General features: G+C 39.0%; 2 protein-coding genes and 1 pseudogene across 6 annotated transcripts; 1 reads left to right on the forward strand and 2 right to left on the reverse strand.

The window, feature by feature from the left end:
- Nucleotides 1–8,470: 8,470 nt before the first annotated feature.
- Nucleotides 8,471–136,819, reverse strand: MET (MET proto-oncogene, receptor tyrosine kinase). 2 transcript variants are annotated; one of them, XM_082661474.1, is made up of 21 exons: nucleotides 136,601–136,819; nucleotides 101,420–102,636; nucleotides 66,881–67,072; nucleotides 56,596–56,730; nucleotides 55,419–55,592; nucleotides 50,201–50,361; nucleotides 48,129–48,231; nucleotides 47,881–48,017; nucleotides 47,042–47,203; nucleotides 46,177–46,276; nucleotides 42,459–42,677; nucleotides 35,057–35,203; nucleotides 32,843–32,999; nucleotides 32,505–32,645; nucleotides 29,239–29,469; nucleotides 27,236–27,316; nucleotides 24,377–24,558; nucleotides 21,314–21,423; nucleotides 19,951–20,116; nucleotides 10,793–10,929; nucleotides 8,471–10,687 (listed from the first exon to the last, which is right to left on the reverse strand). In XM_082661474.1, the coding sequence occupies exons 2-21, from the start codon at nucleotides 102,620–102,622 to the stop codon at nucleotides 10,477–10,479; spliced, it is 4,149 nt and encodes a 1,382-aa protein (XP_082517600.1). In that variant the 5' UTR covers nucleotides 102,623–102,636; nucleotides 136,601–136,819; the 3' UTR covers nucleotides 8,471–10,476. The 2 variants fall into 2 exon arrangements, with proteins under 2 accessions (XP_082517600.1, XP_082517601.1); XM_082661475.1 differs by lacking the exons at nucleotides 8,471–10,687; nucleotides 10,793–10,929; nucleotides 24,377–24,558 and having other exon boundaries at nucleotides 19,976–20,116.
- Nucleotides 136,820–240,652: 103,833 nt separating this feature from the next.
- On the reverse strand, nucleotides 240,653–274,233 carry CAV1 (caveolin 1). 3 transcript variants are annotated; one of them, XM_082661655.1, is made up of 3 exons: nucleotides 274,134–274,233; nucleotides 272,581–272,745; nucleotides 240,653–242,866 (listed from the first exon to the last, which is right to left on the reverse strand). In XM_082661655.1, exons 1-3 carry the CDS (start codon nucleotides 274,161–274,163, stop codon nucleotides 242,525–242,527), a joined length of 537 nt encoding a protein of 178 aa, XP_082517781.1. In that variant the 5' UTR covers nucleotides 274,164–274,233; the 3' UTR covers nucleotides 240,653–242,524. The 3 variants fall into 3 exon arrangements, with proteins under 3 accessions (XP_082517781.1, XP_082517782.1, XP_082517783.1); XM_082661656.1 differs by lacking the exon at nucleotides 274,134–274,233 and adding an exon at nucleotides 273,419–273,496; XM_082661657.1 differs by lacking the exon at nucleotides 274,134–274,233 and adding an exon at nucleotides 273,314–273,402.
- Nucleotides 274,234–282,718: 8,485 nt separating this feature from the next.
- LOC309827503 (mitochondrial carrier homolog 2-like) lies at nucleotides 282,719–283,613 on the forward strand (annotated as a pseudogene). The gene has a single exon. The product of its transcript is annotated as a mitochondrial carrier homolog 2-like (transcript).
- The last annotated feature ends 4,745 nt before the right edge of the window (nucleotides 283,614–288,358 follow it).

Below are 288,358 nucleotides of genomic sequence, written 5' to 3' on the forward strand. Positions count from 1 at the left end.
GAAGAACCATTTCCTTTTAAAAATAATGTTGTCCATACCCTTATGAACTGGTTAATTTTCTTTCCAACATTTTCTTTTGGGCTGTGTAGATATGACCTAACAGTCACCACAATAATGCTGTTATTTCAAAGGGTAAAGACCTTTTTTTCTTATAAAAAATTGAATGCGAAAAAAAAAAACCCACCTCATATAGTGTGAGAATGCCTGTTTTTCTTGGTCATATTTCATTTCCTTAGCAAGACTATTTTCTTCTGCTTTCCATTGTCAGCAGACAAAAAAGATACAATTAAATCAAGGAAACCTGGCAGAGCCGATTTTGGAAAATAAAGTGAATTCATTTTCTGATTTGAACAAAGAGCAATTTATTATGTTGGAAAAACACTGCCGTGATGAGATTCAAACTCAGTGTGTCTCATGTTAGCTCAGGACACCACTTCAGATCTGCATTTGTGTTTATCTTTGAGAAGGGGCAGTGATTTCACCCCAAACTTTAAACTCCGAAGAGGACGTAGAGTTGTTTAAGGGTCAGCAAGCAATTAGCACCCAGAACCTTTGAGCGGAGGCTGGGGCCAGATTTGCAGCCTTCTCCAGTCCTGAGCTGTTTGATTCTAGGCACAGATTTCTGTAAACAACTCCAGCCATTCTGTTGGAGCAAATGAAGCACTAGGGTTGGTTAGAGGGAATTTTATGAATCAGATGAGTTCTAAAATATATTTAAAATTAAAAAAATATTTTAATGAATCTAATAACCATAATAATACCATGTATTTGTATAAAACATTATATCATTTAATATTAACAACCAGCATTGTGAGGTATAATTATCTTCATTCTTTATAGACAGGAAAAGTGCAACTTGAAAAATTAAGGGACACTGAGAGTCACACAGATAGTAAAGTCAGCTGGGACTAGACTAGGACCCTGTTCCTAGTGTCACGCTGGTATTACTAAAAAGGATGAAGAAAACTAGCGTCTGTTTTCATAACTTTTTCCTTCACATATTTCTAGATTGTGCCAAACTTTGGACCTGTTTGATGGTAATTTTATTCTAGCACCTTCCACGTAGAATCTTTTTGTGGAGAAAGGCAGGTAATTAATAATAATAATGATGATGATAGTAAAAATCAAGGTCCCCATAAATATTACTGCCACTTCATTAAAGTTTCGAATGTATCATTTCATTTAATCCTCACACAATCTTATGAGGAAGCCACTGTTTGTATTTTCATTTTACAGAAGTGGAACTGAGGCTTAGGGGGGTTAAACAACTAGTCCAAAATCACGTCACTAGTAAGTGGTGGAAATGATGAAAACTTAGAGTGTCTGATTCCAAAGTGTGTCCACCTAAGCTCTACGCTATAGCACTTCTATCCAGAATAAGGGGGTGGGGTGGGGGCTTGCCAGGTCACTGGGCCCTGAATTATGACTGGATTAAGTCAGTAATATGATGTCAGCCGATTCAGGTTTCCACATGCGGCCCCTTATGAAACGGACAAAATTAGGCTGGGCATGCTCCTGCCAAAAGGACAGTTGGAGCGAAGCAAAGTAATCTGCTACAGTAAACAGCCCATCTCTGTGGTGTATGTTTACCACGTGTAAATACAGTTCCACTCAGTTAAAAGTTGTCAGCTGAAATTCTGAAATAACCCTCACAGAATGCTGCTTATCAGGAATGGGTGTTTTATTTTTATTACCTAAGCTGAAACCTTTATAACTTCCAAGGAGTCTAGTTTTGAATATTGCAAAAGAGAACTAGAATTTTAGAAAAATGTAATGTTTTGTTGATTTTTTTTAGTATGTTGATTCTGCTCTGTTAAATGGAAATAAATAAGTAAATCTGTTCTTTAATTATTTTTATTAAGAGAAAAATCACTGAAATCTATTTAAATAAAGATTGAGAAAATATTTAGAGAACATCAGTTTGAAGGGACACCAAATTATCAGCCAGCTAGGGACTGGGGGGAGCATGGTCCAAATAGCTCAGTCTAGCCCTCTTTACTAAAATCAAAAGGGGGATTTCAGTGGAATTTCAAAGTCACAGAGGTTGAGAGACAGTTTCCTTGACTGGGGAGATTATGCTGAGTAGTAGTTTGGTCAGTAAAATGGAGGCTTGTGAAGGATGTTCTGAAGTGTCTGGCTTAGTTTTAGAACTAATGCAGGGTGGAAATTTCTGGAAGAATATACATGAAAGTGTTAACATCAGTTACACTTAGGGAGTGAGAATGGAGAGTGTGGGAGAGTGGTCAGAGGATATTTCCTGTCCATTTTGTATGTTTTTGTCCAACTAAAATTTTTTTTCCATGAGGATATATTTTGTAATAAAAATAAAACAAAACGAGACATAGCAACATAAAGACTTGATGCAGGGAATGTCTAGGAATGGGCATAGGTTTTCAAGCAGGAAAATGACATAGTCAGATATATAATTTTGGCAGCTGGTTTTAGATTATAAGAGTGAGTATGGAGAGGGCAGAATAAGGAGGTCAGTTGTTAGAATAACCTTGGAATAAGATGTTGAGTAATGACTTCAAAGCCAACTATAATTTGGAGGCAATATTCTAAAGCCCACATGTGGAGAATCCACATTTTCTTCACATCAGAGCAGTTAAAATAAAATGATTCAAAGTAATCATAATTTAAAATTTGATATGCTTGCACTAGAGGGAGTTACATTTTTATTAAGAGCTTAAATCTCTGTCAGTATAACAATCCTTAAGCAAACATATCCTCAGAGTAAAAGTAGGAGAGAGATGTATGAAAAAAAAATATAAAGGATATATTACAACTGAATAGAAAAAATGAATAAGAGCAGCACATGACTCATTAACTTTTTTTTTCCCTGTGAATCAGGCAGGCTCGATGGTGGCAGCTCTGTTTTTTTACTTTGTCATTATAAGCATTCGTTTACTAAACTAACAGCATTTTATCAAGCAAGACTAATTCCTGAGAGCATTACCTTAGCCCATTAGCTTCCAGACAGTCATTAATTCCTATGACATGTCTTGGGATGAGATCATTATTATTATCATTATTGTTTTATCAATTAAGTTCATTTTCAGAAAAAGTACCTATGTAGTTTTAACAGTGGGTATTTTGTTTCTGAAACATGTTTTTATAGTATCTTTGTGATAGTGATTTCTTGCTTTACCCATGTGTTTCCATAGATCTTTTGGCTACCACTGAAGCTAGTTTAAATTCCTTACATTTAATTCTCATAATCTAACAAAAAATCAGAAACAGGTTTGCAAAAGTATCCTGATAGGATATTTGGGTTTCTCTGTATTTTTCTTTATTGGTACTTCTGAAGTAATCTCTAAAGGTGATCATGTGCCTAACTTCAGAAGTGTGGGACAGGATTTCACAAAGGCTCTGAATTTGGCATTTCTTGTTTACAAGAATTGTTGCCACTGATGAATATGGTGGTTGTTTAGTCACAGTTCTGTGGAAGGGAAGGCCCTGCTTGACTATAATGGAAAGAGCAGATGTCACCGTAACAGTGGCAAACATCAAAGTGATGGCTTGGGTTGGCAGACAGCAGTCTGTCCATTACCACTTTCCAACACTTCTAGAATTAGAGACAGAAAGAAAACTCATAAAACAACTGTGAAAAGTATAAACAACCAAGAAAGGTAAAGGAAAATGAGATGAAATATGGTGCTTAAAAATTCCAGGCTGCCCAATAAAAGCAGGAACTGATGTTACAGACTCCATGGACCATGATGGGGAACACAAATGGTTTGGGGAGTCAGTGAAAAACGGTTCTGACGTGTTTGGATGCCAAAGATTTTTAAAGTTGATCTCTTTTGGCTTGGTAAGATTTTATGCATTTTTGTCGTTCCAGCCCAGAGGTCTAAGGATTAGTGGACGTTTCTGCCAGCCTGGAACTCGTGTGGTGGAAAAATATGTACCCATGTGACAGTGAAAGAGTGAACACATAAAGACAAAAGGCTTCTTTTCAAGAAAAGGATAAAAATTAATTATCATTGTAATCTGGGACCAGTGCTTCAAAATAATGTTAAATTAGTAGTTTACTTAAATTAAAAATTTCCGTTTGTGTATCCTAAATATGGCCATTTTCATCTCAGAGTTGCTTCCTTAATGCTAACTAGTTTTTGTGGAATGCTTAACCAGGTAGGATTTAACTGCCCAGGAGAGTGGGACTTGAGCCCTATTCTAAATTGAGTTATATGGAGAACTAGCTCTTTGTTAAAAAAATAATAAAGGATTAGGAGCTATTTGGATGATTGATGCTACTTTTATATGGAAATAATGAACTAATTAATTCCTATCAGTTTTTTAAAAAAACCTATACCTTTAGTGATAAGAGGGAAAACACACTCATCAGAGTAGCTCAGAAGCATGCAATGGAAAAAAGGGTGAAGACAGAAGTACCTTCTGTTTCTAGCATTAGTTAAATATTTGCCTTGATGCCAACACAGTACTAGTTGGATGACAGGATAGTACGTTCTATTAATGATGGGCTTTTCATTATCGTAGATATGCTTTTGCAATTTTCCTAGATTTCTGCTCCAGGGTCACATGGTAAGTCAATAGTAGTTATAAACCTCTCAGCATTGTGATCAATACCTTTGGCTGACGTAATCTAGACCTCTGGTGTAATTTACAACAAAGGACAGTTTGGGCGAGCCTCTATTTTATTACTTTCAATTCACCAACTGAAATATTTCACTGGTTTATGACTGGAGTTATTTCCAAGTTTTGATAGATAGGGAATTGAGATAGTCCTGAAGAAAAATGTCAGGTATGAAGAAGAAAAACACTTTATGGAATTAAAAGCAATAAGCATTTCTTCCTTTGGGGCATAATGTCTGCATACCTTTCTCCTGAAATTGTCTAAAGCACCACAAGAGTGCATCCTACGTGTCTGCATAGTCAGCTATGTATGTCTAGTCATCCAGATGGATCATAATATTAACGAAGTATTCCTTATCTCCCAAACACTACTTTTCCTGAGTTTGAATAATCATTAACCACCCATTTGAGCAAAGCAAGGAACAATAATACTCTCAGTGATACTCAGTAATTCTCAGTAATACTGAGAATTGGGATTCCTGTCCTTGTGCCTTCCTGCAACTTTCCTATAATTTAGACAGGTTGTTCTTTTCCATGTCTGTTGTGAATTCTAGGTCTGAAGGCTAAACAAGAAACAAGGAAACTAGTCATTGGAGAAGTGATTAAAGGACTAATAGAGAGTTTGGAGAAACAAGAAGGGATAGAGGTAGTCTTTGGGTGATCGGCACTAAGAGGAAAGGTGCCACCATCTTGTCATTGTTTTGTCATGCTTCTCAGCCCCCACCTGTACTGTCGTATCAATATTCAAGGATGAGGGAGAATCACAGCTTTATTTCCACTGTATAAAGCTGGTATGACATGAGGGATGGGGTAAGAATTTGTATTTAAACATCTGTAAGGTTCCTTTCAGGCTTCATTTCCCTTTCATCAACTGCAGGCTACATTTACATGGGCTTTTACTGAAGATAATAATAATATCACAATTACTGAGCAACTATGGTATCCAGGTAACTATACACACTATTTTTTAGTCCTCATACAACTTTGTGCAGTAAGTAGGACTAACCTACATGACAGACAAAGAAACTTAGGTTGAGAGAGGTTCAGTATTTTGCTCAAGATAAGTCAGAGCTTGATCTATTTGCTTTACTAAGAAGCTTCACTTGGTATGTTTAAACTGTGATACCCGCCTTGATTTCAAACTATTTTACAAAGCTATAGTAATCAAAACAGTATGGTATTGGCATAAACCTGTCACATAGATCAATGGAACAGAACAGAAATCCCAGAAGTAAACCCACGCGTATATGGTTGGTTAATTTTCAACAGAGGCACCAAGGATATACATGGAGAAAGGATAGTCTTTTCAATCAGTGGTGCTGGGAAAACTGGACAGGCACATACAAAAGAATGAAACTGAACCACTATGTTACGCCATTCACAAAAATCAACCCAAAATGGATTAAAGACTTGAATGTAAGACCTGAAAACGTAGAACTCCTAGAAGAAAACATAGGTAGTAAGCTCCTTGACATAAGTCTTGGTAATAATTTTTTGAGTCTGGCACCAAAAGCAAAGGCACCAAAAGCAAAAATAAAAAGTGGGACTATATAAAACTTAAAAGCTTCTGCACAGCAAAGGAAACCACCAACAAAAGGGAAAGTCAAACTACTGAATAGGGGAAAATACCTGCAAATCATACATCTGATAATGAGTTATATCCAAAATATACAAAGAACTCATACAACTCAGTATCAAAATAACAATGCAGTTAAAAAGTAGGCAGATCTGAATATACATTTTTCCAAAGAAGACATATAGATGGTCAACAGGTACATGAAAAGATGCTCAACATCACCAATCATTAGAGAAATGCAAATCAAAACCACAATGACGTGTCAGCTCACACCTGTTAGGATGGCTATTATCAAAAAGACAAGGGGAAAAAGAAAGGCAAGAGGTAACAAATAATGGTGAGGATGTGGAGAAAAAGGAACCCTTGTTCCCTACTGGGAATGTAAATTGGTGCAAACACTATGGAAAACAGTATGGGGGTTCCTCAAAAAATTAAAAATTAGAACTACCATACAATCCAGCTATTCCACTTTCGGACATTTATGCGGAGAAAATGAAAATTCTAACTCAAAAAGATATATGCACTCCCATCTTAGCATTATTTACAACAGCCAAGACATGGAAACAATCTAAGTGTCCATTGGTGGATGAATGGATAAAGAAAATTATATGTATATATATAATTCAGCCATAAAAAAGAAGGAAATCTTGCCATTTGCCACAACATGGATGGACCTCAATGACATTATGCTAAGTAAAATAAGTCAGACAGAAAAAGACATATGATCTCACTTATATGTGGACTCTAAAAAAAACCCCCTAAATCCCAAAACCAAACCACAAATAAAACCCCAGAAAAAGAGCTCATAGATACGGAAAACAGATTGGTGGTAGCCAAAGGGGATGAGGGGGTGAGAGAAATAGGTCAAGGGGTCAAAAACTACAAACTTCCAATTATAAACTGTGAAGCCTCTTCTAGATGGTTTACAGATCTAAGAAAATGCACAGTTCTAATATTCACTAACTGTGTAATACTGTTTGTCTCTTCAATTAAATTCCTTGGAGGGGGAGAGACTGTTTATTTGTAAATCTCCATTACCTAGTACAATGCCTGACATATGCAGATGCTCACTACGTATTAGTGGAATTAAATTAAATACTAATTAATTTCTTTTACATAATGTTAACTTGTTTCCTGAACTAAACTGGGTAAATTAACAATGCAAGACGTCAGCAATTAAACAGTTAATGTGCTTGTACAGGTTTTGTATCCTTTCACCATAATTCTTTAAGGATGCAATCTCCTGTGTAGGTCAGAGAGAGCAAAAATATAATTGATGCCTACACTGTGGAGTGAAAAATCCTGTGGTAATTAAAAATACAGAGCATCAAGCAAAACTTTGTAAAGGGATATCTTTTTATCCCTCTCTCCCTAGAAAGATTCCCTTCCACCCCCCATGTCAGTGATTCACCAAACATCATGGGAGCTACCTGGGTAACTCTGTATCTGTGGTGGCTTAAAGTGATTGACTGAAGACAAGAAAATCCTGTTTCAGTAGAGCACTGTTTGACGACATGCTAAAAAAGTGACAGACACTTGGGATATAAAGATGACAAGTTCTTGTTCTTCTGGGCATGGGGTCTGATTGAACTTCCTATGGAAATGCATCTCTTGGAGGGGAGGGAGTTTGACTGGGTACAGGCGTTAAATTCTCTTTCACTAAAGAATCAGCCCCCACAAAGTAGTGCCTACTTTGTAGGCACTAGTTTAAACTCAGACCTTTTTTTTAAAAAAAATTTCAGACTGCCCCAAAGCTTAGATGACTGAAATTTCACCTTTGAATCCCTTTACCATTACAAGAATATTCATGGATATAACCTGAAGGTAGTTGCTCTAGTCCTTGGGGGCACCTGAAGAGTGGGAACCTGTGTAGATGAAAAGAGTAGTTTTAAGGGGGTAAGAAGGTCTCTCTCCTCCAACACCCAACTAGCTATCTCTGTGCCAACTGTGGGGTTGCAGCTCCATTGTCATGTCTTCTGGTCCAAGGATGCATCTTGCTGGAGAAGAGGATCAAGCTGAAGTAGGGGCCAGGTGCTCCAGCAGTCGAAAGGCTGTCAGGGAAATGTTAGGTAATTCAGCAGCGCAGGGGAAACCACCCTTAGAGAGACAGACTTCCTGAGAATCAAGGATGCAAATTCTTTTAGATGTCTATGCATTAACTTGACTAACACTCTCATAAATGGATGAGTTGGTATAGTCAGGTGAAATCAATCTTAGGCTTCCTCTGTCATTATGTAAATGGAGTAGGCAATCAGGCATGACTAGCAAAAACCAACTCAGTATACAAGATGATACATCACTTTAATTGTACGATTTATCAGAACAACAACTATTAACATACAAAGTACCATTCAGCTCAACTGCAGGTATAGGCAGTGACAAGTATCTAATTCTTCGAAGAATCACTTAACTCCCACAATCTGTCCAGACACATTAACCTAAGGACACGTTTATAAATAGCAAACATGATTTTCACATTGTAGCTTTCTCAAGCATATATACAGGTGTGCAGTCTTGTTGATGGGTTGATTACATAAGCGCTATTCTCGATGTATTCATTCTCTTGACATCGGTGGAGACAGTTATTTCTTTCTGCAGAGTGGATTTTTTCTTCCTCACCATCATTTACAATATTCTGTGAATCAGTATTACTCTTTACACTTCTGAAATAGTAATATTTGAATTGAAGTATCACTGCAGTACAATTCCTTGTGTCTTCTGATAAGTTCCACCATTGTCAAAGAGCTTTTGGTTGTAATCACTCTCTCTCGCAACAAGAGCTCAACTCTACTATTGGGTTTTAGCATAACACACCCTCTTTATAGCTTGCTGTGTTAACCCTTGGCTTCAAGTCCTGATGATGTAATGAGGGTGGGGTGTACTGGCAGTCAGTACATTTCCTTATCACTATTTACAGCCATTTAAAACCATGCTGTTATTAATCCAAGTCCGACATACCTTTTCTGAAATGTTCACAGTGCAGTATTTTTGTGGCCTAACAAAAGTTTTTTTACATCATTAAAAATAAACCTTTTTATAAAAATATAATACTTTAAATGTTTACATCGACAAAACCAGTTAGAGTATACTGTGCCACATGCATTATACAGTAGTAAGCACAAAATCTCACAGAACAAAACATCACAAAAGTCCTGACCAGAGTAACTGTTCATCCAGGTGAAACGGCCAGAACTTTCAATTGCCTTTTTTTTTCCCCTAAAATATGTTTTGCTTAACACAAAACATGTCCTAATGCAAAACTGGACTCCTCCTGATTTTATTGCCTCCAATTGTTTGTGGGGTGGAAGGCTGCCACCTGAGAAAGAGGCTAATATTCCCAGTCCATCGATTCTTTCTCGGCTCTACTTATGAGCCATGATTGGAACCAATAAAGTTTTAGTCAGACGTATTTTGCTTTAAAAACATGCTGAGTTACCTTTAAAAACATTTATCATCACAAATTACTTGTTTCATTTTCAGAGTCATCATTTAAAAAAAAAAAAAAAACAGACAAAACTTCTAAATGTCCACATCCAGATCAGAAAGGCATCATTCTCAAACAGTTGATTTTTAAATGACAAATATTTCACTGTGACTAAGCTATTTTACGAAAGCCTTAACGTTGTCTATGTACATATGTAAATATTCCTACTAATTTATAAACACATTTCATGTCCTGCTGTTTTGAAATGTTGACCGTGTTGTCTATGGATAGTTCTCCAATAAAAGGAATGTGTAGACAAAAATTTAAAAGGGAATGTTTACCTAATGGGCAAATGACAACACCAGTAATAAAAAAATGTGTTGTTCATACAACACATAAAAGTTATTTGAAACGCTTTAAGTCTAAATGAGTGGCCTGGTCCCAGGGATGCCATGTCTTTCCTGGACATGACCACTTCTTTTGAATTTTCTGTGATCAAGAAGCCCTCAAAATGCATTGCTTCAGTTCCCCATATGAAATCAGGTGGGATCCCGATTTTTAAAAATTTCAACCCAGCATTCAGGTTTTGGCCTGAATGTGACAGGAGCGTCATCACAGTTGCAGGATTGCTGTTGGTCACTGGCCTGTGGGACCAAGCTTCTGGCTCCGATGCTTTGTCAGATGAGAAATTCCGTAGAATCCAGTCATTTTAAATAACAATATAAGGTCCTATAATAGTGCAATTTTGGCAAAAGCAAATAATACCTGGTGGCCTTTCAGTGGCCAGGCAGTGAAAAAAATATTGGACAAACTGTGGACTGTTGTTTGGACAGTTCAGTAATGCTTCTCAGAAGGGGGCTGGTGGTACAGGTGCCTCCATCCATCATGTATCCCCCTCGCCATCAACATTATCTTGTGATGACAACAGAGAAGGATATGGAGCGACACATTTGACATTCACGTATGTAGCGTTCACATGGACATAGTGTTCCCCAATGAAAGTAGAGAATATCGCTGATATCCTGGAGACCAGTTCAGAAAAGGATGGGCGCAGTTCAGCTTTAGGGTGCCAGCATTTCAGCATCACTTCATACCTGTTTCAGAAAGGAAACAATGCTGTAAGGACTCTGAAGGCAAGCATTTCTGTAAAAGAAAAGAACGTAAGAGCTACAGAAGATCCTGTTGGAATTCTTACTTACAAGGGATCTGGGCAGTATTCAGGTTGTAGGAGCCTTCTGCCTTGCAACAAATATACTGTTATATCAAAGGTGTTGACATCAGGATAAGGTGGTGCTCCTCTTGTCATCAGTTCCCAGAGGAGCACGCCAAAGGACCACTGGTCAAACAAGGGAAGGGAGAATCCAGGTGAGGGAAGGGTGACCACACAAATATGAAAGGTGATCAGCAGGTCTTCATAACTAAACTTGGTTTAGTGTATTTAATACTATTGCTGTTTTGGGCAAAATCTTCCTTAAAGGCAATCAGTAAGCTACATAATTATGACTCGTTTAAACCAGAATTGGATAAAGTTTAGATTACAAGTAAATGTAAAGTTTTCAAAGTCCACATGATGATTAACATTTCATCAGTAGTTTGTAGCGTGCATTTTCCAAGTTCTCTCTTACAGGGTCAAAGCATTAAAACGTTTCTATCCTTCTTTTTTATAATAGCTTCACTACAATTTTAGATTATTAGTAAAAAAGAAAAGACAAGGCTTCCAAAATTTAAATGCGTGGGATTTCCAAATGAATGTAAGTACTCCTTAAGAAATGTAACCATATCCAAAAGTTAATGCTAAAAGAGAAGGTCTAAGTCAGTAAAAGTAAAAATCCATATTAAAAATCAGAAGTAATAAAACTGTTAGGCATCAAGGCTCTCAACTGAAAATGAATTTCAATAAAATATATTTTGAAAATGTTAAAGGAGGAAATTAATATAAAACAGCTGTAACAGTACTTTACAGGATGATCACAAGGCCACAGAGAGGTTGACTGATTTGCTAAAAATTCCCCAATAAATCTGAATTCACACAGGGATGAACATTTAAGAGTTCTTGACTCTTGGGTCTTGCTTGGTCTACTAAACTTCACTAAGTATGCAATTTCTTGATTTAGAGCACTCTCCTTGGAATAGATCAGGTCATACATATTATCTCGCCCTGGACGTGTGCCAAGGTGAGAATGACACAATGAGAGTAAGTCAGCACGTGTGGGTCACCGAGGACCAAGGAAATCAGTTCTCCCCTAGCAACACTTCCAGGACACTCACAGACCAAGAAGCACATGGCGGCAGGAATGAGGCACTGAGAAAAAAGAAGCTAGGAGGGCAAAGAGAATACAGATCAGACATGCAGGGCAGGAAAACATAACACTGAGAAGCAAGTGTAGCTTGTAACACTCAGCAAGAAGGAGAATAAAGCTTGTGTTTCTGAAAGAAAGAAATCAGGTAGACACTGTGGTTGCCGATACAAATCTCCATTAATGACTTTTTCCCTTTGCCCGAGTGTAAGAACCCTTTAAGGTCACTGACTTCCTTGATCCAAATAGAGAAAACAAACTCCTTCCCAGGTGGGCACTAGATAACTTTGCCCTTCAAAGTCAAAGTTTTCAATGCCTAAAAATCTTATGAGTCACTTCTGACAACTTCATTGTGTTAACCTTCAAGTTCCAGAATTTGCATTAGAATTTAAATCAATTTAACAAGTATCTACTGATCCTTGATGATGCACAAGTAGGTCACTGTTCAAGTTACTGGATAGGCCCCAAGGCTGATTTAACAGGGTTAAGAGTATTATGCAATTAACTGTCACATAGAACAATAAGATCTAATAACTGTGATACAGAGCAATTATAGAAAAGAGGTACAAATGTTGTGAAAAGACAAAGGGATAATAGTGGGGTACTGAGAAAGGCTTTAGGAAGAAAGTGACAGTATAGCGGGTCTTCAGGAACAGGGAGAATATGTTAAATAGATACGTGTATTGTAAGGGCAGAAAGAGTGTTCTGGATGGAGGGAGTGGGCCCAGGGGTAAGAGTACTTGTGTGTTTTTTTGAACCATAAGGACAACAGGTCACTCTTGATGTGTGGAGTAGATGAAGGGACGACGGATAGATAAGGTTGAAAGGGGACCATGTTTTTGAATGTTGAACGTGGGTTAAACTGAAATAGATGGGATGTGACTGGGGTCGAGCTCCAGGAGATTGCATCTGTAAACACTCTGCTTTAGACAAATAGGGGAAGCCGATCCACAACATGGAGACCAGTTAGGAGCTTTCTGAACAGGAGTAGGTGAGGGCTGCTACTGTTTACTGGCAACACAGAACCTTATGAGACTGAACTCCTGAATTAGAGTGGTGGGAAAGAGTACGTGTCATCGAATGAGCCTGGCATGGGTGGGTGTCATGCCCTTTAAAAAAAAGATTGTCTTATTTAATCTTTATCAACAACCCTGTAATGTAATCAGTTTTGTAGATGTTTTAAGGATGAAGAAACCAAAGTTCTGAGAGGCTGATAACTGGTGTGTGATCAGGTTTCCCTAACCAACAGCCTAAGCTATAGGACGCCTGGAGGCAAATTTGCAAAAAAGGGGAAAGAGTTGGATAAGTTTATAAGGAATGATAGGGCTTGGACAATAACTGGGTATCAGAGGAGTGTTGGAGGAATCATGGGACAGAAGAGGTGAGAGGGAGGCAGTTTCCATGAACAGTCTGCATTCCAAACTCCCCATAACGGCTTGGACTGCCAGGTTCGTAGCGGGGAGGGGCAGTGAAGGAGGAGAATGATGCTGACCAAGAAGAGAGAGGCTGATGGGGGCCAGGAGAGGGAAGGGGAGAGAGAGACAAAGGGAGGGGGTGGTGTACAATACCTGTGCGTTGAGAAAGATGGATACAACATTGTAAAGCAACTATACGCCAATAAAAATTAATCGAAAAAGAGGAAAAAAAAAGAATGATGGAAACAAGTCAGTTTAAGCTTCAAGACAGGAGAGCGCTGCCATTCTTGCTTATTGTGTGAATGGTCAAGTCTTTCTGAATATCTGAGCACCAGCAGTGAGCTCACCTGAAGAATCTCTGCCTCACTTTATCAAAGGTGATGCTCAAAGCAGTTATTAGAGGTGAGAGATTGTTATAAGCTATAAAAAGTGATAGAAAGGCACACTGCCGAGGCAATCAAGGAATAGACACAGCCAAATTTGAGCATTTGAGAATAGGTAAATTGAGATACAACACAATTTATAAAAAAGCACAACTGATTAAAAAAATGGATAAATTGATAATATTTAACAACTGGTAAATTGATAACATTTTCAATAAAATTTAAAACTTCTGCTCTTTGAAAGATACCATTAAAAAAATGAAAAGGCAAGCCAAAGACTAGAAAAATATATTGGTAAAAACACATATCTGATAACATGTACCTGTATCCAGAATATATAAAGAACTCTCAACTCAACAGTAAAATAACAAACAACCCAATTTAAAAAACACCAGAAAATAAATTCTGAAACTTAAAAAATGGGGAAAAGACTTGAGTAGACGTTTCACAAAAGGTGGAATAAGGATGGCAAATAAGCACATGAAGAGACGTTTAACATCATTAGTTATTTGGGAAATACAGATTAAAAAGAAAATTAGACGCCACTACAATCTATTAGAATGGCTAAAATCCCACATACTGAAAATGGTAAATGCTGGTGAGGATGCTGAACAACTAGAACTCTTATATATTATTGTTAGGGATATAAAATGATACTGGCACTGTGGAACAGTTGGCAGCTTCTCATAAAGTTAAACATACACTTAACTTACAACCCAGTAATCTTACTTCTAGATATCTACTCAAAAGAAGTAAAAATTATGTTCACACGAAAACCTTTAAGCAAAAGTTACAGCAGTTATACTTATGTATAAGCAATTGCCTAAAACAGGAAAGAACGCAAATGTCCTTCAAGCAGTGAATGGATAAACACAATGTGGGACATCTGCACAATGGAATACTACTTAGGAATAAAAAGGAGTGAATTATTCTGCTATGGAAAAGAGTATTCAAAAAATTAAAAATAAAATTACCATATGATCCAGCAAGCCTACTTCTGGGTATATATATTCAGAGGAAATTAAATCAGTATCTAGAAAAGATATTTGCACACCCATGTTCACAGCAACATTATTCATAGTAGCCAAGAGACAGAAGCAATCTAAATGTCCATTGACAGATAAACGGATGAAGAAAATGTGGTATATACACACAATGGAGTATTATTTAGCCTTAAAAAAGGAAATCCTGTCATATGCTACAACATGGATGAAACTTGAGGACATTATACTAAGTGAAATAAACCAGTTACAAAAATACAAATACTGTATGATTTCACTTATAATGAGGTATCTAAAGTAGTCAAACTGTTAGAAACAGAAAGTAGAATGGTGGTTGCCAGAGAGGCTGGGGGGAGGGGGAAATATGGAGTTGTTCAGTGGATACAGCGTTTCAGTTTTGCAAGATGAAGTTCTAGAGATCAGTTGCACAGCAATATGCATATAGTTAACACTACTGTACTGTACCTTAAAAATGGTTAAGATGGTCAATTTTATGTTTTTGCCACAATGAAAAAAGGAATAACTACTGATACATTGATACTACTGATACCTCTCAAACACATTATGCTACGTGAAGGAGACAGACTCATATTTACTGTATGATTCCATTTATATGACATTCTAGAAAAGTTAAAACTATAGAGACAGAAAACAGACCAGTGGTTTCCAGGTCTTAGCATTAGGGCAGGGGTTGAATACAAAGAGGCACAGGAAATTTTCCGGGATGATGAAACTGTTTCATATCCTGGTTGTTGTGGTGGTGAATATAAAACTGTATGCAATCTTTAAAACTTAAAGAACTGCACAATAAAAAGGGTGAAGAATTGGTATGTTGCACAATGGTGATACCATTAATAGAAATAAAGAAGTGAGGCACTGACAGTTGGCAGGAAAGAATTTGACTTTGAACATGGTAAATTTGTGTTGCTAATGAAAATATCTAGGAAGAGAGATTCAAAGGGGACCCTTGATGGGAATGGTTGAAATCGTTGAGAGAGGCTGACACCTGGGGACCAAAATCCTGGGGGAGAGTTGTGTGTAAGGCTGTGAGAGAAGAAAGAGAAGCTGTCAAGGTAAAGAAAACACAGCCTAAAAGCAGGAGGAAAACAAGATGGTACAGTGTCCCCCGAAACCAAAGAAGGAGGAAATTTCAAGAAGGGAGGAGTAGTTGACGATATTAAACACTGCAGAATGGTGAAGCAGGATGAAAAAGCCAGTTGGTTGAACAACTGAGAAGTCAGTATTGACTTTAATGGAAGCATTTGTACTAAGTGTGAGACACTGTGTAATACTGGGTATGAATAACTGCACATATAGAGACATTCCAATTTTGTCGGAAAGGGCTTCAAGAGTATTCAGACTTTAGCTGAACTCCATCTGGCATTTGCAAGACAGTACACCTTTCTACAAACAGGCAAGTTTTTGCTTGTAGGTCTCAACATACATAAGGTTTATTACATGCTTTTGGAAATGTTCCATGTCAACATTCAAAAGATTGTGCTGTCCTGGAAATGAAACTTTATGCAAATTTATCCATGCAATCAATAACCATTTTCCAAAGCAGCACTGTATGGATTACTCAGGTTCACCCTTTATGTAGTACAGTATAGTGGCTTTGAATAAGAGGGAGAAAGACATAGCACTTCGTATCTATAGAAGCCTGTGTAAATTTCTAGTCAAGTATCTGAGTGACAGCTGTTTTATAAGAAGTGCTAAACCTCCCTGCAGTGTGCGTGTATTTTTGTGGAGATAGTAGTGTGTATACAGGGTTGTCAAAAAGCTCAGAATCCCAACTCTTGCCTTGAGCATCCAAAATTTCATCAGGCTTCTTTTGTTTTAATAACTTTGCTGAGGTGTAATTTATATATCATAAAATTTGCCAATTGTAAGTGTACAGTCGAGGATGTTTAGCAAATTATATATAGTTGTGCAGCTATCATCACAATTCAGTTTTAGATCAATTACAACACCCCAGAAACTTCCCTCATGCCTGCTGGTAGTCAATCTTCGCTCCCACCTTCAGCCCCAGGCAACCGCTGATCTGTTTTCTGTCTCAATCTTTTGCCTCTTTCTAGAAATTTCACATAAATGGAATCATTCAACGTGTAATATTTTGGGTCTGCCTTCTTTAACTTGATACAATGTTTCTGAGGTTTATCCATGATGTAGCATGCATCAGTGGTTCCTCTATGTTACTGAATAGTATTATTCTGTTGTATAGATATACCATGTTTTATATACCCATTCGCCAGTTGATGGACATTAAAATCGCTCCTGGTTTTTGGACATTATGAATAACACTACTGTGAGCATTCATGTGCAAGTCTTTGTGTGGGCATATTTTTTCAAGTGCTTATTAGCTAGCTCTTCATACATCTCCGTGGTAAATATCTATGTAATCTTTTGCCTATTTTTAAAAAATGGGTTATTTTGTCTTCTTATTGAGTTGTAAGAGCTGGTTCTGGCTCTTACCAGTAGTCAAGTCTGGATGAAATGTATGTTCTTTGAGGATGAGTTAATTCTCCCTACCTTATGCCTTCACTTGCCACCATCATTAATGTGTCCTCAAGCCTACCTCTCTAGCACCTGCTTTTTTCATCTTTTTCAGAGTCTTTTAGGATCAGAATCCCAGGCATTAAGCTCTAGCATGGGCTATCACATCCTCTTACCAATCTTATCCACCCTGAAGTCCCATTCCTCCACCTTGTCCTGTGATACACCTGCTCATTGAAAAGACTCCCAGTCACCCTCAACTTATTCTCTAATGACTCCCCCACTTCCTCAGGAACTGAAACTCTGCTTTCACTTAAAGACCACAACATCTTTGAAACTCTTACCAATAGAGGCCACACCTCTCTTTCTTGCTGATTCACAGGGAGGAGGCAGATGAGTTCCCGCCTCCTAACACTGCACTCAGATCCCGGTCCCCTATTATACCTTAAGAGCTGCCAACCCTTTCTCTTTTGCAATCTATGTCCTCCATTAACGTTATTTTCTCCCAATCTTGTTTGCTGATGTCACCAGTTAACACTTTTCCTGTTTTCAGTTGTTATCCTCAAGGACTGAGACATTAACATTTTTCTAACTCCACATATCATAGTCCTCTTGACTTATTAAAGGCAAATAGAATATGCCATCCACCACCCAGGCTCCTCAGCACACTCTGGACCAAATCACTTAGGTCACTCAGCTTCCAAGACCTTTCTTGTGCACTGAGTAGCAGTGGACTCTGCTGACCATATCCCATTACTTCTTGAAACTTTCTCTTCCTCTGAGTCTCCCACCTCTCTCCTTTTCTCCCTTACTTCATGTATGTAGGTTCCTCTGAATAATTGTATTTGGACTTTCAAAAGCCTATTTCCAGCCTTGTCCTCTGCTATGGATTGAACTGTGTCCCCCCTTTCCAAATTCATATGTTAAAACTCCAACTCCCATTGTGATGGTATTTGGAGGTGGAGCCTTTGGGACATAATTAGGTTTAGATGAGGTCATGAGGATGGGGTTAGTGCCCTTACAAGAACAGACACCAGAGAGCTTACTCTTGCTCTCTCCCTAGCATGAGGCACAGTGAAAAGGTGGCCATGTGTTTTCCTCACCGGAAGCTGACCACACTGGCACCCTGATTTCCCACTTTTACCCTCTAGAACTGCGAAAAATAAATGTCCATTGTTTAAGCCACCCAGTCTGTAATACTTTGTTATGGCAGCCCTAGTTGACTAAGACAACTAAAGAGTTTGTACAAGCTGCAGATCCACATTTCCAACTGCCTGACAGACACTTCGCCTGTTTGTCCTACTCCCAAGTCAAACTCAATATGTTCAAGGTTCAATTGGTATTTTTCCTCCTAAACCGGCTTTTGCTCCTCTGTTTCACATACTTGTAATTGCACCAGTATATAACTTTGCTCAGCTTTGACTTTCATCAATTTCTTGCTAAATATTGTTGATTCTACCTCTGAGATGCCTTTCCTTCCAACTCTTTTCTGTTCTTACAATTTCTATATTATTTCAAATTCTACCTCTCACTTTGTCTTCCTGCATCTACTCCTCTCAAAACATCTTACAGAATGAAGAAAGGCTGTAGTGTAATCTGATTCACTTTAATGTTTCCACATGGCCAGAGAATAAATTCCAGACTCCCTAGTTTGCTTTCCAAGGATTTCTATGACCTACTATGAAAATATTTTTCTCAATTTAGTCTCACAAGTTCCCTTTGCGCCTTCTATTTTTGCTGAATCACTGCTGCTTACTGTTTCCTTAGAACTTTACAGATCTGTATACTTTCCTGCCCCTTTGCCTCACCTGGATTGGCATTTTTTCATTGTCCATCATTTCCATCCTCCTTTAAGGCCCATTTCAAGCACCACCTCCTCCACCAGGTGAAAGGGCAGTGTGGTAGATTTGGCTGCCCAGGTGAGTCTGCCCATGGTCTTGCCTACCCTCATAGCTCAGGTGCACGCCTTTAGAAGCGTGCAATCCTCCTGCAATGGAGGATGACCATTGCAGATAAAGGAGGGCACTTTTCTAGCTAGGCCCACACTGCTAGACGTGCCTCAGTTACAGCTTCTTCTGCCCTTGAGCTATGAGTGGCTGGACTAATCCCAGTCTACTTTGTGTGAGTTAGTGACGGACATGCCTTCCCATTCCTGCTGAGCAAAAGCTCCTGGAGGACAGGGTTCATATCTGGTTCAGCTCTGGGCTTCCCAAGGACTTAACATGCTATTCTTCTGGACAAATGTTTCCGAATGAATGAATTTATGGAAACATACTATGGGTACCTGTTAGACAGTCAAGCCCGTTTTTACTTCTGAAGAAAACTGAAATAAGTGGTGCTGAAGGTATCTTTTTTTTTTTTTAATTAACTTCCTGGGACTTCCCTGGTGGTGCGGTGGTTAAGAATCCCACTGCCAATGCAGGGGACACATGTTCGAGCCCTGGCCCAGGAAGATCCCACATGCCGCGGAGCAACTAAGCCTGTGCGCCACAACTACTGAGCCCACATGCCACAACTACTGAAGTCCGCGTGCCTAGAGCCCATGCTCCGCAACAAGAGAAGCCACCGCAATGAGAGGCCCATGCACCACACCGAAGAGAGGCCCCTGCTCACAGCAACTAGAGAAAGCCTGCGTGCAACAACGAAGACCCAACGCAGCCAAAAATAGAAATAAATAAATTAATTAATAAAAAATTAAGTTCCCATAAAACTACTAAAAAAGTTAGGTATGAAAGTAAAAGAGGAGGTTGGGGTGATCAATACATTACCACATCTGACTTGGTGGTAAATTTCTGAGTTTGCAGGCTCTCTAAAGCCATCCACTTCACCGGCAGTTTTGCACCTGTTTTGTTGTGTACGCTATAGTATTCCTTATCATACACGTCTCTGGCAAGGCCAAAATCAGCAACTTTGACAGTGAATTTTTCATCCAGCCTACAGAAAGAACAAAAATTATTACTGGTGGCTGAAATAGAATAATTTACAGTGATGCTGAACCTCTAAAGATTAGAATAAGGGACTTCAGTATTTGAAATCCATAACTTCTGAAGGGAGGGCTTCATCTGGCCTGTTTTGACTAACACTAAATTACAATGGAATTCTTGACATTTCCATTTTAAATTCAACAGACCAAGGAAAGAGATTATAAATGATGCGGCATAAGAAAATCTTTTTTGCTTTCATGTAGATCTGGAGAAGTAGTAAAATTGGCCACCCTCCCAGCTTTCCTTGGTTGCTAAATCGAGTATGCCAACTGACTACCCAAAGCAATCACTAATTTTCACTTGCCAGCTTATTAGCAATACTTAGTTTTATGGGGGAGATATGAGAGGGGACTGTTATTTTCCTTTTTCATTCTCAGTGGGCTAGGCTAGTACGTACAACTCTTATGTTCCGCCAGTGAGGTAACAGAGAAAAACGATACACAGTAAAGCATCTAGGAAAACAGCAAGGTTCAACAAAAATCAATTTCTTCTATCTGAGGCTATGTACCTTTTGTTTAAGCTGGCTTTTATGTTGTTACATTGACCAAAACCAAGGTAGGAAATTAATAGCACAGTTCTTTCATTCACACGTACCATGAGCCATGAATCAGTGCCATGTAAGGGAAAGCACAAATCAACTACAAACTGTTGACTGTTGTATTATACAGCCCAGGCAGACAGACACAAATAAAGTTCTTTGTATATTCATTCCCAAATACCATTTTTGGTAGGGTTTCTGCAGGCTGACTTCAAATCCACTCTTGGGAAGTTACAATATGTTGGTATTTGTGTTACCAGCCCTCTCCTTTTCACTGCAAAATGCTGAAGATCAAATTCTCCCTCCCAAAAACTAATGCAGTGTGAAACCACAACACTGGGGGCTATGGGCGGGAAGGAAAAAGAAAAGCAAGAGCACACAACAGCTGTTTAAGACCCCCTCTGGAGAATTCCTTTTAAATTCTGTTTGATAAAGCCTGAAAGCCCCACCTACATCCCCAGTGCTTACATATCGATTTAAAACTGTAACGGAACTAACGGACTTTGGCATGAGAAGAGAAAACATCCTCTCTAGCCTTGAACAGTGGAAAACAGATTCCTCCTTGTCACTTAATTTGGACTCTGCAGGCACAGAGATTCTTCTACTTACATACAGTTTCTTGCAGCCAAGTCTCTGTGGACAAACTTTTTGCTTGCAAGGTATTTCATGCCTTTGGCTACTTGAAGACCAAAGCCAATAAGATCTTTCACAGTGGGGTTCTGTAATCAAAGAGAATTGGAAACGCATAAACTAAGCATTTACTGTTCTAGCTATGAGCTCAGAATTATGAAATGTTTATAAGAATGACCTTGTTTCAAATAATAACTTGTGCCCTGTTGATAACAGCAATAATTTATTAAGTATCTGTTATTTGCAAAGTACCAGGCTAGATGTCTTTATAAACTCTGGCTAATCCTTATATACTCACGTCTGTGATATGGGCTCCATTTTCCAGATGGGGAACTGGAGGTGTTTTAAAATGTAGGTTTTATTATTATTTAGGTGTGGTAAGGCCAGCAGATGGGAACAACTGCCATCGAAAAGGCTGTTACTCACAACTCCCAAGAGAAGGAGGCATGCCATGTCATACAAGGCCACTCAGGGAAGCACCAGTGTTGGTTAATAAGGAGGCAGAGGGAGCAAGGGGAAAACACAAGCAAGAGTCTGTATTGTGGCTTCTGTGGGAAGGAATGGGTGAAGCAGGCTTAGAATTGGCTGGTTTGAATAATTTCAGTGGGCTCTGGGGTATAGGGACTGTCCCTAGTAGTCTGGTACCTGGTCTTGAAGTGATCAGGGCAGGTGGATAATGTCCCAGAGTGTGAGAGCACTTTAAAGGAGGTGGCTGGGGTATGGGCTCTGGAGTGGTTGGTTTGGTGATGAAAGGCATGCTCTTTGAAGGTGAGTTGTTTAATACCTCTGGGAATTTGCTAGTCCTGGGAGGGGCAGTCTCTCCAGGGTCAGCATGTCCCCACAAGTCAGAGCATCAGAAATACACGGTTAATACAAGGATGTTCCCAGAAAAATACATCACCCCAAACCACTCAGATGCTAAGTTGTGGAGTTAGGGTTTTAACCTAAATCTGTTAGACTCCAAAGCCCACACTGTAGTGAAATCAATCACATCAGAAGCCCTCCTACTGGTACTGAAGCACCAGTGGCCTGGACCCAACAGAGAACAGGAAATCTCATTCTCCATAAGCTCAACACACAAAATTGGATGGACAGAGTAATGCCTTTAGTACCTATGAGAACTGTATCTGAAATCACATAGATGTCACTGTGGCTGATAGCCCTACTGGTGCCTGGCCATCAGGAACAGGATATCTCTTCTTCAGCAGCCACTGTGGAGTTTGTGAACTTAAGAGGCAGACAGTGGGGACTCTGAAAGGAGGGCTACAGCCCTCCTTAATGCATACAGCATGTGGAGAGGCCATTTCCTGTGTTTTAGGCTTCTCTAAGACCTATCTGTTAGTGGTTGTAATAAGTATAGACTCCTTGGACTATAAAAGGCCATGATACTGTATAATAGGAAATCTCTATCATGCTTTAACCCTGGGGGAATAATACCTAGAGAAGATGGCATATCCAACCAGATGAACTCATCAGGGTAATGGCAAGAGTTAGAGTGGAAAAGTGGGTATGGTAAGGCCAAAGCTCTGTGCTTTGTAAGGTAAATTCATCTTATTTGCAAAAATTCACTGCCAGGGAATATTTTATTCTTTTGACTGAATGCAAAATATTTCTTTACTGTCCTAGAGCTTATTTCCTCCGAGAACCTGACCTCATGTTTATGAAGCTGTTGATCAAGAGTAAAGCTACTCCGTAACTCCCAAAGAGGCCTGATCACAGGAGCCAAGAAGCAGCCAGGGGCCATCTGTGACTTCAGTTCTGGAGACTCCTTCTTCCCTCCCTGGTCCTGGCCTGGCCATTGTTTGCTCAGCCTTTAGGAACCAGCATAAATGTCACTTAGAAAACCCTCATTTGCAAGCATCTAAGAACCTCTTTTGTAACCCTGAGCTCATTCATTCAACAAATATCTCCTGAGAGTCTATGTGCCAAACACTATTTTAGGTGTTACTGCTACAGCAGTGAACAAAATTAGCTACCCTCATGTGCTTGAATTCTAATGGGATGTGTGTGTATGTGTGTGTGTGTGTGTGTGTGTGTATACATATATTATTTATTTATTGCCTAGTAGAGCACTGTTCAATAGAAATATAATACAAGCCACATATGTAATTAAAATTTTTCTAATAGTCACATTAAAAAATTAAAAAGAAACAAGCAAAATTAATTTTCACAATATATTTTCAATCCAGCACATCCCAAATATCATTTCAACATGTAATCAGTATAAACAATTATTGATGAGATATTTTACTTTCTTTTTTTATACTAAATATTCAAAACCTGGGATGTATTCTATACTTACAGCACATCTCAGTTTGGACTAGCCACATTTATGTGTGGCTTGTGGCCACAGTATTGGATAACTCAGGCCTAGTGTATGATATGAGGGTAAGTGTGATGAAGAAAAACAAAGCAGTGGAGAGGAGCAAGAAAGAGGGCATGAGGGTGTGGTGGTCAGCTGCAACTTCAGACAGGTCAGGGAAGCTTCATTTTGAAGATGACATTACAGCAAAAAGCTGAAGTTGATGACTGAGATATGTGGATATTTTGGGGAAGAGTAGTCCAGGCAGAGAGAATAGCAAGTGCAAAGGTCCTGAGGTAGAAGAGTGGGTGGCAAGCTTGAAAAATAGTAAGAGACCCATTTATAATTAATTTTCGATGTATTTCTTCCTTCTAGGGTTAAAACTCCTTGAAAGCTGAGGCTCATTCTGGCTCTACGTCTCCTGTGTGGTACTTTTTCTGGCATATAGTAGGTACTCAAAGATGAGTACCTATCCAGCAGATGGTACAGCAAGGATGTTGCAGTGCAGGTAAGAATCACTGCCCCCAGGAGACCCTTCTAAATATCACTATCTTCCTACTAGGATAGAGGATTTTGAGGAACCAGCGAATTGAATTGGCCTCTGTCCATTTGAATGGTGCAAACATTTTATATGTGCTTCTTTGGCTAAAAGCTTTTAAAAAGGTTCAGAACAGGCACATTTTGGAAGACTCGCTGGCTTACAGCTAGTTCATGAATTAGTAGTTTGGTAATATACTTACGTGAGTCTCATTTCTAATGAAATTTCGAAGATCCCCATGTTTCATGTATGGTAGGACCACCAGTGGAGACCCCTCACTTCGAAGGCAGATTCCCAAGAGCGAGAGAACATTGGGATGACTAAAATCTTTCATGATGATTCCCTCGGTCAGAAATTGGGAAACTTCTCCTATGTCAGTGATTCCTGAGAAAGCCAGCAGTGGAGACATTAACCTCATTACAGGGACAACGATTACTTTGTCAAGTTCAGAGAGGGAGAGCAATGGAATGTAAAACCATTGGGCTACATCTTGCCCTGATGCCTTATCATCAGAGTGTTTCTTTACAATACTTCTGAGTGAATGATGTCACCTGTGCTGCACTTTTTTTTTTTTTAAATTTTATTTTTGGCTGCGTTGGGTCTTCATTGATGCGCGCGGGCTTTCTCTAGTCTTGGCAAGGAGGGGCTGCTCTTCATTGCGGTGCACAGCCTTCTCATTGCAATGACTTTTCTTGTTGCGGAGAATGGGCTCTAGGTGTGCGGGCTTCAGTAGTTGTGGCATGTGGGCTCAGTAGTTGTGGTGCACGGGCTTAGTTGCTCCACAGCATGTGGGATCTTCCCGGACCAGGGCTCGAACCTGTGTCCCCTGCATTGGCAGGTGGATTCTTAACCACTGCGCCACCAGGGAAGTCCCTGTGCTACACCTTTAAGTAACCACCTGTACCTGTTTTTGTAAGAGTCTAGCAATCTGTTTGTCTCATGCAGAACCATAGTTTGTCTCTTACAGAAAAAGGAGACAGAAGCAGGCCAGTCCATTTCTGTAGTGATTGTCTAGGGCAGGGGTTGGCAAACTTTTCTGTAAAGGGCCAGATAGTAAATATTTTTGGCTTTGTAAGCCTTATGGTCTCTGTTGCAAATACTCAACTCTTGCCATTGCAGCGCAAAAGCAGCCACAGACAATAGTGGCTGAGTCTCAATAAACTTTATTTATGAAAACAGGCAGCAGGCCATAGTTTTCCAATCCCTGGAGTAGGAGGATTTGAAGACCAAACGTTGTCTATGGTATCTAAGTAGACTATTTTGTTATAATAGTTTCTAATCATTTCCAGATAGAGATCCCGAGGGCCTGACAATAGTCAGCACTAATAAAGAGTTAACAACCTTTAATTTATTAATCTGATTAGTATCAGTGTCAGTGATGAGATTCTTCTACAAATGCAATGCATTCCAAGACCTGGAAGTCCATCTGGACCAAACAGAGATCAGCACACACCAGGGACAGAGAAAGATTTGTTGGCATTAGGACTGTTCTGAGTACAACTGGCAGGGGTACTCTTTAGTGAGGCAAACTTATTGACAATTATACTTAATCCATCACAGTTTGTAGTTAGATTTCATATAAACTGTCCCTTTAATTACCTTGTCGTTAGCCTTTCAAAAAAATGAACCATACAGAACACTGCTCAGCGTGGAGATTTATGTTTAAAAAAGCTGAAATATTTCTGGCAATAATGTATCTTGTAAGAAAACCTTTCACGTGTGCATTGAAAGCTTATTAATTCCAATACAAATCTGTAATATATCTTGTTAACATTTTTTCAGGCTGCCTCAAACTATGAGCAGAAATTTAGAAATGGGGGTAGAAAAGGCAAGCACACTGACCTGACATGTGAGACCTGTCAGCAAAGGTGGAGCCAGGAAAGCTCTAGTATGAGGAGTATATTGGGTTGTACAAGACAGTAATTTATGCCATAATTATGGATCTGGGTCATTAATAAAGTCTTAGTTTATGTTTGGAAGCATTCCATGTTTCTTTTCTCTTTTTTTTTAAGCAAAATTTAATAACATGCATACATGGGAGAGACCCAGGAAAACTGAGTAACTCCAGCATTCCCTGCTTCTTAGAAAGAGTATGCATTCCATTTTAAAAAGATTTTCTCAATAGCAGATAATATTAAAAAATATATGTCTAGCACTAAAAGAGGGTAAGTATCACTTGTTAAGGAAGTACATTTATGTGGAATACCTCATTCACCAAAAATGTGGATAAATGAGATATTACCACATTTACAATTTTTCAATTTTCTGCTGGCATATTTTTTTCCTGTTTTCTTATTTCATTTTTTATCTTTTTGATGGAAGTCATGGTTAAAAAATAATTATAGTAATGTCTCTGGGTAAAATGAGTCATTATTACTGTATGTGCCAACATGCTTCCCATAGTTTCCATAAATATCACTTGTAAAACAAATATTATAAGCCAAACATATTTAAATGATACTTAGGCTCATCCAAGAACCTCATTTCTCCTTCATTCTTACTTATGAGGGCTCTGAGGGATAATTTCTGAGGAAACATTTCAATAAGAATTTTTAAAAATAAATTTATTTATATATATATATATTTTTTAAATTTTTGGCCGCGTTGGGTCTTCGTTGCTGCATGCGGGCTTTCTCTAGTTGTGGCCAGTGGGGACTGCTCTTCATTGCGGTGCGCGGGCTTCTCATTGCGGTGGCTTCTCTTGTTGCGGAGCACGGGCTCTAGGCGCGCGGGCTTCAGTAGTTGTGGCTGCAGGCTCTAGAGCACAGTCTCAGTAGTTGTGGCACACGGGCTTAGTTGCTCCGCGGCATGTGGGATCTTCCCGGACCAGGGCTTGAACCTGTGTCCCCTGCATTGGCAGGCAGATTCTTAACCACTGCACCACCAGGGAAGTCCCATCAATAAGAATTTAGATCAAACGACTTTTCAGGATTAGATCCATAATTCCAGCAGCTGCTGATTTTTCCACAAGGGAAAGTGTAAATCAACGTTTTATTATGAACTATTTATTAGTTTGCAAACCACGAAAGTGTACTCCACTGTTAAATAAAATATAACTTACTATTCAAGGATTTCACAGCACAGTGAATTTTCTTATCATCGTTGTCCAACAAAGTCCCATGATATACACACCCGAAATGTCCTACATGAAAGAGGGAACTTGGTTAGTGCCACATTACTTTTAATTGTGCAATATTATTTATTAAGCTCTTCATGATCTTCATTTCTCTTTTTTTCCTACATGGAAAAAAAGTGCATTGTTTCTTATGCTTTTGATTAACAATACCACTATTTGTGTGTGTTTGTGAAATATGTATACGTAATTAATTTCACCCAAAGATACAAGCAATATGATTATTTAATACATGGTAAATATTTAGGTGATGTAACTGTTATTAAAGGTTAACATAATAAAATATTCAACCACAGTGGAACCACTGAAGACAGGAGTAACATCTGCCTCGTAAAAGAAACATTAGTTTTAAGGATCAAATAACATCTTTTAAATATGAAAAATGAAGTTTTACCCACATAAAGAAATACAATAAAATAAGCTCCCTATATTCCAATAAACTGAAATGAAATAAAAATGTCACCATTAGAAATAAGATTAGCATTACAGAATAAGGATTTCCCCCTTTAGTCACCAGTTAGTTTGTAATCCAGGTTGGCAGAAACTGAAAGGCAATCGCCCAAATGAAGCAAATTCACTCTGAGTCATTTCATCTAGTTCTCTGGTTTTAGCCACATCACTTTCCCAATGGTAGCCTTTCATCCAGTGGCAGTAATTTTCCCCAGAGGTGCCAAATGTCTGATAGCTGTGTAAGTCATTAAGTTGTCCAGCTGGCCAAGACCCCCTGAGTGCCTAGCATGTGAGTGTTGGGCATTAGTCTACTCTCTTGTAATGCAAAGATGACTAAATAAATGCTCTTAAGGGCTCACGTTCTACTGGGGAAAGCATATAAATAAATAATAGTTAATACTTATAGAATCATTCATGATTATTACTTTATAAGAGAGATAATTGCCATTTTTAGCACCTTTCATGATAAAATACTAATTTTACAATATGTAGAATTAGAACATAATTAGTGAAGCCACATACTCTAAAACTGGTACAATTACTAGGATTTACAGGCTGGTAAAAGAACTATATATTACTCTGATGTGAAACACGTTTGTTAACAGCGAAGCTGCTATTTGGGAAGGGGAGCATGCTAAGGATTAAAATCTGGAGTATGTGATAGAGGAATGTGTTGACGCTTTCACAGGAAAATGGGAAGGCCTCGTGAACACAAAAGGCAAATTGTCCCATCAGCTTCTTCTGCATCATACTGGCTGATGTCTCTGCTACCTCTTGCAGCGCACACTGAATAAAGAGGGATCAGAGGCCATTCAGTATTAAAGGTAAAAGCTTTTTAGAAAAAAAGGGAAGAGTGGAGTTCATTTCCTGGCTTCCGGTTGGTTTCTTTTCCTGCTCAATGTTTCCTCAAATACTGTACACGCTAGCTGTTATTGCTGCTCTGGCTGGCTTATTACAAATATTCATTCCTCTTTGTATAAAGAAATTGGAGTGCATTGTAGAGATGATGTATGTTGCTTCAGATCAAGGGAAGGCTATAAATTCCCTGTCTCCTGATGCTGTCCAGCAGTATACAAACTGCTATAAACCAGGACTTCATAGAGTTAGTCACTATTCTCAGGGTAGAGAAAGACTGGAAGGAGATAGGAGTAAAAATATTGGAACTTAACAGAATCATTTTTAGAAGGAAGTAAAAGGCACGTTTCAAGAAATTATAGTTGTCATTATGAAAAAGGTGAGGGAGGAATGTGATTTATTTCTAATACGTTTGGGAGATTATCAAGTTGTCTCCATGCACAGGGACAAATCCCCATGGATGTGATTTGCAGGGCTGTATGTCTGCAGAACAGAAATCAAGTGCACTTGTTATCACTGCTCTGTCAGTTGCTTTCACCATTGTCTAATTCCTAATCTGCAAAGGCAGAAGATAAAATGCTTACTGGAAAATCGTGTTTAACAAAAAGCTGAGTGGAAATACTTACCTCTTCCTATGACTTCATTGAAATGCACAATCAGGCTGCTTGGCCCAATCACGACGTGCTGAACTGCCTGGACCAGCTCTGGATTTAGAGCACTGAGGTCAATGTGGACAGTATTTTGCAGTAATGGACTGGATATATCAGAGTCCCCACTAGTTAGGATGGGGGATAGGTCTGTCAGAGGATACTGCACTTGTCTGCATGACCCATTCTGAGATGAGTTAGGAAACTGGTCTGCAAGATAAAGCAAAATTATTAGAAACAACAGTGAAACCTCACTTAGTGGGGACTGCAACAGGGGCAGCAAATTGAATTAATAACAAAACCAAAGTTTAAATTTAAATTTAAAGAAATGATGGTTGTATCATTGAATGAGGCTAGGAAAAACCCTTACAAAGGAATTGGTTTAATAAAATTGGGAAAAGATACAGGTATGCGTGTGTGTGTTTAAAAAAAAAATTATTGATTCTCTTGTAAGAATATTAAGCAGTAACTTTGAAAGCTTGTTTCCCCTTTTCATTTCCTTAGACATTTCTCTTTTTAGGTATAGCAAAAACCCAAGCTTGAGATTTGTTTTTTAATATACTATATTCTTAAGAATGCAAAGCAGCAAAAATAGTAAGCAACTGCCTGGCTCCCACAAAAATCCAACTCAACTATAAGAAAATGAAAAAAGATGCCTTTTGAGAGACTAGTGTTTATTAATGGAATGAATTAGTATTGCTCAAAACCTATGTGGATTCCTGGTCAATGAAAAATATGTAAAGTGAAATATTATATATCTATATCTCTATATATAAATATACACCCATACACACAAACGACTAGAAATATGCAATGGCTAAAATTTCAGAACTGAAAGTTTTTCACATTCGTGGTAAGTTCTCCATATTGTGGTGATGGCAGCAGATCTAGTGTTATCACTCTTTAGAGAAAGCAGATTAGAATTGGGTTAGTGTGCCATTCTCATTGCTTACTTGAGGACACTTGGAAAGGGATCAGATCAGCATTCCTTGTAAATTGATCTTTATAACCAAAACGGTAAGAGCCTCAAGCAAGGTTCCCTTTTTCTAGGTGAAACTTTTCCATTTCAGGGGTAGGGAATTATGGGGCTGAGAATACATTTCTTAATGCCAGATAAGGCAAAAAAGCCACCAGTTGCTTCGCCCTTTCCAAAGGGAATGCATACATGTCAAGGAGAGGGCATTATACTGGCAGCAACTGACTTGAAGACTAACTAGGCTGGGTATTGAAATGTATTAGTATATAACACAGGGAGAGGGGAGAGGCTTATGAGGGGGTCCGCATTAGCACAAAAAGCTCCTTTGCAAAGGAGCAGGAAAATCAGAATTTAAGAGAGGATCATTAAAAAGAAAGTTGATGGTACCCTAAGTATTCCTAAGCCCACTTAAACATGTTTAGTATCTGCCACATTGGAAGTTTGGTTAATACATCAATTTGGCCAGAGCAGTAAATTTCAACAGTGGTTCCAGAAAAGCTTTGGGACCACCTGTAGTTATAGTAATCACTAGCTGGAAATGAGACAGATGCAACCTTAAAAGAAGGATGTAGAACATCAGGGGAGTGCTTGAGATGTTGGATGGGTAAGGGAAGGAAGGCGCCTAGCTGGGTGTCTGTTCCTTTAATTCCAGAGTCAGGGTTTCCAAACCTTTCCTAGGGGATGGAAATGCGGATGAACCTCTCTAAACTCAGTTCCTTTGTCTTCACTTCTCAAACCTTTGCACCTAGAGGTCAGGGTTCTAAATTTTCAGAGGTGCAGAGATTAAGGGAAATCCTTGACGAGGCACAGGAAAAAATCCTCTGGCATAGAAATTGTACTGACCCTTGGGCTAAGTTCAAACATGCACACAAACCAATTTAAACCATCAGTGTGTGATTCTGGTCTGACACACAGAGAATTCTAGGTCTGCATGAAAGACTGATAAGGATGCTGTCCCCACCGCACACACAGAGAGAAGCTCTGTAGGTGCCTCTTTATTAGGTGCTGGCTGTGCATTTCCTCATTATTCTATCTGGATAACTTTCTTTTGCCTATTTTATTTTTCCATATCTCCAAGGAGTAGGTTCAATGTAGGAAAGAGGATGAAACTCAAGTTTCTTAGCAATGATGACAGAGGTCTGGTGAGTAATGAGGTTGAAGGAAGATTAAATGTGCTTCTTTAAAAAAATTACTTGTGAATTTTAAAGATCTCAAATTAGAGCCATTAAATGTGAATATAAAATAATAAACAGATCTAAATTTCAAAACTATAAACTGGATTTGATTTGTCCATGTTGTTAAGGGCTTGGATTCTTAAAGGTAAAGGGAGTCATGGGGGAAAAGACAATATTAACAGTGTCTATAGAACATCTCTATAGAACTAACATAAACTTGAAAAAGTAAGAGGCAGTAAGTGCTGAAAAAGTTAAAATGGTAAGTGACTCATTGCTCTTGTACTTGTTTTGATGAGCAACTTCTAAGTTTTGCAGTATCCTCAACTGTCTGTGACTCATTTTATTTATCCACTGGTAAATATTCAACCAGGAAAATGCTTGTACTTGACTCACGTCCTGTAACTTCTAAAGATAATGGAGCAGATACAATACAGACATTTTGCTTTTACCAGGAGATTTTAAATAAAACAATGTGAAATGCTCTGGCTAATCTGACAATTATTAGGTCTAATGTTTTGCAAAACAGATGATGTTAACCCTCCCTTTTAAATAGTATAATTGAAGGTTTTTATTGGATAAGACTCAAAATATATTCAAGTCCTGGGATGCTGTGGGTAAAAAGCTGAGTACTAACAGTTCATTGAGAATCCTTCAAAGGAGGGCTAAAAGTATAATTTAAATGTTTGAGGATCAACGGGTAAAAAAATGTAGCTGTACCAACTTCTATTTCAATAAATATATGTTTCCTATCTTAACTCTTCCTGGGTTGTTAAAGAGAGCTTCACAATTTTTTAGCATTGCACTCAGATGATAAACACCTTATCTTTGCTCAAATGATTTTAAAATGAACCTTTTTGTGAAAACAGAGCTTAAAGACTCTAAAAATCTCATACAACATGTAAATGAGTTCATTTTAAAATAAGAGCCGTGTAACTCTGTGTCAAATTAAATACTTCTTTGGCCAAAGAAGAGGTGAATACTTCTTTTATATTTTTATAAAAATATAAAGGCAAAACCAAAAATAAACAACAATGCCACACAACCCACTGAGGTATATGTATAGGTATTTCTCAGAACAATAAACTGAAGTATACCTTCTGGAAAAGTAGCTCGGTAGTCTACAGATTCATTTGAAACCATTTCTGTAGTTGGGCTTACACTTCGGGCACTTACAAGCCTATCCAAATGAGGAGTGTGTACTCTTGCATCATAGCGAACTAATTCACTGCCCAGATCTTAAAACAGAAAGAGAGAAAGAGCTCGTTAAAGACTTGGCTATCATGGATCCCAGTAGTCTTTGACCCAGTGACCAGAACTCATGGGTTTTATGGATTGCATAAGACCGCACACATGAATCTATGACAATTTTAAACTGTAACGACTGTATTCTTAAGGCAACTCCTTTAAAACAAACAATAACCAAAAAATGTACCTTTAATTTGCTTTCTCTTTTTCAGCCACAGGAAAAGCCCAAGTAATAATAAGAGTATTATTGATATTGAGACAACACCAACAATCAGTCCTGTGAAATTCTGATCTGGTTGAACTATCACTTTTCCAAGGACGGTTGAAGAAATTGCTTGCTTCCACTAAAAATGACAAATAAAAGTCAGAATTTAGTCATGATAGATACAAAATACACTACACAGTTGAATCACAGTCTCCCTGGGCTCAAAATACTACCTGGTTATTACCGTTCTAGAAGTAGCATAACTGCCTTCAGAGTATTAAGACATTCCTCAATTCTGTTTCAGTGTTCAAATAATTAGGGGCTACTAATCACTTAAGTACTTACATTATGCATAGCTGCTTGTACTTATAACTAGGTATTAGGGGGTAAAAAGATAAAAATCAGTCTCTGACCTTGAGGAACTGAAGTATGAAAGGGAGACAAACACAAAAATAAATGATTATAGTACGCTATGGTATGTACTGTAGAAGTATGAACATATAGTAAGAAAAAGAGACAACAGGACATTAATTCTGTCCTGGAGGGTAGGGTAGAGGACACAGGAGACTCCCCATAAGTAGTAATCATATTATTATTATGATGGGATAATAAAGTCTCAGAATATTTTTATTTCAGTTTTGATACATAGAAGTCTTTGACGTTCCTTCCAGCTCTAACATGGTATGATTTTTAGGATTTCTGGTCCTTTTAATTCCAAACTCTGATCTCATGATTCAGCCTTCTTTTTTTTTTTTTTTAAATTAATTAATTAATTAATTTTAGTTTTTTTTGGCTGTGTTAGGTCTTCATTTCTGTGTGAGGGCTTTCTCTTGTTGCGGCCAGCAGGGGCTACTCTTCATCGCGGTGTGCGGGCCTCTCACTGTTGCGGCCTCTCTTGTTGCTGAGTACAGGCTCCAGACGCGCAGGCTCAGTAGTTGTGGCTCACGGGGCCAGTTGCTCCGCGGCATGTGGGATCTTCCCGGACCAGGGCTCGAACCCGTGTCCCCTGCATTGGCAGGCAGATTCTCAACCACTGCGCCACCAGAGAAGCCCCAGCCTTCTGTGATTTTTAAATTTTTTCATACATTCCCATTTCATAACTTTTTGGAAAACTTCAGGAACCCTTTAAAAATCACACATTCTTGGATAAACAAAATGTGGTATATCTATACAGTGGAATATTATTCAGCCTTATGTGGTGTATCTATACAGTGGAATATTATTCAGCCTTAAAAAGGAATGAAGATCTGACACGTGCTACAACATGGATCAACCTTGAAAACTTGCTAAGTAGAATAAGCCAGACACAAAAGGACAAATATTATATGATTTCACTTATACGAAATGTCTAGAGTAGGCAAATTCATAAAGACAGAAAGTAGATTAGAGGTTACCAGGGGCTGGGGAAGAGGAGGGATTGTGACAGTACTATTGAATGGTTCCAGAGGTTCTGTTTAGGGTGATGAAAAAGTTTTGGAATTCGACAGTGGTGATGGTTGCACAACACTGTGAATGTAATTAATGCCACTGAGTTGTACACTAAAAAATGATTGAAATGGCAAATTTTATATGTATTTTACCATAATTTAAAAAATAATGTTATATACCTAAAACCATTGAACTGTATACTTTAAATGTATAAACTGTATGGTATGTGAATTAATCTCAATAAAGCTGTTAAAAAAAAAACGAATGAAAAAAAAATCACTCACTCCGGTTTCCAGTTATATGATTTAGCTGTTTACATGAAAGAAGTTACTATAAAATAGTTTAATTCTTATTTTACTTCATCCAGTGCATACATATTCTTTTACTTATGGGTCTCTGCATTTGAGATCACCATAGCGGGCAGTAGTTTGTTGGCTCTGGCCTCTTGGAGTGGTGAGAGGTGGGGAAAGGGCCCTATTGAATGTGTCCTTATCCCTCCTGAGAATTACAGAAAATTTCGGCAAGAATGTGGCATGATGGAGAGCAGCGTGTCCAGTAAGGACTTTTGAGGTCTACCCTTTGAAGCTTGGGAAGGAGACAGTGCAACAAAAACCTCACTATTTCTAAAATAACAACTAAGAAGCAAGGCTGAGATGATGAGCTAAAGCCAACAGACAAATGAGCTTTAATGATTTATGTCAAGCCTGCAAGTGACATAATTATGCTGGCATCTTTATTTACATCATGAGAGGAAAGCAGGAATCCCACCTCTATATTTAGTTCGCTGTTCAATTTCAGCAGGTCATTGGGGACCGTACATAAAACGGCTTCAGAAAGTGACTGTATATTCTCACAGCTCTTATTTCCAACTTTTAACACTTCACCTTTAACTGCTTCAGGGTCAATATCGTTTCCCTGGAAGAGAAAAAGAAAAAGGAGCTTGTTAACACTTCACAGTTTTGCAGGAATGCAAACAATTGTGAAGGAATATAAATATACTGCAAACACAGGCCATGTTGTTTACCAAGGCACATGATTTTCTGACACTCATTTTTTTTTTTTTTTTTTTGAGGTACGCGGGCCTCTCACTGTTGTGGCCTCTACTGTTGCGGAGCACAGGCTCCGAACTCGCAGGCTCAGCGGCCATGGCTCACGGGCCCAGCCGCTCCGCGGAATGCGGCATCTTCCCAGACCGGGGCACGAACCCGCGTCTCCTGCATCGGCAGGCGGACGCTCAACCACTGCGCCACCAGGGAAGCCCATGATTACATTATTTTGAACAATTATATAGTTACATGAAGGCGTTAAAAACATTGTTCAATTTGACATATTTAGTTAATTGAAGTCACCATTAGGTATTTAAAATATCACTGTTTTGTTGAAGAAACCAATAATTAGCCTTGGTAAAGAAGTGGCACAATTTCTCATATGAAGACTTAATGAGTATGGCTATTTATTTATTATTTTAAAAATTTATTTATTTATTTATTTATTTATTTATTTATTTTTTTTTTTTGTGGTACGCGGGCCTCTCACTGTCGTGGCCTCTCCCGTTGCGGAGCACAGGCTCCGGACACGCAGGCTCCGAGGCCATGGCTCACAGGTCCAGCCACTCCGCGGCATGTGGGATCTTCCCGGACCGGGGCACGAACCCGTGTCCCCTGCATCGGCAGGCAGACTCTCAACCACTGCGCCACCAGGGAAGCCCTATTTATTTTATTTTTATTATTTATTTTTTGGCATTGGGTCTTCGTTGCTGCACGTGGGCTTTCTCTAGTTGCGGCGAGGGGGGCTCTTCTTTGTTGCGGTGGGCGGGCTTCTCACTGCGGTGGCTTCTCTTGTTGCAGAGCACGGGCTCTAGGTGAACGGTTTTCAGTAGTTGTGGCTCGCGGGTTCTAGAGCGCAGGCTCCGTACTTGTGGCGCACGGGCTTAGTTGCTCCACGGCATGTGGGATCTTCCCGAACCAGGGCTTGAACCTGCGTCCCCTGCATTGGCAGGCAGATTCTTAGCCACTGCACCACCAGGGAAGTCCAAGTATGGTTATTTATTAAAAAGTCATTATTTTGAGGGGAGAGAGATATCAAAACTTATTAGCATTTTTCTTAGGGACAAAGAGCAGCCAGTAACAAATACAGTACTGCTCCTTTGTTTCCCACTTTGTTTTACATGACCTTTAACACTTGGCAAACTAGTTTTACATACATTGTCTCATATGGATCTCGATACATTGCTAGGTCAAATATTATTCTCGGAAAAGAAGCTGGAAGAAAATACTTCTTTCTAACATGAATTTGGAGTTAAAAAAAAATGGATATAGACAAAGTCTATCCTTACGATATTTCTAGAGGCAGTATGTGTACTCCATTGAACCAGGTCAGCCCCACAGGGCAAGTCAACGTAGAAGCACATAAATCTAATAAGTCACCTTGGGGCTTCAAATGACAACTTGTTGGTTAGGACTGAGGAGGGCTAAGGCATTGGCTCACATACTGGAGGAAATTCAGGGAATGACAAAGGAAAGAGATTAAAGAGCTGGAGGGCTTGATTTATGAGGGAATGACTAAAATGTATCTTGCTTGCTTAGATAATGATGAAGGCTGGGGGAAGGGATGAACATACTGCGTTTACATTTCCAATACTCCTTCTTTTAGGCTCAGGGCTCCCTAGGATGTTGCATAAAAGCTTATCTAAAACAAAAACAGGTCACAAAGCTGAACAACGAAACCCCTTTTCATTTGTGCCTACTAAGAAAGGCATAATAATTAGTGACTTACATAAGAAATTAATATCAGCTTTATATGTATAGTGATTATTTTATTTTTTTAAAATTTATCTTATTTATTTATTTTTGGCTGCGTCGGGTCTTTGTTGCTGCGCGAGGGCTTTCTCTAGTTGCAACGAGCGGGGGATACTCTTAGTTGCAGTGCACGTGCTTCTCATTGCGGTGGCTCCTCTTGTTGTGGAGCACGGGCTCTAGGCACGCAGGCTTCGGTAGTTGTGGCGCACAGGCTTTGTTGCTCCGCGGCATGTGGGATCTTCCCGGTCCAGGGCTCGAACCCGTGTCCCCTGCCTTGGCAGGCGGATTCTTAACCACTGCACCACCAGGGAAGCCCTGAATAGTGATTATTTACAAAATTTACAATCCAAGATATCAAAAAACTGATACTGGAAGCCCACTACTATATAACAGATGGGACCAAATCAGGAAAAAAAAAAAAGGTATAGGCTGGTTTTTGTCATTTAAAATAAACATAGCTTTATCGAGCTGTGGAAAAAAATGTTTATGTTTAGAAATTTTATTATTTACTTTTTATTATTAATATTAGCTATTATTAAATAGTAGAACATATTTACAAAATTGGATTAGTTCTTCAGTCATTAAAACAGTAATACATAGGTTTTTAAATAAAGCAAAATAAAAGGAGCTTTCTGGTCTTTAATCCCCTATGCCCATAGAGCAATTTAGAGTTATAATTATCTCATTTTATCCTGCAAAGATACTTCCTTGAGGTAGGTATTATGGTCATTCCTGCTTTACACATTGAGAACTAAGGTTCAATAAGGGACTTGGTCGTGAAGCAAATCAATTCCATTTAATACAAATCTACTTATCATCTACTACTGTGTGTTAGACAAAACTCTATAATATAAAGATGAGTAAGAGTTTCTTCCCCTCACTGTAATGTTTAAATGAATATATTTCTAAAGTGAAAAACTGTTACTCCTCTGTCATATCAGGATGTCCCTTGTCCATTTCCTCTGAACTCTGGCCAGGTATGACATGTTTCTATCTAGGACTCAGGCCTGGGAACCCATGTCTGAGCTGGGTACAGAGCAGAGCAGATAGGAGTGGAAGTGGGTAGGATTTGAAAAATAGCATTATAACAGGCAGGGTCTTGCAAGTTTTCATGACTCCAGGGGGCCACAATGTTGAGTCTGGGAAAGTCAGTTAAGGCCATGGAGGGGATGGTAGCAGGACTCAGCCAGGCCACGGTCCAGGGAGGCTGGCAATAGAAAGTCAGTGAGGTGGGGTGGTGGTGGAGGGACATTTCCACTTTATCCAGAGGATATGAGCCCCCTCAGCTTGGGAACTAGGCCAAAGAACCATCACAGAAAGCTTTAAAACTAACTCCACAGGACATTAACAGGCATTTGGGGAAAAAAGTTCCCAGGTCTTTTGAGGAAAGCTGGATGAACCAAAATTAAATTGGTTTCTTCATTGGCTACTTGGGGCACTGGGAAACCACAGGTGCTGTCTATGTGCCCTGGAATATGGGTTTTTTTCCCCCACAGAATGCATATTAAAGTGTGTAGCACAGGGAACTACAGTTGACCCCTGAAAAACGTGGGGGGTTAGGGGCACTGACCCCCGTGTAGTTGAAATTCCACGTATAACTTCACAGTCAGCCCTCTGTATCTGAGGTTCTGTAACCACAGATTCAACCAACCATGGATCACATAGGACTATAGTATGTAGTTATTGAAAAAAATCTGCGTATAGTGGACCTGCACAGTTCAAACCTGTGTTGTTCAAGGGTCAACTGTACTAGTTTATGAGCACCATCAATAAGAATAGGTCTTGACACTGGACCAAATGACCTCTAAGAAAACAGCCCTTCGTTTCTACCCTGTCTGGAGACAGAACTGGCCTCACGGTGGTTGTGAATGGGTTTGGGCCTACAATTGCAGGTATCTTAGTCAGAAGTGGGAGGAAGACAAAACTCTAGCTGGCTCTGGGCAGCAGGTAGACTGAGTTAGCTCAGAACTACTCTCCCTTCTAGATCCTTCTGATGCCCAGAAACTGACACAGGCCTCTAGCTGAGCTCTCAACCTTTGATCTTATGCTCCTAGTATCGTAGCCTGAGCCCCTGTTCCCTGACTTAGACGATCTTCCTGCTGCTTTTCCTGTTTTAGCCAACTTCTCCAAACTGGACTTCTGAAGCATCTCTATTACCATGTATATCTATATGCTCCAGAATAAGATGAAGCCCCAGGGCAGTGTCAGGCAGTCCTAGTTCCAGCGTTAAATACTGTGCTTCTCTAGTTTCCATAAAATATGATCATGAACAAAGAGTCATATAAGATAATCAGGAAAAAATTCAGGGCTTCTTTCAACAGAATTGACTTTTAGATATTTTTAGAGTTTAGAGCTATTTCACTTAAAGGATTGTACAGCTATCCATATACCGTATGATAGAAAATTTCTCTATTATGAAAGGTATTTTGGTATTCATGAAATGAAAGTTAATATGAAAGCCTTTGTAATGTAGTGGAAAGAAGACCAAATTTGGAATCAAGAAATTTGAGTGTGAGCCCTAGTTATGCTGTTTGCTCCCTAGATGACTCAAAACAAATTACCTAATCTTTCTAAACATCTGTTTACTTATCTACAAATGGGGATGATTATCACTGACCTCCCAACCTCTCAAGTCCACATGAGTCTCAAATGAAACAATATATGTCAAAGTACTGTTAACTAAAATTCCACACAAATGTGAGCTGTTGTTGACATGAACACCGTACCTTAATGTGTACTCCTAAAGAGATGTCTACTTCTTTTTTTTTCCATAGATTTGTTTATTTTTTACTTTTGGTGGCATTGGGTCTTCGTTGCTGTGCACAGGCTTTTCTCTAGTTGCGGTGAGGGGGGCTACTCTTTGTGGGGTGCGTGGGCTTCTCATTGCGGTGGCTTCTCTTGTTGTGGAGCATGGGCTCTAGGCGCAGGGGCTTCAGTAGTTGTGGCTCGCGGGCTCTAGGCGCAGGGGCTTCAGTAGTTGTGACTCGCAGGCTCTAGAGCGCAGCCTCAGTAGTTGTGGTGCACAGGCTTAATTGCTCTGTGGAATGTGGGATCTTCCCGGACCAGGGCTCGAACCCGTGTCCTCTGCATTGGCAGGCAGGTTCTTAACCACTGCGCCACCAGGGAAGTCCCGAGATGTCTACTTCTGATGGCCACTGTCCACAGCTGGTGCCTAAGCCTTGGATATAAACTACCTCCCACATTAATGGGGTTTCTGATTCGTCCTGAGGAATGACTGATCCCCGATCTCTATTATGTTCTCTTGATCCAAACTTGGCTGACCCTCTTGGCCATGGTGTAATCATTACACCAACTATTGACTAAGCCAATTCTCACAACTAGGGCTGGAAACTATCGCAGTCTCTTTTTAGCCAAGGAATTCTTGTATGCATGGCTGCTTGAGGAGCACGAACTCTTCCTGGCAACAAGAAGCAAATCTCACTCTAAACACAATTCTCTCCATAGTGTTTTCACTGACGGAATGCAAACATACTTCACATTCATGTTTTGAATGGTAATTGAACAAGCACAACATGAAATAAAATGACACCCTTTCTTTTGATAAAAAACAGTTCACTGCTTGTCCAGAAGAGGCTTTTTCTTTTCTTTTCTCTTGCTTTATGTTTCTTTGTTTCTGCCCTCAGAGAGGCAGAGGTTTTAATGTGATCAACTTTAGAAACTGATAAAGGGTTAAATTGCTATCACACAAAGATTCTCTTATACTAGATTTCCTCTTACACATATGTAAAATGGAATATGGGAGAAGACTGAATCATGACACCAAAATAGTCCCCCAAAACTGTTCCTTTTTTCCCCAGATTGCCACTCTGTGACATGACAGGTGCTAGACCCTTGTTAGAGAAAAGAATCATTCTGTATATAGGCAAGAAAAGAAAGTCTCTTGTGTCTGTTTCCAGAGGCCTCTTGGGCCAGGTTGGGAACAGCATTGAAAGGCTGAGGATTATGTCAAATCATACTTTTCTTGGTCCAACAATTTTGTAGGACATTGAATAATGGGTATGTAATTTACAGAAAAAGGAGTTTTCTCCTCCATATAAGACTGCTTGAAAGGGTAGATAAAGAACCATTCTTCTCTAATCCTTCCATCATAGATACAGGAACAGAAAAATAGAGTTTATCTGGGTGTAAAAATATTTGCAAATAAACCTTTGTTTTCATCAAGAAAAATCAAATGGAATCTTTCAAATGGCAAACACAGTAATTGTTGAAAGCAAAAGGTCACACTAGATTAATTTTATTGGAAAAAAAAAGAAGTGATAAAAGCTCTTTCTCCCTTTCTAAAACTAATTAAAGAAGCAGATGAAAGAACTCTGCTATGGTAAACATGCTGTTCGTTGAAGCAGGCTTCCATTTAATTTCACGCTGGGCTTGCTTAATTATTGTACAAAACACAGTTGCAAGGTTAGTAAACTTGTATGAGTACGAACGTGTGCATGGGTTTGGCTGTAGATAAAATCTTGTTGAAAAAGCAGAAAAATTTTAGTAGAAACATATTCTTACTTAGATGGAGATGGTCTTTGGGAATTTATATTACATCTAAACAAGGACTATCGTATTACTTTGTGTTTGTTCATATTTGCATTCAGGCTATCTTTCAGGGGGAAAATCCTGCATGCCTAAAACATCATGTTGAAGCATAAATATTTTGTTGTTTCTAGAGACTGGGGCTACAGATAATTAAAGTTTTGATCATTTTGCCTCTTTTATTACTATTTGAAGTAAAAGTGACTGAAGCAACATAAAAGAGTTGTATTCTAGTCTTCGTTTTGCCACGATTTGATCACTTGTCAAACCACTTAACCTCTCTGGGTTTTAGTATTCTTTGTTTGCAACAGGCTGGGTTAGAAAACATGATTTGCTATTGTCCAATCAAATTATATTTAGAAGCTAATATATTTCTGAGGTAGAGGAAATCCAGCTCCATTTATAAATCAGCTTAGAGATAACCACACCCAGATACAAAATTCCAAATTAGAAGGAAGTACAGAACTACAATTGATGCGTTTACTTTCATGACTCTTACCTTTTATCTTATAATGAGCACATTTAGGTGTCCAGGGAAACATATAACGTTGGCAGAATAATACATCATAGGCAACTTTAATGGATTTGTGTCTCACATTTACTACTTTTTAATATATACACAAGAAAGAGTTTTTAAATGCTTCATTAAAAAGCAGTTCGTGATTATACATACCTTTTAGTCTTATGTCAAAAAGATTTGTTTCTCAGAGCTTAGATATTTGCCGATGTAGCAGAAGATAATGACCAAGTACAATTTTATTCACATAGCTATGAAGTCAATTAGGTGCAAGTTGATGATTTGAGAGATGATTTTAAGCATTTCTTACCTTAATTTCCAGTACATTTTTACTGCCTATTGAGATCATCACTGGCTTTTCAAAAGGCTTAAACACAGGATTATGTACATAAATGAGATCAAAGTATTTGGAATGGATCCCATCTAACATGAAAAAGGCTTTGGTTTTCAGGGGGAGTTGTAGGTTCAGCTGTTGTAGTGAAGGAGTTGTACAGCAGATTATCTCCGAATTAGAGCGATGCTGACATGCCTATAGTAAAACACAATTATCCACTGTAAACAGAACATAGCTTGACAACATCAATAGCAACTTTCACATTTCACTGTTTCAGACAATCAATTGAAAATGTACAATTTTGAAAAAAATCTACATTTAACTTCCTAATGTTGAAGAACACATTTCTGGAAACATGACAGATGTGATTCTCTAAACAACACGGTCTTTTTTTTTTTTTTTAACATCTTTATTGGAGTATAATTGCTCTACAATGGTGAGTTAGTTTCTGCTTTATAACAAAGTGAATCAGCTATATGTATACATATATCCCCATATCCCCTCCCTTTTGAGCCTCCCTCCTACCCTCCCTATCCCATCCCTCTAGGTGATCACAAAGCATCGAGCTGATCTCTCTGTGGTATGCAGCAGCTTCCCACGAGCTATCTATTTTACATTTGGTAGTGTATACAGGTCACCTTATTAGTGTGTTTTAAGCTATCAATTACTGAGTGCCAGGTCCTGTGCAAAACACTTTAGTACAAGGTTGGTCTCATTTGATTCTCACAATAATCCTATGAGGTAGGTGCTACGATTACACACATAATTACAGATGAAGAAACTGAGCTTTGCAAGCTGATGTCATCAGACCAGGTCACACAGCTCTGAGTGGCAAAGCAGGGAACATAAATCCTAGGCCACTGACCCTAAAATTCACATAACTCCCACACTGGATGGCTTCTGGCTCACTTTGTATTCTCTACTGATAAATCTTTTCCTATGCTATTTTACAAAGGCTCTGTTATTATTATTTCATGCCCTTTCATCTCTCATTTCAAATCTTCCTCTTTGTAATTCTGATTTATAGAAGTTTGGAAAATGTGGTTTCCTCTTGATTGTGCTTAGACTAAACCACCAACACAAAGTGGCACATTTAAGGTTAAATGTTTGCATTTTTTCCCCCAAGGAAAAGACAAACAAGCAACAACATCCCTCATATTTCCTTTTCTTTGACAAGTAGAGTTGGAGATAAAACAATTACCTATGCCCACAATAGAAAAAGGACTCAGGATATACATAAAAAGCACAAACAAAATTGGATATTTGATATTTTCTTTTAAAAATAATTAAAAAAATTATCCTACATTAAAAAATGTGTGCTATAAGCAGATAAAGAAAACTGATAAATAGATATAATATGAATAAAATATTACTTAGTTTTGTATCAAATCCATATTATAATGCTAAAAGCTATTCTATCATCTTGAAAGAAAGGAAATGAACAATTTTACTGCTATTACGGTAATTCTCTACGTAACAAGAAATTTGAAAACTATACAATAAACTGCTGGCTTCTGGGACATAATGCATATTAACAAATTAATATGCATTTTGTTGAGAAGGTGATTAGTATTTTTATTTTAAAATATTTGAGTTCGTTAGGCTTAAAAATTATTGTGGCTGGATTGGTATATCTAAGTCAAACCTGACTAAGAGTTTTTCTCTGTTAAATAATGAATGGGTTCAATTCATCATGGTCAGCTTCAAATTCTATAAGAAGCAGGGAACATGGAAGGAACACACGTCTCTTTAAGAGGTTTTTCACAAACAATAGTCAAACAGACCCACTGAATTTTTCATTCCTGTCCAATTTGAATGCATTGTTCTATTGTACTAATATGTTTGTGGCTAAAGTAAGAGAAGTTTACATTTCCAGATATGTAAACAGATAAGATTTAAATCTTCTACCATTGTTTGAATCTTCCTTGGCACATCTAGGAGGTTTTAATAACTATTTGATTACAAATGAATGAATGATGCCATATGTCATCATAATGCTGGTGAGGAAGAAGGAAGAAAACTTAGCCATTATTTCAGGAACGCAGGCTCGGTGTGAATTAGATAAACTAATAAGTTCTCAGATTTCTACTTTAAAAAGTCACATGCCAACACCAAAGAGGGTTACTGTTATTTTTATAGGTTAATGAAAAATTGCTATGCCTGGCTGTGGAGAACCGATGTCCTTTAAATTAATAGCGGCGGTATTCTAACTTTGTTTGTGGCCATGTGCAGGGATTGGTTTCAAAGCTCTCTACTTCATACGGTGACTCCCTGGAGTACAATCTCTCAGAAATATTATAAAAATCTAATAATACTCTTTAGAGGTGATGCAATGTGGCTGATTGAGAAGGTCAAGAAAAATCTCATTTGAGATGACCTTATTGTTTGGTGATTTGGCTTGACATTTTTAGCCCCAAATTGGTTTTTGTAATTAAAGCACACTGTGGTCTTAGCCTTCACAAAATATTGGATAGGAATCTAAAAGGAAGTGCTGTAATTCAATCTATTGCCTCCCCAGTTAAGCCCCTGCTTGAGAGGGGGCACTTAGAACTTTCATTCTAAGTTGCGTGTACAAGTCCAACTAGATTATGGATATTTTATATCAAAGAAAAACAAAAAAAAATATGAAATCTTTGTAAATAACTCCAACCTTCCTAAGGTCTGAAGTAAAACTACCATTTTAATGTGATGTCCCAAAATTGTTAGAGCACAAAATAGGTCAATCACTTTTAAGGAGGAATTCAGTTAAATTCTGATTGACCTTGCAAATAAAAGAAAAAAGGTGGAGAAATACCAAACAACATACACAATCTAGGACATAAATATTCTAACGGTCTTTCTCATTATTTGATAACATGCTAACCAAGGCACAAGAGGAATGGTAAGAAACAGGGATGTGTAAGAAAACACTGTACCACTTAGGAAGACAAGGATGCTGTGGCAAGATTAGAGGCTTTACCCAAGGGTTTTATTAGAGCAAAAGGGTTGATGTTCTATGGGATATTAAAAAAGGGGGGATAGGGAAATGCAATGGCCTGAATGATTGCATCCTCCCCAAATTCATATGTTGGAAGCCTAATCCCCAGTGTGACTGTATTTGGAGATGGGGCCTTTGGGAGGTAAGTAGGTCATGAGAGTGAAGTTCTCATGATGGAGTTAGTGCCCTCATAAGAAGAGACACAAGAGATCTTGCTGCCTCTTTCTTTCACCTCCATGTGGGGATACAATGAGAAGATAATCATCTGCAAACCAGGAAGCAGGCCCTCCCCAGACAGCCAGATCTGCTGGCACCCTGGTCTTGGACTTACCAGCCTTCAGAACTGTGAGAAATAAATGTTTGTTGTGTAAGCCACCCAGTCTATGGTATTTTTGTTATAGCAGCCTGAACTGACTAAGACAGGGAATGACGTGGTTTGCCCTTGTACTGACTGTCTTTAAAAAACACTGCCTCAAGTTGATAATCATTATTTGTGTCTAAATATTATGTGTGTGTGTGTGTGTGTGTGTGTGTTTTATAATGTTAGCCTGAGACTAGATTTTAGTTGTTGTACAAAAAATACTATTTGACCCATGCTGCAAGGAAGATAACTAGCAAACATTAAAGGCAAAACTGAAATGTCTCTGCTACCCTGAAAGCTGGTGGCAGAAGCAGAGATGCTGAGCTCTAAGCACAACTATCACTCAGAGGACTTACCACTGTAAAGTTCCTTCCTGCTTCGTGCACATTTATTACCATCCTCAGGATACTAACTGAATTCAGGTTTTTTCCAACACCTGTTATTGTGCTCCCACCACTGGCAAAATAAAATAGGAAAATAGCAATATTGAGAGGTTCTTTCTCTATCAAGTATTTTAAGAGAGAAATTAAATTAAATCACACGTACTGACTGCAAGTTATAGCCACAGCCAAAGTCAAATGAAAGTTCAGTGGTAGTTTTTCTTTGGCAATAACTTATTTAACTTGAAAATGTTTTAAAAGTTCATATTTCATAAGCTGAAGAAATGTATTTGTCTTTTTATTCACAAAATATGCAAAAGAAATATTTTTTCCTGTCTGAAAAAAATACAAAGGAAAAATGAACTTAACTGTTGTTGCTAGACTGATAGAATTAACAGAAACAAGGCAGACTGAATTGGGTCCAATGAGATATTGATTCAGAGGGAGTCTGGTATAGGGAAAAGCTGTGTGTAAAGTAGGCAGGGCAAAAATACACTGAAGAATGAAGAGAAAAAGGTGATTCCACTTTTAGGCACTAAGGTTAGTATAGAATTAAAATGTACATAATATAAGTGTATAAATATCAAAACTATGATGTCCAGCTAAACTGTTTTAATGAAATTTATTTAGAATAGGATAAAATGGCATGAACTAGCACTGATAAGGTCAAATTGTACTCAGAGCCTGAATGTAGTTTTCACTCCCGAATTGGAAAGGTAGCCTTCAAAAAAAATGCAACAGTATCAAATCCAGAGATAAAACTATCTTCCTTTTGACTATTTGACAGCCAGTCATACTCATGTTCATTATTTTCTTATACCCATCAGAAGCTTTTACTTACCTAACAAAAGATTTGGTGGGATGTATTTCATAGACAATGGGGTCTTCCCGGTAAATGAAGCTGTTCATCTCTCGGTTGGCTAAGTCAATTTTCAATTTAATAGGAAACTCAGTTGGAGTGCTTTGGGCTGGGGTATAACATTCGAGAATACTATCTGAAACACTGAACAAAAAAATTAAGAAAATGGACCTTTGCTATTAGAGACACACATATATTAGAATTATATACATAAATCAAAAGGGTATCAGTCAGTGGCTCCTAAGTGGGAATTTTCTGATGTGGTCTAGAAAAAAACTCTTTCTAATCTAGAAATTGTAGTCAATTTACAATTGACTGGATTCCAAACTTAGGTCATCTTTGACTTAGAAATATTTGGGATTTTAAGCAATTTTAAAGTATCCTTTTGGCACTTGATTAAACTGAGCTCTCCCAAATCTAAGAAGCAGAAACATAACTTCCTAATCCAATCTCCCTCATGCTTCTCACCTCCCCAAAGTGATCTGACCTAACTGTAAATCTTGATGGAAATGTTTATCTTAATTTATTGTCAATTACCAGAATCTCACAGCTTATAGCATAGGTGGGATACTAAGCATAACAATAAAGAAGGTGGATGGGAAGACAAAACTTAAAAGTGGAATTAATAAACCATAAGGGAAGGGTAGAAAAATCAGCAAAAAGGAGTAGATGGATTTGGGAAGGAGAAAGTTTTGTAAGATGGAGAGTAAATAATAAACATCTTGATTTTTCGTCACAAAAGAAGAACAATCTTTTCTTGATTTGTTAGGTATACATATTAATCCGTCTTGACTGATGCAACAAAAAATAAACTACAACACCTTTTTAAAGTACATGTTTTTCCACCAATTGAAATGTGTCTAGAATTTCCACTGTTTAGGTGCTTTCCAGTTAATGTAAGTAAAGTGCCACCAGTTTTAGGACCATAACTTGGAGAAATACTTGTTATTATAGGATCCTGAATGAGAGATAGAAACAAAACAAAATAACTTGTTAATTTTATAACTCTAAGTAGATTAAGTAATAATTAAATATCCTAGTTCATGAGAAAATTAATGCCTAGACTTACCACATAGGAAAATGTACTATAATGTACGGTCCCTCGACTGTTTGAAATAACTATGGACATATTGAAATGTTCATTCATTGCAGGACCAACTGTGCATTTCAACCTGAAAAAACAAAGTTTTATATGTTATAAATCCAAAGGCATTTTCTGGGTTGGCTGTTTTATATTATGGGCCATTATCTCTAAACAGTGAGCTGACTACTCTAAATAGCAAGCAGAGTTTACAGGTAAGCATTAGAATTGAAAATTGCATAATTCTGTTTCTGTACTATTATGCTAAACTTTATACTGACTGTCTCGTATTATTCATACAGACAAAACAGGAAATGTTAAACCTCATCAATGCAGACCTCACCAATTGAAAAGTTCATTATAATATAATAATATACAATTATAGGCATAATGTTTGGCATACTTAAGATGGAGAGATGGTGCTTCAACAGCATATGAAACAATGGGCTGATTACAACTAAGCAGAATCTCTTCTTTAAATTATGTCAAAAGATACATTTCGGGCTTCCCTGGTGGTGCAGTGGTTGAGAGTCCGCCTGCCGATGCAGGGGACACGGGTTCGTGCCCCGGTCTGGGAAGATCCCACATGCTGCGGAGCGGCTGGGCCCGTAGGCCGTGGCTGCTGAGCCTGCGTGTCTGGGGCCTGTGCTCCGCAACGGGAGAGGACACAACAGTGAGAGGCCCGCGTACCGCAAAAAAAAAAAAAAAAAAAAAAGATACATTTCTGGGTTACACGTGTTTATTTAAGTTACTTAAAAAATGATGAAATTGTGATAGGCTTTCCACAGAATTATTTTTGAATTAGTAATCTTATTATAATCCTAAAAAGTATAAATATAATTTGTTTTATTAAATAACTTTTTAAAAAAAATTTATTTTTTTATATAGCAGGTTCTTATTAGTTATCCATTTTATACATATTAGTGTATACATGTCAATCCCAATCTCCCAATTCATCCCACCACCACCACCTCCCCTGCCACTTTCCCCCGCTTGGTGTCCATACATTTGTTCTCTACATCTGTGTCTCTATTTCTGCCCTGCAAACAAAAGAGGATGAATTATGTTTCACTTTTACAGGCTCTAATTTACAATGCAATGAGCAAGAACTTACAAGGGGGATTTCTAGAATGAATTTGTTTTGCCATTAAGCTAAACAAGTGTGACATTATTTGATGTTTTGGCCTCTGTAAAATGAGTAGATTTAGATCTTTGTATAACCCTGAAAGGAATTCTACTAGGTATAAAATAACCACTTGAAAGAATAGGTTCAACTATAAAACTTTAAATGTTTGGTTGTTGTTACTACATAACTAAAAATTTCTGGGTTCTCTGTTCATTATGGGATTCAGATCTTATAGCAGTTACATGTAGAATACAGTAGAACAGGAACAGGTCTTGAATCATGAGAGCTGAGTTTGAAGGCCTGCTCAGCTCTTACCCTCTGGATTACCTCTGCTAATCTACACTCCACCTTTCTGAACATCTTTGTAAAATAGGGATAACATTGCTATTTCCCAAGATTTGGGAATTGTTATATGAGATACACTCCCTCCATTACAGTGCCAATAAATATCAGGTAAATATAAATTTAAACTTATCATAAACAACAAGTCTCAAAAGTGTGATTCAGCTGCTTCATTACATTTCTGAGGTTTAGAAAGTGAATTTAGAAGAGAGGGTCCATATTGAGTGGTTTCTGATTTTTATAGAAAAAGCTGTTTGAGACTCTCTTTATTTGAAGACTTTAAAGATGGAACGACCCCAAACAGTGCTATTCTTTCAAATCTACTCAATTTCTCAAGAGTTGTTACAAAAATACTTGAAAAACTCCCAGATGCTAGATTCTTCTTTTCTTCACCTGAGTAATGTCACCTTTCTTCTTCCGTAATCCTGGTGAGTAAACAGTTTTAAAAACAAAACAAATCCTCAAGGGGAGTGATGGGCCAAGACCCTTTTTAACTCAAGAGATAGACATTTGGGGAGAGTTTTACAAGATTCATTCAAAGACAAAACCCGTTTTCCAAGCACACCCTGGCTAAGCGATTTCATGTCCTTACATGTTTATCGTGCTCTCACTTAAGGTCAAAGTGCAGCTCTCATTTCCAAGGAGAACTTTGGTTTTCTTCAAGTCAAATTTATTATTCCTCTTGAATCCAAAGTCCCAGCCACATATGGTCAGCGTTGTCCCTCCTTCAAGGGGGGCACTAGTTGGGAAAACCTATGAGGACAATATAGAACTTAAAAAAACCCAGTATATTATTATCTTTCACAGGTGTGGAAAACAAAGAAACAAACAAACAAAATATGTATACTCAAAGAGTTTGAAATCCTTCCCTTCTCCCATTATCTAAAAAAAAATGAATTTTCACTATAGGAAAAAGGGTCACAAATTTCAGAGAATCTGGAACAAACATTAAAACTATCTGACAGGCTGATGAAGCAAGCTGTTTTCAGGAGATCCAGAGATGGGAAGGAGAGCAGATTCAGCCTGGGTGGGGATGAAGGGCCCTCTTGGGCATAGAAACACTTTGGGCCTAGACTTTTACATGCTTATAACCCCTTCATGGGCCTTCAGATTGAACTCTGATCAAAACTCCTTTACAGGCCCTAGAAGCCAAGCCCTAATATATGCCTTGGTCTGTATGCCAGGTGGGTGTGTGCTACATTCATGTTGCTATGGTATTCCCCACCCAGAGGAGAAAGTCACACAGTAAAAATACCTCTTTCTGCACCCAGTGTTTTCATAGCTGCATTTATCAGCTATCGTAATATCAACCACATATATGATATTCAATACATATCTGCCATTCATTCATTCACTCACTATAAATCATCTACTGCAGGCCAGGTATCAACAAATGAATAAGTGAACCCATTCCTTTATACTTAATTCACATTTATTACTAATCTGTCACTTTTATTTTTTCTTTAAATATGGTCACTATTTGATATATACCAGCTGGTTAGTTGACAAACTAAATGATGTAATATTTAATATATTCAATATATTATTTCTATTAGAAGTACATAAAAACAGAATTGGAGAGCCCCACATGAGATCTGTATTGTAGCAATGTTTCTAATTATCTCCCTTGGCATCACCGTACATCTCATTTCTAGGACTGACTTTTTTTCCTCAGGCTCAGTATTAAATAAGTAATAGCTTCCTTTTATTATTGCAGGCTCATCTTTGGTGTACTAAAAGTAAAACCTGGGCCTCCTTGGTGGCGCAGTGGTTAAAGAATCCGCCTGCCAATGCAGGGGACACGGGTTCGAGCCCTGGTCCGGGAAGATCCCACATGCTGCAGAGCAACTAAGCCCGTGCTGCACAACTGCTGAGCCTGCGCTCTAGAGCCCGTGAGCCACAACTACTGAGCCCATGCGCCACAATTACTGAAGCCCACGCGCCTAGAGCCCGTGCTCCGCAACAAGAGAAGCCACTGCAATGAGAAGTCCGCGCACCCCAACAAAGAGTAGCCCTGCTCGCGGCAACTACAGAAAGCCCGCACACAGCAACGAAGACCCAACACAGCCCAAAAAAAAAAAAGTAAAACTTGAATTCATTAATGAAAATTTGGCAACTGTGATATAAGATAGCATTAGGCTCTTATGAAGTCTATACAACAACTATTCTTAGGCTAAAACTATTAAAACAAAACAAGTTTCTGTGTTAAAAATAAGCTTCTCCTCAGCAGCAGCTTTGTGACAATTGAGAAAGGAAATGCTCTTTTGGGGGGACATATTGTAAATTGTGCTGTAAAGTACAATGGTGGGAAAACACAGCACCGCTACAGAGGCAACTCAAAAGCCAGTAAAGGTATCTGCTAAAGACAAGTTAGTGAAAGTGTAAAAGTGATTCTTTTACAATTTAGAAGAGCTTTTAGCAAAATACAAATTTGCAAACATTCCCTTCCCTCCCAAGTAAATGACCACAAACCAAAGTCACACCCTTGTTGCCAAACCCCTTCAAAAGTCTTAGCTTAATGCCCTTACAATAGCTATTTTACCCATGAAATCCATTACACAGTTGTGCCTTTCATGAAAACTTACTTCGCCCCTGTCTAGCCAAATGAGAACTGCTAGAAAAAAAAATATCTGTTTATTATTATGTTAGAAATCCAGGAGGAGGAAAAAAAGACATCTAACCCTCCAGGACTCTCTTCAGCCTGAGGCAGTCACACAGCTGCTGTTTCCTCTTTTAATGAGGAGTCTTGCCCACTGAAAAGAGCCCAAGGCTGATGTTGGCCTGATCCCCCTGTCTGGATTCCCCCCTTTCTATGTAAAAATTGAAGTCTGTCACTCCACATTCATCATCACTTTCTATATATAAGGCAAAGCGATTGGGTGATGATTTCAGAAAGACACGGAGAGTTGTTTGGTTGGTGTGCTGGCAACAGAAAGAGATACTATAAAACCTCTGCTAGATCATCAGGATTTGAAAAGCCAGCTCTACTTAGCTTTCCTCTCCTGGCTGAAATATTAGAGGGGGGCATCTGAGCTTTTCTGCCTTAGCTTATGGGGTAACGTTCACTCTTCCAGGGGAAAAGGAAGGATGCAGTCTTGGACTACACACCCTTGGACAGAACCAACAATGCGCTGGCAAACTCTGAGTTATCCTAAGGGTAGAGAAACTCTGTGAGAAGGAAATGAGTGTCCGGCATAAAACCACAGAGGCTGTGTCTGGATATGGTAGAGCTAGCCACAAAAGTAGCTACTGTCCTTTCACAGGTGAAAATGATTTAAATGATCATATTTTCAAAACCCATTAGGATATACATGAGAAAGTTAAAACAACACCACTACCACCAAAAACTTTGGAAAATTAAAATTTGTCTCTTCAGTAAATGTCACAAATATATTGGTGGCAGTATATTGCAGGCGTGAGATAAGATATCTCAGGTCCCTCATTAGATATCACTGTTGCTTCTTATCTGAGTCTTCTGATCAATTAATAAACTGTTTTATTGTCTCACTGGGACTGAACTCTAATCCTACAAGAATGACAGTTTTATCCTAATAAATTCAGAATATATTGGAAAGTGCTCTTCCTTTTCTGAAGCATTTTTCATTGCTCTCTAAGTACAAGATCAGATAACATGTTTGAAACAAAATAATGGGCTTGCAATCCTGAAATATTTCATATGTGGAACTGCAAAGAATTTCAGCCACTGAACATCATGTACCTTGAAAAGCAGGTTGACTTAACATTTATTGGAAAGTGAAACTCTACACATTAGCTGGGTTTTGTGCCTGCAGCGTTTAAGACAGATAAGAAAAAGATGAATAATCTGTCTTATTTTTTGCAGTAAGAATGCTAAATGTCATGCTCTAGTGCAGCATGAAATCTTCCTAACAACTATGAACCGAAAGGGATTTATGGACTCAGCTGCATTACGTTTTTTCTAACTGTAGCATCCAAGCCTCAGTGAATCGCGCAGGATGCAGTCCAACCTTTTAAAAATTTCCAGCTAGAGTGCTGGAGTTAGGGAAGGTGTGGGGTTGGGGCGGGATTCAAATATTATGGGAGATTCTCTGGTTCTAGAAAATTCTAAAATATTTACTGTTTTTAACCATTTTAATATAGCTTTCATTACTAATAAAAGGAGGTACATGGGTCAAAATTAAATGTTTCATTTGTACAAGTTCTTAACATGTTCTTTATTTAAAACATCAGCTTGGCTGTTTTTGAAATGAAATTGTGATTTAGTTGCACACACACACACACACACACACACACACTCCCCATATCTCTTTCATGGAATAGCTGGATTCAGAGGTCTGGTGTCTCAAATTGCCACGGCTACGTGTTTTAAAACGTATAAAACTGCATGTGGTTTTAAAAGCATATTAAACACACAAAAAGTACATAAATAATACAGTATAGATTTAAATTTGTTTTCTTAATATCTCCTAGTTTATTCTCGAGCTGATCAAGCTAAGTATTAATAACTGTGTAACACCTAACATACAATGATTTGGTTTAAAACCCAGTCACCCGGTACAAATCTTTCCCCAAACCGTAGCTAAATGAAAACAGCCATGCTCTTGGGGGTGGTTCCTGTTCTGACTCCTACACTTTGTTTACTTGGGCTTGAACCAAGCGACCGACCAAGACCTTTAACTTGAATCTTTCACAGGAACCACTTAGTACTAAGTCCAACTGTTCCACATGCAGGCAGAGAAAATATACACTGGGTCCTCACCAGGGAAGTAGCTTCAAGCAAAATGTGTCTGGATCAAGAAAAAAATTTAAAAAAATTGCCATGGAGATTTTCATAGTGCCAAACACATGCTTAAGTAAATAAGGCAACAGAGAGTTAGAGAGTGTGGCTACAACGTCATGGCTGAAGTCCACTTCTAGAAGCTCAGTTCTCTAAGAGCAGGAGGCACTTCTGTCTTGTCTGGGACTGTATCTCCCCATTGTCTAGAAGAGTGTCAGCTGTGTGGTATGCACTCAATAAATGTTTTTGGAATGGATTAAATAATGAATTGGCTTACAGAGTATAGAGGTTACTGTAGTCATCAGCTGTGCTTTTACTTCTCTTCCAGGAACTTTGAGAGAAGGCACACAGTCACCCATTTGTCCACCATCCACTTGCTTCCCACCTTGCCCTGAGAGGTAACCTCTAGACTCATCAGTGATGAGACAGCCATCATCTATGTGTCAGACAGAACGAAACCTCCTGTTTTGCCTGCTCCAGCATGGCTGGGATCTCTAGCTTGCATGGTCCAGGTTAGGGTTCTAGATTATGCCATGAGTGGATCCCCGTGTGTGATGAAGGCTCATGCATGGGCACCTGGTAGATAAAGCAGCTGGTGAGGAATCAGAGAATGGGCAGGCCAGAAGGGAACAGCTCCCAGTGTGAGGAAATGGAGAGCAGTATTGCTCTCTAGCCACCACTCTTTTATTCACATAGCACTAAGGGAGAGCAACTGCCCAAGGAGAGTGTGAAGCAAGCACTTCAAGTGCAGGGCCTAGGGGCATGTGCCCAAACACCACTCTAAAGGAAAAACCTGGGGGGTAGGATTTCCCTGGTGGTCCAGTGGTTAAGACTCTGTGCTTCCAATGCAGGGGGCGTGGGTTTGCTCCGTGGTCAGGGAACTAATATCCCACGTGCCACGTGTTGTGGCGAAAAAGAAAAAGAAAAACGTGGAGGGAGATGGTGCTTGGGCTGATGGCTCACAGTTAAATGAATACATTAATTTTTGAATTTTTCCACCAATGGGATTTATGATTTCCAAAAAACACACATGACAGCTGACAGAGACTTCTACCTTGTAGATTGTAGGCAGACAGGTCTCTTGAGTCCATGTTCCACCAGGGCATTCCTCCAATCGCACACATTTATCATGGCACCAGCCACACTGCACAAAGGAAGGGGCGGAGAGGCACTGACTGCAGGACTGGAAATGTTCACAGCCCAAGCCATTCAGCGGGATCTTGGTGATCTGTGAAGACAAGTGATGGAAAGAGCTTCCAGAGGGTTTTTTGTTTGCTTAATAAAAACTAAATACATCGAAGACACATATAAATATAATTTTACAGAGTCTGACAGGGATAGCACCTATGTGTGCTAATCGTAATAATGCTTACGTGATTAAAATAAAAAAAACAAATTTCTTCCTTCCTTCCACTGTTGGTGCATATGTGATAAAAGTTACCATTACTGTCCAGTGAACACAAGCATTACCATGCAATATTAGAGGTGCTATTTATTGGGACATTTTGCTCTGTCTGAGATGATTTTATTTTTATTATTTTATTAAAAAATTTTTATTGGCGTATAGTTGACTTACAATGTTGTGTTAGTTTCTGCTATACAGCAAAGTGAATCAGTTATACATACACATATATCCACCCTTTGTTTGATTCTTTTCCCATATAGGTCATTACAGAGTATTGAGTAGAGTTCCCATGCTATATAGGTCTTTATTTTCTATTTTATATATAGTAGTGTGTATATGTCAATCCCAATCTCCCAATTTATCCCTCAAGAGTATAAATTAAGCTGCTGGAAAACACACTTGAACCCCCGGGAAATTCTAAGTAAGTTTACATATCATTCTGGCATCAAAATGCACCTCCTCTCAGAGAAAAGGGATTACTGGCCAGTGTCAGATTCCAAGGTACACTTCAGGGTTTATCTGCGCGCACTAGAGTTCTGCCCTTAGGGCTGTAATTCTCATTCTGCGTGTTTGTTCTTCTCATTGAGAAATAGAGGACAAAAGGAGAAGTTCACATCATGAAGAGGACCTAACATAGGTCCAATCTTCCCCGAGTAAAAATTTAACTTGATTTCAGAAGATCCCTGGAATACTCAGGAAAGAACTTGATAGAAGAGAGGCAAATTCAGACGAAGAGAGAAGTTAAAAAGGACCAGATGACACTGGCTGTAAATATCCACTGAGGAGGAACCACATTCATGGAACCTCCCTGGGGAACAGGGCTTACCTTCTTCCCAGTGACAACGAGTGTATAGCCATTTTGGTTTAGCGGGTTCTCCACAATTGCTTCAGGAGACACAGGGTGGGAATCCAGGAGAAAATTCACGTGTGGGGTTAATGATCCTGATCGAGAAACCACAACCTGAGGAACAAACCAGAAAGCACCCTTAGTCCAATAAGCTCAGTTTAAATATACTGTCAGGGGAAAATGTGGACGATAATGGTAATACCAGATTAGACGAGCTCATGGGTGTTTGAACTATAGGCCCAACAGTTCATCTCACTGTAAATCAATATGACATCTTCTAATCTCCTGCCTTGAAGACAATTCATCTGCACCCCCAAGACAGAGTTTTGCCTATTATCTTTTAATGATTTCTAGGGAAGGAGATCTTCCAGTCAATCAGCCAGCACATGCAGACAAATCCTCATGATTGTATTGGGAACCGGAAGAGCCAAGCACAGAAGACCTCCTTTATGCTACAAGGATACTGGATTATTTTTTAATGTAGTCTCCTGACTCACCCCACTGAGCAGCTTCCCTTGATGTAATGGAAAGGGTAGTGAATGGGAAGTCTGGAGACCTGGATTTGGTTCCAGCTTTGCTATTCTTAAGCCATATGTATAGATCTTGAGGTCAAAATAGGCCCTCAGCTAACTTAGAAATGGTGTGCTGTCATTTCTTACAGACCATTGTCCCATCATACTTTTTTACTTTGATTATAACTAAAGTTCTGCTTCTTGGCCTGGTGTTACAATAAGGCCTGATGGTTTTAACAATGCCTTGGAAATGAGGTTTGATGACTGGTGTGATTCTTGCTGTTAGGTATTTCTAATTTGGGATGGTTCTCAGTTATATAATTTCCATCTGCCCAGCTGCTAGAACCCAGTAATAATGAAGTCCAGGTATAAAATCAGATGACTATCTGAGATGAACACTCAGACTATAGGAGAGTTTAGGAGCACTCAGAGGGACTCTCATTCTTAAATAGGGCATAAGGTTGTATCTACAGGAGGGTACAGGAGGCTGAGCATAGCTCTGGGCTTGGAATTGACTTTGTGAAATTGCCTGACATCCAAATACCCTTTTACATTTCACTGAAAGTGCGTTTATTTGCCATGTGTTTGAAATCATGGGACAAACGTGGGCAGCTGTGAGATTAGGATTAAATAATAAATAACTACTCCTTCTACCTCAGCTTTCTTATCCATAAAACGGGAATGAACTGCGTAGTACTCTAACAAACACACAACATACAAATGTTTTGGGGAACCAGTAGTAAATTTTTTCTTCAGTATAATAAAGGAGTCAAGTTGCCTGAAACAATTTGGGAAGATTCCCAAAGTCCCTAATTTGCTCCCAGAGAGTGGACTGTTGATAGAGAAACCAACCACGCTCACACAGAACTATAAAAATTAAACACCATGACATTTTTTTTCTAACATTTGTTCTATCCCAAACACTCAACACTTTCAAAACAACTCCATTAAGCAGGGTGGCTATATTTGCACAGAAGTTAAGTGACGGATCGAAGGTCATTTGGTCAGAATGGGAAAGGATGGAAACTACTGTTATTCCTAAATTTAGGGCCAAATAGTTATTTGTGACTTTTGTAAGGAAGTAAAAAGAAGTTCAATTACCAGTCCTACCTCCCTTTGGGTGCTGGTTACAAGCAGACTATCAGAACACCAAACTTCTGTCCCAAGTTATCCAGATTTCAGTTAACCAATTTTTCTATCTTGACGTACTTCTGGTGCTCACCACCTTTTGTTTTTCCTCCCCCTCACTCCTCCCTGCCCCCCAATTTTTTCATATTTCCCTGATTGTTGTCAATCACTTCAAACTGAAAAGGTGAAAAAAATTTTCATTTTCTCACACACAAGTAAAAACCAAAACAATACACCAGCCTCTCTTAATAACCTGACTCTGTTCTCTGCCTCATTCTGTGCTTTCTACTTCACTGGAGATCATTCATCCCTCTGAACCTGCCTATAGGTATTTGCATTTTGTTTCTGTCTCTCTTATACCTTCCATTCTATTCAGACCTGCTACATAACAGTCACCTCCTCCTACTGTTTTGTCTCCTATCTTCTTGCTCTCTTTAATATCATTTCCCCTATCTATAATAAGAAATCCCTTCTTAATTAATAGGTCATCATCTTTGACTTTATCAACTATCTTAAGCCCATCCAAATATTCATTTCCCAGAAAGGATTAACATTACTCTTTTCATAAAGGAGCTCTTTGCATCTCTGGAACTTGGATAGATTGATTTGGTGCATTACCAGTTAAGACTTTTTGTCTGAAGAACACCATATATGATGGTAACTGAGCCTTTAAATGGGTATTTTATTTACTCCTCACAATAATCCTACAGGGTAGGTACTATTGTTTTCCATAAAGAAAAGATGACAGAGAATCTCAGCTAGAAAGTACAAGAGTCAGGTTTCCAAGGAGCTTTATCTCATGCCAGAATCTGTTTGCTTGACCTCTTTTTAAACACTCAACTGATCTACTCTTGGAGCACCAGAGTAAATACCAATAAAAAACTTCAACTCTGAGCTCCCAAGAGCCACTTATGAGTCAAAGCGTTAAAACAAATTTCACAATATATTTGCCTTGCCAAATACTCCTTGTTTCAGTAATCTTGGCTGCACAAGTTAAGTGTGCCTAAGGAGAAAGACTCCACATCTAACTAGTTTTTGACGGCACAGAGGAAATGTTATTAGTACAGCTGGCAAGCTCAACTTTTGATCATGAGCTAGGATAAGTGTGGCTTGTTATAGAAAAAGGAATGAACCAGAGAAGACAGGAAGGCTGTGTGGAAAAGTGAGACGACTGCTTGGAGTTTCAAGCAGAGGTCATATCACAGATGCAGATACATTTTTAGTTGATCATTAGCCCTTTCTCTGGAGGGATACCTATTGCTATTGTTTCTATCATTAATTCCTCACTTTCTCTTATTGCCAGAATTCTAAATGAGTGGGTAACCACTTTAACTCTCAAAATACTCCCGAAGCAATGTTTGCAAGAAGTTAGGAGTTCCTTTTGGTTGTCATGGAGATATTTCTAAGGACAGAACAGAATCCAGCATTTAAATTTAATTCTTATGATAAATCACCTGGCAGTCTTAGGACAATGAGCAAGAAATAGAAGACTGGCAACTATCTTTTGAGTTTCTACTGTGACAACTAATCTTTAGTGTTTAGTTCTCAAAACCATTTTCTTTAATGTTCTTGAAAATACAAGACTAGGGTGAGGGAGTAGGGAGGAATCTGAATTTACTTGACTGTGGTGGCTATGATCTCAAATTACCTGGGGGAGGACAGGGGAAGAAATATATGTAAAAATAAAATAAAACCTTGTGGCTAGGGCCCTAAATTCATGACCCTGAACAAAGTAATTCTATGTAATATATCTATAAATACATAAAGGCCAGACCTCTTCACCCCACAGACAGAGTTCTATTTTTTATTTTTTGCATTACACGGGCCTCTCACTGTTGTAGCCTCTCCCGTTGCGGAGCACAGGCTCCAGATGCGCAGGCTCAGCGGCCCTGGCTCACGGGCCCAGCCACTCCGTGGCATGTGGGATCTTCCCAGACCGGGGCACCAACCCGTGTCCCCTGCATTGGCAGGTGGACACTCAACCACTGCGCCACCAGGGAAGCCCCAGAGTTCTACTTTTGATTAAACTGTTATAGAATTTAATTTTCTTTAGGAAGGATGAATACAATTTAACATGAGATATTGTTTCTCACATAACGTGAGATACGTGGTTTTTCTCCTCATTTTTTTAAAGTAGACAATTCAGTGGTTTTTAGCATATTCACAGATTTGTGCAACCATCTTCACAACTAATTTTGGAATATTTTCATTACCTCAGAAACCCCACACCCCTTAGCCATCATCCACCCTAGCCCGTCATACCCTCCAGTTCCTGGCAACCACTAATCTACTTTCTATCTCCCCAGATTTTCCTATTCTGGACATTTCATGTAAATGGAACCCTACAATATGTGGTCTTTTGTAACTGGCTTCTTTCACTTAATGTTTTCAAGGTTCATCCATGTTAGAGTATGTATCAGTACGTCATTCCTTTTTATTGCCAAATAATATTCCTTTGTATGAATATACTATATTTTATTTATCCATTTATCAGTTGATGGACATTGGGTTGTTTCTACTTTTTGGCTACTGTGAATAATGCTGCTAGGAACATCCAAGTCTAACTTTTGGTGAGAATATATATTTTCACTTCTGTTGGATATATACCTAGGAGTGGAATTGTTGGGTCTTAACGGTAACTCTATGTTTAACCTTTTGAGGAACCGCCAGACCATTTTCCATATGGGATGCATAATTCTACATTCCCATCAGCAATGTATGAGTGTTCCAATTTCTTCACATCCTTACTGACATTTGTTATTTTCTGTTTTCTTGATTATAGCCATCCTAGTAGGTGTGAAGTGGTACTTCATTGTGGTTTTGGTTTGTATTTATCTGCAAAATGTTTCCTTAAATTAAGTAAAAGACAAGTTTACTTCTGAAGGTTCACAGCCTTCCATCCATTCCTCCTGCCTGAGACTGACACTTGGGCATCACCTGCTCAGCCTCCCAACCAGTTCTCTGAAGAACATACCTCATGGTCAGACTGGACTTTTGTAAAACAGAGATCTAGAGAGGCTGGAGGTGGGGGAGGGGTAGAAGAAACAAAAATGGATTCTCACTAGGAGAAGCAGCGTGGGAGATGCAGCACGTTCCCCAGTGAATTGAGAGAGGGAAAAAAAAATGTAAGTGAAGGAGATGACACCATTAATAAACAAACTGGGTTATAACTGGATGTGAACTTACAGATCCAGGAAATGAGTCTGCTTTCTCTCTAGTTTCTAGTACAGATCTGGCACATAGTAGGTCCAAAAGGCATATCTATTGCTTAAACATATGAATAGACTGAAATAATAAGCCTACGTAAGCCTTGATGAAGGGATGGTTTTTTTTTAATGCTTCAGACATTTAGATAACCTTCAAGAGTTTGGTTTGCATTTTCAAGGTATGGTTTCTGATGCCTTTTGCAATGTACTGAATATTTGTGTCCCCCCCCCCCCCAAGTTCCTATGTTGAAATCCTAATCCTCAGTGTGATGGTGTGAAGAGATGAGGCCTTTGGATGCTGCTTAGGTCGTGAGGGTGAAGCTCTCATGAATGAGGTAAGTGCCCTATAAATGGGACCCCAGAGAGTTCTCGTGCCCTCTTTCCACCACGTGAGGACACAGTGAGAAGATGGCAATCTGTGGACCCGGAAGCAGGCCCTCATTAGACTCCAGATCTGCTGGCACCTTGATCTTGGAATTCTCAGCCTCCAGAACTGTGAGAAATAAATGTTTGTTTTTTTAAGCCACCTAGTCTATAGTAATTTGCTACAACAGCCCGAACTGACTAAAACACCAGCTATAGGTGTATATCTTAAGTATGTGAGAGAAATCGGTATTTGTTTAGAAAGAAATCAGATATAAAGAGTTTTGTTTCAACCAAGGTAAACATCTAATTTTCTGGAATTAAAAAAATGAAACATAAGAAGTGGAAATTGCTGATTGGTGCTGACAACTCAAAATTAGAAGTAGTAAAACAAAGTACCAGGTGGCAAAAGTTGAATTAAATGAAACTTTGCTCTGTTCTTTCACTCTTTTTTTGGTAAGTGGGCACAAGAGCTTCTATACCAACCTGACACTATAAAGGCCAGGGTATGTACAAAAAGTAAAACAATTTTTTTAATGATTATAATACCGATGTGTATGTGTGTTTCAACTTTTTGAAATGAGTCAGAGTGAGTCAAAATGAGTCAATACCAAACTGAGAACTTTGTAAAAAATTTCAAGCATCTAAAAACCAAATAAGCTAGTACATTTGTAAAAATTAAAAAAAATCCAATACTTTCAAATCAGTATTCCAAATACAATGATTGTGGGATTCGCCAATCTATATATAGAGTATATCTGTCTGAATTTTGAAAAAACTACTGATAAATATATTTTCTGTTTTAAAATGTCTCTCCATTTTTTCAAATAAGCACCCAAACAAGAAATTCCAGTTATTCCCTGCTACCAAAAAACCCAAAACAAACAAAAGGTTAGCACTTTCCCATGGTTTCAAATATGTATGGTGTTTTAAGTTTCTATGCTATAAGAGTTTATAAGATATATATATTTCAAGACCATGCATTAATTCATTTTAGGAGACTATATACGAGCTGGGCTTAATTTTTTGTTATGGACATAACTCTGAAATTATTATTTACAACAGGTACTTTTTCTCCCAAAAGAAATTTCAGAACCCATGAAGTATATTTTCCTCTAAAGAAATATAGCAAAGCTACCATTCTTTAGAGATGTAACTAAATCAATGATGTGCACCTTAAAAACAGGCAGATGATATTTTTATCTGAGCATTTTATAAAGGAGACGGGTAAGTTAGCAATCGCTGAAAAGGAATGTTCAAGTTCAAGCTTTGTTTGGCTGTGTCTCTGCAGGCTGCTCACAGCACTGATGAGTTGATGATCTGTGTCTACATAGTCTAAAATAGCAGTAATCCCAAATGAAATGTATGCTGCAGGCTTCGAGCACAAAGCACTGACATGCCATGATGGCAGCACAGGAACTGAAGAAATTTAGAGACAGGAGGTCAATAGATGAATCGATTCTTCTTACTAGAAGTGAGTAATTATTGTCAAGTTCACTGATTACTAACATAATCCTTTAAGTGATGGTCATAAGTAATGATCATGAGCTAACGATGTCTTTTTAGGTGGTCCCTACCTCTTGAAGTTTCTTGCTTAAGACCAACTAGTCCAGTTAAGAGGCACAAGAGAAAAGGGGTTATGGGTGGTAACAGCATCAAGGAATTGGGGAGAGGGGAAAGGGTGATGGGAGAAGAGCAAGGATAATGCCAAAGAACCTAATGAAATCTGTGACAGTGCTCAGGCAGTGGCCACTGTATATAGACAAGGTAGCTGCCCAGTGAATGTGGAGCTGAACTTGCAACAAGTCTTGAAAGTGCCTCCCCACTCCCACCCCACCCCCATCCACTTGCTCTCCCTGGCCTGACAGTCATGCACAAATATTTTAATAACGATGCTTGCATCTAGAGATTAAAGGCCTTATATAAGTGCTGTAAAAAAAAAATCAAGCAAGCATTGTTTTTGGATGTAGATTAGATGAGGAGCTCAGAAGGGGAGATGTGGGCAATCCCTGTGATTAGTCCTGTGATCTTCATGAGTATCCTGCTTCCCTCTCCCATGTAGCCCTGAACACTGTGCTCATGTTCCCCAGCCTTGTTCTTTTCTACATCCGCTCTGCCTCCAAAATTCGTAAGAAGGCGTGTTCTTACTGTTTACTTATACTATCTCAAACATTGCTTATCATATTATTTTACTTCAGAGCATCCCAGAGTGATCACACAAATAAAAACTGTTTTTGAAATCTATATCTACACTGACATAGCTCTACAGATAGACTTGAATGTATGTACACATTAGTATATTTAGACATAGCTGCACCTGTGTAAGTTACACGTTTAAATGTTAAAAACATGTCAAAAATGTCTTCTCTTCCATACGTATAATATTGTTAGCTAAACAATATAATTCTTTCTAATCAAATAACCACTGTGAAATACCTGATTCACTTTGCACCCGACAGCTGGGGCTGAAGCTTGTATTCCCAGTCAGAGTTGAACATAAGCACAATGGGAAAGGCAGAAACAGCTGCAAACTCTTGGGAGAAAACATTTGCAAAGCAACTTTGCCTTTAGGCTTCAGGGTAGGAAGGAAGTAAAATCATTTTTCTATTCCTTTTCATGTATGGCAGCTGTCTTTGGGAAAATTATGTCCCTTCTATATTGTAACAGAAACTTCATAGTATTATTAAAACATGGGTTGTAGAAACTTAGGCTTGGCCACAGATTCAGCACTTCAGTGCAGTCAAAACATTTACAGAACTTGGCAGGTTACCGCTTGGATAGATTAAGCTGGATGGTCCCCAAATTTCTGCTGCACTCCTGACTCCGCCTCCACTTTATTTGCTGTAAACAAACTGGGTTTCAGTGATGTTGACTCTTTTATCCTTTAAATGGTTGAGGTTTATTTACATAAAATTTTACTAAATGGAATTCTTCTGGGCAAGTGTCAGAGAAAGAGATCCTCTCTTTGTGGGTTTCAGTAGCCCTGTGTTTTTTATGTCTTTGTTTTCTCTACTCTTCGTGTCAGATACATGTTTTTATTTCCCCTACTGAAATTTCAGTTCCTCAGAGGCAGGTTCTGTGTCACTGCTTCCTTTGCTGCACTTACTTGCCTAGTAAAGCGAAGTTAGTACCTTCTTGATACATATTTGATGAATTAAGAGCCACCTGGTTTAAAAAAAAAATCAAGGATATCAGTGCTTTTCATAAAATAAATATCTACTCATATACTTATTTTCATCTTTGGTGTTATGGATGCAAAGGTGTACTATGGCTTCTTTTATGAAAATGCTGGGAGACAAGAATAAAACATTTGTTACATTTTTAATAGAAATGTTAAAGCATTTCTATTATAATGAGACTGATGTATATAACATATCACTTGGGTTGTGAAATCTGTCACACAGTAGAATTTACTTAGCTATTAAAGCAATCTATCTAAAAATGGAATTCTTTAGAATCTGGAAATAGGCTAGGAACCTTATGATGTGAAAAAGTGTCAGACCTAAAGTGACTGTAGAAAGTTTATTAATATGGAACTGGATTGGTGAGGTATTAGACAATTAAGAAAAAAAGAAAAGCAGAAAAAAGATAAAGGGAAGCAAATCAACATAGTGAACACAATAGGAATTCAATAGAGGAATTCAGTCATCCTCCTTTAGATTTTTCTTGGAATTCTACAGAATAACATCAACGTGAACTAAAAACACATATAAACATCACATAACAAACACATTTTACAAGGATAATAGGTACGATCATATTTCAAATATGTTAGAGTGCTTGTCTGTGTGGGAGGAGACTGGGCATCTCTCCTTCACATTTTGAGGAGTTAAGGACAGCATTGAATGTTCTGAAGTGGGTGAATAAGAACACTGGGCTGGGGGAGTGGGAGCAAAAGTGTAGTTAATTGTGAAGCAATAGGAGGAGGGGAGACCAAGTGTGGGATTATTTAGATAACAGGATCTACAATATATGATTCATTATGAGGTGGGAAAGTTGTATTTACACGTTTCATGATTTTGAAAAAATTCCACCATGCCCACTAGTAGAAGAAAAACATTTGATCAGTACCCAGACTGCTATAAGACAGTGTATATTTGTTAAAGAATACAGATAGAGAATGTACAGATGGGCAAGTCATAGGAAAACATCATCGTCCTCAATTCGTTTACTAAAAGTCATTGCCGGACTGGGCTGTTAATTATGTCAGATGATTATGAAATAAACATCCTTCTTTAAAAGAAATTTCTAGTCTTTGTGGAAAGTCAACATTTCCAATAGATACCATCGTCACTGTGCCTTAACCAAGAATCTACTAATGAACTCATGTTGAAAGCACTACCAATAACTATTAAAGCAGCAAAACAGACCCAACACGAGAGCATTTTAATTTCTGCAAAGTGCTAGGGTTCTTGTATCTAGGGGACACGATAACTGCAAGTCTGAAATGTGAACTTTTATTGTATGGAAATACTGTTGCTATCCATTAAAGGTATTTCTTAACAAAATCCGGATCTTTTTTCCCCAGTGTTTGCACTTTTTTGTGTCTGATCCCATCATTTTGCAGAATCAGGAGAACTGGAGTTACAATGGGATTTTGATGATAACGTCCCTTCCTAACTCCTGCCAATATTTCTCAATGATGTGAATGTTTCTTCTCATGGAGACGCACGGTTCACACAATAGCTCTCTTTTGATCCGTAGCTTCCCTTGAAATAGGAAAACATCGCCTGGAAGCGCTTTAATTGTTTCATTTTATTTTCCAATCATGTGATAGAAATCATGAATGGAAAAAAAACCCCCAAACCATTCCAGGCAAGAAAATTAAAGCAACCACATTTAAACTGAAAGCTTTAAGAATTTAACAACGGAAAATAGGCCATACATTTCATAAAAAGTGGACCAAGCTTCATTGTTTTGCTTTCAGTCTATGCCTCTAGCTTCCACTGTGATTCTCACTTACAGTATTTGCAAACACCTTACTGTAAAAAGAGAAGGAAATTAACTGCATAACACCGGATAAAACAGACACAGCCACTCTCAGAAAGTATGTACCTGCATGAATCGACCCTCTGACGTTCCAAGATTAGCGATGGTGAGGTCTCCTTTAATAAAGGTGGATATAGATGTTAAGAGGACTTGGTTGAACTGGCCCATGAATAAGTCAACGCGCTGCAAAGCTGTGGTAAACTCCGTTCGGTATTCATCACTGCGCACTTCGCAGCCTGATGAATTTCTCAAAAGTGTCTGGAATAAAATATGGTCATAGAATTAATGTGAGTCCAGATGTGAGCAAGCTATTAAGAAACCTTTTTGGTGTGTCTTTTTAGAGCTTGGAGGGAATGGCAAGGATAATAGACAGTTTGCAAATACACAAATAGTCCCGGAGAGGCAGAAACAATTCTAGTGACCTAAATGACTCTAGTACCAGTAGGTGCTGCTGTGTATATACAGACTCTAAAACCAGGGGCAAATCTTTCCCTCACAGTTTGTATCATGGTTTGATATGTACGTACATAAAAATGGAACTTAGCTGATGCTAGTAAAAGAAAAACAAAACTATGAATGTTTCAGGCCTGGATATGAAGGTAATGCTTCTAGCAGGCAAGTCCAAAGAGATGAATATCAACTCGAATAATCATAAATGTCAGAATCACACTAGGACATTGTATTTTAAAACGTGTGCATTTGTGCGCAGTGGGGTGGTGCGGATAATTCATGGGGAAGTGTCAGAGCACAGACTCCAGACCTAGGTGCCTGCATTGAACCCTGGTCCTTAATGGTTACTCGTTGTATGTAATTTCTATAACCTCCCTGTGTTTGTGAAATCCATGTTATCTCTGTTATAGTTCCTCCATTTGTAAAATTGAGAGAATTACAGAAATGTACTTACCTTACAGAGCTGTTGTAAAGATTAAATGAGCTAGTTTACAGAAATCTCTTATAATAGAACCCAGCACAGAGAACACAGGGTATTTGTCCTCATTATGGTGAAAGGCTCCAAAAATGTAAAAGTTGTGCATCAAATGCTTTGTTAACCAGCTAACTAAAAGGCAATTACCACTAAATCAGGTATTTATCTTTTAGCTTTAACTTTAAGTGAAAGGATTTAAAGAATATTGTTCACTAATACATGACAATTTAAGTACTATGGATCCCTCCCTTCACCTTGACACTTCAGTCTGCTGGTCTTCCTTCTACTACTTCTCAGATTGTAACATTTGTCTCCTTTGCAGGACCATCCATGCTTGCCTGTCAATGTTAGAGTTTCTCAAGACTCCATCCTAGAGCTGCTCCTCTGCTCACTCACTCTTCATACTCCCCACCCAGGATATCTCAGTTTTACTCTATTTAGTTGACACTCACATTTGTACCTCCAGGCTAACTTGCTTCTCTGAGCTGACTGTGCATTTATCAAACTGCCTATGAAATCTGAACTCAGATGTCTCAAAGACCTCAGGCTCAACATGACCAAAGTAGAAAACACAATCTTCCCCCATGCCTGACCTTGTGATATAATGCACCCCAGCAAATGGCTGCACCATTTCTCCAGGTGCACAAGTCAGAAATCTAAGTGTCATCCGTCATTCCTCCCCATACACAGTCCATCACCAATTCCCATCAATTGCACTTTCTAAATATCTCCTGGGTCTCTACAGTTTTCTCTATCTCTACCACGGCAACCTTCATCGAAGGCACCTCCATCCTTTCCTGAACTATGACAATGGCTTCTTAACTGGACCTGCCCCGTCCAATCTCATCTAATCTCTTTCTAGGTCCATTCTCCACACTGCAGCCAAATTTTCTTTTTAAACCACAAATCTCATCATGTCACTCTGCTTAAAACACTGAACATTTCCCCACTGCTCTTCGGGATCAAGGACAAAACTTTTAACATGCCCCATTGGATCCTGCATCATCTGGTTCCTGCTCAAATTCTCCAGACTCACCCTGCGCTGTGTTCTTCCTTGCTCTCTATGCTCCAGTGAGCTGGCCTTCTCTTAGTTCTCTAAATAGCTATGTGTCCTCCATGACAGGGCCTCTGCACATGCTGTTCCCTCTGCCTGGAATGCTCCTTCCACCTCCAATGCCTCCTTCAGATCTCAGCTTGTCATCAGTTCCTCAGAAGGCCTGCCCTGACCCCAATATCTAGGTCAAATGCTTCTATTATAGACTGTCATAATACCATTTACTATGTGAAATAGCACTCATTATAGCTGCAACTACTATTCGCTTGTGTGATATAAGAGTGATGTGAGACTTCTCCCAAGTGGCTCCCTGTCTTTAGGGACCCTGCTTGTTTACCACTGTATTGTTAGTAGTAGATGAAATATCACACATAGTAGATGTTTAATAAATACTAATTGAATAAATGAACAAGTAAGTAAATCAATTATGGGTAGATGGGGAATGAGTGTGAAGATATGAACCAATATTACTAAAGCTGTTTTTTTTTTCAGGAATAGGGATAGTTTATGAGTTTATAAGGGACAAATGGAGTGACTGACCCCGACTGTCCTGACAAGATCATTGCAAATTGGTAACTTTGGGGAAGATAATGGGGGGCAAGAAGGTGTATAAAGAAGACAAAGTCTAACTTGAAGAAAGAGAGAAACAGCTCAGTTTTACACATCTTTGTATGTAGCTACAAGTCCAGGAAAATGATTTGAAGATTAGAGATTTTCTATTATTGTCCTATTATATTTGTAATAATCAGAAAGTTGTTAGAGCATATTTCAAACCAACTTAGTGCTTAAGAACAAACTGAAATAAAAAATTTAGTTACCCTTATGTAAAATAACCTTACTCCTTAATGTCAAACTTCTGTCACATAGAATGCAAAGTTCTTACATGTATTAACTTTTATGGTTAAATATCACCTAACATCCTGTTTTATACAGCAACAGCTACTTTTTTATTTTAAATGGTGATACGTTAGCAAACAGAGAGTCTCAGAGATGCTAAACCTATGACTTTTAATAAGATGTTCTAGTTCTAGACATTTTTTGATATATTTATGAGTGCTATTTTACTATTTAATTGGAAACTTTTCTTCACTAAAGTGCTATAGATTGCTCTGAGGAGTAGCAGATAACTGAGATGTACTGTCAGTTCAATAGTTACCAATTAATTGGTAATTAAGTTTCCATTGGTGATCAATCATCCATTTTGCAGAGAGTGCTAGAACCAGGGAAGCTTCTTAAAGGAGCAGAGGACATTTTTAAATCAAAGCCCTTCTGAAGTATTCCGTTACAGAGGTGGCTGCTCTTCAGAGTCAGCTTCTGTGATTTTGTTCATTTCTTGTTCTCCCTTTTTTCCAATGTCTAGGTGGCATTCTGGGAACTTTAAAGCCTCAGACTTGACTTGGGGTTCGGTGCTGGTGGAGATATGATGGATTCATCAGCATATAAAACAATTGGCAAATTGTGGAGTAGAGTCTTAGATTGTAAACTAGTAGCAGCCTACTATCAACAAGAGTCCAGGAACTGTCTCATTTATCTTTTATCCCCACTGTGTACACTGCCTAGCACACTGTAGGTATTTAACAACTGCCTGCTGAAAAATGAATGCAATTATACTCCAGTTTGCAAAGTAACCAGGCATAAAGCTCATTTGCCTCCCCAGCTTGCTTTGTGGTCTGCCTTGCTGAATAGGGCGAGCTGGAGAACAGAGGTTTAGATGCATCTGAGTGTCTGCAAACCTGCAGGACCTCACTGATCTTTTCTAAATGAAGGGAGAGAAACAGGACCAGAACTTTAGCTTCTATGTGTCTGTTTTCTCACATGTAAGGCTTAATAAGTGTAGAACTCTGCATCAGAGTTAATGCAATATTTATACTCCACACTTCAAGGCTTCTCCTTCAGGAAACAGTAAGGTCTCTAAATGGTACTTCCTCAAGAACTGAGAGGGATTCCTGTCCCCCACCCCCCCACAAACAAATTCCAAAGTATAGAAACACTGAACAATGTTGGAATAGGATGTACAGAGCTCCTTGATCTTAAAAAATTGTGCAATGGAGCCGAAAACCCAACATCATGTCAGGGTCAAGTGGCATTCAAATTTCAGAAGCCAGGGGACCCCAACCTTTTTCTTTTTCATTTTCTCCTCAGCTGAGATCTGCAGGAGAGGGGCACTAACTTCGAGGAAAACGTAACATTCCAGTGTTCACTGCAGGAGAGGGGGACTACTCCTTGTCTATTCCTGCTGAGAATCCTGATAAACTCGACGCCTGGGGTCAGTGTGGCAGGAACTGGCTTACAGAGCTGCGGGCTGTCGTTATGCTTGAATAGTTAGACCTTTAACTATTAGAGGGAGCCTTGGTTTAAACTCTCAGCATTGCAAAGGTAAGGTATCTTGTAAATACTCCATCTGATTCACCATGTCCCTTACAGGTAACGAGTGAACGTGTTTGTTGCTCATTTGTGCAGGAAAGATGGGGTGACTTCTCACCACTTTACACACAGTTCCTGGTGTGATGTTGGAGTGGGACTGCGTCCAGCTGGAAGAACAACTACAGACCCACTACCCTCTCCTTGCCACTCGTGCTTCTCTTAAAGCCAAAGGTCTCGTGTTTGGGGGTAAAAGTGAACATATCTGGTGAAAAGCAGTTCTCTGGTACAACAGCTGCTTTGGGGCACTGCAGAAGAGCCTACAGAGAAAGTTTTCCCCCAGCACCAGTTGAGGAGCCAGACTAATGCTCTCTCTTTGGTAACAAAGGGAGGAAGAAGGAAGGAAGGAAGGAAGGGAGGGAGGAAATCAATCTTTACCCTGCACCTACACTGTGCCAGGCACTGAGTTGGGCATTTTCACGTACAAGCAGACTCACAGCAGCCCTGGGAGGTTTTATCACACTGAGTTTCAGGAGGAGATGCAGGGCAGCCAAAGGTGGTGGCCACAGGTTCACACTGGAACAGGCATTCGAATTTAACTCTCTCTGACTCTCAAGCTCATGAATTGCTTTTGCTACTGTTTACTATTCTGGGCAAAGTTCCGAGAGTTGTACAATTAGAAAAATGGAAAGGGCCTTAGAGACCATCTTACTCCAGTCCCTCACTTTATGTATGAGAAACTGAAAGTTAGGGAAGTTGTAACTCTAAGAGAGTTGGAATCACTTAACGAAAGTTATCATTTAACATGTAAACCCACAACGCTTCAAAGAAGGAAATGTATTGATAGATTTGCCCACCCCTGATTCCTTTTCTGAGAGAAAGGCTGGAATTAATCATTATTTTCTGGACCATGGCACAGAAATGACCACTAGCATTTTGGGCTGCTCTAGTTAGCATGGCTCTCAAATTTACCTCTTTGTCACCTATTTTGGTTAACGACATTATTCCATCCCGGTCACTCGAAATTTCAGCCATCACCAACTCCTCTTTCTCCAGCATCTCTCACATCCAAGCAGTTTCCAGGTCTCGCTCAACTCTGTCTGCAGTGTCTCTCCTGTGCAGCTCTCCAGCCACCCCTGCACGCCTGCCCCAGGATAGGTGTTCCTCACTGGCCTTCCTGTCTCCCATCTCATCTGCCTTGAAGCAGTTACTTCCTTCTTCAAAATTTTAATTGCTTCCCAAAGGCCTGCAGGAAAAGTCCAGTCTCCTTAGTATGACATCCTAACCTGCCTTGATTAACATGCTTAGTCTTTTTTCCACTAAGGCATTAAGATTTTCCATTAAGATGGTCAGGTGACCATCTAGGACACCATGGGAATCTCAGAGTGACTATCCTGACACAAGACCCTTCCCATTTTTGGATTCTTGCATTTACTTTGGCAGCTGATGGCCCCCTCCCGCTGGCCACTGACACCCACTCCCTGCTCACGTAAACCTGAAGGCTGGCTCTCTCCTAAAGTCTCTCTTTACGATGTCTTTTGAATGACAGAAGTAATGTGTTTTGGGACTTCCCTGGTGGCGCGGGGGTTAAGAATCTGCCTGCCAATGAAAGGAACACGGTTCGATCCCTGGTCTGGGAAAATCCCACATATCGCGAAGCAACAAAGCCGGTGCACCACAAATACTGAGCCTGTGCTCTAGAGCCCGCGAGCCACAACTACTGAGCCTGTGTGCCACAACCACTGAAGCCTGTGCGCCTAGAGCCTGTGCTCTGCAACAAGAGAAGCCACCGCAATGAGAAGTCTGCGCACCTTAACAAAGAGTAGCCCCCGCTTGCTGCAACTAGAGAAAGCCCGTGAGGCAACTAAGACCCCACTCAGCTAAAAAAAAAAAAAAAAAAGTAATGTGTTTTATTGGATGGGGGAGGGGAAACAGTGACAAAGAATAAGAATAGTGGATAGTACAAGGGCACAGGAAGATACCATAGAGCTCTAGATACTTGAGTCAAGAGGGAAAAAGAAATAAAATCATCCAGTATAATACGTTGTTTAGGTTATACACATGTGTAGCACAAGTAAAGGCAAGGGAAAGATGAACAATTCACAATTGCCGTTTACCCACTTTTCTGGGGCAGGAAGGTAGGAATAAGACTGGGTGCGACACATGAGGCCTTCAAAGGCATTGGTAATATTCTCTTTTTTCAGCTTCGTGGTAGAGAATCAGTATCTGTTTTATTTTGCATACACACTCACAATACATACATGTATATAGTACATTATTCTTTTGTATATATTACTATATCATTATAAAAATAAATTTTAAAGAAAACAGTGAATAAATGGGAGGGAAGAAAGTGAAGAGAGCCGATTAAATACTCTCTCCACCCCAACTTTTTTTTTCTTTAACATCTTTATTGGAGTATAATTGCTTTAAAATCGTGTATTAGTTTCTGCTTTATAACAAAGTGAATCAGTTATACATATGCATAAGTCCCCATATCTCTTCCCTCTTGCGTCTCCCTCCCTCCCACCCCTCTAGGTGGTCACAAAGCACCGAGCTGATCTCCCGGTGCTATGCGGCTGCTTCCCACTAGCTATTTTACGTTTGGTAGTGTATATATGTCCATGCCACTCTCTCACTTTGTCCCAGCTTACCCTTCCCCCTCCCCGTATCCTCAAGTCCATTCTCTAGTAGGTCTGTGTCTTTATTCCCTAGGTTCCTCATGACAATTTTTTTCTTTTTAGATTCCATATATATGTGTTAACATACGGTATTTGTTTTTCTCTTTCTGACTTACTTCACTCTGTATGACAGACTCCAGATCCATCCACCTCACTACAAATAACTCAATTTCGTTTCTTTTTATGGCTGAGTAATATTCCATTGTATATATGTGCCACGTTTTCTTTATCCGTTCATCTGTTGATGGACACTTAGGTTGCTTCCATGTCCTGGCTATTGTAAACAGAGCTGCAATGAACATGTTGGTACATGACTCTTTTTGAATTATGGTTTTCTCAGGGTATATGCCCAGTAGTGGGATTGCTGGGTCATATGGTAGTTCTATTTGTAGTTTTTTAAGGAATCTCCAAACTGTTCTCCATAGTGGCTGTATCAATTTGCATAACCATCAACAGTGCAAGAGGGTTCCCTTTTCTCCACACCCTCTCCAGCATTTATTGTTTGTAGATTTTTTGATGATGGCCATTCTGACCGGTGAGAGATGATACCTCGTTGAAGTTTTGATTTGCATTTCTCTAATGATTAATGATGTTGAGCATTCTTTCCTGTGTTTGTTGGCAATTGGTATATCTTCTTTGGAGAAATGTCTATTTAAGTCTTCTGCCCATTTTTGGATTGGGTTGTTTGCTGTTTTGATATTGAGCTGCATGAGCTGCTTGTACATTTTGGAGATTAATCCTTTGTCAGTTGCTTCACTTGCAAATATTTTCTCCCATTCTGAGGGTTGTCTTTTCGCCTTGTTTATGGTTTCCTTTGCTGTGCAAAAGCTTTAAGTTTCATTAGGTCCCATTTGTTTATTTTTGTTTTTATTTCCATTTCTCTAGGAGGTGGGGCAAAAAGGATCTTGCTGTGATTTATGTCACAGAGTGTTCTGCCTATGTTTTCCTCTAAGAGTTTTATAGTGTCTGGCCTTACATTTAGGTCTTTAATCCATTTTGAGTTTATTTTTGTGTGTGGTGTTAGGAAGTGTTCTAATTTCATTCTTTTATATGTAGCTGTCCAGTTTTCCCAGCACCACTTATTGAAGAGGCTGTCTTTTCTCCACTCTACATTCTTGCCTCCTTTATCAAAGATAAGGTGACCATATGTGCATGGGTTTACCTCTGGGCTTTCTATCCTGTTCCATTGATCTATATTTCTGTTTCTGTGCCAGTACCATATTGTCTTGATTACTGTAGCTTTGTAGTATAGTCTGAAGTCAGGAAGCCTTATTCCGCCAGCTCCGTTTTTCACTCTCAAGATTGCTTTGGCTATTAAGGGTCTTTTGTGTTTCCATAAAAATTGTGAATTTTTTTGTTCTAGTTCTGTGAAAAATGCCAGTGGTAGTTTGATAGGGATTGAATTGACTCTGTAGTTTGCTTTGGGTAGTATAGTCATTTTCACAATGTTGATTCTTCCAGTCCAAGAACATGGTATATCTCTCCATCTATTTGTATCATCTTTAATTTCTTTCAACAGTGTCTTATAATTTTCTGCATATAGGTCTTTTGTCTCCTTAGGTAGGTTTATTCCTAGTTATTTTATTCTTTTTGTTGCAATGGTAAATGGGAGTGTTTTCTTAATTTCACTTTCAGATTTTTCATCATTAGTGTATAGGAATGCCAGAGATTTCTGTGCCTTAACGTTGTATCCTGCTACTTTACCAAATTCATTGATTAGCTCTGGTAGTTTTCTGGTAGCATCTTTAGGATTCCCTATGTATAGTATCATGTCATCTGCAAACAGTTACAGCTTTACTTCTTCTTTTCTGATTTGGATTCCTTTTATTTCTTTTTCTTCTGTGGTTGCTGTGGCTAAAACCTCCAAAACTATGTTGAATAACAGTGGTGAGAGTGGGCAACCTTGTCTTGTTCCTGATCTTAGTGGAAATGGTTTCAGTTTTTCACTATTGAGGGTGATGTTGGCTGTGGGTTTGTCATATATGGCCTTTATTATGTTGAGGAAAGTTCCTTCTATGCCTACTTTCTGCAGGGTTTTTATCATAAATTGGTGTTGAATTTTGTCCAAAGCTTTCTCTGCATCTATTGAGATGATCATATGGTTTTTCTCCTTCAAATTGTTAATATGGTGTATCACATTGATTGATTTGCGTATAATGAAGAATCCTTGCATTCCTGGGATAAACCCCACTTGATCATGGTGTATGATCCTTTTAATGTGCTGTTGGATTCTGTTTGCTAGTATTTTGTTGAGGATTTTTGCATCTATGTTCATCAGTGATATTGGCCTGTAGTTTTCTTTCTTTGTGACATCTTTGTCTGGTTTGGTATAGGGTGATGGTAGCCTCATAGAATGAGTTTGGGAGTGTTTCTCCCTCTGCTATATTTTGGAAGAGTTTGAGAAGGATAGGCGTTAGCTCTTCCCTAAATGTTTGATAGAATTCCCCTGTGAAGCCATCTGGTCCTGGGCTTTTGTTTGTTGGAAGATTTTTAATCACAGTTTCAATTTCAGTGCTTTTGATTGGTCTGTTCATATTTTCTATTTCTTCCTGGTTCAGTCTCAGAAGGTTGTGCATTTCTAAGAATTCACCCATTTCTTCCAGATTGTCCATTTTACTGGCATATAGTTGCTTGTAGTAATCTCTCATGATCCTTTGTATTTCGGCAGTGTCAGTTGTTACTTCTTTTTCATTTCTAATTCTATTGATTTGTCTTCTCCCTTTATTTCTTGATGAATATGGCTAATGGTTTATCAATATTGTTTATCTTGTCAAAGAACCAGCTTTTAGTTTTATTGATGTTTGCTATCGTTTCCTTCATTTATTTTTCATTTATTTCTGATATTTATGATTTCTTTCCTTCTGCTAACTTTGGGGTTCTTCTTTCTCTAATTGCTTTAGGTGTAAGGTTAGGTTGTTTATTTGAGATGTTTCTTAAGGTAGGATTGTATTGCTATAAACTTCCCTCTTAGAACTGCTTTTGCTGCATCCCACAGGTTTTGGGTATCGTGTTTTCATTGTCATTTGTTTCTAGGTATTTTTTTGACTTCCTCTTTGATTTCTTCAGTGATCTCTTGGTTATTAAATAGTGTATTGTTTAGCCTCCACGTGTTTATATTTTTTACAGATTTTTTCCTGTAATTGATATCTAGTCTCATAGCGTTGTGGTTGGAAAAGATACTTGATACGATTTCAATTTTCTTAAATTTACCAGGGCTTGATTTGTGACCCAAGATATGATCTATCCTGGAGAATGTTCCATGAGCACTTGAGAAGAATGTGTATTCTGTTGTTTTTGGATGGAATGTGCTATAAATATTAATTAAGTCCATCTTGTTTAATGTATCATTTAAAGCTTGTGTTTCCTTATTTATTTTCAGCTTGGATGATCTGTCCTTTGGTGAAAGTGGGGTGTTAAAGTCCCCTACTATGATTGTGTTACTGTCGATTTCCCATTTTATGGCTGTTAGTATTTGCCTTATGTATTGAAGTGCTCCTATGTTGGGTGCTTAAATATTTACAATTGTTATATCTTCCTCTTGGATTGATCCCTTGATTATTATGTAGTGTCCTTCTTTGTCTCTTGTAATAGTCTCTGTTTTAAAGTCTATTTTGTCTGACATAAGAATTGCTACTCCAGCTTTCTTCTGATTTCCATTTGCATGGAATATGTTTTTCCATCCTCTTACTTTCAGTTTGTATGTATCCCTAGGTCTGAAGTGGGTCTCTTGTAGACAGCATATATATGGGTCTTGTTTTTGTATCCATTCAGCCAGTCTATGTCTTTTGGTAGGAGAATTTAATCCATTTACAATTAAGGTAATTATCGATATGTATGTTCCTATTACCATCTTCTTAATTGTTTTAGGTTTGTTATTGTAGGTCTTTCCCTTCTCTTGTGTTTCCTGCCTAGAGAAGTTCCTTTAGCATTTGTTGTAAAGCTGGTTTGGTGGTGCTGAATTCTCTTAGCTTTTGCTTGTCTCTTAGCTTTTGCTTGTCTGTAAAGGTTTTAATTTCTCTGCCTAATCTGAATGAGATCCTTGCTGGGTAGAGTAATCTTGGTTGTAGGTTTTTCTCCTTCATCAATTTAAATATATCCTGCCACTCCCTTCTGGCTTGCAGAATTTCTGCTGAAAGATCAGCTGTTAACCTTATGGGGATTCCTTTGTGCGTTATCTGTCATTTTTCCCTTGCTGCTTTTAGTATTTTTTCTTTGTATTTAATTTTTGATAGTTTGGTTAATATGTGTCTTGGTGTGTTTCTCCTTGGATGTATCCTGTATGGGACTCTCTGTGCTCCCTGGACTTGATTAACTATTTCCTTTCCCATATTAGGGAAGTTTTTAACTATAATCTCTTCAAATATTTTCTCATCTTTTTCTTTTTCTCTTCTTCTTCTGGGACCCTTATAATTCGAATGTTGGTGCATTTAATGTTTTCCCAAAGGTCTCTGAGACTGTCCTGAATTCTTTTCATTCTTTTTTGTTTATTCTGCTCTGCAGTAGTTATTTCCACTATTTTATCTTCCAGGTCACTTATTCGTTCTTCTGCCTCAGTTTTTCTGCTATGGATCCCTCTAGAGAATTTTTAATTTCATTTATTGTGTTGTTCATCACTGTTTGTTTGCTCTTTAGTTCTTCTAGGTCCTTGTTAAATGTTTCTTGTATTTTCTTCATTCTATTTCCAGGATTTTGGATCATGTTTATTATCATTATTCTGAATTCTTTTACAGGTAGACTGTCTAGTTCCTCTTCATTTGTTAGGCCTGGTGTGTTTTTGCCTTGCTCCTTCATCTGCTGTGTGTTTCTCTGTCTTCTCATTTTGCTTAACTTACTGTGTTTGGGGTCTCCTTTTTGTAGCCTGCAGGTTCGTATTTCATGTTGTTTTTGGTGTCTGTCCCCAGTGGCTAAGCTTGGTTCAGTGGGTTGTGTAGGCTTCCTGGTGGAGGGGACTAGTGCCTGTTTTCTGGTGGATGAGGCTGGATCTTCTTTCTGGTGGGCAGGTCCACATCTGCTGGTGTTTTTTGGGGTGTCTGTGGCCTTATTATGATTTTAGGCAGCCTCTCTGCTAATGCATAGGGTTGTGTTCCTGTCTTGCTAGTTGTTTGGCACAGGGTGTCCAGCACTGTAGCTTGCTGGTCGTTGAGTAGAGCTGGGTCTTAGCATTGAGATGGAGATATCTGAGAAAGCTTTCGCTGTTTGATTTTACTTGGATCTGGGAGGTCTCTTGTGGACCAGTGTCCTGAACTTGGCTCTCCCACCTCAGACGCACAGCTCTGATGCCTGGCTGGAGTAGCAAGAGTCTGTCATCCACACGGCTCAGAATAAAAGGGGAAAAAAAGAGAAAGAAACAAAGTAGAAGATAAAATAAAATAAAATAGTTATTAAAATAAAAAATAACTATTAAAAATTTTTTTAAGTAAAAAAAAAAAAAAAAAAGAAAGAAGAGAGCAGCCAAACCGACAAACAAGTCCACCAATGATCACAAGTGCTAAAAAGTATACTAAGAAAACAAAACTAAACTAAAAAAAAAACAAAAACGGACTGACAGAACCATAGGACAAATGGTAAAAGAAAGCTATCAGAGAAAATCACACACAGAAGCATATACATACACACTCACAAAAAGAGAAAAAGGGAAAAAAAAAAAAAGTCGTTGCTCCCAAAGTCCACCTCCTCAATTTGGGATGATTCATTTTCTATTCAGGTATTCCACAGATGCAGGGTACATCAATTTGATCGTGGAGAATTAATCCGCTGCTCCTGAGGATGCTGGGAGAGACTTCCCTTTCTCTTCTTTGTTTGCACAGCTCCCGGGGTTCAGCTTTGGATTTGGCCCCGCCTCTGCATGTAGGTCACCTGAGGGCGTCTGTTCCCGCTCAGACAGGACGGGGTTAAAGGAGCAGCTGATTCAGGGGCTCTGGCTCACTCAGGCCGGGGGGAAGGAGGGGTACGGATGTGGGGCGAGCCTGCAGCAGCAGAGACCAGCATTACATTGCACCAGCCTGAGGCCGCCGTGTGTTCTCCTGGGGAAGTTGTCCCTGGATCTCAGGACCCTGGCAGTGGCGGGCTGCAAGGCTCCCAAGAGGGGAGGTGTGTATAGTGACCTGTGCTTGCACACAGGCTTCTTGGTGGCGGCAGCAGCAGCCTTTGAGTCTCACGCTTGTCTCTGGGGTCCGTGCTGATAGGCGCGGCTCACGCCTGTCTCTGGAGCTCCTTAACGCGGTGCTCTGAATCCCCTCTCCTCGCGCACCATGAAACAGAAAGGCAAGACAAAGTCTCTTGCCTCTTTGGCAGCTCCAGACTTTTTCCCAGACTCCCTCCCAGCTAGTTGTGGCACACTAGACCCCCCTCAGGCTGTGTTCAGGCAGCCAACCCCAGTCTTCTCCCTGGGATCCGACCAAAGCCTGAGCCTCAGCTCCCAGGCCCCACCCGTCCCGGCGGGTGAGCAGACAACCCTCTCGGACTGGTGAGTGCCGGTCAGCACTGATCCTCTGTGCGGGAATCTCTCTGCTTTGCCCTCCGCACCCTAGTTGCTGCGCTCTCCTCGGTGGCCCCGAAGCTTCCCCACTCTGCCATTTGCAGTCTCTGCCCGCCAAGGGGCCTCCTAGTGTGTGGAAACCTCTCCTCCTTCACAGTTACCTCCCACTGGTGCAGGTCCCGTCGCTATTCTTTTGTCTCTGTTTTTTCTTTTACCCTACCCAGTTATGTGGGGAGTTTCTTGCCTTTTGGGAGGTCTGAGGTCTTCTGCCAGCGTTCAGTAGGTGTTCTGTAGGAGTTGTTCCACATGTAGATGTATTTTTGATGTATTTGTGGGGAGGAAGGTGATCTCCACATATTGCTCTTCTGCCATCTTGAAGCTGGAGTCCACCCCAACTTCTTGATGTCCTAAGCAGGCTTTTCTCAGCTCACAGGAGCTCACAATAATGGTGTTAAATAGCATCTGCATGGTGGATCATGGTTTTCAAAGTACATTATCTCATCTGATCCTCTCAACAAGTCTGTGAGTTGGGTTTGTTATGATTATCATATTTCTACAGGTGAGGAAATTGAGGTTCAGAGAGTTGAGAGTAACTATCAGAGCTTGAATCCAAGGTGTTGATTTCAAACCGTGTCTTCCTTATACTGCATCGTGCTACTTACTTACAGGCTCCTAAAGTATTTCTGAGGCAAACGCACACTCTAGGGATAGTCTAAGGACCAGGGAGGGAAGAAAAACTAGCATGCCTACTCGATAGGACTGGTTCTACCCCAGCTAGGATTTGATGAGTCCCATGAACTCAGGCAAATCACGTGATCTCTCTCGGTCTGAGTTTTACTTTACTTATTTAATGAACATTTGTTCATAGTGTGTACAATGTGTCAGACATGGTTCTAAGCACTTTCCAAATATTCACTCACTGAATCCTCTTGACAATCCTAGGAGGAAACTGAGGCACTGAAAGGTCACACGACCAGCAGTGGCAGGACAAGACTGCTGAGTTGATGACCTAGGTCATCTGGCCCTAGGGTCTTCACTACTACATTAGGCTACCTACTTCTTTTCTGTAAAGGGAGAGGTTGAGAGGACTGATTTCAAAGTTCTCTTCCAGCTCTACCATGCTGTGGCTCCATGGGTGACTTTCCAAAGTCCCCCTGGGCTTGGAATCACCAGACTGCCACCAGCCCACTGTTGGAACAAATGATTGCTCACGATGTTTAAGATGCCATGAATGATCACTGTCCCCCAGCCACCAGAGGCTGCTTCAAAACACAGATTCCAGATACATCTGCCTATTCTATAAGAAGTTTTGAAAAGCATTTAGCTTTGCAAGGTTTATCCTCTTCTAAAATAATTATGTGACATCAACTCTGAGAACCAATGGTAAACATTCTGTTCTGTTTTTCTTTAAACTTCTTAAAGACTTGCTTCCTTAACCTAAAAGCTTATATACTGTCATAGGGCTAAATAATAGGAATTACTCTACAATTCATAAGCCTTGAAACAATAGTTTAGTTTTTCTTCACCTTTTCCCGAGCACTGGACATATTTTTTTAACCTGACTCAGATGTATACTTTTTTTTTTAATGAAAAGAAAACCGAAGTGCTATATACCTCAATGTATTTGATTCAAAATGTTTCCCCTAATTAAAATTATGATGCATGCAGTGAATATGCAATTACATTTAATTCAGTATAATTAAGGATGTGATATATATAAAATAGTGATTCTTCTAATTGATCTACAGGACAAATTTAGCTCATCTATAGATAATTTAAACCAGTCTTGCAGATAGACTTTTTAAAATGTACTATCTTGTGAGATCTTTGACAGTTCACTCATACCAGCTCTTCCCTACTTGCCCATGACTAAATTAACTGAAGCAATTTAATATTACCTTTATTCATAATTATACTTTGTACAAATTCTTTGGACATGTAATAATGGTTTTCAGGGGGATACATATTTCAAAATAGAAAGTCCCTCTTTGCCTAAGGCTTGATATATAGTTGGCTAAAAACTCAACTGCTTTAATTTCAGGAACTCCACTTTGCTTATTTCCCTAAATTTCATTCATGTGCTCTCTTCTCTTTGTTATATGGGACTTGGAGGCAGGTGGTGTGGAACTGACCGCAGGCAGAGACACAAAGCTTTGAACTTAGGGGTCTGCTTATGCTTCGTTCAACTTCTCTCAGTCTGTACTCAGATGTCTAAGATATTAACACTGAAGCCTGGATTCTTTGTAAAATGCAGAATCTCTCTGGCAGAGCAGGCCCTTCCCTTTGGGGTCTTTAATGCAAGGCCAGACTATTAGGATGCTATGGTCAAACCCTAAGAATGTGACTACATTGTTTTGTGCTATGAAGAGGATGCCTGATGTTGGCCTTAGTCATGATTTAAAAGAAAGATGCTTCCTCAGTATTTTTGCTGCCATGAATTCCCCTTGATGAAGTGATCTCGCCTCATGGCTTCAACAACCTGAAACCTCAGTTGGAGTTCTAGCAGAGGAGCAAAACGGGGGATCAGTTAAAGAAAGGTTGATTGTCTCTAGGAAGGAAAAAAGGGCATCCTCTCGGGCTGTGTGTAGAGCCTCAGACAGTCATGAACGTAGCATAACCAGGCATCTGGCTAGCCAGCTGCTGGCTCAACACTGGTGATTCACGAGGTGATGTATGCTGCCTCGTGATGACCTAACTTCACACACCCAAGCGCATTCTCTGTTCTGAGGACCAGCCCAGTCTCTGCAATTGCCTTCAGGCCAAGTTTGAATGTACCATTGATGACAGTGAAACTCATCATTTTTCTTTCCAAACTGACTCCCTTTCTAGCTTCCTCTTTTTTTTTTTTAATGGGAGTATAGCTGCTTTACACTGCTGTGTCAGTTTCTGCTGTCCAGCATCTCGCTTCCTATTTCTATATGGCATCAATAGCCACCCTCTCCCTAAGCCTCAGGTATCAGCCATCTTTAACTCTTCTTCTTTTCCTTTATTGTTTATATCCACTTACCAACTCAAAAATTTTTCTACTGAATTAAAGGAAATCTCATACTTAGCCTCCGACAGTCTGATTTCCTTGATTCCATAATCTCCTTCCTCAAGTCCACTTCTTAGTCATGTCCATTGGTAATCTCACAAGCCTAGTGGAGAAGAGCATGCATTCAGGGATGACCCTGCCCTTATTGTCTGTGTGAACTTAGAGTGGATACTTAGATCTCCAAGCCTCAGTTCTTCACTTGTAAAACAGAAAAACACACACCTATCTAATAGAATTGTTTCCAGGTTCAAATGAAATGAATCCAGTGCCAGCAGTATATTAAATGGTCCCTTCCTTCCTTCATTTAGTCATTCGAAAATATTTACTAAGCCTGTAGTAGGGTGAATAGAGTTCCCCCGCAAAGTCATATATCCACCTGGAACCTCAAAATGTGATCTTATTTGGAAAGAGGATCTTTCCAAGTAATTAGTTAAGAATCTTGAGATGAAATTGTCCTGGATTTAGTGTGAGCCATCAGTCCAATGTCTGGTGTCTTCCCAAGAAAAGGAGAGGACACAGAGAAATACACAGGGAAGATGGTCACGTGAAGATGAAGGCAGAGATTGCAGTTATGCTGCTACAACCTAAGGAATGCCTCGAACCACCAGAACTGTAAGAGGCAAGGAAGGATTCTTCCCTAGAACTTTTAGAGGGAGCACAACCTTGACGGACATCTTGATTTTGGACTTTTGGCCTCCAGGACTACGTGAGAAGAAATTTCTGTTGTTTTAAGCCACCAAGTTTGTGGTCATTTGTTGTGGCAGCTCTAGGAAAGTAATATAATGCCATACCACAGTACTGTTCTGGATAACTGGAAGAATACAGAAGCAAACAGAAAAGGCCTAAGTCTATGCCCTTGTGCTTAATAACTTAAATAGTTATTGTTATTATTATTTTTTGTTCGTTGGTCTAATGGGTCTTCATAATACCTAGAAGGACAGAGTCCAAAATTCTTATTATTTAGATTCAGAAAATAATCTAAAATGGAAACACTCACACCCATTTAATAGAATTATTTATAGATAGTAAGGTCAGACTTGTTATCTGTCCACTATTATTTTTCATTATTCTCTAAAGCAGGGATTGGCACCCTTTTTTTGTAAACGGTTAGGGAGCAAAAATCCTAGCTTTTGAGTGCCATTGGGTCCCTGTAGCATATTTTAGTTTAGTCTGTGTGTGCGTTTTTTAAACCTTTTAAAAATGTAGGGGCTTCCCTTGTGGCGCAGTGGTTGAGAGTCCGCCTGCCGATGCAGGGGACGCGGGTTCGTGCCTCGGTCCAGGAGGATCCCACATGCCGCAGAGTGGCTGGGCCCGTGAGCCATGGCCGCTGAGCCTGCGCGTCCGGAGCCTGTGCTCCACAGCAGGAGAGGCCACAGCAGCGAGAGGCCTGCGTACCGCAAAAAAAAAAAAAAAAAAAAAAAAAAAAAAAGTAAAAACCATTCTTAACTTGCTGGGTGTACAAAAATAAGTCATAATTTGCCAACCCTAGCAAATGCTTCTACCTATAGTCCAGCCTGTTCCCTCAATATCCCTTGAAGGCACTGTGCACATAGGAAGACAAGAGGTAGACACATGAAATAGCTAATAATGCAAAGTACAGTATAAAGAACACTGTTGATAGATAAGTTCTGAAAACACAGGTAGTATAGGCTATAAGAGTAGATAAGGATGAGATCAGAGTGGGCTTAGACAGCTGGGGAAGGCTCATGGCAGAGGCTAAAGTTGAGCCTGGTCTTGATACACAGGAAGAGAGAAAAACTTGGAGCAGAATATATTTTATGTGTATGTGTGTATGGACTTACATACACATGTGTACAAATGCATGTATAAATAAGTGAAATATATATATCCATTCTCCTCATGAGATATCCTTAGAATTCAAATTCTCAGAATTCTACAATGATAGGGGCTTTGGAATTCCGAATGTTAAAATGTTTGCTTCTTTATCATCATTTCCTAAGGTGAATCAGATCTAAAACAGACCAAGTCCATGTGGTTTTGGTTAGCAGCCTTCACATTGCCCTTCAATCACAATCAGGAGTGACAGAGTGATTCATAGAGAAAGTTGTTCTCAGTGAGGCAGATTTTAATGCTGAGTGTACAGAGGTTTTCTGCTTTTCTTTATTCAGTTAACAGAAAAAATTTAATGTACTTACTCATAGAAATGTAAGAGATAACTCAAAAGACAGAACACCAGGTACCCTGCACTAATCAATAAAACAGAAGCAGTTCCTCCTGTAGAGTGTAAGAGCCATGGTCTATTTGTGTGTCTAACAGTGTCACACTCAGCAGAAACAGGCTGATGAATGTCTTAGTGGAAGGCCAGGAGAGGTGAAAGATGGATGAAACCAAAGTCCTTCAATTGTGCCCCAATATGTTGTTTAAACCCATGACTGTATTCTAGCCTGCATCGCTGTCATCACCTCTTATCCCTTCTTTCCATCTTATCATTGTGCAGTGAGACTCTTCACTCCTCTTCTCCACTTGTTCTTGCCCAGAACTGTTTATCAGGAACCTCAATCCGTGGGCCACCCTTCTCACTGGCCAAGGTCCCTGAGGCCCTTACCAAACTCTCTTCTAATTTTACTGCAGCTACATCAAGTCCAAGCTCAAGAAAGTTTCTCTCTGTACCAAGCATGTACTTAGTGCCCATGAAGTGGTGCCACTGTGGAGTCTAATTCTGTGGCCACAGTAAGGGTGGTATTGAAAAAGACGTTCAGGCTCAACTTCTTTTCCTTAGCCCATATATTTCTACTTGAAATCATAGACTGGTGGTCAGTAGTGAAAATCTATGGATTCCAAAAGCAAACTTCATGGGAGGGTGCTTCTACTGGTACCACTGCTTGAGCAATGACCACCAGAAGGCATTGCCTAAGTCCCTCTTACAGACCGTGTCACCCACTCAAAGGGGAAGCTCTGTTGAAAGGCTTGAGAAAGCCTTAAGGAGCACAGAGGTTACTCTGTCTTTCTCTTTTTAATGGCTTTAATTGTGTTTTCCCAATTTTGACTAAGTACGAAGCTCTGGAATTTCTGTCTATTCACTGTCCTTATCTTCATCTTTTCTTCTCCTTTCATTTTTCTCCTTTTTGTTCTTTGATTCATCTTCCTCCCAAACTGGTGGATGGAGGAGAGTGCGTTTAAGTATGAACATGTGTGTGTGTGCATGTGCGTGTGTGTGTGTAAGGAAGAGGGCATAGGTTATGGTGAATAGAACTTTCCAGAATTTCTTCAGTGCTCTTTAACTCTTGGAAAGTCCCCAGTTCTATAAATTAGTTTTCAGGGATCTGGGGGAGAGAAAGAAAAACTGTTTTATCTAAGATTATTTTTGCTAATCAGCATTTTATTATATTATTTGAAATATGAGGATTTGTCATAACTAATTGCTCTTTTGATAAATATATATTTTGTTCAAGCTATTTTGTTAGGTACCAGAGGTATGGAGATAAAAGCTATAGGCCACATCTTCAAGGGGCTAATGAAGGACCAGTGAACATATTATCAATAGTATGAAGTATGGTAAAGAATATGATAGAAATAAACAAAGGGTGCTAACTGGAGTACACAGGAAAGGCAGCTTATCCAGAATGAGGAGTTAGGGGAAAGCTAGAGAGGAGTTTCTGGGGAAGGAAATGCCTTAATGGGTTGCAAAAAAATAGGGAGAAAATGTTAACCTGACAAAATGAGTGTTAAAGGGAATTTGAGGTAGGTGAAATAATATGTGTTAAGGCAGGGCTGTGAGAGAGACTGATGGATTCTGGGAACTGCAAGTATGATAGGTTGACACATATCCAATAAGGGGTTAATGTACAAAATATACAAGGAGCTCATACAACTCAATAGCAAAACAAAACACAATTAAAAGATGGGCAAGGAACCTGAATAGACATTTTTCAAAAAAAGACACAAATGGCCAACAGGAACATGAAAAATTAATCATCAGGGAAATGCAAATTAAAACCACAATGAGATATCACCTCATACACATTAGGATGGCTATTATCAAAAAGACAAGAGATAGCAAATACTTGTTAGAATGTGAAGAAAAGGGAACCCTTGTACACCTTTGGTGGGAATGGAAACTGGTACTGCCAGTAAACACTATGAAGGTTCCTCAAGAAATTAAAAATAGAACTACCGTATGAGCCAGCAATCCCACTTCTGAGTATCTATCCAAAGGAAACAATACCATTATCTGTAAGAGATACTTGTACTTCCATGTTCATTGCATAACTATTCACAAAAGCCAAGACACGGAAAAAACCTAAATGTCCATCAATGGATGAATAGATCAAGAAGATGCGGTATATATGCATATATATACAATGGAATATTATTCAGTCTTAACAAAAGAAGGAAATCCTGTCATTTGTGACAATGTGGATGAACCTGGAGGGTACTATGCTAAGTGGAATAAGTCAAAGAAAAACAAATGCTGTGTGATATCACTTATACGTGGAATAAAAAAAAAGTTGGATTCATAGAAACAGAGAGTAGAAAAGTGGTTGCCAGGGGCTGGGGTGGTGGGGGAATAGGGAAAGACTGGTAAAAGGGTACAAACTTGTTTTTTAATCGATCTTTATCGGAGTACAATTGCTTCACAATACTGTGTTAGTTTCTGTTGTACACCAAAGTGAATCAGCCATATGCATACATATGTCCCCATATTCCCTCCCTCTTGAGCCTCCCTCCCGCCCTCCCTATCCTACCCCTCTAGGTCATCACAAAGCACCGAGCTGATCTCCCTGTGCTATGCTGTTGCTTCCCACTAGCTATCTGTTTTACATCTGGTAGTGTATATATGTCGATGCTACTCTCACTTCGCCCCAGCTTCCCTCTCCCACCCCGTGTCCTCAAGTCCATTCTCTATGCCTACGTCTTTATTCCTGCTCTGCAACTAGGTTCATCAGTACCATTTTTTTTTTTTTAGATTCCATATATATGTGTTAACATACGGTATTTGTTTTTCTCTTTCTGACTTATTTCACTCTGTATGACAGACTCTAGGACGATCCACCTCACTACAAATAACTCAATTTTGTTTCTTTTCATGGCTGAGTAATATTCCATTGTATATATGTGCCACATCTTCTTTATCCATTCATCGCTACAAACTTTCAATTAAAAGACAAATAAGGTCTGAGGATCTAATATATAACATGGTAACTATAGTTGATAACACTGTATTGTAAAATTGAAATTTGCTAAGAGAGTAGAAAAAAGAAAAAAAAGAAAGAGTAAGAATGAGACAAAAAAAGAAAATTGAGAGTAGGGTAGGGTGGCAGTGGTATGCTTGATCCATCTTGTACCACCTTACAGAGCCAACTGTGAACATTTCTTCTTAACTCTTATTCAGTGACTTTACCTTCTTTGCTTGAAATTGGCTTGGGGGGGTATTTACACCACCTAAACTGGTAAACATTACAAATCAGGGGCTTCTACTCCCCCTGACCCCAGAGTTAAACATTTGCCAGAACACCACTGAGTGTGGGGAGCACCAGGCAATAGCCAGGGCCAAGCTAAGAAACCCTTTGAATATCATACTAGAGGGTGTGGATTTTACTCAAACCATTGGGGAACCCTCAAATTATTTTAAGGGATGCAGTTACATACACGGGTTGGCTTTCAAGAAATATTACTCCAGCAGCAGTCTGGAAACAAATAGATTGCTTGGGGACGAGGATGGAGTCAGGGAGATCTACCTTTATCTTATTGGTATTGTTTTCAACACACTAATAAAACAAAAAACCTGTAAAGGGTGATAATATACAATTTTCTGTTTTCTGCTTTGTGTATATGCAGAAGGTGAGAAGAAGTAAAGATTTTTAAAGTTCGTATTTACTATGAATGAGATCAGGTTTTCTTCTGGAGAAGTCATAGAAGAAGCAGACTTAATAAGATTGTGTTAATGAAGAATGTTGAGATAGGTAAAATGATTTCTTTGGAAATATTATTTCTGGATTAAATAGGTGTTGTTAGGTGCACCCAAAGACCAGCAGCTGGTTATGGTACTTAAGAAGGTCTTAAATAAGGCTAGTGCACAGACTGAGAATGTCCACATGGGTTAATGAATGGGAGAGGTTGTGAAAACTATTACTTAATCCCAATTGAGAGTTTCCTGAGCCACTGGGGAACTGAGTTGACGTTGATAGACAAGAATAAGGTTAGAAGGAAACAGAGCATTAAACAAACAAAACAAACAATAGTTCAGTTTGACTTGTGATTTACCTGGAATTTAGAAAGCCTTGCTAGTAGCAAAAAATGTAAAATGAAGCTATGTCAACATTTTTATTAAAATAAAATAATTGTCCAGCCATTCACTGGAACAGAGACTTTATTATATACTGGCAGAGAAAATAGAAAATTTGACTGTTTCTTAACTAGTTCTTGAATACCCAGAATACAGAGTATTAAATAATGCATTGGGAGCTATAACAGCTGGTTCTGAGAGCCCAGAGACTGCAGGGAAAGCTTTAATAGCTAAAGCTCACACAAATACTAAATTAATACTTACTTATGAAAATTTAGGTGTTTACTTTTCAAATCTTTAATAATCCTTTTTTCACGAGTTGATCTTCATTCAATTGGATTGTTATCTTATCACCAGGGTCAAAAGATACTCAATATCATATAGTTTACACCATGGTTACCCTAGATCCTGTAATAATTTGGATTTTTTTTTTAAAATAAAGAACTTTTTGTTAGGTGTGGTAAAGTCCTGGTGTATACTTTTCTAGGATCTGCAACTGTGCACAAAAGGTGAACTTCAAATTTTCAACACTGAGGTGAATATGTTTTCCTGTGCAGAATCCACTAAAAACAAAAGGAGATAGGAGAGGAGGCATGGGGGCAATTATTGCACCATCATATCACATACCTAGGATCATAAAAAGTACTGTTTGCCTAAAAGTCTGAAATTGCTGCTTATGTTTTCATAAGCATTTGATTCTAAAAAAGTATCTAGATAGAAAATACCATAATCGTCAAAATTTGCTCTATCATTTTTTTTTTTTTTTTTTTTGCGGTACGTGGGCCCCTCACTGTTGTGGCCTTTCCCGTTGCGGAGCACAGGCTCCGGACGCGCAGGCTCAACGTCCATGGCTCACGGGCCCAGCCGCTCCGCGGCATGTGGGATCTTCCCAGACTGGGGCACGAACCTGTGTCTCCTGCATCGGCAAGCGGACTCTCAACCACTGCGCCACCAGGGAAGCCCTGCTTTATCATTTTTTAAAGCAGGCACATATTTTAGTCCTCTTTGTACATGTCAAAACCCTGTACTTTGACCTTTCAATGTTTTTTGCTTTTTTTTTTTTTTTGAGATGCTGCTTGGTCAAGCACAGTGGTTTTCTTTTTTTATTTTTTGAATTTTATTTTATTTTTTTATACAACAGGTTCTTATTAGTTATCTATTTTATACATGTTAGTGTATATATGTCAATCCCAATCTCCCAATTCATCCCCCCACCCCCCGCCGCTTTCCCTGTTAATTACAAGTAATACCTACTATTGTTAAAACACCACTTACATATTACTCATCATTTTGCAAACACTGACTAGGATCCCTACTACTGGACCAGTAACAGAACTGATCTTGTGCTTTGTCTGCCCAATTCTACTTGGAATCAGTAGTTTTCTTATGACTCTTCTGAAATGAGAATGAGTTTAGTTGAGAGTATGAAAACTGACCATTTTTTTCCACAACAGCTCTAGATAAACACAATGTAACTGGTGTTTTTCAAATTAGAAATACTTCTCAATTACTCTTACTAATACATTGACTGATCCTTGTTTACCATGATGTTGAAGCTACAAATAAGTTTATAGTTAGTGAATCATCAGGAATATTGTATTTTATTATTAATTCCTCTTCTTTATTAATTTAATTCAGTTCCTTAAGGATCACCTAACTTCCAGGATCACCTAACTTGACCTCATATTTGCCTCTGTTATTGCACTGTAGAACATTTCCAGTGTCTTGGACCTTCTCATATTAGTGACTATGAAGAAAAATAATTTCACCTTCCTATTATTTCTGAGGTTTTGTATAACTCCTGCTCACGCTGTACTCTTATAAACAATCTCTTATATTCAAGATTCTGGTCACTTTACTGGAAAATAAACAGTCCTCTGCCTGTAATTACAGCCTTCAGGAAGGGGCAAGCCAGTGACCTCTCTGACTTTAGGCACAGGAATAAGCCCTGAAGATTAAATGCCTCCTATTCCCTCATCTTTTCCCTTGGCAAACTCTACTTCATTCTGGGCCAAACAAATGTGAACAAAGTGAACAGAGAAAAAGGTAAGAATTTCTTTCTACTCTTCATACATATTTTTTGCACCTGCATTTCAAATAAATCTTTGTGGCTTGTGGAGATGACAAAAACAATGCTTCCTGTGATCCAGTCACAAAAATATATTTGCAGATTTTATCAAGGACTTTTATCCAAACACTGCAGCAAATCAGACGGTCTCTGTTTACTGTGTAAATATATATACATATTTTTTGGAAGACAAAACTTTTTGTCAAAATCAACACTAATGTCTATGATCTGCAAAGCACATGCTTAGGTACAAAAAAGCATGACGAAGTGCCTAAGACCTTAAACCTATTTAGATATTTGCAGGATTAAATATATATATAGATAAACATGAGTGTAACAAAAGAGAAAGGCAAAATGTGTCTGCAGCTAGAGATGCATTAAATCAGCATAAAGGCGGTACTAACCAGAGCGCATGCCCCTGTACATTCAGTAGGTGCTCATGACATCCTCGTGAGTCCTGAGAGCACTTGTCTCTCACTTGGCCCTCTAGGCCACATGATTCTCATGAGAAGGAAATGGTCTAAAATGGATGTAGTTGTGTAGAGGACAGTCCACAGATGTTGGAAGACAATGAGACTCAGCATCACATTCCTTTGAATTCTATCAACTTTTATAACTTTGACAGTTTCAAAAGACCTTATTTTGTGTGTTTTCATAATTATATGATTCTTTTTTTTTGGTCATAGGACTTACTGGTAACAGGACAATCCCTTCCATCCCTAAGAAACACAGGTTTTTCTGATGAGTAGGGTCCCAAGTGTTGGCCACAGAAGACTGAAGAGGGGGAGAAGAAAGAAACAACTTTGATTGATATAAGAAATTTCTGCTTTCAAAGAAGGTGATTAAAGTGATAGGCTATGAGAGGCAGTGAAAGTGAGAGCTACCTAAATTATGTCCTTAGCTTCTAGAAATTCACACATTATCTTCTTCACACTAAGAATTACTTAACGAAAAGTGACTATTTAGAAATCAAAGAAAAGACAAAGTTTGGAAACATTGACAACTTTTCTAAAAAAGATAAAGTGTTTAAAAAAGTTAAATTCTCCAGCACAGTTTTACCTCCTGTGATACATTTCTCTAAGTTTAAAGTAATATGCATTCACGGTCAGAACCCACTTTAAAAAGCTGCTTAAATGACACAGCAAATAGTTAAGACCTCGAGCTTATGATACAGATAAAAATTAGTTTGTTAAATACTGGCTATGTACTTGACCATGTAGTGAAGACATAATTGCTTTTTTTTTTTTTTTTGTGCGGTACGCGGGCCTCTCAACGCTGTGGCCTCTCCTGTTGCGGAGCACAGGCTCTGGACGCGCAGGCTCAGCGGCCATGGCTCACGGGCCTAGCCGCTCCGAGGCATGTGGGATCTTCCCGGACCGGGGCATGAACCCGTGTCCCCTGCATCGGTAGGCGGACATTCAACCACTGCGCCACCAGGGAAGCCCCATAATTGATTTTTTGAGCTTTATGTAAGTTAACTTTTAGCTTCATGAAAAAGTTAACTTTCACTTCCTCAGGGTGGCCTTTTGTGACTATACTACCAAATTTAGATCTTCCTCCTCATTTGCATTCACAGATGTTTATTTCCCTCGCATTATATTTCATGAATTATTATGATGTATTTGTTTGCTGGTATGACTGATTGTCATCTCCTCCCCAGTAGGTTTGCTTCATAAAGACAAGAACCAGGCCTATCTTACTCACCATTGTAATACCAGTAGGTTAGACATTCAGTAAATTCCTGTTGAATTTCTTGTTGAATCTTAGTTGTCTGAATAAATCCTTTCCTCTGTCTCTTGCTGAAAATGATGATTACAAGTTTCTGGCCATTTTATGCACTAAATAAAATGGTTAGGATTCTAGCACTTGGCTTAAACTAATAAGATGAAAGAACAAGCATGTAATGTAATTAGCTTAAATTAAATGGAAACTATTGCACGTTTTATTGTCAAGATAATTTTTAGAGATATTCGTTTTTGCTATTGACTGCTACTGCATTAGTGCTTGTAATCTGCTTAGTGCATTAGCACTAAATACTATTGATTCACTCAGAGCTAACAGACCAATTTAATCTTTGCATTTTTCCCATTTCCTGAGTAGCACTTCACCTATAGTTTAGTTAGCAGACTGGTTGCTAGATGCAAGTGTTAATCAGATTTTAAATTTAAAATGTCATCAGAAAATTTAGTATCCTACAGATTTATATTTTCTGGTACATGCATTCAAATTCTAGCAAATCATGAATAAGCCATAGATTTTTAGAAGACAACTAAGCAAGTTTAATTTTCATAAAATCAGCTCTAGAAAAGAATGCTTCACAAATCAAAACTGACCTTAATTCATGCCTTTTACTTACAGCACCATTGGAAATATCACCATTTTAATGTCCTTCGGTTGATGAACATTTTGGTGATTTACCCAAATCAAACAACTGAAGTCAGACTTTAGCCTGAATTCAGAATTGTTATTTTTTGTTTTATAGTTATATACTGTTCATAAAACACCTTCCCCTATGAGTGAACATCAGGAATAGTTAAAAGAAGCCTTTGCCCTATATTAGCATGCATTTTTAAGATATTTTTCTGTCCTCCTGTTGAAAAACTAGAGAATATTTTTGAAGTATAGAAGGTAGACACACTTCATCTGCCCCACCTTAGCCTAGGTCTAGGGTGAAGTGCAGGAAACGTCTTTTCCAAGGACTTTACTCAGCAAGTCATTCATATGCAAATGAACCTGCCCGGACCATTTTAGTTAGAAAAAATATATAATTATCAGACTGGAATGTAACCAGGATCCTAGAATCACTTACCACATTCACTATTATATTAAAAAAAAAATAAAAGAGTTTTAATGACTTCAAGAGTAGCTGAGCCATCGGTTTCATTTCCCTGATAAATGAGCCCTTTACAGTCCTCCCTGGATGCTGGAGATGTGACTTACAGCACATATCTGGGCACTGAGTCATCCTGGATGCTGGGTGCCCACTGATTCAGTATCTGTGCCAATCTATGAATAAGCAACGGCAGAAATTCCTGGTGGATTTTCTATCCAAATTCTGGCAGCTCCTCATTTTTCTTATTAGAGTGAGGAGATAATAATGCAGGGCGGGATGCCATCAATGAGATAGAAGTCTGAAGTAAGGGTGTAACACCCAAAATTTGATACATTATTTGGAATAAAAACTCCATTATTACTCAAGGAGCTTAATATTCTTATCAAAATGCAAGATTCCGGGCTTCCCTGGTGGTGCAGTGGTTGAGAGTCCGCCTACCGATGCAGGGGACACGGGTTCGTGCCCCGGTCCGGGAAGATCCCACATGCCGCGGAGCGGCTGGGCGCGTGAGCCATGGCCGCTGAGCCTGCGCGTCCGGAGCCTGTGCTCAGCAACGGGAGAGGCCGCAACAGTGAGAGGCCCACGTACCGCAAAAAAAAAAAAGCAAGATCCCATATGCTTTCAGAAGTCTCTAATCATGTAGTAGTATGGCAATGAAAGTATGTATCAGAGCTGTGGCTTCAAAGTTTTATTAACACTTCAGCTTTTCAAAGACCCACTTTAAGATTTATTTTTTTGCCCGAACTCCTTATTGTTTGCTCCACTAACTTTACCAAATGAGTCTCCATGTAGAAATCAACTACTTAAATAAAACACAGATCACACCACTTGCTTCAAAGGATATTAAGAAAAATGAATTAATTTACATATTAGCATGTCTTATCATATATGATAATATAATCCACACGTTAAACTTATTTACATTTTTGGCGACAGTTTCAGCATTAACTGTGTTTCTTTGCTTAGTTTATTAAAACGTCATGTCTTTGCTTTTTCATTCTTTCCTGGGCTGTACCTGTGAATAAACTATAAAATGGTTTAAAGAAGGGTTAGCAGGAGGACGAGAAAAAAGCAAACGGCTTTAATGGCTCGCTCTGTAACATGTTTTCTAATACCCCCAGGGTGTGCCCTGTGATCTCAGAAAGTGTTATAAATTCTGGAAAGAAAATAATTCAAAATTCCTCTTAATAAACTAATGCAATATGGCACTTTTCATGGGATGGATAGCATGAAGAATTCAAGTAAATAAGTTAGGGAGCAGCGACTTCCTGAGCCTGGGAGACAATAAAGAAGAGTTTACAGAAGGAAAGGAATCAAGTGTAAAATTAATGAATTTCTACTTAATTTTTTTTAAGTATATTGAATCCTTAGACCTCAAGGATTTTCTTTCTTGAAAGATTTTGCTTTGGTAGCTATTACATTTGGCATATGGCCAAGATATTTGGTGTTTAGAATGAAGAATCCTCAACATTTTTCATATAGGATAACATTCTCTCATTTCGAAGCACAGGAAGTAAAAAACCCTGAAATCTGACTTCACATTTTTCATCCCTAATACAAAATACGTTCTCTTGAGAGTGCTAGACTGTTTAAATAAGACATGCCAAACCAGTATAATTACATGGATGTTATTTGTAACGTTGACTCCACATTCCCAGTTCAAATGGTGTGGTGTGGGAGATTATAGATATATGGCCTATAAAGAGTTATAAATCTTTGTTTATTTTATTAAATATTATGAGACATGCCCTGAGGATGACAGATCAATAATGGTCCTTGTGGTTTCCTGATGGAAGGCTGCAATTATTTTCTTCCATTACAACTTGAATGTAACCCAATTTTACTCATCTATCATCTTTATAATAGTAATAAAGAAACATCACTGTATGTTTATTTTTATGCCTATTCCTATTATCCCTTGTTTGCATCTTGTTTTGATTTTGTTTTCATTCAAAATTGTTCTAATCATTTTACTTTCTTCCTTTGATGGTTCTGAGTGGTGACCCTTTAACTTTGGCACTCTTTAAAACGGAGATGGAAAATTACTACTTTAAGTTTCCTTTATTTTGGGAAGCAGTTGGCTACTCTTTGAATTAGAGTATAAATGATGTTTAAAAACAAGGAAGCTTAGTACAAACAACCTGTGAGGTTAACTTTTTCTAAAACTGCATTATCTGCAAATTCTTGAATGCATAAGATAAATTACATTAGCATAGTATCTTATAGTGCCATAGGTAGTTAGAATTGAAAGTCAGGTAAAGGAGCACCTTACACCTTTTAGCTTGACTATATAGCACAATTCTGATTTAGCTGACTTTCTCTTCACCCTCCAAACCACCACCACTCCCATATCTCCCTTTTTTTTTTTCTTTTGGAACTACTAAGTGTTAAGGAGGACTTACACAAATTAAGCATTATGGAGGTAGGTCCCTCGTAAGTTAGTGGGGGAAGTAAAAGACCCTCATGAGCAATAGAACCAGAATGTGTCTCTTCCAGGAAACAATCCAATAATTTGAGTTTGACTTTCTTTACACAAACAACAATACAATAATAGCTGTTAATTATTACGTGCCAAGGACAAAGTTACAGCCTTTTAAACATTATTGTACTTGTCCACACCATAGTCCTGCATGGAGGAAAACGGGTTCAGTGAGTTTAAATAATGCCTTCATGGTCAGGCAGATAGAAAATCATGGGGTACAAGTCTGAACCCAGATCTCTTTAATTTCAGTCTTGTTCCATTAGGCTATGCTGCCTCCCAAAGAGATAAATTTATGGTCATCTTATTGTGCCAGGTACTTTATATTTATTATCCCACATTTTTACAAAAAGGCTGAGAAGTAGGTATTGTTATCTGCATGTTACGAATGAGACTGAGGCTCTAAGAATTAAGTAACGTGGCAGAAGTTACACAGCTGGTACGCAGGAGACCATGAGTTCCAACCTGGTGAGTCTGGCACCAAATTACATGCTTTTCCCCTACAACTGATCAATCACTGGTCATAAGATGACCAAGATATTGGTAAAAATATTTGCTACCAGTCTATTTCTATTCTTTCAAACGCTTATATGTAGAAAAAATTTTGGTAATGGGATTGCAAAAAAAAGTATAATGTCGTAACTATATTTCCTGGGTAGATGAGAGGTATTTCAAGGACCCTTTTATATTTCAACTTTGATTAAAAATCTTTCCAAAATGTATAACTCCACTTCTCTTAGTAAATATAATTTAGGGAACAGGATCTTTGTTGATTTGAGGACAAAAAATTCCCTTATTCAATATTCATTCTTATTTGGAAGAAACTGGGCTAATGTGTACTGATTCTAGTTTTTTCCTGGAATAATTGTCATGTTACTAAATCCCTTATATGATACTATTGGAGATTCAGTTAATGTGCTTAAAATAAATTTTTAATAGTTTATCCCCAAGTAGAAGGTGAGGTTTTCTTATGCTCAAATTTGGGGATTTACAAAGTCTCCAGATTATGTGGCATTTTTTCAGTTACTCTATTTTGAATAATGTGCTGTTTAGGGAACATACATTAGCCTAAAACAACTTCAATCACGATTAATTTAGGATGCTTATAGAGGTCAAATGATGAATGGGTACAAAAAGGCGGTAAAGATATTTAAGACTGAAGATTTAATTATTTGTGGGTGTAGAATCTCATAATCCTAAATGTTGGAAATCACCGTGAACAAACCCTTTAGGAATCACTTTCAAAAGCAACATAGAAAATGGTTACACTGCAAAGATCAAGAAGAACAACTAATAATCAACACTGTATTACATGAATGGATATCTGTGGCTTGGGATAAGTTTCCGAAAACAGCATCATATGTGGAATTAATGAGTTCTGAAGCACAAATAACTAAGAGGTGAAGATGATCTGCTTTGGAAACTATCAGATGACTCAAAAGACGGTTTTAGTGATGTCATCAATATAAGAAGTTGTACATGAAGAGTTTGCACAGATACTTTCATAAAATGTGAGAGTGGAAAAAGCAACATAATATGTGATCTAATATGTGATCTAAGCAAGTCAGGTCTGATACACCTGTTGGACCCACAGAATCTAAAAGACCCTTTCTTGGTCCTCTGTCTGATCCTGTGATAGAGACACATTTTGCGTAGGGTGGAAGCTCACGGAAGGCCAGAAAACCCCTGCTGCTGCGAATGTGCTCTCTAAGTCCTCGGAAGGTTACTGTTGCAGTTTTCTTAACTTTGTCCACAGAGCACACAATGGTCCCTCCATAAAGATCTGACTGATTAGTTTTGTTAATAACAAAACTACAATATATGTATCTATTCACTAAACGTTATGCCAAAATAAAAACTTAGTTCCAAGAAATTGTCAGAAGGGTCACCTGATATCTTTGCCAAGACAAAATGGAGTTGTATTGCTTAGAGTATTTCCAAACATTTTTTTTTTTTTTTTTTTTGCGGTACGCGGGCCTCTCACTGTTGTGGCCTCTCCTGTTGCGGAGCACAGGCTCCGGACGCGCAGGCTCAGCGGCCATGGCTCACGGGCCTAGCTGTCCCACGGCATGTGGGACCTTCCCGGATGAGGGCACGAACCCGTGTCCCCTGCATCGGCAGGCGGACTCGCAACCACTGCGCCACCAGGGAAGCCCCTCCAAACTTTTTTGATCTTGTAAATCATTTTGTTTTTGTGTGAGTAACAGCTCTAGGTGCCTTCATTTTAAGATGAAGCTGGGAAATGACTGTATGCTGACTATTGGAACAATCTGAGGTCTTTCTGTGGCGGGTATATGAAAACTGATAACGTGGGTAGTTTCATTCTTGGAAGAATTCTGACCTTTAGTAACCAGAGAAGATAAACAGGCAAATAAATAGAAGAGATTGGAAGGTATCTGTCTCTGTGGAATTTGGCTAGTGTAAAAGTTGCCTTCCCTTGTAAGAAGACTATGTTGGCCAGTTCCACCTTGTTTCCCACAAGAATTTTTGTGATGGGAGTGATAACAGTTTCAGGTGTGGTTGGTGCATTTTGGGCATTTTTCCTGGGTGATAAACCTGCCCTGAATTTCATTGGGTAACCCTGCCTTCTTGTTCCCTTTGGAACACTAAAAAAGTCAAAGGGGTAGGATAAAGTTCAGCTGTGTTTTGAGAATTTCTAGAATTGATAAATACTTTTACATCTGGGGGCTGAAATGTACAAAATAAAACAATGAGATAAGATATCAGTATACCCTTGTAAGGTAAAGTCTCTTTAATTTTTAACAGAACAAGATTTAAATAGCAAAGTCGTGTGCTTTAGAGGCTCTGAAGGAATTCCCAGTAGACTCTTTTTTAAACTTGTTTCTGAAGCAATTCATTGGATGCAGGAAAAATGTTTTCTCTGAAATGCTATTAATATTACACTTTTATGTCCTAATTCCCAGGTTTCTGAAAGTCTCTTTGTTTCCTTTCATTCTTTGTCTTTTCCAGTGAGGAAAAGGGACAGCCTCGTGAGCAATCCCATTGCTTCTTACAGATTTTGCAACATATATTAAATGTATCCAGGGAGAAATAAGTCTTAGTTGGGATATATATGTATGTATATTATGTATATTCATAGACTTTTGAGAGAGAAGAAAGTTATGTCTTTAGTTCACTATAAGATGGATTCATTTTCTCAGAAGCACTTTTCTAACTTTATAAATAAATTACTTAAGAGTTTCCATCTGGAGAAGTATCCTAGACATTTCAGCAAAAGTGAAACAAACGTTTCTGAATTATTATGCCCTTGTTATCCATCTGCAAATTATATACTTTCTTTTATCAAGGACATGTTTAATGTTCTTCCTGCTTGCAATTATAACCTTTACCACTTAGACTGAAAACTGCTAGAGTAAGTGAGATGTACATTTTCAAAGTCAAATTGTCTTTAGAAAAGCTATAGAATTTGTTCATCCAGTTATGATCACTAGTGGTCATTATGTTAGGAGGCATAACCAGGTCTGTATGTTCAAATCTGGGTCCCCACCAAGAAAGCCCAAGGCCACAGTGGACTCCCAGTTTGATGCTCTTCCTCTAGCACCAAATGATCTGAGGACTAGCAGGATAAATCCTCTGGGTATAGCTGGTAGCCTTTACTATATCTAAATCGAAGCAATAAAGAATTTCCCTAACGATCACAGGGAAAATATCATTTCATGTAAGTACAAACAATCATCAATCGAGAATATTTACATCTATAAATATCAAATGCCAACCAGGTAAAAAGCAACAAATTAGAACTTGGTAGACACCTGCCCATTCAAGCACGAAGTTTATGTATTAAAGTCAAGATCCAAAGTATGGATTTGAGAGCAACAATTTCCTCTGTAGTTTTCTAATTTATTCAGAGAATATATTAGTGCATTTAAAAATGTTTAATTTATCAACATTTTAGAAGAGTTTTTTTGTTTGTTTTTAGTGAAGTTTCTTTAAGTAATGCCAAGAATAGAGACTGTTCACTCATATATCAGTGAGCGAATGGGATCTCATTAAAAAAAAAAAAAAAGCCTTCAAAACCTAAAAATTAAGCATCTTATTCTAAATGTTGTAAAGACTGCATGGCATCTCAATAATTGTGCTTTACAGGAATTGCTGTTGTGTTAAACTTTATGTACATCTGACCAGAACTACTAAAGCTGATATGAGAAACAAGGTTAATAATCTGAAAAATACTGGCAAACCTGTAAACCCAAATTGTAAAAGTATTTCATATTTTCTTTTAGTTATCACATTAACTTTTTCTCAAGCTATGATTCTACCTTTAAATGAAGATTCAATTTCTAAATTTTCTTGGAGAGAATCGGCAAATATTTGGATAAAGACCATTTACCAAGCACCAGAAAGCCCTTTATATTCTCTTCTAGACTGATACCTATTATGACTTGTACCTCATAATTTGTAAGTAGGGAACCTGTATGACTTACCCTATTGAAGCAGTGGTCGTGGTTGGGGCCATAAAAATGCTGGAGACATCTCACATTGTTTTTGTTGACGATCTTGTTGAAGAACTCATTGACATATTTGACAGGGAACGCACAGACAGCAGAGCGATTCATTGGTTCGACAGAATCTGGTTTGCTTTGTGCAAACACCCCGTAGAGAATATCATCATTCAGGTTGGCACCTATTTGCTTAGCGAGCTGGGTCCCAGGCTTACTGACATACGCAGCTTGGAGAATATTAAACACTTCCTCCCTTGTGGATCTCTTTCTTCTCTTTTCTGTGAGAATACACTCCAGAGGCATTTCCATGTACGAATGCAAACCAGAGTCTACGGAACAGAACCTGATTATTCTTGTGTGAAAAGTCTGAGCATCTAGAGTTTCCCGTTGGACCGTCAAAAAGTAAATAAAATGGTTGCTTTCAAAGGCGTGGACATACTTAATGGGGTAGGAATCTCGGAACTCAGGTAGAACATCAATATAGGATTGGTCTGTCAAAAACTTAAAACCATCTTGCGTTTCCTTTAGCCTTCTCACAGATATCGAATGCAATGAATGATCTGGAAGGTAAGAAGAATTTATGGTATTGCCCACGAAGAAGTTGATGAATCGATCCTTTTCAGACAGCAGGACTTTGGTTCCCAGGGCACTCACCACACAGTCAGGACATTGGCTGGGCTCTTCATCTGCCTGTGGAGAGTACATGCAATGAACCTCCGACTGTATGTTAGCAGTATTGTCAGGTGGAAGGACGTGTCGCTGGCAGGTCCCTCTGTGGACACTGCCGCAGCTAATGAGTTGGTCATCATAGTACGTGTCAACAAGCAGAGCCATGTTGATGTTATCTTTCCAAACACCACCTGATAAATTGGCTTTGTGGCTGCAATTCTGACATGGGAAACAATCTGGGTGTTCTAGCACAGGCCCAGTCTTGTACTCAGCAACCTTCTGAAGGTCTTTGTCATTTAAAACGTAAAGGTAGTTAATGGCACCGAGGTAAATGTGATGCTTGTGGGAAACGACATTCTGAATGGGTGTTTCTGCTGTGAAGTTAGGAAGCTGATACTGCATGTTCACATTCATCTTGGACTTTACTAGTGCCTCTTTACACTCCCCATTGCTCTTCTGCACCAAGGTAAACAGAAGCACAAGGATGCCAGGTGCAAGCACAGCAGGGGCCTTCATGGTGAGAAGTTTATCTGCCAAAACATGTTTAAGGCAAGAGCAGTTTAGTTGTCATTAGAAACAAAGAAGAAACTGAAAGAACTATACCAGTTAAACTATTAGAAACAAATCTTCCTAACTGGAATTTTTACATTGAGTGAAAACAAAAAACTCTAGCTGGTTTCACATAAAGATGCATTGTGCAGTTGGACATGACTCTACATAGTCTAATTTTAGAACTCAAGCCATGAACAAGTAATTTTAGAGAACCATTATGAGATGCAAACAATGTTCTGTTCTGTAACAGCAACTAGGTTAGACTCATTCAGCAGCGAAGTCAGAAAAATAGCAAACTTCTTTCTTAACCTTTTGCTGGTTGTTTAATGTGGTTTAATATCTGTGGTTAATGACTAGGTTGATATTTAAACTTTCTCAGTTAGTCAAGTAAAGGAATTGTGGTTCAGATTCATTTATTCTACAAGTCACAGCAGGCATTGTTTCCTTGGGAGCATGTAGAATTACTAGGCTAAATTTAGCTTCCTTTTGGTGGAAAACAATCATAAATTCTAGAAGCAATATGATCACATGCTGTTTATAGGATTTTGTGTGCAGAGGAAAGGTATGGTTATAATTTGGCTATAACTGACCTATTGTTTTGGATAGACAAATGCTTAACTTAATGTAAGATCACTGGGAATGTAAAAACAGAAAGCTAAAAATGTATAAAATAAAATATAATCTTTAGGGCTAAAGTCCTAGAATGATTTCTTAGGGAAAAACAACATATTGTTCGTTACCAAGTCAAAAGTTATTTAGTTAAAAGAACATTATTTTAACATTCCATTGTATGCACACGGACAGTATTTCTACTAGGAAGCATAAGTGGATTTGTTAGTCAGGTTTTAAAAAGTTAAGGTGCACAAGTTATAAACATTGTGAGTTCTACTTATAACAGCTATAGGCAGGGTTAGAAAATAAAGGCCTTAGAGAAATAGAAACCAAATAGTTATTACTTCTTTCCCCCTTTTGAAAAAATGCATAATTCTGACAGGACAAAGGGAGCCTCTAAAAACATACTGGGCATTGTAACTATGCCAAAGACTAACTCTAGGTCCACAAAAACACAACAGAATTCACTGTGCACGGCTCTGTGCTTACACTGTGGGAAATGGGACATGGCACTTACCCTTCAGTGAACTTACAGTGGGGTTGAGAGATAATACATATATGCAAATTACTATAATACATGGTATTATAATTTCCTGCATAGCAAAAACCAAATGTTAAAAGCATCAAGAGAGGAAGGCATGGCCTGTACTTAGGATTACTATGATCATGAGAAATATGGACAAGTCCAATACATTTCAGGTCCAGAAGACAAAGACAATGTCTGTTTGGTTCATCACTCTATCTCAAGGACTTGATATAGAACCTAGAACAGAGTAGGTGTTCAATAAATATATGTTGAATAAATGAGTGAATAAAAATTAAACAATAAGTTCAAAGTCGCAGAACAGATAAGAGTAGTAGCCAGAGATTAAAACCAAATTTACTGACTCCAAAATCAAAGATAATTTTACCCTACCAAACTGATAGGAATTATAGGCATTATTTAAGAGGTAATAGAAAGTCACTGAAGGGTTTTGAGCTGGAGAGTCGTATGAGCAAGGTTTTACTCTAGGAAGATTGATCTGGAGGAAAAGTGGCTTAGAGCAGGGAGAACCTGGCAATGAGAAGACCAGATGACAGGCATTATAGCCCATAACCAGGTAGTAAGGGCCAGAAGCAAGATGGTGACCCCAAGAATAGAAAGGAAGGGATGAATGAGAGACATATTTGAATAAATAAGATTGGACACCTAAACTGGTGGAACACAAAAGAGAAGGTAAAGATAAGCAGCGTCATCTGGGAAAAAGTGGAACAAGTCACAAACTAGGGTGGTCAGTAGGAGGAAGTTAGGCTAAAGATCAAGGAATACGATAAGCTGGTTTTGAACATGTTGAGTTTGATGTGTTATTGAAATGAGTGAAAACGTTCTACTACAGGAATGACTAGTAGGTTTTACATTGTTTCCAGCAAGCAGGTTATCTGAAGTGAAGAATGAAGATTCCAAGCAGACAGCATATGTGCCAAGCAACAGAGGAGAATAATGAGAAGGATTTTGAGGAGAAGCCTGCTCTTACTGGGAAAGTGGCACAATTGGTCTTGGGTGAGGTAATATCCATCTTAGATGAGACAGAGGCAAGTATAAGCATAAGTGCCAAGTATCTGCCATCTGTGCATTAGAAAGAATGAAACTTCAGGACTTGATCTTAGTGGGGCAATTGGGATTCTAGTTGGAATAGAAATAAACTTTGCATGTTATCTGCACAGAGGGGATGGTTAAAACCAAGAAAGAGTATGTTCATGGAGGGAAAAGGTGAAGGAAGAGAAGACAAATGAACCAGATCTCGGAGAATACGCACATTGGAGAAACTAGTGAAAGAAGCAAAGAAGGTAAGTTAGTTCAGGGAGGCGTCATGAGAGCCAAAATTGCACTGCGTCACAGAAGGCAGGCGAGGGCCTCAGGAAGGTGGATGTAATCCACACAAAAGCTCCTTGTTGACCTTTACAAGAGTAGGTTCAGCAGATTCAACAGTGGTATCAGACCACTAAATTGCAAGGGTACATGTGATGAGGAAGTAGAATGTTTGTCAAAGGAAGGACAAGCAGAAGGCAATATCAGGGTTGAGAGGACTTTAAGTTGCAGGAAAGACGTACACTTATTTGTAGGTCTCTTTTTCTTCTACTAACGTTTGTTGGGTATCTACTAAAGGCCAGGCACTGTGGTAGGTCTTGGAACCCAGAAACACGGTACCTTTCCCAGGAAGCTCACAGTCACTTGGTGGAGGCAACGGGTTGACAGAAATTATGGGAAGGTGTAGTAAGGGCAGCCAACCAGACTGGAAATGAGGCTAGAGCTGAGTCTTGAAGGAGGATGAGGAATGGAAATTCCTAGTGGAAGAGCAGTTTGTGCAAAGATATAGTGGCAGGAGAGAGCATATGATACAATCAGGAAAAATGCAAGTAGATGGGCCTAAAGAAGCGGGGAAAACAAAAAGAGAAAATGAGGGAGATAAAAATTGTTCAATCAACATTCCAAGGGATCAAAAAGAGGCATTTCCAAGAGCCCTGAAACATAAGAGAAGTCACTCTTTCTGAGACAGCAGGAGAAGATGAGAAGTCACATAAAGATATAGGGACATTTAAGGAGTTCAGGGAATATGATCTCAATGTTCGAAAAAATAAATTAGGGTATATGATCATCTGCTGAAATTGATGGTTACAGAGGAGTGACCAGGGACTTCAGGGTAAAGGAGGAGGTTTAGAATATCTACAGCAGGGTATGCAAACTGAGGTCAGCAAGAAAGAAAGGATTGTATAGTAGCTCTGAGGGCTTCCTGAAGACACAATGTATATGACTTCCTCTTCACATTCATGAGATATGGAAGAAACCCAAGAAAGAAGGCCAAGGACACAATGATTTTAAGGATCCAAATGAAGACACCTGATTGAGGATATAGGCTTTAAAGGCTACAAAATTATAGTTGGACCAGAGGGCAAAGCAGAGCTTCAGCAAGGTATAAACCATATAATAATAAAAATAACAATAACTTGTATTGAGTGTTTACCACGTGCCAGGCATTCTGCTAGACCCTCTGATATACTCTCTGTAAACATCCTGTGAAGTAGGAAGTATTATTATTCTCCATTTCTAGATGAGCAAACTTGCCAAAAGTCACACAGAACCAGATTCAATCCCACGTCTGACTGACAGGAATCTGTCCGGGATGTTGAATGCTTCACTAACACTGGAGCAGCTTCCTGAGCTAAGAGGGAGAGTGCACTGGAGCAGAAGTTAGACAGAGCTCTGGTTCTGGCCCTTTCCCTCTCTAGCTGTATGACTTTAGGCAATTCATTCACCTCTGATTCCCAGGGTCCAATAGCCTCACATGACTGCTTTAAGTATCAAAAAGAGATCTTATCCTTGAAAGCACTTTGTTTGTTACATAGTGTATACATATGTGTGTGTGTATATACACACTTAAACATGTCTAACTATATGATTGTTACATATGTGCATATATATGTATATATATGCATAAACTTGCTGTTTTTGAATGTAAGTCTCACTATTTTAAAGTATACTAGAAAAGTTTTGGCACTGGTAGGGGGAATAACAAGGAGTAGAAGAAAAGGATTTGGGACAAGTTGTTCTATTACAAGACAAATACAAACTACAAACTACAAATATGTGTCTAAACCTTCTAGAATACATTATGCAGGAAAATTAAATGCACTTCTCAAAATGCTATCAGTGTATCTTCTGAAATTGGGAACATTAGCCTAGTACATAATTTATCACTGTATTTTCTCTAGGAAAAATAATACGGGAAGAAAATAAACAAACTCCCATTGTCAAAAGAAAAAAAAGCATTGCAACCAATTTGCATCTTAGTTGATGCCCATTAATGCAGTGTGGAGTGAGAATGACTTTTTTCTTCTAGGCTTTTTGAGGGAACCTTCAACATGATCTTAAAAAAAAAAAATCTGAGGTATTATGTTTAAAAAATAAGTTTCCTATCTGAAGGTTCGTACATGTCTTTCATGGTACTAATCCTCAATCAACTAGAATCCAAGAAAATGTACAAACTGTTATCTCATTTGATGAGATGGCAAATCATAAGAAAACCAGTAGGGAAGGAGAAAAATTTTTTCTATTTAAGGAAAAAACCCTGCAGAATAACCCTGGAGTTAGTAACCCAGTCTCCTATGCTTTCTTCATATTCTCTTGATAGCAAGTGGTGACGCCATTTTTCAGGTTGAGAAATCAAAAAAATGTTAATTAAAAAAATTTTTTTTATTAAAGCAAAAATATAGGACTAGGGCCCATTGTCAACAATAGAATTTTTAATTAAAATATGGGTTCTGTTTAACCCTCAGCTAACGAGAAAACTTAAACATCCTGTTTTATTAATCATTCCAATTAATTGAGGCCCTTCCCTGTTAACAATGGTGTGTGTTGGTCAGATTAGATCTTCTCCAGGAAATGTTTGTGTCCCTCACAAGGAATGGAGGAATACTTTGGGAAATATCTGTTGCTGAGCTATGCACACTGATGACACTGCCAGTTAACTGAGTGACAGCTGAGTGATCAAGTGCACAGGCTCTGGAGACAGACTGCAGGGTTTGAACCCATTCACTGTCTGTGTGACCTTCGGTAAATTTTTCTGAGCATCTATTTTCTCATTTGAAATATCGGAGTGATTATAGTACCTGTCTCACTTATGATGGTTACTCTGAGAATTCAATGAGTTAATGAACATAAACCACTAGGAGCAGTGCTTGGCACAATAAATATTCTCTATTATTGCTTGTTCATGCCCTCAACAAATAGTTTTTGAGCATGTACTGTGTTCCAGATACTGTGCAGAAGATATGAAAATAAATAAAGCATTTTCTAATTGTGAGATGAAGAGGCAGACAAACAGACTACAGTTTAAACTCAACGTGGAAATGTCTATGGGAGCCCCTCAAGGGGAACTTACCCAGGCTAAGGGAGTCAGGCAAGTTTACTAATCAATCAGACGTAGTCCTTTCCTCACAATGCATTCCCAATACTGAAGCTCAGCATGGCGGGCGAGTGGGGTGGAAACCTGAGTTTTGGTTGTGGCAGTGCAGCTGAATGGTTGTATGACCCAAAGCCAGTCACCCAACTCCTTTGGCCTTAGCTGCTTTCTTATTTGTAAAATTACAGTGTTGAACAAGTTGTGTGCTGGAGGCCCCTGGAACAAGCTAATGACGGCTTAGCGTACGCATCTCTTCCCAACCCGTGTTCAGTGACCTCATCTTGGTTGCTTGAAATCAGCCTTGGTGGGAGTATTTACCCCATAGAAGTTGGCAAACACTAAAAATCAGGGCTTATTTCCCCCCTGGAGGGATGGTTGTTAAATACTTACAAGCATACCCCTGGGTTGAACCAATGAACGCAGAAGTATTTTCCAACTCCAATAATTTTCAACTCTGAGATTGTTTTTCTACGTTTTACTCCAATGCCATTGAACTGGCATATATTGCTCTCTCTTCTCTGTCTATATCATCTGCCAGATCAGGCTGTGTGAGCAATTTTCATATTTATATTGGGAGTGACTCCAGAACTGCTTTCATCTTTTATGTATTTTTGCCTTGATACATTTATTCCTGTGATGTGCTTGGATCAGGCTTTCAATATAAAATGTCTTTTTACTGTTTGTTTTTTCTTTCTTTCTTTCTGAAACAGCACTGGCCATTTAACCAACTTTAAGTTCCTTACTAAAAGGAACACGTAAAGATGATTCAAACAGACTGACTAATTCATTCTCTTAAAACGTCATGCACGTAGCAGGTGAAACTGAATCACTCATAAAACATTTCCATATTTCTTTTCAGTTGATAGTTAAGATAAACTCACTGGCAAAACATTTCCTGGGAGTGATTATCTCAGTGGCACCTTGGTCATTAAACTATTGGTATTTAGGGGTATTTCCTTTAAAGAGGGCTGCTCTATTAGCTACAAATACCAGCTTAACCTAATGGTAAGACCACATACTCAACTCTGTCTGCCATCTATCTACCTCTAGTTTTCTCATTTAACTAGCTTACATTGGGCTTTTCATGCCCTAGAAATCTAGAAATACAGTTAATTCTCTAAGAGTTATTGAGTAACTACCTGTGCCTAACACCACTACTACTGTCACCATCATTGCCCTCATCAACAAAAACCTGTCTCAAAGCATATACCTGTGTTGTAAGCAAGTACTGATGGCTCATGAAAAAACACAACAGGTGTCATGGAATAGCTTTTTAAAAGAGAGGGACTTTCAAAACTTTGACACAGGTAACTCTGCTTTCCTTAGGAACTGATTTTTCTTAGAAATCATAATATTTTATAACTATATATATAGGTAGTACTTTATAGTTTACAAGATGCTATCAACTACATCACCTCTTCTAATCTGAACGTTTTCTTAGAAGGTAAGCATTACTCCCATGTTTTCAGGGTAAACTGTTTCAGGGGAAATTCCCATGTTTTCATGACAAAACTGAGATTCAAAGAGGATAAAATATTATCTAAAATATGATAAACATGCAAGCTAGTTCTTATAAGTGTATTTCTAATTTTTTTAAGTATGATGCTTATTTGAGCTGTTTCAAATTATTTGCATTTCCTGGAAAAGATTTTTGTTCTAAAGGCACAATATTTTGAAAACTTTTTCTGCATTTACCTGCCCAGCCCCTGCTCTACTACTGGCAACTCATTTGAAAACTCTCCCCTATCTAATGGGGCTGTCAACCACCTGGCTTATCTCTTCCCCACAAGGTGAGCTTGCAAACCAGGCTGGCCTTTTAGTGAATTCTATTCCTTTGACCCAGAGCTTGGACAGGGGTGAGCATGTGACTAAAGCAAGGCGAACCAGGGTCTTTTGGGGTTTAATATAGATACTGGGAGGGGACCTCTCTCCCTCAAAAATCACTAGCACTAAGAATGATATTAACTTGTACTGTCTGATGACCATCTTTGTCACTGTGTGGAGAAAGCCTGCCTGAGCATGAAAGTGACCCAAGAGGCAGGGGAATCCTAGACATGAAGAAAGGCAGGCCACTAATGCTATTGTGTAAGCATCTGCATCCACCATGTCTTCAGCTAATGAGAACCAGTAAATTTTTCCTTTCCTCCTTTCTTTCTCTTTCTTTTTTCCATCAGCAGTTTCATTGTGATTTTTTAAAAGATTTTAATTAATTAATTTTAAAATTAAGTAATTTATTTTTGGCTGCTTTGGGTCTTCGTTGCTGCACGCGGGCTTTCTCTAGTTGCGGCGAGCGGGGGGGCTACTCTTCGTTGTGGTGCGAGGGCCTCTCATTGCGGTGGCTTCTCTTTGTTGTGGAGCACGGGCTCTAGGACTGAGGGCTTCAGTAGTTGCAGCACGTGGGCTCAGTAGTTGTGGCTCACGGGGTCTAGAGCGCAGGCTCAGTAGTTGTGGTGCACAGGCTTAGCTGCTCCGCAGCATGTGGGATCTTCCTGGGCCAGGGCTCGAACCTGTGTCCCCTGCATTGGCAGGTGGATTCTTAACCACTGCTCCACTAGGGAAGCCCCTCATTGTGATTCTTTTATTCCTTGTGCCTGAAAGTCCTGACTAAACAACGTCCACTCGAAGATTCTACAAACTTGTGAATTCAAACACAAAGTCAAGTGCATAAAAGCAACTTTATAGAAAACATTCAAGTAATTGGCAAAGACAGTTTCTTTATTTACTTGAATAATTTCTTTAAATATTTCACTTTGCATTTGGAGATATATCTACTAGTTAAAATTTCTGAGGTACTACACCAGCTTTTTTCTGCTCTATAGTTTCAAATTCTTCTACAATATTTACTTAACATAATCTCAAGATAGAAATAATGTATCTAAGTGAAGAGTCAAAATGTAAAAACTAGAAAACATTTCAATCCTGCTTATAAGTGTATAAAGGATTTATGATGATGGAAAATGGCCGAGGCCCCGTATTAAGGAAACTGCAGTCATAAAAACAGTCATGGCTAAATTCTCCAGGAGGACTTGCCAGAGTGAAATCCTAAGGAAAATTCTTAGCCCTTTCTACATTTATATTATTTCCATTAATTTGAAAAGTAGGCCCATAAACACAAAGCTAAGGAAAGAAGATTCCAATAGGAGATTCCTGATGACATTTAAAATACTGTATTTATAAACACTCACTGCTTATGAAGAGTCATATTATATCACACAATATTAATCAAATATTTGTGAGCTCCCATTGCATACCATGCCCTTGTCTAAATACTGAGAGTTTCTACCCTCAAAAAGTATACAATCTGCGGATTTGAACATAGCAAGATAAATGCTAAAAATCTAAATATGTAACCTAAATTGAAAAGTGACAGATCTACTGGGCTGTCGAGAAAGCAAATTTTAAAACATGCCTTGTTCGACATTTGATTCCTAGGCCTAAAGCTTTAACACTTAGTGTTATTATCATCAAAAAACCTAAGCTGGGCTTCCCTGGTGGCGCAGTGGTTGAGAGTCCGCCTGCCGATGCAGGGGACACGGGTTCGTGCCCCGGTCCGGGAAGATCCCACATGCTGTGCAGTGGCTGGGCCCGTGAGCCATGGCCTCTGAGCCTGCACGTCCGGAGGCCGTGCTCCGCAACAGGAGAGGCCACAACAGTGAGAGGCCCGCCTACCGCAAAAAACACAAAAAATGAAAAAAAACCTAAGCTGACTTTAGAAAGATAAAACAATACATGTCAAAAATCCCTTCTAATGTAGACAGACACTACCTTGACAATGATTTCTAACAGTAAGTCAAAAGGACAGAAGAAGTCTTCAGGGTTTTTCAGCCCACACAACTGCTCATTTATATGACCACATTTAAATGATTCAAAATACCCATGAGTTAATCTTATGCCTAATATTTACAGACTAGTTTGCTTAACAACATTGTTCCCAATAACTCATAAGCCTTCTGGAGAACAGGTGGGTGTAGTGGAGAGAGCATGGGCCTTGGTGTCATCACACTCTGATGTGATGTGAATCTGGGCTTTACCATTTACCTACCTTCTGACTCTGAGTGTCAGTTTCTTCATCTAAAACATGGGGATAATAATGGTACACATCTGTGGGTTGGCCAGGAGTGTTAGAGATGAATTGTGGGACACTGGCATTCAATTATGCAGCATACACTGGCATCCAATAAATGTAGCTATTATGCTTACCCTCCTAAGTTGTGTCTTAGCCAGTTTCTGCGTACCTTCATCAAAAATGAGGAACTTGGCACAGTCCACTATGTGAGCCCACTCCAAATACTTGCTATTTCATCACCTTGGGCCTCTCATCTACAGTTTAAATAGTGTTATTTCTTATTCTCCCACCCTTTGGCCATCTTGTGGTTTTCCTCTAAAGCTGTTTCAAGTTCCTGAAGCCCTTCTTAAATTATCCTCCAAGAGATATGGGGATATATGTGTATGTATAGCTGATTCACTTTGTTATAAAGCAGAAACTAATACACCATTGTAAAGCAATTATACTCCAATAAAGATGTTAAAAAAATAAATAAAATTTTAAAAAAAATTGTCCTCCAAGACATGGTAAGGGCCTTCCACACTAACGAAGAACAGATAAGGAACCATTACTTTACCTCTTTAAAGAAGAGCAAACCCATGCCCCCACTGAGGTTTAGGAAATGAATATATAGGATGCTCAGTTAAATTTGAATTTCAGATAAACAATGAGTAATTTTTTTAGTATAAATATGTCCCATGAATGTATATAATATGACATTATGAGTTGTAAGCAAATGGAGAAAAATAAGGGAATAATCACCCTTTTTACTAACAGAACTTAGATTGAAAATATTTTGGCCAAACTTATTTATCTGTTGGAGTAGAACTGTATTTTTAAGGTTTTTGTAGCACATGTATGTTGCAAAACTGCATACGTTTTTTTTTGTCGTTGTTGTTGCTGTTTTGATGCTGTGTGTCTAAAACATGCTGCTTTCAAAGTGATTATCAGGGTAACCTGTTCCTAACAGGTGGTTTTAAATACCATGTGAAGGTACAACTATGTAAAAGGAAGATTTTTTTTTTCTACTAAAAATCAAGGAAAAGATTTGTGTGCTTGTAGAGAAAAGTTATAGTGTATACGGCAACCTGTCACTGACATTAATTTCTGAAACAGAAAAAGTATTCTTATATTAATATGTATACTTTATTTATAATAAAAAGCTTATTAAAATTCATATATAGGTCACTATAGGAGAAAACAAGTTAAACATGGTACAAAAATAATTTTCATGTGTTATAAATATTGTTTTAGCAGCTCCTCTAAACAATTACTCTTGATTATTATACAAATGTTGCTTCTTTGAGGGAAACCTAAATAGTGCTCTTATTCAGATTCTTATCAAATATTGTATCCCTTCTTCCAATAAACATTTTAAAAGTTGAAAATGACTGAATCATAGCACAAGAAAAAGCCAACATGCATTTTCTAGTTGTCAAACATGATCAAGATAATTGTCCAACTCTGATATGGTAACAGTAAAGATGAAAACAACAGAATTTCATTATATTCTCAAGATTATCCCTCACACAGTCATAATCTGTTAGTAAATATCTTTGTCCTTTTAAGAATGGCTGAAAGTATTCAACTTCTGGGAAATAAGAATAAATGGACATTTGTTTTATCATTGTGCATATTGTAAGAAGTCCTGTTCAGAAAATACATTGAACTGTCAGTCTTGATTGATGGACAGGCTTTTGTCCCATTAATAAGCCGTAGATCAGATAAGAATGTTTCACTGCCCTTGAAAATGTGAAGATTGAACTTTCAATGTTAAGAAAGTGCTAAGATTCTTGAAATCCTATAAAACTATTTAAAAATATCTTTCAGCCTAATGGATAGATGTAATTTTATAATTCAGATCGTGTAGAAGTGCTACCAGGTTTTATTCAATTAATCCAGGAACCCTGAATAACATGAATCCACAAATCACATTTGAGAAACATTTTTCTAACTACACAAATTAAAATAAAAATGAAAAAAAGCCTAGCAACCTCTTCCAGTTGCATTCAAATACAGGGTTTGAACAGGATAAACCTGACTGAATGGTCAGAATGTGAACCACAAAAGGGAGACACAGAGAGGAAGCCGGTACATCACTCATTAATAAATCCGACATTTCCCTCCCTCAGTGTTTGAAAATGTCCTCGGCATAAGGCACGGTGAATTTCAAATGGGAAGAACTGTGCTCAGGATTGAGTTTATATAACTGATCAATCTCCTCTGGTGTTACCCAAAGCAGAAATCAAATGGCTGCAGAGAAATGCTGGTGGTTAGTGGACCCCATTCGTGTCATGGCCGCTGTCACGTAAAGAAAGAGAAATCAGCATCCAGGGAAAGAGAGAAAAAGAGGAGACACATGAGGATGCCAAAGGGCAGGCTGTGACCCTGAAATATGGAGTGGTCAAGCAAGGGGGGCATTCTCCTCTAACACTATTTGCACCTAGCTCTTAGGGTGTGGCTGAATTTTATTTTGCTCACATCTGAGAACTTTTCTTTGAAATCAAAGTTAACTAGTAGACTCTCTGGCAGTGAAGTGAACTAGGGACCCTTTTCAAGGTGAATTTTGTCAGTATATGATGTTTTCTTTTCAAGCAAAGTAGAAAAAAAAACTTTTAGAAATCATGAAAATAGTATGAATGGAAGAAATAACAAAACTGGCCATATTTTGTATAGATGTGGATTCCTTGGGTAAACATAATGCAATTCTAACAGTGTTGAGAGAAAAATTAAAAGCACATAAATATCACGACGTTGAGATCAATATGTAATCAGAGAATAAAAGAACCAAATAAAACTTTCTACAAAAATCTTAAATACTTTAAAATGAATAAAGAACACCAAGCAAAGTTATCCTCATAAAAACAGAGCAGTACAGAAAAATAAGTACAGAATCCAATATCTAAAACTCTGCATCCTTGAAAAATTGATAAACTAAAAGGTTAGGACAACTTAAAAACAACTGTGCTCAGGACTGCATTTATATAATGGATCAATTCAAGGAAAAATAATCCAGGGTGTGTGTGTGTGTGTGTGTGTGTGTGTGTGTGTGTGTGTGTGTGTGTGTGTGTGTGTGTGTGTGTGTGTGTGTGTGTGTGTGTGTTTTAGGGAGAGAGAGAAAGAGAGAAAAGAGAGCAAGGCATTAAAAAACTTTTTAACCATACAGGTGCTGCCCACTGGTTGGCAGTCCCAGCCTCCTGGCACATTGCCCTCTAGTTGTGAACTCCAGATGGGTGTACATCTCTGGAGGAATACAGGGAAGGAGAGTTAACTACAGCAGACAGAGGCAGGGCCAAGTAGTATCCCAAAGTGAAGATATTACTTGCAGGATAAGCTGGAGTTGCTCAGGCACAGTGGAGACGGGACAGACTCTCTGGACTGAGAGACCATACATGCAGGCACCTTGGGGAGAATGTGCAGGGCTGGTCAGGAAGATGTAACTGGCACAGAGGCTATGTGGGCTGGGCTGGGTGCGGATGAAGCCAGAAGGTTAGGCTGGGGCATATCACAGAAAGTCTTATGCATCCTATTGAGGGGCCTGTACTCTTTCAGTAGTGGAGAGTCCCTGGGAGGTTTTAATCAGGACACGGAAACCAGAATACTTATAACTATATATTAGACACCTTTGATGACAGTGTGGTGAGTGGACTGGAGGGGAAAGGAGCTACAGGCCAGAAGACATAACGGAAGGTCACTGAATCTTCCAGGCACTAGAGGATGAAGACTTACAATAGAGTGAAGACTCCCAGATCTGCATCCTCATCTCTTTAGCTCCAGAGAGTCCAGAAATCCATCTCTCAAGCATCAATTTTGTATGTTCAACAGCTATTCAAGACTAAATTTGACAAATATTTATTGAGGAGCTAATATGTGCAAGGTGCTTGGGGGTACACCAGTAAACAAAACAAACATTCCTGCTGTTGTGGAACTTACTCTGTAGCAGGTGCTCCAGACAACAAATACATAAAACAATTAAGTCAATCCTGTACTATATTAGACGTTGATAAGTAAATGTTGGAAAAAATGCAGGGCTCCATGTGAAAAGTATTTATTCTATTTGTTAACTGTCCTCAACAAATAAAGAAGTTTCAGAATGTGAAAAAAAAGAAGTTGATGAGTGTTACAGGCAAAAAAAAAAAAAAAAAAAAAAGCAGCATTGGGGGATCAAGAGTGCCTGGAGGGGAGGTGGTGGAAGAGGTCTGTAACTTTGAAAAACTGGGAAGGGGGAGGAGCTTCAAGATGGTGGAAGAGAAAGACATGGAGATCACCTTCCTCCCCACAAATACATCAGAAATACATCTACATGTGGAACAACTCCTACAGAACACCTACTGAACGCTGGCAGAAGACCTCAGACCTCCCAAAAGGCAAGAAACTCCCCACGTACCTGGGTAGGGCAAAAGAAAAAGAATAAACAGAGACAAAAGAATAGGGATGGAACCTGAACCTCTGGGAGGGAGCTGGGAAGGAGGAAAGGTTTCCACACACTAGGAAGCCCCTTCGAGGGCGGGCAGAGACTGCGGGAAGCTTCGAAGCCACGGAGGAGAGCGCAGCAACAGGAGTGCGGAAGGCAAAGCGGAGAGATTCCCGCACAGAGGATCAGTGCCGACCAGCACTCACCGGCCCGAGAGGCTTGTCTGCTCACCCGCCGGGGCAGGCGGGGGCTGGGAGCTGAGGCTCGGGCTTCGGAGGTCAGATCTCAGGGAGAGGACTGGGGGTGGCTGCATGAACACAGCCTGAAGGAGGCTAGTGCGCCACGGCTAGCCGGGAGGGAGTCCGGGATAAAGTCTGGACCTGCCGAAGAGGCAAGAGACTTCTTCTTGCCTCTTTGTTTCCTGGTGTACGAGGAGAGGAGATTAAGAGCACGCGTTAAGGAGCTCCAGAGAAGGGCGCGAGCCGCGGCTATCAGCACAGACCCGAGATGGGCATGAGACACTAAGGCTGCTGCTGCCGCCACCAAGAAACCTGTGTGCAAGCACAGATCACACCTCCCCTCCCGGGAGTCTGTGCAGCCTGCCACTGCCAGGGTCCCATGATCCAGGGACAACTTCCCCGGGAGAACGCACGGCACGCCTCAGGCTGGTGCAATGTCACGCCTGCCTCTGCCGCCGCAGGCTCGCCCCGCATCCGTACCCCTCCCTCCCCCGCGGCCTGAGTGAGCCAGAGTCCCCGAATCAGCTGCTCCTTTAACCCCGTCCTGTCTGAGGGAAGAACAGACACCCTCAGGCGACCTACATGCAGACGCGGGTCCAAATCCAAAGCTGAACCCCAGGAGCTGTGCAAACAAAGAAGAGAAAGGGAAATTTCTCCCAGTAGCCTCAGGAGCAGCGGATTAAATCTCCACAAACAAATTGATGTACCCTGCATCTGTGGAATACCTGAATAGACAACGAGTCATCCCAAATTGAGGTGGTGGACTTTGGGAGCAATGATATATATATATATTTTTCCCCCCCTTTTCCTCTTTTTGTGAGTATGTGTATGCTTCTGTGTGTGATTTTGTCTGTATAGCTTTGCTTTGAACATTTGTCCTAGGGTTCTGTCAGTCCGCTTTTTTTTTGTTTGTTTTTAGTATAGTTTTTAGCACTTGTTATCATTGGTGGTTTTCTTTGTTGGTTTGGTTGCTCTCCACTTTCTTTTTTTTTATTACTTAAAACATTTTTTAATAATTACTTTTTATTTTAATAACGTTATTTTATTTTACTTTATATTCTACTTTGTTTCTTTTTTTTCCTCCCTTTTATTCTGAGCCATGTGGATGACAGGCTCTTGGCGCTCCAGCCAGGCGTCAGGGCTGTGCCTCTGAGGTGGGAGAGCCAAGTTCAGGACACTGGTCCACAAGAGACCTCCCAGCTCCAAGTAATATCAAACAGCAAAAGCTCTCCCAGAGATCTCCATCTCAACACAAAGACCCAGCTTCACTCAACAACGCTACAGTGCTGGACACCCTATGCCAAACAACTAGCAAGACAGGAACACAACCCCATCCATTAGCAAAGAGGCAGTATAAAATCATAAGGCCACAGATACTCCAAAACTCACCACCAAACGTGGACCTGCCCACCAGAAAGACAAGATCCAGCCTCATCCACCAGAAAACAGGCACTAGTCCCCTCCACCAGGAAGCCTACACAACCCACTGAACCAAGCTTAGCTACTGGGGACAGACACCAAAAACAACGCGAACTACGAACCTGCAGTCTGTGAAACGGAGACCCCAAACAGAGTAAGTTAAGCAAAATGAGAAGACAGAAAAACACACAGCAGATGAAGGAGTAAGATAAAAACCCACGAGACCTAACAAATGAAGAGGAACTAGGCAGTCTACCTGTAAAAGAATTCAGAATAATGATAGTAAAGATGATCCAAAATCTTGGAAATAGAATGGAGAAAATACAAGAAACGTTTAACAAGGACCTAGAAGAACTAAATAGCAAACAAACAGTGATGAACAACACAATAAATGAAATTAAAAATTCTCTAGAAGGGATCAATAGCAGAATAACTGAGGCAGAAGAATGGATAAGTGACCTGGAGGATAAAATAATGGAAATAACTACTGCAGAGCAGAATAAACAAAAAAGAATGAAAAGAATTCAGGACAGTCTCAGAGACCTTTGGGAAAACATTAAACGCACCAACATTCGATTATAGGGGTCCCAGAAGAAAAAGAGAAAAAGAAAGGAACTGAGAAAATATTTGAAGAGATTATAGTTGAAAACATCCCTAATATGGGAAAGGAAATAGTTAATCAAGTCCAGGAAGCACAGAGAGTCCCATACAGGATACATCCAAGGAGAAACATGCCAAGACACATATTAATCAAACTATCAAAAATTAAATACAAAGAAAAAATATTAAAAGCAGCAAGGCAAAAACAAATAACACACAAGGGAATCCCCATAAGGTTAACAGCTGATCTTTCAGCAGAAATTCTGCAAGCCAGAAGGGAGTGGCAGTACATATTTAAAGTGATGAAGGAGAAAAACCTACAGCCAAGATTACTCTACCCAGAAAGGATCTCATTCAGATTTGATGGAGAAATTAAAACATTTACAGACAAGCAAAAGCTAAGAGAATTCAGCACCACCAAACCAGCTTTACAACAAATGCTAAAGGAACCTGTCTAGGCAGAAAACACAAGAGAAGGAAAAGACCTACAATAACAAACCCAAAGCAATTAATAAAATGGTAATAAGAATATACATATCAGGCTTCCCTGGTGGCGCAGTGGTTGAGAGTCCGCCTGCCGATGCAGGGGACACGGGTTCGTGCCCGGGTCCGGGAAGATCCCACATGCCGTGGAGCGGCTGGGCCCGTGAGCCATGGCCACTGAGCCTGCCATCCGGAGTCTGTGCTCCGCAACGGGAGAGGCCACAACAGTGAGAGGCCCGCATACCACAGAAAAAAAAAAAAAAAAAAAAGAATATACATATCGATAATTACCTTAAATGTAAATGGATTAAATGGTCCAACCAAAAGACATAGACTGGCTGAATGGATACATAAACAAGACCCGTATATATGCTGTCTACAAGAGACCCACTTCAGACCTAGGGACACATACAGACTGAAAGTGAAGGGATGGAAAAAGATATTCCGTGCAAATGGAAATCAAAAGAAAGTTGGAGTAGCAATTCTCATATTAGACAAAACAGACTTTAAAATAAAGACTATTACAAGAGACAAAGATGGACATTACATAATGATCAAGGGACCAATCCAAGAAGAAGATATAACAATTGTACATATTTATGCACCCAACATAGGAGCACCTCAATACGTAAGGCAAATACTAACAGCCATAAAAGGGGAAATCGACAGTAACACAAGTATAGTAGGGGACTTTAACACCCTACTTTCACCAATGGACAGATCATCCAAAATGAAAATAAATAAGGAAACACAAGCTTTAAATGATACATTAAACAAGATGGACTTAATTGATATCTATAGCACATTCCATCCAAAAACAACAGAATACACATTCTTCTCAAGTGCTCATGGAACATTCTCCAGGATAGCTCATATCTTGGGTCACAAATCAAGCCTTGGTAAATTTAAGAAAATTGAAATTGTATCAAGTATCTTTTCCAACCACAACGCTATGAGACTAGATATCAATTACAGGAAAGAATCTGTAAAAAATACAAACACATGGAGGCTAAACAACACACTACTTAATAACCAAGAGATCACTGAAGAAATAAAAAAATACCTAGAAAAAATGACAAGGAAAACAGGATGACCCAAAACCTATGGGATGCAGCAAAAGCAGTTCTAAGAGGGAAGTTTATAGCAATACAATCCTACCTTAAGAAACAAGAAACATCTCAAATAAATAACCTAACCTTACACCAAAAGCAATTATAGAAAGCAGAACAAAAAAACTCCACAGTTAACGGAAGGAAAAAAATCATAAAGATCAGGTCAGAAAGAAATGAAGAAAACGATAGCAAAGATCAATAAAACTAAAAGCTGGTTCTTTGAGAAGATAAACAAAATTGATAAACCATTAGCCAGACTCATCAGAAAAAAAAGGGAGAAGACTCAAATCAACAGAATTAGAAATGATAAAGGATAAGTAACAACTGACACTGTAGAAATACAAAGGATCATGAGAGATTACTACAAGCAACTATATGCCAATAAAATGGACAATCTGGAAGAAATTGACAAATTCTTAGAAATGCACAACCATCTGAGACTGAACCAGGAAGAAATAGAAAATATGAACAGACCAATCAAAAGCACTGAAATTGAAACTGTGATTAAAATTCTTCCAACAAACAAAAAAGCCCAGGACCAGATGGCTTCACAGCCAAATCCTATCAAACATTTAGGGAAGAGCTAACACCTATCTTCTCAAACTCTTACAAGATATAGCAGAGGGAGAAACACTCCCAAACTCATTCTACGAGGCCACCATCACCCTGATACCAAAACCAGACAAAGATGTCACAAAGAAAGAAAACTACAGGCCAGTACCACTGATGAACATAGATGCAAAAATCCTCAAGAAAATACTAGCAAACAGAATCCAACAGCACATTAAAAGGATCATACACCATGATCAAGTGGGGTTTATCCCAGGAATGCAAAGATTCTTCAATGTAGGCAAATCAATCAATGTGATACACCATATTAACAAATTGAAGGAGAAAAAACATATGATCATCTCAATAGATGCAGAGAAAGCTTTGGACAAAATTCAACATCCATTTATGATAAAAACCCTGCAGAAAGTAGGCATAGAAGGAACTTTCCTCAACATAATAAAGGCCATATATGGCAAACCCACAGCCAACGTTGTCCTCAATGGTGAAAAACTGAAACCATTTCCACTAAGATCAGGAAAGACAACGTTGCCCACTCTCTCCACTATTATTCACCATAATTTTGGAAGTTTTAGCCACAGCAATCAGGCAAGAAAAAGAAATAAAAGGAATCCAAATTGGAAAAGAAGAAGTAAACCTGTCACTGTTTGCAGATGACATGATACTATACATAGAGAATCCTAAAGGTGCTACCAGAAAACTACTAGAGCTAATCAATGCATTTGGTAAAGTAGCAGGATACAACATTAATGCACAGAAATCTCTTGCATTCCTATACACTAATGATGAAAAATCTGAAAGTGAAATTAAGAAAACACTCCCATTTACCACTGCAACAAAAAGAATAAAATATCTAGGAATAAACATACCTAAGGAGACAAGAGACCTGTATGCTGAAAATTATAAGACACTGATGAAAGAAATTAAAGATGATACAAATAGATAGAGAGATATTCCATGTTCTTGGATTGGAAGAATCAACATTGTGAAAATGACTATACTACCCAAAGCAATCTATAGATTCAATGCAATCCCTATCAAACTACCAGCAGCATTTTTCATAGAACTAGAACAAAAAATTTCACAATTGGTATGGAAACACAAAAGACCCCGAAAAGCCAAAGCAATCTTGAGAAAGAAAAACGGAGCTGGAGGAATCAGGCTCCCTGACTTCTGACTATACTACAAAGCTACAGTAATCAAGAGAGTATGGTACTGGCACAAAAACAGAAATACAGATCAAGGGAACAGTATAAAAAGCCTAGAGATAAACCCATGCACATATGGTCACCTCATCCTTGACAAAGGAGGCAAGAATATGCAGTGGAGAAAAGACAGCCTCTTCAATAAGTGGTTCTGGGAAAACTGGACAGCTACATGTAAAAGAATGAAATTAGAACACTCCCTAACACCATACACAAAAATAAACTCAAAATGGATTAGAGACCTAAATGTAAGGGCAGACACTATCAAACTCTTAGAGGAAAACAGAGGCAGAACACTCTATGACATAAATCACAGCAAGATCCTTTTTGCTCCACCTCTTAGAGAAATGGAAATAAAAAGAAAAATAAACAAATGGGACCTAATGAAATATAAAAGCTTTTGCATAGCAAAGGAAACCATAAACAAGACGAAAAGACAACCCTCAGAATGGGAGAAAATATTTGCAAATGAAGCAACTGACAAAGGATTAATCTCCAAAATTTACAAGCAGCTCATGCAGCTCAATATCAAAACAACAAACAACCCAGTCCAAAAATGGGCAGAAGACCTAAATAGACATTTCTCCAAAGATATACAGATTGGCAACAAACACAGGAAAGAATGCTCAACATCATTAATCATTAGAGAAATGCAAATCAAAACGACAATTAGATATCATCTCACACCTGTTCGAATGGCCATCATCAAAAAATCTACAAACAATAAATGCTGGAGAGGGTGTGGAGAAAAGGGAACCCTCTTGCACTGTTGGTGGGAATGTAAATTGATACAGCCATATGGAGAACAGTATGGAGGTTTCTTAAAAAACTAAAAATAGAACTACCATACGACCAGCAATCCCACTACTGGGCATATACCCTGAGAAAACCATAATTCAAAAAGAGTCATGTACCAAAATGTTCATTGCAGCTCTATTTACAATAGTCAGGACATGGAAGCAACCTAAGTGTCCATCAACAGATGAATGGATAAAGAAGATGTGGCAGATATATACAATGAAATATTACTTAGTCATAAAAAGAAACGAAATTGAGTTATTTATAGTGAGGTGGGTGGACCTAGAGTCTGTCATACAGAGTGAAGTAGGTCAGAAAGAGAAAAACAAATACCGTATGCTAACACATATATATGGAATCTGAAAAAAAAATGTCATAAAGAACCTAGGGGCAAGACGGGCATAAAGACAGAGACCTACTAGAGAATGGACTTGAGGATACAGGGAGGGGACGGGTAAGCTGAGACAAAGTGAGAGAGTGGCATGGACTTATATATAGTACCAAATGTAAAATAGACAGCTAGTGGGAAGCAGCCGCATAGCACAGGGAGATCAGCTCAGTGCTTTGTGACCACCCAGAGGGGTGGGATATGAAGGGTGGGAGGGAGGGAGACGCAAGAGGGAACAGACATGGGGACATATGTATATGTAAAACTGATTCACTTTGTTATAAAGCAGAAACCAACACAACCTTGCAAAGCAATTATACTCCAATAAAGAAGTTAAAAAAAAAAAGAAAAACTGGGAAGTTGCCTTTTAAGTAAAGAGTTGGAGGAAGAGCGGACTTAGCCATCTAAATACAGCTCTGCCTGGTGTGTCTGAAGCACAGCAATGGGGCCAGTAAGCCTGGACCTTGGTGATTAGAAGATGAGATCAGAGAAGACAAAGAATCGGATCAGGCAGGGCCTTGTAGGCCACTGTGAGACCTTGGCCTTTATTGGAGTGAAATATGAAGCCACTGCAGAGTGTTGAGCAAGGGATTGATTATACTTGAATGGAATCACCTTGAGTGGGTGTGGGAGATTGCTGGTGGCAGGGGGCTGGGATAGGGCTAAAATGGAGAAGTGAGGCTGTTTGGGAGTTGGGAGGCTGCTGTTAATAGTGTAGGTAAATGATGGCAGTGGCCTAGGCCAAGAGGAAGGAATAAGTGATGAGAGGTGGCTGAATTCTGGTTATATTTTGAACGCAGCTAAAAGGATCTGCAGATGGATATGGAGATGAGGTGTGTGAGGAAAAAAAGGAGTCAAGAATATGCCAAGGATTTTGGCTTTTGTAACAGGGAGAATGGTTCTGCCAGTTACAAAGGAGCTGGAGGGTGGAGCAAGTTTGGCAGAGATGTGTGAAGATCAGTAGTTTTGTTCATGTTTGACATACTTTTTAGACATCTAAATGGAGATGTTTACTTTGCAGTTGGATATTTGAGTCCTGGAGTTTAAATTAGGAAGTTGTCTGCATATCAATGGTATGAAAGCCATGAGACTGGATGAAACCACCAAGGAAAGGAGTGTAGGGAATGAAGAGAGGAGAACCGCGTGCTAGGGCTCACTGACGCCAACAGGCTGGGGAGAGCAGGGTGACCAAGAAGGAGCAGTTGGGTATACCGTCTGGCACCTCCGTCTACTCCTATGAAACTTGTTCTCCCATTCCATATCCTATCTTGGTGCCGAACATTTCCCACATTTCCAAGACATCATGCTTGACTCCCACCTACAGGTCTTTTAAATATGTCCACCTGCATCCATCCCCAGGGCGGTATCACTTCTTACCTGGATTATTACAACAGCTTCTTACCTGGTCTTCCCTCTCCATTCTTGTCCCTGATCATCCATTCCCCAACGTAACAGAGATATCTTTTTAAAAAGACAATCTGATTATGTTATTTTTATGTTTAAAAACAGTTCAACTCCTTAGCACAGCTTAAAAGCCATGCATGATTTGGCTTCTGCCTAATTCTCCAGCCTTGCCACTTGCCATCTCCTCCCTAGAAATCTAGGCTCCAGCCACCCTGTCCTTCTTTAAGTTGTTGAAGCAAGCCATGTGTTCTTCCACTCTGGGTTTCAACACATAGATCCCTCTTCATGGAACACCTCTGCCCTCACCTTCACCTGGTTAACTCTTACTCTCTCTTCAAGTCTCATCTTAGGGAACATTTCTTCTAGGAAGCCTTCTCCAATGCTTCTCTTGCCCTCTAGGAAGGGTTTAGGAACTCTCCCATGTGCTCATACATCAAACCTGCCTCCGCCTTATCTAGACTTTATAATGTTGTGTTGTAATTTACTTATTCATACTTCCCACTAGACTATAAGCTCCATCTTTAGCCCCTGGCATACTGCCATTACATGGCACTTGGTAAGAATTTGTTGAAGAATAGATAATGGAATGAATTAATAAATGAAAGAATGATCCTGAATAAAAACTCTGGCAGTATGGATATAACAGAAAGAAAGGACTAGATTAGAAATTTATGTGACAATGATGCAACATCAATACTGACCATTGAGGAGACTGAGAAATCAAAGATGGCTAAAAAATGTCTACCTTGGGTATAATAAACAAAAGTAAGGAAAGTAGGCAGAGAAGAGTTTTGGGCAAAAATAATAGTTCAGTTAATAACTGAGTGTCTGTTGGTCATTCAAGTGGCAGTGTCTTTAAGGTGACTAACAACATGGGCACAGTGATTTAGAGAGAAGAGGGAGTTAGAGATAGCAATTGGTGAACCATTGGTCCATTAGTGTATTTGAAGTCATGGAGGTAAATGAGATCACCCATGGGCATGTTCAGTAAGAGAAAGGAGGGATTCAGATGGAACCCTAAAGACCAGAATCTAAACTTTATATCTAAAGGCTGAAGGAAAGGTTTGAGTGGTATTTCAGAAGCTTGAGAAATTTCAAGAATGAAAAAGCAAGATGTATAGTGTCAAATCTCATAGAGGGGTCAAGTGGGATAACAGAAGTGTCTGTCAGATTTGGCAATGAGGTTTCCAGTGATTAGAGTGAGGATATTTTCTTGGGAGTGGGGAAGAGACTGCTTGAGTTGAATAAGTTAAAGAATGAATGATAGTAGAAAAAATGAGATAGTGATCTTCAAGAATTCTTTATTTAAAGGATAAGGCAGAAATAGCAGTGAATACTTAAGGTAACTGTATATTAAGGATCTTCTCAGGGTGTGTGTTTCTTTCTAGAAGCAGCAAGTTGAGTAAGGGCTGAATGAAAAAAGGCGATGGAGATTTTAAAGATGAGAGGGATTGGTAGGGAAGGTGGGATAGATGGAGCAAGGTGTTGGAAGATGTGGGGAAGAATGGGATCAAAACCATAGGCTGAAAAGACCATTTCATCATTTGACAGAGAAGCAAGGAAGTAATAACGGGTGACATAGAAACTATTCAGGCTTCTGTTTGCTCTCTAAACTATGAGGGAAGATACTACACTGAGAAGAAGGGGAGCCAATGAGATTCAAGAGCTTGAGGGAATAGTGGAAGTTTGTAATCATTGTGGTGGGAAAGGGTAAAAATGAGACTAGAGACAAGTAAACAGATTTGCTGGTAAGAGAAGCAGGTGCTATGAATTGGCCAAAATGGGCAATGACCAAAACAAGAATAAAGTTCTCTTGAGATAATACTCATCCTAATGCACAATGCTCATTTTCATTGAGTATCTAAACAGTCAGCATGGCAGATTTGGGGATTAAATGGTCCCATAATCATAACCTCTGTAGTGAATTCTTTGTAATGTTTATTAATTCATCAGATCTATGAACGTTTATTAAGAGGAAATGCCAGCATTTGATTATTTTTATTTCAAAACCATTATTATTGAAATCTGTAAGGAATAACTTCAGGGAAAAGAAAAACATATTGAAACAGATACTCTGTTCTCTTTTCAATAAGACCAACAGTCTAAAGATGTTAAAGAAATGAATCAGATATAATAATTATCTAAGTCTGAAAATTAAAACCCATTTAGGAATTGTGAGGGAGCCTTGATCCTAAATACAAGTCTTGTTATTCATTTAGAATCTTTAATAACATTTGGAAAGCAATTAATCAAGTTATGACATAGATTCAAGAGCTGTCGCCTTTCATTGTCATTAATGAAACTGGGGATTTATCTGCACTTTTCTGGTGATTTAAAGAACAACTTTTTGGTAAGCTATTTGAAGACTATAAGAATGTTTAAAGTCATTGGACCTTGACGTACAAATTTCAATGAACAATCCAAATGTGTGTTAGTGAGACTGAAATAAAATTTAGAAGTATCTTAATTTTGACATGACAGAAAGTGAATTTTAAGAAGTCCAAAATGCATATTCATTTCTGTTAGGAGAAAGCTTTCTTCTGTCAACAACCTTTGCTTTGATTGCTTCTTTATATAATTCAATAGAACTTAAAATATTTTACTGTACACTTATACTCTCAGTTAAAAAAAAACAGCTAGGGTAATATTTTAGGTCCAAAGTTTCACACAGGCCCTGAATGATTCTATTTGTCTGCTGTCTTTATCTTAACTAGAGAGTGGTCAGGCCACGAGCTCAGTTTGGACAGTGTGCCCTTCAGCAGGAGCTGGAGGGATTCTGCCTGAATGTGAGGCCAGAATCAGATGACAGCTGCTCACCTAAGACTCTCAGAGTAGCAAAAAGACAGGAAGTGAAGGCAGGCCCTGATATAAGCTTTCCTTAACTCTTTAGACTACTGTATAAGTTTAGAACATGAGAAGTACAATTCTTACGCACACTAAAGCATGAACTCTGTACAATCAAGACCCAAAGAAATGGTCTCAAGATAATATCCCCAAGAAAAGCTAATATACATACACTGCAGATGATATCCCAATGGAAAATAATTATTGATATAGTTTTAAGGGCCATAACTTTTGATCCCAACAGTAACAAATGGATTATAATGCCCTGATATGCTAGAAAATTTTAGTCATGAAAATGGTATAAAACATTTGTAACCTGGGTTTTTCTTTTTTTGCGGTACGCGGGCCTCTCACTGCCGTGGCCTCTCCCGTTGCGGAGCCCAGGCTCCGGACGCGCAAGCCCAGCGGCCACGGCCCACGGGCCCAGCCGCTCCGCGGCATGTGGGATCCTCCCGGACAGAGGCACGAACCCACGTCCCCTGCATCGGCAGGCGGACTCTCAACAACTGCGCCACCAGGGAAGCCCTGGGTTTTTCTTTTAATACTGTGATTCCTTCTGAGAACACGGAATTTCATTTACAGTGTTTTTGAGTAGCTAAAAGAGTGCATAGGACACGCCTCTGACACTCAGAATAGAAGTCCCTCTTTTTCTGCTACATATTCCTGCTATTCTTACTGGTAGCTAAGGGTAGGATAGACTAAGAGGGCTGATTTAGAAATGGGTAGATGATAGCCTAGTTTCTCCCAGAATCAAACCACCTGTGACAGAGTTGGAGGAGGCTTCGACTTTGCTTATCATGTGCCTACCATTTTCCTGTGAGCTTTCCCTTGATTCCCCACTCAGTTTTGACCAGCCTTTTTCCTATTTGGAAGGTGGCAGCCTGATTCCTAATGGGACACTCTCTTCATGACTTGCAATGCACCCAAATCCATGACCCTTAAGCGTATCCACCCACCTCTCCATTCCTTTAACCTTGCTGACCCATTATCCTGGCAAAACCTGCAGGTCTTCTCCTTCATTATCTACTTCCTATATTTGTAGCATGAGAGTTATCAGAAAAATGTCTTAAATTGAATTACATTTTGCCAAATGTACAAATACATTGGAATACTCTGTACATTTTCCAAATGTACAGAGGCATTTGACTGCTCATTTATCAAGTTGTGAGACCTTTTAATTAGAGTTTAAAAAATTCTCTAAATGTAAATGTGTACAAACACATGGATATATAATTATTACTGATGGTTTGGTCAACCACTGAAATTGAAATTAAGCATGTGAAAACTACATAAATAAGTTACTCCTTATACAGTGCTATCTACAATTAAATTTCAAAACAAGTTTTAATAATAATATATGTATTCAGCAGCAAACTTTCAGATTCACCTAAGAAAACCTCCATTTCAAGACCATAATAGCACAATTTTCCTTTTTGTTCCCACCAACATATAAAAAATTGAAAAATTCTGGCACCTCAGTGTCATAAAGAAACAACACACTTTTGATCAGGAAAGGTTTTCTGGGGACAAAATGTGATGAGTTGTTAGAAATTCACAACATGATATCAAGGAAAATGTCAATGACCATGCCTTCTATGCCTTCTAAATACTACTTTCTTTTAGAGAGGAGTTGCTGTCTCCATAGCCTTCAGTACTCTAATCATGTGGATTTCAATTGCACTTAAAGCTACATATTTATTTCAAGTCTATATGGGAAGTCTAGTTACCACAAAATACACACTCACAAACAGGAAATCTAACTACAGTAAGAAGGTGTTTTTTTTCCCCCCACACGATAGAGTTCAAAGATGTGTCATCTATGTAATTTGGAGCAAAACCCAACACCACTATTATTGTTGAGTACCTCTCTCTCCCCTCCTATATTATGGCAACTTATGATTATATCATTATGTTTTCCAAGCCTGTTTGAACTTGCTGCTCTTGCTTATAGATACAAATGACCTGCCCTTTTCTGTGCAAAGCTTTCAATCAGTAAGCATGTCAAGGTGGGAGGAAGGATGGCAGGAACAGTAAAAGGGAAAAAAAAATCAATTTTTAGAAAGCATATGGTAACAACTGAATATTTAATCAAATTAGTCTAGAAATTCCTTCCTATTTTCAGCACTGTTTGCAAGGCTGTTGTGTCATGGTACAGAATGAATTTCAATAAATGTCATATATTTAGTTAGATGGCTTATTTTTAAAATTTGTTGAACCAGGTCACTGACTCAGAATAGATCTCATTCCAAGACATGACAGATGGATACTGATACTGAATAAAAAGATGACATTAGCTGGAAGGTTCTGGGCAGAAGAAGAAGTCATTCATTTAACATTTAACAAAATATTTACTGAGTACCTACTGTGTGCCAGGATAAAATGATAAACATTTGGACTTTATATTATAATAGAAAGAGGAGTTGTTCCAAAATAATTTCCTTGGGGTTAATAAGGATTACAATGGAATACCAATAGTGAGCAAGGTCCTTAAAAGTACTTACATTTTTCACATTGCATCAGAAAAATGCATTAGTACTCATTCAAACATCCATTTTGTTATGGTTGCAGGATTTTAGACCTAACTCAGATTTTTGAAGATGCTGTTTACTAACCCTTAACAAAAACCAACTTCCTATTTTTCTGGAACAAAAGGGGCCTTACATGGTTTCAAAGATTTCTTAGACATCAAAGAGCTTAGAGAGACATACAGTTTATGGGTAATGATTTAGGATTTAGTGAATCAAAAACACATGGATTAAATTTCCTTTAAAAGACCCCTAGGTTTAAATTTTAAGAGGTAAAATGTTGGTCTAAACACACATTAGTCCCCAAAAAGCCAAAATTTATTTTTAAAGATAGTTTGAGCTGTCTTATGGACCTAAAACTTGGCTGGGTTTTACTTTCCCACATGATTAGGCCTCAAAGGAGACAACCTGCCTTCTGCTCAACAAATTTACTCCACCTCTCTCATTTGTGAAGACTACATTACTTCACAGGTCTCTAGCTCTGAATGCTCTTCTTGATATTTTCAATGAAATATTAAAAACCAGAAACAACCCATGGTCTTATCAAACACCTGGAGTACATTTTAATTCCTCCAAGTCAATTATGTTTTTTTTTAACATACAACTTTAAAATTGGACCTGAGATTCTAGGTGCTAGGTTCAGATTTCCAGCTATCAGAGAACAAGAGATAATTTGAAAACAGGAAAAGGCCACTGATCTTAATATGTGCACTGTTTCATGACATATTATTATATTTGCATTTAAAATAGTAGGAAGAAATACAGTACATGATCTTCCGTTCTAACACAATGGCTTTCCGGAAGGCCGCTAGCCTGGGTATTTCACCGAGTTTTTAGGATTAAAGGAAACAAGTTAGTGCACAACCTGTGAGCTTTTATTCCTTTGGAAAAATAGACTGCAACACTGATCTAATGGCTTTTAAAGGGTACTCAAAACCAACACAGTGCACGTTTTGAATTTCAGTGGTGGAGGAATAACAACTGGTGAAGTCCAGGCAGCTCTTAGAAATCAAAACAAAACAGAGAAAGCACCAGCATTCTAAACGGAGAGTTTATTCTGAATGAGAACCTGGAAATGAAATAGGAAATCTACATATAAAGTTATGATGAATTTAGATTTCAGGAAATTATTGCTGCAGTTTAAGAATGAAATGACTACATTACTCTTATAGTTTAGAAATATACAGAGTTTGATAGAACGTATGTGGGTTGATGGGTTTAGGAAAATAAGTATGTGCCAATAGATGATGAATTTTCCAGTGAGGAAAAAAGGCTGAGAACTCTACAAGATAAAATACTTTTCAGAAGCAGTCCTGGGGCTTTTGGGCTGTGCCTGATGCTGAATTAAACAGCACCTGCGGGTGAAACAGGGGACCACTTGGCAGGTATAGTTGTGGCCAAGACTGTAAATCTGGCCTGCAAATATTTTGTCTCTCTAGCTCAAACAATTTTAAAGATGCTGAGTCAACATGTTAAAATTGAGAGATTTCTAGCTTCTGAAAAGCTGAAAGACACCACCACATGGGCCCGTGCCACTCACTGAGCCTCACGGCAACTCTGATGATGCCAAGCAGTGGCTGCTCCCCCTTAGGTAGGACTTTTTCTGAGCAGGTTTTTGGTCCCAGTTTTTGGTTAGTTTTACTCATTTAGGTTACCTGTTTGCAAATCTTCATACAGGATATAGAAAAGGCATAGGGGGAAGAAAGAAAAGAAGAAGAAAATCCAACACAGTGGTTTAACACTGGAAAGGGAAAAGGAAGGAGAGAGAGAGAAGGCAAAGAAGTACACAGCAGACAGAAGCTGTAAACCATCAGCAATTGTCTCCTTTGCCGTCTCCAGATTTATACTATGAAAGCGATCTGTGACAAAGCCATGGGTATTAGTCTCAACAAATTCCACTGGGTCAGGGTCATTGTGTAGAAAATAAGAAGGAAAATTGTCTGAATGGAGCAATTTCCCTGATCAAGGATGGGGTGTGGGGATGGGACCAGGTAAATGCAAGAAAATTCCATGGTTCTTTTCTTTCATTGCCCTCAAACCAAGGGATGTGGGCCTCGCCTTCATCTTCACCTTAGAGACTGTAATGAAGTATGGCAGGCACTGTCCAGGTACTTCCCATAAAAGACCAGGGACTCCACATACAGTTGTGCAGGCTATGCATTGCACAATTCCAGAGATAAAATATGAGAATGACACTCCCAAGGAATGCGAAGGAGAAGCTCTGCCTTATTCTTTCATCTCCTTCAGGTTCTAGCTCAAAGGCCACCTTTGAATTAAGGCCTTCTCTGACCCCACTACTGAATTTTTCAGTCACCAGCCCATTATTCCCTCTTAGCCTTGACAGTCCGTACTCCTCTTTCCACTTTATGCTTCCTGATAGCTCTCATTACTTCACATACATCTTATTTACGTGCTTTTATTTACTGTTTGCCTTCCTCATTATAGAACAGAGCACCATAAGGCCAGAGACTTTTGTCTGTTTTATTCTCTGCTGCATTGCCAGAGTCTAGAATCACGCCTAGTAGGTGCATAACAAACTACCCTGAATGCCTAAATCCTTAGTCACATTCTTAGAGTACAGGAACCTGGCTTTCACTAGAACCTGTGATTCTCTGACCATTTTTCATAATTGCTTGGGCCAGATTTCCTAATAATCCTTTGTTATATTAGAATAAATACATTTCAAATCCTATGGACCATTATATAATCTATATGGCTCATAAACTTTTATATAATTTCTATTTGCCCTATAGCTACATAATTTATCATAGAAATTTAAAACAACAGGAGTAACCTGTATACTTGCACAAATTTATACAATCACAGGAGAAACATGTATACTTGGGTATGCAATTAGCCAGTTCATTTTTTTTTTTAATTTCACTGTACTCACACCTCCTGTTACAAATGCCACACGAGTGATTTTTCTCTCAATTATATTTTACAGCTTATAAAAACACATTCTTCATTTTGTCCCTTGAAAAGCAAAGTAGTCAGATTTTACTGGATGTTTTTATTGAAACAAATCCCAAGGGGAATATACTAAACTGTTAAACACAGCTGAAGAGATATCTGAGAATGCGCTTTCTGATAGAAGGGTAGATTACAAAATTACTCACAGCTCTTAATCTGATAATAGGAGAATGCCCCACACATATGAATGGAGCTTTTTCTTGGTATGCTTTACTACAAAAAGAGAAAGGGAGAAAAAGAGAACTGGAGAAACAGAAGGTGAGAAAAACTCCGGAGACTAGAAATGTTACAGTCATCATTTATCACTAACCTAAGGATCCCAATGTACGCCTCAGTGCAAAATGCTTCAAAGAGTTAAACTTCCTTGATGGCTGGGCAGAGGCTGTGGTGCTGTTGAGACAGCATGGGGGCTAGGCTCATGCACAGGTTCCCTTCTATAACATGGGGAGGTTAAGATAGTGAAACCAGCCTTGCCTATTCTGTAAGGTTGTTGCAGTATCAGAAAGATGATATACTCAGAAGCAGCTTCAAAATTTTAAGAGTTAAGTTCCAATCTTTTGATTTAAAAAAAATTTCTATTATTTAATAGCAAGTGGGATGGTGTCCAAGGCTGTCACTCTTTTGTAACAATTACTGACCTTGATTCCATTTTGCACGAGATTTATTTATCTGAATATCTAATTCTTCAAAGGCGGATATTTCGCTTCTTCCTTTCTAAAAATGTTCCTCTAGTACCAGACACATATGATGTTTAACCTACAGTTCTTAGCTATTTTTGCTGAAGCAAATGTGGGCCTGGCAGCAACTCTGTTAAGAATAGGGAATCAAAGTGATCCTGAATTGACATTAGTTAGTATATCTATCATTTATTACTAAGAGGTGACTATTTGTTTTGCACTGAGCAAAGCCCATGAAGAAACTCTGCCCTGAGGGCTCAGAGTCAAAGACACCAGTTTCAACATACACCAGTGAGGTAAACTCCCTGGCACTTGAGTTTCTGCATATTTTCTCCCCTTAAGGTAACACAATTAGGAAATTCAGTATCCCATGAACAAACATAGCAGCTCAAGAAAAATATTGGGGATGATGGGAAAGGAAAGCGTAGATGATTCTGGTGAGACTAATGACAGTGAAGAAAACATGAAATTAGAGGGAAGAAATGGGGGCACAGAAAGCTTGGAAGCAGCTCTGACCAAACCAAGGGGAAGAGATGAGGGGGAAGGGGGCAGAGAGATGAGAGGTGCTCTGAGTTTGTAGGGAACTGTTACTCAACATGGGTGTGTCACTATAGGCACTAGTGCAGCCACTTAGAGAAAGGTGTGTGTCCTGAGAGAATGTTAGCCCTTTTGAATTATTCACTTTGTTTTGAGATGACCACATTTGAGAAAAAGTTTATTTGAGGCTATCATATAGACGTGCAAAAGGAAAATCAGACTAATGCTATTTTGGACTATTTATTTTCTTTTTTAACCAACAGCTAAGGAAATTGATTTTTGAAATGTATTTCTTAGTCTAATTCTCCTTGGAACAAATTTTAAAGAATTTCAAGATTATAGTGGGTCATAGTCTTAAAAGGGATTTATAAGATAAGGGTTTTTCTGCTGCTTAGAAAAGTGTCATTTTTCTTTTATCATAGGTTTAAAAGTCATGAAAATATTAGTTACAAACTTTCATACTAACTGGCTATGGTTAATCTTATACATCTTTATCATTCAGATAAACCTCAACCACTAATTCTGAAGTCATGGAAAGTACATCTAATGTAAACCTCTACTGTGATGTATTAAGAGTAAAGCAATCTTTGAAAAACCAGTAGTCAGCAGATCATCTTCTAAATGCCATAAATTCCATTATGTTAAAATCAAAATATATTTAGGTTAATAACTATAGGTTTATGCACTGTTAAGTTTGAAACCTGAACAGAATTTTTAAAACACCAGTAAATTTTATAGGCAATCAGCCACATTTTTGGTACTACAAAAATTTCTTATGAGTGATGTAAATTTTACTTGTATTATTCAGCAACTCAAAAAGAATGAACACTGAATACACCACAGACTTGCAGTCTACAATTGGAACCAAAGCACCTCACTTTCTGTTCCATTATGGAAGTTTACATGTTAAAACAAAGCCCAATAAGCTTGGAGCTAGAAAGAAAAACTATGTACCTGTAAATAATCCAAGCACCACTTACAGTTTACATAAAAGCACAATTTATGTCCTAGAGGCACAGAGAAACGTGATGTACATCATTTTCAGATCATCTTCATGCAGAAAAAATTCATTAGTCAGCTATAATAGTTTAGCTGTAAAGGAAAATGTTTTTCTGAATCCATTTGCATGGCAATGTGCATGTGTCTGCCTGATGGAAATGACAAAATAAACCTCCACCCAACTCTACAAAATGTGAACAGTGTTCTTAAAATTCAGGAGAGGGTCCAGATAGTCTATATTCTCTCCAACGTCAGTTTTTACAATCCTCTCATATTCACCGACCGTCTTAACTTGGCAATTAAAGTATCCTGATTATTTTGCCTAAGAGAGTTGACAATATTTCATTCTGCCCCAGGACTCCTTTACACATAAAACTGTGATAAGGTAAAACACACTGGGCAGAACTATTCATGCATGAGCCACAGGAACTCTCTCCAACTGCCAAATTAGTAAATGGCTCTTTTAAAACATAAAAGGTATGAAATGAGAGTACTTTGGAGTAAATTCTGCATTGTAGATAGTCTGTGAAAATTCTTTCGTTCGTGCTTTAATTATTGGGTCAGTAACAGTCGTAGCCAGATTGCCCGACCTCTGGTTCTAATCTATTTCACCTAATAAGACAGATGTCCTCCACAGAGCCCCAGCAGAGAGATAAGGTAAGATTGAAAACGATAGGTCACAACAAGCCCTGTGTATTTGCCAGAAATTAAGAATTCAGACCCTCACAGAAACACCTGCCCCTTGGAAGGGGCCCCACGTAATACAGATATAAAGCAAGGATGGGAACAAGGAAACTGCTGGCTCGAAGCTTGCTGGCCACATCACCCTCCGTCAGGGTGACCGGATCACTTTTGAGTCAGATCACAGCCTTGAAACTTGCTGGGCCATAACAGTCATACACCATCGCCCACCCCTGCGCCCCTCTCCTGAGTCACACAGGTGGCTGTCAGAAGCAACCCCCTAAAACGAAAAGCCCCATTCTAGTTTCGACCTCGCCCCTGGGGCCACAGCTCTTTAGTTTCTGAAGCCCCTAAACTCTCGCCCACCTCCCGGGTCTTGCCCTCTGGAACAGCAGTCAGGTCTCTTAGGGGAACAAAGAGCAGAAGGGCAGGGGCGAAAGACGGGGTGCAGGATACGAAAGGGGCTGTAGTTTTTACCTTGCGGCGCCCAGGAGCCGGCGGAGGAGACGTCAACCGGGCAGGGATCAACCGCGTAGGGATCAACCGCGTAAGGACCACCCGCGCGCTCCGCGCCTCCCTGCCTCTTCTCAGCAAGTCAGCTGTCGCCCCGCATCTGGCTCGCGCCCTCCGCTGGGCTTCGCATCTGGTCACAAAGCGCTGTGGGCGCCGGGGGCGACGAGAGCCTCCGGGTCACCTGTGGCCGGGCCCAGCCGAACGCCCCGTCCTCCCGCCGGCCGTGCTCCCTCCGCCCCTTCCCACCCGCGTTCCCTCCGCCCCTTCCCACCCGCGCGCTGCCCGGGCCGTGACTCAGCCGGGCATCGGCGCGCGCGGCCCGCGGCGGCCCGGGCGCGTCCAGCCGGGAGGAACGGCCAGGAGACCCGACTCGTGCTCTCGTCCGCCCGCCCCTGCACGTGTCCGTCTGTCTCGTGCGCTGTCCGTCCACCTCGTCCACGGGTCCAAGGACCGCTGAGGTGGGGACTGGCAACAACACCCTGAGGGGGAAATCGGCCCCCGCCCTTCCTGCCGCCCGCGCGCCGCGCCGGGCCCCGCGGGGGTCTCGTTTCCTCCGCCCCTCCCCCGCCCACAAGGTGAAACTTTCTAGGTGGAGTAGAAGTTTTCTCGCCCTGGCCGCGCGCACTCTCCTCCCCACCAGCTCGGGCAGTTTGAACTTAGCACAGCGGGAGATAAGCGGGACCGAGTCTCCCCCTCCTGGTGCCCGTGCAGCCAGCGGCCCTGGCGCACCGAGAGTACTAGGCGCGCACACGGCGCCCCTCCCCCCCCCCCCGGCGCGCTGCCGGCGCGAAAAGCGCGAGGCTCTGCTGTGAGGACCCTCTCCCGCGTCTCGTCTCGGTTAGCAGCCGGGCGCTGACGCGGGGACGCGGAGATTTGGCCACCACACAAACAAGGAATTCATTGTCAGGGATGGAGGTAGGAGTGGATGGACGAATTGTCCCAATGATTTAATTATGCAGCGATTATCCCCGACTGTAATAACTGAGATTTCTGGAAGGAGAAACAACACAGGAGTTTAACCCTGAGGAAACTTGCTGTTTTAACTTTCTCCCCCCCTCCCCCGTTCATAGCAGGAAACAGGCTGATTAAATAACAAACAGCAGTGAGGAAGCACAGCTGCGCAAAAGTTTAATTCTTGAATGTTGAAATCTTACGATATTAAAAAAGGTTGGGGGTTTGGTGGATTAATGTGCGTTAGGGTAGCTTTTAATATCTCACGTGTCTGAATATAAAAATTGGCATTAACCTTCAAGAGGAAATAAAACGCAGGTAACAAGCTCAGAGGAACAGCCTCTCCTGTGAGGACTTAGCAGCGCTCCTTTCCTACTCTCTCAAGGGCTGGTCAGATAATGGCGGCTGTTAGTGAGAGTCAAGGGGCGAAACAACATTTACTATGTGGATTCGGGAATGACCACAGAATGAAAAACAGAAAGTATAGTTAGGATAGTTACCGTTTTCCTGAGAGCTTCTTATCTGCCATGAACTACACAGAGCACTATCAACCCTCAAAAGTGATTACCTCATAAGTCCCCAGTTTTGTGGAAAAAGAAAGTTCTCGTTACATAATACTAGAGCCCTGCATGGATCCATTTCTAGATGAGGAAACTGAGTGCCTAAGAGTTCCTAAGAGGGTCACACAACTGGTTAGTAAAAGAGGAGTGATTAGAACCCAGCTATCAAATCCCAGCCAGGTGTTCTTCACACTGTGCCAAGAGGCTACAGGCTAGCAAGTTTGCATAAACAACCCAGTCCTACTGAAGACTTCCTCATATCACCTGACACAATTTAACAAGGACTACTTCACATTAAAATGCAAATTTACTGGTTGAAGGGCACTGGTCCTATTTTATGGACAGATCCGTTATATATTTGGGTTCAGGACCAACTTTAAATAAAAGGTGAATAAACTAATGAATTTAGACACACACACACACACACACACACACACACACACACACACACACACACACACACACACACACACACACACACACCTAGCCATAGCTGTCCAAATGAATTAGAGTGTTGTTTCTATTTTTTCTGTTTCCTGGTTTCCATAGCAATATGTTAACTGGATTTTTAGATTGCATTATGTAGTTGCTGTAACAGGTTTTCTGAGTTTGTGTGCTAAGATAAAAATATAAAAGAAAAAAATTACAATTAAAGTGGTAGACCCAGCAAAGCCAATGCAAACTGGAAAATAAAATAGCTTATAAATCCACATAACCTATTCTGTATTTTCAGCCCTGAAGTTTCCTACTTTCTAGTTACTGACAAATTTCAATTCAGTTTTGAAACTGGATTAAAAATTGTCTTTTTGATTTATTAACCATAAATAAGGAGAAAACATTTAATAAAAATAACGTAACTAAGAATAACGTAACTAAAAAGTATCTGAGTGTGTGAAAATCAAATAGTTTTTACACACTACTAGATAGGTTTCCCTTTCAGGAAAAGGGTTAGAAGTATAATTTCACATGTTTGGTTTTGGATAGAAGCAGATACTTTAAAAAAGCAATAGGAATTCTACAATTCCATTTCGGTTTTGTGGCAAACTCTAATTGTTGCTGTTTAACTTTCCTTGGGTCCATGGCATGGATGACATGCTGTATGATGAAGTTCTGTTGGTATTTTCTGAAAGAAACCAAACCCTTGTGGCTGACGCTCTTGGCTAGCTAGGCCAGCACCTGTTCCTAACTAGATATTCCCTTGCTTCCCTCCACTCTTAGGGCTGGAAAGGAGAAATACTTGCTTTCCCAGACTCCTTTGCAGTCAAACATGGCCATGTAATGGCACTCTGGCAGTGAGATTAAGCTGAAGTCTGTTTTCTGATTAAAGGGATGTAATAAACTTGTGCCACTCCTTCCCACTTCTTGCTTTCTTGATTTTATGTATAATATCCGGCAGAGAGCTAGCTAGCTTGTGACCATGAGGAGAGAAGTTGGCTCTGACACTGCTGAGCTGTAGCACCAATGCCAGTAGACACCTGCTTCCAGATTTCTTGTTTTGTGGAAAAAATACTCATTCCAGACACTGTTAGGCAGGGTTTCTGTCACCTGGGGCCAGCAGCCTTCAAAGCTGATGTACCTCTCAAATGGGAAGCAAGACATCTCCAAGACTAAGTCTAGCACAGTAGTTAAGAGTGTGGGTTTTAGAACGAGACAGCCTGGATTTCAATCCCAGTTCTGCTGCTTGCTAGCTATGTAACTGTAGGTCAGTGGCTTAAAGTCTCTGTGCCATATCTGCAAAATGGGGAAAATAATAGTGTTATTGTGAGGATGAAATGAGAAGCTATAAGTGAAGCGCATGAAATAGTGTCTGGTAAAATATAAGTGCTCAAAGGCATGAGTTATTATTTTCCATGTATTTGTGAATAACACATAGTGCTAAACTATAAAGAGGATCCCATCTCTTAACCCTGAGGTAGGCCTAATGGTAGCCATGGTCAAGAGGGAGAGGAACAGCTGCTCTAAATCTGCTCTAAACATGCCACATCCTTTCTGCTCTCCCTTCAACAGACACCAATTCGGATCTTTGATGGCACTCTTTAAGTTCATTCACATGACACTGTTTTTGAAACAAAAATGAAAGCAACCTTCTTAGAACAGCGGCTTCTTGCTGGCAACCTGTGGAAGGCAGGGCCCACAGACATGCACAGGCCCATAGAATGCTTTTTAAAAGTTTGAGTTGTGTAGACAGAGGATATGTTCTGCAGTTTGCTGTTGTCTTCCCAGTGGTTTGCCATTGTTCTTCCATCTTCTCTTGTAATGCATCCAGCCTACCTCTGATCTTGAGGTCACTTTCTTAGGCATTAGGATTTGTGTCCCCTCTCTTATTTATTCTTGGATTCTCTTTGCTCTCCTCCCTTCCCCGGCCCCAATGCCCCTATTACTGTGCTTATGGAAAATGTGTCTCCAAAATGACAAGAAGAGTTCAGGTGATAGTTCCTCAGGTCACCTCTGTTGGCAAATACAGTTTGGGGATATAGGACTCCTCTTACCTTTTTAGAGATACATCATGCAAGTTAGAATATTGAAGATTCTGGAAATTCACATGGAAAAACAACAACAGAACAAAAAAACCCCCAAAACATGCTTTTTTTCCTCTTAACATCTTCAGTAGCAATTTTCTATAAAATTAGTTCAATAGGTAACGTATTTTGGGAAACCTTGCCTTAAAGAATGGATATACCAGCTACAAAGGGTTAGAAGAGGGCACTTTCAGTATGAACTGCTTTTATGTTGATTTATATTGGTCATTTGTTTGTGGCTGGGCTCTCTAAAAATAAAACATGCAATGTTAAGTTATCTAAAAATATAAGTAAGCATATTCAATATTGAGGACAAGTACAAGACTGCTAGGCTCTTGAAGTTACAAGTATCACGATTTTAATCGGAAGGTCTAGGAGACTGGAGGCAGAGAAATTGAAAATAAATTACCATCTCCAACAGGGTGCTGCAATTTTGTTAGTGATTTGGTTCATTTTCACATCTGGCTTATTGCCTCTTTCCCCAAATCAGGCAAAGGTATAACATACTTCGCTCTCATTTATTAAATGTCTTCTATGTATCAGTCATGTCTTTGAGTTCTACTTAGGTCCTCATAACAAAAAACTCCAGCATGGGTGTTATCCTTCCCAGTTTATGTCCAGGGAAATGAAGCTCAGAGAGATCATGTAACTTATCCAGGGTCACACAACAGGCCTAAGTCTGTCTCTTTCTAGAACTCTGCACTTCCCCTTGCAGCCATTATAAACTGTCCATGGTCCTATGGTGAATGATGCAGTTCTTAACGTGGGGCAGGATAACTTAAGGCTTCCTTTAATTTTCCCTTCTTTTCCATCCACAAAGTCAGCCACAACCTAAGACACGGCCACCCCTCTTCTTGACGCTTGGGGACTGGATGTTGCCATGCAGAATAAAGGTGCTGACACCACCTGCATTGTTGGTCTATAAAACACTACACAGGTTGGATCATGGGTCCTAGGCAGTCTGGATGGCCTACGTGGTGGACTATGGGTGCATAGGGCCAAGACCTCCCACTGTGAAAAGGAACAGGAATACCCTCTCTCCAATGTCTCTGTTTTCACAACTCCTGAGCTCTCCTTTGGGGACCTGGGGAATGTGAGAGAGAAAGGGAAGCACCAGATGACAGAGAGCCAGGAGTCCTAAGAGAGGGTCTTTGGAGAGTCTCTTGTCTTTTCAGAAGATGAGAAATAAAGACCAAAACTTGCAGAAAGTCCCAGAAGTCTGCCCTCATAATTCTTTCTATCAATACTTTCCTCCCTGAAACTGTATTAATTTTTTTTTCTTTCTCTTTTTCTCTCCTCACCTTTCTTCTCCTCTCCTCTCCTCTTCTTTTCTGTTTTTTACCTTGTGGTAAATTGGTAAAAGCATTTTGGGAAAGAAAACAGGAAAAAAATCTTTCATTTTTATACAGCGTAGTACAGCATTATTTCCCAACTATCTTATCCATTTCATCTGTTAATCTAAATGGTTTGGCACTAATACAAATGGATTAACCCATCTTGTGAAATAATGCACTAAAAAAAGTGTTTCCTTCATTGATCAACTTTTCTTTATGAATAGCCCTTTACAAATGTGTATGTGTGTTTGTGTAATTACTGCAATTCTAGGCTTTACCATTAACTTGATGAGGGCTTTGGCGCTTAACCCTTGTGGATCAGTTTCTTCAGCTATAAAAACAGTTCCAAAGTCTGATGAAAATGACTTAAAAAAATTAAGTATCAACTAAAATTTTACTGAAACCAGTAAGTTTGGAGCAAATATAGCAAACAATTTACTAATTGTATTATATATAAGGGGACATTATATTAGAAAGAAAGTACTCCAGTGTGTGGTTCTTATTAACTACTGCCTTGTTCAAATATGATAAAATTCTTTTTTCTATTCCAATGACTGACTGATTTAATGACTCAAGGATAATATATTTAGTGAATCCAAAAGTAACTTTGGTGATTTAGAAAAGGCTACAATATTTAACAGTTTAAGCAGGAATATCTAGGTTTTAGTGACATTGAAAAATGATAGAATGTTTGAAAGGTTTAATTAGAGTCACTGTAACTATTACACATAACTAATGTATTCTGATTTATAACAAAGATGGTTCCAACACTTTTGCACTGGCCAGATTTTTACCTTTTGTTTAACAACCTCAGAGTCTAAGCATAATTACTATTAGTGTATGTACGTGGAAGGAAAGGCACTAACTCTGGATTAACCTTGGTTTGCCAACAAAGAATTAAAAAAATGAGAGCACAGACAAATGGTGACCAGTCATAGGTCATGTTCAGAAAGTCAGTGGTGATGCAAACTGCTTCAACCTTGCAGTTTTTTGGTCTATTATAAACATTCATGCCTTTACTTACTTTGAAAAACAAAATCCAACCAAACTGCCCCCAAAAGGCAATTGCAAGCTAACCTCTAGACAGAACAGTCAGAACTAATAAAATCATCTGCAAACATTCTGCTTGTGTTGAAGGAACTTTCAAGGAGTGTGTAACCTGAATTAGAAAAGACATCTTTTAAAGCTTTCCCTGAAGTGTCTGGGCCATCTGTTTTGGCCCAAGCTCCCCATGTTAGAGCTGTTATCAAGTACTGTTGGCTCTCCCATTGCTACTGTTAACAAATGGATTTGTCACCCCAAAGTTAAGAAAAACCAGATGTTTCCTTTGTTGTTCTATATTCCGATGGCAGGTCAAGAGGCTGTTTAAACAGCACCAGTGAAATTGAGATTTAGAAATTGAGATCTTATTAATCTGGTCAGTGAGGTCATATGATTTAGGGCTGTTTCAAGATTTAGACTGAATTTCAATATTTGGCCATCCACATATACTGGATTACTTCCAAATTAATTAGTTCTTTATAAATATAAACCTGTATTTTATGGCAATCATAATTTGTATGCAAGAAGTTATAAATATGGAATAAAATATTTAAACATGTCAGGTTTTGTAATCCATCAACTAAATTTCTAACCAAATGTTTATTGAGCCCCTGCCATGTGCCAGGGAAGTGTTAGTGTCTGGGGCTACAAAGATGAATGAGATGTGGTCCTTAACACTGAGGGGCTCATAGTCTAGCACAGAAAACCGGCATGTAAATTAGCAGACCTGATACAATGTGGCAAGTGCTAAATACTGTTAGGAGAGTGTTATGGACTAACTGTGGAGATCAGGGGGAGGTGAGGAAACATGGAAGACGCTGCAAGGGAGGCCCCATTTGAGCCACATGTGAAAGGATGAGCAGGAGTTTGCCAGGTGACTGTATTTACAGGGTGATGGAGATGAGGAAGTGAATCCTTAGCAGAGGGAGCAGGCACACAGGCTTAAAATAATTATATATTCAGCATTCTGCAAGTAGTTCAGAATAGTTGGGACCACAGTGTGTTTGGGACAAGGGCAGGAAACGAGGCTAAATAAACAGGTGAGGATCAGAATATGAGGCGTCTTATATACCACACCAAGAAAGAAAATCTGTATGGTAGGTGATAAGGAGCCACTAAAATATTTTAAGTAAAATAATTAGAATTTTACATTTTAGACAGGCCACTCTGGCTTAATTTAGGGTTTGGAGCAGGGTGAGTTGAAGGCAGGGTGGCAAGAGGGAAAACTATTTCTTTAATGCAGGGGAGCAATGATGTAAGTTTGATGTAAGGCAGAGACTCTTGGGTGCAGGACAGAGAGGAAGGTTTGATAGATGCCTTGGGTGTGGGACACACAGGACCACGTAGAAATAATAGAAATTGAGCGATATTCAGAAAGGTTGCTTTTTATTTGTTTATTTTTTGTTATTTAATGAAAATCTGGGACACGATGACACTTTCATTTTGGACTTGTTGAGTTTGAGTGTTTGCATGTCCCTGCACAATGAGTTGTTGGAGGTCTGGTAGTTAAGTCAAAATACCAATGTGCCAGATTGTTCTATTGTCTACTTGGTTATTCTGGTAACTACGTTTCTCAGACTCTCCTTCTCCATGTAATTCCAGATTGGAGTTGGCCTAAAGGTAAAAACTGTGTGAGTTCTGGGATGTGGAAGAGAAGCAGCGGTCATTATATTCTGAAGGTTATCGTCAGACCCAGGGGTGCTGCTGGGTGCCAGTTTGTTCTTGCTCTTCCCGCCTTCCTGATGCTGGCCTTGCCCATCAAAAGTGACCTCAGGCCTCCACCGGACGCTTGGCTGACAACTCAGAGAGGTGGCAGCTATGAAGGGCCAGCAACCTTCCATAGCCTTCGTGGTCTCGTCCCAAGAGTAGGATGTACTGGCTCCCTGCAAGCTCTGACACGTTCGTGACATTTTTTCTGCTCCTTCAACTACATTTTTTGGATCTTTATCTTCCCAGCTCTTCCCACAATCGTGTAAGTACTAATTCCTATTATAAATTCCTTCTTCCGTATCACTCATAGTGGTTCTGCTTCCCAGACTGAATCTTTTTAAAGCTGCAACCAAAGTGTATTTTGCAACAGAACTCCTTGTAAAAAGCACTACATTTAATACCTGAAACTTATCGTTTGAAGTTGTTTTGATTTTGAGAGTTTGTTTTTTTCCTGACTTCTCGATAGTGATCACTGGTGCAGAATGATGATCTTACTGTGTCTAAATAGGAGAAATTGTCAGGATAACTAAGAGGAATTTCAAGAAAATTCAGCATTTCGTTCTTTTGCTTTTAAAAGAAATCATCATCATTATTATTTGTATGTGAACATTTTAATACAATCTAGTGCTCTAGAACTGTCTGGACCAAAGAGAGCCAGGCATGAAGATCTCAGGTGCCTTGGAGACAGGGAGGGAGGACCAAGGCAGATTGTGGCAGGAAAAGAGGTTTTCTTCCTGCTGGCAAGTGGAGCCATTCTTGGGGTGAAGTGTGTGGCATGTAAGTTCTTGTTGGAAGAACAGCTGTGGAACAGAGGTCCTGATGCTATTGGCTCAATGAGGATCCCATCATGAGCAGCTCAAGAACGGGAATGAGAGGAAGGGGCTGTCCAAAACTCTGGAATAAGCATTTGGGTTGCTCTTCTTAGACCACTCCTGCCCTGGGAAGAGGGTGGAGTTTAACTCCAAGGATGAAAACGAAGAGGTATTGACTTTGTTGTCAGTTATGGGAAATGAGAATTGATCTAGAAAGGTGTGTGCCCTGGTGAGTACTTTTTTTCCCCCCTGCTTTTTTTGCCTTTCTCCAAAGCCAGCAAAGGAGAACATGGGTATCTTCTATTGCAAGAAGAGACTGGCAAAGGAGGCAGTGTCAACAGCCTTGTCAGCAAAGGCAGTGGTATTGGCATTATTTATTCCTCTGGTGGGAATGACCTTCCTTCTTTTATTTGCACGGCAAACTTTGACTCATCCTTCAAGGTCCAAACCTAATGTTGGAAGGCTTCCTTGACTGGCCCTCTCCCACTCCACCTTGTCCCACACCCTGGACAGGCTGACAGGTTGCTTCATCTGTTTTCCAGGGGCACTTCATACTCCTAATTTAGCATATCTCACACTGTATTACAACTCATCTTTTTTGTTGACAGCATAACCGCATGATATATTAATTTATGTGATTTTTTTCTATCTTCTCCTTTATGGATCAGAAAGCAGTAATGCAAAGAAAATGAGAAAAGCTGTCAGTGGGGCCAGGGGGAGGTAGGAGGTTTTACATCTCTTAGACTGCTGTACATTCAGAAGGGGCTGCTTTGCTGCAAATACAACATAACCTGGCTTTGCATTTGCTTGGTTAGGCAAGACACCAGAAATAACACCCTTTTAATCCATTTGCCTAAAATCCTTGGTATCTCTGTATTTACAAAGTTTTAAAACTGCATAAGCAATTCTGGAAATTGGACTATGTCCTCTGCATGCTACTGTGCAGGCATGGCAGGCATTGGAGACTGTGCTCTGGGGGCAGAGCCTTCATATGCAACCTGCTTTATGGGTCTCATGACCCTTGACCCATGCCTTTCCCTTCTCTTGGGAAACGAATAGGATTTGTTAATTAATAATCTTTCCCTTCTCTTGGGAAACAAATGGGATTAGCAAATGGTGCCAATGTTGATTATTCTTAAGGAAGTCACACTGAGATGGGTGTCTCCTCCGCAAAGGACGTAGTTAGTATACGTACTGCACGAAGGGGGAGTCATACAATATGTGCAAATTCTTGGACAATTTTTGTCCAGATAACATGCTTGCTAGCTGTTTTCTATCAGATACTCGCAAGGTATCCACTACTTAGTGCTGAGGAGGCAAAAATGTTGGGAATTGGATGTGTCCATTAAACTTATCACAAATGAGGTAAAGTGTGTGACTAGAGGGTACAGTCTTGTGGGCCTGGGGAAGGAGAGTTGTGCCTGGATGTCACCCAGGACTCAGAGTACACCTGTCCCTTTGATGTACTTGTGATCATGCCCATGACCCCTGGCTGTGGGGTGGGGAGAAGCCCTCTTGCCACCTGAAGGCTAAGTGAGCCATGACTGCTAGGGTTCCTGTACTGCTCAGGCAGGTAAGACTCCATCAATCTGTGTTTGTCTCTTGCGGTCCTGAAATTACTTTCTCATTATAATGAAAAGAAGTGAAATGAAACCTGACCTAGGAAGAATCCCTAATTTTGGCAACATTCAAAAACATGTAGCGAGGGCTTGGCTTTTGAAGGACAGCACAATCCTTCTGAAAAGGTGCTAATACACAATTTGCTGAAAAGTCTTTCATGGTTATATGATTCAAGTCCCATGGGGCTTGTCTGGGACTTGGTCACTGGGGTGAAGTAACTTAAACAGAAGTCCTCATGAGGAATTGGGCACAGCATAAGGTGCTGCAGGTCAGATAGCTCAAATAAAAGATTTACTTATTTACCTGTGATGGCCATGGTAATGTAGCCAGAGTATCTGAATTAAAGTTGAAAGGGGAAAGACAAAGGTAAAAATTAAGAGGCAGTTCTTTGTGTCAGGACTAAGGGATGAAGCAAGGGCACATCCTAGGCATGAGCCAAGAGGGCAGCAGTGGGATGACTGGCATTTCCATTACCTCTCACCTGTTTCCTAGGTCCTCTGTTTTCCTCTTTCTTGGTTTACTCTTTCATTTTTGGTGCAACACTTCCTCCTGTACCCTCCTGAAAAAGGGTGCATGTGATTGGTGCATGTGGTATGGTGACATGTGATTGGTAACCCCAGATTGGTGGTTACCAGAGGGACAGAGGGTTGAGGGGTGGGTGAAATGGGTGAAGCAAGTCAATTATATGGTGATGTATGGTAACTAGACCTTTGGTGGTGATCACTTTGTAGTGTATATAGATGTTGAGTTATAATGTTGTGCTCTTGAAACTTATGTTAATAGCAATTTTACCTCAATTAAAAAAAATTAAAGGGGAAGAAAGAGGATGCATGTGACGAGAATTTTTTGAGACCTTGCAAGTCTAGATATGTTTTTATTTTACCCTATTGCTTGATTGATAGCTTGTCTGGATATAGAAGTCTAGGTTGAAAGACAAGTGTCCATTATCTTCTAGCTTCATTCTTGTTCTTGAAAGTTTGATAATTTTTTACCTGATTTTTTTCTCCTCCTATTCATTTTCTCTGCTCTCTCTTCTGGGACTCCAGAATTGAGATGTTAAACCTGTGGGATTTATCATATAATTTTTTTCATATGTATACAAAATATATATGTATATATAAAATAGATACCATGCCCCACATCTTGGCATCTTTGAGGATTAACAAAGAGGTCAGTGTGGACAAAGAAAAGTAAGTGAGGAAAACAGTCTCAAACATATTTATCTTAATTATTTTAAATAAGTTGAGGTCTTAATTTAGTAAATGATCTTTGACAAGAGAAGTAGAAAGAAAAAAATTTTTTGGTAAATATATTAAATTTTCTCTCTTGTACTGAATATTATCTGTTTCATCTTTAACTCTGAAAATTTGCTAGGGTAACTTGCTGGGTCACTTTGGATGAGTCACAACCTGTGCGTTTTCATTTCCCAGATAAAACAAGCAATTGGGTATGTGTAATCTTCTATATCACATTTGGCGTTAAAAGCTGAACTTGCATTGGGTTATCTCAATACTAATTAATAATTCTATTGAAAGAAGGGGCACAGAGAGGAAGTTAAACTTAAGTTGTTTAATACTGGTGCTCATTCAGCATCTCAGGAGAAGGGTTGGTTAGAAGAGACTCACACCTCTAAGGTTCATTTTTATTTTTTTAATTTATTTATTTTTTATTTTATTTATTTATTTATTTAACATCTTTATTGGAGTATAATTGCTTTACAATGGTGTGTTAGTTTCTGCTTTATAACAAAGTGAATCAGTTATACATATACATATGTTCCCATACCTCTTCCCTCTTGCGTCTCCCTCCCTCCCACCCTCCCTATCCCACCCCTCTAGGTGGTCACAAAGCACCAAGCTGATCTCCCTGTGCTATGCGGCTGCTTCCCACTAGCTATCTATTTTATGTTTGGTAGTGTATATATGTCCATGCCACTCTCTCACTTTGTCACATTTTTAGATTCTAAAGTTCTTCTATATTCATTACATTCAAAGAGAAAAAGATCACAGATGCTACTCAGCCAATGTAGTTCTCATTTGAAGAATATAAATGAGGTTTTAATTTAGCTATGATCATTTTAAGTGCACAATTAATAAAACATTTGGAGCATTTAATGTACAATTATATGGCATAGCTCACTATCACAAGCATCGAATGAGTACTCTTTGTAATAAAAAGTGTATGGAAGAAGTTCTTAAAATCAAATCCAGTCTCAGGAGTTCGTACCCACACTTTTTTTTCTGGCTGTGCCATGAGACATGTGGGATCTTAGTTCCCTGGCCAGGGATCTAACTCTTGCCCCCTGCACTGGAAGCATGGAGTCTTAACCACTGGACCGCCAGGAAAGTCCCTGTACCAAACACTTCTAATGTACATATTGCAAGCTGAAAAGAAGAACAGTATTTACTCTGACCTCTCTTTCCAAATTTATATTCTATTACTTGGCTCTCTGCATTCTACTTTATACTACTCAGTATGTTTTGACTTTCATATGTCCTGGCTTTGTTTCTGTTACCTGGAATCCTTCCATCACTACTGTCCACCCTAAGACTCCAAGCACCAATATCTTACCCATCCATCAAGGCCCATATAAAGTATTTTCTTGCTTAAGCAACCTTTCCTGATTCTTCCAAGAAACTCAATTTTTTTCTCCTTTAAAGTTCATAGCACATTTTTTTTTTTTTTTTTTTTTTGCGGTACGCGGGCCTCTCACTGTTGTGGCCTCTCCCGTTGCGGAGCATAGGCTCCGGACGCGCAGGCTCAGCGGCCATGGCTCGCGGGACCAGCCGCTCCGCGGCATGTGGGATCTTCCCGGACCAGGGCACGAACCCATGTCCCCTGCATCGGCAGGCGGACTCTCAACCACTGCGCCACCAGGGAAGCCCCTAAAGTTCATAGCACATTGACTGTACTTTTCTAACGATACTTATGTTATTCTCCCTGGAAATATACCTCCTTATCTTCCTTTTTGTAAGCTTCTTGAGTGCAGAACCCATGTCTTGCTCTTCTCCATATCTTCTACTATACTCAGTAGAAGCCTCTCAATAACTGTTGTTAAAATGAATTTCATATTACTCATATGTAGACAAAAGTCTATAGTTTTATTAAAAAACAAACCAACAAAAACTTTCTAATCTGTATTGGAAAACATGTATATGTATCCTTAAAAAGTGTTATATCCCTGGATAAAGCTATTTCCCATTCTATCATAAATTACTATCATCTTTTCTATTCCACCTTTATTATTAGCAGAGACTTTCCATGTTTATCAGGTTTTGATGATGAGAATTCTTTTCCTTGGGTAAGTCATTAAAGTTAAATTTGATATTCCTTTGGAAAAGTACCCCCCACACCCCTGCAACCAAATAAAATAACCCATAAGTTTAAACTATTAGCTTTGAGATGGCTTTCGTTAGTTAGCTGGCTTAAAACTCTAATGTTTTGAGCACGTCAGTCCACAGGAAAGGGTGAGCCAGGTGGAATGGAATCCCAGTTCCCTCTAGCCTAGCCAGGATAAATGTCCTAGGAGAAATTTTCCAAAAATTTGTTTTAAGTTTCTTGTGATTTGGAAAATGAGCAGCTTCAAAAGATCTTTCAGGATATTGTCCTATATCTAAACTTTGGATTGCCTTTATTCTAAGGGTTTAAAAAAATCTATTTAAGGAGCATTTTGGAAAGATCACTGACGAAAGTCTGAGCTAAAAGCCATTGGTTCATATATCATTAGTCTTCATGCTGTTTGTCATCAGTAAATCTTGTATTGGATACTTGTCCCGTCCTATAAAAATAAATAACACGCTTGCCTTTATTTCTATATTTTAACTTCCATTAAAGTGAGGCTTAGACCTCATTTTTTTTCGGACATAGATCAGATTACAAGAAGTAAGTGTAATGTTAAAGCTTTTATTTAGTGACTGAACTAACCTTATCTGCCTCTTTAAAGGACCACGGTTGTATTTCCTTATGTATTTGGAAAATTAGTTCAAACATACAAAATGCATATAATTAATTTCTCCAATGAATAACAGTTTTGGGATTTTAAGTATTGTCAAGATGTTTCATGTCATACTGAGAAGTTAGCTCTTTGGATAGGGTATTCACAGTATTTTACCATATTTTTATTATTTATTCATCACTATAACTCTAAGATAGGTCGAGGAAGTACACATAACATACATTCATATATAATTTGGTTATTTTATTCAGAGAAATCTGATATGTGCTCTCCTTTCCTGACACGTGAAATGAATAACTTTTTTTAACAGCTGTTCTTTTCAAATTTAATCTAGAAACAAATGGCATCAAGCTTGGTGCTAAAAGTCTATCTGATGAGACTCTTTCCAATTTTATTTTTATATTTAGATTTATAGATAGAAAATTAGATATCAGTCATTTAAATTGAAGGAGCATTTTCAAAATAAAGTGTTTCTTTTTGTGTTTGTTTTAGTAATGTGACTCTGCTTGAATTGAATATAGGGTAATAATCACTTGCCAGCCTAGAAGTAGCTAAATACTCAATTTTCAGATTAACATTAAGTTTATAGTACTGCCCATTTGATGTCATTACGAGGCTGAAACCACGTAAGCTCCATATTGCTTGATCGTAATGTTCATCTGGCTTCCTGCCATGTAAATGGATGTATTAATTCTCAGTTCTCAAGAGTGTTGTGAAGTTCAGTTAATTAATGTTTATAAAAGCTTCTTGAGATTGTCTGCTGAAAGATATTATGTGCATTAAAATTATATAAAAAGCAAACATGTAGAGCACTCTAGAAACTGTTGCTTACAGATGTAGAGAACAAATGTATGGACACCAAAGGGGGAAAGTGGCAGGGGGCAGGTGGAGGTGGTGGTGGTGGGATGAATTGGGAGATTGGAATTGATATATATACACTAATATATATAAAATAGATAACTATTAAGAACCTGCTGTATAAAAAATAAATAAAATTTAAATGATAAACAAATAAAATAGAAACTGTTGCTTAGCCAAGATGAAAGTGCCCTGAATATCTATTAGCCATGTCTGAATCAATGACTTCTGGTTTCTTTATTATAGTATTTCATGACTGGTACATAAAGATGACTTAAAGATGCATCATCTCATTTCATAATTAAGAATTCTTTATGAAATTTTGGTCAGAGAGGTTTAGGTAAAGCATTTGTCTGGAGTTCATTCAGGCAGAAAATTCAAATCACTGATCTCATATATAGTAAAATGTTAGCTGGAAGATTCATTCTTGCTCCCAAGTGAGTGCTCCTGTGGTAAGCATACTAGTTGTTCCCCAACTTGTAATCTCCATTTCTCTCTCATAACAATAGAATACCAAATTTTTTTTCTGGGCACGTGGACATCCCGAATGAAGTCTACATATTGTCCACCTTTCTTATAGCTGGATGTGGCCTGTAATAACTAAGTTCCAGCCAATAGAAAGTGAGCAGAAGTGATCTGTGAAACTTTAGGTTGCATCCTGAAAGGGAGGGCATGCCCTTCTTTCATCCTATTGCTTGGAATGTAGATGTGGTGACAAGCCACCTTGGACATGGGGGTGAAGAAAACAGCCTAAAGATGGAGGAATAACAAGACAAAAGGAACTTGGGTCCCTGAGCAACTTGCAGAAGAGAGCTGCCAAAGCAGCCGTATAATGCCTATTTGTGAACGTGTTTAAGACATTATTAGCTTGAGTCTTGGTTATAAACCACCTATTATGTCCTAACTTATGCCTATCTTTACAGAAAGCAAGAGAACAAAAAAGTGATTCAATTTTCAGATCTCACACCAAATTGCCCACTCATGGATCAGGTCTCATTGAAAAATCAACTGTAATTTTTATTTGTGTGCTGGGTACATTAAAAAGTTTTAATTTGGGGGTGTGACTCCTCATCCTGAAATGGATAAAAAAAAATGTCTTTAGTTGTGCCTCCAAACAGGCTAGGGAGCTCTACTTTGAAATGACTTCATCCTCTGAAAGCCCTGAACATTATACACGTAGTAAAACTGAAAGAAAATATTTAAACTAAAATTATACAATTCTGATACATTAGACAGATAAACCATCCTGACTGACCATTGCACTCTATCCTGCTCTGTCTTATTCTTTTGTTTATCAGCTGGGTGGTTTAGTGGCAGTAACTGATTCCTCTAAATGGTAAAACCCAACAGAGCTAGCTGTACATTGTTAGAAAAAATAGGTGATCTTTATTCTAAATTCCTTCAGAGTTCAAAAGTTATTCAGAGTTCAGGAAGGAGATACTATTGTATCAAATGCTTTTCAGGTATAGTTTTCATTTGCTTCTTAAATACTTTTTGCTTTCATGTGAATGAGGAATATATATATCCTTCTAGATATTTTTTACCAAATATTTGTGTCACTGGCTCTGTGCATATAGCATGATAAACTACAAAGTCAAGTACTAGTAATAAATACAGTTTGGCTTATTGTACTAAATAAAGATAGGCGGCATGTTCATGATATTTATATTCACAATATTTGACTACTAAAAATTCATTTGTATTTACATTTCATTAAGTCATCATTAATTTTTTCACTGAATGTAACCTATTGCTGTGTAACAAACCACCCAAAACTAAATGGCTTAAAAATGTAACAGTTATTTTGCTCACAAATTTGAAATTTGGGCAGTGTTCAGAGGGGACAGCTCATTTCTGCTCCATGAAGCATCAGTTAGGACAGCTCAACTGAAGGTAAAGGATCTACTTATGAAATGGCTCCACTGAAATGCCTGGCAAGTTGGTGCCAGCTCTGAGCTGGAGGTCAGCAGGGCTATACACTAGTGGCCTTGATTCATTTCTCTGTTGGCCTCTCCACAGTGCTGTTTGAACTTCCTCCTAACATGGTGACTAATTTCCAAGAGTATGTATTTGAAAAGACAGGAATAGGAAGATACCAGCCTCTTAAGGCTTGGGCCTGAAAACTGGCACAGCGGTGTTTCTGCCATGTTCTATTGGTCAAGCAGTCACAGAGCCCACTCAGATTCAAGAAAAGTGGCACAAACCTCATGAAATTGAACTGATGATTGTCAAAAAAAATTGTGAACATCTTTGATCTACTCTAGTATTAAACATTTTAAATTAATAATGAAGACACAACAACAGAAAGAAAAGTAATTAAGATAACAAGCAGTTGCATTCACTCTTCCTATAAAAAAGTGACAAAACACTGTGAAAAGAAGTAATAGAATGGATTGGTGAGTGTTCAGAAATGTTTGGAATCTTGTATTCCAGTGGTTCTAATCTTTTTGAGCACATGATATCCAGAGAATAGCAGAAATTTTAGTGACGATATGTGGCAGACACAGATGGTTGCCTACCCTGTGCCTACTCTCTGCTTCTTCCTTACTAAGAGAAAGTAGACCCTACAGTCTACTCTAGATTTCTTTAAACATGATGTAAATAATCTTGTATGTGGGTAGGCCACAGCAGTTGAGTTTCTGTTGCATAAAGTCAAATCCAGTTTCTAGTGGAATTATTAATCTAAAAAAGTCAGCAGTAATTATAATATAATGACTGCTAGTGAATAATCGTATACCACAGGATCTGTAAAAGCATTCACAGACTTGCCTCTGTTCACTGTGTTTCTTTATGAATGGAGCTGTTACTGCTTTGGCTGCCTTCTTGCTTATACTTATGAGGGAGAGTTTTGGCATGTTTAATAAGCGTGGGCTCTTTGTGCCAGCATTACATTATGACATGCTTCTTACTTCTTATTTGCAGCATATTTAATCCTCCTTTATTATGGGCAACATAGTCTACTCAGCAGAACATTCCATCTACTAGTAATATAGTTGTTTATAGCAAAAATAAATTTGATGAAGTGCTTGCAGTATGTCAACGATGGAACCATTTTTATAACTGATGAGGTACAATTTTGGCTAAGTTTGAAGATATTTTATACTACATTAATTTTAAGAGCTATACCCAAAGAGTAGAGTAGTATCAATAAATGAACATATATTCGAAGTATTTGACTACTAGAAATTCATTTATGTTTACATTTGGATATGGATTTGGCTGCTTAAACAGAGACCAAATAACAGCGGCTTAAACATGATAGTTAATTTTTCTCTCATGTAAAAGTCTGAGAGGTAGGTGGTCGGGGGAGGGAGGATAGGCAGCTCTAGTTCACCAGGAAATTCAGGTTCCTTCTATGTCACTGCTAGGCCATCTCTAGGCTAGAGTGTTGTCATTATCCACATGGTAAAAGATGGCTCACTACCACCATGTCCATATTATAGACTTCAGGAATGGGAGAAGTTAGATGCAATGGGCAAGTAGCCTCCCTAAAGAATCTGATCTAGAAATTGTCCACATCCTTTCCAGTTACATCTTACTGGCTATTTTTTTAACAAGTTGCAACCAGCTGAATGGTCTGTTAGAAATGGCTCTAGGTGGGACCCCATTTGTCCAGCTAAAATGAGGAAGTCCTACAACTTAAAAGAAGAGGGGAAATGGATGCTGGATGACAATTACCTGCCACTTTTACAATGAATATGTCATCTGCATTCAGAGGAGGGATGGCCTATCATGCTGGCCCTGTTAGACTTTTGGCTTTTATAAGGAGATGTTAAAGTGAACACTTGTAGATCTGGTATTGAAATCCAGTGAACCTGGCCTCAATCCACATTGTTTTTTGCTCTTCAGTTCTCATTAATACCAGTTAGCTTACAATTGCCTGATTTCCTTTTATTCTTGGCTTCTGGATTCTTCACATTCTGTCACTGTCTTGCCCCACTGCCATCTTGACTGAAACTTAACACTCTTTGCTTTCAATGTGTATTGAAATACCCAAAGCAATTATGAGTTTAGCAACTCTACTGAGGACTGGGGGTGGTGGTAGGAGACGAGGGATCACTTGTTCACAGAACCTTCCACCTGTTCAGTAGCTTTTGCTCTCCCTTATTTCCTTTCCCACCTCAGCTCTGAGGTGAGTTCACCCACTCATTTCCAAGTTGTCCTAAAGACCTCCAAATTCCTTTTCTTCTATTAGACAGAACTATTTTCCTATTCCTCTGAGGCCTTCACAGCCCACACTGAACCCTTCTACCCCAACCGTTATTCTCAGCAAAAGTTGTTTTCTCCCTTAAAGGAATTATAGTGCCATTTGTTGAAATAATAAGTCTCCCTACCTCATTATAAAATGAAGCCAACTTCTGGATTTGCAATAAAAATGTTACTGAGGGCATTGTCCATTGCATCATGCAATTTCCCCTCTATAAAGCACCACAGCAGAAAATTCTTTTAGATTTCAGTGCCAGAAAAAAATCTGCTTCTCCTAAAGCATGCTTCTTCCTTTCTGATAACAAGAGCTATATAACTTATCATGCTTTCTGAACCATACAACTCCAGGCCAAATTCGCAGCTCTATCATTGCAATAATGTTAAGCATAGGATTAGCATATTTGTATTTCCCTCATTTGCTTGGGCCATTATATGTCTATCACATTGGTCTTCCTTTTCTTATAAGCCATTTCAAATCCTTTAAAAAAATAAAGATAAAAAGTAAGTTGATTGTTAATAACTAAATAAGCAGCTTAAAGGTCATTTAAGGCAATAGTGTGCAGTATTTTTGACACGCCCCCCCACCCCCTGCCACTACTTAAGGCAAAAGGGTCTGTGGACCACTTACCTTCCTCACTTCTACTTTCTGAGGGAAAAATAACTCAGTGAACATGCTCCCTTTAGATTTAAGAATGAAAAATTTAAAAATTTAACATTGGCTAACTCACGTGGTAGTCTGTACCAGACACTTCTGTACTGTTTTAGATCCCTTTGACGTCAGTTGTCTCCAAGAGTCTTTGGTCTCTCATTCCACTCACTGCATCTTGGTAAGGGTTTCAGCTGATTTCAAGAGAGTACCGCTCTCCTTAAAACACCTCTCCTTACACCTTCCCATGCACTACTCATCTTCTGCTCTGGGGCTTCCTTGCTGATGGTGAGGAAGAAGACACTATGGGGTCTGCTTGGTGCCCACATATGTGTGACCTAGAAATGAGGGGGAGCTAACACCCTGTAGTTAGTTCTGGGCCACTCACTAGGCAAGAATTCCAGACCATCCAAAGCTGGCCAAGAATGAGTGAATCTAGAGTGGATGGTGAAGGGGGGAAGATAAGATGATGAATACCAATTATGGCCTTATGAGACCAGCAATCGATGTAGGAACTGAAGCTGGTTTCACTAATTTTCTTGCCGTAAGTCTCCTGCTTTGCTGAACTGCACTCTGTAATAAAGTAGTTGCACGTGTGCTTTAACTTCTGTCTCTGCTTTCCAAGGAACCTGGCTAAGACCATGGTCTTTGGAAATTGGTCCTTGGTCCTATATACAAATGAAAACCTATAGAGGTGCGTATCATTCCCCTGTAAGAGACTAGGAAAGATTTTTGTCCTTTCTTGGCTCATGAGGAGAATCCTCATTGCTCACTCACCAGTGGACCATACACCATTCTCTGAGAACCACTGACCCATAGAATTTTATCAAGGATTGTCCCATAGTGCTTTCGAAGTTCTAGAGTTGGAATTCTTTGGACAATTTGTATAACTTAGTTTTCTAACAACTTTGGTTGATGAATTGTATTTGAAAAGTATTGCTGAAATATCTAAAATTCTCAATAGAAATTCCAAGAAGGAAGGTAGCTCTGGGGCAGCATTATTATTGTTGTTTTTGTTGAGGACAAGTTATCACATTGGAGCTGGGAATGAGCATAGATTGGTAAGGCAGGGTTGGAAGTCTGGATTGGGTTAGTTAAGACAACATTATGAGTGAAGTTTATGGGAATGATCAGAATTAAGAAATCGTAGAAACTTGGGTGAGACTATAACAGATGCTCTGACATGAGATCAGTAGTCAAGGTCCAGGAAGCAGTCCAGGATTAGAATTCAGGAATAAACAAAGCCACAGGCTGAGGTGATGCACCTGATAAAAGTCAGGGTAGCAATAAAGGCATCCCATTAGGACACTTGGAAATTGAGACAAGATCTTTAGACAGGCCAACCTTTTATAGAGTCTTTCTAGAGTTCCAGAGAATTAGTGACCCAGGGTCTGAGGCTTGAAATCTTACGAAGTACAGCAATTCCCTACACAAGGAATTGTGAGAATTTTAAAGAAAAAGAGTTTCTTTACCTTCTGGAAAAATTTCAGTAACTTAGAGTAGATCCTGTCAAAGGGAGGGCAATGCAGAGTATGCACAGACCATGCTTTGTCTTAGCCTTCCTTTCGTCTTTTCTGGAGCCCTTGGCTTTTTATTTCCGGCTTGTTCTTTGAGGTGCAGACACCTCTCTGGGGACACAACATGGTAATTGCTCAGCATTTAGTTCTGACATGAACTAATTTAAGGTAAGACTGATAATGATCTGCTTTCTTCTTGGTTTATATTATAAACTGTCCTCCATCTGCTCCTGGCGACTCCTGCTAATAGGAAGTAACTTGCCAGAATAAATGGGAAGCATGCTACTGTTTGAGAAGACAGACTGGTCATCTATAGTATGAATTATTATTTCTTGTCAGAAGCAAAAAGCATGGAATCCTTAGATTCTAAGGGAGAGAAGAACTTTCCTTGTATATTCTTATCTTGTCTCCTTTAATTGTAAGCGTTGCTAATTATTCTACCCATGTGACAGATGAGAAAAGTGATGCTCTGAGAGCTATACACATTGTAGAGTTAGTAAGTACAGATTTGACACCAGGTCTGTCAGTCTCCAAAGCCTGAGCTGTGTCACTATGTCAAAGGCCCTCTGATTATTTTTATAAGTTGTCTATGCACAAATGACAAGAGAATCTTTATGGAGTTTTCTTTTTGAAAAACTCACTCTTTTATCACTACTCCAAAATTAATGTGCATTTGATTTGGAAGTTCAGAAAACACTGAAAAATTTAAGTGAGGCAATATCAGTGAAATTGTTAAAATTATTTAGTACTGTCTATTCAAATATTGATCATATTTAGACAAGAAAAAGGACAAAGCCCCTTAAAAACTAATTTGGTTTTAACAGAAAGTCATGTTGTAAAGTGTAAGGTCTAGCTAAAGAAAAGTCTTTTTGTATAGTGGGAGCATTCATTAGAATAGGAAAAATAATGAGGATATATATGTTCAGTTTAAGGGAAGAATCATGAAGTCTTGGTTAACAGAGGCCTGAAACGTCTGAGGGACCCTACTACTGCTGCAAGCAACTTAAACTCTTGGAAATTTAATCACAAACAAGCCCTACATATTATTAATAGAAGCTACCACAATAAACTGACCTCTAGGGCTTTATCAGCAAATCCAATCCTATGTTGGTATTAGAAATGTCCCAGTTAAAAACAAACCGTATCTAATACCTTTTGTAGCATTCTTTCTGATCCATAAATATCAGCGGTCTGCAAATATAGTTTGGTCTATTCTACAGTAAGAATGAGTTATATCAGATGCTTTCTAATCCAGAGAGACTGAACATGAAAATGCAGTTAGGGATATTATAACAGATGCCTCATTCTTTACCTGTATTAAGAGAATATTTTCTTTTCCATATCTTTAAGAGTAACATAGACCCCTATTTTTAACATAGAGCTCATTTCATGGTTCAGTTATATCATGTAGCAAATCATATCATCAGCTACCTTAAAGTGTATATAGAAATATTTAATATTACACAGATCAGCTGTAAGAAATAGATGGTTTACATTTACTACTGAAAGTCTTTTGGTTCTAATCATGGAAATTTTTTCCCCAGAAAATGTTGCTAAACATTTTGTGGTATAACTTTTTAAAAATAATCCAATAAAAAACATGGCATAGCATACATAAGGGGCTTCTTTATTAGAAAGTTATTTAGGGAGTTTTCTTTAAAAAAAATTCCCAGAAGGGAGACAACTGAAATGACCTGAAGAACACATGAATAAGCAAATGTTTTTAAGGAATTCTAGGGAAAAAAGCTAACGGATAGGTTATTCAAGTGTGTTAATTATTCTGTAGTGAAGATTTCTTTTTGAAAAATGATAACATTCAAGAAGAATATTAGGATTTATTTATATTCTTTTTTCTTTTTTACAATTTCCAAAGATTTTTCTATAGTACTTATCCTGATGTAGGTCAAAATATTCTTAAAAAGTCAACTTCGAATGGCATTATTGATTTTTTTTTTTTTAACCATGTCAAAAACCAGTATTTTCTGCAGGTTTTCACAGGGTGAATGAAATCTATAATCTAATTTAAAAACATCTATAGGAAACAATTTCAGGAAACTAAAAAATTTCATTAAATGATACTGTACCTTAGTAGAAATGTTGTACAAAAGTGCCTCAATTGATGAAAATATTTGGGTATATGCTATTTTGTTTAATTACTTTTTTAATTTTTAGTTTAAGATGAAGTGTTTCACTTTTAATTCTTACTGAAAATCTTTTAGAAATGTATTCACAATCTTTACTGTCATGGGAAGTACAAAAAGTGTATTAATCTCCTTGGCCACTGTGAATTTCCAGTGTCTGATATTGATCTTTCTGAATGTCAGTAATCATTGTCTGGTCAGAGATTGGGATGAATATATATATAATTTCAGCACATAACCAGGGAATTTATTATTTGACTAAATCTTTCATATAAACTTCCTTTCTTAAGATGTACTTCTTTTTCCTTTTCATCAAAATAGAGTTCTAGTAATGGTTTGGGACTGGAATTGTTTAATCAGGGGCTTAAAAGCCCTGATAGTTGATGGATGGATAGATAGATAGATGTTTGTTCAAATAGGATTTTACTGTATTCTTGATGGGATTTTGGTGAGTACAGGACTAGACTGCAGAGGCCTAGTCCATACACTGGCAGTGATTCACTCAACAGGGTGTAACTCCCAGTTGGGGAATGGATAGGAGGAAATGACCTGGATGTAGAGATGGGCCTTGAGTGAGGGTAGTCTGTTTAGCATGCAAGCACTGTTGTAAACTCTGGCTTTACTTTGGAAATAGGAGTTCAAATATGGTGGGATTGCTACCACTAGGAAAGTTAACCAGGTGGACAGTGGTTGATTGGTTCTGAAAGACTTTTTTATAGTGGTGCTTGTGAGTGGAAGATACAACATGGGGAAGGAAAGCTAGGAGACATTAGGGCCCATACATATGAGCTGGATTTAGAAAAGGGTCCCAGTGCTAAAGGGGGACTGGGAAAGTAAATAGGATCACCAGATGTGACTGTACATCACATCTGTTACACCAGATGTAACTGTAAGTAGTGAAAGGAGATGACAGTGAACATCTTTTCCTCCTGCTCCTAGTTATGGAAATACTGGAAAAAATGTATATTTTAAATGTAAACCAAGCTTGAAAGAAAGAAAATAAAAATCCCTGGTGCCAGAAATGAGGAAGGAACATAAAGTCAGATTTGCTAGGAGAAGAATAAAGCCATAGAGGCTCACAGGGATTTCCCAACCAGACAGATTTGAAAGTTGGGACTAGAGTCCAGTTCAGAGACAGGAGATGGGGGCCCAGTGAGACAGACACTGGGTCAGTCTCCTGCATCAATGGAGTCTTAAAGGGCTGCTCTTTGTATGAAATGGACTACAGAAACTCCACCCTCTGGGACATGCCTGAGATGGGTTGGGTAAAAAAATCTGCAAGGAATTGGAAACTTAAGTCGGCACAAACAGGTGTGAGTCCTGAATTTATAATACTCTCAGGGTGCAGGAATTCCAAATAGGGAAATTAACATCAGTATTGGCACTAGAACTCATGAACCTCCCAGGTCTCTGGAAGAAACAGGAGTGGAACAGCTCTTAAAGGATCATCCTACAAAGCAGAGCACATGGGAATTAAAAAATATATTAGAAAACAAAACGCCATGAGGGAGAGAGAACAGCTGCAATAACCAGGAGAATTTGCACTCCAAGAACTAGAGATTATAGAATGATCTGAAACATAATAGGCACACTAAAAAAGCTAAAAGAGATTAAAAAAGAAAGAATAAAAAAATAAACAAAGTGCTATAGAAAAATAAAAGGCATGGGTATAAAACACACATAATAAGTGAAATGAAAACTCAAATGTTAAGCAGCAGATTAGGCCCAGCCAAAGAGAGGATAAGTGATTTAGGAGCTATTCTGAAAAAATCAATTAGAATATAGCACAGGAAGATAAAGAGATATAAAAAAAATGATGAAGAGAGATGGGGGAGGCCCCACATAGGGATTTCAGAAGCATAATATTGAGATAATAAGAATGAAGTTGTATGATTGAAAATTTTCTAGACCTCAAGCAAGACAGGAGTCCTCAGTTTGATAGAATACTAACATCTGAATGAGATAAATGAAAAAAAATCCAAATCTAGTCTCCTCAAGAACAAACAAACTCTTAGAAGCCATCAGGGAGAAATAGAAAAAAAAAAAAAAACTTAAAAGAAATGACATTTAGACTGAAAGCAGTTTTCTCACTGAAAAACTAGATTCAAGAAACAATGAAATGCATTTTTAAATGTTGAAGTAAAAAAGGGGTGGAGTGCATTTCTTTACTGCTTGATTCTGAGCTCAGCTGTGCAACTTGCTGTAGCCAGTAGAATAAAGTGAAAACGACAGTGTACCAGTTTCAAACCTAGGCCTCAATTGTGAGTTTTTTCTGTGGTAATGCTATCGCCCTGGAGAAGAACATGCCTGAGCCACCCATTGGTCCCAGGAGGAGGATGAGAGACATGAAGAGCAGAGCCACCCCAAACTGACCATGGAGGAGATAAGCTGACCCACAGATTCATGAAGATAAATCACTGCTTTTTACGTTCTTGAGTTTGGGGATGGATTATTGTGTTATTGTCCTATTACTGATGTAACAAATTAACACAAACCTAGTGGCTTAAAACAATACAGATGTATTCTCTTACAGTTTTGGATGTCCAAAGTGTGTCATATAGGGCTAAAACCAAAGGGTTGGCAGGGTTGCTTTTTCTGGATGCTCTAGGGCGGAATTTGTTTCCTTGACTTTCTAGCTTCTGGAGGCAGACTGCATTCCTTGGCTCATCCTTTCTTGTGTCACTCCACTCTTGTTCTGTTGTCACATCTACTTCTGTTGTCAAATCTCTTTCTACCTTCCTCTTATAGGAGTACTTGTGATCACATTTAGAGTGCACCTGAGCAATCCAGGACACTCTTCCCATCTCAAGAACCTTAACTTACATCTGCAAAGTCCCTTTTTCCATAAAAGGTAACATTCACAGGTTCTGGGTATTAGGGTGTGGACACTTTGGGGTGTAGGCATGATTTAGCAGACCACAGTTGTTATATAGGGTTTTATTTTAATTTTTATTTATTTTTTTCAGAGAATCAAAGTTTAAGAGACTTACTGGGCAGAGATCAATACGGAAAGAACAACTAAAGGATGTAGTTAATAGATAGCATTAGTATAGTGATTAAGCACAGGGATTTTTTAGACAGACTGCTTTGGTTCAAATACGAGTTTTGCCACTTTCTATACGTGCAAACTTAAGCAAGTTACTTACCTCCCTGTGAGCCCTGTGATTCAGTTTCCTCATGTGTAAAAATGGGAATAATGATGGTAGTACCTACCTCATGGGCTTCTTATGAGGATTAAATGAATTAATATTAGTAAAGTGCTTCAAACATTTATAAGGCTTTTTGTAAGTGCTATCTAAATGTTTGTTAAATAACAAAATAAAAAGGAAATAACCCAGAATAAGGGAGTGGGATAGATGAATCATTTCACTACCAACCTGGTAGCAAAATTTAAAATACCTGACATCAGCAAGTGCTGGAGATACTGTGGGGGAAATGGGAACTCTCAGATGTAGGAGTAGTTGTATAAATTGATCTTACTTTCTAAAGCAATTTGGGGACATCTAATTGAATTGAAGTTAAGCCTATCCTACTAGGCAGCAATTTTGGTATATACCCAAACAACCCCCTAACACATCTGCACGTGGAGACCCACGAGGACTGCCACAGAATTTTATAATAGTGTTTGTGATAGGGACCCTGTCTGAGATCAGTTTCCTCAGGAGCAGAGTCTGAGACAGCCCTGAAGATATATGCCATTTTTTGTGGGTGTGCTCACTATGAGGGAGTGAGGAAAGCAGGGGCAGTGTGGAGAAATGCCAGCCAGATTGTGGTCTTACGTGAAAAAGTCTAGTTTTGGTCAGATCCATGAAGGGCTCTGGGACATAAATCATATCAAAGAGTACCTCCCTTGAGGTAAGGGGGTTGTTTTGTACACCATGCCTGGCGTGTGTGTATGGGGTGAGGTGTTGTCATCTCCAGGGCAAGGTAGCTCCTGTCAGCCAAGAGGGATTTCTGGATAAAGGGGTAGCTGTGAGCTGTCAGCAGTCAACCCTTAGAGTAAGCAGCTGGGGTAAATGCACTGTCTGGAGGAAAAGGGTGGGACACTACAACTCCCCTAAAAAATGTAATTCAACAAAACCCAATGTTTATCAATAGGAGAATGAGTAAAAAATTAAGGCATACGCATGCAGTGGAATTCTATATAGAAGTTAAAATGAATGAATGAAATTTACATGTTTAAATTTACGTGGTTAAATCTTGAAAGCACAATGTTGAATGAAAAAAGCAAGTTGAAAAATGGTACATGTAAGTTGTATCATTTATGTATATTAATAACACACAGAAGAATATTTATGTGTTACTATGGTTGCACGATATGTAGTAAAGACAGTAAACTGTGAATTCACATTGACTTTGTTAGGATAGTAGTCACCTTTCAGAATGGAAGAATAGGAATGAGATTAAGAGGGATACAGATGAGCCTTCAGCTATATCTGTAATGTTTTATTCAATATGACACAATGTTAATATTTTGTTAAGTCTTGAATTGGGTACTTTTAAAAAATATTGTTCTCTTCAATTTTCTTTATATTTGAAATATTTTATGAAAAAGAAATAAGAGAAAACAATCAAAGGAAGAGGACCAGATCTATGGGCTGTGCCAGTCTAGAAGGGGATTGAGAGGGTATAACTGAAGCCCTTCTTTCACATAATTCGGGCTCCTGGCACCCAGCTTATCCATCAAGGAGATTGTGGGTGCCCAGAAGCTATGTTTGGGCTTCTAATCATATCTTGGCTCTAGAAACACTGAATCAGGAACTAGAAAGGCCAAGACTTAAATGGTCAATCAGTGTATCAACTTCAGGGAGCTGAACTGGAAAAAAAAGGGAAAAGCATAATAAGATAGCAGTGTAATGACAATATCTTGAATAGAAATGTTTAACAAGTATCCTTAATATGTAGCAAACAATGTGCTAGGCTGGGGACTCAATGATGGATGACACTGCTGCCACCTTAAGGGAGATGAGGGTCAAGTGGGAATCTTATAAGAAAGGAGAGCCTGGAATCAGGAACATCTTTCCACTGGAGGCTAACAAATATATTTGTGGCAAGTGTCCTTTGTTTCTGAATTAAAAATCCCCAAATGATTTCTGTAACTTGAGTCCTCTGAGACGTTCTGTGAAAAAAGGGGCTTTAGAGTCAAACATTTGAGCTCTATGCCATATTCCCTTCTTAGAGATTCACAAGGCAGTTAACACAGGAAAATTATCAAGATGAGTTATGGAGAAGAAACCTGTAAAGAAACTTTGCATCGCCCCAAATTATTTGACACCAAAATGAATTTTTCGGAGGGGGAGGGTAATGCATATGACTCTAAAGTAATGCCTATGACACTAAAGGACTCTTTAGTGTTTGGTAGAATTCACTTTGGTCCTATGTATTTACATTATTATTTTCCTAACTTCCTTGAAATGTTTCTAAAAGGTTTATTTAAAAAATTTAAACTTTCATTCCATTATTTCTATTTAAGTGTTTAATATTGTGCTTAGGTTTAGTATAGTTATTTTGTTTGATTTTGTAGAAAGAATCAAAGCCATGAAGTTTTCTCCAAGTTATTTTAGGTCTTCAAAATAACAGCAAGGCAGGGGCTTCCCTGGTGGCGCAGTGGCTGAGAGTCTGCCTGCCGATGCAGGGGACGCAGGTTCGTGCCCTGGTCCGGGAAGATCCCACATGCCGTGGAGCTGCTGGGCCCCTAAGCCATGGCGGCTGAGCCTGCGCTCTGCAACGGGAAAGGCCACAACAGTGAGAGGCCCGCGTACTGCAAAACAGAAAAAAAAAACAAAAAACAAAACCCAGCAAGGCAGAGCATTTATGATAGGCATATAGACCATTGTACTTTCTGAAATTTGATTTTATTGTACCTTATTAAATGTCTAGTATAACACTCAGGCTTTAGTCTTTTGAACAAACATATCAATAGCCTTAAATTGGACTACCATGCTGAAATATATCACTGTGTCACACCCATTTGCAGCTATCCACTTAATTGCATCCTATAAAATGAACCAGGAGGTATAAGTTTACAAACATAACATCTGAGGTGGTGGTAAGATTAGAGTTAAATAACATGTGTAGTTTAAATTATCAATATAAAGCCATGAAGGGCTGTAATTTTAATATACTGCTGACATGGGGCACTTGAGAATTAATGTGCATTCCCAATAAATATTTTCAGTATTAGTATTATATAATACAGCTTCAGTTTTATATATAATGCTCACATACACATATTTTTTTGCATCTTTTGCTGGAGCATGGGAATATTCAGCTTACATATTGTCTAAGTTTAAGGAAATAATAAAAACATTTCACTCCATAGGATTATTCTTGGCACAAAATGGTTGCTTCATGACTATTTTCTATGTGGTTAAAGGTTTTTTCTTGTTTGATTAATCTAAACCCACTCCTCCCAGAAATTTCACTGAATTAATTAAATATGGGATATGAAACCAATTTTTGTTTAATGAAATGTACTGTTATTTATTTTTTACTTATTTTTATTTATTTATTAATTTGCACAATTATCTGTTTTCAGTCTCTCAAGTTTCTCAAGTTAGTGAAAATTTTTCTTGTATGTGTGTGACTTTGGGTTTGCTACTTATGAGCTGGGTGACTTTGGACAAGTTATTTAACCTTTCAATGTCTCTGTTTCTTTGTCTTTAAAACAGGGATTGTTGTTGTGACTATTAAGTTAATGTAATACATGGAAAGTGTTTAGAATACATGAAAGTGTATGGCACATAGAAGTATACCATAGGTGTTAGCTGTTATTACTATTATTCTGAGTGTACACTGGGAGACTGTAAATTATTAGCAATACACTGTTACTTCCACCAAAATCTACAATCACAGTTGATCATGATCAGATGTATTAGCCTAACTCATAGAAACAGCCTAGGTTAGATGTTATGCATAATTGCTTATTTGTTTATTCATTTTTGAAGGAAAATTTATATTAAGAAATTGGGTAGGTGTTTAAGTTTGGACAGGAAGGGAAGGCTATTGTTGGTTAGGGAACACAGATACTAAAAATTCTCCTACTTCTTGGTCTGCTTAAAGTCTGTACATTAGTTTCTAGTTAGTATCAAGAGTTCAAGAGCCCCATAGCTTACACCTGTACTTTCCTCATCTATCTCCTTTTATGTTTAGCCTTGTTTCTATCTCTCCTTAATAGCTGATCCCTGATTCTCTTCTATCCCCTGCTGGCAAATATACCAGTAGGCAGAATCAACAAGCATTGGGAGGCAGCTGGGGGTGGTGATATAGGTGAGGGCTGTGTAAATGGTATATTGTAGGCGAGAGTAGAGCTGGGAGAAATAGGTTGCCTTCTTTTCATCCTCCCATTTAAGCCTCTGAACTTAGCAAAATGTTTCTTCATATATTTTATAGTCATCCTAAGTATACATAATTTTGTTTGTATTTTCAAGGCTATACTCTTAAAGAAAAGGCAGACAAGTTATACAGAAACTGCTCACTGAACTTTAAAAGAAATTAATAAAGTGAGACTATCACTTAAAAAAATAGAACAATGAGTAGAAATAGTGATAGCTATTTTTAAAAAATATACTGTATTAGGAAATGAGTTGCAATGTACACAAATATAAAAAGGAACCATAAAAATATTTCTTAACATATAATAGGGAACATATTCCTTAACTACATATAAAAGGGAACATATTCCTTAACTAAGTGGAAAAGAAGAAAAACTACAATTGGATTCCTAAAATAGTATGTATTTGGATATACTATGCATCGATTGTGTCATAAATATATACTAAAATATACTAATATATTAACTTCAGGCCTTTGTTCAAGACACCATAAGAGTGTAGAACAGAGCTTGGGACAAGAGTTAAAAGGGGTGAAAAGTTAAAATGTTCCAATCCTTATACTTTCTTTCCAACTTCCATTCTAAACATATTGAGACTAGCGTAAGGCAGGAAGTATACATATTAGAAGTGGAAAGTCACGCTAGGATTTGGAGGACTTGGCCCTAACCTGTAAAATAAAATATATTAAGATATTTATGTTCTTTAGCATTTTAATAATAAACTAAGTAACTGTAGTGATATAAGTTACCAGTCTTGAGGACAGAGGATGGAGAGGTTACTGAATGTGTGTGTGTGTATGTGTGCACACACACAATAATAGAGGTATTTTGCAGCTAAGGGGGAAAATATACATTAGCAAGAATGTAAGTCATGGAGAAATTCACATGACAACAGTTTAAAAACTGTAATTCTGTCAGCACAAGCAATACTGACCTAGATTCATATTTTATTCTTTATAACCAAACAGCTGACCTGGGTACAAAGTCCTATTCAAGGTCATTGGAAACTTTGAACATGGATTGGCTCCAGGGGGACATTGGATAACATAATGATTGTCCTCCTGAGTGCCAGAAGTTTAGTAAGATTCAAAGCTGGTAAATATTTTTTTTTACAGAAACTCAACTCACTGTTTCTTACCATTGGGCTATTCCAAAATTTACATTTTACAGATTAAAACAGTGACTACGAAAAAGACATAGTACAGAGGCCATAAGTATGAGCTTGCTCTTTAAAACCCTTGAGAAGCTAATTTCCATGTCCAAGATAATGTTTCAAAGAGATTTCAACATGTTTTCTTAGGAGGACAAGATTTCAAAGAGGAAAATTAGCAAAGCAAGGTAACTGTGATACTGCCATCTGGAGTTTTCAAATAGCATTTCTGACTAATACTTTGGCAAAATTACTGACAAATATTTCCAGAGTTGAGAAATAATCTTGTGGCACTTTCTGTTCTTATTTTAAGGACACTAAGGCAACTAATAATAATAATACAGAGGGGTTTGCAAATGTCAGCTTTCTGGAGTGTTCTGTTTTTATTATCATGTTTAGTTATCCCATATTGCTTATATGTAAAACAACATAACAGTATTTAGAACCGGTAAGGGAAATTATTGGCCCAAAACTTTTAATTCAATGACTAAAGTTTGATTAACATATACAATTGTGTAAAAATAGACATATTAGACCAATGGATGATTTAAAACATTATTATTGGATTTTAATTTTTAAAAGTGAGTATTAGCAAAATGAAATGAGCTAAATGGGCAAAATGAAAAACCTTAGAAGCACAGATTGAAGAACTGGAAAGTGCCTTAGGGATCAACGTTTCCATTCGCCTCATTTTACAAGAGAGAAATCTGAGGACTAGGGAAATGAAGTGACTTTCCTGGGGTCACATCAAAAGTCAACAGCAGAGCTGTGATGGTACTCAGATCTCCTAACCTCCTGGCTATGCTCATTCACCAAGAGTGCTTCAAAGAATGTTTGCAACATTTAGTCACAGTTTATCTTTTGGTTAATTCCACACTTACTCCTATTTTTGTGGCTGTAAAAATAGTCCAGAGTAATATGATTTGCTCCAGTTCAAACAGATATTAAGAAAAAAGGTAAAGCTTTCGGTAGTCGTACTTCTCATGTGTAGTTCTTTATGTGTGTACATATATATTTGTGTGTGTGCATATGTGAGTGTGTATGCGCAACCTCTTATTCACCATTCCCAAATCCAAAAAGCTCTGAAAATTAAAAGTTTTTTCATAAATTTGTGACAAACTTCACGGGTGGTGAAACCTGGTGTGAACTAATGTGAGATTACTTATAGACTTCATATATACCAGAGAGTGTGACTCCTCATGCATTTCATTTCAGAAATAGTCATATGTTTGATTATAGTGCACTGCCCCAGACTCTGGATATGATGTATAACACAGCCTCCATATAATTTATTACATTTTCAAATCCTGAATAATTCTGAATTCTGGCCCCAATGGTTTTGGATAAGTGATGGTGGATCTTCAATTTATCTATAATGTATTTTCCTTATATTAGCTTAGACAGTTTTGGCTTATAGTCAGGCAACTCAGAAATCCCTTTACATATATGATTCCTTTTGGTTCAAAGTATATGAACCAAAGAGAATTATATGAGATAATCAGAGTGCTGTCTATGTGGGAGTAGGATATAAAAATAAGGAGCTTAGTTTCACCAATATTATTTTGGTCAGGATGCCCAGGATAAATTTGGTGTTCAAGTGAGGCAACTGCCTCATCCTGGGTTTCTGATAAAATTATCTGTGTCTTTTTCCTTTTCCTCCACCTTTTTGTAACCTGTATTTTATGGTCTCTTTTTATATATGTTTCTTTATTCTAAGCTGCATCTAATGTTAGTGTATATGTGGGGAATGAATTAAAGATTTTCTACCCCAAGTCTCATAGTAACTCTGTGTGCTATCATCTACTCAGTAGTGAAATTGAAGACTAATCAGTCAAATAATGTCTATAGATTAGAGTTTAGAACGTGTATGCTGAGTTTAAATGGATTAGAGTTTAAATGGATTTGACCATATCCCACATGATGTATTCTTCCTTTATATTAAACCCTTATATTTAACCAAAGTCTAGATAAGCTCAGTGTCCCGATGAATCTGTGCTCATCCGGAACAACATTGACTGCAGAGTCCTTGGTACTGGATCTCATCCCAGTTGGAGTTCCAGCTTGACCAATGGCAGATGGAAAGGAAGGGGCAGTCATTAGGGCAAACTCACAACAGGGCCAGCCCTTTCCTTGTTTGCAGGAAACTTCACCAATTGAAAATTGTGACCTGTCAGATCACAATTTTGTGACCTGTCAGGATAAACACACACACACACACACACACACACACACACACCAGGTGGATAAGAGTTGACAGTATCTTAGATTTTTCCATGCCCTTATTCAAGATCCTAAAAGTAAATTTTATACATAAAAGTCATGCTTTTGGTGAGCATTGCTCCCATCATAATTTTGGACGTATTCATAGAGACGTAGATTCACTTTCTAGGCAGTCAACTTAAATGTAAGACATTTGCTGATTTCACCATATGCATATCTCAAAGAGGAGGGTATTCCCTCTTTTTGTGAATGGTCCCTATAGTATGGTAGTTGCTTAGATTGTATTATTTAAAGGGACATGTGTGACATAATCCAACACTCTCTCTTTGTCCCTGGATCAAAACGGAAGAGAATAGTAGGATCAAATGGAAAAATCCTGGACCAGGCAGGAATCAGGTCCCTCCCAGATGCACCATGACCTAGCTGTGTGACCAAGCCATCAGCCTCTATGGGACCCAGATTCCTCTTGTATAAAATGAGAGGACTGTACCCTGTTTAGCTCTAAAGTGTTACGATTAGAGGTGAACATCAGTAGGGTCATAGTCTCTTTTGGATCTTTACTGAGAGGAGCCCCCTCAGGTAGCAAGTTTCTTCCAAGTATGGGACAACTTTTCTTTGCCTGAGGAGAAATTTTTAAGCATGGAGTTCTGAAATGGCTGGAGGGGAAGGAAGAGGCTTGCTGATAAGCCCAGTTCAAGAGTTCCTAAGTGCACGCATTGTAGTCTTGTGGCTACTGAATGACTCAGGGGAGGAACACGTCATAGCAGTCAAGCCTGTGACTCTGCTTGGTTAACCGACCTACTGGATGACTGGATTCTGCATCTTGGAAGAGTTTGTGAAAGTGGCCATGCTGAGCCTGAGGGCTGGAGAGGAGCAGTCAGAGTGGGCACTCTGGGCAACTGCTTTGTGGCAGAGCCAGCTCTGTCTAAGAGAGGTGGGAGTGGGGAGCTGCTAAGTGAGGAATCATATAAAAGAGGAATTTATGAAAAAAACAGGATAGTAAGCTTTGTATAAGGGATGGGTAGAAAACTCAACTACAAACAATTATAAAAGAGAGTAAATCCCTTTAAGGAAGAACCCATTTTATAGATTTCTTCAGATGTGATACATATCCATTGGCTAATGAGTAGAAATGGACTGATTAATTTATTTCCTAAAATAATAATAAAGGGTTTACCAAGTACTATTGACAGCCACTCTGGAAAATGCTTTATATCCACTAGGTCTTCTAATCATCATTATAACCATATGAAGTAGGAACTATTGTTTTCATTATACAGATAAAAGAGACTGAGGTTTAGCGGACTCAAATAATGCCCAATGTCACACAGCTAATAAAATAGGGGGATCTGAGATTTGAACCTAGGTAATGTACTTCTGCTATACTGCCTTCCTCTTCCTTGTTTTCAGAATATTAGAGGTAGGCTATGGAGTCTATTCCTTTCTCCTCTTCTCTTCTCTTTTTCTCATTTTAATTCTCTCTTTCACTCTCACTTTCTTTCTCCTTCTCCTTGTTCCCTAATAGCATCATCATAAAGTGGGTTGACTGTGTTGTTGCAGGTTGTTGTTGTTCTCACATTTATTGGAAAGATAATTGTAGGAAGTCTTTTTTCCTGTACATTCTTAAAGATTATTTCCAGTTATTCCACTGGAAAATGTAAAATTGAGATGCCAAAAAAATTGCTGAAGTCAATTAATAGAAAGTTAATTTTCCATAAACTAACCTCAACCGCACCCTGTTCTTCATCATTACTATCCAAAAGATTTTAAGGGCTACAGACCAAGGTTAGCTGTTATCACAATAATTAAAATATTGTTAACTCATGCTCCTCAGAAACAAAATTGAGATTTATGCTGTCATTTATATAAACAAGAAGATGTGATGAGTTATTTTTTCTATTCATCAGAGGAGAAAGAGAATAACAAAGCCATAAAGCCTTGTTCTTTTCCTCCAGTTGCAGAGGCCCTACTCTCTGTTGGCTTTCAAGATAAGGTAGTTCTACTTTGAGTTCCCAACTTGCATAGAGAGAGAATATCCTCCTGATATAAACCCTAGAAACTCCCTGGCTTCATAATTGTGTTTGGGTTAGTTCCAGGCATCACCGTTTGTGATGAAGGATGCTGTTCCCTCTCTAGAATCAGGCTGTAAAGCAGGGGCAACTAAACCACTAGGCCAGACAGCTGGGGTCATAGCTAATGAGATGAGATCCACAGCCACAATCTTGTCTGTGGCGATAGACTGCAGTGATACCTCTTGTAGGTTTCATTGCTATTGTTACCAGTTCCGATCTTGCCTAGGGCATTGTGATTCTCCAACTTGCTAAGGGAAAATTCCCACCTTCCCCTGCTTTCTCTCCCTGTCCCCAGCCCCTTCAGTTCATTCACAGAGCCACTTCTTTGGTCCACAAGCCTGATCCAGGAGGGCAGGGCTGGGCAGTCTGCCCTTAGTTCCATCATAAACCCATAACCATCATTCCCATCTGACTCCCATCAGCCAGAATATTGGACTGAGCTTTACTCTGCCTCCCAAGTAACTTTATTTTAGTTATCTGTTGCCTTTTCCTGTCTTTGGGTCTTGATTGAAACCATGTTGGTCTGTCACAGCCTATTTCAATAATTTTTAATCTTAGGGAAGGAGATTGAGCACTAAACATTTCTTCCCAGAGTGCCCTGCTCTCGAACCTTTATTCCTCTAGTGTCCCTCTCAGTATCCCAACTTCTTTCACAGGGATGGAAGAAGCTTCTGGATCCCAGATCATGCACAGGCAGAAACCAAGACCCATACCTCGTGCAAATCTCCCTATATACCTTCCTTCACCAACACTTCTAAGCCAGGTTGGATGTTGCTCTAGGTCAATGCCAGGCCTCTTTTCCAGGCTTGTAGGCCCCCCTGTAGGCTGCACCCAGGTAAGTGGTATACTTGCCACAGTGTTCCCATGTTCTTTCATTCCTTTCTGGGCTTTGTTACAGCAAACCCCTTTCTACCAAGATTTTAGGATAGAGAAGTTATGGTGTAGATTATGGATTAGTTCCCTTGGCCTCCAATTCCAACCTCCTTTTGTCTTGCCTTCCTGGGCTACGAGTGTTGGAAAACTAAATACTCAGTTTTCCTAGTTATCTGGTCAGAGGTGGCCATGGGACACAGTTCTGGCAAAAAAGATGAAGCAGAAGCTGGAAGGATTTCCTTTCCTTAAAAAAAAAAACAAGGCCACAAGAGGAGTAGGTTTTTTACTTCTTCACCTTTAACCCTGTGTGGAATATGGGCATACTGAAGTTTCTTAAGATCATTAGAGAGAGAGAGAGAGAGAGAGAGAGAGAGGCAGACACAACAGACAGGAAGGGAAGATGAGAGAGAAAAGAGAAAAAAGAGAGAGAGAGAAAGCTACAGAATAAGGATGTGAAAGCAGAAAGATAAAAGGATTCTAGATACTTGATGACCTAGGCAGCTACATCAGCCCTCAGCTTCCCACTTCAAGGATTCTTGTTACAAGAAAAATAAACCATTTAAACCACCATGATAGAATTTTCTGATACATGCAGCCAAATGCTTTCCTGATCAATATAATCGGGATGTCAGGTCAAATGTGTATGCTTACTTGTTTCCATTCACTTTCTCCTTCATCTTTGCACACATCATAGGACTCTTAGCTCAGGGTTTTTCTTCTCTCCTGTGGTGATAGTTTGAATTATTGTGCAGCAAATTTCACTCTCTTCCTTTCCCAATGGGGGCAGAGTATACTTCCCTTAACTTTGGAATATTAGTAGACATGACATGGGCAGAAGCTTTAAATATGCTGTGCAATGTGGCTGGCCTCTTGCATTCTGCTGAGCCACTATGAGAAGAACATGGCATGGCTAGCTGCTGCCTCATTAGCCTGAGCCCTAGAATGAGTAGACATGAGCAAACTTGAATGGACTTACAACCTGGAGCACAGCCCAGCTGGACCTCAGCCTGAAGTACAGTCACCCAGCTAAGCCCAGGCTAGATCAGCTGAACCATAGTTGCCTTCTAGGCATCAAGAAGATGAGAGTGAGTTCTTATAGTTGGAAGCCACTGAGACTTGAGGTGGTTTGTTATTCAACACTAAGGTAGCCATAGCTAAGATGTCATGTAAGGAATACTTCCCTTAAGATATATCCTGAACTTTCTTCTTTTGGCTTAGTGAAACTAAAGGTATCAGTCAGTCAAACCAGTCTCTTGGTATGTAAGTAGGAATTTAAGTAATTTTTTAAAAGTTTCACTCTCTCAGCTATGCTTGGCTTTAATGTTCTGATCTTACTGAGAACTGAAAATGTTTATTTTGGGAGTCAGTATCTAAGCGTAGATTCTTTCTTCTCTTTTCATTTCTGCTAAATAGTTCTAATCTACCCCCAAGGCAAATAGATGCCTTTGGCCAATCAAGGAGAAGTTCAAGTAAAATGAAATGTAAATTGAAGAAGCACATTACAATTTTTATTGTTACTGGTTTTTGCTTTCTTCTGCTTTTTAACTCTTCGGTGGCACTGGTAGAAGTCTTTTAGTCAGCAAGCTATGGTGTGCAGGCCAAATCTGGCCATCTGATTTTGTACAACTATAAGGTAAGAATGGTTTTTACAAATGAATATTTGTAATTGATTTTCGATAGGGGACTCTAACTTTGAACCTCAATTCAATGAATTGTTATTCCCCCCAAAATAATTTCATTTTTCTCATTAATAGATCTGTATTTGAAAAACATGTACTTAATTATTATCACTATATTTTGAATTTTGCCAATAAAACACATGTGGAATGTGTTTTCTCTCTTATTGTTTAAGTATCCACATATTATCCTTGATTTTGCTTCTTGTCTCACAAAGGCTAAAGTATTTACTACCTGGCCCTTTCCAGGAAAAGTTTGCTGACCCCTGTCCTAAGGTCTTAGGCTTATAATTGCTATCCTAAGAGAGATCTCTGTTCTGCATGTCCGAAAGAGACAAACTCTAAGGTGAGCAGAGGCTAACTCCCCTTCTCTTTCTGTCATTGACAAAGGACAGTCTTTGTTCCTAGAGAAATTTTAGAGAAAAATCAGTGCCAAACAGTTTTCATAAATTTTTGTGTGCTTTTTACTATTCTTATAAAAACTTTCTTCTGGAAAACCTAAACAGGATTGCATAGATACTCATCGGGCTGATGCTCACACTGTTCTGCTAAGGAAGTTAATGTGTACCCAGCTAAATCATGTTTAGAAATAAACTCCAACTGGTTTATTTAGAAATAAACTCCAGGCCTGGTTCAGATCACTTAAGTAGAAATAGTTGAAAGAGCACCTGAACTAATTCACACTTGGAATTAACCTCTTTTACTTGTATTTTTCATCATCACAACATATAACTTCAGGTAATCTCTTTTGTAGCTGTGACTCTTTTCCTAATCACTGTTCATACTTTATCACTCCAGTTAGTTGTAGTAATTACGAGGTGTGCTCTACTTTAATTTTTCCTTAATTACTCATATTTCCTTTTAGTACTCCCAACAGTGAAATGTGTTTTGTTTCCACTTTTCACATCATACATAGATCCATTTGAATGTACCTTGGCCTTTATTGTGATGAAAGTAAACATTTTTTGTTTATTCTTTTAAAATTATTGTTACAGTTATTTCACAGTTGTTATTATATAGGTTGGTTGTACTGATTTGGTGCGTGCATAATCATAGAATTTCTTCACATTCAAGTTTTTAAGTTTTTTACTGAATAAATATTTTTTAGAGCTGTGTTTATTTTCCTGTTGGGATCTTCAAAAATCACTTGTGATTTACATTTCATTTTTATTATTTCACTTTGTTAGCATCTGTTTGATAATAATCATAGTACTTCCTATAATAACATTTCAGTCATTCCAGATTTACCCACTACTCCAAAGCAGGCTGGGAAGTCTACCAACCATGCCAAGAAGTCTCTGTTAGAGGAGAGAGTTGGGGGTGAAGTTAATAAGCCTGCCCTGACATTTCCCAAGAGCTTCTCAAGGGTTCTGCGCTCTCAGTCTACAGAGACTGCAGTTTTGATCCGAAGGGAAAAATTGATTTAACTCCTGCATTTACATTTTTATGATGGTGTCTTTAAAGCCTATTACCTTAATAATACCTCCCATATGCCCACTATTTTTCAGAGCCAGCACTCCATGCTTGTATTTTGTAATCAAATTTTCTTTTTGATTCCTGTCATTGTTCATGGACTTCTGAAGTTTTCTGCATTAGGGAAAGCTTATGCATGTAAGGAGCTGAGCACAGAGCTTGACACCTACCTAGTGCTCAATAAATGGTAGCTGTTGTTACAATTTGATTTTATTTGGCTTAAAATCCCTATGCATTTTTACAGAAATTCATTGAGATTATTTTTACAGTGAAATTCAAAAGTCTGTGGTTGGTAAAGTTCTGTATTTCTCAAGACCTCTAACTGGGGAATGCACTAATATCACTCTAAGCATGAAAGAGAATCGTTCTGATCACTGTTAAATAAATCCTTGCACAGATTTATTCTTGCCTGGATCTGTTCTATAATAAAAATAGGTTATTTTCAAAAAGCTGCTTGTTTAGAATACCAATTTCTTGGGCCCAGTGGGTAACTGAAGTGTTACTCTGTATTTACGCATTGTGGGTAAGAATTAATTTTAGGGGATCTCTGTGGTGGTGCTGAAGACTACATAGAAAGGCCCAGAAGGAGGCTCATGCTTTTTCTGGATGAGAGAAACTTTTCCCAAATATTTACCTACTTTTGTGAAGTTAGCACTGGAATCCCAGGAATCCTGGATCTCAATTTACTTCTGTAATCACAAGTTTACATGTCCTTTTATCAATGCCCTGGACTGTAATTACAACTTGAAAAAATCACACAAATTAAATTGCAATTGAAAAAAATATCCTAATTAATGAAAATATTCTGCTAATGAAACTACAAAGTCAAATAATAAATTAGTCTCAAGGAGTGTAAGGAGTTTGGTGATATTATTAACTTCTTATTTCCCCTTTGTGGTATCAAAACAGCTCAGCAGATCAAACCCAAAGAATACTTGCTAAATTCATCTATTTTGGTAAATAGTTGACGCTCCTGCTTGTCTTTTTTTTGTTGTTGTTGAAGTATAATTGGTTTACAATATTATATTAGTTTCAGGTGTAAGTGTAGTAGTTCAATATTTTTATAGATTATACTCCATTTAAAGTTATTACAAAATAATGGCCATATTTCCCTGTTCTGTACAATATATTCTTGTAGCTTATTTATTTTATACGTAGCAGTTTGTATCTCTTGATCCCCTACCCCCATCTTGCCCCAACCCCCTTCCTTCTCTTCACTGGTAACCACTAGTTTGTTCTCTATATCTGTGAGTCTGTTTCTGTTTTGTTATATTCATTTGTTTGTTACATTTTTTAGAGTCCACATATAAGTGATAACATAGAGTATTTGTCTTTCTCAGTTTGACTTATTTCACTAAGCATAATACCCTCTAGGTCTATCCACATTGTTGCAAATGGCAAAATTTTTTCTTTTTTATGGCTGAATAATATTCCATTGTGTGTGTGTGTGTGTGTGTGTGTGTGTGTATGTGTGTGTGTGTGTGTATATATATATATATATATATATATATATATATATATATATATACACACACACCACTTCTTCTTTATCCATTCATCTGTTGATGGGCCCTTAGGTTGGTTCCATATCTTGGATGTTGTGAATAATGGTGCTATGAACATGCATATATCTTTTCAAATTAGTGTTTTCATTTTCTTTGGATATATACCCAGGAGTGGAATTGCTAGATCATGTGGTAGTTATATTTTCAGTGTTTTGAGGACCCTTCATACTGTTTTTCATAGTGGCTACACCAATTTCCATTCCTACTAACAGTGTTCTCTTTTCTCCACATCCTAGTCAACATTTCTTATTTATAGACTTTTTGATGATGATAGCCATTTTGACTGGTGTGAGATGATATCTCATTGTGGTTTTGATTTGAATTTCTCTGATGATTTGCAACGTTGAGTATCTTTTCATGTGCCTGTTGGCCATCTTACAAGTGAGGTATGGTTAGATTTGAGTCCAGGGGATACCTAGCATGCAGCCCAGTCGTCTTCAGCAAGATCATTTTCAGCAAAATTAGTCTTGTCTTAGTCCACAAGAAAGCAATTTATTTAGCAATCAGAATAATTTACATGAAGATAAAAAAATAACAAATGGCCATAAACATCACCAGGAAAGCTTTATTGGAAACTCCCTTGGAGATAAAATACTCACTAGCCCAGCAAATGGTCCTCTAGTTACTAGCTGTTGCGAAAACAGCTAATATGTATATGGGTGGCTTGGCACCCACTTCTGCCACATTACTGAATGAAAATTAGCTCAAGCCCCATGAATTTCATGAATTTCTTAAACTATGTTCCATGTCAGAAACCATTTTTGTCCACTGGGGCAAACACAGGTCATTGTTTATTCATTTAACAAGTATTTATTTGAAATATACTCTGTGTCAGGCACTGTGATAGAGGTTAGGAAGTTAGCAGTAAATAAGTCAGATAAAAATCCTTGCCCTCACAAAGCTTACAATCTAATTGGTCAATAGTGTAGTAAGTGCTGTGTTTGGGGAAGTTCAGATTATCGTATGACCACATTTGTAATTTAAAAAGATGGATCTGCTCTGGCTGATGACTGGATCCAAGTGTTGGGTGGTTGAATTGCTGGCCAGGGGGCTCTTATGGGCATTGATTTTTCCCAAAATTTTGATTCCAAGTGTGGATGGAGATAGGACGTCCAAGATTTTGGTGAAAATGGGAAAGTGACTGCAAGCTGGTAGATAATAGGAACCAGGATAGGTAGCAAAATGCCATGAGCCTCAAAGAAGTTAGAAGGTTCCCAAGGATACTGACCCCACCTACCAACTCAGCTTGAGAGGGTATAGGGAAAGCACTGTTCTCTCTGGCAGGCCAGGAGGTGGAAGGAATGTTTAGTGAGGAGGCTGGTGGACTTTGTTAACCACTGAAAGGAGTTCTAGGGGTAAATGAGGTTTAGGGGACCCATGGAAGATGTGGGAGGAGAAGAGCAGCAGAATGTCGGGTCAGTGGAGAGGAAGCAAAGAGTATGTTGGGGGTTGTGTCCTGGGGCAGACAAATGATTGGAGAAGCTTTTTTCTTGGAGGGTGACTATGGTTTGCAGGAATGTGAGGCACAGGGACCCTCAGATCCCTCTGGAATCACTCTGGGGGAGGGTGTCAGTTGAATTGCACTTTTGAGGGACATCTGGTCTTACTTGGGAGACTTCCCACTTCTTTAAGCTGTCAACCAAGGTCTGGATGGATTGTGTAGGCATAGTGAGTGGTTAGCAGCCATGTTCGTCTGGCCTCATGTGATAAGGAGCTTGGAAGCAGTAAGAGTCCTCCATGATAGTGTGCAGGGTGGGGATGAGAACCCAGTAAATTTTGTCTAAATCTTGCTGATGTGGTAAAGTTCAATCTGAAAAGATCACCATTGCTTATGCTTTTCTTATTGGTGCCTGTCTTCAAAAAGGGATTAGAAGAATCTAATAATTTTCTCCAAAATTATGATCTATTAAATAATTAAGGGTGTAGGGGGGAGTCTGTAAGCAAGCACTGGGGAGGAGGAAGAGATGGATAAAAGCTGTGAAGGGAAGGAGAATATTGGGAAAAGCAGCATAAAGCTAAGACAGAGGAGCAAGCAAATTGCAGGCTACCTGTATCAGTCATTCTCTGTGAAAAGGTACTCTACGTGAAGTCCAAATTGGTACAAAGCTGTGGAGGAAATGGAGGATTAGGGCAGGTTTATTCCCAAAGCTTCCACACCCCTCCTAACGCTGCCTTTCAGGTTCACATACCTTGTGTTGCAACTTCTTTAGAATGTCCCCAGAAGTGCTGTTGGCAAAAGTAGAATCACTCAGGATTGGGTCAGTCTCTGTGGCCTGAGTTGAGTTTTTCATGTTTTTATCCTTTCTTTCCTAGGCTTTTGTGCAGGGGAAAAAGACATAGCATGATACTCAATTGCTAGTGCTAATATTAAGCATCTTGAAGTAGATGAAACTCTGCCCTCTCCCTCCTTTCCCCTTCCCTTCAACTCAGGAAATGGGTTGGCTGGGCAATGTTTTGCAACCTTCATCCAGAAGCCTTGGGTGTGACAGGCTACAGAGACGTGACTTGAGATCCTGGACAATTGCTTAAGGACTATGTTTACTTACCAGTGAACCCATACTTACTTTCTGGTCACATACTGTGACTTTCTGGTCACAGTATTAATAGTACTACTACTAATAATAACTAATAATAATAATAGTGATAACTCTCTCTACATGCTTCATGTGGAAGGCACTGTTCTAAGCCTTGTGAATTTTAGCTACAATATAAGCTCTATGAAGACTGAGATTTTTGCCTCTTTTATTCACTGTGAATGGCACCTGGTTCATAGGAGGCAATCAGTAAATATTTTTTGAGTGCAATTATTTATTACATTATCACCACAATCATTTGAGGTAGATAATATTATTGTCTCCATTTTACAGATGAGAAAACTGAGGGACAGAGTGGTTAAGACTGCATAGCTAGAAAATAGCAGAGGCAAGTTTTGAACCAGGCAGAAATGTGAAAGCAAGTTTTGAACCAGGCAGAAATGTGAAAGCACATTTGCAAAAATGTGAAAACAGTTTACATAATAATCACAAAAGAAAGTTGGGTTGTATGCAAAATGGAATGCACTTGGATAACCTCACTTTTGGATAACCAAGCATTCAACAAATTATATTGAATCCTTTACCATATTTTTGCCACATAAAGACTATTAACTTAATAGTCTTTAGTTGTTGTTTTTTGAAGTAACTTACATTTTCCACAGTACCATTTTGAATTGTGAGCTATTTTTCAGCCCTTAAGAATATACCTCATTTTGTTAATCCAGATGGCATTTCTTGAGACTGCCAAAATACACAAACAGCATAAAAATATTAACATTAAATTAAGATATTTTTAAGGGAAAAATATCTTCCCCCTTCTGAAATCTCAATAATTCAAATTCTGGAAGCCTAAGAATGCAAATCATCAGCAAGTTCACCTATTGGTCATCAGAAGGACATACTCTTTTAAAGTATCATATTCCATAACACACACCTGATTTCCAAAAGTGTGGAGAATGAGAAGTTCTATGCTTTTCCATATTTAGAAGTTTCCAAAGACTACATCATAGCAGATGTTATAAGTAGCATTGAAAAGATGAAGTAATTAAATGGCCCTTCTTTATAGCTGAAATTAAAGATGAGTTTAGTGTGTTCTTAGATAGATGAAAGAATACCTGACAACTCAGTTCTGGTACCTCATGGAACAGTGCATCTTTCAGGGCACGCTTGTCATCAGATTTCTTTGAAGCAACACAAAACAGTTTGTAAAATGATTTAAACAAACATGGAAACATTCAAGAACAATCTTTGTTCTTAGCTCTAGGATACAGAGATGAGAGGTACTGTGTCTGTCCTTCAAGTAACTCATATCTAGACGGGAAAGCAGAAAGGAAAAGTGAACAGAAACGTAAAAAAACCCACATCATAATAAAAACAGTGCAGGTACTGATTTAGTGGGGGAAATGCCTACAGGTTTCTTGGTGGAGATGTCACCTGAACTGAGTTTTGAAAGGCAAATCCAGGCATTTCTAAGATGGAACACTTAGTAAAAGTACAAGGTAAGAAGGAGGAAAGTGCTGGCAGGAAACTGCCATTACCTAGGTATTCTGGAGAAGTCATCAAGAGCCACATTGGGAAGGACCTTGCCCAAATGCAGGAAGACTGAATTTTGTCCTAGGGATAATTGAGAAATAATGAAGGGTGATCAGCTGGGGAGCATAAGTTAGTTAAATTTGCATTTTTAGAAGGATAGTTTATTGAATATTTGTTGGGATAATATGAGAGACTAGCTGATATTTTATTTTGTCCCTGCATTTTCCCCTTTCTCTACTGTTTGCCTGCCTCAACCTGCCAAATTCAGACTGCTGTTCCTGTCCTCATTGCCTTAGAGTTGTAGTGAGAAATAAAGTACCAAAAGTCTAAGAAACTCTGTCTCTGAAACCTAAACCTTTTATTGAAAGTTTCAGAGGATTTGTGGAAAAGGTAAAAGGAGTTTAAGAGGATACAGCATATACTCAGGATGTCTTGGCCAGAAACATGAAGGGCTGAAGATTTTTTCTAAAAAGATTCTAACTCTCTGTGAGATACTAAGTTATGTTTTGTTCTCCATGTATTTCTTTGTCCTTTTCTATTTCTAGAAGGTGGCCAGGATTTTGTATTTCTTGTCCTTAGGGAGTTTTGTGTCTTAGCATCCTAAAGTAGGGCTGCCAGAAGAAATAAATCTTACTGGGATGACACTTCACCTTGTTAAGGGGGTGGGCGGAGTAGGGAGGCAAGTGGTCCACCAACCTGGGAAGGGATAGAGGTCTTTAACGCCCATTTATACCTGTGCTCCTTTCTTTTATAATGACCTAGGAAGCTGTACAGTTTAGGAGGGGAATAGGGTGGGGTGCCCTTAGAAAGTTGAACTCATGGTAATGGGTCTACCAGCTTCAGCAAAGATTCCTATGCTTTGGGAGAACTAGCTGTGCCACCTGTCATCAAGGGATCATATTTTAATCTACATAAAACTCTTGGGATCCTCACACAGTCCTGGAGTGAAGGGTTGGGGAGATTAGGAGAAACTCAGTAGCAACTACGATTAAGATTTTCTGCTCAGAGTTAGATTTAATCAGGTTTTAGGGAAAATAATTTGATATTTTATCTGCACTTAAATTGGGGTCAAAATTCACACCCACTGCACATTATAGAATGATTTCTCTGGTGTCAGAAGAAGTACTCAAAAACATCTAAACTGGAAGGAGGGGACTTGTGCCAAAAGGTAAACTAAGAATGACAGGGGTCTAAATGCAGACAGGGACTCTGGGACTGGCGAGAAGTCAAGATCTGAGAGAGGCTCAGGAGGTGGAATTGAGATGGGGAGGTGTGTTAATCAGGCTCCAGTCAGGAGACAGAAACTACACAATGATTTGAACAGGGAAAGTTTAATATAAAGAATTATTAACTTATAACAAGGGATTAACTACTAAGGGGTATAGAAAACTCTAAAGAATATAGGAATAGCAGATATAAGGAGTAGCCACTGCCCTTGGGGATGAGGCAGAGCACCCGAGGAAGGAACAAATTTGGAAACACTTCCATTCCTCAAGGCTGAGATTCAGGTCTCAGCAGAGAGGGGTTCTGTAGCCCACTGATGATGAAGAAGTCTGCTGCAGTACAGCAGCCTGAGGCTGGCAAGCAGAAAAACATTTGCTCTGATAAAGCTTGCCATAAAGCTGGCTTCGGTGCTGGAGGAACTTGTTGGGAAGCTGTCTGGAGGAGTGTTGCTGGGGAGCCACTTCATGACTGACTTTGCTGGGATGCTGGTTATGGCACCAGTGGAAATCACTAGAAAACTGTCCACATTGAGGCTGCTGAAACTCTCTGAGGGTGAGCACCACTGTGTGTCCCTCACACTCGACAGGTAGCAAAGGAGCAAAAAGAGAAAAGAAAATGAGCCAGGAAGAGAAACCCCTTCCTTCTGCAGTGTCCCTCCATTTCCCTCTGCTGACAAAGCTTACCTTTGGGCCAGCTTGCAAAGAAGAAGTGTTCACAGGATCCAGCTTCAATATCACAAACAGGGAAATGAAGGATGGATTTAGAACTTGAAGGCAAGAGATTGGTATCTGGCATGAGGTTGGGGGAACCTCTAAGACGATGTATAGGTTTTTGGTTTGAGTGATTGAGTTTATGTTGAAGCTTTTCAGTAAGGAAGGAATAGGAGTTTGGGGGGAAGAATTGGATGGATTCAGGTCAAATTTTGCGTAACAGTAAGATTGCATGTTGAATGTAAAAGAAATACGACTGATCACTGAAACATGAGAATATCAATACTTTAGGGGTAGGTGAGGGAGAGACCCCTATGAAAGAAACTGGAAGAAGGAAGTTTATAGGGAGTACAATTAGGAGGGAGTGGGGTTATGGAAGCCAGCAGAAGAGAGATTTAAAGAAAGAAAGGAGAGGTGAATAGTGCCAAATCCTGCCAGGTAAAAAAAAGTAAAAATAAGAACTGAAATGTGTCCTAAGATTTAGGAGCTAAGAGATCTTGTGTAGAACCTTATCATTTACAGCGTTAGTGCTAAAAATAGATAAAGGAGTAAGGGTCATGCATGTTGAACTAGTCCATACTCTAGAATTTTGTGAGATGGAGAGATGTATAAGATGCTATGACTGTTTTCAGAGAACTTACTTTAGAAATGGAGGAAAATATGCAAAATATACAAATAACTCCAATACGAGGTGTACTTCAGTGAATGCTCTATGAAACTACAAATGAAGTGTAATTCGACTATGAGGGAGGGGGAGCTTGTTGCATGCTGAGAGTATCATGAGAGGCTTGATTTCGAGGATGTATTTAAATTGGGCTTTGCAGGATAGGCAGAGTTTCAGGAGGCAGGGAATGGTACAAGTGAAGGTATTGAGGTGGAGAGGTGCAGGATGGGCGGGGGGAGGTTGTGAAGTTTGACCTCTGTGTGATATGTCTAATGGCAAATATTGAGGGTACTACAGGAAAAGGAGGCAGAAAAAGAGGGATATTTATATGGCTGTTGACCATTTAATGTATACTCAGTAGGCATTGGAAAGCCAATGAAAGTTAAATCAGGACTTGACCAGCACTGTGCTTAGTAAGATTGCTGGGGACAGATGCATGGAGGACTGATTGGATGAATGACAAAACGGAAAGAAATATACCATATCAGGAGGCTGCCAAAGTAGGCAAGGGACTACCCCAGCCCAGGAACCAAGAGCTTTAATTGGGGAGTAGCTGAGGAGGTGGCTCAGAGGAGAACTAAAGGGGTTCTGCAAGTGACAAGAAGTAGTATTGAGATGCTGGAATCTGGTCAAGGGGGATGTGGAAAAGACACAAGAGTTTACAGAGATTGGTCCAAGGAATGGTAATACTATTAGTCACCATAAGAAATGGAGAAGAAAAATATGGGTAGTTTGGGTTGGGAGGAGCTTTAGTTCTGGACAAATTGGGGAATTTTAGGAGATTAGAAAATTTTGGTTCTCATCTTTCTAGTCTTTAACATAGTAGCTACAATCCATTGGGTGTTTATATGCTATCACCTGTGTGGAGGGCTTTGAGAATGGGCTCTCACCTAGTTCTCAGGACTACCTGTGATAATATTTTTTCTGTTTCACATGTAGGGATGTGGAGACTTAGAGAATCTGTTATGTGACAGATGTCCTACAGGGCTAGGTTTCAAGGTCATGTTTCTCTGTCTCCACACCCAGGCTCTGAACTATTACATAAGACTCTACTTGTGCATATGTCTCCTTCCCTTAATCTACTAACTTGATTCCTGGTGACCAGGAATCATGTCTTGCACTGCTTGATAGCTCTCAGACTGCTAAGGACAAATTGCTCAGTTTAAGTATTCAGTTAGTATCTGTTGAATGAGTGAATGCTGAAGTCCACTTAATGGTCCCCAAAGGGCTCGAAGAAGTGTGAACTCCCATATTTACCAAATAAATATGTGCTTGGACTTAAGAAAATACAGCTGGTTAACTCGGTTGATTTGAGCATGATACTAATGAGGCCAAGGTCATAGGTTTAATTCCCTCGTGGGCTAGTTCACTTTGCAGTATTTTCATGCTCTCAACCTTAGACTTTCTAGCAAATACGAGTACATACACATGGTTCTAAGGGAACCAGCAAAAGAAAGGAGAAAGAATGAATCAGTGCAAATCCATCACCACTTTTGGAAAAACACCTTGAATAATATTACCTATTTATGGCTGGTCACCAGTGTCATTTATGTTTACATGTGAAGAATTGCTCATAATTATTATGTGCTCTGCTTGAATTCGTTATACTGAAGTCCAAATTAGTACATGTGCCTTAAATATAAGAGAATTTAATAATTTAAACAAAACACTATTAAAATTATTTGCCAAAGAATTTATAGCAGAAAGAAACTGCTCTTGGGTCACTTAAAAATTAATTTGGTTTATACGTAAGAACACCTTTACTAGGTTAAGTGATATATTCCTGAATAGTTTCCTAGTCATTGTGATACAAGAAATTTGCTTTTGGAATAAAAGAGGAAAGAAAGAGAACTTTGGGGACTGATGTATTATGGTGGAAAGGTTATGACGGCTGTTCAGGGCAGATATTCCTTGAATATGTGACTTACTGTCTGTGTGATTTTGGTCAACTTACTTCGTCTCTCTGAGTCTCAATTTTTTGCCTGTCAGATAATCCTATGGACCCTACATGGTTGTTCTGTTTGTATCTAAATGTGTCTGAAATGATATATGTAAAGCATGTTGCATACCGGTGAAAATATTGTTCCCTTTTCTCTTTATTTCTCAAAACTCCTCAGAGTTTCTCTGAATTGTAAGTGGTATGAATAATTATATTGTTGTAAATAAAATGGTAGCATTTAAAAAAATCCGCATTATCATATTAGCATCAAGTATATCTTTTAAGAAGTTGATAATTTTTTTCGAGAAATTTTTATTTTAGTTGGTTTATGTTCTCTGTGTGAAGTATTTGTTTTAGAAATAAGGAAGTACAACTTCATGTAATGGTTTTGCCTTTTGTTTGGCAAAGGTGTATTTTATTTTTTTCTGAAGTAGTATAAATGGAATTGCAATTAAATTGGTAGATCTTTTGAGGAACAATAACTCTTCTCAAAAGGGACTGTGAAATACAGAAGTTTTCATGCCATTATCTGCTGAAGAAGATCATATCGTAACCCATGATACAGTGGAGAGTTTAGTTTATTCCCTATCTGTAAAGAACAGACTGAAGGATCAGGCATTATGTTTGCTGGGGTCAACTACCCTCTTTATAGCACCAGTATCATTCTCCCCAAGAAACAGGCAAAGGGGCATCTTTGTAAAATTAGATTGGTCTCAAACACTGAAGGAAAACATAGTGATTAATGTAAGACTCAATTCTTCCTAAATAAGGTATTTGGAAACATTCATAGAAAGGAAGGAATCGGCCCACATCTACCTTTGGGTACCAGTCTCTCTAAGGTTTCTAATATGCTTCCATTCTGTAGCACAGAACACTCACTGTACTGAGCCCTTAGGCTCTAAGTGGTATCTATTAATCTCTGTTACTCATATTCTCGTTTTTCTGACTGATGTTGTACTTGTCTAAGGAAATTTACCAGAAGAAAGAATAAAAATGTAGTATGTGGCGGGGGGGGGAGGGATGGGGACAAATATATGAAATAGATGGAAGAATCAGAAAAAAAAAATCAAAGTGGAAGCATTAAGATGAAGAATTTATGGAGTACAATTTGTCATGAGTTGTATTGACCAATAAAGAAAATGAGAAGTTTGTGGATTAATATTTTAAACTCATAGCCTGAATTAGAATCCAGCAAATCAATGCCAGGAACCAGCAAATGTACTTAGCAATTAGCAGGAGGGGGAAAAAGTGAGCTAGTTAATCAGCTTTGGAACCTACCATGGTTCAATTTTGCATTCTGATTAAACAGTTTCAATCTTGTTGTCGTTTACTTTTAAAGTGCTGGTACGAGGAGTTTGCTGTAAATAGCAGTACTAATTGCACAAACTTGAGCCAAACACAGATACTGCACGCTGTGTGTATTTGTCTTTCGTTGTGTAGTTCTGCCAATGGACCTGCTGCTGCTGCTCCTACCCTTTCCTTTCTTGGGCACAGCACACCCAAGAAACGTTCTCTGGTGTGTACGTAGGTGTGAATGTGTGAGTGAGTGTGTGTGCGTGTGTGTGTGTATAGTATGTGTGCATGTACTCTTATAAGTGAATAATAGCACAGACATTGAAAACAATTTCCTTTCATTTATTTCTAGGTCTTCAACTCTTTTTTCCTAAATGTGAAAATCTACTGTGCTAGCCTAATGAGCCACTACATCCTGGTATTACTTTCATTCTTTTATAGATGGCTTTCGTTTCTCTTCAGTTTCATTATTTTCACTAAAAGGGTTAGCCATTGCATTGCTGTGCACTCCCACCTCTCTCAAGCTTCTGCTTGTCACTGAATCGCTGAGTTACAACTGAGAGAACCCTTTATGCTAACTCGATGGAATTGCTGATAATTGGGGACTGGTATGTCAGTCTCAGGTTGCGGCAAGACCGAAACCTGGGCTGAAACTGAAAAAGGCATAATCATCTAAATCTAACTGCATGTATACTTCCAGGAAATTCTTGGAATGTGAATTTGGTAAGTTATGAAAAGAATTGTAAAGAAATGGTTTACACACATCACATACCAACTGGCAAGAGATGAAGTAGCATTCTTTTCCTTTTTTAAATTGAGCTTACTAAAAGTATTTTCATAATGTGGACTAATTGCAGCCCACTGAAGATGAACAAACACATGGGTGAATTAACACCAAACCTCGTTTTGACTATTGACAAGGAAGGTGCCCCTTTTCCTGCTCCATCAGGGTAAAAGTTAAATTTACAAAACAAATGCATTAATTACCATTTATTTCAAAAGTACTTTATTTTATTATGGTGTGCAGCATTCATCACCTAGACAACCAGCTCCTTGGGAAGGCCATGCCAATAAAGGAAAGTCTAGATAAAGCTCAGAAGTCAATATTGAGAGTACAGCATCCAAATCAAATTAAAGAAACACTGCTGAGGTTGCCAAACATTTGACTTGTCTATTGCGTAGGTCTCAGACACCAGGGAACATGACATCGCAGAGATTTCTTTTTGATATACATATGTATCTGCCTTAAATGAACTGTCTGTGTAGTGTTTACTGGGTCCAGAATAGAGTTCTCTCTGATTGTTAATAAGTTCAAATCTTTGACACTACCTTCATCATTTAATTGTTTTGTTTCCCCTTAGTGTACCCTGGGATCATAGAGGAGACTCCTAACAAACACGTCTGGGCACAAAGGAAACACTGGGCTCATGAAGAATAGCTCTTGCTATTCTGCTCCCTGGTTGCCCTTCCTGAGCAGCCTGCACACCTGCAACCTCAGCTGGGAGAAAGGAACATAGCTTTTCCCAGTTCATTTGTTACTAACTAGCAGTGAAGCCGAAGCCTGGGCAGTGTGATAATCTAAGGCACATGTTTAGGCAAATGAAATATAGTCTTACACGGTTTTCTTATTTAACTGGGACGGTTAGGTAATCCTTTTTCATATTCCCGTCCTCACTCTGAATAAAGATTATCTGAGAGAATCACAAGTAGTGGGAAGGGAAATCAGGGCTGAAAATTTAATTCTCCCATCCAAACCTCACATATAATTTGAACATGAGTCATTGGACATGGAAGGGACGGTGGCATCTGTTACGTCAGACACATCATCATTTATCAGGGTCTTCTGGCTTATGTTTTTAGTTGCATTCGAGATGCTATTATTTTGAAAAAATTAGAGCTGCCAATGAGAAGGGCAGGTTTTTTTGAAAAACAGTTATTTTGGGGAAGGCTGTGTTTTGTGACTCTGAAATCAGTAATTCAAAAATAAGAAAGTTTTTTCCCCCTAGCCATTCCTATATGTGATCAATATGTGCAGTTTTATCAGGAATATCAGGTCTTCACGTGAAAGATCCCCACAAAGACAAACATTCAGGAGAGCATCTCGGTTTCTCTTCATTTTATAGAGCTAGTTTCATGTTGGTGTTCTTAAATGTGCAAGCCCAGACTGTGTATAATTGAATGAATTAATAACTTATACTTTTAAAAAGTCAAAGCACTTAATTTTACTCCTTTTTATTCTTTCTTTTAAAGATTATCAATAATATTTTCTAAATTACTTACTACATTTAAATAATCCTCATTCAGAAGCAGTTCTTTCATTGCTATCCATTAGCTTTATATATATATCTTTTAGTCATCAAAACATACGATATACAGAAAGTAGTTAAAGTCTTTTCTCCATGCTCAGGTCCTACTGCCTCAGTAGTATTTTCCACAGAGGGACACCCACCCTCTGCTCATTTATCCATTAATTTCTCTGTCCTATGGCTCTTTCCTTATTCTTCCTTTGTAAAATTATTTTGGCCATCTGCAGTGGTTCCTTACTTGACCAAGAAGTCCAGAGTGAAGGTAAGTAGTGGGTGGAGGGCAGTGAATGGTCATGGAGCCTTACTAAATCTTTACCATGGTGGAGTGACCATTGCCCAGAGTCTTGTGGGATGAGAACTCTGGTTTCAGCTTCCAAAATTGACTTAGCAAACCTTACCCCCATGGAAAATGTCACCAGAAAGTGATGCTTATTAACTTGATTAAGTCAAACCTCAGTGAGATATGGAAGAACATGGGGTGCTGGATACTCTTTTCTTCCAGTCAATGTGTTCTCTCTTTAAGGCAAAGTGTGAGGAAGCCAAGCTACCATCAACAGGTTGCATAGTGAGCCTGGGGCAGGAAAATGAGATGCAGGTTTTGTTATTGATCTTCACAATGGGCATGTATATTCTTGGTCTGGGGAAAGCATGTGTTCATGGGCCAGTGTTCCTTCTTCCTATGGGTAGTGCTTGGGGCTTGGATGAGCACAGCCACTATATGTCTCTGTGGCTCTTTTTCATCTCTGCTTCATTAGCTGATTCCCATCATAACATGTCCCACTTTATGCCCCCCTTATACCTTGTACATATCGCTACACCTTAACTGTTTCTTATGAATGGTCTTTCAGTACAGTCATATCTTCACATATATGGGAATCGTTCTATCTTCTGAGTTATTAGAAGCAGATTCTATAAAGGGTAACTAATTTAACTTACAGAAATCTCATTTGTGATCTTATTTCCATGATTTCCAAGAGAAATAATGATTGTCATAGGTTCCTCCTTCCCTTATTTGTGCTATCCCTCATGTGATGTTGTCATATAGTCAGAGGAGCATAGATTTTGCATTCACAAATTTTCAGAGACAAATTTCCTTTCTGCCTCAGGCTAACTATGAGATCTCGGGTAAATTATTTATACTCCTGAACTTCAGTTTTTTCATTAGTAAAATGGATTATAATAATAACTACCTTTTAATGACTTTAGCAATGTGGCTAATTTCCACGTTCTTCTGTCTAGTCCCTATCGTTCTTCTGAGGTCCAGGACTCTGTTACCAATTGCTTACTAGGAAACCCTACCTGGATGTCTTACTAGCAACACTACATATCTCATTGGATGTCTTCAGAATATTCTGAAGGTGAATCTTCTCTCTCTTCAACTTGCTTCTTTTTCTGTATAATGGGATGGTAATAGGTGCTGAGTGGAACTTATTTCAAAATTGTGATTAAAGTTCAAAGCTGGAAAGAGAAGATTCTAAGTAGTCCTCATTCTAAATGCAAAGAGCATACTATTGTAGGAGTCAGGCACTTTCCCTCAGGGCTTGACGAATGGTTTCACTGAATCTGTTGTGTGCCCAGCCCTCTCCAACTCCCCAGCCTTTCACCTGCCTACATCTCTCTCCAACCTCTTTCTCCATCTTTGTCCTAGAAGCAAAAGAATAGTGTAAAATTTGGTCTGGAGCCATAAAGTAAGGAGACTTCTGCCTCCACTGTCCCTCCTCCCCACCCTAAGACCAGAGGAGAAGCACAGGAGATGAGGGGTGGGAGACATGTGTGAAACAGACGTTGAAACAAACACCCTAACCTCCACCCCAAGCTTCTGGAGCTGCAGGTCTAAGATGGCATGGAGAGAAAGGGGTATTCAAAAGAGCTCTAAATCCATCTGATATTGAGGTGTCTAAATTACCAGGACTGAATTTAAAGAAGTAGAATAGAAAGTGTTGGGGAAAAAAATCAGATACCGAGTATTGGAGAGAATATGAAGCAGCAGTCTTTCTAATATCTTGCTAGAGGGAAGTGAATTGATAAACTGATTTGGAATTATCTCATGATGTTGAAGATATGCACACCCTATGACCCAGTAATTCTATTCCTATATATTTATCCAAGATAAACTCAGGAATATGTGCACCAGGACACAGGTACAAAAATGTTTGTAGCAGCACTGTTTGTAGTAGCAAAAATAAACAAACAAACAAAACTCTGGATTACAAAAATGTTTATGGCAAAAAAAGGGTAAATGAATGGCAGTTGTTCACACAAGAGAATATTATACAGCAGTGAAAATGAATTAATTATAGCTATATCCAAAAATGGTCATGAATAGTAATAATATAATGTTGAGTTAAAAAAAAGAAAAGCCAGACCTAGAAGATTGTGTATAGCTTGATTACTAAACTAGCATTTGCAATACATTATTTTTTTAATCAATGGAATGATAGACATAATTTGGGATGATAGTCATATCAGATAAGAGGAGGCAAGAGGTAGAATGGGGAGGTGAACATAGATGTAAGTTTTGTCACTTTTAATTCTCCAATTGGGTGGTTGATTTATGGGTATTGATTACATGATTAATAAATGCATAACAGGGACTTCCCTGGTGGCACAGTGGTTGGGAGTCTTCCTGCCAATGCAGGGGACATGGGTTCGGGCCCTGGTCCGGGAGGATCCCACGTGCCACGGAGCAGCTGGGCCTGTGTGCCACAACTACTGAGCCTGTGCTCTAGAGCCTGCGCACCACAGCTGCTGGGGCCGCTGCGCCTGGAGCCCGTGCTCCACGGCAGGAGCGGCCACTGCAGTGAGGGGCCTGCGCACGTGGCGAGGAGTGGCCCCCGCTCTCTGCAGCTGGAGAAAGCCCTTGCACAGCAATGGGGACCCAGCGCAACCAGGAATGAATAAATACATTTATTAAAAAAATGCATAACAAATAAATAGAGGGCCATGAATCATGATAGTATTTAATGAAACAAGTGTTATGCTTTTTCCAATGTTGTACTCCTGAAGTCCATTAAAAAATAAATAATAAGAAAAGTTATGAAGTGGGGTGGGGATAAATTCAGTGAAAATGAAAGGTGAGTGACAGACCATAGCTGAAGGCAGTTATTGGAAAAAATTAAGTTGTTGTAAGTTTATTCCCCAACAAATTGAGACTTCTCAATAAAATATTTTCAAATGCATGAAACCACCATTCTTCCAATTGCCTGGGTTTTAATCTGAGTCATCTTCTTTGTTACCATTATCCAGTCTAGTGTTTTTTTAAACCACAGGTCATGACCCAACAGATTATGAAATCAATTTAGTGGTTTATTCTCAGCTTTTAAATAAAGAAAAGAAAGAGAATAAAAAATAGAAAATATTAGTGTGCATTAAACGTAGTAAGGGGTGTGTTCCTGTGAAAACTTTGTCTCATTCATGCATGTGTATATGTGTTGAATTACGATATAATTAGAGGGTGCATTAAAAAAGTTAGTGGTGGCCAAGTTCTATAGGTCCATTTGTAACAAACGTGTTCTCTCCTTCATTCTCACTGCCTCCACCTTTGGGCAGGTCCTCCACTACCTCACCTGGATATAATGGCCTTCTAACTGATATCTTAATTCTAAGCTATCCTCTCTTCAATATGCCATAACCTCTGGAAGAATCTAGCTAAAACGCAGTTCTGATCATCACTTCCTTGCTCAAAATCTTTCAGTTATTTCCTTTCAGTATTTGCTGAAGTCAATACAGAGCACTCCACCCTGTTAAAAACCCTCTGAAGTGTAGTCCAAACACACTCTGTAGACTTACCCACTGATACTCTTCTTACTGAAGCCTCTCTAGATAACTTCAATTTCACAATATTCTTGTAGTATTTTTACTCTTTAACAGTAATAATTTAAATACATGTTTTATTCTACTATTGTATTCGAGTTCCTTGACATCAGTACCTAGAACAGTGCTTTGTACACAGTAGTTGTCCAATAAATATTTGTTCATGTGAGAAATAGAACTTGTAGTACAGTCTTGGATTTCTATTTATTTATTTATCTAATTTATTTTTAATACAAGAATATCCATAGCAACTTTATTTATAATAACCAAAAACAAACCAGATATCTACCAATAGGAGAATGTACAAACATACTGTGGTATATACATACAATGATTGCTTCTCAATGGCAAAACAGAATAAACAACTGATACGCGCAACCACATGGATGTATCTCAAAAACATTACAGTGAACGAAAGAAGCCAGACACAAAGAGAGTGCCTTCTCTGATGATTCTGTTTTTATGAATTTTTTGAACAAGCAAAACTAATCTCTGGAGGAAAAGAAATCATATCAGTGGTTGCTTCTAGTGAGGTGAGACAAGGGTTTACTGGGAAGGAACATAGGGGAAATCTAGGGTCATATAAATGCCTTATTGATAAAGTTCAGGTCACATAGTTGGATACATATGTCAAAACTCATTGAAAGGACGGCAAAACTATGTAAATAGTGAAAAGATCAGTGGTTGCCAGGGGCTGGGGAGGGAGGAGGGATAAATAGGTGGACCACACAGGATTTTTAGGGCAATGAAAATACTCTGTGTAATACCATAATGATAGATACACGTGATTATACATTTGTCTAAACCTACAGAATATAGAACACCAAGAATAAATCTGTGGACTTTGGGTGATTATGTGTCAATGTAGGCTCAGTTGTGATGAATGTACCACTCTGGTGGGGAAGATTGATAATGGTGGAGACTATGCATGTGTGGGGGTAGCGGTTGTGGTAGATGAGAACTTCCTGCACCTACCTCTCCATTTTGCTGTGAATCTAAACCTGCTCTAAAAAAATAAAATCTTTAACAACAACAACAAATAGCCTCATTGAATGGTACATTTAAGATTTGGACATTTGGTTTATATTAAATTTTCTTTAAAAACGTTATAAACAAATATTCAATTATAATTGATGGTGTACATGCTGAAACACTTAGGGAAAAGAGTATTCATGTCTGTCACTTACTTTGAAAGGCATCAGAAAATAAGATGGATTGATGGGTGAGTAGAGGGATACATGGATGGATAGATAACAGATGAAGTAAGTATAATACAGTGTTAATGGTAGAATCTAGTTGGTATAGGTGGCTACCATAAACATTTTCAAATATTCTGTAGTTTGAAACTTTTTATAATGAAATCTCTAGTGGGGGAGGAAACAGGTAGAAGAATTTAAAATGCCTCTGGTTTATTTCCTTATTAGTAGTGGATTTCTCTCTTTCTATGATGTGCCTGCCTTTATGGTGCCAGGGAAGATGGGAGGATGGGATATAAGAAGTATATTCAGAAAAGTGGAGGTGGAGATAAGGTGGGGAATGTTGAATGGGGAGGGCTGGGGAGTCAGATGGCAAGAGTGTTGGGGAGTGTATCAGTCGGGGTTCAAGCAGAGAAGCAGAACCAGTAGAAAATATTATATAAGGAGGTTTATTGCAAGGTATTGATCTAATGAAATTTTAGGGGCTGATTAGGCAAATCCTAAATCAGTAGGGCTGGCTGTCAGGAAAGGCAGACTGGAAATTCTCAGGCAGGAGCTGATGCTGCAGTTCCTGGGCAGAATTTCTATTTCTGTCTCAGAGTTCTTAATGGTCTAAAATTTGAGTTATTTAATTAATGAGAACAGTGGGAAATCTTTAAATGAATTTACCCAGTTATAAATTCTCAAATTTGCTCTTTATACAATTATATTAAATGACTTGAATGCAATTGTCATCTAACTTTCCCAATTATTGATAATTTACAGTGCACATAGCAAAAGTTATTAAAAATGAGAAAAACTTTAAAAAAAGTTATAGTGGATGTTGTGTTTACATAGGTAAAATAAAGTACAGAACTGGCCAGGCTATAGAGAGGCGTTTTGTAATAGCTGGAATCAGAATGAAGAAACTAGAAAATTCCTCACTCTTGTGGAGACAAGTTTTCTGAATATGCTTAGCTATTTGGTTATGTAAAGTCCCAGTAAAATATCCTGACTAATATATGTGAAAGGCAAATATACATGAGTTTTAAAGTAAAAAACCTCTTTGTACCATGCTTCTTTTGTACTCTATTAGAGATATTCTAGATTTGGATATTCTAGAAATGGAATCAGCATCTCTCCAAGCTAAAGAAATAGAAGCGTGCTCATAAATTTAAAGGATCAGGCAGATGTTCAATGAATATTCTGTTCTCTAAATACCTCTTTTTTAAAGTTTCATTTATATTATTTTCCTCTCCACAGTTTGACTAAGAAAAGTCTTTAAATGATAAACTTCATTAAACATAGGGTTCTGAGATGCCCCAAGTTTACTTACCACTTATACTGTCTAGTTTCATTGCTAGAGTTTATTTTCCCCTTTCCTTAACAAGACAAAGGATGCAGAATATTTCCCATATGAGACTGTGTCAATAGTCCAGGACGTGAAAAATAACTTAGAATTTTACTTGCCACACCCAAAGATTGTTTGTTTACTAATTTTTCCATCCATTTCAGGATGAACTTTTAAGGTGTACGTAACAGAACTGGGTGCTCTGAACCTGACCTCTTGCATTTCCTCCAGGGGAGAGCTGTAAAAGAATGACATGATCTACTAGATCTCAGATATTTATGTTCTAACACATATATAATTTTAACTTGTGGCACATAATGGCTCTGTAAGAATGTTTATCTTTTGGACCTTTGATGATGCGAACTTTATTGTGATATTTCATAAAGTCGCTGCTTTCTCAAGTTTCAAGGAATAGCTCCTCATTCTCATGTGCCAGAATTTGATGAAAGTTAATAATTTCTGTGTATTCATCAGGTTCACATAATTATACAACTTCAATAAATAATTAACAAAAAATAAGGTACAGAACTAAGACAAAATTACAGAAAAATGCAAGTACTAAAATATTTTAGGTGAACTAGCATTTGCATTGATGCACTTGTTTCTTTTTAACTTACCCTGATTGACTATTTATTTGAACATCATTTTTTTTCATTTTGCCTAAATAGGAAAATATCTAAGATTTTTCATTATAAAGTTATTACTAATAACCCCAACATTCTTTTCTTAACAAACAGTAACAGAAGAATAGTGAAATAATATAAAATAAAGACAGAGAATCTGGAAACCCATGTTAGTCCATGGTTTGGACTTTTCCAATCAAGTTACTAAGTGATTAAATAAATACTGAGTAGGAAATTTGAGCTAGATCTTGCACTCCTTATTCAAACTCAGTGGTTGTGACTAAAAGCAGTAAAATGCCCAAAATTCAGCCAAGGAAAGAAGATTCTGGAAAAACAAGGTCCTTTAAAAAAATCTCTGATTTGGTTTATCAATTACAAAATCACCAAGACTTGGCTGTATTTAAATCCTATCAATCGTGAGCTTAAAAAGAATTAACTATGTAGTCTACTTGTTTTTATAAATAATTTTCAGTTCTGTTAAGTAAGATTTTGCAGTTTATGTGGTAGCATTTCAAGGGTTTTTTATTTTGGTTTATATGAAAATTTTCCAAATGGTTTCTAGGCACCAGGGTTTTCCATTAGGTAAGAAATTATTTAGCTACCCAGTCTTCCTTTTGTCTTTTGAAGAAAAATAAACATTATCGAAAGGCCTTTGGTAGGTATTTTTATACAGACATTAAAATTTTTTCCAATTCTGTGTTATAGGCCAGCTATAAGTCAAGCTATTTCAGCTAATGAAATTTGCTTTGATCAGAGGAGGCCAATCATCCTTCAAAGCATAGTATTTTGAAATGCAAGCAAGTGCCTAATAAATTGAGGGTGCTGCAGTAAGCAGCAGATCAAAATAGAGGTTGATGTTTCATTAGATCACATTAATACCTGACAAAAGGGATGACTACAAATCAATGGGGAAGCCTGCTCCTATGTGGGTCAGTGTAAGGGGAAGGCAGACTTTCTCCTCCCTCTCCTTCCCCACCTCTCTCCCACCTTTCCTCTGTCTCTTTCTTTTTTTCTCCATTCCTTCGTCTGTTTCCCACTTTTGCCAAAGTATTTTAGACTACAGAAGTAGTGACTTAAGGCCAAGTATTCTTTATTTTTTATAGATATTTAGAGTGCTACATATTTCAGTGGGTGATAGGACAATAGTTGGTAGAGAGAACACTTTAAATATTGGGACTTCCCTGGTAGCACAGTGGTTAAGAATCCACCTGCCAATTCAGGGGACACAGGTTCAATCCCTGGTCTGGGAAGATCCCACATGCCGCGGAGCAACTAAGCCCGTGCACCACAGCTACTGAGCCCGCGTGCCACAACTACTGAGGCCTGCGCGCCTAGAGCCCGTGCTTGGCAACAAGAGAAGCCACCACAATGAGAAGCCCGCGCGCTGCAATGAAGAGTAGTCCCCCTTCGCCGCAACTAGAGAAAGCCTGTGCACAGCCAAAAAAAAAAAAAGAAATATTATAATAGTTTTCATAACTACGTAAAATCTTTTATACCCCCCCGAAATAAATATGTATCTGTTCTCTCCTGAGGAAAGACGCTTTAAATAAATGTTTTCGGAAGATGCAGATTCCTTGTGGAAAATTTCAAATATGACTTTAATAACAAATGACATATCTTCTCGTTCAAAGAAGGGTCAGATGACCTCGGCAAGCAAGATTGGAGAAATTCTTATACTTCTTTGACACCAGCTGGGTGTCCCAGAATTCAATTCAATTCTGACACTAACTACAAGGAGTTATTAGCACAGTCCCACGAGAGTGCCCTCACTTCAGACACCAGCTATAAATGGAGTCCCCAGGCTACCTACACTTCTGCCTGGTCAACTACAAATTCAGAGGTTCCTATGACTGCTCCTCAGGTTCAGTAATACGCTAGAACTACTCATAGGATTCAGGAAAGTTCTATACTTACAATTACAGTTTTATTTTCAAAGATACAACTCAGGAACAGTCAAATGGAAGAGATATACAGAGCTAGGTATCGAGATGGGTGGTCCAGAACTTCTGCACCCCTCTGGGCATGTCACCCTCCCAGTACCTCAATGTGTTCATCAACCAGGAAGCATCTCAAATCTCATTGTTCAAGAGTTTTTATTAAAGGTTCATTGTGTAAATGTGATTGATTAAATCATTGACCATGGTGATTGAACTCAATCTCCAGCCATTGTCTCTTTCCCAGGGGTTGAGGGGTGGGGCTGAAAGTTCCAACCCTCTAATCATGTACATGGATTTTCTGGTGAGCAGCTCTCATTCTGAAGCTATCTAAGGGCCCACTATGAGTCACCTCCTTACCAGCTCAGGTATAGTAGAAAGGGTTGGCTATGAAAAACAAGACACTCCTATCACTCAGGAAATTCCAAGGGTTTTAGGAGTTCTGTGCTAGAAACCAGGGGCAAAGACCAAGTTATGTGTTTTTTATTATACCACAGACATACATCCTGTTTGTAGAGTCCTGGTGCTCTTTCCTCTCTTAGATTTTAAGGCCTAATCCCTTAGCTGGCGCCACTTGAGATCAGCTTCATGTATTTATAAGAGGTGAGGTTAAGTTGGCCTGAGACTTAAGGCCACGGTGGGAGGGGTTGATGGGGAGGTGCTGAGGTGAGTGGTGGTAGTGGGAGGGCTGTTGATACCAGTACCTGCCTCACAGAGTTGTTCTGAGTGTTGAGTTATACATGTGAATTGCTCAGAACAGTGCCTGGCAGATGATGGCTATATAAGTGTTGGCTATTATTATTATCTTTTTTGTTATTATTATCACTACTCTCTTTATTTTGCACATGAGAACACTGAAGCTCAAGAGGTAAAGTGAGTTGTGCAAAGCCCCAGTGGCTCTTACATACCTGAAGCCCAGGTATAAGCCACACTTCCTGGATAAGAATTGGAAGTGACACTTTTAAGAGCTGGATTTCATTTGAGGGTCTCATTTAGCCCATGGTTTAAGCAGTTACAGAAACTCACATTGTATAACACTTATATACCACACCACATGCAGAGAGCTATTCATGATGGGGTTTTATGGCTGCTCTTGGCATGTACGAGGCATTGAAGTAGTGTAATCACCACGTTTGGAGCTCTGTAGTGGAACAAGAATTTTCCTGTATTGACTATTAGAATCTCATACTAAAAGCCAGTAACTTGGACTGTGGTGTAAATGAGTCTGTGATGATAGTAATTTAATGGGAAAGTTATACTGGAAGCTAAGTTCCCTTTCAGTTGCCTTAAATTTTACCTTTATTGTCTCATTGCCTTTTGCATCTGAGCTTGGCAGTTAATGGTCTCTGTAATAAATTCAAAGAAGAGAGTTTAAAACAGTGGGGGCTGAATTTTCCTTTTTTGGTGGCTACATAAAACCTTCATAACCATTATTACTTAGGTTCTGCCCTAGCAGTTTTCATCAACTTGATCCTTTTATCTTTCTGGCCATATAATTAATAATTTACTAATTAAAATTTGGATTGGGTGCCAGTAGCAGATCGCAGTTTACGCTTAAGAATTTGAAGTCTCTTAGATGTTTCCTCTTTTGTTGCTACTTCCCCTTACCAACTTCTAAAGCTACAAAAAATACAAACTCCAGTAAGAGTAGGACTTATATCTGCAACCTCTTATTTTGTGATTCTTGAACTTAACTTCAAGCTCATAAAAAAACACTGAAAAGTGGGAGCTGCCTTGGAAAACATTTTTGCCTGAATAAGAATGCTTTAAAACTATAGCTCTACTTAAGAGGAATTGATAAAGAGGTCTTCATTATTAGCGTGCTAAATATCGCAGCTGTGTTCAGGCCATAAACCTTTACCACTTGCCTCAATCCTTTGCCTGATTTCTTTAATGCACAGCAATACGTGAAGTTGGAGCGAGAGAGATGATGCAGCCAGTCTCCTTTTGGCTGCTTTGATTCTGTCTCCTGACCTTCCGAATGGATATGAATAGCTCTAATGCCCCTCCCACTTTCTGTTCTCTTTCCCCTCTCTTTATCCTTTCCCTGTCAGTAAGGGATACGTGGGCAGATATCCTGGTTTCTTTTTTATCTTCACCTCAAGTATTGACAAAATGTAGTCTCAATTAAAGAAAAAAGCTATAGATCAATCACACAGACTAGCAATCTGAAAAACACGGCTTACTGAAAATAAGGACCATTGTAGCCTTTTTCTCAGATTACCTTTAGCTAACTGACTCTGTCCCTGGAAAAATCACCACAGTGTTTTGTCTTTATTGGATGTCTATTTGTAAATAATTTGCCAAAAAGTTATCTTGCATGCATGAAATAATGTGCTCAAATGTTTGGAATTCATTGGGACAAAGATGCACTCTAAATCAAATTAATCACTACTACCACAGGTAACATAATTTTCAAACTGAAAGCTGGTCTTTCATTCAGGCATTACACTTCCACCACCTTGAGAGACCATTGCTGAGCAGCCATAACAGGCAAGATCCTGAAGGGTTGCTGTGGGTGGAATGAGGGAATATAAAGCATGATCTCTGCTCTGAAAAGACCTAGCTGGGAAGACAAGGAAACCTTTAATCATAACACAGAATTAACGTGAGGATGCCAAAAATGTTCTGAGTAGGGATGTGATTTACCGGTATGAGGAGACTTTTTCAGGGGAGAAAAGGCAAAAGATGTTAAGCAGAAGGTATTGCAGAGACCACAAGTTTCAAAAGCTACAATTTTCCTGTATCAGCCAAGGTGCATGGTTGCAGGCTCCTCTGTCCATCATGAGGAGGAGGAAGTTCACTGGACTGATGTGTATGTTGAAATGGCTAGATATAAAATTTAAGTTGTGTTTTTGTGATGCTACTCTGTGTGATTGATCCATGGCTTTTTTTTTTCTTTAATTAGGACTATTATTTTATCAAAATTTGAGGGGCACATATGCCAACACAGGAGTAAAGGGCCAGGCTTGGAAGAGGAAGAAGCATGGGAATTTGGAGGTCTGGGTTGGAAAGACCATGGTGTATTAATTAGGGTTTTCCAGAGAATTTTATATATCTATCTATATATCTATATATCTATATAGATATAGATAGATATAAAATAAATCGAGAGATTTATTTTAGGGGATTGACTCACATAACTATGGAGGCTGGCAAGTCCAAAATCTGCAGGGTAGGCCAACAGGCTTAGGAAAATACTGATGTTGCAACTTGAGTCCAAAGGCGGTCTCCTGGCAGAATTCCCTTTTTCTCAATGGGAGGTCAGTAGGCCTTCCACTGATTAGGTGAGGCCCACCCACATTATGGAGAATAGTGTGCTTTATTCAGAGTCTATTAATTTAAATATTAATCTCATCTAAAAAATACCTTCACAGAAACAAATAGAATAATGTTTGACCCAGTATCTGCCTACCATAGCCTAGCTAAGTTGACATATAAAATTAACCATCACAAATGGCAAAATCCTCTGCAGATGTGGCCTGGTTAGCCTGCCATGGGTGAGATCTGTGAGGAATCTGTCAGTCAAGGATCAAAGTCCTGATTGGCCACATATCAGTCATATGCCCACCTTCCCGCTACAGCAGGGTGAGGAGAGGGAGGCTCTTGACCACTGGTTTCCATTGTGGGAGCTGGCTGTTCCTTCATCAAGAGGTTTCACTTAAACGGAGACCAAGTTGCTCAGGGGAAGGGAGGTGATATTCTGGACAGCTGAAGAACAAACACCTACTCTGTTTCTTTGCTGTGTGACCTAGTGTTCCAAAAGTTTTTGTATGTAATCTATTTTTTCCTTGAATCCTCAAAAGCCATGTATCTTGTTATTTATTCACTTGTTTATCATTTAACTCTCTCCTCCAGAATGCAAGCTTAATGAGGGGAGGGATCCTGTCTCTTTTCTTCACCACTGTTATCTCCAGTACTGCCTGACACGTAGTTGGTGTTCAATATATATTTTCTCAATAAATAAATACATGGATAAATGTTTGACTATGGATAGTAGACAGTCTATGCTGTAGACTGAATGTTTGTGTACCCCCCAAATTCATGTGAAGAAACCTTATCCTCCATATGAGGGTATTTGAAGGTGGGGCCATTGGGGAGTCTGATAGGACACTAATCCCCTCAGGAATGGGATTAGTGCACTTATAAAAGAGACACCAGAGAGCTCCCTCTCTCCTTCCACCATGTGAGTACAGAATAAAAAGATGGCCATATATGAACGAGGAAGTGGATTCTCACCAGACGTCAAATCTGCCAGTGCCTTGATCTTGGACTTCCCAGCCTTCAGAACTGTCAGAAACAAATTTCCATTCTAAACTACCCAGTCAATGGTATTGTTGTAGCATCCTGAATGAACTAAGACAGTCTGTAAATAAATGTATATGGTTACAAGTCTATAAATACATATATAAAGTTATATATCCTGCTTGACTTTAACTGCTTGCTACCGTGATAGAGAAATGATGAAAATAGGGCTATCAAAAATTTTATCCTTATGTTTTAGTTGCACAGAACCAAGAGATTTAATAGTAGAAGTTCGTTTTGTTTGTTTTGTTTCATACCCATAAATTCATACACACATACAACACATATGATATATGACACTCCATATATGTTAAGGGAACAAGAAATATGAAAGTCAATTCCATATTTATGGGTCTTTGTCTTACACTTCATAGATTTTTCTAATCTTTTCCACAGTTTGGACAGTTTCTCATCTCTTGTTCAGTGATATCTGTACAAAGGAGGCTCTTTAGTAAAAGTCATGAATGTAACCTAGACCTAGGAGAAAACTGTTTTTGCCTCAAAAGAAAGTGAAAAACATCAGTAAGATACTGATAAAGCTTCTTCCAGATGATCAGTGTTTTTCACTAAAGAATGGTTTTTATGTTTTCCATGGCAGAGAATTCCACATCCAAATGTTCCACCGTTGCCAGTAAAGGTTTTCCCAGCCCAGCATGAGCAATACTCAGTTAACAATACCTAGCAATGTGTATATTGAGTCCCTCAGCCAATATTTATAATGTAGAGACTTACACTTGGATGACTTATGTGACAGAATACACTTTTCAGCATTTTGTTGCTGTTTGTCTAGGATGATCCAAAACCTTACTTTTTTAGAGCCTTTGATCTCTTAGCCCTCCTGATTAATTTCCCGTTATCTTTTGCTGCATAACAAATCACACCAAGCTTCTGGGGGTGAAGGGGGGGTGAAGCAGCAACCATCTTATTTGTGCTCACTGATTCTCTGGTCAGGAATTGAGAACACAAGCAGGGATGGAGTCTTTGTCCTTTGATGTCTGGGACCTCAGCTGGGAAGACTCAAACAGCTGAGAGTGACTGGAATGGCTGGGGGCTGGAAGACCCCTGTAATCCAAGGTCCAAGAGGCTAGTACAGTACCTACCAGTGGCCTCTCCATTGGCTTGAGCTTCTCACAGCATGGTGGCTGCATTCCCAGGGGAAGAACCACAAGAATGAACGGTCCACATTTTGAATCTCAGAAAATTGTTTTCTTTGAGGCATGTGTTATTGTGGAATCAGACATGGGTTTGAATCTCTATTTCACTGTCTAGCTGAAAGAACTTGGGTATGTTTTCTCCTTTCTCCTTCCCCTCTTCTTTGTTATAACTTCGATTTTTTCATCCGTGTTGGGAGAGTCTGGCAACATGGGAGGCAAACATTTTTCTTTCTCTGTGAGATGAATAATAACTATTTTGGAATAGAGTAGGTAATTTTGTAATTTTGCATAAGGAGCCCAGAAGACTCCAGGGAGAGAAAGGGCCAAGATTACTTACTGTCCACACCCCTCCCCGCAAATTCCAATTTTTCTATGATTCAAATTAGCAAATCTATCACAGTGGACCAGGGTTTCCTAGAGCAAGGCCCAGGGATGGGGATAGGTGATATGACTCCCAAAATAAAATAATGATGAGTATAGAAAGAGAGAACCACTGGGCAGGTCATGATCACTGGTTCAGGGAATCGAAGGGGAGCTTGCTTTAGTAAGATTTCTCTGTGAACCACTTGAAAGGGCTGCAAGGTTGAGCCTGAGCTGCTTTGGCTTGGAGTCTCAGTGACTGTACTTTGTACTAGGAGAGAGGAGGACAGATACCTTCTGCTCTTCCTTGACAGAGCTCAGGGATGTGGAGCATGGTGGTGGTAGAAGTACAACCATGGACAAAACAGGAACAATGCCCTCTAGCGGTGGAGGAGAAGCCCTTGGTCTGCCCACTCTGTTCAATGGCCTCTCATTTTTGAGGCAGCACCAGGAGCACTGGTTTACTCTGGAACAATGTGCTTCTGGTGTCAATTATGAGATTCCTCAGCCTTAATATGGCTCTTCTGAGTTGTAGCTCCAGAGATATCAATAGGTCTGGACCTTTGAATATTTTAGATACTGACCAGAAACCTTGAGCATATCAGAGAAGAGAGTGTGAGGGTGGGTGAAAAGGGACAGGAGGGGATTAATGTGCTGTCACACCTGTGTCAAATTTACACAGGAAACCACAGTTACAAATGTAAAGCATAACAAAAATACCAACTGAGGGGCTTCCCTGGTGGTGCAGCGGTTAAGAATCCGCCTGCCAGTGCAGGGGACACGGGTTCCAGCCCTTGTCCTGGAAGATCCCACATGCCACGGACCAACTAAGCCCATGCGCCACAACTACTGCAGCTTGCGTGCCTAGAGCCTGTGTTCCACAACAAAGAGAAGCCACCGCAATGAGAAGCCCGCGCATGATAACAAAGAGTAGCCCCCATGCGCCACAACTAGAGAAAGCCGGCACACAGAAACGAAGACCCAACGTAGCCAATAAATAAATAAATTTATTTTTTTAAAAAAACAAAAAAACAACTGAATCTGTTGTTGTGAAGACTACATAATAAAAATAAATATATATGTAAGGTGCCTAGCACAGTAGCTCATCTCCATTAGGAACTCAACATTGTTTCCTTCCCATTCTCCTCTCATCTCTCTCTTCTGTCTTATGGGAGGAAAGCATTGGTTTGGGGGTCAGACAAATCTGATTTTTGAATTCTGACTTTTTATTTGTTAGCTGTGATCTTTTTTACCTTTCTGAGGCTTGGTTTTGTCATTAGAAAAATGATTCAAAAATAATTATTTTACAAGTTTAGTAAAATTAAAGTAAAATTATAAAAACTGAATAAAATGATACTTCCACCCCTTTTCTAAATCTTTCTCGTATCTCCCCTTTACTACACACTCAACAAAAATCCATGGCCATTTTATAGTTCCAACTTCCAGGGGAATTTCAAATGCATTCCTCTCTACTTTTCCTGAGTGGCACTATCCTTGACAAGGATTTCTTTGGGACTGTCCACGTTTCCTAGACTGAATTTCCCCAAATCTCCCTGACTGAACATAACGGGCCATACTCACTTCCTTCCTTTATCCAGGAACAAGGTCACCTCCTGTAAATTTTGGAATGTGTCCATTTGAGGCCTACTCTGCCTTTTTTTTTTTTTTTTTTTTTCATTTTTGCGGTACACGGGCCTCTCACTGTTGTGGCCTCTCCCATTGAGGAGCACAGGCTCTGGACGTGCAGGCTCAGCGGCCACGGCTCATGGGCCCAGCCGCTCCGCGGCATGTGGGATCTTCCCAGACCGGAGCATGAACCTGTGTCCCCTGCATCGGCAGGCGGACTCTCAACCACTGCGCCACCAGGGAAGCCCCCTACTCTACCTTTATGTTTATCACTCAACTTCCACCTTAGAGGAACTAGAGAGACCACAGGATTAAGCTTGAGGGTTTTGTTTTTGTTTTCACTTGGATGGCACAATGTATTATTATCTTCAGGGATGCTAAAACAATTAGGAGCATGCAAGTTCTCGGCACAAGGAGCATGCAAGTTCTCGGCATATGCCACAGTCAGTATTTATTGGGTGACCAGGAGCTGAAGGGCTCCCTATGATCATAGTACTTAAATCTAAGGGCTCAGATTAGCCTCAGAGTTTACCTGGCCCCAACCCCTGCACTCAAGGGTTTCCTTGAACTGAGAGCAACTCCACTCCAGATTCTAGTGTCTCATAATGATATAAAATTCACTCAGACTTTTGAGTTCTCTATTTGAAACCCTTGAGTAGTTTTAGAGCTTTCCATAGCTATCCTACCATTGGACTAGATTTGTTATGTAGCATGTTATTGATACTAATGGGCATTCATCTTCTGCATTTTTTCTAGGTCCTGTACAAATGCAACTACCCTGAGATAGTACAGATTGCTGACTTATCCAGGCAGTTACTCGGTCTTTTATTTTGGTATTGATCTCAATGAACAGTCTTCTAAGTATTCAAATGAAAGGTTGTGGTGAATGAAAGGTGTGAGAATGACATTAGCATGACATACACTGCCTTGCATTGTGAATAGATGATTTCATTATTTAGACCTATTATCTCGGTACTTATTCAGAGCTCAAGTTCTGAAAAGAACAATACACACACACACACACACACACACAGAGAGAGAGAGAGAGAGAGAGAGAGAGAGAAAGAGAGAGAGAGAGACCAGGCAGTAGGAAACCTGTCCACTCTCCCCAGTCTTCTTTTTCTGACACTATGATTGAAAGAAGAGTGTCCTGTTGATACAAGGGACACATGCTTTGAGGTCAGTCCCATTTTCGGGATGTTCTGGATCTCTTATGTGTTAGTAATAGTGATCAGCTGAAGGTTATTTAGGACCCCCCCCCCCCCACAATGAGGACTTAATTAATCTGTAGATTTTAACTCTCCAAAGGGGAATTGGAATAATAATACCCAAATGACATTGATTAATAGATCGTTATCACCTGGAAGAGAAGTTCCAGGTGGTACCATGCACTTTTGTCCTTTGCCTGGATCTCAGGAAAATAAATAGGGACACATTGGATAAGAGAATCAGGAACCAAAAAGGTACTGAGAGGAGTGATGAGCCAAGTTTCACAGGATTAAAGGAGATGGTGATAAATGTAAAAATCTGTGCTTGGGTTCAAGAACCTGATTATAAGGGGATTCAGACAGGCATGTCTTAGCAATGTCATGTGTGGGAAAGTCTTTTGTGTCAAAGGATGACAATGCGGCAGGCACGTAGAAAGTAGGTAAACAGAGGGTTTGGTCCTGATTTGCTCGGAATTGGTCACAGGATGACCGTGACACACATTACAAACCTGGAGAAACAGAGAGACAAGCACGTTGAAGCATGCTCAGAAGGATTAAGGTGGCGATAGGGCTTGAAATAAAGGAAACCAGGGGTTCTTGGACTGGGAAGAGAAGACTCATGGGCATATTAGTGTTCCAGACACCAGTCTGTTAATGTGAATGTTTAATTTGACTTGTTCTGCTTGGCTCCATGTGGTTGATGATGAAAAATGGATAGAGTGTCAAGGTGATAAATATTTAGTTTACTTTAAGAAAAGGTGTTTCATAACTAAAGAGCTAATGGGTGATCTGAGAGTTGGTAAATTTTCTGTTATCGGGGGGATTTACTCAGAAGCTGAAAAAATCAATTACAGTAGGGATTTAGGCATAGGAAGCATGATTGGACTAATAATCTCTAAACTCCTATTGAAGTTGGAAATCCTGAATATATGATTCTGACACTTACTTGCCTAACTGAACATTTGTTTACTTGTGAAACATTTGAATCACCGTGACGAAGAAGGTCCAAACCCAAAGTTTTGTATATGAGATTTAAACATTGATCTGGGTAATTTTAGCCAAAGATTATTGGTAGTTTGGAACGTGTAATGGGATTGTATTTTACTGTGACGGTTCTGAGTTCCAATTCTGGTCCAGTCATTAGTGAACTCTGTAGAAGTGTGCTGGAACTGGCTCGCACCAGCTTGTGAGAGTTGACTGTGTGCATTTCCTCCCAAGTTTGTGTGCAAAGACTTCATGTTGGCAGCTTGTAATTGGCCGTACTGGGAGTACTTACAGCATGGGAAGTGGAAAACACTACAAATCAGGGTTTTTTCTACTCTTTAGAAAGCTGGTTGTTAAACATTTACCAGTAGAACCATTAAAAATATATTTTTATGTGAACTCCAGTGTATGAAACAGATATACAACGAATGAAGCTAGCGGAATGGGGCCGTAAGCCATACCCACTTAGCTTTCCCTCTTGCCAGGGCATGTCCTTCCCCAATAAAAGGCTCTAAGGCTCCCCTGTGGCACCCTATAACTCCATGGAATTTAAAAACTTCCAGAAAAATGATCCTTTTTACTCACTCTATGACTGTATTCTTTTAACCATTATTTTAATTTCCCTAGATCTAGGAATACAGACACAAAACAGCAGGGTTTCCTTCAGTTTTATAAGATTGTCTTTAAAATGCAGAGCCAAAGGTATCAGTTTGAGAACATTGGAAATCTGATTCCTATAAATACAAGAAGAAATGCACATAGGAAATAGTGAGTTTCCTAACTTTGTAAGTGTTCTTAATGTAATTGTGGGTTTTCTCTTGTAGTGCAGGGCTAGCCCAATGTGTAGTCATAAGTTTATGTGACTACTTAAACTTTCCTTTAGCATATTACCTTTTTCTTTCTTCGTTAGCTAGAAACTTGATGCCTTGAGGGAATAAGATTTGGTGGAATATTGTAATGTGTGGAGGAGGGGATATGGAAAGGCAGTTTTAAATGATCCACAGACTTTTGCATGGGCTCCTAAAAAACGGTGAGAGGGCATTAAAAGGATAACTCCCCAAGGGCAGACTTTGTCCGCTTTTTTTTTTTAAAGAAGGTGTTGGGGGTAGGAGTTTATTAATTAATTAATTTATTTTTGCTGTGTTGGGTCTTCGTTTCTGTGCGAGGGCTTTCTCTAGTTGTGGCAAGCGGGGGCCACTCTTCATTACGGTGCACGGGCCTCTCACTATCGCGGCCTCTCTTGTTGCGGAGCACAGGCTCCAGACGCACAGGCTCAGTAGTTGTGGCTCACGGGCCTAGTTGCTCCGTGGCATGTGGGATCTTTCCAGACCAGGGTTCGAACCGGTATCCCCTGCATCGGCAGGCGGACTCTCTACCACTGCGGCACCAGGGAAGCCCCTGTCCACTTTTTTTTTCCTAACTGCATGGCTTGCTTCCTACAGTACCTGAAAATGTCCCTAGGAGGATCATTATGATCATAGGATCATAGGCTGTTAGGCAACTGGAACATAAGTCTAGGCATCTAGAGTGATATGCTTGAGGTGACCCTGATGTTTCCAGAGTGTCCATACATCAGAAAATAGGAGCACGCATGGCATGATCTGCTGCAGAACTTATCAAGTCTCAAATCAACTTTATCGCTGATTGTGGAATTCCTGTTCTCAAATGCTAAAGTGATATCATCTGCCCATATTTTGGTTTGAATATTTTCATCTGAATTTCTCTGGTGCTCTGAACTCTGATTTCTTTAATCTCACCTTTCCCATTTTCCCAAGAATTAACAGTGGGTTCATGGGTTCATTTTCCTTTCAAGGTCTTCTAATTCTATTGCCTCTTTCCTTGACTTTGTACCCTGATTTCCCTTATACCAAGTTCTCATCTTCAGAGGGAGGAGCAGAGTCGTGGCTGGCTAGATTGTAGCCCTTATCTCTACCTACACTCCTTCCTGTTTCCTTCTCTTGCCAAGCTTCCCTCTTCTCTCTGCCCTTCAGTCCCTGAGCTGGCTTTGAACTCACAACCTTTTCTGCCACATGCTCCTCATGTTAAGCCCCTGTCCTAATCTGCTTTGCCATGGACTGTCTCCTTCCTCTGCCTAAATCCTTCCCTAGTGTCCTTGGTCTTCAACCTGCTATATTGTCTTCTGCCAGCTGGGGCTAGATCTCTATTTCTTGACTTACATTTGTGTCTTTTTCCATAAATTATCTAAAGGAGAGACTTTCTATATTTGCACTGGAGCTATGCCACCTTTCAGATATTCAGCACACAACATAAGGTGAAGTAAGATGCCACCTTAAGTCTCTTTAAAGTGAAGAAGCATTGAATATTTTGGTTTCTTCTCAAATGCAGAGAAGAACAATTAAAGATTTTCCCAAATAATTAACAAAAATCAATTTAGTAAATATTATTCTCTTCTTAGAACACAGAAGTAGGGACCAACTGATTATATTGCTCCAATCCGCAGGGACAACCAAGTCAAACAAAGCTAGTTTACCATACAATATAATTTTTAATGAGCTTTGGAAGACAGATAATTTTTTATCAAACCTGTAATAACTCTGTGTTTATCAGGTTTAACTTTTCAAATCTAATGATGTGACACCTAGTGTTAGTTTTGAGTACTGCTAAGTATTTCACATAAAGTGTATTAAGAGTTTCCATTTTAAAAATTTCATTTAATTTCTTTATATACCTTGTGAGATTTATTCAGGTTATGATATAGTCTCAGGACAGATACAGCTTACTCTTTGGTATTCAAATTGCAGAATAGGATTTGAAGTCAGAAGGCTGGGCTCTAGATGTGGAGCTGGCTAGCTCCTGTGTTCTTGTGCAAACTATTTTCCTCTTCAAGTCTGTCTGAATGCCCTCATTGGTAAAATGAGAATGATGAAATATCTTATTTATCTATAGGCCCTTTCAAACTCTAGTACCCTGTGAGATATCTTTTTAAAGCATTGGATATGTATGCCAACTCCATTTTGAAGCTTGGTATATGTTCACCCAATAAACTGGCAAATAAAACAGTTGTTAGTTGGAGGAATATTGTTATTCTTTTGCTTAAAAAAAACTGATGTTACAAGTTTTAACAAAGAAGTAAAATAGGATTTTAATGATTTATATTAACACTGTCTAATAGAGCTTCTGTGATGATGAGAATGTTCTATATCTGCTTTGCTCAATACTTGGCACTTGAAATGTAGCTAGTGAGACTGAAGAATTAAATTTTAATTTTATTTACTGTAACTTAAATTTAAATTTAAATAGTCACATATGGCTAGTGACTGACATATTTGACAATACAGATTTATAGAGTGTAGGAAATATGGGAACTTCTTGATGAATTTGGGGTGGTATTCACCAATATACTTACTCTTGTTACTATATTTCACATTCACCATCCTCCCCCTTTTTTTCTTGCCAGAATTAACCATACAAGTGCTTTAGGATTGATTCCATAATTGTATCTCCCCTCATGGTTTCAGTTATGTAGGTCTGGTTTAATTGAATTAAGGTAAAGCAAAGATTTTTTTTTTTTTGGTTCACAAACAAAGATTAAAAGATGCAAAAATAGAGAACACTTTGTAACACTTAGTAAGTGTGAATTTCAATGCCTAACCCCTACAGTTATTTTTCTAAAGTAATTTTCTGCATTTGAGAGTTCAGGTTAAAAAAAAAAGGCTTAGGAGTCCCATGAGCTATCGAAATATATGCTTTTCTTCTTATTATGGTGTCTACAAAGAAATAAATACTTTACAATTTTTAAAAATGTTATTTAACTTAAATTTTAGCTTTCTTAAAATCTACTCTGAAAACACTCAAGTATTTTGAATAGAAACTTCATCCCATTTTATTCATTCCAAATTATTTATCATTAGGTATACTTTCTTTTGTGCTCTTGCAGTTAAAATTAAGCCCACTCAACTAACTCTTTCATTAGTGTATAATGTCTTGATTTCTATTATTGGCATCATAGAAGATACTTTACTTTAACCCCTATTGCCAGATAAACAACTCCAGCAACACACACACACACATACCCATACACATAGACATATACATTACACATACATATTCACAAACACATATACGTATACATTCATACATACACACACACACACATTTTTCTAAGATTTAAGATGACTGGGAGCAACTTAATATATTGTCATTGAAAGGACCTCTCTAACAAGGAACATATGCATAGGAGGATCTGGTCCAAAATAAGTAGAAAAATGACATGTGACTTATAAAAGTTGGTTGTAATATCTATAATGAGTTTTATCTTTTCCATACCTAAGCCTGCTATACCCCAAATTTCTGCCTTACTATAAAGTTACTTGGCAAAAAATCCCACCTTGCCTCTCCCATATGTATGTACTTTGAACATTTAAAAATGCAAAACTCTTCTATTTTTCTGCCATCCAATCAAAGGATAGCACTTATCTATCCTGAGTAACAACAGGTCAAAGCTCAACTAAGTGTATTTTTTACAATATTATGAAAAATAATGTTTTCAATACTGATTACAAGGCAGTACAAAACCCTGGACTGCCTTCTGAAATGAAGGTTGAACTTTACTTATGAAAAATTCAGCATTGTGCATGTGACTTGAGTTCAATTTCTTTGAAAATGATAAGCTTCTGTAAATTTATTAAGTGTGTACACACTTATAATGTATGTTTTCAGAATGTGTGATTAGACAGAATGTCCTATTCTGCGATCATTTTAGAAAAAAAGAAAAGCTCCACATATCTACTTTTACTTTGCCACAGGAAGCATGATATGAGTTATCTCTTGTCTCTGCCATATCAAGTAACCACATTTTGAAAATCATTTTATTAGCTTGAACACAGCTATTCTATATTCATCAAAGTGGCAGATGAAAACTCCTTAGTAACAAGTATTTCCAGATGGAATATTGCTGTGACTGAATATTCTACTAATTTATTCCATTCAGTCATTTAGATACTTATCTTTATTATAAAAGTTAATAATATTTGTGACATATTTTTCTTTCACAGATCCTGCTTAAGTTATTAAATTCCCTGGTCCTAGAGCAGTTTAGCTAGCTTTCTATCATAAATGCACAGTAGATGGCAGTCTATGCACTAGAATTCACAGAACATCATCTTAAACCCTTAACTGCAGCTTTTTAAAAATCTTCATTTTGGAAATTCTGTTGAAGTTTCACACAATGAGGTTGAAAGTCAACTTTAAGCTACCTCCTGATTCATTTTTGGCCTTCGAGAACCATTATAAATGGAACATATATTTGCTTTTTTGTTTCATTTTGCTTGAAAACAATTTTGGCACAAAAAAACAGGAGAAATTATTAAATTAAAGTGTCCACAGACACTGAAATGATAAAGTCGATAAGCCAATTTTCTGTGAGTTTTCTTGATTTTTTAGAAAGGAGCAGACTAGAGGATGAGATTCCAGACCAAGATCTGTCCTTCTAAATGTGACCAGCAACATACAGTATGATACTTTGTTCTTCTAGAAAGTTTCCCCTATGTGTTGAAGACACAATTCACGGGTAATTGTAGGAAGAGTTATTAATGTTCAGTACTGAAAATTGGCTAATATAGGGTTCCAATATGATTTATCAAAAGGGAAATTTGAAAAGAGAGAGAGAAAATTATAATGGAATGTTTTCTCCCAAGGGACAGGAGTTTCCAAGAGGGCCTTTGCCTTGGGGGCTGTTCTTGTCTACCTCAAAAGACTTGGGCAAGGTAAAGAACCTATCCCAGTCCTCTGGAGAGCAGAGAGGAAGAATCACTGTTTCCAGAAGTCAGTGCATTCAGAGCATCTATTGTGAGTTTGTCAGAAATAAGCCAAGTATGAGGCTGCTGGAGGTGATGAGACGGCTGCTGCTGGTGGGTCAGAGGAAGGGTCAGAGGAGGGTCAAGGAGAAACCTTTCCTGGACAGAGGATTTGGGAAGTACCGGGTGGCATCACTGACTCTGTGTGAAGCCAAGGGCTGAGTGGACTGATGTAGAAGAGCATGTAGCAGAAAATAAGGGAAGGTGAGAGGAGGTGAAATCAAGTGTAAGTCTTCACACATGACGTTTACTTGACTTTGAATGCTCTTCTCCCCTCCACTTTGCACTGGCCGTCATCTTCTCAGTCTTCATGTGTCAGCGTCACAGTCAATATTTCTTCAATAAATGAATGAATGGATGATCATGCAGAAAAAATTAACATTCTAATCATTACCAAGAGTTTGAAGGTACAGCAGAGACAGCAACTACAGCTTTGGTAGTGGTAGCAGGGGAGAGCTCTTCCATGGGAAGGGTAGCAAGCTCTCATCACCCTGAGAAAAGCCACAGAGATTCTATAAGGAGGCATGGAGGTCAGGTTGAGAGCTTAAGAAGAGATCAAGGCAATTCTATGTCTGAGTATTTATCCAAAAGAATTGAAAGCAGGGTTTCGAAGAGATATTTGTATACCCGTGTTCATAGTAGCATTATTCACAATAGCCAAAATGGAAGTGATTCAAATGTCCGTTGACACATGAGTGGATAAACAACATCTGGTGTGTACACACCATAGACTATTATTCAGCCTTAAAAAGGAAAGAAATTCTGACACATGCTACAACATGGATGAACCTTGAGGACGTTATACTAAGTGAAATAAGCCAGTCACAAAAAGACAAATACTGTATGATTCCACTTAAATGAGATACGTAGAGTAGTCAAACTCATAGAAACAGAAAGTAGCACGGTGCTTGACAGGGGCTGGGGGAGGGGGAAATGAGGAGTTGTTGCTTAATGGGTACATAATTCCAGTTTTCAAGATGAAAGTTTCTAGAGATTGGTAGCATGGCAATGTGAATATGCTTAACATTACTGAACTGTACATTTAAAACTGGTGAAGAAAGTAATTTTTATATTATGTGTATTTTACCATAATTTTAAGAATGTTAAAAATAAAAAAAAAAAGAGGATGGTGCAAGGCAGAGTGCTTCAGCCAGCATCTGTATCTACCTTTTCCTTGGGGCTGAGATAGTTCATCCTTGTTGAAATCTTAGGGATTTAAGAATTTTAGCACAATACTCATGCCACCTGTTCTCTAGTTGGGTCTTGACCTTATAATATTACCTTCTTGAATTCCAGTTTTGTTAACGGGTTCTTGCTTTCCTTAAAAAGCACTGGCTTAACGTGTCTAGGGCTGCGGTCTGCCTTGTTCTTACAGTCCCTTCTCTTCTCAAACTTCATCCTTGTCCAGGAGTGGAGCCTAACCTTGAGACCCTGACTTCCTGCTAATTGATTTCCTTAAAGATAACTCTTGCCTGCATTGATTTCCCAGATGCTCCAGATAGGCTGACCAACCATCCAGGGTAGCCCCGGACTGCCTCGGTTTTAGCAATGCAATTCCCATACCCTGGGAAACTCCTCAGTCCTGAGCAAGCTGGGACAGTTGAGCATCCTACGTGTAACTGTCCTCAGTCTGTCGGTGTGTTCTTCACTGTTGGACCCTCCAATGCCTGTCCAATAGCCCTTAGTGGAGGCAGGGGTGAGCCTGGAGAGTGCCAGCTGCACAGCCTAGAGTTAGAGGCAGTGCCCAGAGCCATACCTAAAGCAACTTGATATGGAAGGACACAGAGGATAAGGAGAAGCTTAAGTATTTGGAAGGTACTGAAGTTCAAAACTGGGAAGCCAATAAGAAGATATTTGGTGCTAAGAGCTAACATTTAAGAACTATGCTGAGGTTTAGACGTGAATTAACTAATTTAATCCTGACAGCCTTATAATACACATACAGTATATATATAGACACTGTGATTATCACATTTTATAGATGAGAAAACTGAGACTTAGAATAGGTAATTGGTTTTGCTGGACTTCTAACTCAGGGTATCTGATTTTTAACCGGTCTCCCAGGGAACTTTAAAACAGACTGATACCCGGTTTCACACCTAGAAGTCCTCATTTAATTGGTCTGGGATGAGAACTCAGTATTGGGATTTTTACAAACTCCCCAGGTAGCTTTAATACGATTCCAGAGTTTAGAACCACTGCACTAAAGCCTGATTTTTAAATAGCTACTTGATTCCACCTTCTTAAAGTCAATGTTCAGAAGGTGGGCAGAGCTGGGGAAGTTGGATTGAGAGCAAGGATGGAGTCATGAGAAAAGGTTCTCAGCTGATTACCATGAACACAGTCACATGCTATTGCTTCCTTCTGTTGGCTACTGGTGATAGGTGAATCAAACAGGCTTAGACATCGGTGATCAGGACAAATGCCACTGGGGTATTTATTGCCTCTTGACCTCTTCCCCTGATGTCATATTTACTTATACACAGACTGGATGCCCCCGACTCTGTACCTGACTTTCACAACTGGGCTGGATCAAAATCAGGCCCTGGTCTCTTTCATAATTCCTGTCTTATAAAAGTTAGACTGACTTAAAGAGAAAAAAGACACTCCTCTTTTCTCATCCAACTCCATGCTTTTTGCCCTATGAAAAGAGACAGAACAAAGACCTAGATTTTGAGATTTTACTTGGGATGGTAAGAATTTACCATTTCCTTGGGAAAAATGTATTAGTTATACATTATACATTATACATTAGTTATACATACATTATAATGTATGTATACATACATACATACATTATAATGTACATACATTATAATGTATACATTATACATTAGTTATATACATTAGTTATACATTATGCATTAGTTATACATGCCTAAATGAGTTATTTATAAGCCTGCATTCTGTTATCAGGTAGGTAATTCCTTTTGTTATTTTCCTAAAGAACTTCAGCCAGGTACTATGAAAACAGAAATGGCCACACTTTGGGTAGACCACTCAACCATCCATTAATATTTTTTTAGGCAAGAACTAATTGAATCTACCATGCTTCCCGTTCCACAAATACTGCTCACACACCTCTGGGTGTGAGTGCTTCCTGGAAACCAAATCTTGTATAATGGCCCCAGAGCATGGTCCATCTATAATCACAAAAGCCGGGTCTTACAAAGGCCCAACTTCATAGAAGTTGGCTAAGAGTCCAGTTCCTGTTGGTGGATGCAGGAGTTGCCAGAAACTTCATTCTGTCTTCAGATTCAAACTTAAAAAATAGCGGTTATTTCAGATTTCCAGTAACTTTCTGTTTCCTACAAAGTTAAAATTTGAAGTGATATACTGTAGTGCTGGTAGAAACACAGGGATAGGTTCACTTTCTCTTGCTTGGCTTTCTTGGACAGGACAGGGTTTTTGAAACAGCCTGCTGGAGTGCGGGTGGGGGGAACATCCCTGGCCATAGGACAGGGTGAAGCCCTGGGTAGTATTTGTGAGTGTGGCCTCAACAACACTGGCTCTGACCACTAAGTCAGGGATCAGCAAACTGTGGCCACAGGCCAAATTCAGCCTGCCGCCTATTTTTTCCCCATTAAAATAGAGTTTTATTGGAACACAGCCAATGTGTGGAATGGCAAAGTTGACTAGTTGTGACAAAGACCATATGTCCTGCAAAGCCTAAAAATATTTACTATTTGGCCCAGAAAAAGTTTGCCAACCCCTGCACTAAGTTATTCACAGATTTAGAAGAGATTGGGTTGAAAAATATTCAGTTTGTCTCTGACCTCTTTTGGGGGTCAAGACCAAACCAAAACAGGCCACCACTTGGCTTGAATGTGACACCTCTGCAATTTGTAGTCAGCCTCTCAAAGGCTATTGGCAGTGAGACATAATGCTGGTCTGTGGTCAGTACTAACAGTTTTTTGTTTTGCAAATACTCATTATTAAAATAGGCTTATGGTTTTCAGAAATCATTGGAAATTATAAACTAGTGTTTGGTGCAATTTGGGTTTATGCTCTAGTGAAAAAAGAGCTTATTAGAGGCCTCCTGGAAAACTTCTAGGACTGTCACTTTTTTATTCAGCCTATAAAGGAATGCTCAACTGTTTCTTTTATTATTATTATTTTTTTGGAATTCTCTTGTCCCCTTGGGTCTTATTGTTCTCATATATTTTTTAAAACTAGTGAGTCAGAGCCTTGCTACAATGAGAAAAACGTTCGGTCTCACAGGCCTTTGCTAGCGTGAGAGATGGCGTTGAGGTGCAAAGATGTCACTGGACAAACTAAATATAGGCCAAGCAAAGCACTCCCAGGCCCATCGTTTCTCTGTAAACGGAGGCCTGCTATGTGTCATGAGCCTCCTCCCCCTTTCTTTGCCCTGTGCCTTTTGCACTGCTCTGAGGAATCTTTCTCCTCAGGGTAAGGCTGATGAAATGTTCCTAAATTCCCTGAGGACACACAAAACTGCGTGAGCTGCATGAATTCTTTTTTGGAGGAAACAAGCTGGTTCTGGTGACCAGGCACAGAGTCCGGAGCCTCAAGACACCCTGCTAGCACAAGTTTTCTTTCCAGTTCTTAAACTAATTTGCTGTGCATTTGGATGGCAGCACTTAGCAGCTAAGTGTGGTGACACCATAGGGTGGAACTTTTCAATTTGCTTCTTTGTATAAGTGAGTCCGGACTATGTAATTTACAGATTAAACAATGAGAATATGCATTTCTAAAAACATGCAGATACTAATGGGGTAAAGTCACTTGGGAGAGGGAGTGAACAGTGCTATATTTAGACCAAAAAGGGATTGTACAGCTGATTTTAAACTTCCTCACTTGTCTGAGGCTGGTGGGCTTAAAGTCTGCTTGGTGGTCTACGCTGGAAGGTAGAATCCTAATGTCATGACCCTTCTTGTGATTGATTCCCCAAATCTCTCAGCACAGAGCCTAGACCCCATCCTGGAGGAAGGGAGATGCCCTAGCAGAGGGAGAATACAAATCCTTGCTTTGCCTCTGACTCACCGCATGACTATGGAAAATTCTGGTTACAAAACATGGAAAAGTGCAAGTTTTTTCCCTTGTGAAACAACTCCTTGACAGTGTCTCGCAGCCATCTTACACACCCCATATGTCTAAAACTACCTCCTTTGGCAGTCAAGAAAGCTGGGACCTCCACAACTGCGAGGAAGAGGGGAGCAGGCTGCAGACAGCTGGGGTAACCAACTTGGCTGTGAGCCTAGCCTCTGTCATGGGGGGCTGTGTTGTTTAATGTAGGTGCAGCTGCTGTAACAGATAAACCCTGAAATTTTAGTAGCTCAGTTTTAATTCCTGTAAAAGCCCATTAGTGCTGGAGAGTGGGGTAGGGTAGGGTATGGCGCTTTCCTCCCCACAGTCTTTGGAGAACCCAAGCTGAGAGATGCTCTGTCGTTTCAACACGTGGTTTTCATAGATGCCCTTAGTCTAGACATCCAGCCAAAAGATGGAGGAACATATGGGAGTTTTTTATGGCTCAGACCTGGAAAGAGAGCACATAATTTCTTCCTGGATTTCAGTGCCAGATCTGAGTCACATGGCCACTGCAAGAAAGGCTGGGAAATTTGGTCTAGCTGTGGGTCCAGGAGGAAAGGGAAAAAAGTTTCTTGCACAAACTAGCCAGTCTCATGCACAAGCTACGCCACCTGATGGAGAGGAGTCTCTAATGCTTTATCAGAGTCCATGGAATTAACCCTGGAGCTTACTAGGGCAAAGGTGCTGAATTTCTTCAGTTGGTTGGAGTTGAGGAATACAGAATTACATACTCCCTTTTTCTCTTTCTTTGAATCTAGTTGACATTGTGGTTGAGTCTCCAAGGTTTATTTCACTACAGAGCTAAACCCATCTTGGTAATTATTTATTTATTTATCTGGCCAGACAACTTGACAGAGCCAGGAACTACCTTGTGAATCTGCAGCTGAATGAGTGATTAGAAAGTATGGAATTACCAGTCCCCTTGGTAGTCCTGTGGAATTGTTCCACACCTATGAGTAACACCTCTCACAGGTGAGACATTCCCTGCCTAGGATATGGAGATGCCTTGGATCTGTCCATCTTAGCTCAGTGAATCCAAGTGACCATGGAACTTCAGCAAATCCCCCTCCCTTCATGGTGGCAGGGTCCCAGTATCTGCATTTCAAGGTACAAGGGTTTTTTTTTTTTTTGGTGGGAGGAGTGGAAACTTCTCTGCCTCACTCTGCCCAGCAGCAGGGCAGGCTAGAAGTGCCAGGGAATTAACACCTGCCACTTCCACCCCCCAGCCCCAGCAGCAGGCTTCAGCTGAATTGGAAATTGGATATAAATGCCTGCTGTCTTGCTCCTTGGGTGGGATAATTCTCTGGTGTGTACTGTACCATTTACCTGAGTTTCCGATGTACATAAGCTGACCATGGTAACTGACTCATAGCTGTCTTCATTTCTCTGTATCACTTTCCTAACTCCCAACTGATGTTCCCTGCTCTTCTCAAACAAACCATTTGCAAGTGAATTCTTGTCTCAGTGTCTGCTTCTGGGAGAAAGCAAACTAAAACTCTACTATTCCAGAAAATAGCCTGGGCTTAATGAGGGGGTTATTCTGACGCTTTAAAAATAATGTTTTCCCAGGCAGATATTTTGGGATCATGGTGGTATTTACTCCCAACTTTCTTCTCTAGCTAATTTTAGTAGGTACTTGGCAGTTTCCCATTAGAACTATCTTTTATTTTATTTGGGACCCAAAGAAAATTTATCTCCATATAACTTATGATAGTGGCTTAAAAGATTTTTTTGGTATTATCCTCAGAAAGAAATACGCTCTATATTGCAACTCACTACACACACATACCCACACTCATAAAAGTGAAACAAGTCTTACTGAAGTCATTCTATTACCCTTGCTATGTGTGATCTACTCTGTTATTTCTATTCTACCCTATCATATCCCATCCCATGCCATCCCATTCCATCTCATGCCTTCCTATGTCATCCCATCCCATCCCATCCTGTCCCATTCTATTCTGTTCTGTTCTATTTTCATTTAAGAATGAAAGCCATTAACCATTAAATCAGTTTTACACTTCTGTGATAGATCAGCACTCACAGTTTGAGAAACACTAGCTGAAGGAGACACCTTTCAAAACAGATACTGGCATAACAGGATTCTTAAAGAAAGAAAGTTCAAGAAGAGGATTTGCAAAACTGTTATTCATTGTCCCTCAGGATAGCTGTTCAGTGACCTTTGTTGATAGAATCCACCATTTATTAACATCCTCTGTTCCTGGAAGAAAGAAAAAATATCAATATATTGCAGCTACCAGGATTCTCCATGTGGGGATTTTTGCAGGTATCCCCATTCCGGCGAGAACAAGCACTGTGAGGTTAAATGGAACAAATAGATAACTGGAAACTGCCAGGCTTTTGAAAGTTCGGAACAGTACGATGGGGCTTGCACTTGCTTTTAAGAATGGGTCCAGTGTTTTGGCTGGGAAAACCAGGAGCAGGGCATACACAAGCTGTGTACTCATCATCATCTCACATATATGTGGTTATCAATAGCCAGCCCTGTGATTCACCAGAGACTTATTTGTATAGGAGACTTAGAGGAAAGACAGCGAAGCGGAGCTCTGAACTCTAAGGTTAAGCCCTATGACTGGGAAGAAGCAAGAGTTCAAACCTCTTAGCCATCCAGGAGAGAACTCTTCAGAAGGGAGAGCAGTACTATTGTAGTCTCCGAGTTACTTTATAATTCTTTAGCACTAACAGAGAGATATGTGTGTGTATGTTTAGAGTGGATAGTGGTGGATAGTTAACTTCTGAAATACTGGACTAAAGAATTTACTCTCCGGGGGTAGTCAACTAGCATTGAAAAACCATAACCTGCAATCCTATTAAAACTTTATCTCCAATAAATACAAGAAGGTTTGCTAGTTTGTGTAAGGGATACTAGAATGGTTTTTCATTGGTGAAAGAGTGGTGATCAAGTTATGTGGATTAGCTGGAAATGTTGTACATGCATTGCTGCCTTTGTATGAACATCAGGGAGTAAGAATCTAGAGAGAGCCTCATAGGGGCCTTCTTGGACAGGTCTTCATTCAGGTTTTGTTCAACAGCTTAACACAGGATCCTGTGGCTTGACTTCTGACCAGAAATTTAGCTGAATTCTTCACTAGGACACTGATGCGTCTGCCTTGAGTGACCATTTTATACATAGATAGTGTTTCCTGGGACTTCATTGCTCATGTCAGCTTATCTAGTTGTTTGGGGGCCTTATTGTAATGAATATTTGAACAGGTGGCTTCTTTGATCTGAAATGTGTTTTCAGTATAATATATCACTTGGTAATGGATTGTGGGGGAGGATAATTACAATTCTCACCCATAGCTACTGGAGGTGGCCGATATCTGCCAGAATAACCTAAAACTCATGAGCAACCAAATTTGCTTGTCAATTCCTTAGGTACACTCTCTTGATCTAAGAAAATTGTTTGAGGGTTGAAGAGAAACAGTGATTTTTGAACACAGCCTAGTGAGTGTAACTGGGCTTGTTTCCAGTTCAGCCCTCACAGTTCTATGGAAATAGAGGCTTTGACGAAGGGTGGGTCAAAAAGCCACCTCACTATGGCCTCTATAAAAAATGTGGAGTAGAAGGAAGCCCTGCTTTGAGACACAGTAATAAAGTTGATAGCAGCATGATTTTTCTTCAAAACACAGGATATGAGTAATATTACATTTCTTTCCTTTTCCTAAATAAATTTAAAATGCTCCAAGCTCCCATTTAGCCTGACTGGTAGAAACGTCAAACCTTGTCATGATAAGGTCCTTTTTGTTGCCATGCGAATGTCCTGAGGGTCTCTTGTAGTTGGTCTCCAAAGATCACAGCTGACGTAGTAGTCAGTGTTCAGATTTGTACCATTCCATATCCTTCTCAAACTCTTCCAAAAAAAAAAAGATAAATAAAAATAAAAGACTCAGATTTGTACCATTCCTCACGGCTGGGGGTTCTCCTGGGGGACTGAGGTCATTGCCAAGGCCAGGAGCTAGGTGCCCAGGGTCCTGCCTCTTTAGGAACTTTAAGATCCCTTCTGAGGTCCTGTCACATATCGAGGCACTGCAAGACATCGGGAGAGGGACTCCCAGTGCTTGTGGAGTCTACACACAGCTGCTGTCTCCCTAATCTTGAAGGATACTGTCCAAATTGCCTTCCAGTCTTGCTTTTTCCATTCCTTTCACTTCTGAGAGGAGCCCATATAATCATTCTTCAGGGGGACCTTTAGAAACACAATGTGAAATCTCCTTCTTGGGGGAGTGGCTGGGAAAACAATATGCCAATACATATTTTTTTCTACAAACACAGATCCTGTAACATAACCCTGTTGTGCCAACAGCCACATCCAACAATGTTGAGAGATGGGTGAGAGGAATAGCTTCAGAATTGTCACTTGAAGCCACCCAGTAAGCAGGGTGTGACCTTATGAGATAGGAAATGGCGGAGAAAAAACGGAATTCAATTTAAAGTGGAAGAAAGTAATTTGACCTTTTTGGAGGGCACATATATGTTTTTCCTGTGTTTTTCCTGTGCAAGAAAGTACATATCCAATCATTTGCTAATAGCACAAGCACCATTACTATGATAATCATTATTTTTAGATATTACTTAAAAATAAGTAACTTTTAAACCTTTGTTTAGCATTATATATTGTCACATTATAGCATTGTATATATAGCATTATATATTGTCACACATGTGATCTTATTCTCTGTTCACCACATCCTGGGAAGTGGGCAAGGCAGATAAGATTCCCTCATTTTGCAGATAAAAAAAGTCAAGTGTTTTTTATGCTAACTTGAGCTCCAAAGTATATCAGGCAGTAGGCAATTCAGTGGGATTAGAACCCAAGTAGATTGTTTTTCTACTTGACCACTCTGCCCTAAGCTATAAGACTGGGATTGAAAATATGGTTTGTAGATGACTTATTCTTAAGCAAATCAGTTACTTTTAAGTGTATCTTTCAAATTAGCCACAAAAGGCTTTCCTCACAATATCCAGAGAATGATCAAATTCACTCTTCCTTTAGATCACATATTTAATCCCAACTCAGCCAAGTTAATGATTAGGTATTGAATGCTTCCAGTACTGTGCAGCTGACAGCTGTTTGGAGGGATGTGGTTTTAGGAAGGATTAGGTAGTCATTCATTCATTCAGAAACATTTGAATAGTAACTACTATGTGCCATGCATCACTTTAGACTCCAGTGCTACTCTGTCCAACATAGTAACCATGAACCACAAGTGGTGACTTAAATTTAAATTAAATACAATTTAAAAATTCAGTTCCTAGTCACACTACCACATTTCAAATGCTCAGTAGCTACATATGGCTGGTGGTTTCTATTGGACAGTGCAGATACAGATTTTTAGAGGAAGAAAGTTCCTTCAAGTGCTTTCCATTTATTATACTGGAAATAGAGCATTTCTATACTTGAAGAAAGTTCTATTGTATAGCACTGTTCCATAGTGACAGAGATGTAAAGGGATCAGACTGGGCCCCTCCATTTTAAAAACATAATTATTGTATGCCTGTAGCACAACAGAATATATCATGGTAAGTTCTATAACAGAGGGTCAGTTCAGTTTAGCAGATATTTATTGTCAGTCCTTACGCTGACCTCTGTGGCCATACTGATGGCTAAAAATTGGTCTCTGCCCCCCAGTAGCTTACAGTTCAGTGGAGATACGAATAAAATGTCTCAAGGCCTCGAGGGCAGAGCAACTGTCTCTGCCTGGGAAAGTTACAAGAGGAAAACGCAATTATGCCCATTTTTTTTCATCTTCTCTATCCATGAACATGCCTTGTTTCCTGAACAACACAGAAAACACTTTAATAACTATATTATGTAATAAGCAATTATTATAATTTTGCATTGGCATTCTCAAAGCACTGGACTCCCTTTGCTCTATTTTACAAATGAGCCTGGACCATAGGGTGGGAACCATGACAACTCCCAAATTCGCTTGGCGACATTATTCATAAGGCAGACTATTAGATCTCATCCCAATGATGCTTCTCTTTGCGCTCTGCTGCTTAAAGCTGGGAGAACCTTCCTCCCATCTCCTCCTCTACCCACCGTGGGTCAGGTGCAGAAGACATTTATGTTTAACATGGTCCCAATGTACTAAGAGTGGCCAGCAGAGATCTTTTATTGAAATTTCCGACAGCGGCTGTTTTGTGTCTCTTCTCCTTTTATCATGTGTCATTTAAATTTGTACAAATAATAAAATAGTTGTCCTTTAGAGTAAGATAAATCCTCATTTAATTTGAGGGTAGTGGCTGAATATTAACTGTGTTTTCTGAGACTTTTATGAAAGAGACTCCTATTCACTGGCTGAATTATGGGGGGAAAAGTTCTCCATTGCCCTCTAGGGTTAGTGCCAAGGATTTAACCCTTAGGTTCTTTCCTGACTGGCATTAATATAACTCTACAGAAGGAAGTTGCCCAGGAGTGAAAGCACAGCATTGTTGAGACACAAGTCCATTTCAAGCTGATTTATTCCATTTAGTGAGTTGGGGTAGTTCCTTCTTCTAGTTGTGCCTGTGTTTCTGTCTTTACAGTTGATACTGATTCAGCATTTGTTGCCCTTGCTGTATTTAGAAATCTTTTCAATCTTAATTGTTAAAGAGAGACCAGGCTGCCTAAGCTCTCAGAAAATCTGGATTTATTTCTTGCTCCACCAGTCACTCATTAAGTGACCCTAGGTAAGTCTTTTGTCCATGTTGTTTTATTCTTTCCATATGTAGGTTACGGGACACCTCCATTCCTATCTCATGGGAATATGGAGGACACAAATGTGGAAGAGTTTGGAAGATTAGAGTTTTATGGATATTTAGATTGTAAGAGACATGTTTGCTGGTTTGCTGGCCATATCCCTATTTCTAATTAGCTTCCCTTCCTTCCATAACCCCTTGAATGGATAACCTTTCAAACCAGGTGACTCTGCTGCCATAGCTGTCACTGATAGGATTAGAATGGACAACAAATGTAGGAGAAGCCAGTCTATGATCTAGGCTGAGCCAGTCAGATGTCCCTCCTCTAGTATGAATATAGAGACAAGAAATGGAAGTCGGACAATGATAGGTCCTTGAAATAAAACGTCGGGTAGATTTTGGACATTTTGACTCAGTCCATATTGATAAGCACAAGAAGAAATATGGTTTATGAAGACAGGCAAGAGAATGGCTAGGATGTGTGTTTATATATATATATATATATATATATATATATATATATATATATCTTTATTGGGATATAATTGATTTACAATGTTGTGTTAGTTTCTGCTGTACAACAAAGTGAATCAGCTATATGTATACATATATCCCCATATCTCCTCCCTCTTGAGCCTCCCTCCCACCCTCCCTATCCCACCCCTCCAGGTCATCATAAAGCATCGGGTGCTATGCAGCAGCTTCCCACTAGCAGCAGCTAGCTAGCTTCCCACTAGCTATCTATTTTACATTTGGTAGTGTATATATGTCAATGCTACTCTCTTACTTCGTCCCAGCTTCCTCTTCCCCCACCACGTCCTCAAGTCTGTTCTCTACGTCTGCGTCTTTATTCCTGCCCTGCCACTAGGATCATGAGTACCGTTTTTTTAGATTCCATATATGTATGTTAGCATACGGTACTTGTTTTTCTCTTTCTAACTTACTTCACTCTATATGACAGACTCCAGGTCCATCCACCTCATTACAAATAACTCAATTTTGTTCCTTTTTATGGCTGAGTAATACTCCATTGTATATATGTGCGACATCTTCTTTATCCATTCATCTGTTGATGGACATTTAGGTTGCTTCTATGTCCCGGCTATTGTAAATAGTGCTGCAATGAACATTGTGGTACATGTCTCTTTTTGAATTATGGTTTTCTCAGGGTATATGCCTAGGAGTGGGATTGCTGGGTCATATGGTAGTTCTACTTTTAGTTTTTTAAGGAACCTCCATACTCTTCTCCATAGTGGCTATATCAATTTTTATTCCCACCAGCAGTGCAGGAGGGTTCCCTTTTCTCCACATCCTTTCCAGCATTTATTGTTTCTAGATTTTTTGATGATGGCCATTCTGACCAGTGTGAGGTGAAACCTCATTGTGGTTTAGATTTGCATTTCTCTAATGATTAGTGATGTTGAGCATCTTTTCATGTGTTTGTTGGCAGTCTGTATGTCTACTTTGGAGAAATGTCTGTTTAGGTCTTCTGCCCATCTTTGGATTGGGTTGTTTGTTTTTTCGATATTGAGCTGCATGAGCTGCTTGTAAATTTTGGAGATTAATCCTTTGTCCGTTGCTTCATTTGCAAATATTTTCTCCCATTCTGAGGGTTGTCTTTTTGTCTTGTTTATGGTTTCCTTTGCTGTGTAAAAGCTTTTAAGTTTCATTAGGTCCCATTTGTTTATTCTTTATTGTATTTCCATTTCTCTAGGAGGTGGGTCCAAAAGGATCTTGCTGGGATTTATGTCATAGAATGTTCTGCCTATGTTTTCCTCTAAGAGTTTGATAGTATCTGGCCTTACATTTAGGTCTCTAATCCATTTTGAGTTTATTTATTTATTTATTTAATTTATTATTGTTTTTGCGGTACGCGGGCCTCTCACTGTTGTGGCCTCTCCCGTTGCAGAGCACAGACTCCGGACGCGCAGCCTCAGCAGCCATGGCTCACGGGCCCAGCCGCTCCGCGGCATGTGGGATCTTCCCGGACTGGGGCACGAATCTGTGTCCCCTGCATTGTCAGGCGGACTCTCAACCACTGCGCCACCAGGGAAGCCCTTGAGTTTATTTTTGTGTATGGTGTTAAGAAGTGTTCTAATTACATTCTTTTACATGTAGCTGTCTGTTTTTCCCAACACCACTTATTGAAGAGGCTGTCTTTTCTCCATTGTATATTCTTGCCGCCCTTGTCAAAGATAAGGTGAACATCTGTGTGTGGGTTTATCTCTAGGCTTTGTATCCTATTCCATTGATCTATATTTCTGTTTTTGTGCCTGTACCATACTGTCTTGATTACTGCAGCTTTGTAGTATAGGCTGAAGTCAGGGAGCCTGATTCCTCCAGCTCCATTTTTCTTTCTCAAGACTGCTTTGACTATTCGGGGTCTTTTGTGCTTCCATACAAATTGTAAAATTTTTTGTTCTAGTTCTGTGAAAAGTGCCATTGGTAATTTGACAGGGATTGCATTGAATCTGTAGATTGCTTTGGGTAGTATAGTCATTTTCACAATGTTGATTCTTCCAATTGGATGTGTTAAGAAAAGCAGGTAAGGTACCCTGAGACACTGGAAAGAATGAGATAGGGTGATGGAGTGAAGGGTTGTTTAAAACTTTCTATTTCCCATGAGGTCTGGCTCTGTTTTAGGCATTTTTACTTTTTAATTTGAACCAGTCTCATGAGATAGGAGGCATTATGACTGCTGATTTAGGAGAACATAGTTATGTGACTTATCCAAGGTCACATAGTTGGTTTTGAAGTTGGTTGAGGATTTTTTTGTGTGTGTGTGTGGTACGCGGGCCTCCCACGGCCTCTCCCGCCCTGGAGCACAGGTTCTGGAGGCGCAGGCCCAGTGGCCATGGCCCACGGGCCCAGCCGCTCCGTGGCATGTGGGATCCTCCTGGACCAGGACACGAACCCGCGTCCCCTGCATCAGCAGGCGGACTCTCAACCACTGTGCCACCAGGGAAGCCCTGGTTGAGGATTTGATTACAGTTCCCTGCTTCTAACTTCAAAGTTTTTTCTGCTACAGTATTTCTTATTATTTACATTCATTGTTGTTTAAGGTTGAAGGTGAAATAAGAACTAAAGAAGTTGTTTTAGTCCAATGTAGATACTGAAGGCTGATATTTTATTTGTAAGTTACCTGAGCAATATTTGATGTCATCCCAGATATTTGTCCTAATGCCAAAACCTCACTGTTAAATTTGTTTCCTCCTCAGGAATAGAAATGATGCTCCTAGTTTTTTCCTATTCATCCCACTCAAATTATTACTCATTTCTGTTAGATCTGGAGTATGAGAGTTTACAAGGCTATTGTATATTTTTTCATGGTTTTGATAGATATTTTCTGAGCTTGGTCATCTCAGTTTAGCTTGGATTTTCAAAAAAATATTATTAGGACATATTTGAGTAATAATCACAAAAGCAAGCACTAGTCTTTCATTTAAGATCTAAGTTGCTACAAAAGATGTATTTATTTCATCAAGGCAGTGGTTTTCAAATTTTCTTAGTGATGGAACTATTTAATCAAATAAAATATTATGCTGAAAATTAATATGAAAAGAAATTAAAATGGACCTTGTTTGTTTGAGGTAAAGTGGTAGATACTGTTCCTCTCATCTCTACCCCTAGCCCACCTCTTTTCTCTTAGGGGATCTATCAGTACTTCTGACTTCTATAGTTCTATATTCCACAGTTTTAAGGCCACTATACTAAACCATAAAATTTATTGTCAGTAATTTTTATTTTACAAAAAGCTATTTTCTCAGAGAAAAATAACAAAATATTAATTCTAAGAGTCGCTTTCATTGGTGCTTCACTGAGCTTCCTTGAAGACAAAGGCCTTTGTCCTACCCATTTTGTCTTGCTTGTTTTTCTATTTTCTACTGTACCAAATAGTTGCTTCCTGCGAAAGGAAGAAAACGAACAACTATGTGAACAGAACCTTGGACTAGGGAATATATTATCTGCATGGCTTTTAACCATTTACTGTCTTTTTTCCCCCTTGATGACACTATTTTAATACTGCCAAATAGTACTCCCCTTTTGCAATTTCTCCCAAGAACATAGTGAGTTTCTCCATAAAGAAGAGCTTTGGAGCTAATAGTCATGGGTGTTAAACTTTCTGGGAAACCTTGAGTAATCTATTTAACCCCTCTGAGCTTCTGTTTTCTGATCTCGAAAACAGAGCAGTGGCATCCAGTTGACTTAGATAAGGTCACATAAGCCATAGGGTTGTTGTTAGGAATATTTGTAAAATGCTTAGCATACTGCTCTGCCTTATGTGCTCAGTAAATGAAACCTATTTTTATTTTGAGGGCAATAGGAAAGGCAATGAAGAAAAGGACAAAATCACAGTGAAAATGCAAAGTCAGTGTCAAGCCAAATTATATCCATCAATGTGAACATTGTGCTGTGTATTTCACAGAGTGCTTACTTGTGTTATACGGTTGATAGAAATTTGTTTTAGAGTTGGTGGGTAACTAAATCTCACCTTTTCCAAGTGTTCGTGCAATGTGATGAAGAGCTTAAAAAATATCCTCTCAAAAAGGACTTTGACTAATGCCTGGGATAATTATTATCTCATTAATAGTTAGCATGATATTAATACAAATGAAGTAGAGGAGTAGGTTTCTTCGTTGCCCATTCATAGAGTGGCTCAGACTGGCAGCTGTTACCTTTTTTTAATGACTGCCTTCTTCCTGCTGCAAGTACCCCACCTTTATGCCAGTTTCCACATGTTTTTCACTTGTTCTGTTAAAATACTAGGTAGATTATAGTTTTTTCCCTTTGACGTATAAATTATTCAACTTTCTGTAGCATCAAATCTGTCACTCCAGTTGATTTTATTCATTTTCCCCTATCTAACTCTTCCCACTCCTCTCTCATTACAATAATAAAATTCCTCTTCCTTACTTGTAACTTTCTAGCTCTGTAGAAGTTTGAGTGACTCATCACATAGTGGAGTTGATGAAGTCAACAGCTGCTGGAAAATCATCTTTTTCCTTAATAACTGTATCAACATGTGTTTGCCATTATTCAAGTAAGAAAAACTGTATATATCAAATATCCATGGTAGTCCTTGCTAAAATTTTCATAGGGGAAACTCATGTTTTAACATATCAGAGTGTTCAAATGGGGTACAATAGAGAAAGTTTCAATGGGGGAACAAAATCATGGAGAAAAGAATGAAGTTGGGGAAGAAAAACAAATGGCAAGTATGTTGTTGGTAATGCTATAATTTATTTCACAACAGGTTAGGTGACCTTCTTCATGACACTATTAGCAGTAAAGCAGAAACTTGGCACTTCATGCCTTCATATTTTCCATCCGTCTATCCAGCAATCTATCCATCTAACAAATACTAATTGAATGTCTATTATGGTAAAAATCTCTGCTTCATGCAGTTTGTATCCTAAGGGAGGTAAAGACAAAAAATTATAAACTGAAAAATAAAATAATTTCTCAATATTATGTGCAGTGAAGGAAATAGGCAAGAGGCTAAGATAGAGACTAACAAGGGAGGACTTGCTTCAGATAGGGAAGACATGGAAGACCTCTCTAAGGAGTGATATTGAGGCTGAGACTTAAAGGATGAGAAGGAGGTAGCAAAGTAGAGAGGAAGGTATAAGAGCAGTCCAGTCTGATTGAACAGCTGTGCAAAGTCCTGTGACGAGATGGGACTTAAAATGTTCTTGGGAATGAAAGATCAGTGTGTCTGGAGGACAGGTAGTAAGGTGGTGGTGGTATGAGCTAAGATGGAAGAGACAGGTAGGGTCTGGGTCATGTAAGACTCTGTGGGCCTTGGTAAAGGGATTGGATTTTATAATGAATACAATAAGAAGCTACTGGAGGGTTTTAAGCTGTGTGTGTTTCTACATATGTGTGACAGTTTGTGTTGCTGTGTAGCAAAATGACCAAGTGAGTTAGATTAGGGGGCAAAAGTGGAAACAGAAAAACTAGCTAGGATAGTTCAGGATTTAAATGATGGTTGCTTATACGGAGGTAGTGACAGGGGAGATGAGGCAAGAGTTTAAAAGCACTGGAGGTGGAACTGACAGAATCCTATGAGTTAATGATAAAAGAAAAACCATCCTAAGAAAAAATTGCTCAATGACATATAAGTGATATCATATGATATTTGTCTTTCTCTGTCTGACTTCACTTAGTATGATAATCTTTAGGTCCATCCATGTTGCTGCAAGTGGCATTATTTCATTCTTTTTTTTGGACACAGCAGTGAATTTATTTATTTAAAAATTTTTTATTTTATATTGGAGTATAGTTGATTAACAATGTGTTAGTTTCAGGTGTACAGCAAAGTGATTCAGTTATACATAGACAAGTATCTATTCTTTATCAAATTATTTTCCCATTTAAGTTGTTACAGAATATTGAGCAGAGTTCCCTGTGCCATACAGTAGATCCTTGTTGGTTGTCTATATATTTTAAATAGAGCAATGTGTACATGTCAATATGGCTGACTAATATTCCATTGTATATATATTCCACACTTTCTTTATCCATTTATCTTTTGGTGGACATTTAGGTTGCTTCCATATCTTAGTAATTGGAAATAATGCTGCTATGAAGATTGGGGTTTGTGTTTCTTTTCAAGTTAGTGTTTTTGGTTTTTTAGGATATATACCCAGGAGTGGAATTGCTGGATCATATGGTAGTTCTATTTTTAGTTTTTTGAGAAAGCTCCATACTGTTTTCTACAGTGGTTGTACCAATTTACATTCCCACCAACAGTGTAGGAGGGTTCCCTTTTCTCCATATCCTCTCCAACATTTGTTATTTGTGTTCTTTTTGATGATAGCTATTCTGACAGATGTGATGTAATATCTCGTTATGGTTTTGATTTGCATTACCTAATGGTAATGATTGGTGATATTGAGCACCTTTTCATGAGCATGTTGGCATTGGCATTTCCTCTTTGGAAAAATGTCTATTCAGATCTTCTGCCCATTTTTCAATCAAGTTGTTTATTTTTTTATGTTGAGTTTTGTGAGCTGTTTATATATTTTGGATATTAACCCCTTATCAGTCATATCATTTGCAAATATTTTCTCCCATTCAGTATGCTGTCTTTTTGTTTTGTCAGTGGTTTCCTTTGCTGTACAAAAGCTTTTCTTTAAAGTCACTACACTGATTCTTCTTGAATAACTTTGGCATAACTTTGGCCAAGATCTGACATGCTGCCACGGTCAAAAGCGTGTCTCCACACTGCATACGAGAAATGGATTTACTGGGTAAACACAAATGCCAGCCTGGGTTACTAAATAATCAGCCTCAGTGCTTGCTTGAGAGCCCAGCAAAGGGAGGGACTCTGTTAACAACATGAAAGGAGTTTCAGGGGGAGAGAAATTAGGAGAAGATCCCTTTGCAAAAATTTTTTTTGGAAGCTGTGATGATTAATTTTATGTGTCAGCTTGACTGGAGTACCCAGATATTTGGTCAAACATTATTCTGGGTGTTGCCATGAGGATGTTCTCGGATGAGATTAACATTTAAATTGGTAGACTGGGAGGGCAGACAGCAGAAGCAAGAAGAACTACAATCCTGCAGCCTGTGGAACAAAACCCACATTCACAGAAATACAAGATGAAAAGGCAGAGGGCTATGTACCAGATGAAGGAACAAGATAAAACCCCAGAAAAACAACTAAATGAAATGGAGATAGGCAATCTTCCAGAAAAAGAATTCAGAATAATGATAGTGAAGATGATCCAGGACCTCGGAAAAAGAATGGAGGCAAAGATTGAGAAGATGCAAGAAATGTTTAAAAAAGATCCAGAAGAATTAAAGAACAAACAAACAGAGATGAACAATACAATAACTGAAATGGAAACTACACTAGAAGGAATCAATAGCAGAATAACTGAGGCAGAAAAATGGGTAAGTGACCTGGAAGACAGAATGGTGGAATTCACTGCTGTGGAACAGAATAAAGAAAAAAAGAATGAAAAGAAATGAAGACCGCCTTAGAAACCTCTGGGAAGACATTAAATGCAACAATATTCGCATTATAGGGGTCCCAGAAGGAGAAGAGAGAGAGAAAGGACCCGAGAAAATATTTGAAGCGATTATAATCGAAAACCTCTCTAACATGGGAAAGGAAATAGCCACCCAAGTCCAGGAAGCGCAGAGAGTCCCATACAGGATAAACCCAAGGAGAAACACGCTGAGACACATAGTAATCAACTTGGCAAAAATTAAAGATGAAGGAAAATTATTGAGAGCAACAAGGGAAAAACAACAAATAACATACAAGGGAACTCCCATAAGGCTAACAGCTGATTTCTCAGCAGAAACTCTACAAGCCAGAGGGAGTGGCATGATATACTTAAAGTGATGAAAGGGAAGAACCTACAACCAAGATTACTCTACCAAGCAAGGATCTCATTCAGATTCAATGGATAAATCAAAAGCTTTACAGACAGGCAAAAGCTAAGAGAATTCAACACCACCAAACCAGCTCTACAGCAAATGCTAAAGGAACTTCTCTAAGTGGGAAACACAAGAGAAGAAAACGACCTACAAAAACAAACCCAAAACAATTAAGAAAATGGTCACAGGAACATACATATCGATAATTACCTTAAACGTCAATGGATTAATGCTCCAACCAAAAGACACAGGCTTGCTGAATGGATACAAAAACAAGACCCATATATATGCTGTCTACAAGAGACCCACTTCAGACCTAGGGACACATACAGACTGAAAGTGAGGGGACGGAAAAAGATATTCCATGCAAATGGAAATCAAAAGAAAGCTGGAGTAGCAATACTCATATCAGGTAAAATAGACTTTAAAATAATGTTACAAGAGACAAGGAAGGACACTGCATAATGATCAAGGGATCAATCCAAGACGAAGATATAACAATTATAAATATATATGCACCCAACATAGGAGCACCTCAATACATAAGGCAACTGCTAACAGCTCTAAAAGAGGAAATCGACAGTAAAACAATAATAGTGGGGGACTTTAACACCTCAATTACACCAATGGACAGATCATCCAAACAGAAAATTAATAAGGAAACACAAGCTTTAAATGACACAATAGACCAGATAGATTTAATTGATATTTATAGGACATTCCATCCAAAAACAGCAGATTACATTTTCTTCTCAAGTGCACACGGAACATTCTCCAGGATAGATCACATCTTGGATCACAAATCAAGCCTCAGTAAATTTAAGAAAATTTAAATCATATCAAGCATCTTTTCTGAACACAATGCTAAGAGATTAGAAATGAATTACAGGGAAAAAAGTGTAAAAAACACAAACACACGGAGGCTAAACAATATATTACTAAATAACCAAGAGATCACTGAAGAAATCAAAGAGGAAATCAAAAAATACCTAGAGACAAATAACAATGAAAACACGACAATCCAAAACCTATGGGATGCATCAAAAGCAGTTCTAAGAGGGAAGTTTATAGCTATACAAGCCTACCTCAAGAAACAAGAAAATTCTCAAGAAACAATCTAACCTTACACCTAAAGGAACTAGAGAAAGAAGAACAAACAAAACCCAAAGTTAGCAGAAGGAAAGAAATCATAAAGGTCAGAGCAGAGCTAAATGAAATAGAAACAAAGAAAACAGTAGCAAAGATCAATAAAACTAAAAGCTGGTTCTTTGAGAAGATAAACAAAATTGATAAACCATTAGCCAGAATCATCAAGAAAATGAGGGAGAGGACTCAAATCAATAAAATTAGAAATGAAAAAGGAGAAGTTACAACAGACAGCACAGAAATACAAAGCATCCTAAGAGACTACTACAAGCAACTCTATGCCAATAAAATGGACAATCTGGAAGCAATGGATAAATTCTTAGAAAGGTGTAACCTTCCAAGACTGAACCAGGAAGAAATAGAAAATACGAACAGACCAATCACAAGTAATGAAATTGAAACTGTGATTAAAAATCTTCCAACAAACGAAAGTCCAGGACCAGATGGCTTCACAGGTGAATTCTATCAAGCACTTAGAGAAGAGCTAACACCCATCCTTCTCAAACTCTTCCAAAAAATTGCAGAAGAAGGAACACTCCCAAACTCATTCTATGAGGCCACCATCACCCTGATACCAAAACCAGACAAAGATACTACAAAAAAAGAAAATTACAGACCAGTATCACTGATGAATATAGATGCAAAAATCCTCAACAAAATACTAGCAAACAGAATCCAACAACACATTAAAAGGATTATACACCATGATCAAGTGGGATTTATCCCAGAGATGCAAGGATTCTTCAATATACACAAATCAATCAATGTGATACACCATATTAACAAATTGAAGAATAAAACCATATGATCATCTCAATAGATGCAGAAAAAGCTTTTGACAGAATTCAACACCCATTTATGATAAAAACTCTCCAGGAAGTGGGCATACAGGGAACCTACTTCAACATAATAAAGGCCATATATGACAAACCCACAGCAAACATCATTCTCAATGGTGAAAAATTGAAAGCATTGCCTCTAAGATCAGGAACAAGACAAGGATGTCCACTCTCACCACTATTATTCGACATAGTTTTGGAAGTTTTAGCCACGGCAATCAGAGAAGAAAAAGAAATAAAAGGAACACAAATTGGGAAAGAAGTAAAACTGTCACTGTTTGCAGATGACATGATACTATACATAGAGAATCCTAAAGATGCCACCAGAAAACTACTAAAGCTAATCAATTAATTTGGTAAAGTTGCAGGATACAAAATTAATGCACAGAAATTTCTTGCATTTCTGTACACTAATGATGAAAAATCTGAAAGAGAAGTTAAGGAAACACTCCCATTTACCACTGCAACAAAAAGAATAAAATACCTAGGAATAAAGCTACCTAGGGAGACAAAAGACCTGTATGCAGAAAACTATAAGACACTGATGAAAGAAATTAAAGATGATACCAACAGATGGAGAGATATACCATGTTGTTGGACTGGAAGAATCAATATTGTGAAAACGACTATACTACACAAAGCAATCTACAGATTCAATGCAATCCCTATCAAATTACCAATGGCGTTTTGTACAGAACTAGAACAAAAAGTCTTAAGATTTGTATGGAGACACAAAAGACCCCGAATAGCCAAAGCAGTCTTGAGGGTAGAAAACGGAGCTGGAGGAATCAGACTCCCTGACTTCAGACTATATTAAAAAGCTACAGTAATCAAGACAATATGGTACTGGCCCCAAAACATAAATATAGATCAATGGAACAGGATAGAAAGCCCAGAGATAAACCCATGCACCTATGGTCAAGTAATCTGTGACAAAGGAGGCAAGGATATACAATGGAGAAAAGACAGTCTCTTCAATAAGTGTTGCTGGGAAAACTGGACAGCTACATGTAAAAGAATGAAATTAGAACACTCCCTAACACCATACACACAAAAAACTCCAAATGGATTAGAGACCTAAATGTAAGACTGGGCTCTGTAAAACTCTTAGAGGAAAACATAGGAAGAACACTCTTTGACATAAATCACAGCAAGATATCCTTTGATCCACCTCCTAGAGTCATGGAAATAAAAACAAAAGTAGACAAATGGGACGTAATGAAACTTAAAAGCTTTTGCATAGCAAAGTAAACCATAAACCAGATGAAAAGACAACCCTCAGAATGGGGGAAAATATTTGCAAGTGAATCATCGGACAAAGGATTAATTTCCAAAATATATAAACAGCTCATGCAGCTCAATATTAAAAACAAACAAACAACCCAATCCAAAAATCGGCAGAAGACCTAAATAGACATTTTTCCAAAGAAGACATACAGATGGCCAAGAAGCACATGAAAAGCTGCTTAACATCACTAATTATTAGAGACATGCAAATCAAAACTACAATGAGGTATCACCTCATACCAGTTAGAATGGATATCATCAGAAAATCTGCAAACAACAAATGCTGGAGAGGGTGTGGAGAAAAGGGAACCCTCTTGCACTCTTGGTGGGAATGTAGATTGATACAGCCACTATGGAGAGCAGTATGGAGGTTCCTTAAAGAGCTAAAAATAGAATTACCATATGACCCAGCAATCCCACTCCTAGGCATATACCCTGAGAAAGCCATAATTCCAAAAGACACATGCACCCCAATGTTCATTGCAGCACTATTTACAATAGCCAGGTCATGGAAGCAACCTAAATGCCCATCGACAGACAAATGGATAAAGAAGATTGGTACATATATACAATGGAATATTACTCAGCCATAAAAAGGAACGAAATTGTGTCATTTGTAGATATGTGGATGGATCTAGAGACTGTCATACAGAGTGAAATAAGTCAGAAAGAGAAAAACAAATATCGTATATTAATGCATATATGTGGAACCTAGAAAATGGTACAGATGAACTGGTTTGCCGAGCAGAAATTGAGACTCAGAAGTAGAGAAAAATCATATGGACACCAAGAGGGGAAAGTGGCAGGAGGTGGGGGTTGTGGTGTGATGAATTGGGAGATTGGGATTGACATGTATACACTGATGTGTATAAAATGGATGACTAATAAGGAAAAAAAAGATAAAAAAATAAATTGGTAAACTGAGTAAAGCAGATTGCCCCCTCATGTGGGTGGGCCTCATCCAATCAGTTGAAGGACTGAATAGAACAAAAAGACTGATCCTTTCCTGAGTATGAGAGAATTCCTACTGCTTGAATTCTTTTGTACTGGAACATTGGTTTTGTCCTGCTTTTGAACTCAAAGTGAAACATCAGCTTTTCCTGGGTTTCAGCCTGCCAACTTTTGGACTGGAACTACACCATCAGTTCTCCTGGGTCTCCAGCTTGTTGACTTACCCTGAAGACCTTGAGACTTTTTAGCTTCCTTAACTTGTATGGACCAGTTTCTTACTCCTTAATCTCTCTCTCTCTATATATGTAGTTTCCTAATATATTCATATACGTATATTTCATATACGTATTTCCTATTGGTTCTGTTTCTGTGGAGCACCATGACTAATACAGAAGCTCTTAATGTAAACTTAGCCAAGGCCAAAATAAATTATTTCTGAAATGTGCATCTTAAAACATTCCAGTTAAGAAATGGCAAAAATTCAAAGCAAAGCCCCCTCCCTGAATGTATCATTTATCAATGGAGAAAGTTAATATCTATCACATAAAGTTGTTGGGAGCTCAAATTAGATGACATAAAACAAAACATTGAGTAAACTGCTAAACAAATATTTCTTATTAATTATAACTTTCACCTGAAGTAACTCATGAATGTTGATGGCCTTAGAAGAAAGAGCCCAACTAAATGTGGAAAATGTGGTCTTGAAAACTGGAAGACCACCACCCCCAAAAACATACTACAAATATGTACACACACCATGAATATGCTCATTACACACACACACACACACACACACACACACACACACACACACAGAAATCAACACATACAGACCTGTTTTGAGGAAAAATAATAAAGCTGACAAACTGTTAAACATTTTTATTGTGCAGACTTATAACTTTACAGGACATGCAGGATAAAAAAGTGTAAAATATCAGTAAGCATATAAAATTTCAGCTGTCTTTTGGACCAGCACTTGATTTGTACAAGGGACTAAGCATCTATATAGAACAGACATGTCTTGGGATACACAGTTTACAGATTGAATCACAAAGCAATTTCCCAAGTGATTTTCCTCATATAAAGATAAAAATATCTTTGCACTTAAAAATATTTCAGTATAGTACATTTTCAGTTATGTACACAGTTTAAAAGTAAAACTATGTCCATGCCAGTGTCTGTTTTAAATGCAAAAAACCTAAGTAGGTAACAGGTTGGCAATTAAAGTGTCAGGAGAACTGGAAGAGGCCAAAAAACAAACAAACAAACAAAAAAACCAAGCAGAATTCCAACAGTTGTATGGAAATAAAAATAAAAGCATAACTGAAGGTTAAAAATAACGTCCCCCTGGGAAGAATCTTAATATGAGCAGGAGGAATAAAAAGCTTTTTGATGTACCAGGCAGCTTTCTGTATGACTCAGGTTTACAGGTAAAATTCCTCAGTTTGAGTTCAGAAGAATTTGAATTTATTCCAGCAAAATTACCTCAATCTTTTATTACTGCCTCCTCCCCCATCTTCTTTCTGAGCAAAGTGATGCTTGGATTAGGTCCAAAGCTCCTGGCAGGGGGAGGGGCCATGTGTCACAGCATTACAGACAGTTGCAAGTGCTTTACTTTGAAGAGGTCACATTTGCAACAACTCTGACAGTCTCACACAATGGCCTCCATTTTATGAGCCCTTCCCCAGAGGCCCACTGATCAGCTGAAAAGGGAACACAATGTTCAGCCACTAAACCACCCCAGTGATGGATTAGTTTGGAGTCAGGAAAGCGTGATTATTCTTGAAAATAAACGAAGCTGAATAGACATGCTGACCTCATTCAGCTGGTGAGAGACGGGGACAGTTGGCTTCTACTCCTGCCAGCCCAGAGAGGGCTTGGCCCCATTTATCCACCTTAATTCGTTTAATGGGGCTGATGTGGACCATACTCGATATGGGTAAAGATGTTGTGTCATCAAGTGCAGACATGAACTTCATCTGATTCTGTATCTCAGAGTCAGAAACAAGTGTGAAGAACTAGGTAATGGATTTTTCTAATTTTGGTCTTCAGGGAGGCTGCTGACCTAATGAAAGTTGATGAGGTGGACCCTATTTGAAAAGGAAAACCTGAAGAACAGGAAGGCACTTAGGTATCACCATCTATATAACAAATATTCAGGCACAGAAGGTATCACAGGTTAAAATTTTAGGAGAGTAAGGCATTAGTCGGATCATGTGCAGATTATATTTTCTAACTTGTTAAAGATCACTAGATTCCACTGGATCATTAAAGTGAATGGCAGCAATTCACTAACAGTTCAGAGGGAAGAGTTGGTTGAAAACTGCCCACATACCTGTACACTCAATGGCAATAGCCTGGAATTCTTCCCTTACCATAAAATGATCAACATTTTAGAATAGGCAGTTGAGGTTGTTAGTTCTTTTTTTTTTTCTCCTCCTCAGTTCTTCATATTTCTCTCAAATTATCTTTCAACGATAGGCTCATATCTCAGCCAATAAAACAATGATCCCAATGTAAGGAAAATATTTTAAGTGGGTTTTAAAAATTCATACCACCCCAAAAATAGAAGACATAGCTCAGAAGAGACAAATAATAGTTATGAAAACTGAGTGATTTCTTTGCTCTGAACCAAGAAAATTCATTCATATATTGTTGCTAACAACTTGAAATTGGCACCAAGAAAATTAAAAGGGAAAAAAAGAATCGGATATACTTCTATCCTTGAAATGTCATTTATATTTCTTTCTGCGTGTTGATGTGGATATTGCTGAATATTTTGCCAATAGACTCAAATAGCGGGTCACAGAAGGCGTGGACGTAGATGGAATAGACACGGCTGATGCACTGAATCTCAATCAAGAAACTCTTAATGCACGGTACAACTGCCCAGATGTGCAGAAAAGAGAGAATGGCAAAGTAAATGCCCCAGATGAGTGCCATTGGGATGCCAAAGAGGGCAGACAGCAAACGGTAAAACCAGTACTTCGTCACAGTGAAGGTGGTGAAGCTGGCCTTCCAGATGCCATCGAAACTGTATGTCCCTTCTGGTTCTGCAATCACATCTTCAAAATCAATCTAAAAGGAAGAAGTGACAGAACATGAGCATGAAGTAGAAGAAGAAAAGAAAAAAAAAACATTTCTGAGTATGCATAAATATATATTAGCTTTTATGTACAGGTTCTGTGTAAGATGCTAAAAGGCACCCAGCAGCATAAGCCTCGCTTGGAATTTGTAGGAAATTCAGAGATTTGGGCCCCACAAAAATCCCTAGGAGTGGCATCAAGGAGATTTTCTAACATGTCCTCCAGGTGCTTCTTCGCTGTGTGAAAGGTTGAAAACTGCTGCTCTGGGGGAAACTAAATGGATATGATAAAATTCCTGCCTTCAAGTAAAACCCAGCAACATGGATAAGTATACATGGCACTCAATAAAATGTAAATGACATGACCTAAGTTAATTGACTCCAAGACAACTACACACACAGTGTTAAATGGTAGTTAGTTCATAACTGATTATCAACTCTTCAAACATTCAACTGGTAGAATATCTTCAGGAAATTAGATCATTGTGAGCTCTGAGGATTCAAGAAGTCTTCATGGGGTGGTGGGACCTGAGCAGGGATTGGAAAATGGGGTATGATTTGGAAAGGAAGGAAGAAGGGATCTTGAAAATGCAGTGAGCAAGGCCCCAGGAACACGGAAGGATGATACAGTGAGTGTCACAGGCAGATAGACCTGTGTGGCCACGGCTGGAAAGATGGGTTGAGGCCAGATTCAATTTTATTTTATATACAGTGGGGGTCTATTGAAGATGTTGGAGTGGAGGAATACAGCCACAATCAATGCAATCATTTATCAACATGAATTTGATATCAGTGTCCAGCCTGAGAAAAAAGGAAGAGACTCAAGGCAGAGAGATTCTTGCTGTATCTCAAGTTTGAGATGGTAGGGCCAAAACTGGAATAGGCCATGAAAAAGAAAAAAGAAAAGAATAAATAATGAATTTCAGGATGTTAAAGGAAGAATCCACAGGACTTAATTACTTCAAGGATAGGGAGAGAGAAAAGCCTAAGGTGAGCTTTGAGCTTTGAGCTTCAGGTTTTCCTGCTAGAGGGAGCAGAGGTGACATTAAAAGCAAGAAGAAAATTAGGAAGGCAGTTAAGAAAATGTTAAGAGAGAACTTAATTTTTGAATTGAGCAAACAGTAAGGTTTTGAATAAGGACAGATGCAAACATCAGTGATCCACACCTGTACTAGTCCCTTTTGGTGGCCACTAGGAAGTAATCAAATGAGTTTGCAGTCACATAGCACTTAACAGTTACCAAGTGCTTCTACATGCATTGTCTCCATGTGATCTGGGATTTCAAACCAATCTGGGAAGGTAGGTTGTCATTTTACAAAAGAAGATACTTAGGTTTAGAGAAGTGAAGGTGACTCGCTGAAGTCAAACACAAAGCAATGGTGGGGACAGAATGCAAACTTGGCCCCTTTCCCAAATAGCGTTCTCTCCCACAGTACGTGTTCACTTAAGCAATTAATTCCCAGGAGCTTTTATCCCTCTGGAAGGATTATATAGACTAAACTGAAGCATAGGGTAAAAAAAATTACCACCAAAAGAATAGGACAGAGCCAGCTTAACTGCTTGGTGGTGGCAGCAATATGAAGGGATCTAATGTAGTTTGAAATCCAAACAAGTTGATGACTGCTAGCAGCAATCCAGCTAATCTCAGGATTAGGGAATTAGAACTTGGGTGACTCCATGGAGCCTCTCAGTGCCAAGGAGCCACTTTTGATTCAACACAACAAAACCTCTTTCGTAAAAAGTACATAATACTTACCAATAGTTAAGGTTTATTTTCTAGAACATTCTGTTTCTTGATCTGTTGTCCAATGTCCTAAGAATATGTAATATATAAAAATGGTATGTCCACAATTATCTAAATGAAGCTAAGTAAATTTATTGTTGTTCTAATGTTTTCTTTCTTCATTTAGATCTAGACTCAGAAGTAAACATTTACTTGTGTGTTTTCAAAGGCTGTTCTAAATATGTGGCAAGTCAGATCAGTCCTTTAATGAAGTTTCTGTGCAGTTTACTTGTCTACTGTGGGGTTTTGCTCAGATAATGCATTTTCCTAGAGCTATTAAAAATAAAGCCCTGCTGTTTTCCTTCATCCAACTGAAAGTTACCCAAAGAATTGAGTATTTTTTAAAGATGACCTTATTTTGTAAGAGGATTTGGTGAAGTCAGAATGAATGCGCTAGAGCAGGTGTTCTTAATCTGAGTCAAAGGATGGGCAGTGTTGGTCCACGAATGCCCTGAAGTGGGTGCATACATTTTGAATGTACAATAGAAAAGGGTCCATTGCTTTTTCTTAGAAAATAGTCTATTACCAAAGAAGGCTGGTAAGCACTTTATGGAAACAGAGGATTCCTATCTCTTTACAGAACAGAATTTAAGCACGTCTGCCTAGAGATTCTTTTCCAAGGGAATGGATAGTTACTAACATTTGTTGATTGGCTATCATGATCAAACACTGTTCTCATTTAACTTACAGCAACTCTGTAATTTATTATTCCCATTTCATAGAAAAATGTAAGGTTTAATAAGTTGTCCAGGTAAATAAGAGGTGGATTTGAATTTCTAATCTGGTTTGAAAGATACCGACTCTTTCTTCAATACCACATTGCTTAAAAAAATATTTTTCAAATTTTCTCTAAGACGATTATAGTATTTCATAATTAAATGGTACATTAACAAGAAAGAGTTTATTGAATTTAACCCTTTGGTAACTGTAAGAATTCCCACAGTGTGGTCTCTGAGGAGCGTGTTACGATGAGGTCGTACACATATATACACAATTGGTCCTTAGTGAAGATCTATGAACATATGCATGTGTGTAAGATTTCTCAATGATAAGTTAATTTTTCTAAACATAAATATAAATGCTTTTTTCAATGAATATTTTAGAAATTCTTAAGCTTTATTTTAACTTGCTTTGATTATTTCAAAGCAAGTTTAGTGTTTTTTAATGCTTTCCAGAAACTGCAGTGAGCATGATTTATTTATCCTCAAATATCCAAGTAAATTTAGAGCAGGTCTCCAGGGGTGGACAGCAACATGACAAAAACTAACATGTTATATAAATATATTCAGTTAGTTGCTGCTTTAGTCTTAAAAACTTTAAGTGGCTTAAAATAATATTAAAAGTAGAACCAATTAGATGCAGCTGAGAAAAAAAATAAGGCAGGTTAAGGAAACACAATGAAGCCAGAAATAATGTTTCGTTTCTCTCCACCTCCATTTCTGCAGCAGTAATAGTAATAGGTTTTTGTGAAGAGAACATGAGAAAATTTATGCAAAGTGCTTAGCATGGGGATAGAGCATTGCAATACAGTAAATGCTTAATAAATGGCATTAAAAAAGTACTTGCTCTGGGTGACTAAGCTTTTTAATTGCAATAAGAGAAACTATCAGCTGAAAAGTATATGGTGGCTGTGAATTCAAACCTCATCAATGCTTCAAAAGAGCTAACTTCCATCTGTAATCATCTTTAACACAACCCTCTGAGATGCGTGCTCTTATTCTCATTTTACATATGAGGCTACTGTGGGAGGTTAAGAAATTACCCAAGGACACAAGGATGATAAGTGGCAAAACTGGAACTTGTCCTACCCCAAGTTTGACCTTTTTCTGCTTATGTATCCCTAGGACTATAAGCTCTTCCAGTAGCCTTAATTCGCTTAATTTTCACCCATATAGATATGCTTTCTAAAACATTCACATTTTGATTATTAAAGGAATTACTCTTGTTAATGTTTCCATTTTAAGTTAGGACATCTAGTAACTAGGATGTTTTGCATTTTTGGTACTGATTGAATTTCCATGGCCCTGAACATTATGTTCTCACAATCCTGGGCACCTAGCCAAGGACTCTTTCTAAATGGCAGATAAGGAAACTGAGGCACGATTTAAATGGGCCAGGCATTCTCAAGGTCCCAAGTGAATCAGTGGAAAGGCTGAAATTAGAACTGTAACTTCCTGATTCCCAGGCCTAGATCCAGCCCTGCCCTCCACATAATTTCCCTAGGAACTTACATCTCTCTCCCCAGGTCCCTTCTCTGCCTACCCCATTCATATCTCTAGGTCTCCTGTAAGTCTCTCACTGTCTTCTAAGACATAGACTTGAAATGTATCTCTGTGTGAGGTTAGGAGAAGTGTCCTTTTCTCAACACTAATACAGACATTTCTGTACATTTATCTAGGGTGAAGAAAACTGGAGGGAATATTTTGAAAAATATCCTTATTGTACATTTTGATATGTATTCATAATGCACTGAACCCAACAAAGTTCTGTTAGTAATCAGTCATTCCATCTAAAGGTAGTTCACAATTCCATCCATCAAAGCATAGTTGCTTTAGCAGATTCATAGGTATTTAAAGCTGAAGGGATCCTTAAAGAAAAGGAGTCCCATTTGAGATAGAGAAATCGATGGGCAAAGCTGTCAGATGACTGGATCAAGAATACTTTCCCACTTAATGGCAGGCACAGGATTGGAATTCAGACTTAGAAACTCTCCTAGGCTCTTCCACAGCTGTCTGCTGTCACCATACATCCTCAATCATCTGGATGCTACATTCTGTAGTCAATGTAAAAGGCAGCTAGGCTTGTATGTGAATTTGAACATCACTGAATGAATGATGATGCCTGTTTCTGACAATCTCCAGTGTGCTCATCGTTCACATGCATCATTGGTTTGATTTATCCCTTATCAAAGCTGTCACTCTGGCGTCCCGTTCCCTCAGGGACATGCTCCTCTTATCCCTCTATAGGAGGGCAGGTCTTGCTCAGAGCAGAATTTTATCTGCTCACCTAGATTTGGAGCAGAACAGCAGTTAGAGATTTGCTTTTAAACAAACACAAAAACCAAGACATGCAGGTGCCATTTAGTTTCTTAGAATGGGATGCCTCAGATGAGGTTGAACAGCTTCTCCAAGAACTGATTTTCTGTTCTGTAATCTATGGAACAAGTTGCGCCTCTGGCCCGAATCATTATGCAGACTGCAAGATCAAAGGCATAAATATGCTTCAGTGATATTTCTGTGTCTTAATAGATGCTTTATAAGGAGTCAACGGTTTATATAACTAGATTTTTATAAATGACATTAAATACTTTTGTGCAACATTGACTTACGATGCTATAATTTTGGAAATGTAAGTTAACAAAAATCTATCAGCAGATGTTCAAGAAAAGCAATCTGTCTCATTGTGTTTTAATAATAGCTGGCTAATACAGTAAGTCTCAGAAGATTTCATCTTGTTAAATGTATGCAATGGAAATATTTAAAAAACATTTTATATGTACACAGGATTAAAAAACAATGGGGTCATTTTTTGTCTCAAAATTTGGACATTTTATTTATGAATAAGGAATTTTCAAGAAGGAAACTTTAAGTATATTTGAGATTTAACAAGCAATGATGCTTGCCTTGTCTGTTTCTGTGGGAAAATATCTTTTTAGACTTTTGTCAAAATTGTGAAAAAAATCACAAAATTGTGATTGTATTGGATATATGGAGCACATAAATAATAACAAACAAGATGTTTACAGAAGATGTGTGTTGCCTGCTCTAAATCCACAGTCCCACTTCTCTGCCAAGTGAATCTTCATTTATTCAGGTCTTGGAAATAATTCTTTTATCTCAGAGTTAAGTTATAGTTGGTTATAGACTTGCCAGGGTAATCTTAGTCTCCTTGGTGAGTGGTCAGTTTACAGTAGACATGTGACCCAATTCTGGTCAATGAGATCTAAGTAGAAGTCTGCTGGGCAAGACTTCCAGGAAAGCTTTATCTTCCTTATGAAAAGAAGCAGAGGTATATGGTGTGGCCCTTTGCCCCTTTCATCCTACTTAGAAAATGATGTATTGCCTTAGTGTAGAGAAGTCATCTTGTGATCATGAGGTGACATGTGTAATTAAGAGAATAGAAGATGCTGCTTTTGCTATTACCAAACTACTGAAACAGTGCCAGTAGCTGTCTGCCTCTAGACTTCTCCTTATGCTCTTATTTTTAAGCCACAGCTCTTCAGATTTTCTATTACCTATAGCAGAGAGCATTCTTAAGTGATATAGTAACTAACACTCTTTCCTATTGGTTGGCATAGTAGGTGTACAGCTCCTCATATAGAAACCTGAATTCAATTAATAACCTCAAAATATCTTTTCAACACTACTAGACTCTACCCCCAGAATGTACTCCTTAACCTGTATCAGAAGGGTTTGTTTTACATTAACATTTAGTTTTAGCAAAGTGTAAATAGGATGATAAATTGACTATGAAAAAGCAAATTCATGTATTCTGTGATAGCATCTAAGATGACTCCCAGTGATCCCCCCCTCCCCCATGTCTTGGTATTCATGCTTTGTGTAACACCCTCCCCTTTAGTGTGGGCTGGATTTATTGATTTGCTTCTAAATAGTAAAATGTGGCAAAAGTGATGGGGTGGTCACTTCCAAGATTAGGTTACAAAAGACCATGGCATCATCTTGCTTCCTTTCTTGCTCTCTTGCTTGCTTGCTCTGCTGGAAGCCAGCTGCCATGTTGTGAGCGGCCCTATGGAGAGGTCTGTGTGGAAGTTAACTGAGGGAGAACTCTAGCCAACAGCCACTGAAAAACTGAGTCCTCAATCCAGCAGCCTGGGAGGAACTGAATCCTCCCATTGGCCATGCGAGTGAGCTTGGAAATGGGTCTTCTCCTAGTCGGGCTTTGAGATGACTCCAGCCCTGTCCCCTGGACTGCAGCCTGTGAGAGGCCCTGAACCAGAACTACTCGGCTAAGTCACACTTGGATTTCTGACACACTGTTAGATGGTAAATATTTGTTGTTCTAAGCTACTAAATTTGGGGGTCATTTGTTATGCAGCTAGAGATGACTAAAACAAACCATCTTTATTTTGATGATCATGTTTTATTTTCTATTACATTGCTCTTTCTTCTGTTAGATAATTTAATTTTTAAGCTTATAGAAAAATGTATATAATGAATGTACATAAATATCCTGGAATTTGGTCCTGGAGCAAAGTCTAGAAATATATGAGAAGGAAATGCAGCATTTTCAACTTTCTACAATTCATATCAAACTGAATATTAAAAAAGTTTTAGGCAATTGATAGTGCTATCAGCGCATATCCATAAAGTGCTTGGCTTTCTACCCAGATATGCACCAAGGACTAAGAGCCAGCTCCACCTGGAAGACGTGTCACTGAATCTTGACTTCTGAATATAATGTCTTGAATGCACCAGCACAGGGGTAGTGTTGCAAAAGAATCAACTGGAGGGAGGATGCTTGTTAAAATGCAGATGCTCAGGCCCATTTCAGACTCAGATCACACTCTCTGGGTTGGGGCCTGGGGAATCTTATGCAAATGATTCTTAGCGAATGACACATCCATTTGGATTTAGTGACAACTTCTTTTTGTTGCCGATACTCTTTCCCCTCCATGCCTGGAAGCCCTAGTCTGCTTCCTGCTTCTTTCTGGAAACTCCTCATGTGCTGGCTGGCATTTGGAAGTTGATGGATAATGAATGAATGGAAATTCTCTTGAAAAGCTATTCCTAATTTAAACCTATAAATATTTATTATTGGACAAGGATGAATGACTACTATTTATTATGAAAAACACAAAAACTGGCAATAGAAATCCTGATTTATTTTTCATGACTCTAAACCCAGTATAAACAAATGCATGTTTTAAAAATCAAATACGTACTTCTAAAATCCTAACACATGAACCAAACCCACACATACAGAAGGAGGGTTAAGACTAATTTCAAACTCCCCTCAGTGTTCTCTCACATATTTCCAACATGTTGAACAGCCTTTGAAGTCAGTGGAATAAATGTTGTCCATGAGTGTGTGGGTGTAGAGAGGGCTGAGAACCAGCACAATTAAATGTTACCAGAACACAGGAACTTTGCTCTAATGCCTATGTGTTTTCTCAGGGGCAAAGGCAAAATACCCATTTGTTTACTGGGCTGAACTAGCACCACTGTAGGAAAAAAGCTGCAGTGTTCTTGCAGCCCCGATTGAAAAGAGGAGGCCTGGACTGTATCCTTAATGCTTATGATTGCTTGGATTTCCAGAGGATCCACACATGGTCCTAGGAAAAATGTAAACCTGGGGTGGGAACATTGAAGTGTTCTTGGGCTGCTTTGGGGTAGCAGGTGCTAGGCAACTTCACCTTGTGGGAGAGCACAGGATTGCCTGAAGGGAGAGGGCTGCATTACTAACCAGGGTTTCAAGCTGAAAGAGGACAGAAAGGTGGGTATATACCTACCTCTGAGTGAGAGAAGAGGGCTGGGTGTAGAAAGAGGGGTGCAGAGGGGACCTGCAGTCCCTGGCCTGGGCCTCTAGCTGGGACCCTTGAGTGTCTCTGTTTGGACTGACCTCCCTGTTGTTGCTTCTCAGACATTACAGAGACCTCAGAATAATGATATTTTATACATATAGTGTCCTATTTCACTCATCTGCTTCTCTTCACAAACTTGTGAAGTTCTAGGTTATCTTCATAACAAGAAAGGAAAATAGTCTTTTATTTCCCCAATAAGGAAAGGTCACTTAACTAATAAATGAATGGACCAAACCAGGACCTAGGGTAGGTCTGTATCTGTTGTACCCATCTTGGTATCCTCCACAATTCCTAGTAGTACTATGCACACATTAATTAGCAAATATTCCTTCAATATGTATAATATTTTAAAGGAGCTATAAATGTCCATTGAAAGAATGTAGGCATACATTAACTATCATATTATCTACTATGAATTCTTTTCCAATTTCACAAGTGCACTTTTATTTATCGATATTTTTGGTATCCCATTTTATTAAAAGAGATGTTCTTTTCCCCATAGCTCTATAATACCACGATCTGATCAAAATGAAGTGTAGGGTTGGTTATCATTTAAGTTACTTAAACGGCATGGAAAGCCTACAGAGGAGGGGGCAATTCAAACTCAGAAGTCTTCAGCTTTAAGGAAGAATGATTTAGAAAATATTGGTTAAAGCATGTTGTTGCTTTGTTGGGTTTTGCCTCAATGATCTGAATAACTACAGTTGTGTAGATCTGGCCCCAAAGCAGGGGGCACGCACTGGAGTATGTTGAGGAGTGGAAGCAGGGGTAGAAGCAGAAGTAGCAGCCCAGCTCTTCGGGGAATCAGTAGAGCACACCAGTGGGGAAGAGATAGAGTGAGGAGAGTGAATTTGTTCTTTGGTGTCTCTAGTCTCCACTTTTCCTCATGTTTTCGTGTGTGTGTGTGTGTGTGTGTGTGTGTGTGTGTGTGTGTGTGTGTGTGTTTCCCCAGTGCAGGAGGCCTACATTGTAATTTGTACTTTAGAATGAATTTAGGTGACTATGTTCTTTTTCCTGGCAGGGGTATAGGGGGATGCACAGAGCAAGGCAGAGCATCATCTCCAATTGTCCTTTATTGTGTCATTAATGGACTTAGGGCATGAGTGTGGCGGATATATTCTGAGGCAGGAGAGTTGTACAGAGGTTTTGGAAAAGCAATGACATACATTATAGAGTACTATATGCCTCAATTGGTTCATCACATCCTGTATGTGAGGACCTTCAAGGCAGGTGTTATTTTCCCCATTTTACAGACAAGGAACCTGAGTCTCAGGGAGGTTGTAATCAGTGACTGAACCAAACGCAGGACTTAGGTCTCTTGGATCCTCCATCACACAACTCTCTTTAACCCCACACCAGTCCTTATTCTGCTTATGAAGCCCTGCTCAATCAGAATCACGTAGGAATTTCTGAATCCACGTGCTCTGGTTGCTCCCCCTTGCCTGCAACCATACTTCCCATCCAAACTAACAGATAATGCTGCCCTGACTTAGCATAACCATTTCTACCAGGACAGGGCATGTGAATCCAAGCCAGAGGATGTGGCTGGCCTCCTTCTGCTGTCAAACCTCCATGCTCAGCATTACCCTCACTCTCTAGCAACCAAGCTCTTCTCTGGTCAGGACCCCCTGAGTCATTGACCATTGGTTACGAGGGTCCCCATTGCCTTGTCACCTCTCTGTGGCTTTTTCTGGTTTACCATAACATTGTACCTTTCCCTATTCCATTCCTGTAGGGCCAGTGGTTCTCAAACATTAGTCCACTCATTTCTTTGTTAAAATGCAGATTTCTGGGCACTGAGATTCTGAGTCGGTTGTGTCTGAGAGTAGGGTCCTGGTGTCTGTACCTCCTCCCTCATTTTGATGCAAGTGGTTATAGGTAAGACACTTCGAGAAAGAAAAAAAAAACTGTCTTAGGCTGTCTTAGCTCTCTGCTAGGTGAGAGGATCTGAAAAATCTAACACTCAGATCTGAGTGGGCATGATATTAAGTTAGTTACTGTGTTGCTCTCTACTGTTGAAAGGCAATATGGTACCCTGCTTGATAGCATGAGGGCTGCTTTGAATCTCAGCTTTGCTAAGCTACTAAACCTCCCTGTGCCTTAGTTTCTTATCTGTAAATTGTGGGTATAATGGTACATACTTCTTAAGATTATTCTGTGTACTAAATGACTTAACTTATAAAAAATATTTGGGACAGTGCCAGGGGCAATGGTCAATACTACATCAGGAGCTTCTGGCCCAGGCACCCAAACCAGGAGAAGTGGGGAAGTGTCAGGGATTTCAGTAGCAGTGTTGGGAGGATGGAGGAGCTATCTTGGAACAGGAGAACCTCTTGGCATTCCTGAAACCATTTTGTGCAGGTGGGTGCTTATTTTCCATTCTGCCATTAAGCACATAAGAAGGATTAGCTCATCTCTTGCATGTGTGTTAGCCTTCTGGAGTTTATTGTAAACATGAGGCATACAAGCCCTGCGGGAGAAGATGCTCCAGCTGACTGAGTGACTTGATGTGTCTGAAAGTGGCAGCAACACCAAGCAGACAAGACTCTCTTTGCTTTAGATTAATTCCTTTTTGCCTTATTCTTCCTTTCCTTTTGCCTTTCACCTGAAGGCAACCACCAGGTTTTTCCATCTTTTGCTCTTCTTAGGAGGGAGAATAAATGATCCTTGGGTTTGTATTACACTTTGAAAATTTAAGTTAAATTTCCCTGCTCTGATAACAAAAATATACACTCCTAGTTTACATCCTGTTATGCATTGAATTGTGTTCCTCTCAAAAAGATACGATGAAGTCCTAATCCCCAGTACCTCAGAATGTGACCTTATTTGGAGACAGGGTCTTGTAGATATAATTAGGATGAGGTCACACTGGTGTAGAAGTGGGCTCCCCATCTGAGACGGCTGGCATCCTTATAAGTAGATGGTAATGTGAAGACACAAGGAGAAGGCCATATGATTGATTTGAGTTATGCAGCTGTAAGCCAAGGAATGCCAAAGATTGCCAGAAAACCAGAAGCTAGGGAGAGACAAGGATGGATTCCCCTGCAGGTTTCAGAGGGAGCATGGCCCTGCTGACCTTTTGATTTTGGACATCCAGACTGCAGAACCATGAGACTGTAAATTTCTATTGCTTTAAGCCACCTAGTTTGTGATACTTTTTAAGGTATCCCTTGGAAACGAATATACATCCTTCTGAAATTGCTAAAAACTGTCCTTGATGATGAGACGATTTGGGGATTCCAGAGCATTTTCATACCTCCTTGAGTATGCTGTGTACTCTTTCTTCTGGGGATCCCAGTCAGGAACCTAAAACCACATTGGTGTACCTGAGACCAATTGGCCGTCAGCCTTCTTCAGGAATCTGGAACTATCTCTCCTGTCCACATGGCCTCACATTTTCATTATTACAAAAAGCACCTAGTTTCAGGTGGCTTGGTACAAAGCAGGCTACATATCTTTTGATTCCTTTTTTTTTAATCTTCAGGCTTCTGGTATTGATTTGGTGGTACTTGTTGATGTTGAGTGTTACCAAACAAGTGACACGGAACAGTTCACAGTGTAAAAATAGGCCAAGCAAGGGCCAGTGATAGGAGCACTGAGACTAGAGCATTGAACTTGAACAGGGAGGAGCCATACCTTGGGGGCGCTTATGTTTGTCATCCCTGAAGAGAAATAACTGCAGCCCTTCAAAGTGTTGGAAGCTTACTTCTCAAATAGAAAGTCCTGTATTGTTTAATGCATGGAAATCTTATTTTATCCAAACATACAATGATAAGGATTCATCCAGAGGGCTCACTTTCTCACAAAATTCTGTGTTTACACTTGGGAGTTTGTTATTCTTTAAACTTCTGGGCATGTCATGGGAAAAATATGAATGATCACTGCACTAAAGAAAATAAAAGCTCTTTCCATTCCATCAAAGACATAAGAGACGGAAATGTCTTCACTGTTTTCAAGCTACCCATTGGTTCACATAGACATTTGTTTGAACCAGAGCTTTTTAAACACTCTTAACTTTTTTTCAGTTTCTACAACTCACTTCCTGATGGCAGAGGTTGTTTCCTACCATTCACTTAAGTCAACCTAGTGTTACTAATAGTTTTCGTCTTACCTCACTGCTTGAATATTTTTCCCTCCAGTGCTTTAAGTCTGTTTATTAAACAAATAGAAAATTAATGAAATAAATCTCTGTAGGTTTGAACATTGCTTGGCTAGTGAGGAAAAGGATTTACACTAGGGTCCTTGTAAGGTCTAAGCAAGGATAATCACAGCCCATCATGTGGCTCCCAAGACATAGCTCCCAAGATCTACCACAGGGTTACTCCATCTGGGCACTTGTTGGCATTTTGGGCCAGGTAATTCCTTGTTGTTAGGGTGAGGGTGCTGTCCTGGGAACTGTAGGGTGATTCTCAACATCTCTGTCGTCTACCCACCAGATGCCAGTAGCACCTCCTAAATTTTGACAACTAAAAATGTCTCCAGACATTGCCAAGTGTCCCCTGGGAGGGGGAGCAAAAAATAATCCCTGGTTGCAAACTGGTGCTCTAGAAAATCAGAATACAATTTGCTGAGAGAGTACCTGAACTTTAGAAACATTTATAGCCTAGAATGCATGCATATTTATTGCAGGCACTTTTGGTTTACAGTACTGTGGCCTTGTGAGTTCATTCATTCCTTCATTCAGTAGTTATGAAATACTTACTTTTTGAGGATGGAATAAATGAACCAAGCAAACAGAGCCAGGATAGGGTCTATGAGCTGGCTACGGGTGTCACTGAAAAGGGGACAGTGCCAATAAAATAGACATGGCCTCTGGCTGCTCAAGCTTACTTTTAGGGTAATAGAGGAAGTCACTTTCTTGCCCCTCCCCAAATCACTAACCTCTTGAATTTAGACCAGACCATTTTTTTCATCCCGCCTACCCCACACCCCACACTTATTTAATGGTTTGATTTTGTATGTGTGTGAGATTATTTCTGCTACTAGACTGTAAACTCCCTGGAATCTAGTAGATACTAAATTAATATTTGTTGAATAAATTAGTGAATGCTTCCATTTATTAAGTTATATTTCTCTCTTTCTCCTATTTACAAGAGCACAAACACAATAAAATCTCCTTTAGGAAAGAAAGTTCTGAATGTGTTATTATCTGGCCAGGGGCTAGTGATTGCATTTATTGATTGCATTCTATTATTCTAACCCAGTCATAGTAATTTTGGTAAAAGAATGATCAAAAGGTGAGTAATGACAGGGAAGACAGATCTATTCAGTTTTTGTTTATCATGAAATTTGGGTTCATACCTACAGATTTAGGTTTAGATTTAAACCTATAGCTTAGCTTAGGGAGCTGATGAGCTCCCTGAGAATGTTCAGGGGGTCTGTAATTCAAACAACCTCATTTTTACTTTCAGATTCATACAGCTGGGGTGCTAAATGATGGGATTAAAATCACATAGGGTCCTAAATTCTGAACTTTATATGGGTCAGAGAGAAACAGACTCTTTATAGCTGGGTAATGGGAAAATATGATTCAAAGTAATAGTGCTTCCGTCCTGTAGTTCTTAGTCATCTGATCCTATTGCTCACAGTTGGGCTGTTAAAAGAACTTCAGAAATGTGGCCATATATGAACTAGGTGAATTTGATAACTGTCGGCACTCAGAAAATCTGAGCATTTTCTATTTAGCTAGACATTTTTAAGACCATTGCTCTAACTAAAGTTGCAAATAATTATGAGCTTCTTTGTTATGTGAACTAAGAGAAATTGGCTGGTTACAAAAAATAAAAAACAAAAATTACTGAAAGTTTGTAACCAACTTTGGAACTGATTTTCTGATCCATCTTTGAACACAAACAGCCAGTTTGGAGGCAAGGGCAGTAAAAGGAAAGACCGCAGAGTTCTGAGCCCAAATGAGAAGGGGAAATGAACTCCAGCTCTTGATCTTCTTCAGGACCAAATATTTATTTGCAGTATATTTGCATTCAGATGCCATCTGTTGATAGCTCAGTATTTCAAAGATGATTTAGTTAAGTCCCACAGCCTTAATATTAAGAGTAAGAATGACAATTGGTAAAATCTAGGAAGAAGGTAATAAAAATAGTATTGATGAAGGGGGTCCTCCACCGTTATCTCTGCATGGACTTTTATACACGTTTACAGCGTTCCACACTTTTATGAATACTGGTTAACTGGAATCACAGAATTTTAGAAATATAAGTGACTTAGCGATCTTCTAGTTCAACTTATTGATTGTTAGATGAATAAACTGCTGTCCAAAGGGTCCAAGTGACTTTTCCAAGGCCCAAGGTAACACTTGAGGTCAGTGTCCAAGAGAGATCTGGAATTCAGGTTTCATCTGAGGCTCAGTTTCCCCATCTGCTCTGAGGAGTGATTGGCATCAGTAAAGCACTTCTCAGTGAGTTTTCTCTTCTCTGTGCCAGGCCCTGGAGAAGTGTGGGACACCTGCCATCCTTAGGTCCAGTGAAGCTTCCTGTGGCCTCTGCACCATTAGGAGAAAAACCAGTGCATGTTGTCAGCTCCATTCCTAGTATGCCTGAACCATGAACCCAAGTGAAAAAGAGGGATAGGGATGATGTTCTGACACTCTAACCTGCTGATCTTCCTCTTGGGGAGAATAGAAAGAATGAGCAAAGGAAAGGGAAAAACACCAAGACTGAATTACATAAGTGACATGAGATTTATCCCACATACAAAGTCTATCTTTTTTTTGGTAATAGGAATTTGAGTGATAAATATGATATTCTAATAAAAATTCTAAGGACTCTGCAGGATGAGGACCTAGAGAAGTAATAATTTCCCCACTGTAGCCCTTACAGTCCTGAAAGTTTTGTCATGATACACAGTTTTATTATTAAGAAATTCTGCGAGTCGAAACCAGACTCAATTCCAGCTGTACATTAGCATCACCTGGGGAGCTTTCCAAAGAGAAAAGAATACATAGGCCTGGGCCCCATCCTAGACTAATTCAATCAGAATTTCTAGGGATGGAGCGTGTACAACAGTATTTTTAAACGTTCTCCAGATGATTTGTAGCTAGGGTAAAGGACCACTGGTCTAAAGTCACAAAACAGCCACCCTTTGCAGAAGCCACACTCTCTCATGAGTTTAAATCACAATAGGGATTTATACAAGCTGCAAAATTGTGTGACTATGCAATGTGTAGGAGGGATTGGATGGGCAGGCTTGCCATAAAGATAATGTTTCATACTGACCTTTTGGTACATACAATGCATGCATTTTGTAGTATTCTACTTTCAGATGTTTACCACTTGCATTCTCAACCACTGTTAACACAATGCCACATCAACTCCTCTTTGCCCCCAAACAAACCAGGTATCCTGCAGGAATAGAGGAAAGTGTTCATACATATGCTTGTGCTTAATTATGAGACTGTGTCAGTATTCTTATACACCAAATTGTAGCTGTAGAGGTAGAAGGATTTGAGAAGCTACATAGACAAGTAATTTAACACACTACTCTTACAGAACAACCTCTTGTGACACATTCTTGGGATTAACTGCTCTTATTACTTGGAATTTCTTCTCCCATGTAACCTAACTTTTCTTTTTTTTTCAACTAACCCCTTCCTCCTTTTTCCTTGTCCTGAATGGTGATTGTGTCTGAGCAGTATTTTCCTTGTTAAGTCTCATAAGAACCTAGCAGTAACTAAAGGCAGTTGTCATTTTATGTTCACTTTCAACTCTTCTAACAAACTGCCAGACAAAACAGTCCCTCCCCAGCCCTACCTGGGTGTTTCTCTTCATCTTTTATCTCCTTCCTTTTGCTCTTCCCTAGGATCTTCCCAGCATCTCTACCTCCTTATAAGATCAAAACAGATCCTATATTTAATAAGTCTGACCAATAGCAAATAAAGTAGAGAATCTTGTCTGTGACATTTTTGTTTTTTTTGGATTAATTCTCCTTTTGATTCCATTCATTGTGCTTCCTTTAAAATATCATTAAATTATTGAGATGTTTAATGTTCAGACACAATTGATAGACTTAGTTTTGGTCCCCTATTGCTCAAGGGGTGTGGAGCATGATGGATTCATTTAAGGGTGTGTTTACAATAGTGATTCTCACCCAGGAGATCTTGGTCCCTTAGGGGCTGTGGAATTATTACAAAGGGTTTCCATATCCGTTGTGTTTACCAAGCATCTTGATTTTCCACATCACAAGCTCCCACAGAAATGACAACCCTCTCCTGATATTTTCTTATTTTTCATATATTTACCTATTTGTTTCCCGCTTAATAGCTATACGTTTTATTCCTAGTCTTTTAACATTATCTTACTTTGTATTGGTTTTTATCTTATTTTTATGGGCTATTTGTAATTTGCCAAAAATCACTTTGATGTTATTTTTTATATATGTTAATAAGGTCATTGTAATTGGTGTCATTTGTAAGTTGAGAGTCCTCTTTAACTTGTTCATTCCAGTCATTGATAAAGCATTAAATGTGCTACGACTGTGGTCTTGGCTGTATATTAGATATCAGTCACACCTAAAATTCACATTACACATCATCACCCATTTTTAATGGCAACTTTCTAGTCCTACCTATGCTTAACTGAATAATGACCCTGATTTCCTATACTTAGCTTATTGATGAGAAAACTATTTGGGGTCAAATTGACACATCTTACTCTTATCCTTATTATAGTAAATCAACCTCCTATCATGGGAAATGATAGAAAGAAGCATATCTGGAAAAGGAGCTAACATTCATTTCACTTGGCCCAGACATCAATAATGAAACAAATGATGTCTGACCCCTTCTAGAAACATTTAAGTGTTTTGCTTGTTTTTTGTTTTTATTCTTCTGAGAAGAGATCTGAGATCTCTGACAGACCACCTATGAGGTACAAACTTCTATGCTTTTGAAATAGTGGATACCACATCCCAGCTAGTAAAATCTCAGATCTCTGTGTACTTAATATCTAGAAGTAATAAAGCGAAAGAATAGGAAGAAGAGGCTTGGGTTTCTCAAAGCTGTTGTCTCCTTTAGGCTTTGAGAAAGGTTTTAGATTTTTCTTCAGAACTGTCTCCGGACCTAGTCATTTCTCTGATGTTTGCATTTGTCCAAAGGTATATGGGGAGTCTGACAGGGAGTCCTTCTACCCCTCTCTTGGCAAGGGAGCTCTCATGTGGCCTGAGACCCAACTCTCAGCCTTCATACTTCTGGCCCCAGGGGGCAGTGCCAAGCAGCAGCAATGGCATCTTTTGGCATTCTAGGAATCTGCTTGCCCTGCCTGCGAGATACTTAGGAGATTAGCCTTATTCTGCAGGCCCTGGGAAGTCATCCAGGTGCCTCAGCCTGCTTATTGGAAGGCTCAGGAGAGATGTATCTATGTCCTCTTCAAACTGGAGATTAAAACATTCTAAATAATAAATTTATATACATATTAGAGCAGGTTGTCTCTTTACCTTAGTAAACAGAGTGAATGTTTTTGGATTTCTTTCTTAATTATTTGGATATGTTTTTCCTTATAAGGCTTTAAATGTGGCAGCTGCAGAGAAAAGGAGCAAAGGAATACACTCAATGACATAATCCTACTGTCTTTTAGCTCACTGAAGACATTCAATTACTTAAAAAAGAAATTTCAGTTTCTTTTCAGCAGATTCAATTTGGCATCCATTTTCTTTCTTTCTTTTTTTTTTTTTTTTTACTAAAGTACATGCATATTTTTCTTTAATTGGTCTTTTTGCATGTCCACTTTTCCTCTAGACATGAAGTTTTGTTTTGTTTTTTTTTTTAACATTTTTATGGGAGTATAATTGCTTTACAATGGTGTGTTAGTTTCTGCTTTATAACAAAGTGAATCAGTTATGCATATACATATATCCCCATATCTCCTCCCTCTTGCGTCTCCCTCCCTCCCACCTTCCCTATCCCACCCTTCTAGCTGGTCACAAAGCACCGAGCTGATCTCCCTGTGCTATGCGACTGCTTCCCACTAGCTATCTGTTTTACATTTGGTAGTGTATATATGTCCATATATACACTACCACTCTCTCATTTTGTCCCAGCTTACCCTTCCCCCTCCCCGTGTCCTCAAGTCCATTCTCTAGTAGGTCTGCGTCTTTATTCCCATCTTGCCCCTAGGTTCTTCATGGCCATTTTTTGTTTTTAGATTCCATATATATGTGTTAGCATACGGTATTTGTTTTTCTCTTTCTGACTTACTTTGCTCTGTATGACAGACTCTAGGTCCATCCACCTCACTACAAATAACTCAATTTCGTTTATTTTTATGGCTGAGCAATACTCCATTGTATATATGGAGTATATCATATATATACTTCTTTATCATAATAAAGAAGTATATATACTTCTTTATCAATTCATCTGTCGATGGGCACTTAGGTTGCTTCCATGTCCTGGCTATTGTAAACAGAGCTGCAATGAACATTGTGGTACATGACTCTTTTTGAATTACGGTTTTCTCTGAGTATATGTCCAGTAGTTAGATTGCTGGATCATATGGTAATTCTATTTTTAGTTTTTTAAGGAACCTCCATACTGTTCTCCATAGTGGCTGTATCAATTTACGTTCCCACCAACAGTGCAAGAGGGTTCCCTTTTCTCCACACCCTCTCCAGCATTTGTTGTTTGTAGATTTTTTGATGATGTTGGCATCCATTTTCTGACAGCAGACTCCGTGTGGGGCCCTGGGTGGGCACTGGGCAGCCACAGTCCTGGGGCCACCAGGGGCCACTGTTCTGTCTTGAAGGACTTGCATATGATGTGGGAAGAGAAGAGGGGAGAGAGGCATGGGGATAGAGAAGCAGAATGCTTAGAGGGCTTTGATACATGCTAAAATAGAAACAAAAACAGAATGTGGTGGGAGCCAAGAAAAGAGATGACCAGTTCTGATGAGGGCAGTCAGGGAAGGCTGACAGAGGCCCAGATATCTGAGGTGAGCCTTGGTGGATGGCTGTGGTTCTGTCAGGCAGGCTCTGGTGCACAAGGATGCATGGCAGGATCCATGCATAGTGCAGAGTAAGTGCTTCCTAAATATTTGCTGAATGGCCTTTCTAGGGAGCACCCATCTGAGAATGACTCTCATTCCTACCTTTATAACTAGAATAATAGGCTTACCCAAAATATTTTGGTGAACTGGTGGTTATTAACCATTTTAGACAAACAATTTCTCTCCCTACTAAAAAGCCTGACACTTAAGAACAAGTGAGAAAGAGGGCTCTGTTGACCTAACCAAAATAACTGGCAATGAAATCCAATGAATGCAGTTGCATTTCCTTGACACGTTTTGGTATGCCCACTTCCAGCTATATATTATTATTACTAATATAGAAAAAAACAGTGAGCCATGATTGATGGAACATTTTAATTGTTCTTCTGAGAGATTAATGGTACGTTGTAAAAATGCACTGTTCCTTACTTCTGGTATTTGTTTTTGAGAACAAATATGTAGTTATTAGGGAGGAAGTCTCATAGAAACTACTTTCAGGATTAAATAGGCATTTCTCCCACTAGCATAAAACTAGGATTTTTCTCAATTGTTTCCTATTTTTACAATGTATTGCTGTAATGGCACGAATATCTGTAGAAACTGGACAGAAAAATTGAGAACCTTAAATGAAGCTATTAGATGCAAAGTGCCTGTCAGGACCTCTTCATTTTCTCACACCTAGCCCTCCCTGCACATCCAGGCAGGATCAGCTGCAGCCCAGGAGCTGTGGCCAACCTGGGCAGTCAGCGTGCTTTAAAGACTCAGGTAATTCAACACAAGCCAGCATTGCAGCTTGTCTGGTCCTGAGTGTGTGTTCCACTTCTAATCACTGGGACACATCCCCACTTTGTACCCCACTTCTGTCTCTGGGATTTGACCCTCCCTGCCTTGTTGGGAGCTCACCCAGCTTGCATATTTCTTGAGGTGTGTGGGGTTTTATCTTGGTCTTTACGTTGGTCCTTCCTCCTCCTTTCCCAACTCACCTACCAGGATCTAAAGTCTGACCTTAGAACTGTAGGCCTGTCACTCCCAAAACAGACCATGTCTGGAATCCCCCTGCCGAATGCTGCTCAGCCACTCTGAGAACACAGTCATGTCTTTCCTCACTATGGAGACACCACTGTCTGCTTGGATCATGATCTATTACAGAGAGGCACTGGAGCACAGTGGTTAAGAACCCTGGTCCTGGGGTCTAACTGTCTGGGTTCAAATTCTGAGTGTACCATTTCCTACCTATGAAATCCTGAGCAAATGGTCAGGTCTGAATCTGCTTATCTGCCAGATGAATATAACTGAAAATGATAGCACCTCCTCAAAGGGCCGTTGGAGGAGTAAGTAAAATAATCTGTGCCAGCAAGCTAGCCTGTAGAAAGTGCTGGAGGAAGGCTTCCATGTCCCACCTGCACATTTGGCATCCCTTGGTTTGCCCTGTTGCACTGAAGTTAGCCCTTTCTGTTAGCAGATGTCATATCTCATCAGGTCACTTCCTGGCCTAAAAACACCTCTGTGGGTTGCTGTGGCCTACACAGGGACAGGTGCTTTGACTGGGCACAGAAGGTCATGCGGATCTGGCTCCTGCTTGTGTCCCTTGCTCTGGCTACACTGACCTGCCACTGGTGCCCAGAACATGTTAGGTGCCCTCAGGTCTCTGTACCTTTGCTCCTGCTGCTCCCTCTGCTGGCATCCCTTTCCTGCCACACATGCCTGGTGCTCAGCCTTGGAGATTGTTGAGAACTCTCTGCTTTGTGTCCAACTATAGCGCATCCCTAAGTTACAGTGACCTCACTCAGATTTGTTTATATATTTGCTTTCCTGATAAACTCTTCAGGGCAGGAGCTGAGAGTTAATACTCAATCAATGCCTGAACCTGATCGTGTCATCAGACATGACAGCACCGTGCAAAGCAATGGATGTGGGGGGCTCCTGGAGTTGGCACGTGCAAAGCCCAGTCCAGCACAGGGTGGGTGGCAGGGCAGGGAGAAGGGGCCTTGTTGTCCTTTCTTTGTCTTTGCTTCTTTTCCTCCCAGTTTCCTACTTTCTCACTACTTGGGTTCAGAAATCAGAATCTTTCTCAGTTCTTCATTATAAATGAGAAACCGTAATTGTGTTTGATGCCTACATCAGTGAGACGACCCGGTATAATCTCAGGATGCAATTTATCTTTTTACATAGAATCTATCAATGTCCATTTGTATTATAATGTCCTTGCTGGGCTCAAGAAAGGTTTAAATACTGAATGCACCTTTTAAGATTTTCACTTTTAAATTGCTATGAAATAATATATTAAGCACACACATACACTATCAAAACTTATTTAAGCCTTCTCAAAATTAAAAATGCCTGCTTCTTAATTACCTAAATAACTAACAGTGGCTAAAGGGAAGCTCAGTTGTGTCTTTAGGAATATGTACTTCCCCTGCTATGAAATAATGACCAACAAGAGACATCTTCTCAAGGTTTAATAAAGAAAACAAAATGTATTTTATATCTAAAACATCAGCATAGGAGAGGCAGGAAATATGTATTCTGTGCAGGTGTAAATCTGTTCTACCAATTAAATTCCCTTGGTAGTTGCTCAGTACATGGATCATGCAGATTTCCTTTAAGACAAAATTAAAAGCACTTCCCCACTCTAAACAATGGCTCATGTGAAAGCATGCCATTTTATGTTTCCTGGACTAACTGAAAAAAATTAAAACTATTTTAAACATTTTAATCTTTGATTGAGTAGTTGACAAAATATGTGATGGAAGGATGTCAGTTTCATTAACCCTGTGTTGCAGGGAAAGAAACTAAGGTCTGAGGGTAGAGTAGATTGGCACTTAAGAGCAACTCCTCCAAGTTATGGCCAATGAAGGATAGGAGAGAGGTGACACTGGAGACTGGAGAGGAAAGAAAAGCATGACATTCTTAAATGGAAATTTTGCCCATTTTGCTAAAAAAATAGTGCAAGTAGGGACTTCCAATGTATTTCAGGTACAGGAATCAGTGACAGGTCATTGCCAATTCATTCATGACCATATAATTTTTCTTCCAAACTGGGACAATTCTGAGAATGAAAGGGGCATTGTTAATAATTAATTATAATTAATAATTAAAAATAATTAATAGTTATTCAGGATAGCTATTGACCATTATTAACTTGCCTGCATGGGACAACCTAGAACATATGGCCACCCCACCCCTAGGCCACTCTGAGGCTCTAAGCTTGCAGTGGGCTGTAAGCCCAAGTGGCCTCAAGGGATGGAGGACCACTGAGCAAGGCTGACTTGGGAACCCTCTATGGTGTTTCAGAACTCCTTGGCAGAGTTTAAACTGGCCTAACCTTCAAGTGTTCTTCTGGCAGGAGGAACATCTAGAATTACATAGTGTGACTGAACTGTTCTCTTAGGGTAGAACCATTCAAGTGTATATCTTTAAGCCAGCCTTGGGTACAATAATTTCTAAACCTGACTTCACAATCTAGGGAGCTTAGAGGCCCTAGATTAGGCCCCATCCCTAGATACTCTAGTTTAGTAACTATGTAGTGGGCCTAGGCATCTGTATTTTTAAAAATTCCTGTGATGATTCTGATGCTCAGGTGAATATGAGAGCCCTCTTGGGTTTGTAAAGAGGATATGAGGTTTTAAAATGGTTGAAAATTTTAAATTTTCAATAGGATGATTAAAAGTCAAGCAACAATATGGGAAAGGAGAATATTAGAGAAGAACTGAAATATTTTCTATAAGTTAATTATAATTTTTATAGGACCCAAACAGGGGCAAATTGTTTAAAAAATATATGTTCCTTTGGTGTTTTCCTAAATAAAAGTGGTACATTGGACTCTAAAATATATATATATATTACATATTTTATATATATATATATATATAATAAATATATGTTCCTTATTTTCCCCTAGCCTTACTTACTGGCTCAGGAACAATTCGAGGCATTAGAGATGAGGCATGTTTTAAACTATGCCCTAAAGATTTTAAGATTTTACCATACAGTAGAATTTGGTAAAGGAATTTCAGCAAAAGTTTTCAAAGGAAACTGCAATGAAGAGAGACAAGGAAGATAGTCATAAACTCTTTGTGGGCAGTACTCACATCTATCTTTGTTCCATATTGTAGTGCATGGCACATAATAGATATATAGTAATCATTTATTGAAAGGTGAATGGGTTTGGGAGGGGAATGCTATTATATGAGAATGACTCTCATTCTTTTCTTTATAGTTAGAGAAACTGAAGCATGGAAACGTAAAATAGCTTGCTCAAAATATTTTTAAGGCTGGTGTTTATTAGCTTTGATTAGTTAAACAAGTTTGCTTTTTGCTTATGAGCTCCACTCTCAGGGACTGCTGAGGAAGAGAAATCTGTTGCCCTGACATCCTTCCCCCTCCTTCCTTGGTGTCCCACACATATGGGACTAGACACTTTCTAGTTTGGCCCTTAGGTTGAAACCAAAACTGATCTGATTACTATGTGCATGCCTTTTCTTGATTTTTAAAGAAACAGAATTTTGTGTCTATATATTTAAGAATCGTTAACATTCAAGTTTTAAAAAAGAACGTTAACAAAAGTCACAAAAATTTCTTTTCTTGGCACAGTACTCTTTCTACTCTGTCCAGGTGCCTCTGAGCACCTGTGGTTAAGCATATTTCTAGGGGCTAAGGGCTACCTTTTTAGAAAACTTCTTTTAACAAAAGTATAGCATGCAAATCTTTTTCTCCAGGGCCTTAGTGTATAGTAACTTAGATAGTATACATAGGGTCCAGAGAGTGGAAGACGAGTGTGTGTTTCTTGGCCTAAACCATCTTTGTATGAAAATAACAGCCCTACCCTTTTCCCGCTGCAAATCTGGCCAGGAGGATCATGAAAGGGCCCAGGAGCCCATAGCCCAGTGCACACAGCCCTATTCTTCTAGGGATCAGCTCACTCTGGATATTTCATCATAGAGAACAATAACTTACGGTTAAAAGTAGGGCAAACTAAAAAGCAGTTTAATTTAGAATATGAAAGTGTCTGTTATTTTATGAACTTGAGTGGGCAGGATGCATAAGCAGGTGGTTTTTGAAGTTATTGGACTTTCCAGATGCAATAGTTTGCAGCTGCTCTTACTTCAAACCCCTTTAAAAGGTAGCCAGCACTGCTGTCGATTGGAAGAATAACCCACATCATGAACTTTTTCATAATTCAAGAATATTTGCTGTATCTTATCTTAAATTTTAATAAATAATATGAAATTTTATTCAGTTAGAACCAAAGTTGAGCTAATTCTTCAAGTTTTTTGGACAACAATTTGGAGGTGGAGAAAGAAAAAATACTTTCTTTTAATAAGCATTTAAAAGGTATGTCACTGTTGACTGAAATTGAAAGTGTTTCAGATGGTTATGAATGAATAATGTCCCCCATTTTAATATTGTTATTTGCTCAGTGATGTGAGAATAATTTCCCACCACACATGACCATAGTGCTCTTTTACAAGCTGGGGATTCTGAACTCCATGCATATTCTCATGTGTGGCAGAGTATTAGTCACCATCTTGTGAGGCTATCTCCTAAACAAACAAATAAGCAAAACCAATTCCAACAGAAGAGACTATTAACATGGCGCTGAGTGCTTTGGGCCAGCCTGACCTTTTAAATCTTATGCTTTGATTATATCAAGCAAACATGAAATTTAAAATCTCTGTTATATTAATATTAATTACTAGTTGCTCTAGAATGCTTTATAGTTGAAAGGGATCATGGCGGCATTAGGCCGTTATTTTGAAACCCAAACTGATTACCCTGCGCATCCCTTTTCTTGACTGCTAAAGAAAATTTTGTATCTGTGTATATTTAAGAATCATTAATTCAAATTTTAGGAAAGAAAGATACAAATGCGTATTTTTATTTTTAACAAAGATCTCCTCTCAGATGTACTGATTTGTCTCAGAGCTAGGCTCAGAATCATCTCAGCTCATTTCTCCTCTCATGACAATAATCCATGAAAATCACATAATCTTATCTATTCATGCCTTATGTTATATTTCAAAATATCTGTTTTGGACACTAACCATGTGAAAACGTGGATAGAAATTTAAACTTTTTTAACCCTTAAGTTTCTCTTAATGTTAAAAAAAGGAACTGGGAATTGGAGGTTAACCTGGTAACCATTACTTTCTCTTCCAATTCTAAAATTCTGTCATTTTGCACCTATATGGTTTTATTCCCAGTGCCACTGCATATTGTTCTTCTCATTTCATGTCCAGACCATGATGCAATTACATCGTAACTGTTTGCTCCTCATCCAGACTGGCTATCTTTTATTACATCCTGTACCTTAACCAGTCATCTTCCAAAGAGCCCACCTTCATCATGTCATTCTAAGCTTGAAGTCTTCTTGGCTTCCCACTGCTGACATGATAAAGTTCAAACTTATCAGGAGTACTGGATTCAGGATTCTATCATCTGGCCACGATCAGTCGTTTCATCTCTATGACCTACCACTATGCCACATGAACTCTAATTTCAGTCAAAATGGGCTGCTAAACCTTCCAGACTTATGCCCTGTGTGTGACATTCCCATCTCCATGCCTTGTCATTTAGAATTACCTCCTGTACTTTTCTCAGCTATTTGCATTCCATCTGTCGATTATGACCCAACTCACATTGCACCTCCTTCATGCCCTTCTCCACTAAACTATCTATAATGCATCCTTCTCTCACCCTAATGCCCTATCCAAGTAGGGTCTCCCTAACACTTAATATCAGTACCATTCACTTTCAAAAAAACTTTATTGAGGAATAATTGACAAATATAATATTTAAAGTGTACAACATGATGACTTGATATACATCCATATTGTAAATGATTACCAAGATCAAGATAATTAATGATTCACTTTTAAATAAACTTTTTATTATGCAATATTCAATACTACTTACTTTTGATTTATTATAGTATATATTTGGTATATTTCCAAAATGATAATGAGAAACCTTATGATAGAGACTGCATAAAAGCGCATGCCAGTTGAAAAAGAAAGTGAAAATTCAAACCCATATGTGAGAGAGAATAAGTAACACGGATTAATGAAACTTAAAAATCTAGTTATATGTTTCCTGGCAAATAAAAAAAGGACCAATTAGATAGCATTTGGAAGTGACTTACTGTTGTGATATTGTGTGTGTGTGTGTATGTATGTGTGTGTGTATTTTTAATCTGTATGCATCTTGTCTTCACTAACTCTAATCTTTGTGATTTCTAGGACTTATTTTAGGAATTACACTTTGTAGTACGTAGCACAGTGTCTAGTCTAGCATATGATGAGTTTAACAAATTGATTGATGGCTAATGTGATATCAGAATCATAAATTTGAAGTCATTTTCTTTATTAGAAAATCAAAATAGTACATAATAAACATATGAATGAAATGTGAGCATAAGAAAACATAGAAATCTCAGAGGGAGAATGGACAGTCTGAAGGTATGACCATTTTAATTAGAAGAAATTTTAAAAAGCGTTCATAACTTACTCTTTTTTTTCGATAAATGTCTATACAGACATCTCATAATATGGTGTAGCAAACCTTTAGTGAAATAAGAAACCAACTTTATTGGAACTAAATTGTTCAGTCTAATTTATGTCATTATCACTAGTGGAATAGGTGATAATACTCTACCTTCTTGAAGTATAAAATCACAACACATCCATCTTCTGAGTTTTCTTCCCTACCCTAAATAGCTGTTTTATGGGACTAAAAGGATACTGTGCAGATACACTATGCTGCTCCTCACACTGTCCATCAGTGTTTCATTTCATCTCCATCTACAAGTTTCTAAACTTGATATGGGGACATTTTTAATATAGAGAGAATGAACACTCTAGTCCTCTGCTGTCCAATAGTAATTTCCATGAAGGTGGAAGTGTTCTAAATCTGTGCTGTCCACTACAGTAGCTACTAGCCTTAAGTGCTGAGAACTCAAAATGTAGCTAGTGTGACCGAAGACTGTATTTTAAATTGTATTTAATGTTAATTACTTGGAATTTAAATTGAAATAGCCAAAAGTGGTTAGTGACTATAGAATCGGACAGAATTGGCAGCTTTTACAGAGCTGCTTGCTTTTAGAACAGACCTTTTCTTACCTGATTTGGTAACTCTAACAGTAGATTCAGTTGGCCACTGTTTCTTTATTATCATGTGAAGTTTTAAGCTACCATGCATTAAGCGTGAAGCTTTGGGTGTCTTTATTATTTTAAGAAGTCTGTGTAATCAAAAGTAAAATTTAGAGAAATTTATTATTTACTGTCTCGGTAACATGGAGAGGATCATCACTGTTTCTATCATTAGATTTGTGCTTGGATTCAAAGAAAAAAAAATTATAAAATAGGAGTCTCCACTGGGTGTAGGCCCCCTTTCCTGGCCCTACTGGCAGATGTACTCTTTGCGTCTCTCTTTGCAGGGCATTCTCTGAAGGCCTCTTTAAGCAAGACATCTGAGTAAGTGGGCCTACCAAATTCTTCTCGAGGTAGATTTTTTCTGTCTGATTGTCTTGTTTTGCTCACAGTTCTATGAGCAAGTGGGTGGAGTTTGCTTTCTCTAGGCCAGCAGAAGCTTGTTCTAACTCTTCCTTTTAATTTCTTTAATATGAGGATCCCCACACTTGCTCTTTGAAATGCTATTATGTGAACTATTTCCTCTAAGTCTGTTATGCCTTTTTTCCATTTGTGTTGAAGTCTCTTTTCCCACTGGGGCCTTTCTTTCTCAACTTAGTCATGCTATGTGTGGAGACCCACATCTACACTGCTGGCTTCTCTGACTCATCCTGGGAGGTTCACTTGCTTCAGGAATCCCACTCAACGCTGCAGTGGAACAACAGGGAGGCTCTAATGAAGCTAGGCCCTTCTGAAATCTGCATCTTTTCCTGGCACTTTTCCTTCTTGTCCAAAGCTACATGAGAAGGGAAACAAGCAAAAATGCCCTTTCCTCCTTTAAGGCAATGTTTTTAGTAAATAGTTTTTAGCAATTCTAATTTCCAGTTTATAAGCTATTTTTGTTATTGCTGCTGCTTTTAAATATTCCATAATCTGGTTAGTAGAAAAGCCTGCTAAGGCTCCAATTTTCCTTTTTCCTCCACCAGCAAGCCAAGAGAGTCAATTCTGACAGTTACATTTTCCTTCCAGTTGCAGATTAAATTGTTCCCCTTTTTGAAATATATTATTCATAAATGTGAACAGTCTCTGAACTATGGCCCCTCCCATACTGGATAGGAGGCTGCGTGGGCGGAAACTGCTCATCCACCCCATTGGCTGCTCTGGGGGTCTTCACACTTTAATCTTCCAGGCCAGGAATTTCCTTGGTCATCCCCCTTCCTGAAAGAAAACCCTCTGCCAAGGATGGCTCAGGCCTATGATTTCCCAATCAAGATGGGTTTAAGCAACAAATTCCTCTGATGAGATTTCTTCAAAGGGTCAAAGTTGAGTAACGTAATCATAATCAAAAAGTGACCATCCAGTCAGATCTAAGTTTAGCCAATACCCATTCAGTTAACCTATTTTTAATCTCACCAAGCACATCCTTAAAGTATGAAAAGGAACTCCAACCTGAACATCCCATTAGCTCAGGGAAGGCTTACCCAAGCAGTCACTAAAGAGGCAACTTTCCACACCTAACTAGAGGTCTATAGGAGAAATCAAAAGGCACATATTATTTTGGTTGTGTAACTATGCATAGCTGTGTACAACAAGCGCCATGTTTTTCCAGTTAAATACCCTTCATATAAATATTAAATATTTGATTCTATTCTGTATATATATGTGTGTATATATATACATATATATATATATACATACACACACATATATATATATTTCATCTTTAGTCAGAAGTATTTCTACCTACTTTGTTATTTTTAAGAAAATCACTTCAGGTTATCTTAATTTTAGCTGAGGGAACCTGCTCACTTAGTATTCCGGTTGTCACCTTTGGCACAAGACCTTACCAAATGATCTCACTGCTTAATTCTATATACAGTGGAGAGCCACCCTTCACTTAGACTTTCAACCTGAAAACGGAAAAAGGGTGACCTGCAGCGCAAACATCTCACCCTCTCAAGGAGTGTGGGGCTGTCTCTTGCTGAGATCCAGAGGTTCATTTGCCAGGAGAAGGGTGCAGTTAAACGAACTCTTACAAAACTCAAGTTAGCTAAATTCCAGCTGAACTAACCGGCAGGAGTGGGGAGGGGAGATGTGACATTTCTGACAACCGCGGGAGTTCCCGCACATCAAGCCCAGAAAATGGTGAGTGTGTGGCAAAGACAGGGAAAGATACACAGGCTGCTGGCCAGAGGAGAGCTGTCCCAGCCCTCTCAGTGTCTTCTCGGGGCACATCCCTTCCTTGCTGGCCGCCTCACCTTACCTTGACCACGTCGTCGTTGAGATGCTTGGGGTCGCGGTTGACCAGGTCGATCTCCTTGGTGTGCGCGTCGTACACTTGCTTCTCGTTCATCTCTTCTGCCATGGCCTTGTTGTTGGGCTTGTAGATGTTGCCCTGTTCCCGGATGGGAACAGTGTAGAGATGTCCCTGCGGAGGGCGGACGGCCAGGAGGGGGAGGGTGGCACCGGCGGTAGGAAGAAAATTTCAAAAACAAAAACCGGCGATCAGAAAAGTCAGCCTAGTAGCGCGGCAAACCTCGAGGCTCAAAATCGAACTAACCGCTTCGGAAGCGGTGGCTCCGCGCACAGTAAACTCCTTGGAGCCGCAAGCTTTTTAAGAGGATCGAGGAGAGGACACCACACCCCTCGGTACCAGGCAGGGAGCTCCTGCCTCCCCCGCCCGCCACCGCCAGGGGTCAGGGCAGACCCCGCCGTGCGGTCCGCCCCGGCCTCAGCCCTGTGCACGCCCTGCCCGCGGCACCCCGCGGAGACCCCCGCAGGGGAGAAGACCAGACTTCCGACTTTTCTCCAGCCCCTCTCTCCGCCACGCCACCCTCTACCGGAGCTCTTCACCTGTTCCCGTCCCTGGCCTCCATTTCCCTTCTCTCCATAATCCCTTCTAGCTTCATCCTTAAGACCCAGCTGGAACCCCCCGACCCATGGAACATCCTCCGCACCTGTCCGCGTCCCCCACCCTCCCTTTGCAGTCTCTGTACCTGCGCAGCTCCCACCACTCCCCTGGTGCTCACAATCCCGCATCCCCCATCTTTGGGTCGAGCCAAGTGTCAGACCCTCCTAAGCTCTCTAGAACGGTATCTAACCTGCACAACCCCCCGGCCCACCCTCAGGTCACTCCCAGGCTGCCGGCCGGTCGCTGAACGGCGGCTGAGTTTGGGAAAATGAGGTCTCGACACCCAGGCGGAGACCGAGCGCCGAGAGGTGGTTGGAAGGGCGGGGGGGGGGGGGGAGTGGTAGTTAGGGGGAGGGGAGGTCCGCTCCTCTCCAGACACCCCTGCCAGGCGCCGAGATGCAGGAAGAGTTCTTGAGGTGGCCCAAGAGCTTTGGAAAGTGCAAACAAGACGCGCGCTGTCGCCCCGGCCAGCCGGTTCAGGCGCCTTGTTCTTGTCCCCAAGACTGCGAGTGAATGAGCTCCCACCCTCTGCTCTGGCTCTCTGCCTCCCAGAAGACTGGGGCCGGACCGTGGGGGTCCCGCAATAAGGCAGTGCCCCTGAGCCATTCAGAAACGCGCCCTCGGTCTGGCAGACCCAACTTGAGGACCCCGACGACCCCCTTCTCCGCGATCCTCTAGCTTAGGGGCTCCCTTGACCCCCTTCCTAACAGGAAAACATAAAACATTCCTGCCTCCTCTTCACCTCCCCGCCCAGACCCATTCCTCAGCAATGCCAAGGGAGAGGAGTGCTCCGACGTCGAGAGAGGGCTGAGGCAAGCAAAGCAGTCGGAATATTTGGAGTGGGTGATAGCAGAAGCAGCACTTCTTGCGCGCCGCGATACCGGAGCACACCCACCCGAGCCTACCTCTGAGTCTACGTATTTGCCCCCCGACATTCTGGCCCGTGGCTGGATGAAGGCTCTGAGGAGATTTCCCTGGGCTGTGATTTAAGGGAACTGAGAAAGGAAGATCTTGTATTGTATGCGGGTGGGGGGGTGGGGAGGCTCTGGCGGGGGTGGGGGGGGCGGTGGCTGGGAGGGAGCCTCCTGGCTCTCCGCCAAGGGTTTGTTCTGCTCGCGGTTGGCCGGGATGTGTGCTGCGCCGGGTCTAGGCACATCCCCAAGGTTTTGGCAGCAGAGGGCGGGGAGCGCTCGCAAGGAATAAAGAGCAATGAGAAAGTGTTTTCACCGTCTGGGCTGCTTGGGCAGATATTTTAAACCTGGGGCAACATTTTTCCAACTATAAGCCACTGAGAGGCGTCCGGGCAGGGGAGCTAATGTTTTCGCAGTGCATCATCCCAGCAGGGGTGGGGAGTGGAGGAAGTCGACTGCCTGCAGAGATGCCCAGTATGGGCAACCGAGCTTCTTAAAGAATTCTGCCCTGTTCTAAGCCTTTTCTTCTCATCGCCCACGTTCCATCGCTGCTTAAGACACAACTATCTCCCTGTTTCACAGAGGAAGGGATGAAAAATGACCCGGAACCTTTAGGTGCATTTCACATCTAAACACAAGGAAGGAATCTGTGTGGGTGCGTGTGTGGTGTGCTTTTGGTGACACTGGTTTACATCTAGTCTGTGTGGATGGAAACTTGGAGAAGCAGGCATGCAGAATTTAACATTTACCAACTGCTTCTGAAATGTCTCTCAAATGCTTTGAAATAAGAAATAAAAAATGTTTAACTCTTCTATTGATTCATTACTTTTTCCCCCCTGGAACTAAGGAAACAGGTGATGCCATATTTACAAAATACATAAAATATTTACAATTGTACAAATATTTAATTGGAGTTTCAAGTTTACCAGAGAAGATTTTTTTTTTTTAAGTGCGTGGCTGTGAGTTAGAGGAGGCTTAGTTTTTCTAGTAATTGATTAGAATTTTTTAAAAAGTTGTTAGCAATGAAAATATTTTATCTGTTCCTAAATCGGGGTTTTCTTTACCTTATTATAAAGTGGCACAAGATGAATTGAGTAATAATCAGTCATTTTACTTTGGGGCAATAATAAGGAGATTCACTATCCTAAAACGGAAAGGACATTTTGCATTATGTTCCACATGCGATCGAAAGTCAAATTATGATTTGAAATGAAAAAGCTGGTACTATACCTGAAAGGGCACAGGATACATTAAAAATACTGGCAGTCTAGAAGAGGGAAAATGGGGATGGACACAAAAGGAGGAGGAGAAAGGGAATTAGAGGATGGAACTCCTAGAGTTGATTATCAAGGTGGAGAGAAGACATAAGCATATAAAAGAGAATGACAAAGCACAGGTTTTTGTTATTGTTGATAGCAGAAAGGCAATACAGTTTTTGGAGAAAAGATCAATTTCAACTAGATGGCAGAGAAAATGTCACAAATGTTGGCATGACTTTACTTATGCTGACTAGTCATCATTAGAATACTAAAGATCTTCCCAAAGTTGGGTTTTCTTAATTTTACTTCTGCCAAATTGCATTTCTAAATGCTTTGAACAGATTACATGTTAACAAACATAATATTCTAGAAAAGGGAGGTGTCAGGCTCAGTGTGTTGTGTAGTGCCTAGTCTACCTCTAATGATTGCGAAAAGATTGCTATTCCTCTAACTCCTTCATAAAAATGTTGGCTGCAAAGCAGTTGAGTTTTGTTCTATGGAAAAATGTGGAAGCTGTTTCCCATCTTTTGTTATTCAGTCTTCAGCTGCAGTGAGTAATCTTGACTGTGAAAAAAGTCAACAGGAACAGGGAGAGAGCATGTCCTGCATTCCAGCAAGGAATGGACTTTGTGGGGAGGCCTGTGAGTGAATGCTTAACTAGCACTCAAAGGGGGGAAAGCAGCCTCCCTGGGGAAGTCCACCCCAAAGTCAGCACAGCACATGGAATCATAATGATCAGTGAAGCGTTGTCAATGCCAAAATGAATTCCTAATGAGAAGAAAAACCACAAACTCTTCATTAACCTGCCCCAACAAGAAGCTGGCACCAAAGAGAAACAGATCATATTCTGGTTATAATAGCTGATTGGGATAACTGGCTCCATCCAACTTCATGAGATACAAAGAAAAGATGAAGTAGAAGACTGTTAGCAGAGATTTGAAATGAATAGATGATGTAAAGAGATATATATATTTTTTGATACCCACAGATATAACTTTAGGCTTAGAGGCAAGTTAATAACTTCTCCAAATCATTTACTAAAAAAAAAAAAAAAAATGGGTAAATGGCAACTCATTTGCCCTCTACGTTTTTTTTTTTAGAAAGCAGCCTTAAAGGTCAGCTCATGCATTATATGTTACTATATAGAGAGCTGAAAGGACACAGGTCATCAAACCGGCCGTCTTCGAAATAAGGAAACTGAAGTTTAAATACATGAAAATGATGTGTTCTTAAGGAGTTTTGTGGGGCAATGAAACATTTTAAAATTCATAAATAACTATAGCACCTGTTAACAACTTGCGGGGCGTGGGATTCTTAAGTAGTGTAATGAGGACGGCTGTGGCAGTACTGTGACGTTTGTTGCCTTTCGTGTTCTCTCATCTCTTTCTCTAGGCTCCCTAACCCCTGAGCACAGCTTCCTCTTCCCATCCCTTCCACCCTAGGTCCTCTTCATACTCTCAGCTGGCTTCATCTCATTCCCACTCCAGGATTAGGAGTCTAAGGTTTGACCGCTTATAATGATATGAAGGTTTAAAAAAGCAGTCATCTTTCCAAGATTTCTCAACACTGAGAAGCTTGATACTGCCCAAATGTGCCTTTGTTGATGAGTTCAAAAAAGTGAGTGTAGCTTAGATTATAATAAGAATTATCACTAGGTGTGATATAAAAACAATTTAATAACTAGTATGGCAGAGCCACCAAGAAGTCATTCTAGGCTCGAGTCACAGCTCTGGAGCTGTGCCTTAGTGTCCTGCCAGCTAGCTGCTGGCTTATTGGGAGTTGGGGGCCCTTGGGAGAAGGACAGGAGGGGAGGGAGTACATTTTAGAGCAGTGACTGTTTATACACAAGTACATAAATGGCAATATTTTTACAATCTGTGTTTCAGCTGAGTATTTACCCTGTTTTCACCATCACCACCTCTCATACCTTCCCCTATTCACCCTCATAACCCAGATCCCATTCAGGCCTTCTTCCCATACCTGCCATACCTTCTTCCATACCTTCCATTTTATACATGGAAAGAAATGGCTTTCTAGAAGAAGACTTTGCCTCATCACCCAGTCCCTTCCTATCCCTGTTCTGGTTTGAAGGCCTCACTGGAATCTTCCTCAGTTTGAGGAATTCATTGGTCTTTACATTTTGACTCTCTTAAATGATTTTTTTCTATTTATTTTCTTAAAAAAAAAAAGGACAACTATTTCTACATCTTAAAAATCTGATCAAGATGGCTGAAAAAGTATTCTTTTTATACTGTTTCTTTAAATTAGCTTTACTTTCTTTATTTGTAAAATGAAAAATATAATTGACGTCTACCCAAGAGGGGTGCTGTGAACATTCAATGAGGTGATGCATTTAAACCACTGAGGATACTGCCTAAATCAAAACAGATGCTAGGGTTAAGGAGACAAATTTCAGTCCACAGATTCAGGATTGAAATAAGTGTATGTTCTTTTATAGTATTTTTATTGTAAAATAGTTCAACCATCTAAGATATACCAAATAGTGTAATGAACACTCACCATAAGCCTGATCAAATACTTTTGTTTTGCCTGGTTTGCTTCAGATTTTTAAAGTGGAAAACATAGATATTATTCTGGTCTCCTGTGAGGCATAACTTTCTCTTTTATTAATAACTGAACTTAATTTCTTTTACAAACCCCATTCCTTCAGGTGGCAGAACCTTCACCTCAATCAAGTCCTAGTTTCTTCCATTTTGTTAAGGTTGTATTGCATCTAAGTTCCAGGGGCTTATTGCCAAGGAGTCTCAGGGTGGGTCTGTGGAGGAGAGTCTCTTCCTTAGTTGTACATCTTGGATCTGCTGATAGGTACATATCCTGTCTGTCATTGGTCCGTTCAGGATGCTGCTATAATGTCCTCATGCTGATTCAATATGACCCTTAGGGCTAGAGACACCTTTTGCTACTTCTGTCCTTTTCTTGGGGCTCTGTGTAAGTCTGATGAATCTGGGTGGGCAGGCCTGATGCAGCATCATGGAGCCTCCTATGGTAAATGTGGTGTAGAGAACAGAATAAATGCCCTACCACCGTGCAGAGGAACTCTAGAGGGTTGCTATCTCTACAGGCCCTACTCAGAAGCAGGAGGCACAAGTACCTCTGCTCTCAGATCCTCTTTTATCTGGGTTCATGCTAGGGATACACATGTGTCAAAAATTACTTTATTTTCCTAATTTTGTCTCCCTTGAGCAGGAAGCCTTGCTCATATATCACTCAATTTCTTTAATGCCCTGAATTCCCCCAGGACCAAGGCTTTTGGAATCAAGAGAAGCCTTATCTCTGCTTTTTCGTTGTAATAATCCTTCCCTAGGTATGGTGGAAGGTGAGGTAGGGGAAGGCTCCATGGGCATCCAGAAAAGAACATCAGTAAACATTTCAAAAGTGTCATCATTCACTAGTTTTCCTCTTTCCCTTGGAGGGGGAATTAGATGAAGCTAGTCAAAAGGTACAAACTTCCAGTTATAAGAGTAATAGGGATGTAATGTGTGAGTGATAAACATAATTAACGCTGCTGTATGTTATATATGAAAATTGTTAAAAGAGTAAATCTTGAGTTCTCATCACAAGGAAAAACCTTTTTTTCCTATTTCTTTAATTTTATATATATAGTAAATGATGAATGTTCACTGAACTTATTGGGATAATCATTTCATGATGTATGTATCATCATGCTATATACCTTAAACTTATGTAGTGCTGTGTATTGATTATATCTCAATAAACTGGAAGAAAACATAATCCTGGTAAGATTTTGCTGGTGACATATAAGATCTATCTGGTTTTTCTGAATTATAACAAACCCTCAAATTCAAATTCCAAATATGTAACTTTAGAACTTCTGCCAACATTTATATTTCATTGATAGCCTTATATTAAGGCTTATATCCTTCTAATTAGCTCAAAATATTGATGGTGGAATAATATCTTTAGCCTTTAGCTTTTACTGTATCAGTTTACTATATAATTTTCCTGTAAAATCTTTGTTATTCAAGACCAAATCAATCTGACTGGTTATTCAGTATTATTGAAATAAGTTTAATTCTTGGGAAAAGTTTTGAGTAGGAAATCTTGTGTAGAAAAGTACAATTCTTGTCTGTGTCCTAAGTAAAATTGGTAAAAATATAGTTGTAAGTACTAAATCAGTACAGATGACTATGTCTGAATTCACAACAGCTAATTAAAAGCAAAAGATGCAGTGAACTGGTTCTTTCTTTGTCATCATATATCTAACACATATTTTAAAATTGAATTTTAGGGTGTATCAATTATTGCTACAATAATTCAGCACAAATAAAGTACTACAAAGCTCAGTGGTTCTAAAGAACAACCATTTATTTTCACAGATTCATGGGTTGGCTTGGCTGGGGCTCAGCTGGTCTAGGCTGGGATGGCTGGGGCAACTCTGCTTCCCATGGCAGGCCTGTGCTGGCTCTGCTCCATATGTCTCTCACCCTCCTTGGACCAGCAAGCTAGTTAGGGCAGGTTCTTCTCATGCTCCAAGGAGCAGCAGAGGCACAAGAGACAAGATAAAATGTGCAAGACTTCTAGAAGCCTACACTTGGAAATGACATACTGACACTTCTGTCCTTTTCTGTTGGCCAAGGCAAGTCATATGACTCAGCCCAAAGTCAAGGGACTGACAAGTAAATCCCACCAAGATGAGGCCAAGGTGAGGGTGTGAATGCAGCAAGATGTGAGAAGCCCAAATCTACATCACCTGTGTGTGGTCTTCAGCGACTGGCTTTCAATTTTTCACGTTTTAATCTAATTTCTGCGATATACCCTTTGCTATCTTTTATTTCATTCTCAGAAAGCTTTACATATGTTTTAAAAATCTTTGTATTAAACAGTTGGTAACAACAATAACTAAATCTCTTAATCTTACATTAAATGCAAATTTTCTATATGAGGATTCTCAAATACAATGCTTGACAGAGGGCCTCAGATCAAGGGGCCCAGCAGGTCACAAAATAAATTCTCTTGGCTTTAAGCAGAATATGATTTTCAAAGCAGCTGACAATCTACCTTACTTTCAAAAATTAGGCCATCTTATTGTCATCGTCATTATTATTGTTCCGGATTTAGAACTCAATATGATGAAACTTGTGATTTTTCCTTGAAAATGCAGCGAAATTTTGTCTCTAAGAGTAGGTATTCAAAATCTACAGACTTCCTTTTTCTTTTATATGTAAATTTTTCCTTGAGTTTTTCCCCCATAAATTACATTAAAAACAAAATCATAATACAATCTGATTTGTCAGCATACAAGTAAATCTAAATATTGAGAAAATGCTAAATGTAAGCAAACACAAATCACATTGAATTCTTTCTTATTTGTGCTAAAATTCCAGGTTCAGTTCATCATTTCATCATGATAGCAGTGCTCTACCTACCTTGACTATTTTAATAACTGGATAATAGCCCTACCAAAATAATTGTTCCAACATTTATTAAAGAGAGGAAGTCTTAGTCCAAACACTGATATAATCAAGGAATAATATGTTCAGAAAACGTGAAAAGAGAGGTAAAAATATCAACATTTGGCTCATTTTGTTTTTTACCTAGGTAGATTTATATAAATAATAAAAGTAATGCTAATTACAGTCCTAACTAACCCAAGATTGAAAATGTTTAATATGAGGCTCGGGCATAGCAATGTTTCAGAAAAATTGGTGTCAAGTGGTGAGCCAGATTGCTACATAACATCTAGTTGAGAGAAGCAGAATTTTAGATATGTGGACGATGACTACATTTCCTTCTATTCAAGTGAAACAAAATTCTGATCACCCTTTATAAATATGGAAACTCCATAAATCTTATTCAAAGTGTGACTAACTCTCAGCAAACCTAATAGGACAACAAAATGTAATATAATGTATAATGTAATATAATATATATCTGAGATAAATGGCATTTTATAGTATACTAGTAGAGTGTTTGAACAGCCTACAAGTAAATCTAAATTTAGAACATCACATATTTTATTTTAACAAATAATTAATTTAAAAATTCTATTTTAATGAAGTGATGAAGAACAAAAATGGTAGTAGTCCCTGAATACTACCATGAAATTATAAGGAGATATACACTGTAAAACTTTCATATTTTTCTTAAGTTAATGTAAATATTTGGGAGGAGTCCTTTACAAAAGCCCTTTGTTTTGTAACCAACCCATCTGGCTTTGTCAGAGCTCCATTATTTAACAAAGGAAACTCTCTTTCCTTTTGGCCCTTTCCCTAGTAAATAAACTATTTACCAGGAGTTGCTTTTACCTGGGGGAAATTTATGTCTACAACCACTCCCTTTGAGGCAACAATGCTTAATCATAAAATATTTCACTCTTCAAAAAGTATATATCAGTTCATATTGACCATTTATTAAGTGGTCTGGTCTTTATAGAGAACTTTACTTTCTTATAATTATATATTGAGTATATTGAAGGTTTTTTTTTTTTTAACCAATTCCAGGGAAAATTTTGGTCTGTAACACGAGCTTTTGTACATACTGGAGGATGGGTTTAATTCGGCACTGCTGGCTTTGCTGTCAATCAGTTCAACTTACTTCAGAGGGAATGTGAATGTGTTTTAAACCTAGTATGGGGGATTATAGTTATGGGACAGACTGTAGAATCTTTCTTTTCTTTTTTCTTTTTTGATTGTGTTGGGTCTTCGTTACCGTGCACGGGCTTCTCATTGCGGTGGCTTCTCTTGCTGAGGAGCACGGGCTCTAGGCCCGGGGGCTTCAGTAGTTGTGGCTCTGGGGCATGTGGGATCTTCCCGGACAGGGCTCGAACCAACGTCCCCTGAATTGACAGGCAGATTCTTAACCACTGCGCCACCAGTTAAGCCCTAGAATCTTTTCAGAGGGTCAAATAATCTCTCTTTCAGTTTCTTCTTTTCTCTGTTTTTAGCTACTTCATCTTCATCTCTCTCCATGTCTTACTCAAGCTAATTACTAGGGCCTTGCTACCCAAAGGGACCTGCAGCCTCACCAGCAGCATCAGCTGGGAGCTTGTTATAAACCAGAATCTCAGGTCCAATCCCAGATTTATTGAATTAGAATCTGCATTTTAACAAGATTGCCAGGTTATTCGTATGCACATTAAACTTTGAAAAGCAGCATTCTAGAGGAAACTTGAAAATGCTTATTCTCTGAAGGTGTTAGGGAGGTGTTAGGCAGAAGCTGGGCAGGGAGTGAGTGTGCGCACACGAGGGTGGGCCAGTGAACCCTGTGGCCCTGGCACATGATCCCAGACAGGCTCCGTGCTTGGTGGCTCAGTCTGTATGTCCCTCAGTGGGTGCCATCATGGCGGACGCTACCAGTCAGGTGCTCCTGGGCTCTCGTCTCACCATCCTGTCCCAGCCGCTCTTGTATGTGAAGGTGGGATATGAGCCTCTTCCTCCAACAGTTGGACGAAATATTTAGGGGCGGCAAGTATGTCAGCTTCCTGGTCTTTTTTGTTAGGCTCAGCACATTGCAAACATCCATGGAAAGTATGGGTTGTGCACAGGCTTAACTCCAAGACTGTGTTCAGGGGTCCTTGGAACTGTGGTCCATGGTAAAGTTTTACAACATTACCAGTAGTGTGACAAGGTTGAGGAGTCATGATTTGGAAATGTACAGAAAGAAGTTTCATCTCTGACCGAGTTATCAAGGAGACAACTGGAGAGATGATGGCTTCTTCTGCTGCTACTCTCATCACTCATCCCTTTCACGTGAGCACCCTGAGATCTATGGTACAATTCATTGGCAGAGAATCCAAGTACCATGGACTTTGTGACTCCATAGTAACTATCTATCAGGAAGAGGACATACTAGGATTTTTGTGGGTGTTATTCCTCGCCTCCTAGGTGACATCATTTCTTTGTGGCTCTGTAACTCAGTGGCCTACCTCATCAATGTCCTTGCACCAAACGGTGGGGTTTCCCCTATGAATGAAATGAGTTATTCCCTAGCTGTCACAGGATTTTTTTGCCAGTGTGTTGATCTATCCCTTTGTGCTTGTCTCTAATCTTATGGCTGTCAACAGCTGTGGGCTTGCTGATGGATGCCCTCCTTACTCCCCAATATATACTTCTTGGATAGATGGCTGGTGCCTGCTACAAAAAGAGGGAAATATGAGCCGAGGAAATAGCTTGTTTTTCCAGAAGGTCCCCTTTAGGAAGACTTATTGTTGTGACCTGAGAATGTCAATTTGAAGATGTGGGACAGGGACAGTGACATTTCTGTAGTCCCATATACACAGAATTATGGGAGAGAGTGTTGGTTTCTATACAGTGTGGAATGCTTTTTATTAAATAATCATTCAGTCTTGGGAAAATGAAAAAAAAGGCAGAAGTTATGTCAGCAAATAAACTAAAAAACAAAACAAAAAATCCTCATATATAAGAACCACGGATGAAGAAAAACCTCCACAAATACATGCATAACAGAGCTTGTACATCATCATAGGAAGAGCAGTAGTAAGGCAGCCTGGATGCCTTACAGGGAATCCCAACTCCGAAAAGGAAGTAACATACTATTAAAGAAATATTTGAAGGAAATTGAAGGAAGCATCATTTAAGGGGAAACCCTACAGGCTAAGTTGTCCAAGTTGCTTACAGGGAACTGGCAGTTCTTTGCATTTCTATAAACTGAAGTCTTCTTGGGATGTGAAATCAGGAATTACAAACTGGACAGCAGCCAGGATGGGTTTTTGTTGTTGTTGTTGTTGGTTTCTTTTTTTGCTTTGTTTGTTTGTTTGTTTGCTACGAAAGGAGTTGAGCTGTATTAAATTCTCCCATTAGCCACACCCAAAACGTGTTGGCTGTGGCAAGAGCTGAGGCAGCACTGGCCTTAGGGAGGGCTTCAAAGTAGCCCAAACCCACCCTGCACTAGAAGCGTGTCATGCTGGGCCAACTTCATTGAAGATTTTAAGACTGGGAGGATTTTCCTTTCCAATTCTGAATATTTCTTCAACTCTAAGAATCATGAAATCATGGAAATCTTTACATGAATCCCTAGTTCATCATGCAGCATAGAGACTGCCTGCATCTGATCTGTCTCATCATTCCAAAAGTTCTAACATGAAAAGTAGTTTATGATCTTTTTTGCCATTTCCTCTTGTTCAATATATTTAGGATCACAATTCTTTTTGCATGTGCCTACTCTAATAAAATTATCACTTAAGATGACCCCACTTAGTCTTTCTCTCTCTCAGAAAAAAAATAGTTTTAATAAAATCGTTCTTTGTACAATATTTTTCATCTTTTATGTGGCCCTTTACTCACCTTTAGAATAAATAATATCAACAACTCTGGCTCTTTTTCAGGGGTCTATTTTCAAATTTATAATCTTCATAAGATCTTTCTCTTGTCTAAATAAAATGTACATAAATAATTCAGTTGATTGCTCACTTGTTTTTTCTATACGATAAAATTTTTTTTTTGATATTTTATTTCCAATGCTTTGATCATGGCCCTCCCTCACCCCTTCCGCCCTCTTCATGGCCCCTGCACCCGGAGGCTACCATGAAATTGATCGAATATGCTAGATACTCTGTGGAGATTTCATTTAGTTTATATTACCTAACCCTAAATAATGTGTGCTATTTCTGTGACTGCCTCAACACAGTCATATCTAAACTGGGAAGGAAGGCTTGCTTGTATCTTACGCTTTATATATATTCCAGGGTGATGACTTCTCATTTTCCATATGGCTCCCTATTATGATATTGACTAGTTTACCACAACTGCTTTGTGAGAAAATATGTATGTAAAAAATGTTTGTTTTTGCAGACATGTTCATTTGGTGATTTCTTTATTTTGGTGCACTATTTGCAAAGTTTCAATCAGAAATAATATTAAACTTTGTGAGATCATTTAAGACAGAGTTCTAAAGAAATCAAGATCATGTGTGATCCACTGAGTTTTTCTTTGTCTCATAGCAAAACATTGTAAGCCTTCACCCTTCAAAGCCATCTAAAATATTCAGTTCATTGGACTGGATGAGAGCAAAGAGGAGGAGAAAGAGGGAAGGAAGAGCAGAAGAGTGGGTGGATCTCTGCTCGCCATTGCCAATAGTGGGAAATATAAACACCATGCCCTATGATAGGTGTTCAGCATAACTGTTATTGCAAAGCACAGACAGCATTACTATATTAAAGTGAATGAAAAATTAGGGGAAAATGAGTGTGGGGATCACAGTATGAGTTATCACTGTAGAAAAATGTTTGTTAAAATTTTATGTGTGCAAAATGGAATACTATAATGTTGTTCTATAATACCACCTAATATCTTAGTAAAAATTACATATATATGTAACTTTTACTGATATACATATATACACATGAATGCTGATAATGTGTGGAGACACATACACTGCTATTGCAATTGTAAATTGTACAAGCCTATTGAAAAGCAGTATGACAATATACAACCAAGCCATTAATATGATTGTATACGCCAATCTGGTTTTTCTGTTTTTAAAATTTCTCGTGAGCAAATTATCTTATTGGAGGAAAATAAAATTATATATGGTTTTCCCTGGAATTTTCAAGGTAAAATAAATGACAATAGGATTGGATAACATACTAAAAGCTGTGCAAACTGATAAGAAATTTCCAACCAAATGAAGATATGAAATATGGCCCCTATCTCGAAAGGTATATGCTTAGCCTAACGAGAAATTATTACTGTAATTATTAAAATTTTAGATGTCTAGGTGTTTAGTATTGAGGAGAAAGATCATCATTGTGTTTCTGATACATAATAAGAAAGTTTTTGTTAAAGGTAGTACAATTTTATGAAATTTATAAAACATGGGAATAATAGCATGTGAAAGATAATCTTCTTTTTAAAAAATTTTTTTTAAGATTTTTTTTTTTGGTGTGGATCATTTTTAAAGTCTTTATTTGAATTTGTTACAATATTGCTTCTGTTTTATGTCTTGATTCTTTGGCCCTGGGGCATGTGAAATTTTAGCTCCCTGACCAGGGATAGAACCCACACCCCCTGCATTGGAAGGCGAAGTCTTAACCACTGGACTGCCAGGGAAGTTCCTGAAAGATATTTTTCTGACATTAGCTGGAGTGTTAGGGCCTAGGGCACAGATCATACAGGGAAGGAAATGGTGTGCTCAGGAAAGTAGAGAATAGGGCTGGGGGAGGGCTCAGGGATCAGAAGGGGGCAGAGTGAGGAAGGTACAGGGAGCCCAGATACCAGGTTGTAGGGCGCTCCCACCACTGAGGACTTTGTACTGACTCCATTTATGGGAGAAAGGAAAGAAAAAAGGTGCTTCTCATAGCAGGAAAGGTGACATGACTGAACAATGAATAAAAAAGAAGATTTTGGTCGGAAGGCAGAATTAGTCATTAGAACAGTCATACCCACATCCTAGAAATAGCCGATAATCTCTGTAGTGATTAAGAGCCTGAACTCTGGTGTCAGACTCTCTTGGCCCAGATCTTGACACCCATGTGATCTTGGGAAAATTCTTCAACTTAAGGACATCAGTTTTCTCATCTGAAAAACAATAATAGAACCCACATCATAGAGTTATTGTGCAGATTAAATAAATGCCCAGCAAGTAATAAATGCTTAACAAATGGAAATGTTATTATTTGTACCAGAGATCAGGATTCTCCCACTGTTGTAATGCATGAAGGATTCCAACCGGTGTCCTCCTCAGTAAAAGAAACATGTTATCTTTGCCACCTGCCTCCCTGGGAAATGCTGTGTTTATCCCTGCAACTTTCCAAATGACTCCTTGTTTCACTGTCCCAGTTAGCTGAGCCAGCACTTGGCTGGAACTGGTGTGCCATTCAGTTAGAGGCAGGTCCTGCCTCCTGCCCTTCTCTCCCCTTTTGTTACTGGCAGGTGCTCGATGACAAGCTACTCAGAGGCAGGGAGAGAAAAGAATGCTCCAAAGATGACCTGTAGCTCCTATCTCTTCCTGAACCATTTATGTCTGGGAGAAATATTTGCCCTTGGTTACGTGCTCTTTCCCACTCTGAGTCATGTCTCTTCCTTTCTTTCATCATTCTCCACCCCTACCTTTTCCTATAATGGCAAAACAACTTCTCCAGCTGTGCAGCCAAGCTGAATGACCTGACACGTCCAAGTGCAGGCAGATAGGTGTCTGTCCTATTTTTGGATAATTGTTGAAGTGGTGTCCTCTGATTTCTCTGACTGCTGCATGGTCTTCTTTCTTTGCCACAGATACATGGCAACAGTCAACAGCACAGAGAGGTGAGGTGGAAGAGAGACAGATGGTCACAAGTTGTAGTACAGTTTTCATTTTAACTTTTGCTCTTCTGCCATTTTCTTTAGGGCACAGGGTTCTAGGAGAGCCCTCATGCCCCCTCCCAAGGCCCTTTTCATTTAACAAAACATAAGGAACTTTCCTTTATGGTCTTAGCTGACTTCAACTCCTTCCACCCTGTTCAGACCCCTTCGCTAGGGGTTTGAACAGAGGTGTCCAAAAGCAAAACTGTGAAGGGTAAAGATTGTGTCATTGGAGCCTCCTGTTCTCCCTTTTCTGTCTTGACTTTCACTTTGGTGGCGTGTCTTTTAATCAGTGTAAGATGCTCTCAGGTGGCACTCCACTCAAGGCCCTCATGCTAGGGCCCCTTATATAGTTTTCAGCATCCCCTTCTCAGATCATCCATTCACAGTGAAGTAATGGATGTCTACTAGTAGACTGAAATGTTACCTCACCCAAAGGTATCATTCATTTAAACAAGCATCAAGGTGTAAGGCTGCAGTGGGAGCAGTTCAGATATAGTCTGAAGAAAGAAGCTGAAGAGTGGGTGCAAAAATGGTTTTAAAATACAACAGGTGCCTTCTTTTGCTCATTTGGCAGTAAACAGGGAGAAGAAATTGGGAAGATTAGCTATGGAAGCCGAAATTATTTTTATTCCTAAAACATATAACCTAGATATCTAGTATATCCTTATCTTCTGCTCCC

The sequence above is a fragment of the Grampus griseus genome, assembly GCF_964374135.1.
Source record: "Grampus griseus genome assembly, chromosome: 9".
NCBI classification, from domain to species: Eukaryota; Metazoa; Chordata; class Mammalia; order Artiodactyla; family Delphinidae; genus Grampus; species Grampus griseus.

Excerpts from the sequence above, each read along its gene's own strand:
- MET (XM_082661474.1), bottom strand. The coding sequence starts at position 102,622 with ATGAAGGCCCCTGCTGTGCTTGCACCTGGCATCCTTGTGCTTCTGTTT. Across the intron at positions 55,593-56,595 it reads TCGTTGTCACTGGGAAGAAG|ATCACCAAGATCCCGCTGAA; the intron begins GTAAGCCCTGTT and ends TTGTCTTCACAG. Across the intron at positions 20,117-21,313 it reads TTGGCTGCAAGAAACTGTAT|GCTGGATGAAAAATTCACTG; the intron begins GTAAGTAGAAGA and ends TTCTTTCTGTAG.
- CAV1 (XM_082661655.1), bottom strand. The coding sequence starts at position 274,163 with ATGTCGGGGGGCAAATACGTAGACTCAGAG. Across the intron at positions 272,746-274,133 it reads GCAAATACGTAGACTCAGAG|GGACATCTCTACACTGTTCC; the intron begins GTAGGCTCGGGT and ends CGCCCTCCGCAG. Across the intron at positions 242,867-272,580 it reads TCAACGACGACGTGGTCAAG|ATTGATTTTGAAGATGTGAT; the intron begins GTAAGGTGAGGC and ends TCTTCCTTTTAG.